Source organism: Delphinapterus leucas, chromosome 2 (genome assembly GCF_059928025.1).
Source record: "Delphinapterus leucas isolate spDelLeu-1000000601 "Yukka" chromosome 2, BTC_Dleu_Yukka2, whole genome shotgun sequence".
NCBI lineage: Eukaryota > Metazoa > Chordata > Mammalia > Artiodactyla > Monodontidae > Delphinapterus > Delphinapterus leucas.
Window position 1 is genome coordinate 69,517,358 of NC_143130.1, and position 288,358 is coordinate 69,805,715.

Sequence of the window (288,358 nt, forward strand, 5' to 3'; positions counted from 1 at the left end):
GGAACCCAAAACAATCAAGAAAATGGGAATAGGAACATACATTTCAATAATTACCTTAAATGTAAATGGATTAAATGTTCCCACCAAAAGACACAGATTGGCTGAATGGATACAAAAACAAGACCCATATATATGCTGTCTACAAGAGACCCACTTCAGACCTAGAGACACATACAGACTGAAAGTAAGGGGATGGAAAAAGATATTCCATGCAAATGGAAACCAAAAGAAAGCTGGAGTAGCAATTCTCATATCAGACAAAATAGACTTTAAAATAAAGACTATTAGAAGAGACAAAGAAGGACACTACACAATGATCAAGCAATCGATCCAAGAAGATATAACAATTGTAAATATTTATACACCCAACATAGGAGCACCTCAATACATAAGGCAAATACTATCAGCCATAAAAGGGGAAATCGACAGTAACACATTCATAGTAGGGGACTTTAACACCCCACTTTCACCAATGGACAGATCATCCAAAATGAAAATAAATAAGGAAACACCAGCTTTAAATGATACATTAAACAAGATGGACTTAATTGATATTTATAGGACATTCCATCCAAAAACAACAGAACACACATTTTTCTCAAGTGCTCATGGAACATTCTCCAGGATAGATCATATCTTGGGTCACAAATCAAGCCTTGGTAAATTTAAGAAAATTGAAATTGTATCAAGTATCTTTTCCGACCACAGCGCTATGAGACTAGATATCAATTACAGGAAAAGATCTGTAAAAAAGAAAAGAAAAAAAAAGAAACGAAGACCCAACACAGCCATAAATAAATAAATAAATAAATAAGAATTTTTACAGATGTGCAATAAAAACTTTTGCATCCTCCAATTAGTTCCTATGTGCTACCCTACTGATGACACACTTGCATCACTTTTTAAATTACTTCTAAGATATTTTTCAAAAAGGAATATATCATAACTACCCCCCTTCTTTACACAAAAGTTAGCATTAAGAGCATGATCTCTGAAGCCAGATTGCCCATGTTTAAACCCCAGTTCTTCCACAAATTAGCTGTGACTTTAAGCAAGTTTCATAACCTCTTAGTCCCTCAGTTTCCTCACCTTTATAATAAGGTTGTCTCATATGGTTATTTGAGGATTAGATGAGCAAATATATGTATGAAGCACTTAGGACAGGGCCTGGCACACAGTGAGCCACCTATATGTGACATGTGGTGCTGTCACCATAGGGAGGTGTGGTATCAGAAGTCTAAGTGCGTGGGCTCTGGAGTGAGACTGCCCAAGATCAAATCTTACTTCCTTACATGTGAAATGTAGAAAATAATAGTACTTACCCTCACAGGGTCATTGTGAGATTGAAATGGACAGTGCCTCACACTGGGTAAGCATGGCTGTATTTCCTCAGGTCCAAGATGCCACGTATGTAAGACACATCATTATTTTATGGACTAGGAAAGAAAAAAAAATCCAATTAAATTATGACATGCCTTTGACTATAACACATCCTCATTTCAAGTACGTCACAAAGTGAAAAAATGCACATCCTAGAACTGATGAAATATGGGATACAAGTGTTAGCTATTACACTCTTATTTTCACTTAAAAATACATCTTGGATATCATTCTGTATTGGTGCAAAGAGAGCCTCTCTTTTTTTTTTTTTTAAGTGGCTATATAGTAATCCATTGTGTGGTTGAGCCATAAATTATTTAACTGGTCTCCTATTAGTTTCCAGTCTATTGCTGTTACAAACAATACCGCAATGAATAACCTTGCAGACGTGTCATTTTGCAAGCCTGCTAGTCTATCTGTAGGATAAATTTCCAGAACTGGCATTGCTGGGTCAAAGAGCACACGTATTTGAAATTTTGGCAGGTATTCTAAGCTCCAGTTTAAATGGTCAGTCTAATCTCACAAATTCTCACTCTAGAAAGCGATCTTACAGAAATTCTAGCACAAGTTGCAAAGACATATGGAATAACTATAGCAAGAATGTGTGACGTGGAGACATAGTGCAAAGAGCTCTGCAATATAAACTCATCTAAGCCTCACAGTCCTATGAGGCGGGGCTAATTCTCCCCGTTTTACAGTTACGGAGACTGGACACAGAGGGGAAAGCTGCAGAAAGAGGATTGCGCCCAGGCAGCCTGTTTCTAGTCTGTGCTCTTAGCATGATACAAATATACTCTTTTGAAATAGTAAAAAAAAAAAAAAAAAATTGAGAAGCCTGAATGTTCCGAAGTGAGTTAGTTAATATTATTATCGGGGGGGGGGATAAATTAGGAGTTTGGGATTAACGAATACACACTACTACTCATAAAACAGGTAACCAACAAGGACCTACTGTATAGCACAGGGAACTATACTCAGTATTTTATAATAACCTACAAGTGAAAAGAATCTGAAAAAGAATATATATATATATACATATCTGAAGCACTTTGCTGTACACCTAAAACTAACACAACATTGTAAATGACTATACTTAAATAATATATATATATGTATTGTTATAAATCTTCACTGAGGGAAACAGTGTAACCATGATAAAGAATGAAGTAAATCTTCATACGGCAACCTTAACACATGTCCACAATGTATTGTCTTGTTAAAAAAATTTAAAAGGAGTCTGCAGGGCAGTTAGCACAGGCTGAGGACATTCCAATAGATGTCAGTAGTCATGTATCAATCTGACAGATAGATAATAAAAAGGTCTAGAAGGATAATTAAACAATTAAAGATATTTATTCCAGGGGTTCGTGTCCTGGTCCGGGAAGATCCCACATGCAGCGGAGCGGCTGGCCCCGTGAGCTATGGCCGCTGAGCCTGCGCATCTGGAGCCTGTGCTCCGCAACGGGAGAGGCCACGGCAGTGAGAGGCCCGCGTACCACAAAAAAAAAGAAAAAAAAAAAGATATTTACTCCAAATCCCCGACTGTGAACGAGTGATAGGGACTTCACTTTGTACACTTCCAAATTATTTGAATGTTTTTACTGAGCCTGTTGTTGTTAGAAGGTCATTTAATTCCAGGCAACATTTTCCTTCATCCCTGCACCAATGTCATCAGAAACACCAAGAAATTATTGGGTAAGGACACTATGGACCTTGTGAGTTTAAAAAAAAAAAAAGAAGAACCAACCCAGAGTCAGAGAAATATAGTACTGACCTGTACTACTGTATTACTTGGGAAATGGTTCAGCACTATCGTCTACTAAAGTCACTTATCAAATACTAATAGTATTTAAATGACTACAAGACAGTTCATTTTCCTTTAGCACTTTTCATATTGTTTCCTCCATTTCTAAGTTCTTTTGACCCCCTGGAATCTGCCCGAGCTGACTTGAATTTCTCTTTCACCAGATACCAATTAAAGTAAAATTTAAGATCTTTTACACCAGGATGTGTGGGGGGTGCTGTCTATGAATGATCCTAAAAGGAATCCTTTGTTTTTGAAAGGTCCAGTCTAGGCTGAGGTGGTGGAGTAGGTCTGAGCACACAGAGCAAAGTCATTGATGATTTCGGGAGAGAGAATTCCCTGGTGGTCCAGTGGGTAGGACTCTGCGCTTCCACAGCAGGGGCTACTCTTCATTGTGGTGCGTGGGCTTCTCATTGCAGTGGCTTCTCTTGTTGCAGAGCATGGGCTCTAGGCGCGTGGGCTTCAGTAGTTGTGGGTCGTGGGCTCTAGAGCACAGGCTCAGTAGTTGTGGTACACGGGCTTAGTTGCTCTGCGACATGTACGATCTTGCCAGACCAGGGATCAAACCCATGTCCCCTGCATTGGCAGGCAGATTCTTAACCACTGTGCCACCAGGGAAGTCCCTAAAGGCAATTTTTAAGGAATCAGTTCTCTACCAGGAAAGCCAAGAAGAGGACTAAAGTTTCATCTTCCTGTAAAGAACTGGGCTGCTGAGGTTCTCAGCAGGAAGCATCTCTTCCAGTCCACCAGACCCTCTGAGGTCCAAGCTGTTCCACTCACTTCAGGCTCTGGATAAAGTTCCCATCAGGGGATCCTAATTTTTCATGGCTCTCTTCTTTTTGTCACCCTTTTCATACTTCTTAAAGTGGTCAGCTCTCCTTCCAACTTCATCTTAGCTTTTCTTTCATTGTTAGCTTTTTTTCTCTTTCATACTTCTGCTGAGAGTTGTTTTGGAGTATGGGGCATTTGGAAAACTTTAGGAGAAAAATGTTCTGCCTCCTTTCTCGTTGATCTAAAAATGTGATGTTCACTGTATCCTGGGAACCCTTTTTTACTGTCCCATTATTATTCTTCCCTGGTATCTCGGAGGTGACTGGAAGGGGTTTCTGGAACTGATATGGTTCCTGAATTCGTAAACTCCCTTTGCGTCCCGAGGTCAGAGGGATCCACACTCTCTGGCCATGGTTGGAACCTTAAAGCTAGAAGTCATATTTGATGCTTTACAACAAAAAGGGACAGAATTTGCTGTCTTCTTTGAGATCTTTCCCATAACTTCTCATCTTCCTAGTGGATATTTGCTACTGGTGCTTTGAGGTTTGTACTTCCTTTCCTTTTCTTTACTTTCCTTATTTAACTAAAACATTGTCTTGGTTTTCTTCTGCTTCACGGTAGTATTCAAAACATCTATTCTTTTCAGCTGTTCTTCCTTCATGATGAAAGGGATCAACTATGGATACTGGAAGAAGCCTGCTTCCTGATCCTGTGTCATTTCAAGAATACGCTTGTGATGGGGTGCCCCCCTCAGGGCCTTCCTCCTCCCCAAGGGGTGGTCCATCCCTCCCTGCCTTTCTTCTCCTTTATGAACCCGCCATCAATTCTCCTGCAAAGCTCAGCATCCAACCCCAAGCCATTTGCTCAGGAAGCTCCCTGTGCAGCCTCAGCCACAATGCCTCCCCTGCTTTTCACTGGAACTAAAGCACCACTTCCTGGTTGTGACTTTATGTGAAATATATAACTTCCTGGATTGCATCATTTCCTGGAGGCCAGCATCTCATCAAACCAACAACTTTCCCATTCAAATTTGTCCTTGTCACCTACAGTGTACTTGGAAGTCAATGCCTGATTTCAGTCCCTCATTCAAAATTTGTTAAGAGTGTGTTAAGTGGGACTTCTCTGGTGGTGCAGTGGTTAAGAATCCGCCTGCCAATGGGTTCGAGCCCTGGTCTGGGAAGATCCCACATGCCGCGGAGCAACTAAGCCCATGCGCCACAACTACTGAGCCTGTGCTCTAGATCCCACGAGCCACAACTACTGAGCCCACATGCCACAACTATTGAAGCCCACAGACCTACAGCCCGTGCTCCGCAACAAGAGAAGCCACCACAATGAGAAGCCCACGCACCACAACGAAGAGTAGCCCCTGCTCACGGCAACTAGAGAAAGCCTGCACACAGCAACGAAGACCCAACTCAGCCAAAAATAAATTAATTAATTAAAAAAAAAAGAGGGTGTTAAGTGTTCTTATCACAAACAAACAAAAGGACATAAGGAAACTTTGAGAGGTGATGTGTATGTCTATTACCTTGGTTGTGGTAAAGATCTCACAAGTGTGGGCATGTGTCCAAACTCATAAAATTGCACACATTAAATCTGTGTCATTCTTGGTTTATCAGTTAGGCCACAATAGACCTGCTTTAAAATAACTCCAATCTTTTGTAATGCTCTGCAACATCTAGGGATTTTTTTGTATTTTTCAACCAACTCCTATTTTTTTTAACATCTTTATTGGAGTATAATTGCTTTACAATGTTGTGTTAGTTTCTGCTGTTTAATAAAGTAAATCAGCTATATGCATACATGTATCTCCATATTCCCTCCATCTTGCGTCTCCCTCCCACCCTCCTTATCCTATTCTTTCTCCCATTCTGAGTGTTGTCTTTTCGTATTATTTATGGTTTCCCTTGCTGTGCAAACGCTTTTACGTTTCATTAGGTCCCGTTTGTTTATTTTTGTTTTCATTTCCATTTCTCTAGGAGGTGGATCAAAAAGGATCTTGCTGTGATTTCTCTCAGATTTTTCATCATTAGTGTATAGGAATGCAAGAGTTTGTATCCTGCTACTTTACCAAATTCATTGATTAGCTCTAGTCGTTTTCTGGTAGCATCGTTAGGATTCTCTATGTACAGTATCATGTCATCTGCAAACAGTGACAGCTTTACTTCTTTTCTGATTTGGATTCCTTTTATTTCTTTTTCTTCTCTAATTGCTGTGGCTAAAACTTCCAAAACTATGTTGAATAATAGTGGTGAGAGTGGGCAACCTTGTCTTGTTCCTGATCTTAGTGGAAATGGTTTTGGTTTTTCACCATTGAGGACGATGTTGGCTGTGGGTTTGTCATATATGGCCTTTATTATGTTGAGGTAGGTTCCCTCTGTGCCCACTTTCTGGAGAGTTTTTATCATAAATGGGTGTTGAATTTATCAAAAGCTTTTTCTGCATCTATTGAGATGATCACATGGTTTTTATCCTTCAATTTGTTAATATGGTGTATCACATTGAATGATTTGCATATATTGAAGAATTCTTGCATTCCTGGGATAAACCCCACTTGAGCATAGTGTATGATCCTTTTAGTGTGCTATTGGATTCTGTTTGCTAGTATTTTGTTGAGGTTTTTTTTGTTTTGTTTTGTTTTTTGGTGGTACGCGGGCCTCTCACTGTTGTGGCCTCTCCCGTTGCGGAGCACAGGCTCTGGACCCACAGGCTCAGCAGCCATGGCTCACGGGCCTAGCCGCTCCACGGCATGTGGGATCTTACCGGACAGGGGCACGAACCCGTGTCCCCTGCATCGGCAGGCGGACTCTCAACCACTGCGCTACCAGGGAAGCCCTTGTTAAGGATTTTTGCATCTATGTTCATCAGTGATATTGGCCTGTAGTTTTCTTTTTTTGTGACATCTTTGTCTGCTTTTGGTATCAGGTTGATGGTGGCCTTGTAGAATGAGTTTGGGAGTGTTCCTTCCTCTTCTATATTTTGGAAGGGTTTGAGAAGGATAGGTGTTAGCTCTTCTCTGAATGTTTGCTAGAATTCACCTGTGAAGCCATCTGGTCCTGGGCTTTTGCTTGTTGGAAGATTTTTAAACACAGTTTTAATTTCATTCCTTGTGATTGGTCTGTTCATATTTTTTATTTCTTCCTAGTTCAGTCTTGGAAGGTTATACCTTTCTAAGAATTTGTCCATTTCTTCCAGGTTGTCCATTTTATTGGTATAGAGTGGCTTGTAGTAGTCTCTTAGGATGCTTTGTATTTCTGCAGTGTCCATTGTAACTTCTCCTTTTTCATTTCTAATTTTATTGATTTGAGTCCTCTCCCTCTTTTTCTTAATGAATCCGGCTGATGGTTTATAAACTTTCTTTATCTTCTCAAAGAACCAGCTTTTAGTTTTATTGATCTTTGCTATTGTGTCCTTCTTTTCTTTTTCATTTATTTCTGATCTGATTTTTATGATTTCTTTCCTTTTGCTAACTTTGGGGTTTTTTTGGTTCTTCTTTCTCTAATTGCTTTAGGTGTAAGGTTAAGTTGTTTATTTGAGATGTTTCTTGTTTCTTAAGGTATGCTTGTATAGCTATAAACTTCCCTCTTAGAACTGCTTTTGCTCCATCCCATAGGTTTTGGGTCGTTGTGCTTTCATTGTCATTTCTTTCTAGGTATTTTTTGCTTTCCTCTTTGATTTCTTCAGTGATTTCTTGGTTATTTAGTAGTGTATTGTTTAGCCTCCATGTGTTTGTATTTTTTACAGTTTTTTTTCCTGTAATTGAAATCTAGTCTCATAGCATTGTGGCTGGAAAAGGTGCTTGAAACGATTTCAATTTTCTTAAGTTTACTAAGGCTTGATTTGTGACCCAAGATATGGTCTATCCTGGAGCATGTTCCATGAGCACTTGAGAAGAAAGTGTATTCTGTTGTTTTTTGGAGGAATGTCCTATAAATATCAATTAAGTCCATCTTGTTTAATTTGTTCTTTAAAGATTGTGTTTCCTTATTTATTTTCATTTTGGATGATCTGGCCATTGGTGAAAGTGGGGTGTTAGAGTCCCCTACTATGATTGTGTTACTGTTGATTTCCCCTTTAAGGCTGTTAGAATTTGCCTTATGTACTGAGGTGCTCCTACGTTGGGTACATAAATATTTACAATTGTTATATCTTCTTCTTGGATCGATCCCTTGATCATTATGTAATGTCCTTCTTTGTCTCTTCTAATATTCTTTATTTTAAAGTCTATTTTGTCTGAGAATTGCTACTCCAGCTTTCTTTTGATTTCCATTTGCATGGAATATCTTTTTCCATCCCCTCACTTTCAGTCTGTATGTGTCCTTAGGTCTGAAGTGGGTCTCTTGTAGACAGCAAATATATGGGTCTTGTTTTTGTATCCATTCAGCCAGTCTATGTCTTTTGGTGGGAGCATTTAATCCATTTACATTTAAGGTAGTTATTGATATGTATGTTCCTATTACCATTTTCTTAATTGTTTTGGGTTTGTTATTGTAGGTCTTTTCCTTCTCCTGTGTTTCCTGCCTAGAGAAGTTCCTTTAACATTTGATGTACATCTCATTTGGTGGTGCTGAATTCTCTCAGCTTTTGCTTGTCTGTAAAGCTTTTAATTTCTCCCTCAGATCTGAATGAGATCCTTGCTTGGTAGAGTCATCTTGGGTGTAGGTTTTTCCCTTTCATCACTTTAAATATGTCCTGCCCGTCCCTTCTGGCTTGCAGAGTTTCTGCTGAAAGATCAGCTGTTAACCTTATGGCGATTCCCTTGTATGTTATTTGTTGATTTTCCCTCACTGCTTTTAATATCTTTTCTTTGTATTTAAGTTTTGATAGTTTGATTAATATGTGTCTCGGCCTGTTTCTCTTTGGGTTTATCCGGTATGGTACTCTCTATGCTTCCTGGACAGTACTCTCTGTCCTTCCTGGATTTGATTGACTATTTCCTTTCCCATGTTAGGTATGTTTCCGACTATAATTTCTTCAAATATTTTCTCAGACCCCTTTTTATTTTCTTCTTCTTTAGAACCCCTATAATTCGAATGTTGGTGCGTTTAATGTTGTCCCAGAGGTCTCTGAGACTGTCCTCAATTCTTTTCATTCTTTTTTCTTTATTCTGCTCCCTGGCCGTTATTTCCACCATTTTATCTTCCAGCTCACTTATCCGTTCTTCTGCCTCATTTATTCTGCTATTGATTCCTTCTAGAGTATTTTTAATTTCAGTAACTGTGTTGTTCATCACTGTTTGTTTGCTCTTTAGTTCTAGATCCTTGTTAAATGTTTCTTGTATTTTCTCCATTCTGTTTCCGAGATTTTGGGTCATCTTCACTATCATTACTCTGAATTCTTTTTCAGGTAGCTTGCCTATTTCATCTACATTTATTTGGTCTTGTAGGTTTTTACCTTTCTCCTTCATCTGTAACATATTTTTTTGTTGTTTCATTTTTTTCTTTTTTTTGGTAGATGGTGCTATATTCCTTTCTTACTGGTTGTTTGGCCTGAGACGTCCAGCCCTGGAGTTTGCAGGCAGTTGGATAGAGTTGGGTCTTGGTGCTGAGATGAGGACCTCCGGGAAGCCTAACTCCTATAAATATTCCCTGGGGTCTGAGGTTCTGTGTTAGTCCAGCGGTTCGGACTCGGAACTCCTACCACAGGAGCTCGGGCCTGACCTCTGGCCCGGGAACCAAGATCTCTCAAGCTTTGTGGTGCAGTAAAAAAAAAAAAAAAAAAAAAAAAAAAAGAAAGAAAGAAAAAATGAACAGTACAATATCAAAGGATAAAAAACAAAATAAAATTAGAAAGATATATTAGGAAAAATAAAACTATAAGTGAAACAACTGCAGCAAGGTAAAATAAAACCACAAGAGAAAACAGGGAAAAAAAACGGGGGGGTGGGGTGGGAACAAGCTAAAAGGAGAGAACAATAACAAAGTATAAAATAAAATTAGAAAAATAAAAGATTTATTAGGAAAAATAAACAACAATGTATCAACAAGGTAAAACAGAACCCCAATCTAAAAGAGGGAAAAAGAAAAACAAAAGACTTGGCTACGGGAGTGGAGTTTAGGTGGGGGGTGGAACTTAGGCAGGGGCGGGGTTTAGGGTGAGGTAGGACCTAGGCGGGTGGCAGGGTGACGTTTGAATGTGGGGCAGGGCCTCTGCTTAGGACCTGAGCAGAAGGGGAGAGGCAGCATGTAGAAAGGAAGGCTTCTGGAGTGTGGAGTTCTGGAGTTTGGCAGTATGGCCGAGTGAGGGTGTGTGGGTGGAGTTCAGGCCCAGCACAGTTGGAGGGAGGGGGTCTCCGAGTGTAGAGGTGGGGCCCTAGGAGGGGGTGTAGGGGCGGGGCTTGGGCTTTGTGCAGGAGGAGGGAGGCTCCTAGGGCAGAGGATTAGGCCCGGGAGCGCGTGGTGCCTAAGTGGACAGGGAAAGCACTGGCCGCATTCCCTTCCAGTCCTTTGCACCCCTCCCCCATCATCTCCCCCAGGGTCTCCACCTTCTCTGCTGGACCCCTAGCTGGGGTGGGTCCCACTGGGTGTAGGAATTCCTTCCCTCTCCCAGCTGCCCCTCAGGGGTGCGGGTCCCAGAGGTCCAGCCTTTACTTTTGTTCCCCCTTCCTTCCTTCTCACTCCCTCAGGACCCACGTGGCTGGAGGGGGCCTTGGTGGGCAGAGGATCAGGCCCTGGATCTCAGCAGGCTTCAGGGGCCCAAGTGGGCAGGGGAAACGTGGCCACACTCCCTTTTGGTCCTCTGCCCTCCATGTGGTTCCCCAATTTCCCCCTTCAGGCGTGGGATCCCTTCCCTTCCCCCAGCCGCCCCTCAGGGGCGCCAGTCCTGTCTCACCTCCACGTCTCTTCCCTCTTCACTCCCCCCATGCCCCACGTCCTACCCGGTCACTAGGGGTTTCTCCTGTCCCCTTAGGTGTCTGTGGTCCCCCACCGGTGCCTGGTAGGTGCCCTAGTTGTGAGGAGACGGGAATTCTGTGTCCTCCTAGTCCGCCATCTTGACTCTGCCCATCCCAACTCCTATTTTTTGAATTTTGCGTGCACACACATACTCAGTGGGCAAAACTGAAGCGTAATATCTTTGGTGGGCCAAAGGCTGCACCTCTTGGACTCCTGTGAAGGATTTGGGGGATAGTTAATACTAAACAGGCATCTGCCATAGGCCTGAGAGTATTTCCTTCACTTCTTAGTCTTGCTATTTGCTGCAAGTGTTCTCTCAGCCTTGATTTCTGTGTAAGTTAGTTGGGCATAATAAATAATTCCCATATTTTATCAGTGTTTTTTTTATCACTTAGAATTTTTTTCAATTTTGTAGTTATTGAAAGTACTCTTTTAGAGTTATGTTTTTATCATTCATCTCTCTTTTACACATCAAAAAAAAGAAAAATAAATTGGTTTTGGCATCCCTAAAACTTGTCCACATTTAGAGTCTAGCCCTTGTGAATCACCATGGTTCAGCATCATCACTGTCTGTGTTTTTCTGTATGAGGTTATCCTCTGTGCTCTGTGGGTTGAAGAGGTAGCCCTTCTTAAAAGGACACTTCACTAGTCAGTAGTCTTTGGAATTTTTCTTTCTAACCACTGACACTAATTTTGCAAGTACAGGCAATAAAACTACCTCAGGACTGCTGCCTGGCCAATATGATTATGAGTCACACCCCAATATTGGAGAATTAAGATGGGATAAATGAGGGTCTTTGAATTGAAGTATAGCATGGAATGTATTTTTCATCATGTGTTGTAGTAACCAGTAACCTATTGTTTCTTCATAATCCTTTGTGATGAAGGTCACCTTATCATTCTATTTTTTAGGTTTGGAAACTCAACCTCAGAAAGGTAAAGTAAGCTACACAAGTAATTGGAGGAAGAGTTTCCACCCAGCTGTGTCCAACCAAGCCATCCCCTCTCCATGCCCCTGCCCATTCCACCCTGCTCCATTTTTGACACTGTAAAGCCTCTTATTTTGCCCTTGGAGGTTAATAGATCTTGGGGCACTCTGTTTCTCTAGGCCACACCAGCTTGGAGGGCAGCAGGTATAACTGCATCATAAATAACATGAATAAAACAATGTTTCTATGACCCAATCTCTACCCACAGAATTGCAGGAATCCCAGAGGCTCTCAAATCTATCTCAACCAGCTTAGGGAATATCCAGGTGGGTCTCACATGTACTTCCCAATTAGTCCACCAGGCCCTTAACTCAGTAGGTTGCCTTTCTCCCATTTGTCCTTCTGCGGGCCAAAGGTCACTGACCAGAATTTCCACAGGGAGGATCTCTCATCCTCTTCCCATCTGCTCTAAATACCCTCCATGTGTGGTGGGGCTCTTTTTTTGTTCCCTGCTCTCAGAACTGGGTCCCTGTACCAAGTCTGTGGGTTGGGTATCTCTCCTGAGAGAGGCTCTCTGACCTGACCTTTATGGAAAATGATTCTCCCCGCTTCAATCTTCCTGTCTATGGCCTACCCACAACCTCCAACTTTCCAGACATGCTCAGATGCACAGGAGTTCACAGCTGTGGCAGCTTAAGGCTAAGCTCTAGGTTGAAGAACCCGAAGACATAAGCCCTGTCTCCCTGTATTAGTTTTCTGTTGCTATGGTAACAAATCACCACAAATGTAGTGGCTTAAAACAGCACACTTATTATCTCACATTTCTGTAGGTCAGAAGTCCAGGCAGGCTTGGTTGAGTTCTCTGCTTATGGTTTTCATAAGGCTGAAATTAAAGTGTCAGGACTGGGCTCTTGTCTGAAGGCTCTGGGGGAGAATCCACTTCCACACTCCTTCAGGTTGCTGATAGAATTCTGTTCGTTGTGGTTGTAGGACTGAGGTCCCTGTTTCCTTGCTGTCAGCCGGGGGCTGGTCTTTGCTTCTACATGCTGCCTTATTTCTTCTCATGCTTTCCATGTGCTGCCTCCACCCCTCCAGCAATAATCGGTTGCCCTCTCATGCTTTGAATCTCCAGCTTCCTCTTCTTCCTCATCTCTGATTCCAGCAAGATAAAGTGCTCTACCTTTAAGGGCTCACATGACTGGATCGGCCCCACGCAGGTAATACAGGATATCTCCCTATAATCACCATAAGATCCAAAACTTTGATTATATCTGAAAAGTTGCTTATCATGTAACAAAACATATTCATAGGTTTCAGGGATAATGGCATGGTTATCTTTGGGGAAGCATGGCTTGGTCTACCACACCCCTAATTAGTTTGGAATCTCCTTGCAGAGTGGGTATACTGCACAACACTGACATTGCAGGCACCTAATAAATTCTGTTTCTCAGAGGATTTGGGGGGGGCCCTTTTGTCTAACAAAGAAGATTAAAGAGAGGGTTAAAATTCCTGAGAATTTAGTTTAAAAAAAGTTCTTTACTCAAATTAATAGGGGAAAAGATACTGCCGCCTTGTGGGAGGTAAATCCCTTAAAGTCAGTGGCTCTGGCTTGGTGGTGCTCCTAAAGCTTGGTGTGAGGAAGCCTCTGGGTACTGTCTGCTGTTTCTGGGGTGGACAGAGCAGATGGCCCAGCTCCTGTTGTTGATCAGACTGGGCAGAGTGGGTTTGCTTAGGGCCAGGGAGCTGGGGTTAAAGATGCTGGCTTTTCCCAGGCTGGCTTTTAGCCAGTGACTTGGGAAATCTTGGATGGGGAGGCTGTGTGAAAACAAATTCACATGCGTTTGGTTAGGTACATTTTGTGCTGGGGACTTACACATTCTGGACTTCCTCGAACCTCACAGAAACCCACCAGTAGGCTGTAGGGGCCCCATTTTACAGATAAGGAAACTCAGGCTCTGAGAGGGTAAATGACAATCTCAAAGTCACTCAGTGAGGCACAGAGGCAGCACTACAGCCTGCTCTTCTCTCATAGTTCATCCTCTTTCCTCCATTCTGCAGGCACTCCGTGGGAAGGCAAGGAGCCATGGTTTGTCACTGATGTACTGGGTGACTATGGAAGCTTCTCCACTTGTCATTCAAGTCCTAGTCTACCTCTTTCCTGACCACCTCAATTTTTTTTCCCCTCCAAGTACCTACGACATGCATTCATTCATTCTGAACTCAATACACTTAAGTATTTATAACACACTAGGTGCTATGCTGGGTGCTGGAAATGAAGGCAAGCAAGACAGACCATCCGGTCCACCCATCAATGAGCTGACAGAGCTGTCTTCACTCTTGGAGAAGACAATTATACAAGTAACAACGGTGAAGTGTGATAAGCATTAGGATGGGGATATCGAGGATGCTGTGAAATAGCAGGGTGTAGGTTCTAACCTATTCTAGTGATAAGAAGAACCTCTTGGAGGGGATATCAAAGTCAAGTCCTGAAGGATAAGGTGAAATTAGCTAGACCAGGAGACTGGGCAAGAGTGATGCAAGCAGAGACTTCCCTGGTGGTCCAGTGGGTAAGGCTCCACTGTCCCAAAGCAGGGGGCCTGGGTTTGATCCCTGGTCAGGGAACTAGATCCCTCATTCATGCTGCGACTAAGAAGTCCACGTGACTAAAGATGCCGCACAGCCTAGGTAAATAAATAAGTAAATCAATATTAAAAAAAAAAAAGTGATGCAAGCAGAAGGGACATGGCATACAAAGGCCAGGAGGCAAGAGTGCCTGGAAAAATAGTTCATGAAATCAGGAGAACAAAGTGAAACCAAGCAGCACCCTGTGGGGCCCCTCCTGGGTACAAATCCTTTCTGTGCTCCCTGTTTCTGGTTTGTAGGAAATAGGTTTCATTCAGCCTCCTGGACCTTCCCTAAGTTCCAAAGAGCAGATTCAAACAATTACTAATCAGGGAAGTAAGAGAACGTAGAAACAAGGGAGGGTCAGCCAAGAAACAATAGTGTAGCAATGGGGCAGGGTCCCAGTTTCTCCAAAAGGAATATACATAACAGTATCTTTGAGTTATTTTGCAGGCCCCCCACCAGGTGGAGGGTAGTAACTTCAGGCTGGGCACAAGATTTCTGGAACATCACCCTGTTACCTCACCACCAACCAATCAGAAGCAAGTCACACATCCTGCAGCCCTCACCTCAAATTTTGCCTATAAAAACTTCTCCCTAAAAACCATCAGGGAGTTTGGGCTTTTTTTTTTTTTTTTTTTTTGATGGTACGCGTGCCTCTCACTCTTGCGGCCTCTCCCGTTGCAGAGCACAGGCTCCGGACGCGCAGGCTCAGCGGCCATGGCTCACGGGCCCAGCCGCTCCGCGGCATGTGAGATCTTCCCGGACCGGGGCACGAACCCGTGTCCCCTGCATCGGCGGGCGGACTCTCAACCACTGCGCCACCAGGCAAGCCCCAGTTTGGGCTTTTTGAGCAGAAGTCTCCTGGTCTCTTTGCTTGGCCCTACAATAAATCGTTCTCTGCTCCAAACTCTGACGTTTCAGTTTGTTTGGCTTCACTGTGTGTTGGGCACATGAACTTCAGTTCAGTAACAAAAGCAAAACAAAAAGTATCTACCTGACACATTTTTGGACAACAACCTATTCTCCAACACCAGTTGGGTGTTCAACAATTCAATTCATTCTGAAACTACCCAGAGCGCAGACCCTACAGCTCAGTCCCACAACACGACCTCCACTTCAGATACCAGTTTTAAGTCTCAGGCCACCCAAACCTCTGACCTACTGGCTATAAATAAGGGGCTCCCTGGACCCCCTCCTTGGGGTTGATAATTTGCTAGATCAGCTCACCAAACTCAGGAAGTCACTTTACTTACACTTACCAGCTGATAATAAAGAAGTACACAGGGAGAGATCAGGAAGGGTCCGGAGCAGAGGAACTTCTCTCTGTGAAATTGGGGTGCACCATCCTCCCAGCATGTGGACGTGCTCACCAACTCCAAACCGCTCTCTCTCGCTTGCTGTTCAAGGGTTTTTATAGACCTCAACCTCCAGCGTTTCCTTACCAACTCCCAGCGGGAAATTCTCACGCTTTAATCACCTGGTCCTTCTGGTAACCAGCCCCATCTGGAGGCTATCTAGGGGCCCTGCCCTAAATCACTTCTTTAGCATAAATTTAGGATAGAAAGGGATTCCTTATGAATAACAAAAGACACTCCTATCATTCAGGAAATCCCAAGGATTTCAGGAGCTCTGTGCCAGGGAAAAGCAGAGACCAAATATTTATTTAATTATATAGCAGTCTATAAGGAGCAGAGTTTCAGGCAGCAAATGACAAGAGCTGAGGCCTGAGAGATTAAGAGGACCAGATCAAGAAAGATTTGTGTATAGATGAGGTTAAACAATTTCTAATTTAGGGCAGTGGGGTACCCCTAAGGGTTTAAGTAGGGGAGTGATAGGGTGAGATTTGCATGTTATAAAGATGCCTTTTGGAGAACTGATTATAGGGACAAACCTAGAGTCAGAGAGACTAGTAAGGAAGATATTATGGTAATCCTGGTGGAGACAATGAATGGCTTTGGGAGGCCAACAAGATGGAAAGAAGTGGGTGGGGTCACGAGAAGGCTGAGCTGGCCTGACTTTGATGTTGGATGCCTTGTGATCTCTATCATTCTTCCGGAAATTAATTGTGCTCTCCCTTACAATATTTATTTTTCCATTCATTCGTACTTCTTTAATGTTTTTGTTTGACTTTTCATGCATTTATATCTATGACTCCAACATTCCTTAAAATCTGAGATTATCGCACATACCTAATACAAATGTCATTTTTTCTTTCTTCTTTTTTTTTGATTCTTTGGGCCTCAGTTTCCTTATTGTTAACATGGAGTTGATAACCCAGGCTTTTCCTGCCCCATAAAGTTATTTTGAAGACCTGGTATTCAATGAGATGATGGTGAAATGCTTTAAACAGGATGCAGCTGTAACATGATGCTCAGAAAGGGATTACCTATCTGCATTAGATTAGTACTGCCCAGAGTGTATATTGGTCAGGATGCAGTCAGAAAAAGAGAAGAAAAAAGCTGGTGTGGTCTCTCTCGTGTGGTTGATTCTTAAATTATGACTTAAGTTCAATCAGTAATGGCCACATAATACTGACTTCAGCCAGAGAGAAGCCTGGAAAAATGTTTATTGTGATAATTGAGTTGGATGGTCAATGGTTTCATATACCTACTGGGGTAATCCTAACACCTCAACTGTACATGTGATTGGTTTGAACCCCATCTCACAAGGTAGGGAAAACCCAGGCCTTCTCCAAGATTTCTGTGAATTCCCTGGACCTATGTTTTTCAGTGTCACCTGACTCTAAACTTCTTTCTTTGTTGTCTTGTGGACACGCCTTTATCTCTATCCCAGAATTGCCCCCAAAGTTGAACACAGCCCGTACTCTTTGCTGCCCACTAGCCCTGCTCCCACAAAGGCAGCTTTGTAATAGACATTTATTGGAGATTTGGAGAATAGGTTACACTGGAGAGAGGACTGGTTTGCAGAATTGCAGTCCAGAGATCTATCTGTTCTTAAAAATCTTCCCCAATTTTTCACAGAATACAGCATTAGTATCTGACCAGATTGCTTAGTTTTCCTTTTTCATCTCTCCTTTGTTCTTCCTCATCCCCAAATTCTTCTTCTTTTTATTTTGGCCGCACAGTGCGGCATGTGGGATATTAGTTCCCCGACCAGGGATTGAACCCCAGCCCCCTGCAGTGGAAGCGTGGAATCCTAACCATTGGTCCGCCTGGGAATTCCCACCAAATTCTTGTTCAATTCTTAGGCAGAGCTATTGAATATTTAGCTATCTTTGTTGTTTCCTCCCCACCCATGTCCTTAGGGCCTCACCTTCTATCCCCAAGGGGCCTGTCAAGGTATTTTCCGAAACAAAGACACTTCCTTCCCTAAAAAGGAACTCTGGTGCCAGCTGATAAAACAATAGCATCTTGTATCCGCTACAACAATGACAAGGTTGCCAGATTGTGTTTATTTTTCAGAGGATCTGACATTAGTTGGGTCTTTTGGCAAATGGGAAAAGTAACATGTCTGCATCCCTGGTAATTTAGGTTTGCACCCCTTATGTCATCTGATGTGATGCTCACAAGTTTGGGAGAAAGGCTGGGTCGTTCTGATTAGCCCATTTTATGATGGGCAAAAACAGGGTTTAGAAGTGACAAGTGACTGGATGAATGAGCTTCTAGGCTAGACCTTGAACCCAGATCTCAGCTCATTCAATTCTCTTTCCCTTGAGAGTTTTCATGAAAATTGAAAACATCCCTTGTTTGTTAGTCAAGTAAGCTGTTTTGAGAATGAACTTAGTGCCCCTGTGTAGAAGGTCAAAAGAGACATGGGTTATTTGACTGATGGGTTTTACATAAGTGCTGGAGGAAAAGATACTCTGTCAGCAGATGCTTTTCTGTGCTGAGACTGAAATGTTAGCCTCCTCAAGATAACTATCTTGAGGCTGTTAGGAAAGGCTAAGGCTAAGGAGGAATCCAGCCAGATTACCCCCTTCTCCCTGGCATGGATGCTTTTCCCACTTCTCTCCCATCCATACACTATCCTCCTTCAAGGCCCACTTCCCACTCCCAAAATTCTCTGGGAATCCATCCCTGACAGCCACACGTGGATTGAATCTTTCTCTTCTGGGAATCCCGTTAGCAATTACTCTCTGCTTTGCACCATTAGTGCGTTCTCGATCAGTGGCTTCCAAACTTGTTTGATTGCGACCCACGGTGAAAAACACGTATTTTTCCTCGCATCTCAGTACACAGCTCCCCCTCTCCCACACACACAGAGCAATACACGCATTATAGCACTGAACAAGGTTTCACGCACAGTTACTCTTATTTCATATGATACACACTAATATATCTCTTCTATTCTACTTAATTCTTTTCTACCAAAAAATGCTGGTTGGAGCGCATTAAATTGACTTCATGACCCACTAAGAATCATCATTCCTCTGATCTCTCTGCAATGCAGTGTGATACTTTATCATACACTGCAGCCTCCACACACACACACACACCCTCCCCCACTGCTCCTGAGCTTCGAGGTCAGTTCCCTGCATATCTCACCTGGGTACTCCCAGAAGATCCTCACCAGCCTCTTGCCCTAAGTGTCTCTCTTTTGCATTCTCCCCATTGATTTCTCTCAAATGCAAATTTCGTCTGATCAGTCTGATGTATAAAAACCTCCTGGGGCTTTCCATAGTGTGTTCCAGAAAATTGCCTGAGGAAAAGGCCCTTTGCAGACTTTCTGCTCACTAGCTTTCTCCTTATCTTCAGCAAGTCCAGGCCCTTTGGGCTCCCCCCCGCCCGCCCGCCCACCCCACCCCCGTCACTCACCTGAGTCAGAGTCAGCTGTTTCCTTCCTCTGTGAATTCGCACACGCTGTCCCCCGACTGGAAGGCCTCTCTCTCTTCTCTGGTGGAAAACTACTTTCACTTTAAGAACTCGGATTACTAGAAAGAAGGAAATCCTGCCATTTGTGACGACGTGGATGGACCTTGAGCGCATTGTGCTCGGTGAGATAAGCCAGACGAAGGCAAATATTGTATATCACTTGTACGTGGAATCAAAAGAAGCCAAACTCATAGAAACAGAGAGAAGAATGGTGATTACCAGAGAATGGGGGGACCACGGGTTTGGGGAGATGCTGGTCAAAGGGTACAAACTTGTAACTAGAAGATGGGAAGCTAATGCACTGCCTAGTAATTATAGTCAAAAATACTAGTAATTATAGTCAAAAATATAGTATCGTATACTTTAAAACTGCTAAAAGAGTAGATCTTAAATGTTCTCACCACAAAAAAGAAATGGTAATTATGTGAAGTAATGGAAGTGTTAGCTAACACTATGGTGGTAATCATACTGCAATACACAAATGTATCAAATCAACTCCTTGTGCACCTTAAACTTACACACACAATCTTATATGTCCATTATATCTCAATAAATAAAAACTAAAACTCAGACTACCTATCACCATGAAGTGGTGTTTTGATTGCTCCTACATACAACTTATGAAACTGTGCACCTCAGATTGGGACTCGAATTCATGCAGCTGGGACTTGAAACCGGCCAAAACCCACAGTCTTCCAACTGAGATCACACACCTGGTTTCAGGACTTAATGAAGGTCAGGTTCTTGACGTCTCATCACAGAAAGAATTCAGTGAGAGACAAAGTGGTAGGTAAGAAGTGGATTTATTTAGAGAGAAACACACTCCACAGACAGAGTGTGGGCTATCTCAGAAGGTGAAAAAGGCACCAGGGTATGGGGTTGTCAGTTTTTATAGGAGTGGGTAATTCCATAGGCTAATGAGTGGGAGGAGTATTCCAGCTATTTTAGGAAGGGGCAGGGATTTCCAGGAATTGGGCCACCGCCCACTTTTTGATCCTTATGGTCAGTCTTGGAACTGTCATGGCGCCTGTGGGTGTGTCATTTAGTTTGCTGCTGTGAGCATATACTGAGGCTCAAGGTCTAGTGGAAAAAGTTGACTTGTCCGCCATCTTGGACCCATTTGGTTCTGATCAGTTTATGTCATGTCTTTGGGCTATGTCATTCTTTCAAAGGTTGTGCCCTGCCCTCTTGCCGCCTATTTCATTCCCCCCCGCAGAGATTTTACTCCCATATTCTTATGGGAAGCAGAAGGGTGATGGTCCGTCTTGTGTACCTACTTCAAGGCTGAGTAGGGGCATCGACCCTGCCTGTCAGGGAGTAAACATCTCTGGATGCCAGATCTAGGGGGCCCCTGGGGCAGGACAGCTCCTTGTTTTAAGTCAGTATGGGCTTGGAATCCTCGCATAGCCATCATCTTGGTGTGGAACTGTTGTAACTGCTGCCATAGACTTTCTATGAATCTCCCTGATGATGAAGCACTTTTTGTAATAGCATCAGAGTACAAAAATATCTATAAATGACAAAAGACTTAAAAGGCATGGTTAAACATCTGATTACAATGTAATCGATAAAGAAACTTGGTTACAATAAGCAGAAATATGAATGATTACATTTAATTTAACATACCAAATAACCCTAGTTAAATATTTCTCTTATAAGATACCTAGGGGTCCTCTAAAGTACCCCAAAGTTAGCTGGAAATCAAAACAAGCTTAATTAAAATTTGACATTCGGGAAGTTTGTCAAAAAGTTTTAAAACACTTGGTCAAATAAGATCATAGGTCACTGTGAGACAATACTTAACTAAAGTTACAAAAGATCTCAAAAACAAATACAGATCACTTAAAGGCAAAAAACTCATACTGTTATTAAAAGCAGCATTTCAAGAAAACTTTGGAGGGAGAAACCAAATCCAGTCTTGTCCCAGCCCACTCCCAACAAAATCCATTTACCCAACTAAATTTAATCCAATCTTAGAAAATCCTGATCATGTATAACTCTTTTCAGTAGTTTTCATTCTTCACACCTTCTTTTACTAAAAATACATATCTTACTCTTCTTAGAAGTTTTTTTCGGGCTTCCCTGGTGGCCCCGTGTTTGAGAAAACGCCTGCCAATGCAGGGGAAACGGGTTCGAGCCGCGGAGCCGCTCCCACAGGCCGCGGAGCAGCTAAGCCCGTGCGCCACAACTACTGAAGCCCACGCACCTAGAGCCCGTGCTCAGCAACAAGAGAAGCCACCGTAATGAGAAGCCCGTGCACCGCAATGAAGAGTAGCCTCCGCTCACCACAACTAGAGAAAGCCCACACAGCAACGAAAACCCAATGCACCCCAAAATAAATAAATAAATTTTTTAAAAAGTTTTTTTCACATTGAGTTACCTTTCTTGTTGACAAATCTGTAACATAGAATAAGGTCTTATTTGACCTCTAATAAACTTAGATTCATTAGAAGTATTACGCTTAACATCGATGACTCTTACATGTCTATGTTAATAAAACCAACAAGCTTAAGCCACCTTCAATACCAGACAGCAGTTTAGTACTGAATATTTTCCAGATGACATGAACCTGAAATTCATTCTGGCCAGATTATTTTCTATTTCTGAGTATTTATATAAGCACTTAATTTTTTTTAAGCCAATTAAGTAGAGTTCTTCTACGAATCAATTTTTGGCAACATCACACGCCTACAACACACGTATAGATACATATGAACACACAAACACAGAGGCCTCACAGTTCCAATTTCAAAATTTCAGCCCTGAGTCAGGTACAGTATAAAAGCCATCAGTTACAAGGGGTTGGATTCAAATTGGGCTTCTAGCAGATGAAACAAATCAAGGTCACCTACCTAGATGGCTAAACCCTTTTTACTAGCGTTTACAGAAAAGACACTTAAGATTTCTATTTATCCTTGACAAGTAAAGTTCTAAATTACTTTTTCTTTCTTTTTTTTTTTCTTTGCGGTACGCGGGCCTCTCACTGTTGTGGCCTCTCCCGTTGCGGAGCACAGGCTCCGGACGCGCAGGTTCAGCAGCCATGGCTCACGGGCCCAGCTGCTCCGCGGCATGTGGGATCTTCCCAGACCGGGGCACGAACCCGTGTCCCCTGCATCGGCAGGCAGACTCTCAACCACTGCGCCACCAGAGAAACCCTCTAAATTACTTTTTAAACATTCGTTTATTTAAAAAGATAGCAGAGATAAGGGTTCCTGAGAAGACCAGATAGGACATTTGTATCTCAAAGGTACAGGCAAGTTCCTCCTAGGATGACTTTGTTTCCCTTACAAGCCTCTTAAGATAAATAGGGAAGGTTTGGGGAGTGGTAAAAGGATTGGTGGGCTTTGTATTATTTTTGGAGTCACACCTCTGATCCCCTAAAGACAACATTTGTGAAACAAAGACAGTTTTGTTTTCTTTTTCAAAGAATTGGGTGGTTACCTCAATGATATTGAAGGACTGACAGACCCATTCACCTATGTTGGAAAGTTTTACTTTTCCTCATTTAGCTTAGGGGAGAAGGCCTCTTCCAAAATTCCTATTAGGCTCTGAATATCAGCTATGGTCAGTTTAGGCAGACCAGCGGCCTGCTGTTTTGGTAATCTACTTACAAACATTTTTGAGGATATTCCCTAGGTTTAAGAAATTTGTACCTTATATTTAGATACTATATAACGCTTTTTACTTAATAATCACTGGCTGGATATATTTGGCCAAGCCCGGAACCTCGATATTCCATATTCCAGGGTTTACTAAGGCTTTTATTTTAGCTTCAGATTTTATCTGTTCCGTTTTGCTTTTTGTTAGAACCATTTGATGATGAGGGTGGTTCCCTTGCCCCTCGAGAAACAGAGTGGCCCCTAACTTAGTTAATAAATCTCTTCCCATTAAAGGGATGGGACAGTCAGGCACAAACAGAAAGGAATGTAAAAACAGCTGGCCGTCGATCTTGCACAAAAGGAGTTCCAGGAAAGTGTGCCCCTGTCTCTTCCCTGACGACCCCATTACGTATTCCTTATGACTGCTAAGGTTTCCAATCCTTTGGGTTAAGACTGAGAAGGTTGCACCAGTGTCTATACGAAATTCTATGAAATGGCCTGCGACATCAATGACCACCCAAGAATTAGTTATGTAGATGTATGTCTAGGCAGAGCCACTTTCGGCCTTGGGTTCCTTTAGTTTTCTGATTTCAAAACCATCAATGGCTGAGGGGTCCCTGTCGCTCTCTGGCAGCTGGGGCATTCCCTCTTCCAATGCCCTGGCTGTTTGTAAAGGGCACATCGATCACAATCCTCACTCCAGTGCCCCTTTTGTCCACACCACATACACTGGCCTTGTATGGGTACCCATGGGCCTTGTGGTCTGCCAGGGCCAGATTGGCCCAGAAAAGCCAGCTTCCCCTTTAGTGGTCTCTGAGTGGACAAAGCCACTGCAATCATTTGGGCCTTTTGCATATTTCTCTTGGGTGCATTCAGCCTTTTTGGCCATATCTCTATTACTGAAAACCAAATAAGCCAATTGGAACAAATCATTCATTGGAGTCTGAGGACCAGCAATTGCTTTCTGAATTTTGTGCCTGATGTCTGGGGCAGACTAGGCTATGAAATGCATAGGCAAAAGGGTCTGTACCTCGGGGGAGTAGGGATCCATGTTCGTTCGGGATCCATGGACCTGTAGGGTGAGTCAGTTAAAATGTCCTCTGTGTCCTTCCTAGAGTTATCCCTCCCGAGCTACATACACCTTAAATTCCTTTTGGGTTTCATTGCCTAGATACAAGGCCATGAAAATTTGAACATAAGGTACTTCACTCCATTTTAAATGTCCTAACTCATATTGTGGCCAAACCTGATTACCTAACCTACTACGTTTTTTCCTTTTAATTCCTGTTGTCCATATCTTTCCTAATCCTGGAGTATATGGCCCAGAGGGGTGTTGGTTGGGATTGATGCAGCCTGACCCATTTCAGACAAGCCTGAGGTGACGTCTTTAACTCCTGAGCTATCCAAAACTCCACTCTTAAGTCAAAATCCACCGTGCAATTTAGTCAAGATTTGTACTTACAATTTTAGATGCTATCCCTTCCAAGGTAGTCTCCCAACCAGGTGTTAGTGTCCAAAAAGTCGCAAAGAAATGGCACAGAAGACGTCCCCAATTCTGTTGATGATGAATGGGAGTTGTTCTACCTCTAAGTTGGGAATAAAGGGTCAGCACTTGTAAGGGTCAGAGGGAGGGGAGTGAAAGCAATAAAAAGTACACCTTGGTGGTCACACAGGTCTTCTGGGTTTAACAGAAGAAAGAAAGAAATAGAGCAGGAATGAACAAGAATACAAGAATATAGAAGAAAAACCTCAGAGTCAAGGAGAAGAGTATAGAGATGAACAATTCTGTCTTGGACTTGCTGTTGGATGTGCATAAGTATACGGGGTTGACCCACTGGTCAAAAATGAGCAGACATCGGCAGACCATCTTCCCCTGTATGCCTGGCTCGTGGCATCCTACTGGCCTCTTTAGGACCAAGACCTAACTCTCAACATTTTCTTACCTTACCACTGTCCCTTTGTGGTCGCCAGCTGAAACCGTGCACCTCAGATTGGGACTTGAACCCACACGAACGGGACTCAAACCCAGCCAAAAGCCTGATTGGGACTCAAACCCATGCAGCTGGGACTTGAAACCGGCCAAAACCCAGTCTTCCAACTGAGATCACCTGGTTTCAGGACTTAATGAAGGTCAGGTTCTTGACGTCTCATCGCAGAAAGAATTCAGTGAGAGACAGAGTGGTAGGTAAGAAGTGGATTTATTTAGAGAGAAACACACTCCACAGACAGAGTGTGGGCCATCTCAGAGGGTGAGAAAGGCACCAGGGTATGGGGTTGTCAGTTTTTATAGGAGTGGGTAATTCCATAGGCTAATGAGTGGGAGGAGTATTCCAGTTATTTCCGGAAGGGGTGGGGATTTCCAGGAATTGGGCCACCGCCCACTTTTTTTTTTTTTTTCTTTTTTGCGGTATGCGGGCCTCTCACTGTTGTGGCCTCTCCCGTTGCGGAGCACAGGCTCCGGACGCGCAGGCTCAGCGGCCATGGCTCACGGGCCCAGCCTCTCCACGGCATGTGGGATCTTCCCAGACCAGGGCACGAACCCGCGTCCCCTGCATCGGCAGGCGGACTCTCAACCACTGCACCACCAGGGAAGCCCCACCGCCCACTTTTTGATCCTTATGGTCAGTCTTGGAACTGTCAGGGCGCCTGTGGGTGTGTCATTTAGCTTGCTGCTGTGAGCATATACTGAGGCTCAAGGTCTAGTGGAAAAAGTTGACTTGTCCGCCATCTTGGACCCATTTGTTTCTAATCAGTTTATGTCATGTCCTTGGGCTATGTCATTCTTTCAAAGGTTGTGCCCTGCCCCCTTGCCTCTTGTTTCATTTACTACACTGAACTGTAATTACTCATTCACATATCTACATCTCTCAATAAACCCAAGGCCAGCAATTTGTGTATCTCCATCGGTTTTATATCACTGGCACCTAATGTAATGTCATTGTCCAGCAAATGTTAACTGAAAATTAGCAAAAAAACTATGTTCTCCAGTTCCATGTCATTAATTAAATTTCTCCAGTTCTATATTATCTTAATCTCTGGCCATTTTAATGATCCAGGTGTGTGTGTGTGTGTGTGTGTGTGTGTGCATGCACGCATACATGCATGTTGGTGGGGTGGGATGTGTGTGTGTGTGTGCGTGTGCGTGTGTGTGTGTGCGCGTGTGTGCATGCACGCATACATGCATGTTGGTGGGGTGGGAGGTCGGTGAACGGATGGATTTTGTAAACAACAGTTGTTGATCTTGTAGTGCTTGATGTGCCTTCTCCCCATCCCAGCCAGAGATATTCACTGCCCGAGGGAAAACTATGATTCTGATAGCCGGAATATATAAAAAACAATCAATACTCAGCTTCTGAGTTTCCAAACATATTTTCAAAAATTCTTGGCTGAGACAGTAAAGAGTTTTGACAGCCTAGGGTTTTGATTTGAAGAGGAGAAAGGGCTCAATGCCAGAGGAAGCAGGTCATGGATTTTATGCCACAAACAGTAGATTGGGAAGAGGATGGGTGAAGACCCAGTGCGCCCTGCTCCTCCTTAGGCAAGATTAGGGACTGGGGACACCTGGGGTAGGGTAGGAGGAGGTCAGTGGGTGGCACCAGACCTAGAGGGATCAGGGAAGGCCAAGTCACCATCAAGAGGATCCAGAGAAGGCTGAGCCAATGCCCAGTGAAAATCCGTCGTCACCTTTGCTTGTGCAGGAATCCATGTGAGCCGTGGTGGCAGGGAGCTGGTGGGGGGGCGGTGCGGGGAGAGGTCTCCTATCAGGCTCCCTCCCGTCAAGTGTCCAACAGAAATGACACGTGGCCATACGTGAGTTGCTCACCCCATCCAACTACCCACGTGGGCAATCTCTTCTGGTCCAGAGGGGCCATGGAGGCATGGGAGGAAAAGCCCCAGTTCCCATTCCTGGTGAACTGAGCAGAATAAGCCTGAGGTTTCATCCGAAGGGAAACAGTTAGTAGCCAATCCTATGCTATTACATGTGTTTAAAATCTTAAAAAAAAAAAACCCAAACCTTCCTCTCTTATTGAAAAAATTTGTTTATTGTAGAAAAATGCAGATATTCAAAAAGGATAGAGTTAACCTGTTATCCCATCACCCTGAGAAAATCACTGTTAGCCTTCTAGGTCCTCCCAGACATTCCTCTCTGCATTCCATGTGAATTTTAATTATAACTTAGAGTGGAATCTCTTTGAGAACAAGAGCTATATCTTGTTCATCTCTTTTGTCTCAGCACCTAGGATAATACTTGATGTAGAAAAGGCGCTTGATAAATATTTCATAAAATAGTTTTTTGAATGAAAACTGTCTATTTGCCTCCCAGTAGGCAAAGAGAGACAAATAGGCTACTTTCATTATCATTACAAATGACTTCACCAAAGGATGGACAAATGTGTGAATGTCAGGCATCCTGAGGCAGGTGGGGGACAGGTTAGGGTAGGGGGTAGGAGACCCTAGGGTGGGTGGGGGACTTTCACAGGACAGTGCCAAGCAGCCCCAAGAGGTGAACAGTTCTTTTAGTGACAAAAAGAACCCAACGGAGTTAAGAACGGCCATTCCTCTGTGAGCTAGTCTGAAGGTCACTTGTTAAGCAGGGTGCAGCCAGCTCTGTCCTAGGTCCCCCGCTGGGGATGGTGCCGGTTTAAGAGAGGTATAAAGCAAGGTGCCTAGGTCTGTTGGCAGGGGATGACTCATCTCCCATTCCAGCTCTGGATCCGTTCCTGGGAGGTCTCCTCGCACGACCCCTTTCCTCTCCCTCTCCTCCCCTCCCCCTCCTCCCCTCTCCCTTCCCCCTCCCGTAAGATGAATATCCTGAAGCCCTAGGCACCCCTTCCCCATCTCCTCCCCCCACCCACCACTAAACCACCACCCTCGCCTGGCTCCCTGTTTCAGAGCAGTCCCTGATCCCTTCCCTTTGTATCAGCCAGAGGGAGGGGTTCATTCCTGCTTCAGCTGAGTGGAATCCAGCCTCCCGGGGCAAGGATTCAGGGCTTATGTTGCCTGGCCGAGACCCTTCTTCCTCTGCCCCGGGCTGCATCCCTGCCTGGGACGCAGCTCCCATTTCTCTCATCGGCGACTTCCTGGAGAGTGCGAGGGGCTAGAGCTGGTGAGCACCAGGCCCGGGCTAGGCTGTGACCACCGGGCTGCAGAGGTCTGGCTCAGACCCCTTCTCCTCCTTCCCTGCCTTTTCTTCCCTCCCTTCATGTTCCCCGGCTCTTCCTTCTGCCACCTCCTCAGCTCCCAGCCTCTTCGAATTGCAGACTCACCAGGCCCCTCCCCGCCATTGTCCCTTGGGCAGGGCAGGGAGGGGGGAGCCGCTCAAGGTCACAGAGCAGGTCAGGGGCTAGGCTGGGACAGGAACCCCGATCCAGCCTCTTTCCAGCTATTCAGAACAGAACAGGCAGCCTCAGAGGAAGGTGAGGTGAGCGCCCTCCTCTGGCCGTTCCTTGGAGAGAGCTGACCTGGGGCAGCGAGGGTCCTGCTGCCCCCTTCTGAGTCTCCCTTCTTTGATACTTGGGGCGTTTCGGATGCTGGCTCTTCTGTGTGCCTGCTCTGCCACGAGGCCCTCGTGCCTATGGTTGGGTTATTCATTCTGGGGTGAAGTGGGAGGTGACAGAAGGGACCCAGCTCCAAAAAAATGGGCTTGATAAGAAGGCCATAACCTGCCACCTGCTGGCTGGATTCAAGCTCCAAGCAAACTTCCTGGTCTTTGAATCTTGCCTTAATCACTGTGACCTTGAAATCCAAGACCTTTGTCTTCAGTGTCGCCATCTCCCTCCTCCCACCTGAGCCCACCCTTTTTCATTGCCCCCTTGTTTCCTTTCCTCGGTCCTTCAACCCTGTTCACGTCAGCATCCCAATCCCAGGGGGATATGTATAGGTAGGGCTCTGGCAATAAGGGCAATGCTTAACCCAAAAGGACTGTGCTCATGGGGGGATTCCAGGCAATGGGACTGCCAGCTATAAGGGAGGGGCTCTGGGACAGGAGCTTCGTAGAACTCTGCAGACCCGACCCTGTAGATGCTCACCTTCTCTCACAGTAAGGCTGATCCACTCGTGTCTGTTACTGAATTAAAATTCTAAGGGAAGATAGTGTGCAGGTTGTTCCCATATAGAAACACACACGCACAGAGAATGAGGGGCTTCTGTCAACATCGCCCTCTTCCCCTCCCTGCTCCAAGGGCCTGCATCCCCCCTCCCTGGGCTGGTGGACTGGAGGGGCAGGGGTGGAGGACAGGGATCCGGTAACGCTTCCGGTGGTGAAGGCGAGTGTCTGCTTCTGCCCCAGACACCCTGTCAGCGCAGCCCTTCCAAGCAGGAAGGCTAAGGGACAGGGCCCTTGTGGCGGAGGTGTCTGCAATATGAAGGCATTTTCCACAGTGAAGAAGCAGCCACGTTCTGCACGGTCCACTGGCAGTCTGGGATGTCTGCCCAGCGCCAGGAGAGGGTTTAAAAATGCCCAAGCCCATCTTGGGCTCTTGGGAGGCTGGCTGAAGGGAATCTGGGAGTCAGCAAATCCCTAACAGCTGCCTGTTCCACACGGAACCTGGCAGAGGGTGGAACTCACCCCAGCCTCCAGGGGCTACGCGTCCTGCTGGGTGACACGATATCCATAGATGGACCACTGGTTGGAGCCCCTCAAGGGCAGGCCTGGTTCTTTTTTTTTTTTTTTTGCGGTACGCGGGCCTCTCACTGTTGTGGCCTCTCCCGTTGCGGAGCACAGGCTCCGGACGCGCAGGCTCGGCGGCCACGGCTCACAGGCCCAGCCGCTCCGCGGCATGTGGGATCTTCCCGGACCAGGGCACTAACCCGTGTCCCCTGCATCGGCAGGCGGACTCTCAACCACTGCACCACCAGGGAAGCCCCAGTCCTGGTTCTTTCAACCTCTGGGTTTCCAGCGCCCAGTACTGAGTAGATCCAGCCACTCAGGGTGTGTTAGGCTGAGTTGAAAACCCAGGTAGGTGTTGGTATGTGGAGGGTTGTGAGACAAGAATTCTAGGCATGCCCCAGAGGGACTTCTCCATACAAGAGAAGGGTCTGGAGTTTAGCCTGAGATGTTCTCACTTGGAGAAAAGAAGGGAGCAAGCACCTGGTGGGGAACATGGCAGTGGGAAGGGGTACAAAGAGCTAGAGGGCCTTGTTCTCCTATATGGTTATAATAATCAAAGCAACGTGGTGGGCAAGGCCGTAACTGTCAGCAGGATCAGTGTAACAGACGAGGCATGGAGTACATCCTGGTATGTGAAGAACTAAAGGACATGTGGACAACCAACAAGCAATTGATGGGTTCATCAACAAATGCAGCTGGGAAGTGGGCTGCCTGGAGAGAAACCACGTTCGACTCTGACCTTGGACAATCTGCCATAATAAGTGATGATTAAAGAGCTGCCCAGTTGGGCTCAGAATTGGGGGTCCCGTGGGACAGAGGCACACATGAGACAGGTCACCTTGTGCATTCACCTGCTCCCCTGGGCCCAGGTGGGAGGAAGCCTCAGTCAAGGACCCAGCTCCACCCACCTTCCTTGGCATCCCCAGAGAAGGAGCTCACGAAGGTCAAACTCTCAATGACCTTAGCATTTCTTTCAAGCCCAGGACTGTGAATTGATCTACAGCAGAAACTCCAGGAGTGTCTTTTTCAAATTCATGTTTAGCAAAAGTACTTTTCTGCACCCAAGCCCTGTAGGAAGCCACCCTGCTGCTTCCCTTCGCCTGATATACTTCTTGTTTGTATCACTCATGCTAGACAATGGGTGGTCTTGGGGATCTGTCCCATTCTTCCAAATGCTAGTGTAGTGGAAGCTCAAGTGTTAGACCAGGAATGGACCCTCCAATTTTCCTATCCCCTCCACTTTTTTTTTTTTTGCTGCATTGCGTGGCACGTGGGATCTTAGTTCCCCGACCAGGGATCGAACCCGTGCCCTCTGCGTTGGAAGCATGGAGTCTTAACCATTGGACTGCCAGGGTAGTCCCTATACCCTCATTTTATAGATGGAGAAAGTGAAGCCCAGAGAGGAGAAGTGAACTTCTTCCCGTCACACAGCCCGTCAGAGGCAGAGCTGGGCCTGGACCACGCCCTCCCTGTCCCGGTGTCCTGCCCACTGCTCTTCCACTGCCTTTTATCATTTCCTCTCCTGCCCTTTTTTCTAAGGCTTTCATTGCTTTCCTGTGGCTCTTCTGAGTTTCCTGGGCTGTCCACACTGCCACATGCCTGTCCACTTTGCAGCCTGACAACTCTGCTCCATGACAACTCTGGCTGGGTCAGAGAGCGAGGGTGTCCCAGCAGCCTGGCAGCCCCTGGTCTCACGATGGGCCCCAGCCCTCCGCCCAGAAGACACCCTGCCCAGCGCTGAGCCTGGCTGAGGACCGGGAACACGTGCCTCCTCTGGCTCTGGGCTCAGAAGATCCTCGTCCCTGTGTGTCTTCTCCGTTACACCCACTAAATGACCTTCAGCATGTCACACTCTGGACCTGACGGCTCTCCTGGAAAACGGGAATAGTTAGAACATAGCACCTAGAGCTGTGAAGATCAAAGGAGTCAAATACATGGAATAGTGCTTTGTAAACTGCAAAGCACCATTCCAGTGTGAAACACTGGTGTCCTTCAGACCCCAACACAGGGCTGGACCTACAGCAGATGCCTACTGAATAACTGTGGAACAGTGCTTCTCAACTGGGGGCGATTCTGACACCCCAGGGGCCACTGGGTGATACCTGGAGACATTTTTGTTTATCACAACTGGGTTCGGGGTGCTGTGGCATCTGACTGGTGGAGGCCAGGGATGCTGCTAAATGGCTTACAGGGCGCAGGGCAGCCCTCACAGCAAAGAATTATCTGGCGCCATATGTCCACAGGGCTGATGTTCAGAAGCCTTGCTGTAGATGGATGAAAGTGTGAAATTGTATCTGTAGACACAGATGTGATTTGTTGTTCCACTAAAGCAAAGGAGCTGTGGCCGGGGAGCTGACCATCAAGATACCATGGTGGCCAAGAGCAGGAACCTCCCAGGTTAAATGAGCTGGCTGTGCCCGGGTCCAATAAGTTGAAAACATTTTATTTCAATTCTATCCTCAGGAGGCAGCATAAATAATCACAGAAGACCACAAAGGTCAGTGGGGAAGAAAAAAAAGCTTCACAAGTGTGGGGAAGAGGAGATGTAAGCTTACACAGTCTAGCTGTGGGGTCTGGGGGGTGAGGAGACCCTGCTTTAGCTGGCCGAGAGGGTGGAAGGCTCTTGGGGGAAAAGCCCGAGGGGTCAGGGGGGCTTTCCCTGCCCAGGTCACTGGGGGGGCTTAGGGAGCCCCGCCTGTGTGGATGGATGCTCTGCAGGGCGGCCGTGGTACAAGCAGTGTGGAGCACAATGCATCTAGTAGGTTCTAGCTAATGAGAGAGAAGAGTGGACACCCACTTCTTGGTGCCCAGGCCAGACCTCACCCCTAAACTGTGACTTTTCTAAGAGCAGTGTTCATGGACTCCATAGGTAGTGACAAATGAAGGGAGAAAAAGAGGAAAAAAAGAAAATTGTAGAAGACCAAGTGAAATGTGGCATCTCCTGGGGTCCTGTGACCCTGGGCTGCTTTTGTTTCTTTATCTGCAAACTGGGGAGAATGCTCCCTTCCTCTGGGAGCTGAGATGAGGCTCAAATGGGATCCTAAGTGTCGAAGGGCTGTGTAAACTTTAAAGTGCTACACCCACGTGAGGGGCTGTGGTCATCCTACAACTGTTAAGGCTGACCGTGACTGAGAGAGCAGGGCTGAGACATGCACACAGAGCAGCCCCTGGAGCCATCCGGCCCCTGCTCTGCCTCCCCAGGGCCAGCTCCACCCTTCGCAGCCTCAGCCTCCAGGAGGAAGAGGCCTCATCTCAGAGGGAGTCCCCTGGGGGGTGGGAGCAGAAGGTGGGGGCCGGGAGGACGTAGGGACACTGAGTGTGAGGGGCCTCGACTGGGCAGTGAGACACATTGGCACTACTGGTGTTGGGAGGCTCCCAGTCTTCTCCTCCACGGAGACTTGGGCCCTGGTGATGCCCCCGTGGGATTGGCATCTTGATGCAGTGGGAAGGGTCCGGGCCTGAGGTCTGCACACCACTGGTCCTGGTCCTGGGTCCACCGTTCATCTGCTGGGTGACTTAGTGAAGCCACTACCCCATTGCAACCCTCAGTTCTGTCACTTGTAAAATGGAGACACGATTCCCTACCCTGCCCGCTTCACAAAGTCAATGGGAGAAGGGTGTTGCCAGAGCTTTGAAGAGCCTCAGGGGAAAGCAAGGGGGCATTATGGCCTTGGCAAGCGATCCTCTTAATTCCCTGAAGATAAGAGAGAGGGGGCAAGAGACAGGAAGGAGTTGGGCTGCTCGCAACCCTTGTCAGGTGAGTGGGCTTCCAGGGCTGCGGGGGGAGAGAGAGGTGGGGGATGGGAGGGAGAACAGCTGATGCCGGCAATCCAGCCCTTACTGTGCGTCCATCAGGGCCACTGTGAGCCCCAGCAGGGAGCACAGAGATGTCCTGGCAGCCCCCTTTGCAGGGGAAAAGTTCAACCTCTAAGTCTCCTGGGGTCCTGGCTTCCCCCTCCGCTCCCTGGTCCATTGAGGGCACCCCTCGGGGAGTCCAAGGTCTTTGCCAGCCAAGGGGAAGCCGAGGCTTCTGGGGTGGCAGGGGAAGGGGCTGCCAGCCTGGGTCTCCGGGAGAGGCTGGGGGCTTTTGTTAGCATGAGGTCGACAGGTCAAAGGTCAGCTTCCAGTTCTTGAGGTGGCAGGTGGGGTCCTCAGGCACTCCCCCAGCTCCAGTCCTGGCTCTGTCTCTGGGGTCACCGGAGAATGGGAAGTTAAGGGACGAGTAGAAACAACGGAGAGATCGGCTTAGAAAGCAGCTCAGCCGCGGAGCTAACAGTTCTTGGGGCTGTTGCGCAAGTTTTTCAGTTCCAGCTGTAGCTGCCGAATGCGGATGTCCTTCTGGGCCAGCTCCTCCTTCAACCTCCGAATCTCATCCTGCTGCCGGAAGAACATCCGGAGGAGCTGGGGTGGGCGAGAGAGGGGGCGGGTGGGCGAGAGAGGGGGCCGGTGAGCCGAAGAGAGCAGGTGAGAAGGTGACATTTCCAGGGGGCATCCAGACCCCCAACTCCACCCCCACGCCCCTTGCAGCCGCTGTCCTCCTGGCCCAGGCCTCCCACCCCTCCCCCGTGCCGGTGTCCCAGGTGACTCAGGTCACTGCCGTTCTCCCTTCTCCAGATTCAGCTCATGGCTCCCACCCACGTCCACCCCCAGCCCGCACCGTGAGGCAGAGAAGAAAAGCTCTGGCATATGCAGACCCGCCTCGGGCACTGATCCAGGGTCACTGAAGAAGGGATGAGTCCACACAGGCCAGTTTTCCAATATCCCAAGCTCACCCGTTTAGGGCTTCAAACCGAATACTTCATTTACCTCCCACTTGGAATAGAAAGCTTTCTAAAATGTTCTGCATCCTTTTCTTAACGAAGCTCAGGATACAGAATGGAATCCAGCTTTTTTTTCCTGCTGACAGGGGACTAGCACGGCGCACCAAAGTCTGCACCAGCCATCGCTGGAGTGGCCATGAGCAAAGCATGGGAATCTGACAGACCCTCGCTTAGATGGCTCCCTGGATTAACCAGCCTCTCCATTTCTTCCATAAAACAGACTGACTGATGCCCGCAAAACGCAGCCTCCACAGGCTCCTGGAGGACCCCACACACTTGAGCTGAAAGTTACCAATAAGCAGTCGTGTTGGTCCTCAAACTGCCTACTGTGAGTTGCATCTGTTTTTGTATAATGATTGCACAGTTTAATTAAATATGACATAAACTGATGAAATAGGGATACAAAAAGAGAGTTGCTGTTTCCATAAAAACTAAGTTGAATGCATTCGAGAATCTTGAAGAAGGGTGTGCTAAGAAAGTTGTTACTGAATTAGGTGTGGATGATATACACATAAAAGATTGGGGAATATTCTATATCTTGATTGTATGGTAGTGGTCACCCAGCTGTAGGCATATGTCAAAACTCATGGAACTGTACACTACAAAGGATGAGTTTTACCGTAGGTCAATTACACCTCAATAAACCTGTCTTAAAAAAAAACCCGGGGGACTTCCCTGGTGGTCCAGTGGCTAAGACTCCATGCTCCCAATGCAGGGGGCATGGGTTCAATCCCTGGTCAGGGAACTAGATCCCACACGCCACAACTAAGAGTTCGCATGCCGCAGCGAAGATCCCACATGCCATAACTAAGACCCAGAGCAGCCAAATAAATAAATAAATATTAAAAAAAAAAAACTGGGGAAAACTTTGAAAAAACAAGGGCTTTGTTCTCAGATTGATTTTAAGTTCCACTTAAAAGAAACTGAAACTGGAAACTGGAGTTAAAGTGTGATTTATTTGACAAAGACATAGCAGATCCCAACTGGGATGTTCTCAAAGAAGAGGTCTTGGTCCTACATCAAAACGTGTGGACTGAATGTATATGTTTTACATTTAAATGAAAATAAATTGTTTAAAGAATATATATATATATATATATATATATATATATATATATATATATATAAATTTTGTGATTCTTTCCTTTAACTGTCTTTTTTTTTTCATTAACCAACAAACCAGTCCTGGTTACGTCTGTTCACAGGGATGCTGTGGTGTCTGCCCTGCACTAAGTGATTCTACGCACTCCTGTGCCTTCCAAGTTCTCCAAGTTTCTTTGTATAATTTTTTTGGATCTACTTTTGTTTAAAAAACAGATTTACTGAAGTGTAATTCATGTACCATAAATTTCACTCATTTTAAGTCAATTCAGTGAGTTTTAGTAAAATTACAGAGCCGTACAATGATGTCTTCTCCCCTGTGTCAAGCTACCTGTTGTCTCTTCACACTTAGACCAATGTGTCTACTGTTCACAGCCCCATTATCTCATTGGTTGCTTCCAGTCTTCTGTGATGATTAAAACTGTGGGTAAAACCAGAGTAACAGACTCTGAGCAATTTTTTTTTCCCCAAGAAGCAAAGTATCCGGGCTGTAGTGTAGAGAGATTGTGGCGTCTGCGCTGTCTGCTCAGAGACCCTTTAAAATATTTCTCCAAGTCCTCCATTCTGATACAGACAAGTCCACAGCTAAAGGTTACTCATTGTAACTGCTATTCGCCCTGCCTTCTCCACACCCAGTACTAGAACCAACTTCAGGTTCTTGTTATGGCCCTGGGCTATCGCAGCAATTCAACTATGTCTACCTTCTCAAGGTACTTAAAAGAAAAAAAAAATTTTTTTTAATGGAAAACAAAAACAAGTACCCATCATCCATTTTCAGCAAATAACATGCAAGCACTCTTCTTCTTCTTCTTTTTTTTTTTTTTACTTTTTGGCCATTCCACATCGCATGCGGGATCTTAGTTCCCTGACCAGGGATCGAACCTGCACCCCCTGCACTGGAAGCACGGAGTCTTAACCGCTGGACCACCAGGGAAGTCCCCATGTGACCACTCTTGCTTCGGCTTTACTCTTACCTACTTCCCCTGTACCACCCTCCTCGCGATTATTTTGAAGCAAATCCCATTGATCACACGGTCTCATCCAGCCTTAGAAATCTGAACATCCCTCTATAATGGCACATAAACATATTTTATAGCAATTATCAATTTACCTGCCAGTTTCACCTTTAAGACTGTGAGGTCCCAGAGGTTAGGAATGGTCTTACTTTTATGAATAACAGCGATAATTATAAGTTGGTGTGACAAGAAATCCTGTAAGATGGCCCCGTGTTATCCTCTCCTTTCATGGGTAGACGGGGCCTAGTAACTTGGTTCAAATGAATAGAATATGGCAGACATGACAGTATGTCATTTGCAAGGGGAGTTGACAAAAAGACTGTGGCTTCCATCCTGGACACCCTCTCTTCCTCACTGCCATGCTGTGAGCAGCCCTGTGGAGAGGTCCATATCGCAAGGACCTGAGGGAGGTATCCGGCTGACAACCCTTGAGGGACTGAGACCCTTAGTCCAATGACCTGTGAGGAAATAAGTCTTGCCGGCAACCAAGTGAGTGAACCTGGAAGCAGATCCTTCCACAGGTGAGTCTTCAGATGCGACCGCAGCCCTGGCTGATGGTTCACACCCTCATGAGAGACCTCAAGCCGCGCGCACCCACAGATACTATGAGATAATAAATGTTTGGGGTTTAAGTCCCTAAGTCTTGGGGTAATTTGTTACATGGTAATCGAGAGCTAATACAGTTAGCCTCTTTATGCATTTAACGTGAGCAGGAAGAGTGCTAGATACTTAGCAATGGTCTCTTTAATGCTCACAGCATTTCATAGCCCCATTTTACCATGAGGAAATGGACTTAGGGAAGTCAGGAAACATGTTCAGGCACAGCCAGGAATTGAGAGGGCCAGGATCCAAATGCAGGTGGGTCCCTGCCGCCATCTCCACCGCAGCTGCATCAAGCCCAGGGCCTGGCACACGGTGGGCATTCCGTGAATCCTGGCTGAGCTGAACTACGCTGGTGCCAGGGACCGAGGGTGTGGCTGGAAGGAGAGGCCTCTGGGGGGCGTGGACAAGGCCCAGCTCCGGTTACCCCTGATGAGCTGCTCCCTTTCCAAATGGTACAAAGAGTACTTTCATCAACACGCAGCCTCTTCCACAAAAACAGGAAAGCATCAGACCCTGCTGCTGCTGCCATGCCGGGAGGAAAGCAGTGCTGTAATCACGAGGCGGGCTTTCCCCATGAGTCAGGAATTTATAACTCCAGATGACAGCAACATTCTGAAATGGATTCACGAGGGGACACGTAACTCTGCGTTCGCGGGTTTGAGGGGCATCAGTATCCCTACCGTAGCCCAGCCTCTAGTTATTGGGGTCAGAGGCAACGGAAGCCAACAGCAGGCTACTTATGGTATTTGTCAGAGAAAGAAAAATGCCCCAGAACGGAGCTAGCCTAAAGGCCTGAAGCCCATAATTGAAATGCAGAGGTCTCGCTCTGCCAGGATGTGTGGCAGCAATAACTTACATTCCTTACCTCATTCTCTGTCCTGGGTGGGACATTTTCTAATAAATCTATTCCGTTGACCACAACGCTCTTCTTTTCTTTGATGGGAGCCTTGAATACCATTTTGGGGGACTTCTTATAGCCTTCTTTCAAAGACATCAGCACAGGATCTAAGAAAGGCAAGGGACGTGTTCTCACTGACAATTCCATTGACTGTCAAGTGATGGTGGCTCTCACTTAACACCACGCCCGACAGTCGGCTGAGTGTGAGGGCAAGTTCAATGAGGAGGATATGCAAGGGGAAGGGGGTGGGCTAGACCGAATGCCAAGGTTGCAGTCTCCTAGCCTCTTCTGGGAAGCCCACCCCTTGCGGTACCTCGGTTGATGCCTCCCAGCCACTCATCGGGGGTCAGAGCTGGCTCTGTGCCCGGCGTCATGGGGTAAATGTCTTCCTGGTAGGAATCCGACTGCAGCGGGGGAAGCAGAAGAGTGGACAGATGGGGGGCTGCTGAGAAAGCCCGTGCTCTCCAGTCAGATTCTCCTCTTTGCTGACGTCCAACCGCATACCTGCTGCCCTGTCTCCGGCCTTTGTACTCACAGTGTATCCCATTTGGAATTCCCACCTTGCCTTCCGTAGCCAGCCAAACTGTCCTCACCTTGGAGCGGTCTCCATCCCCCACCCCAATCCACAGGAAAAGGGCTCCTTCTTCTGGGCTCCGCCAGGCTTACAGTCAGTGGCGAGAAAGCTAGGCTTCAATGCCAGGGGCCCTTTGGAACCAGCCCAGCCCCACTCACCCTCCGGGGCACGATCATGGAGATAGGCTCAATCAGGCCCTTGAGAGTCACCAGCTTGTAGAATCGGAACACCTCGCAGGCAGACACATCCAGCCCATGCTTGGGCATAACCCCTGTGGACAGGCATACATACGGCTACACGGGGTCCCGGGAATCCCCCCTCATCGCCCCTCCTTCCTGATGACCTTGGCCAGGGGAAAGGCACAGGTGGAGGGCACTAGGTTTGGAGGCAATGACCCATACAGTAGACAGGAGGGGGCTGGGGGCTTCCTGAGTCAGGCTCTGTCTCTGGGTGGTAACTTCTCAAATAAGCCCCGTGGGCCAGACCTGCCTCACCAAGGGGCACACTATAGATTTGGGGCCTTTGAGAACTGGAAGTGTCTGCAGAACTATTTGAATCTAATCCATTCTTTTTACAGATGAGACTCTTGAGGGTCAGCGGGGACGGGGCTTTGGCCCGAGGTCACACAGTGTTGCCACTGTATAAGCCACAGAGACCATCACCTTCTGAAATGAACTGGTTTCCCAAAGCCTCTGTGCCCCCAGTCTTCAGAGAGAAAGAAGGAGGGAGAAAGCTTTCCCCGTGCACCCCAGAGGTTTACACGCAGCCCAAGACTGCCGTTCCGTCATGTGTCTTATAGGACCGACAGGGGTGCGTGTGTGCATGTATGTCTGCGTGGGCACCAGATACAACATCCCTAACAGCTGCATCATGTGAACGCCGGCTGGGGCAGCAGTGCAGTGTGGGGGTAGGAACACAAGCTTTGGGGTGGGACAGAAGCCTGGGTCTGAATCCCGACTCTCCCCTCTTTCTGGCCGGGAGTCCTTGGGCAAATCACTGCTCTCTGAGCTCCAGCTTCCCTGGTGGCCTAGAGGAGTCCAGTAGCGGCCCCTCACGAGGTGGTCGGGGGACTCAGTGTGAAGCTGCTTGTTAACTGCCCGGCAGTGATAAGCACAGATAACATTAGTTTCTTTCTCCAGGATGTGAATATGAGTTAAGGTTCTACCTCTCCTCGGCTGGAGCAGAAGGCTGCTCTTCCAGAGAAGGGAATTCCAGGAGCTGGAGGGAAGTGGCATCATGGTACCAAGTGAAACCAGCAGACTTGGGTTTGAATCCTGGTTCTGCCACCTAGGAGCTATGTGACCTGCCTGGGGTGAGTGACAAAGCCACTTGGAACCTATGAAAAGTGCCTGGCTCGTGGCAAATGCTCAACAGCGGCCACAGGTGAGGAGGACAAGGAGAAATAGCTATCCTCAGTTGCCCCTCCCTCCTCCCCATGTCCTGCTGACCCAACTTTCTTTTTTTTTTGCGGTACGCGGGCCTCTCACTGTTGTGGCCTCTCCCGTTGTGGAGCACAGGCTCAGCGGCCATGGCTCATGGGCCCAGCCGCTCCGTGGCATGTGGGATCTTCCCGGACCGGGGCACGAACCCGTGTCCCCTGCATCGGCAGGTGGACTCTCAACCACTGCGCCACCAGGGAAGCCCTGACCCAACTTTCTAAACATCTCCTGGATCCATCCTCATCTCCTCATCCCCATGCCATCCCCCTAGTTACCATTCTCTCTTGCCTAGAAGTCCACAGGGGCCTCCTAACTGGTCTCTCTGCCTCCCTCCTGCCCTTTCAAGATCCAGTCTCCCTACAGAAGCCAGAGCAATCTTAAACTAACCTTTCAGATCACATCACACGGTCCCACTCCCACCTACCCATCCACCCAAGAAAAAGAAAATTCTACGAGTTCCCGGTGAAACCCCAACTCCTTCCCCTGGGTGATGGTTAATGTCGGTGGGCCCAGTAAAGTAGATGGCTCTCCCCAATGTGGGTGGGCATCTTCCAACCCATCGCAGGACTGAACAGAACAAAGGCCATAGGAAGGACGAATTTGCCCTTTTTTCCCTGCCTTGCTGCTTGAGCTGGGACATCTCATCTCATCCCCTGCCCTTAGACTGGGATTCACACCATCGGCTCCCTGGGGTCTCAGGCCTTCAGACTTGAGCTGGATTATACCACTGGCTTTCCTGGGCCTCCAACTTGCAGAGGGAAGATTGTGAGACTTTGCAGCCTCCATAATCATGTGAACCAAATCCTTGCAATTCCCCTTTTATAAATATACTTGGTTGTTTCTCTGGAGAGCTCTAATATACCCTGTCTAATGCATCCCATGGGAGCTGGCCCCTGCACATCTCTCCAGCTTAATCCCCTAACACTTACCCATCTTCCGCATGTTTATGCTTAGCCACACTCACCTCCCTTCTGCTCCTAGAACATGCCAGGCTCTTTCTGGCCTCAGGGCCTTTGCACTAACTGTTCTTTCTGCTGGCACTACTCTTCCCCTTTCCTGCCTTTCGGATCTCAGTTTAAAATGTCACCTCCACAGCAAGGCTTCCCCCGACCACCCGGTCTAAAACAGCCCCCGTCACTCTCTGTTCTATTACCCCATCTGATTCTCTTCTTAGAACTTACTACCATCCAATATTTTCCTTACTTATTTGTTTACTGTCTGTCTGTCCCTCAGTGGGATGTGAGTGAGGCTGTGTTCTGTTTTATTTATCACTTTACCCCTGGACTAGTCCAGGGTCTGGCACAGTCCAGGGTCTGGCACACAGCTGGTACCCAGTACATGTTTGTTGAATGACTACAGGAAGGAACAGGAGCCAAGTACTCTGCCAGGTGTTTTGTATACATGATCTCTAAGCTTTACAACAGCCCTTCAAGGTAGGTTTAATTATCCCCATTTTACAGACGAGGAAACTGGGACACAGAGGCGTTAGGGACACAGTCCCTAACCAGAATATAAACCTAGCTTGGATTCCAAAGTCCAGGCTGCTTTTTATACTATTTGATGATGGGGTGACAGCGAGGGAGGTGGGGATGACAGAGCCCTGGGGAAGGGTGAAGTCAGTGGAATGGTCATTCGGACCTCAGGCATATCTCTGGGCCTCCATTTTGCTGCTGGTCCCTGAGAGGGGTCCTTGGGCCCCTCCAGCCCTGATGTCTCTGAAGCTGGCCCTCAGGCCGTGTCCATAATCCCAGATCCTCAGAGGGACAAAACCAGACCCAAATTCTAAGGAGAGGAGGGAACAGATCCCTGAAGAGATACCTTCCTCTGGGTGATTTGGACCCCAAATGGGGGACTGCTGAATCGGATGTACTGCCAGTGTGAGTCACTGGGCATGAAGACTTCATTGTAAGGCTTTAGCGGTGGGAGAGTGTAAGGCGTGAAGGACGGACTCACTACACTCGCCAATCCTGGAGCCCTCTATGGGATTTGCCTGAGAACCTGGGGATGCTGTGAGGGGGACACCCTGGAATTCCTCCTGTCTTCTCAGGCAAGGACAGAGCTGCTTTGGGGGACTGAGGGTCCTGACTTCCCAGAGGATTCAGGAAGGGACATGCTCCTGGACCCCGTTCTGACCTTTAGTTACTGAACCTCCTCCCACCATGTCAGAACAACAATGGGCTTCGGCCTCCCCATCTGCAAATGGGAATGAAGGTACCGCGCACACTCCTGCAGGCTGCTGATGGCCAGAGATGACGGAGCACACCAAACCCCATGGGGTGACGGAGCTGGTCTTCAGGCTGGCTGAAGAAGGGCGGGCTGACTTTCACAGGGCAGCACCCAGAGGTTCCATTCTGACCTGCCCATGAGCCGTGGCCTTCTGAGTCTGACTTTTCATTTTGGGGGCAGGGTGGCCCGAAAGCCAAATTCCAGTGTCTCCTTCTACAGCCTAACAACCGCAAGAGCCCCCGGACCCCCTTACCGAGGCCTTTCTGCGGGGCTGGGGAGCGGAACTCCATGAGGTAACTCAGGTAGGGCTTCTCGGTGCTGATCTCGTAGTATCTGATGTTTCCATCTCCCTAGGGGCCGGGTGTGGGGAGGGAGGTGAGGAAGGAAGAGAGGAAGGGGCGGGCTCAGCAGGTCCTGGTCCAGCGGGCTGCTGAAAAGAGCCTCTGCCATGCCTCCGAGGTGGTCAAAAGACCCGGGAGGCCTGGCCTCTACGCCCCCAGTAGGGGACTTGCTGGGGGCAGTGGGGTGGAGGTCGGGTGCTGTGCGCGTGCGTGCAGGGTCACGGGCCTACAGACAGACTTTCTAACAAGATCTCCTGGCAGGTGCCTCCAATCCCATCATTAGGGATGATTGACGTCAGGCTCTGATCCTTATTCCCAAGTAAAACCCCACTCCAATCCACCCCTGAAGGAATTCTCAGTCACTGACACCTCAACAGAATGAGTGTACGACTTGAGGGTAGGTTTTGACCCATGTTGGGTCAGGGGAAGGGCAGAGAGGCTAGGCTCTTCTTGGGAGGTAGGGCAGGAGCGGGGGCCCAATGGGGGCAGGGGTCTCCCACAGCCTGTCCCTGTCCCTCCCCCATCTTCTCCTACCTTTCCAGCCAGGTAGAGCATGTGTGTGTCAGCGTCGTAGAAGGGGAACAGGAGGCCGGAGAGCCCATCGATTTCCTCCTCGATCAGGGGCATGGACAGGTCCTCCTGCGGGCCGGGGGCCAGTATCAGCCTGTATCCAGGCAGGATGGCACCTCGCCTTCCCCAATCCCAGCAAAGCCCCTGGAGTAACAACGCTTTGATGTTGCCCCACCCGCTCCGGCCTCCCTGCGGCTGACCTGGTCCCAGAGGGCGATCTGTCTCGTGTTCCACCTGGAGACCCCCGTTGTGAGAAGCCGCTTCATGTTTCCCAGGAAGACCACCCGGTTCACTCTGTGGTTTTTGCAGTTCGCCTCCTGGCAGGGACAGAGAGCTGGTGAGCCAGGCCCCAGACAATAGGGTGCTGGACTGGGCTGCCTGGTGGCCCCCAAACATACGTCCATGTCTTAATCCCCGGAACCTCTGGGTCATCCACGGGGGCCCTAAATGCCATCACAAGTGTCCTTATTTAGAAGAGAGAGGTAAAGGGAGATTCCACAGACTCAGAAAGGAGAAGGCAGTGTGACCACGGAGGCAGAGATTGGAGAGGTGAGGCCACAAGCCAAGGAAGCTACCAGAAGCTGGAAGAGACCAGAAAGGCTTCTCCCCTAGAGCCGCCGGAGGGAGCCAGACTTCCGGCCTCCAGAACTGTGAGAGGATCAATTTCTGTTGTTGTAAGGCACATCGCTTGTGGTAGTTTGTCACAGCAGCCACAGGAAATGACTACAGGTGCTGTGGGGCAATGGAGACCGGGGACCAAGAAACCAGGCCTCGCTGCCAGGTCCCAGAGCGGATGGGGGATGGGGAAGGAGGGAACTAACTGGACCAAGTCCCAGGCAGGGCCTGAGCTGGGCTGGGTGCCAGGTGCTCTCACCAAGGCATCTCTGAACTGTCACAATACCTACTGCAAGGACTCTCTGAGGATGGAGAGCTCGAGGCTCAGGAGGCCGGGGACTCATGCTGGTTCACTGCGGGGCGACTCACTTCACCGGGGGATCCTTCTAACTGGGCCATCCTCTGCCTTCTCTCCTGCCTCTGGACTCATGACACCTCCTTTCCCTCCTAACACATGGTGGCCCTTTGCCAGGATGAGTCAGCGTGAGGCAGGAACCAGAGGCTGGTGGAGCAGTGCAGAGACCCGGGCTGGCGTCACTCGCTCTGGATTTTAGTTCCAAGTTCTGCATAAAAAGTGTAACCCTGGAGGAGTCCCTCACCCTCTCTGGGCACGTGTCCACATCTGTGAGAAGGAGGTTGGGGTCTCTGCTCTTTTACATCTTTTCTGCTTGGCATGGGCTCTGGGGTCCAACTGTCCGGGTTTGAATTCTAGCTCCCCCTGTAACTGTGAGAATCAGGTCAGCCCCTCTCCAAGGGGCAGCGTTGCCATGTGGGAAAAGGGAAGAGTAACAGTACCCACCTCAGAGGATTAAATGAAGGGACGATGCGGAGCCCCTGGCACAGTGCCTGCCACACAATGAGCTCTGAGTAAATGGTGGCTAATACTAAAGACACTAATAACTATGGTGATTATTGTTTGTAGTAGTAGTAGTAGAAGACATTCTGGTCCTGCAATATTGGCTTTTTCCAAGATAAACACAACCAGGTCACGCACCAATCTTTCTTGTGTTAGGGGGTAAACCTCAGATTTCATCAAAATTTTCCATCCCATCTAGCTCCATGACTGGCACGCAGTAGGTGCTCAAGAAATGTAAATTTCTTACTCCCAAATGACATCTAATCCCTTCCTCAGAGTTAAGACCCAGAGTCAAAGACCAAAACCGGAGCTAAGTTCACCATCCACCTCCCCTCTTGGAGCTGTCCCTGGGACTGACACCCCGAGCCACTTTCTCCAGGCTCGTCCCATGCAGGTGGCTGGGCAGTGAGTCCAAAGTCCCCTCCTCCTGTGCCTACGATGGTCAACACCCAGGGATTCATGCGCTGAAGGGGGTTACCAGTTTGGCTCCCAGAGCAGGCAGAAGAATCCCATCTGGGGAGAGGGGTGGAGTCTGTGGGAAGGCTACTAAGGTCCCTCCGCTTCCAGAACAAGGCAGGGCTCCTATGAGCGGAAAAGGGCCCAGAACAGATGGGGTGGTCCCCAGAGGTGCAGGCCAGGTGCTCGGGAGAGGGGAGCTGGCACAGCCTTTCCCTCCAGGGCCGGCTGAAAGCAGAGCCCTGGGTCCCAATACCTTTCCTTCCCCTCGAGAAAGACGCGGGGCTTCACCTGCAGAACGCGGCCGGAGCGGGGCTCGATCACACGCAGTTTCTTGTCCTTGCACGTGGTGGTAAGCAGGCTGCCGTCAGTGTTGAAGGACATGCAGAGGATCACGTCCGAGTGGCAGTCTATCATCTTCACCGGTTCGCCCACGTCCAGGTTCCAGATGAGGACCTGGGAGGGCGGATACACAGGAGGCGGGCTCAGCCCTGCTGCTGCTGGCACGGGGTGGCTGTCCCCAGTCTGCACCCGATGGCCCTGGGAGAGACGCCCCATGCGGGGTTGGATGTGCTGGGATGCGGGATGGTGTCGGTGGGTTCTATATCAAAGGCTGATGTGTCCCTGTCACACAAATCCACAACTATCCTTGGGCAGATCCCAGCCCCAGCCTGGGCTCAGTTTCTGCTTCTAGCAAGAAGGGTGAGTGTTCCTGGCCAGGTTCCACTGGCTGGCACACCTCTTTTGAGGGCACGCCTGGGGGTAGGGGCTGGGGCTCCATTCTCCCCAACAGCAGCTTTGGATGCTTCTTTTTCCTACTAGGAGGGCAGCAGCCACTTCTTGGTTAAGAAGTGGCCAGGCAGAGAGCGTGGGCACGGAGTGGGCATTCTTCTCCAATGTATCAGTGCCGGAGAAGGCAGTAAAGATGCCTCCAGCCTCTGTGAACCCCAGGAATGACGGGCGCACAGAAGATGCTCAGCTGTGTTGTTGAATGAGCGAATGAATGGATGTGACAATACTGGTTAACAGGCTCGGGAAAGTAACAGTGCTCCCTACAGGCCCCCCAAAGTGCCTTTCTCTCTCCCTCCACTTCCCCGCCGAGTCGGCTCTGGCCACAGTGCCCACCGGCTGCCCACCTTGTAGTCGTAGCCAGCACTGAACAGGATGTTGTTGGTGGTAGGGTGCCACTCGACCAGCCCCACGCGCCGGCTGTGCCCATGCAGCTCCAGAAGAGCCTCCGTCATGTTCCGCTTCAGCCCGCCCTCGGGGATCTCCCAGATCCGCACCTGCAGAGGGGAAGGAGGGCCTCGGCTGGCTGGGCAGGGCCAGGAGAAGCCCCTGCTGCCCTCTTCCTCAGACACCAGGCTTTCGGAGATCTGCCTAGTAAGGTATCGCCTGGCCAGGGTGGTGGGCAGAGCCCGACTGAGGCCTGGGCGAGGAGGTTGCAGGGTGTGGCTAGAGAGAAAAGAGACCATCTCCTCTGTGCCTTTGGGAGGGTTTTCTCCAATTAGTCTCTGCAGACCTTGGCGACTGTGCTTACTGGCATATCGTGATTGTTATTGTCTAGCCAGGCCCAGAGGATCACACATGGAGCAGCTTTTAGCAAGTGCTGTATTCAAAGCCTATCTCTGCTTCCCTTCCACAGCCTTGTAATAGTGCCTTCAGCCCCAGCGCCTCTGTTTGTACCACATGGCCTGTCCCTCACTCTGTTCCCCACCCGGGATGGACACCTGAGCAGAGGGAAACCCATCTGGGAGACTGGGAGGCCCAGAGTCTCTCCTGAAAGATGATGAACCGAGGGGCAGAGACCGATGAGATGCTGGAGCCTGAGCCGGAAGGATGCAGAGCCTGGATGCAGCTATTATCAGTCTTATGGGTGCTGATAAAGAAGAGAGAGGAGGGTGCAACTCATGGAGAGAAGCAGAGAGAAGCAATCACGCAGCCCTGGATAGAGAGAAACAGCAATTTCTCTGCAATCTTTGAATAACCCCCTGATTATTTACATCAACGCTGGTAGGCTTCTGTTTCTCAACCCAAGCACACCCTCCAAGTTTCAACTGTTTCATCTATAAATGGAGCGGGGCGGGGGGGAGTCTTTGCCTTGCCTGGTCTACTGGCAGAATAAAATAAGATAGTGGTTGTAAGAGTTTGTAAACTATAAAGTGCTCTAAAGACCTATGGAATTATAGTTCTTGTTATAATTGTTATCATCATCATTAATGCTATTTATTATGATCTAACTGGGTGGAGAAGAAAAAGCACATGTGACTATAGCTTAGGACACCTTTAACACAAACGTTTAGAAAATCTGAACTCCACCCTTGCCAGTAAGGAGAAAAACAGGGAAGACAGCTTTGAGATACCATTTATAATCTTCTAAAATAGCCAACTGAAAGAAAAAAATAAAACCAGTATGGACAAGATTATACGGGAACTTATAGATTCAGTTGGTGTTGGTGGTATTACAAATCACAGAAACTCTGTTTTGGAAGCAATTCGGCAATCTTTAGTAGGAACCATAGAGACATTTGTATTATATTCCTTGATCTAGTAATTTCACTCTTAACATTCAAAATAAGCCCAAATCTCCACGCATGAAGATGTTCATTGCAATACAGAAAATTCAGAAATACTCCAAGTGACCAACATTAGGGCAACAATTTAATATGTCACAGCAATATGGACTATTAGCCACTTGACGATAATTCTGAAGGCTATGAATAAAGAGGAAAAACATGCTAAAGAAAGCCAAAGGCAGTCCCGAAGACAGGGCAGCAAGGCTGGGAACCGGGGATACCTCTAAGGGAATTCCCTTGTGGGTTTCCCTTCTTGGTGCTTTACCCTCAGACTGTAGAAATGAGTATTTCCCACATGTTATGTTCCCCCGAAGACCCAGCTCGGCACATGTAGACCATGGGAGGCTCCAGGTCCAGTCAAGGATTAGGGGTCACCCTTAGGAGTACCATTCTCAGTTTCAAAAACATACTTGAGAAAAAGTTTATAATTAGGGGACAGTTTGAGGTTTTCCTATCGTCATTGAATCATCTCCTGTGGTTGCTCCAGCTCTCCAGGAAAGCCCAACACTCACATAAGCCTGCATGGTGGCAGGAGCCTGGGGGAGGGAGGTGATGGAAAGGGGGCCCAGCATGCCCTACGGTCTTTCCCCGACAGCCCTGTGCAAGGGTCTTCTGAGATGAGGTCTCGTCTGGAAATGGCAGGGAGGGTGGAGTGCAGACCAAGGTAGATGACTCAGTAGTCACCAATAAGACACTCATTCTTCTTGTCCCCAAATGTTCCAGAGGAAGGTGACCCTTGAAGAGTGGAGACTAATGCTTGTGTTACACACACACACACACACACACACATCATACATACAATACCTCCCCCATCCTCCGCATTTCTTTCTTTTTTACCCAAAGGTATGCTATGATACATGTGCTTCTGCAACTTGCTTTTCTCATGTAACTAGTGCTAGTGGGCATTTTTCCACACCACTACACATGGCTCTACCTTATCTTTTTAAGTGGCCAGAGGGACAGCTGTTATGTGGCCATGCCGTGATGGATTTAATCAACTTCTGTTAATGGACACCTGGGCTCTGCCCATTTTTTTTCATTGTTACAATTCATTCTATGATGATCAGGCCTGTCATACAAGTTTGTGCATGGCTGTGAGTATTCCTGTAGGACACATGCCTTGAAGTGTTTCGCTTCTTTAGTTACTATAAAATTGTCCTCAAAAGCTGTCCCAGGGACTTCTCTGGTGGCGCAGTGGTTAAGAATCCCCTTGCCAATGCAGGGGACACGGGTTCGAGCCCTGGTCCGGGAAGATCCCACATGCCACGGAGCAACTAAGCCCGTGCGCACAACTACTGAGCCCATGCAGCTAGAGCGCCTAGAGCCTGTGCTCTGCAACAAGAGAAACCACCGCGCAATGAGAAGCCTGCTCACTGCAACTAGAGAAAGCCTGCACGCAGCAATGAAGACCCAACGCAGCCAAAAATAAAAAAAATAATTTAATTAAAAAAAAAAAGCTGTCCCAGTTTTTACCAGCAGAGTCTGAGAGTGTTTCTTTACCCATGTCTCTAAAACTATACCTTCGAAAACAGGTTTCTGCCCATCAGATCAAAAATGCCATCTCCCTGTTGTCTGGATTTGCATGTCTTTGATTCTTAGAAATACCAGGCAACTTTTTCCGTGTTGATAGGCTACCCTTGTTTACACTTGAGCAGGAAGCCTGAGATGCTTTCAGGGTCAAGAGGACGAAACTTGAAGGAGCAGAAAGGCAGGCCAGCGTGGAGGCATTTGGGGGCAAAGGATCTTGTCTATGGCCAGACAAGTACATACACACGTGAACCCATGTCATTCAGTGTGTAAGCGTTGATTAGGAAGGGGAGAAAATCTGGCCTTTGAGAAAATCTTTGAAACCGAAAGTTGAGTCTCATTCATTCCACTCACACCTCTTATGAGCCAGGCCGTGGGACAATGAGGCAATGGGAGGGGCGCTGAGCTTGCCCCATAGCCTGCTCCTGAGCGCACATGGCAGAGAACCTACAGGAGCACAGAGCTGGGGGCCCTGAATCCAGTCTTGGGGGTGACGGGGTGGGAGGGTCAGGAGGCACAGTGTTATTAGAAGAGGGGATGTGAACCACATTTGAAAAGACAGGCTGGGAATGTGGGGAAGGATGAGACAGAAAAATGACCCCGTGTGTGGGTTCAGGCACACTGGGCAGAGAAGCCGCAGGAGGGTCAGCCCGGCTGGTGTGGGGCGGGGGGGGGCCAGAGGCCATGTGTGTCATCCCTGGTTATCGACGTCCCAAGGAATCCTGCTCCGGCTGAGGCTCAGAAGGAAGCCTTTTTCCAGAACAGCCTAATTCCCGAGGAGCCAGCTAATGGAGGCATCCCTGGATGGCATCACGTGCAGGGTAAGGTAGAGAGACACGGGGGAAGCTGTGAAGGGCGGGTCCACTCAGGCTCTAATCCCATTGACCAGCTGGATGACCTTGGACAAGCCAGTTAACCTCTCTGAGGTTCAGGATCCTCATCCAGATGATGAATTGAGAGGCATGTACCTTTTAGAGGTGTGTGGGTTGAGCTAAACTGAGCTTCAGGGTCCTTGTGAGTCTGAGGCTTTCTAGCCATAGGAGCTGATTTGTTGGCGTGACAGCTCTGCCTAGGAACCGAGGGGCTAAGCCAAGCGGATGGAGAGGGCAGGCACTGTCTGTGACCAGGCTCAGCCCCCGGACTGGCGCCAAGTCCAGAGGAATGTAGGGCTGCAGGGGGGAAGCCAAGAGCTGTTTTCACCAATAACTGCTAGTCTTGGGTCTCAAATGGAAAATGTCCCACAGAGAAGGAGAGAGGCGTCTTGCCTCATAACTCCATTTGATTCCAGCCACTTCTCTCCCTGGGCCCCAGTTTTCTCTTCTGCACACTGAGACAGTATTAATCTTCCAAACTTCTCTGCTTTTGACATCATTGAATGTTATCACCGGGGGGGAAGAGACTAGCTCCGTTTGATCCACCACTACAGCTAACAGTTGGCAGCACGCACGACAGGAGCTCAGAGGAGGAGCTGCAGTTCACAGTGGGCCTAAGTAGCTGGAAAAGGAATTCCAGTCCCTAAATATTCAAGGGATTTGCTGGGAACAAAGAGTGGATGGGTGTGGGAGGAGCGCTATAGATCTGTTCAGAGGTTGCTCTCAAAGAGGTTACTTCAATTCAACAGGAAACCAAATAGAGTCTGCCAAACGGGATTTCTGGAAGGAAGGGGAGGGGAGAAGTGGTAAAAGCGCTTTCTCCAGCAAGCCAGCTGTGCCTGGGACTGTCCCTTTCATAGGTCCCTGGGTCAGAGCCCTGTTTAGTTAAATTCAGTTCCAATCAATCCAATGAAATATGCCTACCCCCCTCCCCCGCCCCGGTCACACCGTTGGCCACCGGGGGCCAGTCCTTGGTCTCAAGTAGCTCACAGTCTTGTGGGGTTGACAGCAGACACGTGCAGACAAGGCTAAGCCAAGGCGGCTGAAAGGGACAGTTTATAAAGCTGCAAAACCAAGTGTCCCTGTGCATGGGTGAGGGAGCAGCTGGGCCAAGGAAGTGAGAGCTTTGTGGCCTTACAAGCTCCATTCGAATCCAGGCTCTGACCTTATCGGCTGTGAGACCTCAGCCAACTTATTAGCCTCTCTGAACGTCAGTCTTGCCAACTGTAAGAACAATTACACCTACGTTACAGCTGTTATGAAGACTAGATATATACCCTACGAAGCAGATTACTAAGCACCCTTAGTAATACTTAACAATGCGTGCTTGGTATTAATTAAAGATTATATACAAGTCTTAGATAGGTCAGATTTTAGATGTGATTTCTATTTTTCATCTGTGCTTTGTGGCCCCCTGTGTAGTCAATGAATGTGGTATGAAGTCTGTCTCCATTTTATGGAATGCAAATACATTTCCTCTTTAAAATTATTATGTGATTAGGAAGGTGTCTGGCTGGGTCTCTCTGCTTTCTGATACATTGAGGATTGTGGCTGCTAGTGACTTAGGGCCAGGGCCTAGTGAGGGCCTACTCAGCCCCTCTGACAACACTGTTCTAAGGGAAAGAATGCTATGGTTAGGGGAATTGCTTGTTACACAGCTACAGCAAACAAGCTACTTATTGTCTGTATCTGATGTATAGGAGCTAAGACAAGGAGTTGGAGTTCACAGTGGTCCTAAGTAGCTGGGTAAAGCTATGGATTCCAACTCCTTAGTATTTACTTCAAAAACAACCCCGTTTGGAGTAGTGCGGGGAGGAACAGGCAAGTATAAGATATGGTTACTACCCTCTGATGGCATCCAATTTAGCTGTACTACATTACACTGCCATTGGTCCTAGGATTTCCATCCAACAAATCCACAGAAACACTGCCTGGGGCTGAGATCAGAGCAACTCTCATGTCTCTTCTGCAGCGAGAAGAAAGAAACCGTGAGGGTCTCACCCAGAGGGTCTTGGAACTCCCACCTCCTCATTTCTTGCCAACTATTCTGTTTACTACTAGAAACTGAGTTTACCGTCACTCACCCGAACAAGAGGTAGAACCTCAAAGTCTACCTTAATGTTATCTTCTGACCACTTAACTGTTTCCCAACATGGGAAACAAATCACCCCTAAGAGAGGGAGGTGAGAGAGGCCACCTGAGGGCCCAGAAGGAAGCCCAATTGAGCACCTACTGCTGAGAGTCTTGTGAGGTACCTGCCAGCAGATTAAATGAAATGGTAAATGTGAGGCTGGACACATGAAAGGATATGTGCTACCTATTATTATTACTATTATCATTAATGACTATTCTTACACAGGTAAGGAAACGAGGCACAGAGAGGTTAGGAAACTTGCCCAGGTTGCACAGCCAGGAAGTGGGGAGCTGGGATTCAAACTCAGGATTTGAATCAGGCAAACTGCCCTGTTTCTCTCTTCTGAACCCCTGCCCCTGCCCAATCCCTTCCTTCTTCCCTGGATGGACTCTGACAGCCTGGAGAGGGCATGGTCTCTCTTTCTGCTCATCTGTTCCAAAAAAGAGGTGCCACTCCCTGGCCTCAAGAATCTAAAAATTACCCCATTTGGGTCACAGACAACCTTCAAGGCCTCCCACTGATGGTCAACTCCTCCATACACGGGTGGGGTCTTTAAATTCACTGCCCTATCTCTAGGGTGAGGAACAGTGCCTGGAATATAATAGGCACCTAAGACATACTTGTTCAATGAACAAACCAATGGAAGAAGCTGAGAAGCCCAGAAACTTTCTGACCATTAGCAGATTCAGCAATGAGTCACGTGTAAGGAAGCAGGCTAGCCCTTGCTCTGGCTGGTGGCGAGCTAGATAGATGGCAAATCACCCCTTTAGTTCTGAATGGGAAGGCAGACCTGGTGGGGATTTCTTTCCTACATTTTAAGGCTTAGCATTCAGCTTAGTCTTTTTTTGGAAACCAGTGATGGAAGGCCTATTTGGGGCCTCAAGAAGCAAAGAGTGAGATACAGTGGAAAGAGCACTGTGTCTCTCTCTTCCAACCCTCTGGCCAGCCCTCACCGGGGCAGGTTATCTAAACTCTTTGGTCCCCACATCAATGGTTATGGAGTTTTTAGTAGCCAAGAAACACTATATTCATTTTGTTCTCATGATAAGCCCAATATGGTCCCCATTTTATAGCAGGACTATTTCAAGATCACAGACACGGCAAGTGGCAGGGCCAGGATTTGAACCTAGGCTATGGCCTCCTGAGCCTGGCTGCCTAACGACTGAGCCACACCTGCACACTGGTAGTGTCTCTGCAGCTGCCAAGTGCATTGGTAAGGCCTCTCGGGGCTGCTGTCCTTCCATCTCCAAAAGGAGTGTGTTGCTCCCTTTCACCTCAGAGAGGTATTGGTTCTCAAACTCGTGTGTGCGTGTGTGTGTGTGTAGGAGCAGGGTGGTGGGTGGCTTCTGGCTGCTTCCAGCAGGGTTCTCATCCTGCCCCAGCCCACCCCCAGGTTCTTTGGGGAGGAGCATCACCTGGGGGGTGAGGGCAGCTGCTGGATGGAGAAGCAGAGGAATAGAAGGGAAAGGAAGGATGCTGAGCCTGGGAGAGGGGCCTGCCTCCCTCCTCCTCCTCCCTCTGGGATCACTCTCTCCTCTCCCTGAGATGTCAGAAACCTCTCTCTGTGGCTGCTGGAGAAGGGCTGGGAGCACGAGGCTTGGAAACCCATACTGCCCTTCCCTACCGCCTGCCAGCCTCCCTCCCTAGCTGCGGCAGAAGCTATAAAAAGCACAGCCCTTCAACAATAGGTGACATCACCCAGCGGCGGAAAGAACTGGATTCTGCCAGATGCCAGGGAGAGTTACAGCCCCCATCTCTCCCTCAGGATGGAAGCCCCTTGGGAAAGGGCTTGGGTATGTTCCGTTGGCTCCCTGGAAGGATGGGGTTAGACTCCTGAGGACCTCCTCACGCTGTCGGGGAGGGGAGGCTGGGGGGAGGGGAGGCTGATCCTGAGGGACATGGGGGATGGACATCACTGGACATTTTTCAACGGATGGGGATATGGAAGAGGAGCTGGGAGGGGGTGGGGGCTGGCTAGATCCATCCCTTCAGTGTCCTCTGAATGTTGTGAGACAAGTAGAGGGCGGGGGAAGGGTGGCAGTGGGTGTGCAGGGCCTGCTGGGATACGTGGGCCTGGCGTGCTGCGAACGGCATCTCTCTGGGCCCCTTCAGTCTGATTCCCTCCCTAGTCCTGGTGTGTATCACAGTGCCTGGCGCACAGTAGGTGTGCTGACTGACCTCTTAACCTTGGTTCTGGGTGTCATGTCTGAGGCGCAGTAAGTTGACCGTGTGGTCTGCAGAGGCTCGAGGGAGGCCTGCCCGTGGAGGGGGCTTTGGCAGAGGCGGGAAGGTCAGTCAGAGTGGTCCTGGCAGCGCTGACTGGCCTCCTCGCCCCACCTTGGGGGCCGCTGGTCCCCTGCCTTTACAGCCCCCCTCCCAGGACCTGGGTGAGAATGCCCGGCTCCATGTGCTCTCGGTGCTCCACAAGGGCTTTGCACAGAGAGCATGCTGAGATCGAAACACTGAGTGTTGGATGGATCTGAACTGTCAGCCCTTCCAGACTCTGAGCCTCAGTTTCCTCACTTAAAACTAGGGCTGTGAGTAGGTGCTCAGGGTGCTGGCTGGGAGTCAGGAGACCTGGGTTCCAGCCCTGTCTGGGATGTGACTCCCTGTGTGACCTTGGGCAGGGGCTTCCCCTGGGCCCTCAGTGTGCCCTTCTCCAGGAGGGGCATGGTTCCAGCCTCGGGGTGTCAGGGGGTGCTGACTCCAATGCCAAGATCCTTGGCCCTGAGGCTGGGGAGGGGTGGAGACCTGAGGGGCAAAGCGAGGGTTTGTGAGCGGCTGCTTCTAGGCAGCTGGACTGGCAACCAGAGCAAGAGCTTAGATCCTCGCTGACCTGTGACGTCATCCCCTTCTCTCTGGATCAGTGGCTCCGGGCCATCCTCTCTCTCCCTGTGCCCCTAAGCCCGGTGTCCTTTCTCTTTACACCCTGACATGTACCCGAGCCATACCCTTCTCTTGGGTACTCCCCTTCTCTCTGCTGAGCCATATTCCAGCATTTGCCCAGCGTGCCTGGGCTCCACTTCCTCCACAGAGCCCCTGTGACCACCCCCCAGCCCCTTCCCTGACCCCCAGAGTGTGCAGTGTCTCCACACTGCATACGTGGTGTCCTGGCTCATGTTCGGATGGCTTGAGAAGCACAAGTCTCACTTCAAAGTTCAGCTGCTCACCCTGGTGTCCCAAGCCTTCTCTCTCTGCTCCCAACCTCCCTTTGCGGCCACCCCTCCTGCCCATTCCCCTCCCTGGTCACCACCCCAGGGCCCCAGCCACACCAGATGACCCAGTCTCCCAAGCACACCATATGAACTCTGCTATCGTCAGAATGTTTGTCTTGCGCCCAAATTCATATGTTGAAATCCTAACCCCCAAAGCTGATGGTATTAGGAGGTGGGGCCTTTGGGGGTGGGCAATAGGTCATGAGGGTGGGGCCCTCATGAATGGGATTAGTGACCTTATAAAAGACACCCCCACAGAGCTCCACCCCCTCCACTATATGAGGACACAATGAGAAGAGAGCCCTTACCTGACCATGGTGTACACTGATCTCAGACTTCCAGCCTCCAGAACCATGAGCAATACATTTCTGTTGTTTAAAAGCCACTCAGTCTGTGGTACTTAGTTATAGCAGCCCAAGTGGACAGAGACATACTCCCTCCAGGCCTTTGCCTATGTCCTTTCCCTGGGCCTCCTAGAACATTTTCTCTGCTGTCAAAGTCCTGCTTCTCCAGGGTCTATTCAGCCCTCTAACCCCCTCTACCCTGCCTGTACCTCGGCCAAAAGTAATTCCTCTCTCCTCCCTGTGCACATAGTGCTCTGTTAGACCTTCTGTGGATGCAACGACTTCACTCTGCATCCTGAGACCAGCAGGCATAGTGCTAGGCACAGACCTCCCATCCTCATAGCAACTGCCTCAGGGACGTACCAGTATTATTGCTATAAAAAGAGGAGCAACACTGAGGCTCAGAGAGGGTACATAACATGCCCTTGGTCACCCAGCTAGTAAATGGTGAAGCTGAGATTCAATTCCAGGTCCAGCAGAGTCCACAGTCAAGCTGTCATTGAAGCCAGCATCCTAGGCAGGCACACTGTGGTCCAATGTGTGTGAAGCTGAAGAGAGCTGCTTGGCTCGTGCAGTCAGGGCCGGGCCCTATGCTTTTCTTGAGCACACAGCATGGGCGTCTGGTTTATTAGCTTGGGTCCTGGAGGACGTGGCGCCTGACTCAGGTGAAATAAGGTACTGAGCTAGAACCCGGCAGGGCCATCAGGGCGAGTGACCCCTCCCACCCTCGCCCTGATTCAGGAAGTTCAGACCTGAGGTGGAGCCAGGACAGCCAGCAACTCTGAGAGCCCAGCCTAACCTGTCCCCCCACACCCAGATGGACACTGCCCTTCTCCTTCCCAGCTGGCTCCCCGGTGAAATACGAGACACCGGGAGGGGCCTGAGGCTTCCAACACGGACTCTCTGTATTCGTGTCATCACAAGACTTCATAGATCAGGAAGAGCGTGGGCTCTGGGGCCAGCAGTCCTCCTCTCCTCTCTAGTTCTGTGACCTGACCCCAGCCCTCAGCTTGGGGTGGCAATGCCTGTCGCACATGGTGTCAATGAGGGCTAATGGCACATAGAGTGTCCAGCCCAGAGTGGCTGGAAAAGTCAGTGTAAGGCAGCCCTGAGTTTCAGGGGTGTTTGCTCTTCAATGACTAGTGACAGTGGCTCAACACTTCAGCACAGGCAGGGACGGAGCGGGCTGTGGTCGCTGACACTCCTTGGACTCCCTGCACCTAGGAGAGAACAATGGACAGCACCTCCAAGTGCCCTCTCTCCCACTGAGCCCAGTCCTAACCTATACTGACCACTGAGCTCTCCAGCCCCCACCAACTCCAGCTGCCTCCTTCTCAGCCCAGGAAGCGACCAGTGTCCTCGTTGCCCTCTGGGTTTCCTCACTTGTCCTGGGCTCCATCACCTGTGCTCATCCTCTGGCCTGTCGGTTCTCTGACCCCTGGTCACTGTCTCCGTCTTGTTGAAGAAAGTAGCCAAACCTGATGGGTCGTGCCCATCACAAGTTCTTGCCCTCCCTGCTCACATGGGCCCTGCCCTTGATGCTGCTGCTCTCAGGAATCCTCTTGGGTTGACTCAGAGCTTTGACCTTCAGGAGTGGGTCAAGCCCATTCCCTTAGCCCCTCCCCAGCTCTCCCTTTTATTAAGTACTGTACCAGCTGACCTCCTCCATAGCCCCTAATTTATTAACCAATGGAGACTATTTACTGTGAATCTCATTCATTAGTTGGGCTATATCATTCTCTCATGCATTCATTTATCTTTCCATTCTATCCATCTACCCATTCACCTTCATCCAGTCATCTATTCATCCAACCATCCTTCCTCCTTCCATTCAACTATCTATCCATTATCCATCCATTCAGTCTTCTATCCATCAATGTAGTCATCCATCCAAAAATCCATTCATCTAGTCACTCATCTAGCCATCTCTCCATCCATCCATTCATCCATCCATCCATCCATCTATCCATTCCATTGAATACCTACTATGTATTTACCATGTACTAGGCTCTGTGCTGGATGCCTGGGATTCAGAACCAAAAAGGCCATGGCCTCTACCCTCAGGAGCTCTCAGGCTGGTCTGGAAAGACAGGAGACATGAGCTCCAAAGTTCCTTCTAGTTCCAATATCCTGGGAATCTACGACCTGCACCTGGGCTATGCCAGTGGGTACTAGAGAGATGCTTGTGGCCTGTTCTTCCTTCACCCGGGAACACCAGGGGCTGGAGCAGCCCCTCCTCACCAGCTCAGCTGAGGCTCTGAAATCCCCTCTTGCTTCCAGGCTGGGGTGTTGACATTGCTTAAGGGCAATTGAGGAAAGGCATGGGGCCCCTCTCCAGAAACACGGAGCCTGCTGCCAACACCTGACTCTACCTCCACGTATGAAAGTCAGCAGAGCCCGGGGAAAGGGTGGCCAGGCAGCGGCTTCACATTTTACTCTCCCTGGATTCTTCAACTCCCCTCTCCAAACTCTCTGCCACCTTTCTTCCCTGTATCTCATCCTTCCCACCTGTTCCCTCTTCCCTTTCCCTCCATCGCCTCTCTGTTCCCTCCTCTTCATTCCCCTTCTCCTGTTTCTTCTCTCTCCCCACTAAGTGGTGGAACACATGATGTTCAAATCCTGGGCCACCGTTTTGGGTCCTTGGATAAGTCATGACAATCCTCAGACCAGTGTCCTCCCCTAAAACCGTGGCTCACAGAGGACAAAACTAGATGGTACACTTGCCCAGCCTGCAAGAACAGGGCCTCTTTTCCTCATGGCTCATCCACTTCTTCCCTCTTCCCCTTTCCTCCTTGTCCATAGTATTCTTCCTATCCTTCTCCTTTTGAGACTACAGATGAGTGCCAAATCACACACTTAATCTTTTTTTTTTCTGATTCTCACCTACAAAGTCAACACCTCCAAATGAAAACATGCTAAAGGTACAAATAGTCCATGGATTCACTCCCTCTGTCCTCTTCCTAACTCCCCATCCTGGGGCTAGCTGGAAGGATGACCAAGAGAACAGAGGAAGGGCAAAGAAGGGAGAAGGAGGGCATTTAGGGAGGAAGACATCCAAGGAGAAGCAGGGAGGTGCCCCCATGCACCCACCCTCCCCACGGAGCACCCCTCCTGCTCACCGACGTGTCCTCCGAGCACGAGGCAATGATGTTGTCGATGAAGGGGTTCCACTTGATGTCCAGCACGTTGCCCTGGTGACCACAGACCTTGGGGTAGTTGGGTTCAATCCTGCCCGTCTGCAGAGGAGAGAGAGAGAGAGAGACAGAGAGAAAGACAGAGAGAGAGAGAGAAAAGGGAATTAGTTTGATGAACCTGGGGTGACTTGAAAGAAGAGCCTTTATCCTGGGCTTCTATACTGGACGAGAAGGTCCTTGAGGGCCCACTAATGTCTTTGGGTCCCTGCATCCGGCTGAGCCATACTGCTCTGTGGCTGCAGTCTCCCAACACCGAATGGTCATGGGGAGGGTCCCACAGCAGGGTGGTGGGTGGGGCCGTGCGTGTCCACACGACACCTGTGTGCAACTTAGAGAAAGGTGCCCCTTCCTCAAGTAAAAATGTTTAAAGTTAAGATGTAACTATCCACCTGAACGACCAAAGCCTGGTGGGCAGCAGCCCTGGCAGTTACTGGGCCATGTGCCTGTACTCCCCGCTGCCTCTCAGGGCGGGTGACACAGCCAGGTTTGGATCAAGAGGAGGCTCTTTCCTGCTGCTCCGGGAATGAGTGGAGAGGCCTGAATCTCGGGGTCCACCCATACGCTCTCATATGTTATCCTGCCTGGGATGTGAGCGGTGCCATTCCCAGATGTGGCATGCTTGTTCAGTGTGCATCTTAAAACACCTGTACCCAGTGCCCTGTGGCTGAAAGCATAGTCTTTGGAGCCACACAGGCCTGTGTTTGAATCACAGCTCTGCCACTTTTTAGCCCGGTGGCCTTTGGAAAGTCAATGAGCCTCAGTTTCCTCATTTCTTTTTCTTTCTTTCTTTCTTTTTTTTTTAAGGCTTCAGCAACTTTATTTTCAGACACATGGATACAAAATCAGCTGGAAAGCTTGAGAGTGCAGCTGTCATGAGAGAGGTTCCTCACTAGTACTGTGAAGATCAAATGAGCTAACGTGCTTAGCAAAGTACTTAGTGTGGAGGTTGTCATCATAGTGAATGCTCAATATACGATACTAGTTATTATCATACAGGTTAGACGACACTTCCTCCAGGAAGTCTCCCCTGATCCCTCAATGGATTAAGAACTCCTCTGTGAGCTCAGGGCATTCTGTGCTTCCCTCTATTATAGGCACCATCATGCAGAATTGCAGTCTGTTTCTATCTGTCTATGAGCAACTGAGGATAGACTTCCTTGTCTCTGAATCTCCAGCTCCTTACAAGCCTGGCACACAGTGGGTGCTCAGTACATGACTTGAAAGACATCCTGCAGGGGGGATGAAGTCCACAAAAGATGGAACAAAGGGTGTGGGGGTGAGGGGTAGTTCCATGCTTAGTTGTCTATAAAGGCGGCAGGGAAGGGAGGGGAAATTGCAGGCAGAGGCTGTGTCTCCATTCCCAGGTCTTTTTAATATTAGCTTTTTGGGGTGTGGAGGAAATAGGGAGGGTTTTTCCAGTCACTGCCCATCTGCTAACAGTGGTTAGGTGGTCAGAGGCACCTGAGGCAAACCTCACCGTCCTTTAGGTTCCTCAACTGAATAAGGAGGAAGACAACCAGTTTTTGCCAAGCCCCTGCTACACGTGCCTTATATCACTACTTCACCAGTGTGATGGGCAAGAGTTCTTTCAGAGTGTGCATTCTGCCATAACCTCTTCCCCAGCCACTTCTTGCCTGTATATCTATCAGCTCATCTCCGTATCATTTGATTTTTTGTGACACCGCAGTGGCAAGGTGCGTAGAGGAAAAAAAAAAAAACCTAGAGAAAATGGCAGTGGTATGGAGGGTGAGGAATGAGGTAGAGAAAGAGAGAGGCAAAAGGCCTTGGAGGTTGTACTTAGAAGAACTTCACTGACACTGTACACTGGGGGAAATCAGAGAATGGAGGAAAAGGATTGGGGGTGTATCGCTCTCAGTTAAGAATGGGATCCCCTCTGACATTCCATGAGGGATGCAATTCGAATTGGAATATCTTTTCCAATGACTTTTAGGCCGTTGGACTATGTTTCTTTAGTTGAGACTCTGAGCAGAGACCGAGCCACATGTGGCCCTGGGATTTATTAGGGTTACACAGCAGCTTCTTTAACTCTCACAAAACCCTGGGAATTAGGCACGAGGAAACTAAGGCCCAGAAAGGTTAAGCCACTTGCCCAAGGTTACCCAGCTGAAAGCAAAGCTAGGATTCCCACACAGGTATAACCCTCAAAGCTGAGCTGAATCCTGCTTATTGCTAGCCAGCTCCCCTCTCTCCAGCTCTGACGTCCACAGGCAGACAGGCCCTGCATTGTCTGCTTCCACAGCTCACTTGCTCTCTGACAGAGCCTCCTCTCCTTGTATCTGGTCCCAAAGGCTGCCCTGAGTGGTCCCTGAGTAAAGCTGTCTGCATTAAGCTTTCGGCAACCAGGCAGATCTGCATCAGTCAATAGGTGGCCATCAGCTAGCAGCAGCTTCTGGCCAGCAGCCTGCAGGTGATGTCCTGGAGGGACAGGTGAAGCCACATCACTGCAATGTATTCAGAATGGCGAGAGGTCAGGGCCCTGCACCAGGAAGGGAATTAGTAGCGGATGGTCCCGACGTAACGTATCCTTCCAGGTGGACCTCTGTGAATGCCTTCCCCAAAGGGGTGTGTGACGATGATTTTCATCACTGAATCATACTGTTTGCAGCCATGGGAAATGGCTCAAGGGGAGGGACCTCCTTTCAACCTGGCAGCTTTGATTTTCCCATTTTATAGAGCAGAGTTCATATAAAAAATTTTTTTTCTTTGCAGCTTTGTTTGATCTTAGTTTCCTGACCAGGGATTGAACCTGGGCCCATGGCAGTGAAAGTGCTGAGTCCTAACAACTAGACTGCCAAGAAATTCCCAAAATTTTGTTTGAAAGACAAGTTTCATTGCTAAGAAGAAAAGTATGAAAGCCACAGTTTTACAGAGAAATCATGCAACTTTTAAAATGCAATTATTAACTCCAGGAAAAGAGCTGTATAAGAAAGCTAATACAATCATAGTGATAATGACTTGGGTACAATGTTTACATCATGGTAATAACGTAAATCCTGAATATTTATTTAAACACGAGTTGTGCTATAATATACTGGCAAGGCAGAGGTAGGAAAATTGTGTGTGTGTACAGTTAAGAGGGGAGACAGAGCTGGTAGAGAGCCAGATCCCCATCTTCCATAATAGGAAGTCAATAGACAATGTCTAAGATCTAAAAAACCAGACATAGCCGTGAAAGCATGTAACTAAGAAATACAAGGAGAAGTACAAAAAGACACAGCTCAAAACATTGGAAGCAGCTACCTTTAGGGAGTGGGAAATGAGGGGTGTAGCAAAGTAGGATAGGGATCGAGGGTACAGGCCCTGGTGTGCTGGTAAATGTTTAACAACCGGTTTTCCAGGAAAAAAAAAGGCCATGGTTTGGAACATTTGCCAATTTCAGTGGCAAGTGCCCACTATGCCTAACTTCAAGCTACCAAGGTGATATCACCAAAAGTAGAGTTAAAAGAGACTCACAGTAGCTCACCAGATAGTAGTAAAACAGTTAGTAAGGAATAAGTTTTTAACATTAGTACCTCTGTTTTTAACATCATTCATTTAATTGAAAGTTGCATAATTTAATTTTTAATAATGGTCGTGTTTAAAAACTGGGCTGCAAAACTCCTAAAAATTTAACAGTAAGCTCTCATGAGTTGGTATAAGCCAACCCCAGCACCTCCCTTGTAGTGCTATAGGCCTTGCAGTACTATCAGACTTCATGAACTCTGCACAATTATTACTCTGATAGACATAAAAATTAAAGAACAAACCAATAAAGTGCATGTATAGGTATTCTAAAGGAAGCTTGTTCTGAAATTATTTTTTTCTGAATTTAAATAAATGTGAACAATCCTCTCCCCAGACCCTCCAAATGCCTCTGTTTTCTGTTATACTTTCTGGATAGGGGTGTGACTACAGACCAAATCCGAATCTGGTTCTTAACTGCTACCCAATACTGCCTTCTCATACTTGGGCTCAAGCCAACACTAGTAGCTATTACTAATATAATATATTAATACAATCAAATTTATATTGATTTACAGATATCATCAAATTTAATCCTCATAACAGCCCCACCTTACATCTGAGAAAACAGATGTGTAAAGAGTTTCTCAGGAGCGGAGTCAAGGTTTTGCACTGTTTTATAACTTTAGAATCACTGTTGAGATGGTCAGCTCACAGAACTGTCCCAGTGGGAGGCTTCTCAGTGGTCCTGGGGTCTAACCTGCCATCTGGTGTTTGAACCTCAAAGAGAGCTTGAGTCTCAACAGAGCTGGGGCAGAGTCCTTGCTGCATGGGGTGGGGTCGGGATGCCTGTTACACAGCATCTATAATCATTAGGGAGATCTTCATGCTGTTAGGATGGGCCTTATCCTGGAGGCCTCAGAGGACAAATCCAATCCCCCTTCGCTGGGACAGATTTTCAATGTCAAATGTTGGGTGGCAGCTGTTATGTACCCCAAGTCTTCTCAAGGAGGAGCCCAGTGCTGGGGATCAGGCTGCATGTCAAACACAGCTGAGCTGCCAAAGACAGAGTTGGGGGGTGCTGGGACATGACCTCTCAACAGGGTGCAGGGGAGTGAGAAGCATGGCAACTTTCCCACAGGTCCATTTGACAGGGTCTCAAAGACTTTTAAAAGGTTCATAGCCTTTGAACAATAACCCCACTTTGGGAATTTATCCCAGTCAACAGGGAAGCATACGAAGACACTCAGTGCCATGTTATTTATAATAGGGAACAATAATAAATGCTCAACAATGTGGCATTGCCAAAATGAATTATAGGACACCAATATAATGGAATATTATGAGGTAATTTAAATCATATTTTCAAAAAATATTTAATGGCATGGGAATTACTCAAGCTCTAATGGTAAGTGAAATAGTCAGAATCAAGTTATATATGCAAAATGATCCTTAGCTATTAAAAGAAAAATACATCAAAAGTTAATAGTGGCAGGACTTCCCTGGTGGCGCAGTGGTTGAGACTCCGTGCTCCCAACGCAGGGGGCCCAGATTTGATTCCTGGTGGGGGAACTGTGTCCCGCATGCATGCTGCAACTGGGAGTTCGCATGCCACAACTGGGGAGCCTGCCTGCCACAACTAAGACCTGGTGCAACCAAAAAAAAAAAATAATAATAATTAAAAAAAAATTAAGAGTGGCAATCTCTGGCTAGTTGGATATCAGTGGTTTCTAATTCTTCCCCAATGAACATTTACAATTTCTATTAAAGATATAGATGTTATTTAAAACACACACATACACACTCACCATAGTTTTTTATTTTGTTTTTGTTTTTGGTACCCCAGGTGGGAGGTGATCACCACAGTTTTGATTGAAAACTATTCCTCTCCTGTTTTGGTCAAACAGATCTTAAAGAAATGAGATGCAGACTGGGGTCGACCAGATTTATGTTCCAGAAGCTTCTGTGGAACACAGATGTCTCTGCTTATATAGGCTTCTTCACTCCCTTATTACGATGCAGACAGTTTAGGGGAAAATAAGATCCTTGAAACTGAATAAAATTATACAACTAATTGAAAATAGGTTTTAGAGTGCGTGTGTGTGGCGTGCGTGTGGGCAGGGCAGGCCAGGCCCTGCCTTGGCGGGTTGGTAGGTGTGGCTCACCCAGCAGGCTGCCAGGGGAACGGCGCGTGCCCTGGGCCTCAGTCCAGGCTTTATCTGAACCCATTGAACTGACTGAGGACGAGATATTTTCAAAACAACCTGCACGACAGCTTCAGCTTCCTACAATTTCCCATGGCTGCAAAGCTGAATTCTGTGCACAGAAGCAAAATGTTTTCTTACCTGGGATATCAGTGTAGTGAGGCAGAAAGAACAGACTTAGCAAGAGGTAGGGTTTCTAGGCCCAGTCCCAATTCACCTCACCAGCTGAATGATCTTGAACATGGCCCTTGGTCTCTCTGGGCTTCCCAGATTCCTAGACCCTGGGCTAATGCCCTCTCTGCTTCTTCGTGGCTGCCCTTTTTACTGTATGAAGCCAGGCACACCTGCAACTGGAGGGCCTTGCTTCTGGCATACCAGGACAGAAGTTAGGGATGCACACCAGGTCACGGGATGGAAATACTAATGATAACAAAAAAGACGAGGGTGATAAAGGACCATTTGACAAGTGCTTCAAAAGTGCCTTGTGGGGCTTCCCTGGTGGCGCAGTGGTTGACAGTCCGCCTGCCGATGCAGGGGACACGGGTTCATGCCCCCATCTGGGAAGATCCCACGTGCCGTGGAGCGGCTGGGCCCGTGAACCATGGCCGCTGAGCCTGTGTGTCCGGAGCCTGTGCTCCACAACGGAAGAGGCCACAACAGTGAGAGGCCCGCATACTGCAAAAAAAAAAAAAGTGCCTTGTGCTCAGCAATTTGTATACATCATTGTATTTAAGTCTGAAACAAAGTTTCATTAAATCCAGCAAGGACCTACTGTATAGCACAGGGAACTCTGCTCAATATTCTGTAATAACCTAAATGGGAAAAGAATTTGAAAAAGAATAGATACGTGTATATGTATAACTGAATCACTTTGCTGTTCATCTGAAACTAACACAACAGTGTTAATCAACTATGCTCCAATATAAAATAAAAATTTAAAAAAAGTTTTAGTAAATCCTTACAACCCTCCTGTAACAATCCATTTTCTGGATGAGAAAACCAAGCTCTGGGCCATGATTTGCCAAAGGTGATGCAGCTGGGCCAGGAGGAGTTGCAGTTTGCACTGGCTGTTGTCTGGCTATGCTGCCCTCCTATTTCAGAATGTAGAGACTTGATAAATTAGGGGGAAAAGTCATACATCAGAAGTAGGGCCTCAGAATTTCTCATAAGGTTCTCGGAAGGGGCTGGCAGGCAACTCAGTTGTGAAGACCTTATACTTGCTCCTGAAGACACGCACTTCCCCCACTCCGTCTCCCCCGTCCCCCTAGTGATTCCCAAACTTTGCTTTTTTTTTTTTTGTGGTACGCGGTCCTCTCACTGTTGTGGCCTCTCCCGTTGCAGAGCACAGGCTCCGGATGCGCAGGCTCAACGGCCATGGCTCACGGGCCCAGCCGCTAGGTGGCACGTGGGATCCTCCCGGCCCGGGGCACGAACCCGCGTCCCCTGCATCGGCAGGCGGACTCTCAACCAGTGTGCCACCAGGGAAGCCCTCAAACTTTGCTTTTGTTTTAGAATCACCTGGGAAGTTTAAAAAACCCCAGGGCCCCGATGGGTACCCCATATCAATTTAATCACAGTGTCTGGGAGTGGGCAGCCAGGCATCAGTATTTTTTTTTTTTTAAGATTTCCAAGTGATTCCATTGGGCAGTGAAGTTTGGGAACCACTACCCTAGAGGCTCCATATTCTGCTGGGGCCTCAGGGAAGCACCTGCGCTCATTCATTCTAGGACAGGGGCGGAGACCGTCAGTGTTACTCGATGTAGGTGCAGGGGGTGGGGTGAGAAATCAAAAAACAGTATTGCGTGTTTAATGCACGCCCAGATAAAGCGAATAGGAAGATAAACGGTCACGGCAGGTGCTGTACAATTTAAAGGAAGCCCCAGGGCAATGGATAACCCTGACACAGGAGATGGGTGAGCTAATGGTGGCACCCCAAGCTTCCACGTGACAGATGTTTGGGGATCCCCACCCCTCTGCCTCCGTCATCACACTCCCTCTTCCACATGCTGCCCCACGCATCCCAGACCATCCAGGTAGGCTGCCTGCCGTCTTCTCTCTTCTGGATGGAAGGTGACATTAAATGAGAGAGTTATTATACAATGGGTACTGTAGTCCTTCTCTCCAAAACTCTGGGCAAAGTCAGGCCCCCTGTGACCAAGCCTCTGGGGTGTGAAGCAGGCCTCACCCTCCAGCTCACAGCCCTTGACACTTCACAAAGCGCTTACACATGCATTATCTAATTATTACTGCCCAGGGAAGGGGTGACTCGAGGAGACTTGAGTTTCCAGTCACCTCACGTCGCAGTGACACTAGAACGAGTTTGTGCAGCTTCAGAACTCTGAGTACCACTGTGGCATCTCAGCAGGGATGAGGGGTGTTTCATGTTCCTAAACACTGGGTGCCCTTCGTCCAAGGTGTGGGTTGCTGTCACCCCAGGGTGTGCCCAATCTGCCAGCGACGGTCCCCCACACAGCTGCACACACAGTCACGCACGCTCACACATTTATACACCGCCCCCCTCCATACAAGCTTCTCTCCACGCCACTTCTGCCCAGGCCTCTGCACTCCTTCCCTCCCTCCATCCCAATCAGAACTTACTGGGCTCATGTCCCACACTTTAGCGGCCTGCTGTCTTCAGCCCGTTAATCTGAAATAATGTATATAATAAACGGGAGCCTTCTAAGGAGGACACTGGGGGGTGTAATGCGTCAGTCCATTTCTCCTTGTGGGTCATCTATGTGCATGTTCACAGGAGCCTTTAGAGAAAGCCATTTGGCCCAGAAGTGGACTCTCCTGGGTTTTCAGACTCCTGGGCAGTCCTCTAGGAGATCTATTTTGGGTAGAGGGCTTTATTCATGCTTGAGCTCCCAGGACTGTCTTGCAGGATTTCTGAAGTGGGTCCACTGATTTGTCCCCTTGCCTCTAGCATCTGCCCTCTGCAATTCTCTCCAATCCATCTTACATAATGTTGCCTAATTCTTCTAGAGTACAGCTCTGCTGCAATAACTATTCCACTCTGAACTTTTCAATGGCTCCCTACTATCTTGACTTTAAAAGCCAAACTCCTTATGGGACATCAGAGCTACTGTGGTCCCAGCCTGGCCCCGCTTTGACATAACTGCCCACCCCACTGCACGACACACACATGACTATACACACACCCCTAGCCTCCAATGCTCCCGCCGCCTAGATGACCTTTGGTTCCTGGTTCATCCCTGCCACCAGGCTGTGAGCACCTCGAAGACCGTGACCTTGGCCCAGGCATCTTCAGAGCATCCTTCAATGCCAGCTCATAGCAAGAACTCAAGCTGGGTGAATGACTGTCACCCTGTTTCCTACCTCTGGGTCTCTACTCACGCTGTTCCCTGAGACCAGACTCCCTTCCCTTCTTGTGCACGTCCATTTTCCTCACCCAGAAAATATCACCCAGGGAACAGACACATCCCTCTACCTTCCTCATGCCGGGAGATAATTCTGGATCCTGCTCTTCTGACCTTGAGAAATTCTAGATGTGGGGCTGAGCTTCGGGGTAGGTTCACAGTCAAACGGCAGCAGGTGCAGCACAGGCTGTGATGCTCTAAAGTCAGTCACCCAGTCAGACAGAAGTTCACGGCGAGACCTCAGGAAGCATCCCAACTTCATGACTTCCTGTTTTGATTCTCCCCCTCAGTCTTTTTATCTTTGTGTTTTTCAAGCTGGAAAGGGTTTGCTGGTTTTTCCAGTCGAAATCCCTAGTGTGTATGTGCGTGTGTGCGTGCGTGTGTGCGTGCGTATGTACTGGGGGAGAGTGTGGGAGTAGGTCCCCAGGGGCGGGGGAGGGGGAGTTTGTTTGGGGAAGAGATGTAAGGAATTCTGTTTCTCCTGGTATCTGAGCACTTGGAGATGAACTCGGTTTTCCCAGGCTCCAGGAAGAAGAGTGATGGGGCCACCTTTGTCCTTGGTCCTGGGCAGTGTCCTGTTGCAGAGCCCAGCAGAAGAGATAACAGACTCCTTGGGGCTGGGATAGGAAGAAGTAGAGGAACAGTGGATGCATGAGTGACAGAGAGAGAGAGAGAGAGAGAGAGAGAGAGAGAGAGAGTGTGTGTGTGTGTGTGTGTGTGTGTGTGTGTGTTGGGGAGAGGCCTGCCTGGGACCTCAGAGCTCATGCTGGCCCCTGTGGTTTCCTGATTACTGGCCCCTTCTTATAAAACTCTGTGCTAAAACACATGAAGAAAATAAGAAAATTCTAAACTCAGTGTGCCTGATGAATCTGCATAGGGGGTGGTTTTTGATGGGGTGTCCTGGAGGTGTGGATTTCTAGCCCTGGCTGCTCACAGGGGAGACAGACAAAGAGCTGGACAAAGTGTAGGGTGGGCTGTGCTTTGGTGGGGGAAATGCCAGAGCACAGGAGAGGGGCAAGTACTTGAGGTTCTGAAATCCAGAAAGCCTTCCCAGAGGAGGTGTGGAAGGCCCGAAGGATTGATAGCACACAGCCAGGGACGGCGTGGGGAATGCTTAGGACCCAGAAGGACCAGCCCCTGCAAAGGCTGAGGAATATTTGGGAAAGCCAAATAAGTAGAAAGGCCACAGAGAAAGGCCCAGATCAGAGGGTTCAGGAACTTGCTGGTCTCATGAAGGAGTCTGGACTCTACCCCATGGGCCTAAGTATAATGGGGCTGGGGACCACAGAGAGAAGGAGAGCCCCTCACACCCAAGTCACCCCATCATGTCCCAGTGTCCCACAGTGGGGAAGGAGGGGAGCGAGGCAAAATCCATAGCTGTTGGAAATGTGAAAGAATTGGCAAAAAATACATAGCAGCATCTATGAAAATTGTGGGGGAAGCCACAGTTTTTCTTTTACAATGGGTAGAAAAGCAGATTTCTGGCTGTGGCAGAGAAGCAAAAGCGAAAGAGGGCTCGCACCATCTCCAGGCTGTCAACACCAGCCCTGCCCTTCTCCCCTGCCACAGAGTCAAGAGGATAAAAATCCCTATTTCCATTTGCCCATCTGGCCCAGGGAAAAGGAGAGAAAGGTGGACTCTCCCGCCTGAAGCCCTTCCTGCAACCTCCTCACATACTTAACTTCTCCTGCAGAATGAAAGGAAACTCATTTGGGGCCATTATTTTCGGCCAGCCCACCTGGGATTCGGGGAGCATCACTAAAGCTCTGTTCCCAGTGGACAGGTCAGCAGCCCGGGAGTCAGGGGACCTGGGCTCATCTCAGCTCTGCCGCTCACTGGCTGGGTGGCCTGGGACAAGTCTCTGTGTCTCAGTTTCTCCCTCTGAAAAGTGGAGACATTCTGGAGGGCTAGCGAGAACAAACACAGGGTACACTTGCCACCCCTCAGGCTTCAGGCTCTACAGCAGGCATTGCTAATAGCTCACTGCCACTGCATCCCTCCTGAGCCCTGCCATCCTTGGTGATCAGAGTGGGAAATGAGATGAAGTCTGAATGTCTGCCTAGGGCCACGTGACCCCCTAGAGCTCTGACAGCTGTTTGCTAAGCCTCTGAGATCGCGGTACCTCTCTGCATTCAGAGTTGATTCCCAGAGGTCTCTGATAAATTAACCCTCAGAAATGCCTACACATTTGCCCCTTCTTCTCCAGGCCCACCATGCTCACGCCCCGCGGAGGCACTTCAGCACTCTCCCAACTGCTCTCCTTCGTGCTTGCCTCTTCCCAAACCCCAGTGTGACTTTGGCGCTCTATAATGATCACTTGCATTACGCAACTCCTCCAGAACCTTCCACGGTTGGAACCATTTGTAGGAATTTTGGCAGTTGGGTATCCAAGCCCCCTTCCTGATTTGGGGGAACTCTCCCACTGTGTGCTGTACTGATGGGATGCAGTGCCTTACCTCCCATTGTGAGAGCTGAAATGGGGCTCCTCCTACCCGGGGTCCTCTGCTGGCCAAGGAGGGACACGTAGCCTGGCTTGGCCAATCAGACCTTCCATCCGGGATGGCCAAGGACTGATTTAACTTCCTCTAGGCCCCCAGGAGCTGCCTTGGTGCTCACCTGTGTTCCAAGTCCGATTCTCCACTGCCCCCAGCTCCTTGAATCTGTGAAGGCCCCAAATCCCCTTCTGCTCAGAAAGGCCAGGGGCGACTTCTGTGGCTAGTCAGGGATCTTGACTCGGTCAGCGCCCTTATCCCTATCTCATCAGATCTAGCTCGTCTGCTTGGCCTTTGAGGGACCCACACACCCTGTTCCCCACCCTCTCTCAACCTTAGCAGCCAGTTTGCTCAACTCTATTGGGGTCATACTTCTCAATTTTAAATGCTGTGTCTCAGGTCCTTATAAAATACTGAAATCTCCCTAAATCCCAATATTTTGATGACCACGTTTTTTTCTCAGACTGCTTCTCACATATAGAAGAAATACAGAACTTCTTTGCCAGATCATGTGTGTCCTAACCCTTGGATTGGGAAAACATGGTCCCCAAACTGTCGAACGAGAGCCTCACCACCTTCCTCACGACACCCATCCTTGGAAGGACCTGGGCCTCTGGGCCTCTGCAAACCTTAATCATCTTTCCAGAGGCACCCTGACTCCTGCTCCTGCTAAAATGTCTCATCTGACTTCTCCACATCTTGTGATTTCCCTTTTCCTTTGCTTTCACAAGCCTTTCTCCCCATAACCCACCATTTATGATAATAATGGCAATCATTCACTGAGGGTCTTCTACATGTCAGGCCTGAAACCAAGTGTTACTTCAATTATTTACCATGATAACTGTATGAAGTACATATCATTGTGTCCATTTTACAGATGAAGAAACTGAAACTCAGTGAAATCAATTAACACAGTGCAAGGCCAGGATTCAAGCTTCAGTCTGTGTGACTTCTGAATTAGAATGTAAGCTACATGAGGTGTGGTGCTTGGTCTAGTTCTCTGCTATAACCCCAGCATCTGGAATCATGCCTGACTGATGGCAGGCTCTCAGTAAATTTTTCTTGAATGAATTAATGATGCCATAAACTGTGGACCTAATCAGGTCCCCTGTACAGTTGCATGGGTTGTACACTGCACAATTCAAGGGGGTCCCATTCACACAGTGTGCAGCCTTCTGTGGTGCTCTGGGCTTAGCCATGATGCTGCCCTGCTTCTTCATTTAGCACCGCCTTGTGTTGTTTGCTTTGTTTCATGGTTGTTGTTTGTCTTTCCCAAGAGGTTATCAGTACCTTCATCTTAAATGAGATAATCACGGAGGGTTCTCAGCAGAGTGTGGGATACAAGTGAAACCTAAGAAGTATAAGACATGCTTCTTACGCCCTCTGGCCACAAATACAACGTCAAGTTTATATTCAAGATCAAATGATTCCTCAGTCACATGCTGCCAGTTGCACAGATGCTACTTTTGTCAGCAGTGGGACTGGTCACAGGGTATCATCCACATTCTCCCGAGCTGGGCCACTCCTCTGCCTTACCTCTTTGGGATTATCGACTGAGCGAACCCACCATCCATCAAGAGCGTGCTGACTCTGTCGAGGCCCAACACCCACCGTCTTCCTTGCTTAGACACCACGAAGACTCAGCCCTGGGCTGCCACTGCCCCATGGAAGCTGTGAAATGCATGGGCAGAGCAGGGGCCCTCTGGCTCAGACCCTCAGCCTTGCTCCATCAGGGACATCTAAGAGGCCAAAGAAAGAGCTGTACCACCTCCAAGGCAATGGCCCTGGAACCTCAATGGCCTTGAAAATGTCCTTTAAATAGCAAGTGAGCAGCCCAGTCCTTAGATGCCCCTTCCTCTCCCAAGCCCTCTCCCTGCTGAATCTGCAGAGGCTGGTGATCCTCAGGGGCTGGGGCTGGTGGGAGAAGGAACCTATCGCAGCACTTCAGGCTCTGAAGCTCCAGGGTCCAGTTTCAGCTCTGCTCTCACTGATGAGTGACTGAGCAAGTTCCTTCCTCCTGGGCTTCAGTTTCCTCATGACACAATAAACACAAGCTCACTGGGTACAGCGCCTGGCACCAAACAAGCATTCAATCAATACTAGCTATCGTTACCATCTGCAAAATGAGGGTTTGAGTGCCCCCCCCCACCCCTGTGCTCTGCACAGCAACTGCCCCCAGGACCACACCCTCCCCTGCCCTGTGCTCAGTGTCTCACGGCTCTGTCCCCCGACCCGACGGTGAGCTCTCCAAGGGTGGGCGTGTGTGTAACCCATCTTCACACCCCAGACCTAGCACAGCCCCTGCACATATGCCCAGAAGTGGCTGGTGAACAGAACTGAAATATCAGGGCCCTTCCAGCTTTCTGATGGTCTATGGTTCTAAGTTGAACCTCCACCCATATGCTCATCAAACACAGACAAGGACCCTTCCTGGGTTTGGCACTGGCCACGTAGAGAAGAAATCCCTCCTCCGAATGCCAGCTCCATGACAATATGTGATTTTCTTAACTGCTGTATCCCCAACACCTAGCACAGTGCCAGGCACATAGGAGACTCTACTGATAAATATTTATTGAATGAATGCATGAGTGGGAAGCAGGTGACATTTCCAGGAAGGCCCACACCCTCCCTCACTCACCTGGAGGGCCAGGGCAGGGATTAGCTCCTACTGTCAAGCCGAGATGGGCTGTCGGGGGGGGGCAGGGAGGGGAGCACATCCCCTGGTACGCCTGCCACCTGGCCTCTAGCCAGACCCTTTATGTTTCCAGTGACCTGGGGCTACTCTAATTCTCAAAACATAAATGGGACATGAGGCTTGGCCTGCATTGGGCACTAGGGGACACAGCCATGAAGGCCGGGGGTGGGGTGCATAGTGCCTGTGTGTCTGGAGGCTCCCCACGGGAGACGGTGTGGCCCGCTCCTCTGAGCCTGGCCCTGGCTGCCCCACCTGCCGATCCCTGGCACACTCAGGCTGCCCGGTGGCCCCATGGCCACCTCCTGGGGGGAGGTGTGGGGAAGGGGCAGAGAGGGCTCCCATCGGCGTAGAAACTGGGGCCTCCTGGTCCTCCAGAGCCCACACTCTGCCCTGTGGAGCGCTAGGCCATGCCTGGCTTGATGGTCTCCCCAGATTGGGTGGCGAGGGCCTAACCCACCCGTGTTGCAGAATGGGTGCTGAGCGACTCTCCTGGGGATGTTCAGTGCATGTTAAGCCTTAGTCAGGAAGGGACAGTGGCACTTGGGGTGCAAAGGGGGGCTCTCGTCCGTTACAGAAGGCCACGATCAGTCTCCTTGGGCAAGGCTCTGGGCCTCGCTGGGCCCCAGGAGGCAAGGGCTTTTCATGGAGCCTGAACTCTGCTTGGGAAGGAGAGGAAGCCCTGGTGCCATCCAGCCTCACGTCTTTTTTTTTTTTTTTTTTTTTTTAAATTTATTTATCTACAGCTGCATTGAGTCTTTGTTGCAGTGCGCGGGCTTCTCATTGCAGTGGCTTCTCTTGTTGCAGAGCATGGGCTCTAGGCACACGAGCTTCAGTAGGGCTTAGTTGCTCCGCAGCATGTGGGATCTTCCTGGACCAGGGCTCGAACCCCTGTCCCCTACATTGGCAGGCAGATTCTTAACCACTGCACTACCAGGGAAGTCCCAGCCTCACGTCTTTATACAGTTGCAGAGACCCTGTGGCCAGCTGAGCCAGGATGTGTTCTTGACATGACAGTAGAGGGGACCTAGCCACCCAGCCATGGAAGCAGGAGGAAGGCTCAGGAGGAGGAGAGGGGACAGGTGGTCACCCTCTGTCACCTCAGTCCTGACAACTGAAGACAATGATCTTCAGCTAGCTGAAGGCCAAGGCGGGCCAGGAGGAGGAAGAAGAGGTTCCACTTGAATTCAGCGTCCTCTCTTGGAGTATCTACACAGCTCATAACAACTCCCTCACTACGGCCTTCATAGATGCTGAGGCTCGAAGTCGTGTTAACCATCCCCAACACACACACACACACACACACACACACACACAGCTGACTGGATCAGAATGAACGTCTAATTCAAGCTGAGCCAATCAGATTCCCTGATCTGCCCGCCGCCCCCACCTTCCCAATACACACATACATTCAGCTGATTGGACCAGGATGAACATCTAATTTGAGTGTCGGGCCAATCAAATTCCCTGACCACCCTATTTAAAGTTGTAACTACCCTCCATCCTCCCATACCTCTGTCAGCTTCCCTAATTTATCTTTCTCCCTAGCATTAGTTACCTTCTATTACACTCTATGATGTACTTAATTGTCTGTCTCCTGCACTACAGTGTAGGTTCCACAAAGGTCAGAATTTTGTCTGTCTTGTTCTCTGCTGGATCCCCACTGCTTCCAGCAGTGCCTGGCACACAGTAGGGGCTCAGTAAAAATTGGATGAGTGAGTGAATTCTTTCCAGGTGATGTAATAATGGCTAACATTTACTGAACACCTGCTATGTATTCGTGTTTTCTAAGCACTTTAAATATATACTAACTTGTTATAACCTTCATTTTACAGATGACATTTTACAGATGACAACAGGTGCTGGGTATATGTGTGTGTGTATTATTCTATCGATGACCTTGGTTTTATGGTTTACAAACATGTTTATTAACATCTTACTTGAGTCTCACCACTCCCCTAATTTTCGAGATGAGAGAACTGAGGCTCAGAAAGGTTAACTGACTTGCTCAAGGTGAGTCAGCAAAAAAAGTGTCAGAGCTGAAACTACAACCTAGGATTACACACCCTTCCCCCAAGTCCCCAGCTCTTTCCAGACACCAAGGCACCCCTGCCTGTGTCTAGAAGATGCTGTTCCAGCCCTCAGAAGCTTATGCTTTCCCTGGGAAGATAAGCTAGAGGAAGGGACAGATCTGCAGGCCCAAGCGGAGGTTGAACTCACTGAGGAAGGGGAATTAGCACAAGCTTGTTTCCCTTCAGTTACTGTGAAATCCTCACAAAGGACTGACAGCAAAGCAAAAAAGCAGACGCTGGAAAGGGAACTCCAGAGCAGACTGAAGGGGGATACAAACACTCCAATTCATGCTGGATCAGAAGTATTTTCGCCATCATGGCTGCCTTCTTCAGATTACCTTCTGCTCTATTTCCCAATTAAAGTACGGCTCATGGAGCTGAGAACAATACTGTTCTTCCAGCTTGTGGTCTGACCAGCACAAAAGGGAGGGGGAAAGATTTCCTTCTTCTTTCTTGACTGTAAGATCTTGCTGCCTTATAAAAAGAACTCTGATTCTCCAGTTGACTCATATCTGAACTTCCACCATTAGGGATTCATTCCTTTGGGTCTACACCTTGCTGCTCTTAACATATAGACACAACTGAGCAGGGCACAGTGGTGGGAGATGTTGTTGGTCATTGCCAACACATTCTGAATGAGCTTTGGGAACTTTCCTAGAGGCAGAACTCAGGGGAAAGAGCATGAGGGCACTAGTGGAAAGGGTGGAGAGGGGGAGAAAAAGAGAAAGAATAAGGTGGCTGGGTCAATTATCATATTATTACTATTATGAACTCTTAACCTCAGACCTTGCCTGATGAGGTCACTGGGCACCACTGAGTTTGGTGTTGTTCATGCTGTGTCTCACAGAGGCGCCCCTATCCATGAGCTTCTCTCTGGCAGTCAGAGCCTCTGCCTCTCCACCCACCATCAGTGTGAGGCCCAGAGAGGTGAGGCCACTTACTCAAGGTCACCCAGGGAACAGTAGGTGATGTTATGCCCAGGGCCACACCCAGGTTTCCATATACCCAGGTCAGTCCCCAGTCCCGGCCCTGTCAATTTTGGAGGCCCTGTTCCAGAAGGGGGCAGTAAGGTCACCCCGAGAAGGCACAGGGCACACATCAGTTACTTGAGCGCGGTTTACTGGCTTCCCTCCACATCACAGAGACTGGTGGGGCATTCTGCTGACCTTGCCCGCCTTTCTGGTATATATGTGCAGGGGTTATACCTCTACTGTCTTCCTGAAGTCCCCTCAGCAGAGAGCTCTCAGACCCCAAATGGTTGCTTCCTATCTGGAAAGCCTCCCTGCACCAGAGAAATGGCATAGTGGACAATAAGGGGAAGCTGTGCTACTGCCATTCCACCAGCAGAGGGCGGTGGCTGCGCTGCTCTCAGCTGCATCCTGAATTCTAGACCGAGAGGAAATGTAGCACGCCAGCTCTCTCTTCCTAAGGCTCTGGTTCCTGAGACACACTCCTGCCTTGGCTTGAATGCTTCCAGGCAACTGTAGCTTACTACTGTGATATACTCACTAGAACATTCTTTATATTGAGATGAAAATCTGCCTTCTTGTAACTCTCACTATGAGCACCTAGCTTTGCTTCCGGGCCACACAGAAAAAGTCAAGCACTTTTTTAATCTGCCAGTTCTTGGGAGGTGGAGTCCTGTTCCTAGTTGGCCACCTGCAGTGCTGTGTGATTTTTGGCAAGACACTTTCCTTCTCTGGGTTTTTACTTCTTACCTATGAGACAATGGGGCAGATTCTGTTTTTTTTTTTTTTTTTTTTGTGGTACGCAGGCCTCTCACTGTTGTGGCCTCTCCTGTTGCGGAGCACAGGCTCCGGATGCGCAGGCTCCGCGGCCATGGCTCACGGGCCCAGCCGCTCTGCGGCATGTGGGATCTTCCCGGACCGGGGCACGAACCCGTGTCCCCTGCATCGGCAGGTGGACTCTCAACCACTGTGCCACCAGAGATGCCCTTAACATCTTTATTGGAGTATAATTGCTTTATAATGGTGTTAGTTTCTGCCTTATAACAAAGTGAATCAGCTATACATATATCCCCATATCTCCTCCCTCCCACCCTCCCTATCCCACCCCTCTAGGTGGTCACAAAGCACCGAGCTGATCTCCCTGTGCTATGCAGCTGCTTCCCACTAGCTATCGATTTTACATTTGGTGGTATATATAAGTCCATGCCACTCTCTCACTTCGTCCCAGCTTACCCTTCCCTCTCCCCGTGTCCTCAAGTCCATTCTCGACGTCTGCGTCTTTATTCCTGTCCTGCCCCTAGGTTCTTCAGAACCTTTTTTTTTTTAGATTCCATATATATGTGTTAGCATACGGTATTTGTTTTTCTCTTTCTGACTTACTTCACTCTGTATGACAGACTCTAGGTCCATCCACCTCACTACAAAGAACTCAGTTTCGTTTCTTTTTATGGCTGAGTAATATTCCATTGTAGATATGTGCCACATCTTCTTTATCCATTCATCTGTCGATGGACACTTAGGTTGCTTAATGGGGTGGATTCTGATCAATCTAAGACTCCTTCCAATTCTGACATTCCAAACGACATCCCTTTCACAGTGACCGCGGAAGGGCAGAAGTGTGCACCCCACTCTTGGGGGGTTTCCAGTACTCATGGCACTGCTTTACCACCCTCCAAGCTACAACCTATTCTTAGACCTTTTCCTTAGGATTTGGGTTTTCTTGGCTGCTGCACACTCACCCACTTCCACCTGAGCTCATCTACAGCCCCGGCCACACCTGACACCTTCCACTAAGTGCACTGACCCAACTGCCATGCAGGGGTGCTGCTTGTGAGTCACTGAGCTCATACCCCTGGCTCTCACCATTCCACCTATAACGCCTGGACATTTGGTGGGGAGAGGAGAGGACAGGTTCAAGGGTGGCAGGTCCCCACCTCATCATCTGGAAGTGCCTTGATTTTTCTCGTTCCCTTTCCACCTCTCCCCAGGCCTCTCATCCTGGACCAGGATTCTTCCTGGTTCTCATGCTGCCTTTTCTTCTCATTTCCAAAGCTCAGCCACTGCGTGATTTGTGGTTTCTTTTGAGAGTCAGACGGACTCACTGTCGTTAAGACGTTTTTGTTTTAATTTCAAAAGTTATCCATACTCAAAGAAGACAACTTGAAAACACCCCCAAAGCATACACATACACACGCATACCCCAACTCCAAATCACCCAGTCATTCTACTATCCTCAGGGATAATCACTATTATTTTTGGTGTGAGTCTTCCCCAAGCTGCACTCAGTGAACAAGTGGAATCAGGGCCTTTCGTTCCTGCTCACTATCCCTGTGGGCACCCCCTCAGGCTCTCCAGGGCTCCCCCAAAAGTCGGGCATAATCAGAATTTTGTGAGTTGATGCACAGCCCCCCACAGCCTTGGAACACTACGTCTTCCTGTGAAGCACTTTAACCCTGGGATGTGGTGAGAGGCAGCCTCCAGGATGGCCCCCTGCAATCTCCACCTCCTGGTGTACACACTGGACCCTCCCACGTTGCGCCAGCGTCATTGTGTGTGATGCTAAAGAATGCAGTGAGAGCTACAAAAGCTTGTGGTTTCTGCCTTGGGCTCGCTTCCTCTCTTGGATCACCAGTCAGAGGAGGCCAGCTGCCATGAGTGAGGACGCTTAGCCTGTGGAGAGGCCTGGGTGGTGAGGCAGTGAGCCCTCCTGCCATCAGCCACATGAGTGAGCTTGGAAACAAGTTCCCCCACCTGAGCCTTCAGATGACTGTGGCCCCAGCCGACAGCTTAACGGCATACCTCATGAGAGATCCTGAGCCAGAACTTCCCAGCCAAGTTTGGGGGTAATTTGCTATGCACTAATAGAAACTAATACAGGCATAGTTTCCATTTGTCATGAGACAGGCAGAACAGGCATTATCATCTCAGATTTTGACGTGAGAAACCAAGGCACAGAAGAGCTAAGCCATGTGGGTGAGACGTTCACCTACATGTGGGTCCACAGCCAATGAGGAGTGAACCTGATGTGTGAATTTTCTTGGGTACCCAGCATGAACTCCAATCCCCTGACTTTTCAGAGGCCCCCTCCTCACTTAAAAAAAAAAAGTCGTTAAAAAAAAAAAGAAAAAGAAAAAGGAAAGTTGGGGAATACAGATGAGGGATAACTACTATTATGACCTGGTGAATATCAGCTCCATTTTATACCCAGCTGGAGAGTTTTGTTTTTTCCTGTGCCATTAAATAGTCTTTGACATCACCCTTTTTATTGGCTGTATTTTATTTCATAGTATGGCTATACCACAGTACATAAAGCAATCCCCTATTTTTGGATCAACAAGAGGTTCATAATTTCCAACACTTTAAAAACGTTATGGTCAACGCAGTGGAATCTTTGCACACATTTGTAATATTTTTATAAGGATAAATTCCTGTATGTGAAAATGCTGGGTTAACGAGACTGCACTAAAAAAAAAATGCTTTTCTTATGCATTTTTAAATGCCCTTGAAAAAAGCTGTACTAATTTATATTCCCATCAACAACTCAAGACCATTCCTCGAACCTCTGATAGCACAGGATGTTGTGCTATCTTTAATTTGCTTATTTTTAGATGAAGAAAATAAGATCTCATTGTTTTTATTTGCAAACCTTTGATGTCTAGTAGGGTTGATTATGTCTCCATTTGCTCACTGGACATCTGCATTTCTTTGCTTGTGAATTACCTCATTATATGAGGTATGCAAATTTTTTCTCATGGGACGTTTATCTTTTTCTTAATAAGAGCTGTTTGTATTAATCCTTCTTTACATTTAGTGTTCCTTTTCACTGTTGATCCATCTACAAAAATGAATGATTCTAAATATTTTTACTTTGTCTCTTGGTCCCTATCCAGTTCCATATCTAGTTGGTTATCTATAAATAATCTTTTTATTAGCAGGAAACTGTTAGGGATTTCTTTGTTGAACCCAAAGAACCACCCTTGGGATGATCTTTCCAGTAAGTTCGGATTTATTCCTGGCCCAGGGGCACAGAATCATAGTTAGCTCAGAGATAGCTTTGCTCATAGCTCTCCAAGTGGGGCCACCCAGTGATACACCAGAAGTCAGGGGCAGTCATGGGAATGGGTTCCTCTTGTTATCCCTCCTGGCCCGGGCCCACTCCTGTGTTTATGCAAAGCACTGCAATTGCTTTCAGAGAATATGTTCCACCCGCTAGGCCAGAATAATCTACCACACTCCTCACACCTATACCCACTTTGCCCTGACCAGAGAGAGGCCCTGTCAAGATTCCCATTAGGGAGTCCACCCATCTGTAGGTTGGCAAAGGTACCTGTAGAGATTTCAAACACTCAGACGCAAATAAGCTATTGTCCAAGTGTAAACAAGGTGTCTCGCTTCTCAAAGTCAGAGTCCTGTCTCAGGCTTCCTAAGGGATCTATTATTATGTGTATTTCTTTGCCAGCTCAAGTAAGAGGCAACCTTGAGCTTGAAATCCTCCAAAGGCTTCCCTCCGCACTTAGGTGAAAATCCTAACTCCTTCATAAGATCTCTAGAGTTCTGGGTAATCTAGCCCTGCCTATCTCTCCAGCTGCATCTCCCACTGCTCTCCTGCTCATGCACGATGCTCCCCCTACATTAGCCTTCTTTTCTATCTTGGGCCTTAGCACATGCTGTTCCCTCTGGCTAAGACACCTTTCCCTGTGGTCTTTTTTTTTTTTTTTTTTTTTTTGCGGTACGTGGGCCTCTCACTGTTGTGGCCTCTCCCATTGCGGGTCCAGCCGTTCCGTGGCATGTAGGATCTTCCCGGACCGGGGCAGGAACCCGTGTCCCCTGCATCGGCAGGCGGACTCTCAACCACTGCGCCACCAGGGAAGCCCTCCCCGTGGTCTTTACATGACTGGATCCTTCCCATCCAAGTTTTCAGAGAGATCTTTCTTAACCATCTTATCTTATATATTCCTCCTAAGTCTCTACTGCATTACTGAGTTGTTTTCACAGCACTTATCCCTATCTGAAACAATCTTACAGACTGGAATGTTTTCTTGTTTATAGTTTGTGTCCTTGTATTGCCTGTGACTGGCCCACACAGCTCCTGAGAACAGGGACCTTGTCTGTGCACCCTGTCTGCACTGTCTGCATGATCCAGAAGGTTCTCTCATCTCCTGTGGCTCCCCTTGTTGCTCCCTCCTCCCACCCTCAGCCATGCCTGCAGATTGCCAAGTCTGGGCATTCGGGGGTTGGGGGGGCAGACGACCCAGGCCATCTCGCTGACTGAGGCTTCCTATGTGCCAGGTACTGCTAACCTGCTAACCTCTTGGCCTACCTCATCTTGTCTTCTTCTGGTTCTATCATTTTGCAGCTGAGTGACTTTAGATATGTTACGTCACTTTCCTGTGCCTCAGTTTCCTCATCTGTAAAATGGGGCAGGCTTTGTTTCACAGGATTGCTGTGAGCATTCAGTAAGACAAGGAACAGTCCCTGGCCCACTGCACGTGCTCAACAGGTGTGAGTGATTATCGTTCTCATAACGACCCTGCCAGGTAGGATTTATTTATTTATTTTAACATCCTTATTGGAGTATAATTGCTTTACATTGTTGTGTTAGTTTCTGCTGTATAACAAAGTGAATCAGCTATACATATACGTACATCCCCATATCCCCTCCCTCTTGCGTCTCCCTCCCACCCTCCCTCAGGTAGGATTTATTACTTCCAGTTTATAAATAAGACCAAGGTTTTAGGGTCTATAGCTCAGCTGGGAAGTAGCTGAGTCAGGATTCTAGCTCCAAAGCCTATGACTTCATGGCCACATATTCTAATTCTTTTTATAGAGACAGACCTAACCGATCTGAAGTCTCTCTCTTCTTAGCAACTGCCTCCCCACAAATATAGAACTAGCTCTTTCTGCATTCTTGCAGCGTGAGTCAATGCCACATTACCCCAGGCTTCAGTGTACTCTCCCCTCTCACAGATGAGGCAAACTGAGGCTGAGAAGGAATACATGGGTGAGCAGAGAAGCCCAGTGCAAAGCTGGTTCACCGGATACTGCTTCTAGACACCCAACCTGGCTAATTCTCCACGTAGGGGTATGGCTGTGGGCAGCTGGGCTGGGATCTGCCGGAAGCCTCTGTCTTGTCCACAGAGCCTGACCCATCACATCCCTTGTCCACGGGTTTAATTTCAAAGATCTGTAGTCAGGCAGACTTGGGGCTTTGGCTAAGACTTGTCACCACTCTGAGTCTCAAGAGGTTTCCTTGTCCAAAAAGATCTCAGTCTAGTATCCTGGTGGAACCCTGGCTGTTGGGAATAGAAGGTTGAGTGGGAATTGTCCCCGGCCTCAAGGAGCCCAGCAGGTAGTAGCAGGAACAGGTGTGAAAACAGACGGAGACCCTCCGAGTGGCAGGGACGGGTGCGAGCAGAACCAGCTGGTAGATCAGAGGGAGAAGCAAGGCAGCTCTGAGAGCTTTCCCCAAGGCGGTGCCCCGGAGCTGTGCGGAAAGGATAGGCAGGGTTCCTCCACGTGAAGGGGAGGGGGAAGGGCAAGGAGGTGGGAAAGACCGGGACGCCTCAGGGCTGGTATGGAGGATGGGGTGAATCCCGAAGGAGGGGTAGGACGTTCGGTGCAACCAGGTAGGTGTGAACTTAATCCGGAAAGGGAGAGGAAGGCTTGGGAACTTTCAGAGTCAGGGTGGCCCTGAGAGAGTGAGGGGAGATCCAGGAGGGGCGAGGCTGGAGAGAGGGACTGCAGTGCCTGCTCGCTGTGCAGACGGGCACTTCATTGTGACTGTGGGGCCTCTCATGACCCCGAGGAGAAGCTGAGAGTTGTATCTCGCCCAAGGTCACACAGCTAGTTTCTGGCAGGGCCAAGATTTGGAGCCGAGTCTTCTGAACATAAAGCTGTGTACTACTATAATATATATATTTATGTGTATTTATGTGTACTACTATAATATATATATTTATCTCAAGGAGGTGACTGCAATAGTATACATTAAAAATGACAATGCAGAGGCCTCCTGTCCACCATGGAGCTAAGAGAGACACAAAGCTCCTTTGGCCCCTTCCTTACCCATCCCCCAATACTCAGCTTCCCCCCACCCCACCCCCGCCAGCCCCCGCCTTACTGACCACTCCAGCTGTCCAGGAAGAGCTCACTCAGGGAGAAGGGAGGCACCTTCTCAGGCCATTTCCCTTTCTTTGTCTGCGGCTCAGACAGGAGGGGTTAGCTGGGCAGGAGCAGGGGTTGCAGAAAGAAAGGAAGAGAGGAAATTCCCAACAGCTGTCAGGAAAGAGACTGTCTCTTGGAAATGCTATCACCCTCTCCCTAGGTCCTGTAAGTTCGAACACTGGGGGATAGGGGAGGCTGTCATCCTTTGCCTTTCACATGAGCATCACCCCACCCAACTCACGTCCTAAAATCTCAGCTCCCTTCTACTTCACTTTCAGTACGTCTGAGCACCATCTGATGACTTGGCATATGCCAGGTCTTGTGCCAGTGGCACAGAATATCCCCAAGGAATTCTCTGTCTGAAGCCCCTTCCCTACCTCAAACAAATGGGGCACCCAGTTTTGGCAAGTAGAGTAAGCTGTTAACGGCAGAATCTAGGTGGTGCTCACTGCAGAACTATTTAAACTTTGATGTATGTTTGAAAAGTTGCATAATAAAATGTTGGCAGAAAAAAGCTATCTTTCCCAACCCAAAGTATCTAATGGATAAACATGTGACATTTTGCCATCAAAGTTAGGAATAAGACACCACTATTATTTAACACTTTCCTGGAGGTACTAGCCAAAGTAATTAGAAAAGAAAAAGATACTAGAGGTATAAAGATAATAAATAAATAGGTAAAATTATCACTACTCACAAGTGATAAGATAGCACCCCTACACAACCCAAGAGAACCACTGAAAAACTACTGTAAACTATCAGCAAATTCAGGAACATGGTGGGATAAAAAATTTACTACAGCGAGGAGAAAAGCTAAATATGTATAACAAGAAGTATATAAGATCTATGTATAAGACCTTATGTATAAGATCTAGGAAAAATTTTAACACACTACAAAAGGCCACAAGAGACTAGAACAAGTAAACTATGTTCATAGATGAACTCAACATTAGAAGGCTGTCCACTCTCTTTAATTTATTCTATGAATTGAACATAGTCCTGGTAAAAATAAGAGGGTTTTTTGTATCTATATAAGCAGATTCCAAAATTAAATACTGAAATAAACAGGCAACAAGGGTCAGCTAACATTTGAGAAAAGATCATGATGAATGACGACTAGCCTTAATGATGTTAAAACACATTATAAAGCCTTAGTGACACAGCACTGTGGTACTGGTACATGAATAGAGAGACAGATCCGTAGAAAAGAATGGACAGTCCATAAATAAACCCAAATACATGCAGAAACGTAGAGTGTAGTAAAAACTGCATTTCAAATCAGCAGAGGAAAGATGGATTTTTCATTAAGCGGTATTAAGACAACTGGATAACCACCTGGAAAAAAATTAAGTTGAATCTATACCTCATACTTTACACCAAGATAAACTTCAAATGAAGCAAAGATTTAAATATAAAAATGAAATTATCAAAGTATCGGAAGGCCTGGTAGGAAGACTACTTTATAACCTCAGAGAAGGAAAGGACTTTCTAACCATGGTCCAAGATCCAGAAAAGACAAAAGACTGGTAAATTAGACTTCTTGAAATTTCAAAGAGGAAATCTCCAGTGCAAAAAGCGCCATTTGAAAGGTATATTTGCAACTCAAACCCTAAAAAAAGGGGCTAATTTCCCTAATATATAAAGGACTTTTAAAATCAATAAGAAAGGAATCAGTCATCCTACAGAAAAAATGGGTAAAGGATATGGATAGACAATTCACACAAAGAGGAAATGCAAATAGATTTTAAACGTATAAAGACATATCAACCTCGTTTTTGATAAGATATTCACTGAAGCTACTCTGAGAAAGTTTCCCACTCACCATCTTGGCAAAAATTTTTAAAGTACAGTAATATTCCATTTTCAAGGGGGTAGGGAAATGTATACTTTGCTGGTGAGAATATAAATTGTTACAACCTCAGTGAAAGACAATTTTGTCAAATGTCTATCAAAATTTCAAAAGCACATACCTTTTCCCCCCAACTTGAAAATGTGAACTATGGTATATTTATATCCAATAAAATACTGAGATCTCAGCTATATAACTTCTTAAATTTGTACATAAGTACATACTCACGTAAGTACTACTGCAATCAAGATTTCTATCACCCTAAAAGTGTCCTCATGCCAACTCAAAATGCAACCACTATTCTGACTTCCAACATCACAGATCAATTTTGCCTATTTCTGAACGTTGCATAAATGAAATCATACAGTGTGTATTGTTTTGTGTCTGGCTTCTTCTGCTCAACATGTTTTAAAGATCCATCATTGCTGCTGTGGGTATTAGGAGTTATTCTTTTTTACTGCTGTGTACTGTTCTATTTTATAAATCTTTCACAATTTGTTTATCTGGCTGAGGGAGGTTTGGGTTGTTTCTAGTTTAGGGCTATTATGAAAAAAGCTGCTATGGACATCCTTCTACAAGTCTTTTTTTTTTTTGTGGATATATGTACTCATTTTTCTTGGGTATAAGCCTATGAATGGGATTGCTTGGTCATAGGATGGACATTTGCTTAACTTTTTTAGACACTGCGGAACAGTTTTCCAAAGTGGCTGTAACATTTTACACTCCCACCAGCAAAGTACGAGAGTTCCAGTTGCTCCTCATCAACACTTAACATTGTCAGTCTTCCAAATTTTGGCCATTCTGGTGTGTGTATAGTAATATAACTCATGGTTTTGACTTGCATTTTCCTAGTGAGCAACAATGGGCACTGCATGGAGATAAACAATTTATACAAAAATGAAGAGCAAACAGGTGTTCAACAAATAAAGAGAGTTTCAGCCTCAGTCTTGATAAAAGTATGCTAATTAAAACTACTCTGAGAAAGTAGCAGCTTTTCATAGGCTTATTGGCCATTTGGAGGTCCACTTTCACGCAATGCCCATTTAAGTCTTGCGCCCACCCCTTTTTTTTTTTAACATTTTTAAATTCCTCATGTATATGCATTGCAAACGTTGCCCCTATGTCTGTGGTTTGCCTTTTCACTTTCTTCATGGTATCTTTTGATAAGCAAACGTTTTTTAATTTTGATACGGTCCAATTTATCAGTTGTTTTTATAATCATTGTTTTTTGTGTCCTATTGAACAATCTTTGCCTACTATAATGTCAGGAAGAAATTCTCCTGTGTGTGTGTGTGTGTGTGTGTGTGTGTGTGTGTGTTTCCTGGGAGAAAGTACATACCTCTAGAACCATCAGTTCAATTTCTAGAAATTTATTCTACAGTTATATGAAACAAGGCATGTCCACAGTTCTTCTCTGCAGCACTGTTTGTGATAGTGAAGTTTGGAAACAATCTAGATAGTCATTAGCGGGCAATATGTGGCTCAACAAATGATGGTGCGTCCAAACAAGGGAACACTGTGAAGCTGTAAAAATGGATGAGGAAACTTTCTGTATTTGATGTGGAAAGCTCTCCAATATATATAATTCCACACAAAAAAGCAAGATACGTAGAGAACAACATAAGTACTGTGCTGTCATTGTGTGAAAAGGAATATGTGTGTATGAATATACATACATATTTCAGGAAAGACATTTGAGAAACTGAGCACTGGTTGCCTCCTGGTAGACAAACTGAGTAAGTGGAAGCTAAGTATGAGAGGCACACTTTTCACTGTATGTCCTTTGCTTTTGAAGTTTAAACTATATGAAGATTTTTACCTATCTGAAAAGAAATACTTGTAAATAGATGTTATTCTAAGTAGGTAAGATTTTCTATATGTGGATATTGGTGAGAAAGGGCCACCCAGAGTGGGGAAGAGCTAGAGCAAAGGTGTGAAGGAGAGAAAGTCAAGACCCCATGCCTGGGGAGGTGACAGCACTTATAGACCTTTATGTCCAGCCTCACCACAGCCTCAGTGTTGCATTCCAATCAGCAGGGGCTTTCACTGTCTCAGGTGCAAGCCCTCTGGGATGGCTGGTAGCACTGAGCCCACAGGGAAGTGCCTACCACTGTCAGGACTGTGTTGGGGTACTTGATCTACCCTGTGTTATTTAAACCTTGTTCCCATCCCAATGAGGAGTCTTAGGAGTTATGTCTATTGGACAGAGGAGGAAAGTAAAGCTCAGAAAGGTTAAGTAACTTGTCCAAGGTCACACAGCCATGAAGTAGCCTAACTGGGACCACGGCTGTGTATCTTCCCCTCTCCAGAACTCTGGAAGAGACGGTGGGAAAAGGGAGGATGGAAAGAGTTAAGCACCCAAGAGCAAGCAACCGGGCTCTTCCCTGGCTCTTTCTCAGGCAGCCCCTCCCCCTCCCACCCAGGTTGCTATTTGGCCTGGGGCCCCATCCACAATTCCCAACTGCCGCCCCCCCATCCCCCCCCACCTCTCCCACCCCCACCCCTCCACCGACTGCAGGAAGGAGGCACAGATGGCAGGCGAGGATGAAGCCCCCAGCCAGGCTCACCCAGCTGTCACTTTGGAGAGAACCATGCATATCCTCCTCCTCCTCTCTTGAACAATTGGGAGCTGGCCAGCCTGGCCCCAGCTGTTCCCTCTCCCTGGTCCAGGGCTCCTGCAGACACATGCTTCTGAGGCCTTTGTCTCCAGGGGAGGAGAAACAGACTACCAGAACGTGAGAGCTGGACAAGAAAGACCTCAAACGACAATGGGTTCGACATCTCATTTCACAGATGGGGAAACTGAGGCCCAGAAAGGCAATGGGACTTGCCCAAGGTTACAAAGAACCAGGCAGAGAAGTCAGGCTTCCCCACTGCCAGCAAAGTGTAGGATTTGGGGTACCTCACAGGGGTGCTCAGGCAGGTTGCATTGCCCCCTCCCCACCAAGCTTCCACCAGAGCACTTCTGCTTGTCTTGATTTCAGACAATTATAATCTGCCTGCAATTTTATTTCAGCGGTCTTCAACCTGGGTCCATAGACCCTTTAAGAGGTCTATGAGCTTGGCTAGGAGGAAAATCACATCTATATTTTCACTAGCTTCTAAATGAAATTTAGTATGTCCTTTGTTTATAAATGAGGCAACAGACCACAGAAGCATTAGCTGAACCTGTAACTTTTTCATCAATAGACGTCATAGATATTTTCGGATCTCCTTACCCTGTTACTGCTATCTCAAATATTGTTTACACTCATCACTGCTTTGAAGTTACAGTACTGATTATGCTGTCTACTTGATCATGTTATTTAATGCATTACTATAAAAGCACACTGACTACTATATCACAATTCTGGTATATATTTTGATAACTAAATTTCAATGTAATTGGTTTCCTTTGTAATCCTGTATATTTTATTTTATGTACTTAAAAACCTTGCTATGTGAATGGGTCCATAGGCTTTTCTAAACTACGCCTACTGTCCTCAGAAGTTGAGATAAAGGAGTAAGCCTGGGGATGGGGGCAGGGCTGGCTGGTGTCCCAAGTGAGGAAGCCCACACACAGAGAGAGGCTTGCTCTGTGCCAGGCATCCTTCCAGGCTTTATGTAACACCTCACTGAATCCTCAGAACGCCCTTGGGAAGGAGGGTTAAAAGAGACTGGTATTTCTCCCATTTTGCAGATGAGAAAACAGAGGCACAGAAGAGTTAGGTCACTTGCCCAAAGTACATGGCTAGTAAATGGTAGAGCTGGGACTTGAATCCAGATAGACCAAGGCCAGAGCCTTCGTGCCTCCTCATTGGGCATATGGCTTCCCTGTCTGGGTAGATGGGAGCCTCTCACAAAAAGTCCCTAAGGTGTTGCTGCTGCTGCCTGGGTGCTTCTCTTGGTGGCGGCGGTGGTGGAGGAATGGGATCCTGAGGGTCTGCTGCCCGAACTGATCATCTGACACATGGGGCTGTAACTAGCTACGCGACCCTGACCAAGTCCATTGACCTCTTTCGGCCTCAGTGTCTCCATCTATAAAATGCAGAGTTCTAAGCACTGCTACCCATACCTTCCCCCTCTGGTGTTCACTTGAGGGATGACCCACTTGGAAACTTAGGCATAGGTTGCTTAGTAACTAAAATCAAGGTCTTGGCTGAATAGAATGGAAAGTGGGGAGGACAGGCTAGCATCATGCTAGCTGATGCCACACAGCTGTCTCTTGTCTTAAGAGGCTGAGTGCTGTGACCTATCTCACCCCATCCTACCTCCCAATCAAGGTGGCCTGGCCCTTTAAGAGCCTTGGGATGGGGATGGAGGTTGGGGAGGGACTTGAGGAAGGCCATCCGGAAAAGGAAACTGCCTAAGGCCTAAACCAGAACTGGAGTTTCTGAGGCTAACACATACTCATTGTTCTGGAAGCTGCCAAAAGATGACCAAATAGTAGGGGTCTTGGCCAAGGCCTCAGGGCCCCACTGGTCCCCAGGGAGATGCTCTGCTTCAAGCTAGTCCACCTTAGTTCCACTTCCTGTGCCCCTCCTGAGCCCTATACCACTTCTGCTACCTGAAGTGTGGGAGTCCATGGACCAAGGAGGAGGGAGCTTCTGAAACTACAGCCTCAGGCCTGACAGGACAGGGCACGGGGATGGCTGTCCTGTGTGGACAGCTCCCCCTGCTGTCTGTGAAATTCCACTGTTAGCAACACATTCCTTTGGGTCTCAAGCGTTTGGTCTCCTTAAAACTAATCTAACCTTAACCAAGTGAAAAATCCCCTGGTAAAGGAAGCCACTGTCATCACCAGCACTTTAGTAGGTCTGATTCTGTACTCAGGAGCAGCTGAGTGCAAGGATTCCTGGGTAAGGGCACTGAGGGCATTCACACATGCTATAGAGAGTTGGATAAGACCCTTCTCCTTGGGGCCAGGATTTCTCCTGGGTCCAACAAGGTGCTTGGAATAGTGACCATGTAAGACTGGAATTGGAGCACTGGAGAGGTGGGCGTGGGCTGTGAGGATCGTGTGGCCTCAGGCTCAGGGCACAGAATCTCACACCCATGCCCACCCAACAGGCCTGTGCCTCGCATCCGAGCCAGCTGGATTCCAGAGAGCCCCTGTTCCCAGTTCCCTTCCCCACCACCAACCTGGAGCTTATTATAGTAGTCGTAATAATAGAAGCAGTACAGCGCAGGTTTATTGAGTACTGGCTGTATACCAGACACGATATGCATCCCTTATCTCTTTTAACCCTGGCGGAGAAGAGGACTCCCGACAAGCAGGCAGGCTGACTTAGAGGTACATGATTGGGCCCCAAAGCGGGCGAGTCCCCTCCCCTAATTCCCTTCCTCCGGGCACTCAGCCTGGTACATTACATCCGTGTGCCCCTCTGGAGGGCTCTAGGCACCTTCCTAGAGCAGGGTGGCGGTTCACTGCTAGGAATGCTCGGGGGGTGTGTGTGTCTGGTAGGAAGGCCAAAGACAAGCCTCCCCGCTTGCTGACTGTGGGCGCAGGTGCCCAAGGGCTATTTCTGGGCCTGAGTGGACTGAGGAAGGGGAGGGGATGGGCGAAGCCCTCGGCATCACGATAGTTTCTAGTTACCAAGCACACACTCCATGCCAGGTTATGTGCTAAGTGCTTGATACAGCACCTTATTTAATCATCACAGCTACCTGGGAAACAAGTACCATTATTATTTCACAAACAGAGAAAGTGAGGCACAGAGAGGTTACATGCCCAGGGGTTTCCAGCTAAGGGATGGAGCTTTGATTTCTAAAGGTACCGGGGTCTCCGTCAGAGGGAAAACGGGGAGCAGAGCAAGCTAACTGTCAAGCTGGTTTGGAATCCAGGATGGTACCTGCGGTCAGAGTGAGGGCGCGTGGCGGGAGTTCACAGTCCTAGGGGACCAGGCCCTATTACTTCCAGCTTCACTGGCTCTGCTAGGAAAGAGAAGAATGAAGCTAGCAGAGGCCCAGGCCCTGAGGCAGAGGGATGGACTCTTTGACTCCCCAGGATACCCACCAGCCAGGCTGTATCCCTGGCCCATGTACCTCCAATCCAGAGACAGCACCTCATCCCATAACCGAGGAATAAAACCAGGGAGAGACACTTCCCCTTCTGCGGAAACGCTTGCCTTCATTTTCTCAAAAATAAGAAATTGTTCTTCCAAAAAAGGGAAGAACGTCAAGCCAGGGTGTCAATCTCACGCCTCAGACGAACGCAATGCAGTTGAGACTTCTCTCTCTTTCCAGTGCCTTCTCCCCCTTTCCCAAAGTCACTTACTGTATATATATATACAGGCACGCTGTCACAGGCTTTGAGATGCAAATTGCACCAAGCAGAAGGCAGCTTGAAGAACAAAGAACGATTGAGGGAAGATCTGAAAGATGGAATTGGAAAAGGCTCTCTGAATTCTTCGGGAGAGGGGAGACCTCTCTGCAGAGGGGAGCAGGGATGACGATCTGGGACTTTTTTATGGGAGAGAGGATCGAGAGGCCCAGTGCTGACTGTGGGGAGTGATGGGGAGGGAGTGTTACAGAAATCTGGAGTGGAAGCCAAGGCTCTGGGTGAGCAAAGAAGTCTGGTTTGATTACAGTCTTCAGCACTGAGCTGGGCACTTTTCCCCTTCTCCTTTTAACATTAGGCCTCAAACGTACTGTGAGTCATGGAGCGAACAGGTCTGCCAACATCTGGGTTTGTTCCAGAGGAGCTAGGTAGGGCAATACTGTTCTAAGGGCTTTAAGGGGAGGATGTAGTCCCCCTTCAGTCCGGGAAGCCCCTGTAGGACACCACATTGTCCCTGGAGCCTGGAGGGGAGGGGCTCCCAGGACCAGCAAAGAGAAAACTCCAGCTGGGTAGATGTGGCACAGTGCCTCTGGGACCTGGCCTCACGTCAGCCCAGTGCCCAGTTGCTGAGCACCTACTGTGTGCAGGCCCTGTACAAATCAGACATGTCCCCACTCTCAGGGGCTCTCAGTCTAATCAAGGCAGCTAACTGGACTGCCAGCTAACTGGACTGGTCTTACTTACTGTGGCATCCCCAATTCTAGAACTGCGATTGAAAGAGCAGGTACTCAATAAACATTTATAAGATGGACGGGTGAGCGAGTGGGTCGGTGGATGGATGGATGGGTGGGTGGGTAGATGGATGGATAGGTGAGTGGATGGATGGATAGGTGAGTGGATGGATGGATAGGTGAGTGGATGGATAGCTGGATGGATGAGTGGGTGGGTAGATGGACAGATAGATGGACTAACCATCTAGAAAAGAAGTAAGCATGTAGACAGCACTCTAAGCGATAGACACAAAATGCCTCCGATGGGTATTGGGATGGGGAAAGCTTCATGGAGCTGGCCTCATCTGAGTTGGGCCTTGAGGGATGAGATGGAGACATTCTTATACTCTTCACAGTGCCTACCAGCACACGAATGAGGACCTATTTGCATAAGATGATGTCAGAAGGGAACAGAATTGTGAGAGCTAAATTGAACTCTAGAGATCATGTGGTCCAACCCCATCATTTTGCACATAGGAAAACTAGGGCACGGGAAGGTTAAGTGACTCACCTAAGGTCACACAGTAACTAAGTGGCAAGGCAGAGATTCCAGCAAGGTCTGTTTGCTTTTAGAGCCTGATCTCTTAGCACCGTCCCGTGCTGCTCTCCTGCTCCAGGGCTCTGCTCTCCTCACTGAGATGCCTTGTGGAATTTTGCTACCATTTCTGCTGCAGCCCAGCTCCACCACCCACCCCTGCAGGGCTGGGGAGACCAGGAGCAACTGCTCAGCCCTGGTTAGGCCTCTACCGTTGAATACCACAGACAGGGGAAGAAGCAAGAGGAGGCCACATTGATTGGGTTGGGAGAGGACGATACAGCATCCCATCCCCAAGACCCAGGGGTAAATGTTCCACCACCAGGTTGTTGAGACTAAGCACACATGAAGGGGGAAAGTGGAAGCCATATGGCTTACACAGGGAGTAGGAGTGACCCCTCTCTGGAGACCAAGTCCAGCATCCCAATCCCAGAATTGGGTTATTTGCATTATATGAAGTTAAATCTGAACGTAAATTAACCAGGGACTCTAGTTTCTGGAGAATGCAATAACGCCCATCATTTTGAACTGCTGGCAGGAAGCAGTTAAGATGGACCTGTTCCATAGCTCCCTCCACGCACCATGGAGTTGGTTCCTTGAACAAGACATGGGCAGGACCCTATAGGGAACTCCCAGCTGCCTGGCCCACCAATGGGATGCCCCCTGCACATTTCAGAGACAAGGTCTGATGCTACTTGGGTCCCCAGTGCCTGGCACGGGACTGGGTGCCCAGTGCACGCCCCATGACTGAAGGAGTAATGCTCTCTTGTATGGTCCCCTGTTCCAGGACGCCTTCCCTCACCTCTCCTTGCTGACTAAAATTGTTGCTTCTGTCCTTCAGAGAGGAAGCTTCCCCACCGTCTAGGAAATATCTGCTCTCATGGCTTCCAGAAAAGATGGACACGTGAGGCATCCGCACATCACAGGAGCTCATAAAGTACTGGCTGAATTAATGTTCAAGGAAATCCTTGGACATGTGGAGACATTCAAATGACAGTAATAATAATACAAGGCACATCCGGAGACACGCCTCTCCCTAACCCTCTGTAAAGTGGGCTGGCATGTGGCTGGGGGAGCCCTGGCCTTAAATTCTGCCACTTGTGTGCTGTACAGTCTCCAAGGAGTCACTTGACTTCTCCAAAGCTCTATTTTTTCATCTATAAAATGGGAAAAATAACGGTACTTTCATCATGGGACTTGAGGTAAGATTCAAAAAGAGCTGGTATGTTAGACCCTCAAAAGCTCCCAAGGTGATTCTAGTGGACAACCAGGGCTGAGGACTGCTGGGTTACGGGGAAAACCCAGACCCCTGATGTCCACGCCAGGTTTCTTTCCTTTCTCCTAGGTGCCAGGGAGGTAGTAGGTAGCTGGCTAAAGCTCAGGCATGCCAAGCTCGCCTTCCAGCTTCGGCCTTCTTGTGGTCTGGATGTAGACGCGGCAGGCAGGCGGCCCTGACGGAGTGCAGCAGGAAAGGGGCCGTGTACCTGGGGAGGCCCCAGTCATTAATCAGGCCTCTGGGCACTGTGCCTGGTCTCTGGAATATTCATAAGGCCCCTCCAGCTGTGCCAGGCAATCAGGGTGCTGATTGCTCCCCCATCTGCAGCTTAACTTTCCACTCCAGAGAGGAGAGAGCTGGCGGCTGAATGTTAACCAGGGAAAAAACTGGCCTGAACAAGAGCCCCAGGAAAGACAAATCCACTCCTTCGAGATCTGCCGGCCTGGCCAGAACTTATCCATACCCCAGCGTCACAGGCAGTGGAAAGAGTCGCGGGTTCAGAAATAAGTGAACTGGTTTCTGGCGGCTCTGCAGCCTGTTTCCCCAGCTGTAAAATGGGGATGGCTCTACCACACGCCCCAAGAGGATTGATGAAGACGGAGTTTCTTGGACTGGAGTGCTGTACAAAGGCAAGGCATCATCATTGCTTGTAGCTGTTGTGGGCATGCTTCCTACCCTGGGGAAAAGTTTTTAATCACAAATATTGAGAAGTCTCAGGCAAGCTGGCTTTAAGGGAAACTGAACAAAGGAAGAAAAGTTCTTGGAAAAGTCAGCCTCGGGCTCGGCCTCAGGGCAGGGACTTGGGGGTGCCAGGCTTGCTATTCTCATCTGCCCCAAACCTCTCAGAGAAGCAAGAAAGGAATGGGAAGGACATTTGACAGTAGACGGCCAAAAATTCAGAAAAGAACTACAAAAGCAGACAGTGTTCTGTGGCCTTCTGGTTGCCCAGGAAAAGAGTCTGGATCCAAGCAGTGCAGGGACAAAAGTGTGCCCCCATGAGTTCACAGCTCATGAGTGACGCTCTAAGCAATGATTAGGACTCACCAAGATATGGCCAAAATCTTTCCTGTGTTTGTGTTGAATAATACAGGAAACTGTTTTTAGAGAGATTTCTATCTAAACGGACGGAAAAAAAAAACTGGAGCTAAAATAGTATGACCTTCTTCCTAGAAAACCGACCAGTGTGGAACAGCTCATCTCTCCTGCTGACAGACAATGAGGGTCCTGAACTTGGCATTATTGTTATTGCTGTTTGTTGCTGCCCCCCCCGCTCTATCCCCAAGACCAGCCAGCCCACAACGGTGTGCTCAGCCCTGACCACAGAGGGCAGGACACTGACAGCCTTGGCCGAGGCAGCAGGGGAAGGTAAAAGTCGGCCTGGTTCCTAAGCAGCCCCTCTCTGGGGGCAGGACCCTGTTCTGCAGAGTCTCAGACGTCAGGGTCCTGCCTCAGACTAAAGGAACTGTTCAGATCCAGGAGCTGCCTTGCGCCTATCCTCCAGCCCTTCACCCTCACTCTGGGTACTTGTATCTTGCTAGCATTTTCTCCAGCCAGCTCAGAAGCACGTGTTCCTCTGGAAGAAAACATTTGTCATATACATCAAATGAGTGCTGAACTGAGCCCCTACTCTGGGTTATTTGTTCTCTGAAACCTCACAGGTTCCCTCTTCATGTCAACAAATTGCTTTTATTTCTTTGTTTTTTCCTAAAGTATAAAACATTAAGTGTTTATCTAAAAAAAATTTAGATAATATAGTTAAGGAAAAAGAAGAAAATGAAAGAGTGCTCATGATCCCAATACTCAGAGATAACCACTTTTAACATTAAATGTGGGACTTCCCTGGTGGCGCAGTGGTTAAGAATCCGCCTGCCTGGGCTTACCTGGTGGCACAGTGGTTGAGAGTCCACCTGCCGATGCAGGGGACACGGGTTCGTGTCCCGGTCCGGGAAGATCCCACAAGCCGCGGAGCGGCTGGGCCAGTGAGCCATGGCCACTGAGCCTGCGCATCTGGAACCTGTGCTCCGCAACGGGAGAGGCCACAGCAGTGACAGGCCCGCGTATCGCCAAAAAAAAAAGAATCCTCCTGCCGAATTGTATCAAACATTTAGAGAAAAACTAACACCTATCCTTCTCAAACTCTTCCAAAATATAGCAGAGGGAGGAACACTGCCAAACTCATTCTATGAGGCCACCATCACCCTGATACCAAAACTAGACAAAGATGTCACAAAGAAAGACAACTACAGGCCAATATCACTGATGAACATAGATGCAAAAATCCTCAACAAAATACTAGCAAACAGAATCCAGCAGAACATTAAAAGGATCATACACCATGATCAAGTGGGGTTTATTCCAGGAATGCAAGGATTCTTCAATGTATGCAAATCAATCAATGTGATATATCATATTAACAAACTGAAGGAGAAAAACCATATGATCATCTCAATAGATGCAGAGAAAGCTTTCGACAAAATTCAACACCCATTTATGATAAAAACCCTGCAGAAAGTAGGCATAGAGGGAACTTTCCTCAACATAATAAAGGCCATATATGACAAACCCACAGCCAACATCGTCCTCAATGGTGAAAAACTGAAAGCATTTCCACTAAGATCAGGAACAAGACAAGGTTGCCCACTCTCACCACTCTTATTCAACATAGTTTTGGAAGTTTTAGCCACAGCAATTAGAGAAGAAAAAGAAATAAAAGGAATCTAAATCGGAAAAGAAGAAGTAAAGCTGTCACTGTTTGCAGATGACATGATACTATACATAGAGAATCCTAAAGATGCTACCAGAAAACTACTAGAGCTAATCAATGAATTTGGTAAAGTAGCAGGATACAAAATTAATGCACAGAAATCTCTTGCATTCCTATACACTAATGATGAAAAATCTGAAAGTAAAATTAAGGAAACACTCCCATTTACCACTGCAACAAAAAGAATAAAATATCTAGGAGTAAACCTACCTAAGGAGACAAAAGACCTGTATGCAGAAAATTATAAGACACTAATGAAAGAAATTAAAGATGATACAAATAGATGGAGAGATATACCATGTTCTTGGATTGGAAGAATCAACATTGTGAAAATGACTCTACTACCTAAAGCAATCTACAGATTCAATGTAATCCCTATGAAACTACCACTGGCATTTTTCACAGAACTAGAACAAAAAATTTCACAATTTGTATGGAAACACAAAAGACCCCGAATAGCCAAAGTAATCTTGAGAAAGAAAAATGGAGCTGGAGGAATCAGGTTCCCTGACTTCAGACTATACTACAAAGCTACAGTAATCAAGACAGTATGGTACTGGCACAAAAACAGAAATATAGATCAATGGAACAGGATAGAAAGCCCAGAGGTAAATCCACACACATATGGTCACCTTATCTTTGATAAATGAGACAAGAATATACAGTGGAGAAAAGACAGCCTCTTCAATAAGTGGTGTTAGGGAAACTGGACAGCTACATGTAAAAGAATGAAATTAGAACACTCCCTAACACCATACACAAAAATAAACTCAAAACGGATTAAAGATCTAAATGTAAGGCCAGACACTATCAAACTGTTAGAGGAAAACATAGGCAGAACACTCTATGACATAAATCACAGAAAGATCCTTTTTGACCCACCTCCTAGGGAAATGGAAATAAAAACAAAAATAAACAAATGGGACCTAATGAAACTTAAAAGCTTTTGCACAGCAAGGGAAACCATAAACAATACCAAAAGACAACACTCTGAATGGGAGAACATATTTGCAAATGAAGCAACTGACAAAGGATTAATCTCCAAAATTTACAAGCAGCTCATGCAGCTCAATATCAAAAAAACAAACAACCCAATCCAAAAATGGGCAGAAGACCTAAATAGACATTTCTCCAAAGAAGATATACAGACTACCAACAAACACATGAAAGAATGCTCAACATCATTAATCATTAGAGAAATGCAAATCAAAACTACAATGAGATATCATCTCACACCAGTCAGAATGGCCATCATCAAAAAATCTAGAAACAATAAATGCTGGAGAGGGTGTGGAGAAAAGGCAACCTTCCTGCACTGTTGGTGGGAAAGTAAACTGATACAGCCACTATGGAGAATAGTATGGAGGTTCCTTAAAAAACTAAAAATAGAACTACCATATGACCCAGCAATCCCACTACTGGGCATATACCCTGAGAAAAACATAATTCAAAGAGAGTCATGTACCAAAATGTTCATTGCAGGTCTATTTACAATAGCCAGGACATGGAAGCAATCTAAGTGTTCATCGACAGATGAATGGATAAAGAAGATGTGGCACATATATACAATGGAATGTTACTCAGTCATAAAAGGAAACGAAATTGAGTTATTTGTAGTGAGGTGGATGGATCTAGAGTCTGTCCTACAGAGTGAAGTAAGTCAAAAAGAAAACAACAAATACCATAGGCTAACACATATATATGGAATCTAAAAAAAAAAAAAAGGTCATGAAGAACCTAGGGGCAAGACGAGAATAAAGACACAGACCTACTAGAGAATGGAGTTAAGGATACGGGGAGGGGGAAAGGTAAGCTGGGACAAAGTGAGAGAGTGGCATGGACATATATACACTATCAAACGTAAAATAGATAGCTAGTGGGAAGCAGCCGCATAGCACAGGGAGATCAGCTCTGTGCTTTGTGACCACCTAGAGCGGTGGGATAGGAAGGGAGATGCAAGAGGGAAGAGATATGCGGACATATGTATATGTATAACTGATTCACTTTGTTATAAAGCAGAAATTAACACACCATTGTAAAGCAATTATACTCCAATAAAGATGTTTTTTAAAATAAATAAATAAATAAAATAAGCATTAAAAAAAAAAAAAAAGAATCCGCCTGCCAATGCAGGGGTCACAGGTTCGATACCTGGTCTGGAAAGATCCCATATGGTGTGGAGCAACTGGTCCCGTGTGCCACAACTACTGAGCCCGTGTGCTGCAGCTACTGAAGCCCACGCACCTAGAGCCCATGCTCTGCAACAAGCAACTGCAATGAGAAGCTCGCACACCGCAACAAAGAGTAGCCCCTGCTCGCCACAACTAGAGAAAGCCTGTGCGCAGCAACCAAGACCCAACGCAGTCAAAAAAAAAACCAACATTAGGTGTCTCTTCCAAATAGGTGGATGGCTAGATAGATATTTTTCAACGGGATTAATCAGATTTTACCTTTTTTTTCCCTCAGTTAACAGTGGGTGATAAATTTTCTCTCATTAAATATTCCCTTGCATCAGTGGTTCTAAAAGTATTGTCTGGGAACCCTTGGAGATCCCCAAGGCTTTTTCAGGGAGTCCGTTGGGTGAAAACTATTTTCATAATAATACAAGACATTACTTGCCTTTTCACTCATTCTCTCAGGACTGTACAGTGGAGTTTTCCAGAGGCTGTATGATGTGTGATATTGCAACAGGCTGAATGTAGAAGCAGATATGCAAATCCAGCCATCTTTTATTAAGCCAGACTAATTTAAAGAGATTTGCAAATATCATTCTTCTCATTAATTTTTTTTGGAAAATATAATTATTTTTCATAAAAATATTTTTTTTGGGAGTATGTAAAATGGGTTTATTATTAGGTGAATTAACAAATGCATATTTTTGAAATTCCTTTTTTTTTTTTTTTTTTTTGCGGCTTGTGGGATCTTATTTCCCCAACCAGGGATTGAATACGGGCCCTCTGAAGTGAAAGTGCAGAATCCTAACCACTGGACTGCCAGGGAATTCCCTGAAATTCCTTCATTTTTATTTTGAATATGCTAAATGTTAATAGATATAGCCATATAAGCAAAAGCTCTTTGGGGTTCTCAAAAATGTTTAAGAGCATAAAGTGATTCTGAGGCTGAACACTTGAGAACAACTACTCTGCACCATCACCTTTGCTGACTGCATAGCACCCCTTTCTGTGGATGGCCCCTAATTTGTTCACCCATTTCCTTATTGAAATGGGTTGCTTCCAATTTTCACTACTATAAAAGCGCCGCACAAATCATCAAGTACCTACGTAAAGTGAAAACTTCCTGGAATGAGAGAAAACAACAGATACCAACTGGAAGGGTGAGCCAGCACTATTAGTCCATTACTAATCAAATTAAACAAAATGTATCACAGGATGTGAACAAATAAAGTTGAAAGGCTATGTGCACGTTGAATATATATATATATATATGTGTACAGATACATATGTTTGCATAGAGAGCAAGACTTACGCTCTGTAAAGAGTCCTTTTTTTTCTGCTGTCTATGAAGTGGTTACAAAAGCTGATCAGGGCTTCCCTGGTGGCGCAGTGGTCGAGAGTCCGCCTGCCGATGCAGGCGACACAGGTTCGTGCCCCGGTCCGGGAAGATCCCACATGCCGCGGAGCGGCTGGGCCCGTGAGCCATGACCACTGAGCCTGCACGTCCAGAGCCTGTGCTCCGCAACGGGAGAGGCCACAACAGTGAGAGGCCCGCATACCGCAAAAAAAAAAAAAAAAAAAAGCTGATCATATTCTAGAGCAGTGTTATGGATGGTATGAAGCTCTTTGGTACCATTACAGAAACTGAGAGGAGTTTAGAAACTTTAAGCAATTGGAGAGAGAAATTTTATTTCTGTAGGTAGGAAACAATAAAAAATGATGTTTGTAAAAAAGTTGAGTACAAAAATGCTGCAGACTTTCAAAAATATATACTTGAGAGTATTTCTGTAGGACAGATTCCTAGAAGTGGAATTGCTGGGTCAATGGACACGCATCTTTAAATGTTAATAGATATTGACAAGTTACCTTCATTTACACCTCACCAAGAGTAAGATGTAAATATACCAAATGTCCTGAGAGTGTATGTGAGTGCCTGCCCTCTGACATCTTTGGCAAAACCAAAGATTATGATTCTTTTAAATCTTTTTCTACTTAGTAGGCTAAAAGTTACATTTTGTCTTCTATGAATTGCTTATTCATATCCCTTGCCCATTTTCTATTGGGTCCTTTTTCTTATTGATTTTTCTTTAACTCTTTATATATTCTGGACAAGCATCTTTTGTCTGTCATATATTGCAAATATTGGCTTGCCTCAATTACGTGGCTTGCCTTTCAATTTTGCTTACATGTCTCACTAGAGTACAAAAACTGCCTTTAAAACTTTTATTCTAAATTTATTCTAATCTATTAATCATTTCCTTTATGGTTTTATGGATTCTCATCTGGCTTAGGAAGCCTTTTCTTGTTGCATGATTTTAAAAATACTCTCCATTTCCCTCTAATACACTTGCAGCTTTTCTTTTTATTTCTTAATATTTAGATCTTCAATCCATCTGGAATTAATTTTTGTTATGGTATGAGGCATTGACTGTTGACCTTTGTAATCCATGTAGTGGAGTATGGCAGGGTGCCGGCAATGGGCTTGAGCCCCAGTAAGAACCAGCCTATGCATTGCTGGAGAGCTGTAGGCCTGCCTGCTGCAGCTGGAGCTAAGCTGGTTCCCAAGTGGACAGATATCTGAGCCCACCTGGTTCAGGAGGGGAGGCAAGCTACATTTCAGAATCCTTCCCAATGAGATAGAGCTGTTGCGGGCATCTGCAAAGTTGACAAGCAGAGCTGATGACACTCCAAGAAAGCACCAAAACATCTTTACCATGTAGTCTGGTTCTCAGAGAGCTTTCTGTCCATTACCCTCCTTGATGCCAACATCGCTATGTAGGTGGAAGGGGATTTAAGATGCCCACTTTACCATTACAGAAAATAAGGTGCAGAGGGGTTAAGTGGCACGCCCAAGGTCACGCTCCCGGTGAGTGGCAGAGCCCAAATAGAACCTAGACTTCCTGCTTCCAAGTCCACAGCTCCTCCGACCTCTCTGTGCATCAGGCTCTGAGTCCCTGTCACCGCAGCTGCCCCCTTTAGTGGAAGGGAGGGTCTGGCCTAAGGCTTTCCCAAAACTGTGCTCCCCCACTGTGGGCAGGTGAGACTGGAAAAATCCATCCTCCACCACCAGCTGACGGAGGGTTTCGAGGCTTCCTTGGGCATGTACCTCCTCCTCTCCCCAAGTTTGGTGGAGGGTGGGAGTGATGAGTCAGGTCGGGGAGGGAGAGCTCAGCCATAAACAAGCGGGACTGACAGCGAGCACTTTCCTTGAGGCACGTGACCTCCCACGGGCCTCCGGGGACTCTGCCTGAATGGCAAAGCTTCAAAATTTCATGATCTAGGCTCCGCACATTTAATTTGCTATATTCTCGAAGGCAGCCACAGAAGGGAAGAAGCTTTTAGAGAGGAGGTGGGGGATGAGGGAGAAGGTAAATTATTTCTAGTCCCTCAATGAAGAGTTTGAAATGTTATTTTTAATGAGTGTGTCATTTTTGCAGACACCCAATGTGACTATGCTGGGTCTTCATCCCCTCCAGCTCCAAACCAAAGGGACACCCAGGACGCAGAATTGTAGAGCTGGGTCTGGCCTTGGAGATCAGACGATCCAATCCCTTGGGGTTAATGGGAACCCCATGTACCCCAAAGCAAGTGACTTGTCCAAGTTGGGGAAGTTCTGGGAACAGATCTCAGGTCTCCTCGATGTACTTGTTCTCTCCTTGGATATTCCTCAGGTCCCCCACCTACACTTGCTCTGGTGACCCTTGGGGAAAGCCTTGGGGAAGGCACAGCTACTGGACACACGATGAGAAAGTAAAAGGTGGGGTCAGAGAGAAACAGGGGCAACAGGCCCAACAGTGACCAAGCAGGGCTTCTCTCCACCCTGGGGCTGCAATCAGGCCTACGGAGGTACGGGTGCCTACCTGTTCCAGGGGGATGACGAGGAAGGAGCCACCTCCCGCGCTCTCAGTGACAATGGCCAGGAAGCGGGCGTTGACGGCGCAAAAATGGTTATCGTGCACATTCTTGGTGATAGGGATCCCGTCGAAGCAGTGCTCCCGGTTGGCCACCTTCCCGTAGACGTTCCGGAACTTGGAGCTGCGGTATTGCGGACGCCAGGACATCTGTGAGGAGCCAGAAGAGACAAGGGTCAGGCTGGGGACTGCTTCCCGAAGGGCTGAGCTGGGCACGTGCGGGAGGTCTCAGGGATGCAGGAGGTGAGGAAGGCCCAGCACCTGCCCTCAGGATGCGGGGAGAGGGGAAGGAACCTCCAAGAATCGGGTGCCTGGCCCTGTGCTGGAGGACTTACTCTTTCAATAAAGTCCCACAAGAGCAAAGGCTGGCATGAGGGCATCCACACACTTCCTGCTTTCAGTATACACGTCCACACCACCTTCCAGAAAGGATGGAGGATCCTTTCACTCTCAAGGGACGTGCCACGTGATAGAGCAGACCATCCATCCAATAACATGTCTGGGCTGCTTCTTGCGTGTCAGAAACTGTGCTTAATTTAGTATGGGACGTGCAGACAGAGGAGGCTGGGTGTTCACAAAGAGAGAGAACAATTCTAATGATGAGGGGCAGAGGAGGAAGACAGCCCCTTCACGTGCAGCAAGGCAAATGACCACCCATTATCATACGCTCCTCTGATTCTCTCTAGGTCTTCTAACCCACAAGCGCACCCTCAGAAATCTCTTAGCCCTATACATCATCACCATCATCATCCTCACCAGGCCCAGAGAGGTAAAGCGATTTGTCCAAGGCCACACAGCTAATGAGTAGGGTCATGAACACAGGTCTCCTGATTGGAAATCTGAGACTCTTTCTTATGCCAGATTACCCTTTGGAGCAAGGTTTCTCAGTGTGTGGCCCACAGATCACCTGTATCAAAATCATCCGAGATGGGGGAGGTTTCTCAGCCTCCTACATCATTTGTTAGAAATGTTGATTCCTGGCTCCCAATCCAGACCTACTAAATCCAATATTTTGGGAATGGGGCCCAGAAAGAGGCATTTTAATCCAGCTTCCCTGCCCCAGAGTGAGACAGAAATACGCCGAGGTTTGAGAGCCCCTGTTCTAGAGGGTACCCCTCTCTACCCCTCACCACCCACCAACCATGACACAGGGTCCAACCTACTGCATGAGTGTCCCATGCTGTGCACAGTGGAGAACACAGATACACAGATGTACATGTGGGGGTGTGTGGAGGACAGAATGGGCAGCCCACCGTGGAGTTCAGTTTTGTTGTAGGATGGCACCTCCTATGGGGAAGCCCTACGAATGGGCGCCATGGCAGATGGAGCTCAAGTAGGTGCTCTCCTGGCAGACACGCATCCAAGCTCAATGAGCAATGGCAAGTTCCCAGCCGGGGCCTGGCATTCAGTAGGCGCTCAATAAGCACTTTATTAAATGAACATCCTTCTGGCCCGACTTTGCCATTATCCATCCTCTCCCCTTCCTGCCAAATCTCCTGATATGCCTTGAGTCTCCCACCCCATCTCAGGACAGAAATTTCTTCAGATGAAATTTCCAAGGGGCGGAAAACAAAAGGAAATACCACCACAGAATCAGGAAACCAACCCTGGGAATTTGACTGAAAACAAAACTTTGCATCTGATTTAAATAAAGCCAGGAGCTCAGCCACAAAGGCCTCTGTATTGAAGGAAGATGTTCAGATCCAATGAGGAGAATCCCAGGGGTTCTTCAGGCAAGCCCTCTTCCGGCCAGCTCTCTGGGCCTCCACCCACCTTCTCCAATCCCCCAGGCCACTCTCCACGCCGCAGGGCCAGCCGCCCTACTCTCCACTCCTCCCCACCTCCCAGCCTCTGCCCACTCTGTACCCCTTTTCCTCCTGCCTTCTCCCCTCTCTGCCGAGTTCTGCCCAAGACTGTTCAGAACAAAGTCCCGCTGGAGAGGCAAGTGCACTGGATGGGAGCCTGGTTGGTCATTTCTGGCTGTGTGACCTGAGACTATCCTCTTCTGACAGATTCCTCATCAGGATTATATCAGTGATGCCCCGAGTGTGGTCCCAGGTGGTCACTCATGGTTCCTTTACATGGTACAGAGATGAAGTTTTAAATTTTAGTAGTTACATATTTATTTTTAATTTGCATTAGAAAAAATATAACTTGCATGCCAAGTCCATGATTTCACAGGTATTAGTGCTAAGAAAGCTAAGTTTAAAAATAATGAATTAATTCAAAGAAAAATACAGCATGAAAAATATAGTCTCGGTGGTACATGGTCCCGGCAGAAGTTCTGTCTGATATGGGAGTATTGGAGATCACTCTGTCTCTTTCAGGTAGAATATTCTAGATTCCACAGTTCCCCCTGAAGACAAAGGAGGTGGTGAGCCTGCTCATTCCAACCTCTTTTTCCTTGTTGGTGCAGTTCTGGCCTGGAATGCCTTCGCTCTCTTCTCTGTCCAGCCCAACCTTAGCCTTCAGGGCCTGACTTGAATCTGACTGCCCTCTCAAAGGTCCAGCAGAGAGAACTCTGTGGGGATCAGCCCCAGCCTGCATCCTAGGAGAAACAGAGAGCGTCTCTCAGCAAGCCCGGCGCTGGCCTCTCCCCATTGGCTGGTAGGCTGAGGCTGACCTCTCCGCTGGACCTTTGGAAGGGCTGGGGGAAGGAGGCGAGGGGGCCCTTATCACTGGGCCTGCAGCTTCACCCCTCTTGAAGCCACAGTGAGCATGCCTGGCAGAGCGCTGGACCGGGAGTCTGCAGTCCTGGGTTTTCACTCCCCATTCTAACTCCTACTAGCCTTGGAAAGACACTTTGCCTCCCTGAGATATTCTAAAATGAGACCCATAATTCCTGACTTTATCTGGTTACTTTAAGAGTCAAAATGAGATATGTAGGTACAAGGTCTCATTCAAGATAAGATATCACTGCTGGGCTTCCCTGGTGGCGCAGTGGTTGAGAGTCCGCCTGCCGATGCGGAGGACACGGGTTCGTGCCCCGATCCGGGAGGATCCCACATGCCGCGGAGCGGCTAGGCCCGTGAGCCATGGCCGCTGAGCCTGCGCATCCGGAGCCTGTGCTCCGCAACGGGAGAGGCCACAACAGTGAGAGGCCCGTGTACCGCAAAAACAAACAAACAAACAAAAATGTATCACTGCTGCTCCCGTGGGCCCAGTCTACTGAGAGGTGTCTGGAAAGCATCAGACACGGACTCCACTTTCAAATATCTTACAAGCCAACGGAGGAGACGAAATGGATGCTTGACAAGTTTATGGTAGTGAGAGGTCAGGGAAGGGGGGGACAGGGTGGGCTTCATGGAGGAGGGGCCATCTGCCAGCACGGGACACTGACAGAGCACTGGGCACTGTGCACAACCCCTGCGAGGTGGGAACTATGACTGTCCTGTTGCACAGGGTGGGAAACAGACCCAGCCCAAGTTCAGACAGTGAGCACGCACAGGATTCACTGGAACCTGTTCTGACTCTGCAGACCATATTATGTTCTCTCCAACTTCTTATTATAAAATACTTCAAAATGCAAAAATAGTTGAGAGCATGGTACAATAATCACCCACCACCTGGGTTCATCATCATTAACATGTTGACACGTTCCTTTATGTACCTACTTCTTTCGGTTTTTTTAGTTTTGTGGAATTGTTTGAAAGGAAGTTGCCAACATGATGACTCCTGCCCCTTTATTATGTCAGCACACATTTCCTACAAAGGAGGACGATTTCCTACATGAGCACATCACTATTACCACCTCTAAGAAAATTAACAACAATTCTTCAATACTGTCTAATACCCAGCCAATATTCAAAATTCTTCAAAATGCCTTTTACAGCTATTCCATATTTTGAACCAGGATTGGGAGCAGTGTTGCTCCCATGTATTTCATTTGGTTGTGATCTCTCTTTTGACTCCTTTAAATCTAGAACACTCCCATCACTTTTTTTTTTTAGTGACACTGACTTCTTAAAGACATCAAATCAGTTGTCTTAGAAAATGTTCTAGGGGCTTCCCTGGTGGTGCAGTGGTTAAGAATCCGCCTGCCAATGCAGGGGACACGGGTTCGAGCCCTGGTCTGGGAAGATCCCACATGCCGCGGAGCAGCTAAGCCCATGTGCCACAACTCCTGAGCCTGTTCTCTAGAGCCCGCGAGCCACAACTACTGAGCCCGCGTGCCTAGAGCCCGCGCTCCGCAACAAGAGAAGCCACCGCAACGAGAAGCTCGTGCACCGCAACGAAGAGTAGCCCCCGCTCACTGCAACTAGAGAAAGCCCGCGTGCAGCAACGAAGACCCAACGCAGCCAAAAATAAAGTAAAAAAAGAAAATGTTCTAGCGATTTGTCTCATGTTGCTTTGTGGTCTCTTCAAAGTTATTCCTGGATTCCCTATAAACTTTAGGAGTCAGATGTAAAGCCTTGATTCAATTCACATTAAAGATGCCCCTGTTGTTAATCCCTGGCTTGGGCAGGGCGAGGATAGGGAAGAAGGGACAGAGGGAACTTGTGAACATGTACCTGGCCTGGCTGGCGGCAGTGAGAGGGCCAGCTGGCCAGTGCCGAGTGTTTGCTCTGGAGGGTGGTGGACAGACAGCTAGAGGACCTGGGAGGTCAGATCAGGCACCGGCACACACTGTGGGCCAAAGTGGAGCATCTGGAGGCCCCAGAGTTCTGACCTTTCCTCCTGTGCTTACCAAGGGGCTGACTTCATTCTGAGGTCAGATGCACGGGTGTGCAGGCAGGGAACAGAAAAGCCTCCTCCCTATTCTGCAGAGAGAGGAGGCCACGCTGAGGCTGGGACTGAAAGAGCCACCCAGACCTCACAGGGAAATCAGTGTGGCAGCCAAGAGGTCACCTGAAAATCTGGCCCTTTGCCCCTTGCCCTCAAGCTCAGCCCAGATCCTGGTGGATTCCTCCCTGCTAGTTCTAGTGAGGGTAGGACACTCTCTATGAACCTTACAGGAGCAATCAGCACAAGACTGAGACACATTTGAGCTCCCTAAAAGAAAGGACTTTCTTAATGGTTAGAGCTGCCTGAGATGGAAAAGGAAGTTATCATGATAGGTAATGAGCTTCCCATCCCTGGAAGGGTTCAAGATTGAGGTGGATGATCTCTGGGTTAAGGGCAGTGTGGAACAACAGATGAGACTAGATGGCCTTCCAGCCCCCAAATAATACAGTTCCTCTACTTTATTAAAAACATTGTGTTGCAAAGAGAGGCGTGCTGGGGTCAGAGAGCAAAAAACAGGACACCCTGGCCAGCGACATTTCTTCTCTGTAAAACAGGGATCGTAACGCCTCCCCGGCTGCGTTGCTGTGACAAGGAAGGACAACGGCTCTCATGGCAATTGCCATATCCCCCTAGGCCCTCCCACATTGCTGATTACTGCACGGTCACTTATTTCAAGGTACGTATGTTTTCTCTGTCCCGTTACTAGATTGTAAGTTAGGCGATCATCCAACTCCTACTGGCCCCTGCACAGCCGCCCTCCACCCCAGGCCTGGCGCTGGATTCCTGTCTATAGGAGCCTCCCAGTGACCCTGGTTGAATACTCTCTTGGTATGCTGGGAGGGCAAGGGTCAAGTTCAGGCACAACTTCCCAGTTCCTTGGAGGCGACAGGGTGAACCTCACCCCAGGGCTGTGACTTCAGTTTACTGAAGTTTTGAGTTTTGAGCTGATACCCCACTCCTGGCCGCAGGATGAGGGCCTGGTCATTACTCTCACCCCATTAGGGCTTCTGGGCCCAAGCCCTTCCTTGTAGTGTTTGTCCTTGCGGTCACTCAGCCTCATCTCCTCTGGCCTCCTTGTCACCGGGATGCCAAGGCCCCTTGAACTCAGTACACCCTTCAGGCTGGGGCTTAATGAGTCCCTTACCACTGACAGCACAGTATCAGCAAGGTGACCAATTCCATGACGCTCCCCAGCTGCCACCTCAACATCACCTCATTTGCCCCCAGCCGCAGCTGTCCAGTGCGCAGAGCTGGACAGATACTACAGTCCCATTGAAAATATTTGGTACATATGTGACTAATTTGAGGCTCGGAGAGGTTGAGAGACTGGCCCAAAGTCACAAGCGGTGAAAGTGGCAGAGACAAGACCTCAGTCAAGACATCCTGACTCTTCAAAAGACTTGGGTGAAAGCAATCTACAGATTCAATGCAATCCCTATCAAACTACCAATGGCATTTTTTACAGAACTAGAACAAAAAAATCTTAAAATTTGTATGGAGACACAAAAGACCCTGAATAGCCAAAGCAATCTTGAGGGAAAAAAACAGAGCTGGAGGAATCAGACTCCCTGACTTCAGACTATACTACAAAGCTACAGTAATCAAGACAATATGGTACCGGCACAAAAACAAATATAGATCAGTGGAACAGGATATAAAGTCCAGAGATAAACCCATGCACCTATGGTCAACTAATCTATGACAAAGGAGGCAAGGATACAGAATGGAGAAAAGAGTCTCTTCAATAAGTGGTGCTGGGAAAACTGGACAGCTACATGTAAAAGAATGAGATTACAACACTCCCTAACACCATACACAAAAACAAACTCAAAATGAAAGACCTAAATGTAAGACCAGACACTATAAAACTCATTGAAGAAAACACAGGAAGAACACTCTTTGACATAAATCACAGTAAGATCTTTTTGTACCCACCTCCTAGAGAAATGGAAATAAAAACAAAAATAAACAAATGGGACCTAATGAAACTTAAAAGTTTTTGCACAGCAAAGGAAACTATAAACAAGACGAAAGACAACCCTCAGAATGGGAGAAAATATTTGCAAATGAAGCAACTAACAAAGGATTAATCTCCAAAATGTACCAACAGCTCATGCAGCTCAATATCAAAAAAACAAACAACCCAATCCAAAAATGGGCAGAAGACCTAAATAGACATTTCTCCAAAGAAGATATACAGATGGCCAAGAAGCACATGAACACCTGCTCAACATTACTAATTATTAGAGAAATGCAAATCAAAACTACAATGAGGTATCACCTCACACCAGTTAGAATGGGCATCATCAGAAAATCTACAAACAATAAATGCTGGAGAGGGTGTGGAGAAGAGGGAACCCTCTTGCACTGTTGGTGGGAATGTAAATTGATACAGCCACTATGGAGAACAGTATGGAGGTTCCTTAAAAAACTAAAAATCGAATTACCATATGACCCAGCAATCCCACTACTGGGCATATACCCAGAGAAAACCATAATTCAAAAAGACACATGCAGCCCAATGTTCATTGTAGCACTATTTACAATAGCCAGGTCATGGAAGCAACTTAAGTGTCCATCGACAGATGAATGGATAAAGAAGATATGGTACATATGTACAATGGAATATTACTCAGCCATAAAAAGGAACAAAACTGGGTCATTTGTAGAGATGTGGAAGGACCTAGAGACTGTCACACAGAGTGAAGTAAGTCAGAAAGAGAAAAATAAGTATCGTATATTAACTCATATATGTGGAATCTAGAAGAATGGTACAGATGAACCGGTTTGCAAGGCAGAAATAGAGACACAGATGTAGAGAACAAACGTATGGACACCAAGTGGTGGGGTGGGCGGGGATGATTTGGGAGGTTAGGATTGACATACATATACTAATATTTATAAAATAGGTAACTAATAAGAACCTGCTGTATTAAATAAATAAATGAAAATTAAAAAATAAAAAAGTAAAAAGTAAATGATAAAATAAATAAAATAATGTTGAAAAACCAAACCAAACAAAAAAGACTTGGGTGGCCTCAGGTCCTTGTTCTACCACTTAATGGCAAAGTCCCTCTGGTCAAATTTCTAAACTGATCTAAATCTCTGCTTCTGTAGCTATAAGATGGAAACAATTATGTTAACTGCCCAATAAGTTGTAATTAAGAATTAAATGAGATATTTGGATAAAAAGCTAAAAAAAAAAAAAAGGAAATTCTGACTCTTAGTTTACTGTTCTTTCCAACATAGTACACATCTCTCCTCTTCCAGCCTCTCCACCCAAGCTCTTACTCCTCCCTACTTGTTCCATACAGTGCAGGGCACTACACGAAAGTGTAAAGAAACTGTATAGGAAGCAGGGTTTGGAGGAGTCAGAAAGAATCCAAAGGTTTCTATCTTGGCTGTTATTTGCTAGCTGTGTGACTTCAGACTAGTTACTCAACTTCTCTGAGCATCAGTTTCTTTACCTGTAAAATTCGAATAACGTTATCCAGCTCACTGGATGCAATGAAGTGACCAAATGCTAAATGCCTGGCAAGGTGTCTGGCACGGAGGTGGGGTGGGGAGGGCGTGCTCATCACACACTAGTTCTACCCTCCCCTCTTCTCCTATAAGGGAAAGACTCTGACCTCAATTAAGTGTTTACTTGGGGAGGGCCAAGCTCTGGCAGGAGAAGGAGGGGGCTGAGCTGGGCTGAGGGTCAGGAAGAGCGAGGGAAAGGCTCTGGCCTCCAGATGTGCGTGGCTGCTGGGCCTGCTCCCTGGCGGCCTCTCCCTGGGCCCAGGGCCATCTTGGTCTCCCTCTGAGAGGGGGAGGGCCTGCAAGGAGGAAGTGTTCATTTTGCAGCTGAACGGCCCTTATAGCCTCTCAAGAAATGGAAGCAGGCTTTTTTCTCCTCTGAGATAATCTCTGTGTACACTCCAGGTGGAGAAAAATTGTATCCTGTCCTCCAATCCTAAAAATGATTTATTGTGGCCAGCGGGTGCACTTTCTAGATGAGGATGGCTAAAACTCAGTCCTGTAACCGGAACACAAAAAAATGTACGAGGGCAGTTTTTGTTCCCGTCTCTGACTCAGGGGACGGGCGGAGCTCATGGCTACATCCTTGGGGAGAGCTGTCAGCTGGAGAGCCCAGGAGGCCTCAGGATCTGCCCTGGTGGACACTGGACACTTGTTCTCATGGGGCAGCCCGCCAGGATCTGTGGGAGAGCCACTCCCTGTCCACGTGCTATCAGAGAAAGGCTGACATTTCTAGTCTTGTTTGGTTCACTACCTGTGTGACCTGGGATAAGGCATCTTCTTTCTCTAGGCTTGGTGTCCTTTTTGGTGAAATGTGGGTATCAGCCACACCTATGCCTTGGAATCCCTATCAGGATAGGACGAGAACACTGGGGACAGGGGCTTTGCAAAAAGTGTGCCGAACGACAGATACTATCATCAATATCTCCAGTGAATTCTCCCACAACATTCTGGGTTCACGAGCGACCGCTGGTCAACTGGTCCTCCTCCAACTCTGAGTCAGCCCTGCTTTCCAGAGCCCAGGGCTGGACACATGGGAGCGATACAGCGCATGTTCCCAAACTGAAGGGAGCAGAAGTGGATCAGCCTGGGGTCTTGAGAAGCGCATCAGGTCAGGCAGTAATTACTGACGGACTCTTCACTTCAGTTTCCTCCTCTGTGAAATGAAAGGCTAGGATCTTTTTAGCAGAACACTTTCTCTAAATAAAATATTACTCAGAACTCCAAAATGTAAAATGGGCAAAGTTGGAGATGTTTGCATTCAAATTTAGCAGGAAACTGGGAGTACCTTCAAGCAGTGGTCCTGGGACTGCACCGTGGAACCCAATTTGAGAACCTCTGGTGTGAGGAAAGGTGCCAGAAACCCACGTTCCAGCTGGCTCAGCCACTAACTCACTAAGACCCTCAGGCAGATCCCTCCTTCTTCTCTCACAGGAGGTATTTGGGCCAGATGGCCCACCCTCTAGCTCTGCCATGTAATGGTCTTACTGGGTTCTCACTGGCTACCAGGACTTCTGAGAAGATCTTGTAGCCATTCAAGAAATACCCAGCATGGGCTTCCCTGGTGGCACAGAGGTTGGGAGTCCGCCTGCCGATGCGGGGGATGCGGGTTCGTGTCCCGGTCCGGGAGGATCCCACATGCCGCGGAGTGGCTGGGCCCGTGAGCCGTGGCCGCTGAGCCTGTGCGTCCGGAGCCTGTGCTCCGCAACGGGAGAGGCCACAACAGTGAGAAGCCCGCGTACCACAAAAAACAAAAAAACGAAAAAAGAAATACCCAGCATGAAGAAGCTGGACCACAAGTGTTCTCGCTTAAATGCTCTCTGACTGCAGAATCCGCTGGGTTTGGGCCTCCAGGGATCCAGGAGTCCCTCGAGGGTCTGCCTCTGAAGCCCCTGTACCCCGTGGCACAGCTGATCTCAGCAGGGATGCAGGATGGAGGAAGCTGACCCACTGACCCACTACCATATTGAACAGCACAGATTACAAATCATTTCCATCATTGCAGACAGTTCTATTGCATGGCGCTGGTAGAATATCAGTTAGCCCCCCAAAGTCACATCCTAGAGGAAAAGAATCCAACTCAATGTCCACACCTGGGAGCTCCTGGCTGGGATGCACAGGGACCACAGAAGGTCAGGATCTGGAGTCACCCCACTGACTTTCTCTCTATCCTTAGCAGATGTGCAATTCTTAGGTTCCACGCCAACTCACAGAGCCTCTTGGGCAAGCCCCTCAGTCTTCTCAGCCATGAAATGGGGATTCCTCCCCTCTGTCATGTTCCATCTTGCCTCCCTTACACCATCAGGGAGTAGATCAAAGTCAGGCACGAATGAACACGGTTGGGATGGCACCTTCTCAACAGACTGCAGATGGAGGATTCAGATCTGGCACCCATGGATGCTGCACTCTGCCCATCACCCGACGCAAGTCCAGCCAGATATGGAGTCTATTCCTGCAGCAGGCTTCTGCCCTGAATCCCTGCAGCCTTTCCTGTTCTGCTGAGCAGGACTGGACACGTGAGAAGGCTTCCAGCCTCCTCTGCTCCAAGCTCTTCAGGAAAGCTTCCCATCTCCCCTGAGATGGCTCCTGAGCTGGGCAGATGCCAGATTCTGAAGTCCCCAGATTCTGTCCTGTGTTCCCTTTTTCTGGCTCATCACGCTAATAACAATAGCCTACATTTATTAAGCGCTTACTGTGACCCAAATATTTTACATTCATTACATCCTGTAATCCTTATAATAACCCCGAGGTAAAGATACAACTATTATCCCCATTTACAGATGAAACTGGGCTTGTTCAAAGTCACTTAAGTGGAGTAACTGGGATCTGAACTCCGACCTGACACCAGGGTCTCTTACTTTACATGTTTGCTGCCCAGTCGCACCGGATGTTAGTGAGGGCAGCAACTATGTCTCATTCTTCTCCATTTTTCCAGGCCTTACCGTTAGGCTTAATAAAGTATTGATGAATGTTTACTAAATATGTGAATGAGTAAAGGAATAAGAGGACAGGAAGAAGGAAGAGTGACCCTGTCACTTCCCCTTAAAGCCTCTAAAAACTCCCTTGGCCCTCCCACATCATAAACCTTGCCCATCCCCTTGTAGGGATCTGCAGGACCAGAACCCAACGTGTAAGATCCCACCTGGGCAGAAAGCAAGGAGAAGGAAATATGTTCCTCCCTGCGGGCCCAACTTCTCTTACATGTGGTCCTAACACAAAAAGGCTTTCATAGAACCATAGCCTGCCAGCGCAGCAGAGGACCCTTGGGCCCACTAAAATCTAGCCTTTTATTTCACAGACTTAGGCCCAGAAAGAGGAAGTGACTTGTCCAAGGTCACACAGCAAGGTCACCTGATGACCAAGCCACCCTGCAAGCCTCCTTGTGGAAGGGCGGGGGATAAAGGGATGGGGGGTGAGGGGACAGGACATGGTGCTGCCACCTCTCCTCTGCAGGTAGACCTGGGGGAACTGTCTGGGGTGGGCAGGCCCCACCCAGGGAAGCACCCGCCTTCTACTGGGATTCTGAGTTCTGTATTCCTCTGCCCAGGGAGGGAGGGGGCGGTGGAGCCCAAAGCACAGGCCCAACAGATGGTTTCTATTTGCAGCCACTGCGCCTGGTCTGTGCCAGACTCCTGACCTATTTTGAGGAACCGAGGGCCCCACTGGCTCAGGGATGGCCTCCCACTCGCACCCCTTAACCCACAGTTTGGCAGGAGATCAGATGGGTGGTTCAGGGCCAGTGGAGGTGGGGAGTGGAGGAGGAAAACCTTTGAAAATGAGGCTGGGGTGGATGCCTGCAAGCTTGAACTCCAGAGCAGGGATCCTCAGAGTGTGAGCCCCAGGCATCATCTGGGGTGTTTGTGGAAATTCAGGTTCCTGGGCCCCACTTCAGGCCTGCGGGATCACACTCTCTGGGAGTGGGCTGGGGACTCTGCATTTGGACCAAGCTCCCCAGGTGATCCCTGTTATTCAGTGTACTGTCTGTGGACCAGTAGCACTGGCATCATCAGGGAGCTGGTTAGAAATGCAGAATCCCAGGCCCCACCCAGGACTGAAGGAGAACCTGCAGAATCTGCGTGCATCAGAATCACCCCACGGGCTTGTTAAAACACAGATCACTAGGCCTCACCTCCAGAGTTTCTGATTCAGGAAGTCTGCGGGCCTGGGAACATGCATTTCTAACAAGTCGCCAGGTGATGTGAAGCTAAGTAAGTCCCTGAGCTGTACTGCAAGGGGCGCTGTACCCTTTGAAGCCCTGGTGCTCTCACCTTTCAGAAGTCCCTTTACCTCTCCGAGTTTCAGTTTGTCCATCTGTAAAATGGATATAATTCACACCTTTTTCCTAGGGCAGTTGTGAGGCACCAATGAAATAATAACGTGTGTGAAAGTGCTTTGTGAACTACTATTGTTATTATAAAAATTATTATATAAATCAATTTGTACCTTACAAAGTGGTATAGGCCCTGTCATTGGCCCTTGACAGCCGCCCTGCCGTACAGCAAGTCAGTCAAAGAGCTATGCATTCCTAGAGGGCTTTATTCTGCGTTCCTGGACTGTCCAGCACAAGACCAAGCCTGGAGTAACTGCTCAATAAGGGCTGGCGGATTTCAGCCCAAGATGGCTGATTCCCAGGCCCACTCTCTTTCCACTGCAGTCTCTACTTCTCACATCCTCCTTCAAGGCCCTCTGGTCCCTTGGTAGGTGAAGCTAAGCAAGTTTTTTTTAAAAAACAGTTGTTTGATAGTTGAGGTTAAAGGGTGAGCTGGGGACACACCAGCCCCAGCTGCCACCCCTAAGGCTCCTCCCCCGTGAAACGCCCTGCCTGATTCTCAGGATGAGCTGGGATCCCATACTGAGAGCACCTGGCCCAGCCCCTGGCACATGGTGGGTGCACCCTCCATGCAGGGGTCCTTCCCACGATGGGATCTGATCACCTGAGCGTCCCCGAGCTGGGGCACTGCAGGGCTCGTACGTTTATGGTCTAAAACGATGTGCCAAGTGTGCTCCCCAGGAAAGGGGGTGATTGGAGCTGCCCACAGATGGAATCCCATGGGCCTCCCCAGGGCACTGCAGAGGAGCCCTTCTACTTGTTGGTCCCTGTACGCAGGGGACCCTCAGACCATCCACCTCATGGACCAGGACCTTGGCTCCCTGTTGCCTGGAAATGCAGGGAAGATGGGCTGCTAAACAATCCCTGGGGGAATGGGTAATGTGGCTTGGGCCTTCTCCTTCCCAAGAGATAACTTATCTAAATTGGCAACAGGGGAGGACCGCACTATCTCTGTAGAGAACAGAGGACGCCAGCCCATCTCTCAGTGCTCAAATGAGAAAGGAAAGGTTGAAAACCTTTATGCTACTGTCAATCATCTTGAGTACAAGAGGGGGCAGTGAGCAGACACCAGGCCACATGCACAGAGCTTACTCAGGGACAAACTCTGCATTGATTACTCTGCACTGTCCCCAAGGGATGTGTGTGTGTGTGTGTGTGTGTGGCTTTTGTTTGAAAAACCCTCTGACCGATGACTGTCTCGCGATGTTCTACCTTTCACTGACTGCATTGTGAAAAGAATCTACTAGCTAATTTAGGACCCGGCAAGGAAAGCGGACTCTTCCTGGATCTTTGGCCAATTCCCCTAGCACAGCCTCTGCTCCCCAAACTCACAAGGGACACAGCCTCCTTCTAGGTGGCTGTGTTGTGTCCCCAGGGGACCTCCAGCTCAGCTCCAGAGCTCTGCCCAGTAGAAGGGACCCACACTCAGTGGTGACTGGCTTGGGGTTTAAATGTGAGCTATGTGAGGCTGTGGCTGGCAACAGAGAGAAGGGCAGAGAGAAGTGTGAAGAGCATCATTTTTACTTTCTGGATATGTCGCTGTGCTTTTTTTACTCTTTAGCACTTTCTAACCGTGGACCTTCCCTCTCTTCCTCTTAACGGCACCTGTTCACCCAGAAAGGGTTAGGACTGTTCAAGCAGGAATCTGAACAATTCAGGTTCTGACATCCAGTATGGGATCTGCAGCCACACAACAGTCTTCGGAGTCAGACTTGAGAGGCTTTTCTTGACTCCCATCTCCCCCTGATAGCAAATGAAGGATGTCACCTGGCTGACCAGACAGCAGAGAAGTCCTGGTCAGACACCAGAGGGAGGGGAAAGCCCACTCCTTGTAGACGGAAAGACTGAGGATGGGAAGGAAACAGAGAGGGAAGTGCAGGTTCAGACGTGTGCCCTAATTTTCCATACTCTGGGCCAGAATCTCAGCAGGGTGGTGCTCCCATAGGTTGAGGGTGGTGTCGAGGGCAGAGGGTGGAGGCGTTTCTCTCCAGCTTCTTGACTGGGATTCTAGAAGGAGAGAGACCACTACTCAGGATGGTCCTGGGCCAAATAAGAGGTGGCCTCTCAGAATTAAGATGGCCAAGGGGAATGGTCAGACAGAGAGAACCGGGCACGCACTCTTGAGCCTCCTTCAGCTCTTGGCTGGTGGAGAGAACCCAGCAGTCAGGCCCGTCACATCCCAGAGGAGGAGGTGGAAAATCTAAGAGCCACAGGCCACCTGGAGTTTGCCATGGTGAGAGGCAAGCGCACTGCAGCAGAGGCTGTGGGGAAGACAGGCCTGGGGCAAGATGAATAGTGAGACAAAGGCCCAGGGGGGGATGGACCCTGCCATCAGGGCCAAGGGAAAACGGACCATGAGTTTGTCCACAGCAGACTCCAGTGGCAGATACCCAAAGAACGCCCTGGGATGGGACAGACCAGCCACACCTCAGTGGACGTCAGCTAGGACATGTCTGAGGACCGGCGCAGAGCCAGAGGTCTCCCTCCCCCTGACACCCCGGCTGTCTACATGCCCAGATGCCATTTTACAAAAGAGTTGGAAGAGGAGGAGCTCTGAAAGATGAGCCTTTGGAGTCACTCAAGCAGAAGCCAAATTAGCTCAAAGAGGCTGAGTCTTTACATCACAGGACTGTGTAAATCACTGAATCAGATCAACTCCACTGGACAGGAATGAATGTGTTTTATCACTGTGACCCTTCGAGGTAGGGCTCCTAAATGGGATCAGATCAGCTTTAGAGAAAATAAAGAAGCTGTACCTTCTTACACACTACTATATATAAAATAAACAATGAGGACCTACTATATAGCACAGGGAACTATATTCAGTATCTTATAATAACCTATAATGCAAAAGAATCTGAAAAAGAATATATGTGTGTGTGTGTGTGTGTGTGTGTGTAACTGAATCACTTTGCTGTACATCTGAAACTAACACATTGTAAATCAACCATGCCTCAATGGAAGAAAAAAAAAAAGACTCTGTATATTCTTTGCGCACCCAAGTTGTCAGGGCCACCACGTAAAGCCATGAAGGCTGTGCACTGCACAGCTTGACCAAGTGAATGGCGCCCCCTGGAGTTATGCAATGTGGGGGCGGGGTTGCCTGCGAGTCCCTTCACAATGAAGAAGTGGCCTCAGAAGCAGGAGGCAGAATGAGAGAGCTCCCATCACAACCACAGAGGCCAGGCTTGAGCAGACAACAAGATAACCAGGGGGATCCCGTGCACTTGTAGCTCTGAAACGTCATCCCAGGCTTCTGATGCCATGTCTTGTGGCTGCCCTGGGAGCTGGGGAGCCTGCCTGCTGGTCACTCTCTTGTCTTCCATTAGTAACGGTCAACAGAGAGAATCTGTTTCTAGCAACCAACAGAGATCTCACTCCAGCAATGCAGAGGGACAACATGTGGCCCTCCTAGGGCAGCTGCCCTCAGCCATTCCGGCCACCAGTCTACACTGACAAGTGTCTACACTGGCAAGTGGAAGCGTCTTGTCCCTGGCAGCTCAGGAGAAGCGACTCCCCTTGCAAGGGTGTGTCAGGGCTTTCTCTGGTGTGGTTGGCGGTGTCAAGGGGCTAATGAATTGGCTGCAGTGGGTCTCTGACCACCCCGTCCCTGGGGACTCGCCCTTCCTAAGCACTGCAGCATTTCCTAGCTGCAGCTCCCAGTGGGCACTCGGTGTACACTTTATGGTCTGATCTGTTCTCTTTACATGCAGAAAGAAGGCTCAGGAAGGCTGTCAGCGGGGCCCCCATGCCAGCTTTGAAGGCTGGAAAGAGCAGGAACTCTGAAATCAGACAGACCTGGGTTTAAATCCTAGTACCACCGCTTACTAGGGACGTACCATACTTTGGACAAGTTCATTAGCTTTTCAGAACTTGCATTCTCAACTGTAAAAATGGAGAAACACAATACCTACTCCTCTGGGCAGTTTCCAGCCTCTTGGTCTCTTTCAGGGTGTCCTGCACATACAGTCAATAGTCAGCTGTTGGGTAAGTGACCGGCTTCTGAGGGGCTGGAGGGAGGGAGCCAAGCACAACTTTAACCGTTCCGTGACTCTGCCATCTGGGTGTTCCCTGGGAGCAACGGGACAAGTGCTTGGAAAAGGGAGGTGCGGCAGCTGTCCTGACTGGCTACATACCAGCCATCCCCACCCCTTTCCACCCACCTCCACTACAGGAGGGATACTCACTGTCCCAGCATCCCTCACACTTAGGAGAGACCCTATGACCCAGTTTTGTGGGGGGGCTTTTGGGAAAGTTTTTTTCTCATTAATAAAAGAAGAGAGACATAAGAAAAACTCTTTCTTGACAAACTGGCTGATACACTGCTTCCAGCCTTTGTTTGCGTTTGAGAATGTAAAGCCTGGAGCTGTGGCAGCCATCTTGGGCCCATGAGGTGACAAGCCCAGGATCAAAAGCTAACGTGACGAAGAGGCAGACCAGAAGAACAGAAAAAGCCTGTGTTCTTAATGACACTGCTGAGCCACAAAACCAACCCTAGACCTCCTCCCTCCAGGCCTCTTGTTCAATAAATCATAAATATGCCTACAGCTTGAGTCATTCTTGATTGACTTTTGTTACTTACAGCCAAAAGCATCCCAACTGATAGAGATGAAGCAGAAAGGGCAGGGGTAGCAGATGTCTCGGTCTTTGGCCATTGCCCGTGACCTGCCTCCATGAGGTCTTCATGTCTCAGAGGCTCTGCTCCCACAGCCAAGAACCTAGAGATTATGAGGAGACCTGGATACCACACAGCCCCACTCATGCCTGGCATGCCCACCCCTGCCAGAAGGCAAAGGAAACCAAGGTCCCTCCATTCCCTTTCCAGGTTTTCTCTCCTCTCCCAGTGGAGCTCCTCCGGGTGGTCTGATGCAGCCCCCTCTGTCTTCTGTGCACTTGCGGGAAAAGTTGCACAGCTCAGGGGTTAATAATGACGACCGCTGGGGGAAAAAAGCGATAATCAGATTCATACTGCCCGTTGCTACACAACCACAACACAGGGCACCTCCCCAGCAACACTGGTAAGGCTTGAAAAGAGGTTTCCCCCATCCCCCCCTCTTCTTCTTTATTCCACTGAATGCTGTCATTACTACAGAAACCATGAGGAAGAGAGGTGAAGATGAAAACGAGGTTATGTATGTTAAACATCTGGCACAGTGCCTGGGGGGTAATGAGCAAACACCAGCACCCTGCCATTCCCTTCCAACACGATGGCAATGCGGTGACAAAACAAAGACGCCGAGCAGGTCCTAAAGGGTGCGGGTGCCTTCGGCAGGGGACCCTCCCATTGTCCTTATGGGGTTCTTGGTTTCTGAAGTACCTTCTCCTTTCTCTCATGTTACACACACAGACACACAGACACACACACACACACACACACACACACACACACACACACACACAGCTGGTTCAAGAGCCCAAGCTCCTTGATTCCACTGTGAGTTGGGGTCACGGTCACAGGGTCAAGAGTTCTCAATTAGCATCTTCTTCAGCCCCATCCCAATGCGCCTGACCCGATCCCCACCGAGGCTGCTCCCATCACTGACCCTTCTGCTGGTCCCCCGTCCACTTCATGAGCACATCACAAAGCCCTTGAAGTTGCTGGGTGCTCAACCTTTTCCCACACATCATTGCATCCCAGTCCTGGCCCAGGATGGGTTCTTTGCTTCAGTCCTCCCAGGTCACTCCGGTTCCCTGTGTGCCAACCCACTGGCAGCATCTGGCCTCTGCAGTCTCACCTCTGCAGATACAGTTTCTCTATTGACAAAATCCATGGAGTCAGGACCACCCCAGTCTGTATGGTGCTTTGGTGAGAATAGACAAAGATGCCTCTTCTTCTGGGCAGACACAGCTCCAGGCTAGAGCCCACAGCTTGATAAGTGGAACACGGGCTGGACTGCAGCCCCAGGTGCTCCTTTGCCGGGTGCCCTTGTGCAGGGCACAACACACACAACTGTCTGTGGCGGCCATGCATGGAGCCTCTCCAATCAGCCTCCTGTGTTTCTGACCTAAATGCTATTCTCGGACACTGACCACCCTAGAACTTTTCGTTACGGAGCGTCCCAGTTCCGGGGGCAACAACTTTCCAGAACACCAAGACCAAGATTGTACAGTACTCTCCAGCACAATCCCATGGCTCACTCAGCACTCCTTGCAGGGCTCCCCTCTGCTAACACAAGTTAAAGTCATGGCACCTCTGCCACCCAGTTCCAATTCATTCCTCCCTGTCCTGCCTGGAGGTGAATCACACAGCGGTCGCTGGAGACACAGGGGTCCTTGTGTTAGCATCCCACCCTGGTTAGAGGCCCTTTTCTACCACTAACAAGCTACTGTCACGGATAAGTTGCTTTACTTCTCAGGGCCTTGTCTGCAGGTCAAGTGGAGATAATAGTGGTGCTTCCTCATGGGTTTGATGTGAGGACTAACTGAGAAAATGCATGTAAAATGCTTACATCATCACCTGACACATACTGTGTGATCAATACATGCAGCTACTGTAAAATCCTTCGACTCAGCAGTTCCTGTTTCTTTGTCTATAACATGCGTAAGGCGATATGTTGCAGGTTTTAATGTTTTTGACAATGTGTAGGACTTGCTGTGTGCCAGGTACTGTAGTTCTAAGCATATCACAGTATTAGTTCATCCTCATAGCACCCCAGTGAGGTGGGTACTATTATCTTCCCCTAATTGAGGAGAGGAAACTGAGGTACAGGGGTTCAGTAACTTGCCCAAGGTCACCTTGGGAAGAGGTACAGCAGGGATTCAAACCCAGGCCTTCCAGCTCCACTGGGTGTGTGCTTAACAAGTAGGCTGTGGGGCATCGATGCCTATTGTGGGAACTAAATGAGAAAACACATGCAGAGTGCTTGGCACACAGAAGGCACTCAATATACGGTCATTATGCTAATGTAGCATTATTGTTGAATGTTCATCATCATTATTACTAATATATGCAAAGTGCCCACCGAAATCAAGCAGCCCTTTCTTCTTCTCCCTCCCTCCAGTACTGATGTTGCTGTGTTTTGGTGGTGGGTGGGATTCTTGGCACTCTTTGGAGAAGGTTTCCTGCTGGGTTTCCAGTTTCGGGGCAGGGAGAGAAGATTTGGGGTACAAAGGAGAGGATGAATAAACTCCCTGGGCACCGAGCCTCACTGAACTGGTGGTATCTCAGACACACAGCAAATCAAGTTGCCTCCAACAGGGGGAGGCTGGGTGGTGTGGGTAAGCAGGGGGCGCCCAGGGGCCTGTGGGATAGGGAAGCAGATGGAGGGAGACCAAGCTGCCCCTGCAAGATCCAATTCAGCAAATGATAACTAAGACGCCTAAGACCATCTCTGAGGCCCAGTGCAAATGCCCCTTCCTCCAGGAAGCCTTTCTAGATCTCCCAGTCGGATCAACCCCTTTCCCTTCTAACACTTTATATTTCTAGCCCAGCCCCACCCGTATTTTGCCTACTGTTTTAGATTCATAGCACAAAGAGGCCAAATGTCTTTTTGACTATAGGCTTCTGGAGAGCAGGGACCAGGTCTGTAATATCTGTATCCCCCGCAGGGCCTTTTGTACAGTAGAGGCTTAATGAATGCTTGTTAATTGAATAGTGAATGAATAAGACACAGCTCCTGCCCGCTTGGGGCCTTTCTGTCCTCTGGCCTCATCACTGCAGAGCAACTGTGTGGTTGTTGAGACCCCGAGTTAGCCTGAGAGGTGAAAAACATGAGGGCCTGGGGGAATGTCGGGGGGACATGGGGGATGACAGCCTCTGTTCCCAACAACAAGGGCTCGGCCGCACCAGGAGGAGGGCAGTGTCACCCTGGGCCGCCTTTCCTTCCCCGCCCTGGCTTCGGCCAGCACCCAGTCATCCCCTGGGGCTGGGGGTCTGTCCAGGCCCCTCTACCTCCTGCACACTTCCTCCTCACGTCATCCCATCCCGCCCTGAAGACAATGACCAGACCTGCCCCGGTGCCTCTCACCAAACCATCACTCTGGGTCTCTCCTCCCACTAACTGCTACGGCCAGACTCATCTGGTCCCAGGCACGTGATTACCTCCCCCTCCCAACCCCAAAACGGCCCAAGGGGACTCCTGGCCTCTCCTCTCTGTGTCCTGGAGTCCCACCCATCTCTCTCACACAGTTCCTGTGCCCTCTCCACCAACATGCTCTTTCTTCTTAGGGTCCGTCCACACTGCGGGTCCCTTCACAGTGCTTGTGGGCACTTAGAGTAAGGTGCTCCACCCTGGTGCACTGCTTTTCCTGTGTTCAGATCTTGCCTCTAAACTCCCTGAGGGTTAGGATGGTGCCTTAGTCATCTCCAGATCCCCCATATGAAACCCACACAGGGAAAAAATAATAATGAATATACAAAATGAAAGTAAAACAAATAAGCAAGCAAAAATAAAAATTAATAAGTAACTTAACAAATAACATTTATTCAGTGCTTATTATGTGCCAGGCGCTGTGAGAAGAAATTTACGTGAATTAACTTAGTATTATCCTTCTTAGGCTGACATTATTGTACCCATTTTGCAGATGCAGGAATGGAGGCAGAGAGAAGCCAAGTCGCTTGCTAAAGGTCCCACAGTCAGCAGTGGTGGGACTGGAGGTTAGACCCAGGAGTCTGGCTCCAGGGCCGGTGCTCAGAGCCCTCACCACTCTCATGAGTAATTGCTGAGGGGCTCGATGATACGCACCGCTTACCTGCTCTTCAAATCTGAACTCCCACAGCGAGACTGGCAGCTGGGAAGCTAGGGATACGGCCCCAGCCTCTGGTCAGACCTCCAGGCCACTCTCTGAAGCAGTGGTTCTCAGCCCTTGCAGCACCTTAAATTCACCTGAGGAGGTCTTTTTTTCACAAGTATTGATGCCTGGGCCACCCCAGCCAAGGAGATGGAATGTTGATGATGGGATCTGGGCATCTGTACTTTTAAGAGGCCCCCTCAGTGAGAACTAAGAGCTGCTGCTGTAAAGGCAGTGATTCTCATGGGGGCCCTGGCTAGATCTCGCTACCTCGTCCTCTCACTCAACGGCCAGCAGTCCTGCATCTGTATCATCCAGGCCGCTGTCTTCTTTTTGTCCACATCACTCCTCCCCAAAGGGCCCAGGGGAGGCAAAAGAGCAAAACTCAACCAGTCATGACACCAGGCCCCCTACCTACAGCCAGAGAAGGCGCTGGGATATGAATGAGTCTGGAGTAGTCTCGAGAGGTTTTTCGACTTTCTCTGGGGCACTGAACCTTCCCCCCGTCAGTGTTTCCATCCTTAAGGCGTAATGACATAATTCCAACCCCCTGGGGATTGGTGCCATTTTTCCCCATTATTTACACGTTTGTACAATTTGGTCTTCACCCTTCCTAGGAACGGGCTTTGATGGTATAACTTGCAGGGCCCTTGTGTATCTTTGATCCGTCGAGCATATCTGGTGGGGAAGGGCGGAGGGCCCTAGAGCCCTGGGCCTCCCAGGGAAAGCGGTAAGCTGCCGGAAATGAGGCCACAGCTTGTCCTCCAAAGGGTGCAGCCAGACTTCCAGGACAATGGCCAGTTAGGCCTTTGGTAGAGTATGTTCCAAGAACAAAACAATCCAGGGGCAGTGCCAACTTCCTGGTTTGAAAATACAGCATCTCAGGGTCAAGTCCTTGAAAGGAATGGATCATGAACCCTGTGCCCAGGCAACCCCTGTGCCCAAAGTGCCTGCCCAGACCCGCTGACCAGCCACTCTCTGCAGGGTCCAGCCTCTTCCATGCCACAGCCCCTGCCCATGCTCAGCCTTCCGAATGGTCTGTCCCTCCTGGTGGGCAGACTCTTACTCATTCAAGGTCACCTCATCTGGGGAGCCTTTCCTCATAGTCCTAGGGACTAGGTACCGTACTGTCTTCTCAAAACATCTTTTCACACGGCTCACGGAGCCCTTACCCCAGTGTGTAGCTTCTACACTTGTAGGTCAGTCCACAAGTCTGGTTTCTCCCACTAGTATATGACCTTGGGGCAAGAATCCTTCCTCTCTGCAACCCCAGCACTTAGCCAGCACAAGCCACAAGAGCCACAGACTCAAGCTGGCCCGCATATGTGAGGCTCAAGGGCCAGCGCAGTGATTCAAAATGTTCTGACTTGGTTGCCAACATTAAAAAAATCAGGATATGTCCCATAAAAAAACCTGGATTTCTTGCTTTTCTTGAAACACCAGAAATCAGAAGATCTGGCCCCTCTGGGCCCACATTTCCATTGTTGCTCCTTCAGGGGCTAAGTGGGCTGTCCCAGTCCTGCCCAAGCCACCTCCTTCATCATGGTTCTTGTCTGCGTCTTGTAGACACTTGAACGCTGAGCACCTGGTAGAGGCATGCTGTAGGTAACTAAAAAAATACTGCTGGGAATTCCCTGGCAGTCCAGAGGTTAGGACTCCATGCTTCCAATGCAGGGGACATGGGTTCGATCCCTGGTCGGGGAATTGGGATCCCGCATGCTACCCGGTGTAGCCAAAAAATAAATAAATAAAAGAAAATTGCTGAAGAATGAGTCTCCTTTGACTTTCAAAGCAGCCAGTTCAGAAAGATCTACATGTGAGTCAAACAAACTGCATTTCCTGTTAGACGGCATTTTTGGACGACAGCTGGGGACAACTAAATTACCCCAAGAGGATACACTATGGCACCTCCATACAGCAATAAAAAGGAGCAAACTACTGACACCCCCAACGCCATGGATGAATCTCAAATACATTACGTTGTGTGAAACAAGCCAGACACAAGGCTGCCTGAGTGACTCCACTTGCAGGCAGACCTCGTTTTACCGTGCTTCGCAGATGTTGCATGTTTTACAGATTGAAGGTCTGTGGCAACCCTGCATCAAAGCAGGTCTATCGGCGCCGGTTTTCCAACAGCATTTGCTCACTTTGTGTCTCTGTGTCCCATTTTGGTAATTCTCACAGTATTTCAAACTTTTTCATTATTATTGTATTTGGTGGTCTGTGATCAGGGACCATGTTTTAAGATTTTTTATTTTCTGGCTGCGCTGTGCAGCATGTGGGATCCTAGTTCCCCGACCAGGGATCGAACCCTTGCTCCCTGCATTGGAAGTGCAGAGTTCTAACCACTGGACCACCAGGGAAGTCCCTGCGATCAGTGATCTTTGATGTTACTATTGTAATTTTTTTGTTTTGTATTTTTCAATTAAGATAGGTACATTGTTTTTTAGACATAATGCTATATTACACACTATTAAGTGTGTATAGACTATATTATAGTGTAGACATAACTTTTGTATGTCTACACTATACTGAGAAACCCAAAACTTTGTGTGGCTCGCTTTACTGTGATATTTGTTTCACTGCAGTGGTCTAGAACAGCAATATCTCCAAGGTAGGCACATATATGATATTCTGGAAAAGACAAAACTATAAAGACAGAAAACAGATTGGAGGCATGGCCAGGCGCTGGGTCCTAGGAGGAGTTGACTACAAAAGGGCGGAAGGGAATTTTGTAGGGGGGGTGACGGCACCATGCTATATCATGATTTTGATGGTGGTTACACGCTGTATGCAGCTGTTGAAACGCACAGAACTGTACACTAAAAAGGATGACTATTACTGCTGTAAATTATACCTCAACAAACCTGGCCTTTAAAAAAATTACCGAAAGGAATTTTTGTCCTAGTTCTCAATACAGAAACTTGCATAAAAGAAAGCTTCCAGTGAGAGATTCCTAAGCCCTGTTTGGCGGACCGAGCAGACCTGGGTCCCTTTGCCCCTGCGGTGACGTTCTCTGCATACTCACTGCAAGGAGCCTTGTACTGTAGCACGGAGAAAGGGTCCCTGGGAATGCTGCGGTTTGTCCCCGCTTGTCCTGTAATGTCCCCACTTTGGACAGGTGTAGCTTTCGGCCGCTAACACTGGAGCTATAAACAAGAGACTCTTGGCCCAAACTAAGAGCCACTGAATTAGAAGCTCTGAAGTCAGACCCCAGGAACCTGCCACTCTGCTGTTTAGAAAGTCCCTCAGGTGCGTTCAGCATATAATATTTGAGACACATGATATATTGGTTTTAGGCCCTACAGACAGTAGTTCCCAATATGAGTTCCAGGCTGGGGAAAACAATGAATGGTACCTTTCAAAGACACTGATGCTCTGCGCATCATTATTATTATTTGTGTTAGTAACTGTGTTCACTGTTGATTCTAATATCCAACCTCGGCAGGATGTTTCAAGCTTACAGAACGCCCTGACATGGATGACCTCATCTAATCCAGGCAGCTGGCTGGCTTGATTTATCCCCATTTATTAGATGAGGAAACAGAGAGGTTAGGTTGCCTGCCAAGATGGGGCAGGGGCAGGACCTGTGACCCTGGTGCTTTGAGTCCAGCTCTCCACTCTTTCCATCCCTCTGTCCTTCTGGCTCAAAATCCTCCTTCCCACTGGAGGATGAACTGAGGAGGGCTGAGCAGAGAGGGAGGAATCAGAAAGGGTTTCCTCTCAATCCAGCTGTCAATAAACCTGTCTGTGTTCCCTGTGCCCAGGCTCAGAGTGGCTGCTGAAATCATGCTGAGGGGGTGAACTGCTCAAGGTGCCGGTCTCCAATCTCACTCCTAGCAAGTGGCACAAACCGGAGTTACCCAGGAGCTGTGATCCAGCAAGCAGTGATCGCACCCGGCCCTAGCTGCCTGTATCTGCTGCCCCCGGGAGCACCAGGAGCCTGGGTGCTGGCACGGAGAAGTCCTGCAGGATCTCCAGAGCAAAGGAAGCTGAAGGCTGCCCTTGGCCCCTCCCACCAGGATGCCCAAGATGACTCCTGGACATTGTCCAAGATGGCCTCACCCACTTCTGTTTCTTTAGGAGGGGACGGGGTGGTACTGAGGAGGCGGGATAAACAGGGCAATGAGTGGGAAAGGCTGGAGGTCATTCCTGGCAGCTTGCACATGTTGGATACTGCCAGCATTCCCACGTGACCTTCCAACAGTGCTGCAAAGGGCCCACAGTCTCTGTCTAGCTGCTTCAGTTCTCACCCCAGCTCTGCCACTCTGGAAAGTCTTGGGGCCTCAATTCCAGAGGCACAGGGTGAAGGTGAAAAGAATAGAGCCATATCCTTGCTGCATGACCCTAAGCAAGTAACATCACTTCTCTGAGCCTCAGTTTCCTCATCTATAAAATGGGGATGTCATTAATAGTGTTTACCTCATAGAGCTGATGTGAAGATTAGATTCCATAAAATATAAAAAGCACCTGACACGTTCTAGGCCTCTATAAATTTTAACTGTCACCACTACCACCACCACCCTCAGTTTCTCAGTCTGTGAAATGGGAATAATCCTAAACCCTGCCCTGCCAACCTCACAGGGGTATTGTGAGGTAAGGTAAAACTGAAAATTCCATGAGGACAGAGACTGAGTCTGCTTTGTTCCCCTGAGGCATCCCCAGGATTTAGAATAGTGCCTGGAAATATTAGGTGCTTAGCAAATATGAATGAATGAATGAATGAATGAAGTGTGGGGATGTATCCTGTGACTCTGAAGGTACTCCACAGGGACGAGCTGCTTTTGTTTCTAACGAGTAGTCAGTGATGCCCAATGACAGAATGGGTCATGTTGGGAAGTGCTGAGTTCCCCATCACTGGAGGCAATTAAACTGGAAGGTCACTTGGCACAGGTGTCAGAGATGGGACTCACACATCAGGTTCAGGTTGAACTGGATGACACCTCGAGAGTCCTTGCAACTTATGCTCATGCATTCCATCCCAAATCCTTCAGCCACCAACTGCCTTCTCTAGCCAATTCACATTCAAGTGAATGTAAAACCAGCCCTGGCATCCTCATGCTGTGGTCACAGACTCCACCCAGATGCATGGCCTCAAACCACACTCACGTCCACACACACTTACTCCACTCGGCACACACAGCCACTCACCGAGCAGTCGTCACCATCACCACTAACAACGGCAGCAGCTGAAGTACTGAGCGCTCACTGAAAACCAGTGGGCTCAGCTCTGTCTTGCTCCAAAGCCTGTCCTCTTGAGCCACACTGCCTTCCTAACACAAACCAACAACCAAACCAAAGCAAACTCAACTGGTTCTCACAAGGCTGATTCCAGCGCAGCTGACATCCCAACCTCGATGGCAGGGCCAACTAAGCAAACCTGCCCATCGGGAAGGTAGGTCATGAGCCCAAAGGCACGTTTTCACCTCAAGTGCACGTGCACTGGTCTCCAGGTTCATGCAAGTGTGGAACCCCAGCCAGCAGTGGACTCCTGCTGGGGCATAAGCAGCACATGGACCCCAGCTTGCGAATGGTTCCAACCCACCTTTGTAATTCATCTCTATTACTGCCTTCCTCAACCGTACATCACAAACTGGACCCTTCCTGGTCACCTCTGGGCCTCTGCCTTATCAGGAGTGCTTTCTCTTCTCCTGGCAAACCCTATTCTCCTGCTCGGCAAAGCCTCTTTGATCCCTCTCTGATCATCCCTCCTCCGTGCTCCCTCTATAACACCTGTTCCAGGCCTCCATTCCAGTACTTACCGCAGGGTTCTCTGGCTCGTCGTTTACGTGTCTGCCTCCCTTGCCAGACCGTGAGTCCCTTGGGGCCGGGGCAGCGTCTGATTCAATGTGCAAGCCCATCTGTGAGCGCAGGGCCTGGCACTGCAAAGATGCCCAGTCAACACTGTGGTTTCATTACTAATGGCCAGGAAGGTCCCCACACAGGGCACTGGCAGGGTTAGCAGTGGTCATATAGTGGAGACTTTTCACTGCTGATATAATCCATCCACATGGAGCTGAGTAAGCAGGCGAGGAGAACATCTGCGGCTCGTTTCGAAAGCAGTAACTTCCCAGAAGTGGATGGCGTGGCATCGGGATGTACCGTTCACACTGCTCCTAAGTGGAGCCCGGCCAGTAGACTGCCTTGCTTTCACCCAGCCGACTTTCTACCATTTGTTGGGGGATTTCATCACAGAAACTGGCTCCCCACCCAACCTTGCCCGACACACACGGCAGGATGACCTGGAAATCCTCTAACCCTGGTCCTGCCACAGCTGGCTGGGTGATGGCAGGCCCACCCCATCTCTGGGCCTCCGTTTGCTCATCCGAAAAACAGGAGAAACAACCCCTGGTACATCTGCCCTATAGGGCTGGGGTAAAAGGGGATGAGTGAGTAAAAGACAGAAGGCGCTTTGGAAATATGAAAATGATTCAAAACCAAGACGCGGGGCCAGATGAGGTTGGAAGAGGAAGGCTCTCTTCACTCTTGTAGCTTCAAATCTCCTACAAGACCCATAGGCAAGGTCCTATCTGGGCCTCGGCTTCATCACTTGTCAGATGGGGGAGGGGGTTCAGCTGAATCAGTGTTTTCCAAACTTCATAATTTGTGAACCCCTGTCAACACGTTTTCACCACCTCTACAAATCACCTGAACCATATTTATTTTAAAATTTTGTTTAAATTGACTTTTTCTAAAATTTGAGCATCTGCTTGAGCCTCATTCTAAGCAATTTTACACACATGACAAAACAGGTTTCCTGTGTTAACTACATTTGTTTCTAATACGCATTACATAAATATGTGACAATTAAACCAAACCACGTTCATCCAGGTCCCACTGAAACCATCTTGTGCACCACTAGTGGTCCATGTCCATTCTTTAAGAAACACAGAGAGAGGATCCTTCAGGCTCTTTCCAGCTCCAAGAGCCCAAGGTTTACATCTGTGTGATGCACCCACCTGGCACCCAGCCCTGGAACACAAGCCCTAGGAGATGGTAAGATAATCCCCACTTTCCAGAAGAGTCCAATCTTGTTTGTGAAAAACTGTTTTCCAGTTGCTTCAGTGTGCTTTACTTGTATTTTATTTAAAGTTTGCTCTAAGGCATTATACCTAAATGTATATATTATAGTGGGATGAAAAATTAAGTAGGTGACAAAATTCAGATTATAGGAAAGTCAGGGTAGGAGAACTGAGGCAAGGCAAAATGACTACATAAAAGGCTTCCTGGAATTCTTGAATGCTCCCTGGAAGAGTACCACAGATTGGAGCTCTGAGCTTCCTAGAAGCCAAAGTAAAAATGGAAACATGACTCATTCTCCTTTCATTATTATCAGCATGGTATATATAAGCAACGCCCTCATCTGCATCCCTGAGATAAGTATGATGTGCTGGTCTCTGAGGCTGCTGACCTAGGCAGAAAGATGCTGCTCGCTTCTCCTGACAGGTGTCCTTGCCTCTCTTTGAGCCCAGCTCCTGTGCTGATGCCACTGTGCTCTTCCCCCAAATACAAGTTGGATCAGATCACTTCCCTTTCTCAAAAGTATATAATGTTTTCCTCTTACCTCCAGAATGAAATTTAAAACTTTCAGGCTTGTATTCAGGCACCACCATGAACTAGCCCCAAAGTATCTTTAGGGTCAAATCTCTGGGAACCTCACATTTGGATCTCAGTGAAACTGCCTGAGTCAGATCTTGGCTCTACCACTTAGAAGCCGTGTAACCCCAGGCAAGATACATAACTTCCCTCAGACTCAATTTCCTCACCCTTAACATGAAGACATAAAGAGCTCTGTCTCATGGGGTAATTCTGAGAACCGAACGTGATGACCCTGGAAAGGCACAGCTCACATGCCGTTAGCTCTTCTGCGGGGCCCTCTCGTTATCTCCTGGCCTGTGCTCTTGCTGTGGCTTCGCTCTGGCTGCCTTTCCCCTTTCTCTGTTGACTGAAATCCTATCATTCATCCAGATGCAGCTCAAGTGCCACTTGAACCAGGGGCTTCCCCTGATTTTCCCAATCAAAAGAGCCCATTCCTTGCTCTCTTTTCCCACAGCACATAATTTATATGCAATACAATACATGCATTACGTGCAACACTCAGCTGCGTTTCTCACCCTGGAGGGTTACCTCCTACTAGTAGGCTATAGAATCCAAGTGGAAGATTGCTACTGTCACAAAAAAAGAAAAGAGAAGGGAAGAAAAGGCTAGAAAATATCAGCATGCATGGCATGACTCTGTATTTAGTTCTGTATATATAACATATATATGTGTGCATGTGCCTGGTCACAACACAAAATGATTTTCTTACTAGAGGTCACAGCCAAAAAATGTCTGGAAGCCGCAGCACTATCTGTGGGTTCGTGGAGGGCAGGAACCAAGCACCTCTGTGTCCCCAGCAGTTAGCACAGAGCCTGGCACATAGTAGGTGCTCAGTAAACACCAACTGAAGTGAACTGAAAATCTAGTCATCCGGAACAGTGTGTTTACTAGGGTATTCCAGGTGCCCGAGATTCAACTGTAAACCCCCATGTTCAGCCACAATTTCTGGGGGCCCCATCCAGGCACAGGGTCCATCCAGCAGGACTGCAGTTACCCAGTGGGGATTTCAAAATCGAGGATGCTGGGAAAAGAACAGTGTGGCTTAGTCCCTGCTTACCCAGGACCCCCTCACAAGACTCCATTTTCATCTTCTATAAGATGGGAGTGATGATGCCAGCAGCACCCATCCCACAGGGAGAGAACGCAGTGAGGAAAGGCCTAGAGTTGATCTGGTCCTGCTCTTCACATCAAGTTTGCTGAGAAGGAACATACACAAGCACATGCTTATCCACATACACATGCATGCACATACTCACACTCACACATACACACACACACACACATAGTTACAGACATGCACATACACATACATTTCACAGGTGGGAGCGTGGAGGCCCAGTGAGGGCAACTGACTTTCCCAAAGTCACACAGCAGACTAGGGGCAGAGCTGGGACTAAACAAGTCCCTTGGGTCCCAGACCAAGAACGAAGAGAGGACAAATGATGTATTCAACAGAAAGATGTTTGGAAAAACACAGAAGGTCCCTTTCAAGAGTGAGAGGCGATGTCAGGCCCATCTGCACGACCTGCAGAGGCAAGAGGCTGCAGTGGCCGACATGGCCCTCTCCTCCCGCGCTGCCCCTGCGTTCCGGCCCATCCCCAGCTGCCAGTCCCCTAGGGCCACCTGTGCCAGGACAGCACCCTGTCCTGCTCTGTAGAGCCAGAGGGAGCCGATGTCTTTGGAAAGCATGGACTTGGAGGCAAACAGACCCCGCTGTTACTCAATGCCAACAATTCCTGGGCCATTTTCTTAACCCCTCAGGGCTGTGGATTCTCATCTGGTAACCACAATTACTGCTCCATTTCCATGATTCTTGGGAGAATGAAAGGAGACGAGGTAAGTTAAGGACCTGGTAAGTGTGTATAAACTTTAGTTCCTGCCCTTCTTCCCTCTTCCTTGAAACCCTTTATTCCATCCTCAGAGATTTCTTCCAAACAAAAACAAAACACCCCTGACCATATCTTCTCCTGCTCTAACACCTTCAATGTCCTACACCAAGAGAAGAAAGTCCAAGCCTCGCAAAACACTCAAAATCCTTCATGGATTGGATTCTGTTCCTTTACCTCGTTAACCCTTTTGTCCATCAACGGAGCCATCCGTTCTGTCCATCCACTGTCACCTGGGACCACAGGGTTTGCGGAGAATGAACACACACACGCACGCGTGCGCACACACACACACACACACACACACACACACAGCACTCTCCCCTCAGACTTGCCTTCCCCACATCCTCCCTTCAAAACCCCAATTCCAAAGCCTTCTCAGATCCACGCGGTTGGAATCAGTCTGCCTGTGTGAGTTTAGTTCCAGAACTGAGTGCACTTCAGCACGCCGTGTCATCACTCCTTGCATGCCGGCCTGTCTTTCCCCAGAGACCACGAGCGCCCAGGAGGTAAGACCCCGATCTTGGGCTGCTGGGTGACACTCGGTCCAGGCACCCAGGGCTCTCACTGAAGACTGCGGTGCAGGACTCCCTGTGCGTGTTGGGGCCCACGTGCCAACAGCTGCGCTCACGGCCTGTCAGGATCACTCGGGCTATGGCCTGGAACATTTGCACAACTGCTCACAGCCTCCAGCAGGCATCTGAATCTGGATCCAGGGCAGCCACCGGCTTTCAAGGGAGTGTGGCATGGCAGAAAGGCCAGCAGGCCAGGCAGCAAGAGACCCTAGTGGGGGCTGGGTGACCTTGAGCAAAGACTTCCCTTCTGTAGGAGTCACAGTCAAATTCTGAAACCTATAAATAACACTGAAAATAAGGCTACATGCCTGTCTGAGAAGGAACTAGGACAACCGAGAGCTTTTTCAAGCTACATGCATCCTGCCCAAGATTCTTAACTCTCCTCCTCCTAATAAATGTATATCAGGATCTGGGATGGTAGAGAAGAGGCATGAATATTATTCTGAAAGGCCCCTGAGATAACTCTGATTGGTCATGTCCCCAACAGCAACCCAGTTAGGCCCACGATTATACTGTTCGGTACCGAAGCACAAGCTGTAGAGTCAGTCCTTGCGCAAATCTACACCAGGGCACGATGCTCAACCAACCCAAGGCAGGACACAATGCGCTCCAGGCAGAGTGCAGGGCAGTGGGAAAAGGGTTCTTCCAGCACAGAAGGGGAGAAAAGGGTTTGCTGGCCAGGGCTGCTGGGTGGAGGGAGTGAGCCTGCGTGTCAACCACCGGCAGGTCTGGCCTGCAGAAGGGGCTCTATAAATGGCAGCCTCCTCCACCCTCCTCCTCTGGGGGAAGTCTGTCTTCCATCAGGCAGGAAGCAACTAGGAGGGAAGGCTATCCATCTTCCTTCTGCTCCTCTGAGCCTGACCACAGCCTCTGGCTCAGGAATGGGCCCGTTACAAAGGCTCGAAAACCCTTTCTCATTCCACAAACATCTACTTTATGGCCCTTTCTCATTCCACAAACATCTACTGTATGGTTGCCCCGTACCAGGTCCCCAAGTTAGGGGCTCCAGAGGAGCAAGGCCTGCCTGCACCCGTCAAGAGGCTCCCCGTCCAGGGGGATGACTGACTTTCTGTCCACCCTGATTAGGAAGGTCCCCATTAGTCCCGTCTCTTGGGTGCCTGAGGTGCTCAGGCCACACCACAGGTGCCCCAGGGAATTACTGGCTGACTGGAGCCAGGGTTAGCCAGAGAGCCTCTGTTAATGACCAAACAGTGCGTTCTGAGCAGATCTGGGAGCCCTGGGAGGTGGAGGGAGGGGGGACCGTTTCCCTGACTGCCCTGAACTTGCAGTGAGCCATCGATCCTGCTTCAGCCAGGAAGGCCGGCCGTGGTGTCCACGACGCCTCACCTCTCTCTCCACTCAGAGGCCCCGCTGCAGAGCCCATCTCCTGCACGCAGCATGCCCAGCATCCCATCCTCTGGGCATGCAGTGCCTGGTAAACAGGACTCTGCAGGGGGCAAGCCCCCATCCCACCCGGCTCCCACACACAGAAGCTTTGTCTGAGCTGCTGATGGGCACAGGCCTGGACCAGCCGCGGGCCCATCTTGGACAACAGGCCCGTCACTAAGAGGCTGTGAGGGGCGCAGCCAGGACACAATGTGCTCCAGTTAGAGCTGAGGGCAGTGGATAAAGGGCTCACTGGGGCCCTGGAACCAGCCCCTCCCCCAGCGCACAGTGCAGGGGTGGAGAAGAAGGCTGTCCTCAGAGGGCCCCGGGGTTGTCCTGAAATCCTCCCAGCCACTTTCCAGTGCAGCCTCCAGCCACATCCTTGACTCTTGGGCTTGGCTGTTTCTCCCTGTGGCCCGTGGAGAGTCATCCAGGACCCTTCCTTGTCTTGGTCCCCATGTTCCTTCCTTAAATGAGTTTCTCTAGCAGGCATTGCCACCGTCAAGGTCTATTTTGCTCCTTGGGGTCTTGGGCTCCCTGATCTTGGCGACCCCAGAGGCCCCTCACCTACCCACACCCACACATCAGTGGGAAAACAACATGGAGATAACAGAGAATAAGAGAGAGACATAATGAATCATCACCTACTACGCACTTCCTAAAAGAGGCCATGCACAGTTTTATGTGATAAAACAGCACCCTTTGTCTTGCAGGGTATTTAAGTAGGATAAATCCACGTGCAGTCATCTCTATATAAGCAGAATTGGGGAATTACAGGTACAGCTGCTTTAGCAATAAGGATCTGGAAGATTCCCTTTTGAACCACCATGCAAACACACTGAAGATGTGTTCAGAGGGTCTCGCTAGCACAGAGATGCTTCCTCTGAGGCCCGCTCCCAGAAATTCTGATTCAGAAGGTCTGGAAGAGAGTCCAGGAATCTGCATCTGAATAAGCACCTAAGAGATTCCAATGCAGGTGGGCACAGGTGATGCTTTAAGATGTATTGGTTAATGAAAAATTATAGGTTTCAAATACGCAAGTAAGTACTACACACTGGTGGTTCACTAAACAATCCACAACAAACTAAATCAATAATGATAGAGTTAAACTCACATCAATTTTCAGTTAAAAAGCAGAAACAGCAGCAACTGGACATTGGAGCCAACTCAAGATGACACGGAGGGCAAAGAATGCTTACTGAGAATTTCTGGATTTCTGGTACACAGTAGGAGCTTTGCCAAAGACTGCAAGGCACCAGCCATGTTTGTAAATTTTAAGGCCCCAATGAACTCTAGGGATGTACTAATTTGGGTTTCCAGATACCAAATATGGTTTGATAATCCTTGGGTTTTTTTTTTTTAACTTTTAATTTTATATTGGAGTATAGTTGATTTCCAATGTTGTGTTACTTTCAGGTGTACAGCAAAGTGATTCAGTTATACATATACATGTATCTATTCTTTTTCAAATTCTTTTCCCATTTAGGTTGTTACATAATATTGAGCAGAGTTCCCTGTGCTATCCAGTAGGTCCTTGTTGGTTATCCATTTTAAATATAGCAGTGTGTACAAGTCAATCCCAAACTCCCTAACTATCCCTCCCCCCACCCTTACTCCCCACCCCCAGTAACCATAAGTTCATTCTCTAAGTCTGTGTAAAATAAAAATTTATGGAATTATGCTTCATTGGCTGTTAAGACTCTAAGGAAGGGCTTGCAATTCCAAATCTGTTCTCAACCCTTCAGGGACAGACTGGTCCCTCTATATTCACTTTCGGTTCTTGTCAACACACACATGCATCTGCGACAAGAGATTTTAAGACCTTCATTAATTTTATCTGTTTCTGGAGTCCACCCCAATAAAAAATGAGCAATGCGGACACATTTTACATACCAGGATGTTTCTGAAAAGTAGAAAGTTGGACCCACCTAACTGTTCAATAATAACAGGCTGATAAAATCAAGTATATTTACGTTCACATGACAGACTATGGTAATACAAGCATGAAAAGTGTGTTTTTGTGTTTTTTTTTTTGCGGTACGCGGGCCTCTCACTGTTGTGGCCTCTCCCGTTGAGGAGCACAGGCTCCGGACGCGCAGGCTCAGCGGCCATGGCTCACGGGCTCAGCCGCTCCGCGGCATGTGGGATCTTCCCGGACCGGGGCACGAACCCGTGTCCCCTGCGTCGGCAGGCAGACTCTCAACCACTGCGCCACCAGGGAAGCCCGAAAAGTGTGTTTTTGAAGCATATACCATATTTCATCAAATCGAACTCAACTGATTGTAGGACTGACCATTATTTCATTATTTTACGTTCTTCCGAGAAAGAAAAACATGTAGCGATAAACTAGGACATGCTGTCTGTTGAAAATATATCCCAATTTCAGAAATCACAAAATGTGCAATATTGTAATCAATGAAATATAGTAATAAATAATACCGTGAGAAAATGCTCCTGGTACAATATTATAATAATAAATGCAAAAGGGAGGATATACTTAAATACACTCATAGGAAAAAAAAAAAGTGAAAGGAAAAGCAGAAAAATGGTCCAGAATGAACACATATTGTCTTTATAATCTGAAAAAGATATCATTTTTTAAAATAATCATAAAAATAAGTCCACTGGAATGGGTAAAATCACGGCAAGCACGTGCACGTCCACAGAGAGCCAGTTCCCACAGTCGCACTCCCTCATGCTGAAGAACCGCAGCTGGCTTAGGTCAGTTGTTGCTCAGTACATGGGATGGTTCCCAATGTTTTGCTAACAGAAGCCTTAAAGTGCTTCTTTCATTTTCACTCTTGGGTTATTTCCGTGGCCACCTGCAGGGTGTGGCATGGAAGGTGTCAGCTGGCAGCTCTGTGAGTTGGAGTTAAGGGACAGGTTGGTGTGTGAGGTCCATTTTCTCTCAGATCCTATTTCTCTATACGTGAACATTCTGGACTGGCCTGAGGCCGTGCTGGCCTCCCTAACCCACCTCACAGAGGTTGAAATTCCTCAACTGGGGAACAGAGTATCTTACTCTGCAAGGCGATAAGTCATTTCAGTAAAAGTGAGATGAAAACATCAGATCCTCGAGAGATGGGACCCTGGGAGAGACGTACCCTCAGGTACTGAAGATGGATGTAGGATCTAGTCTGAGGCCAGGTTTCCACAAACAGAACTTAAAGGCACAAGGGGCTTGGGGAGGACGAGGGAGGGATGGGAGAGTAGGTGGGGGCGATGAATGAGAGGAGGGGATGTGAGGGAAAATGCAGAAGGGACATGACACCAAAGGAAAGGGCGTGAAAAAGGAAACCTGGTGCCTGGGAGACAACCTTCTCCAAGGAAAGCAGCAAGTCAGAGTCCATGCCCGCCTCCCTGCAGGGCCAGGGAAAGGCCGGATCTCTACCATCTTTGGATGCCATGCCTAACTCCCAAAAGGTATCTGGATCAGTAGGAAAAAAGGGAGGGGGTGGAGGTAAACAGAAGGGTGTGAAGATGCAGGACTCACACAGGATCCATATCCCCATCAGGATGTCCCCCGGCTGTGCCCATGCCCGGCAGCCCCAAGGGACCAGCCAACACGTCAGGACTGGTCAGAACATTGAACTGGGCACCTGGAGACTAAGGTTTGAATTGTGACTCTTTCAAGTGACCTTCAGTACATCATGTGCCCTCCAGTACTCAGTGTCAGGAAAAGTAAAATTGGAGGGCATAAATCAAGTGATCTTTAAGGTCCTTTCTGATTTGGACATCTATGTTTCCAAAACAGGTGCAACTCAGGGAACTCACTCACTTAAAAAAAATTTTTATTTTATTTTTTAATAATTATATACTTAAGGTGTACAACACGATGATTTGGTATATATCTATACACAGTGAAGCGATTACTAAGGTCAAGCTAATTAATACATTCATCTCCTCGAATAGTTGCCATTTTGTACGTGTGTGGTGAGAGCACCTGAAATCTACTCTCTTGGTAAACATCCAGTATTCAATACAGTATTATTAACTATAGTCACCATACTGTGCATTAGATCTCTAGACTTGTTCATCCTATTAACTGCAACTCTGTACCCTTTTACCATGACCTCCTCATTTCCCCATCTTCCTGCCCCTGGTAGCCACCATTCTGCTCTCTGCTTATACGTATTTATTTGGCTTTTTAAGATTCCACATATAAGTGAGATCATGCAGGTTCTTTTTCTTTCTGTGTCTGACTTATTTCACTGAGCATAATGTCCTCCAGTTTCATCCATGTTGTTGCAAATGGCAGGAAATCCTTTTTTAAGGTTGAATAATATTCCACTGTATATCTACATCACATCTTCTTTATCCGTTCATCTGTCGATGGACACTTAGGTTACTTCCATATCTTGGCTATTGTGAATAATGCTACAATGAACATGGGGGGTGCAGATAGCTCTGTGAGATACTGAATTCATTTCCTTTGGATATAAACCCAGAAGAGGAATTGCTGGATCATATGGTAGTTCTATTTTTAACTTTTTGAGGAACCTCCATACTGTTTTCCATAACGGCTGTACCAATTTACATTCCCACCAATGGTGTACCAGGGTTTCCTTTTCTCCACATCCTCAACAACCCTTATTATATTTTATTTATTTATTTTTTAATAATAGCCATCCCAACAGGAATGAGGAGATATCTCACTGTGGTTTTGATTTGCATTTCCCCAATGATTTGTGATGTTGAGCACCTTTTCATATACCTGTTGGCCATCTGTATGTCTTCTTTGGAAAAATGTCTGGTCAGATCCTTTGCCCACTGTTTTAACTGGGTTGTCATTTGTTGTTGTTGATTTGGTTTTTGGTTTTTGCTATTGAGTTGTATGAGTTCCTTTTATATCTTGGATATTAGTTCCTTAGTGGATATATGGTTTGAAAATATGTTCTCTCAATCCATAGGTTGCCTTTTCTTTTTGTTGATGGTTTCCTTTGCTGTGCAGAACATTTTAGTTTGATATAGTCCCACTTGTCTATTTTTGTTTTTGTTGCCTGAGCTTTGGGTGTCATATCCAAAAAATCATTGCCAAGGTTAATGTCAAGGAGATTTTCCCCTATGTTTTCTTCTAGGAGATTTATGGTTTCATGCCTTACATTTAAGTCTTTAATCCATTTTAAGTTGATTTTTGTGTATGCTGTTAAGATAAGGATCCAATTTCTTTGCTTTGCATGTGGATAGCCAGTTTTCCCAACACCATTTATTGAAGAGGCTAATCCTTTCCCCATTGTGTTTTCTTGGCACCCTTGTAGAAAATTAGTTGAGTGTATATGCTCGGGTTTATTTCTGAGCTCAAGTCACTCATTTTGTTCATCAAACAATTACTAAACATATATCATCTGTGCAAGGCACAGCGTTAGGACCACAGGAGAAAATGCAAAGCAGAATGGGAGGCCACACTCACGGAACATTTAATACTTGTCAGGCACCAAGCTACCCTATATTAGTGACAATCCTAAGGGGCAGGTATTATTTTTTCCATTCTACAGACAGTAAAACTGAGGCTCAGACCTGTTCGGTTATCTGCCCAAGGTCACAGAATGGTAAGTGGTTGAGTTGAGAGCCTAACCCAAGTTAACCCACTATGCCTCGTCTTCCTGCTAAGAAAAAAAGCTCCACCTTTGCCTTCAAAGAACTCACAGTCCAGTGAGTGTCTCAGTTAGCCAACCAACAGAACAGCAATACTGAGCGGGAAGCAGAACAATGCCTGACTGACCCAACAGAGAGATGAAGGAGTAGAGGAAACGCTGGCATGGAGTCTGCCTGAAGCTTGACTCAGATTCCAGATTCGCAGTGCGGAACACCAGGGGTAAGGGAGGGGAGGAGTGGCACTGGCATTTCAGGTAGAGGATACGGCACAAGGCGTGAATGCAGAGAGGGTGAAGTTCATAGGCCATCGGCAAAGGGCAAGGAGTCTGCTGCTGTTAGAACAGAGGAGTCTGGAGACAAGCCTCGGAAGACAGGTGGGGCCAGGCAGCAGGGGTCTTGGATGTCAAGTTAAGGGTCCGTAGTGAAGGGGTGCACCCCTGGACCTAAGGCAGCCCCCAGCCCTTCCTCCACAAGGTCAGGAGGAAAACGCAGAACTTCAGGGCAAGGAGTGGCTCACCACTTGCTTCCTTAACCAGTGGAAGCACCAGAGACCCCATTCACCCTGCAGAGCCGGGGCTCTTCCTCTAGGCCGCATCCATCCACATTTACTGAGGGCCGCTGGTGTCGGGCCGCGGGACTGCAAACTCCCTGAGGACAGGGCCCATTTCTGAGAGATCTTCAATGCCTACCCTGTGAGAGGTGCTCCAGAAATACTCACCTAGTTAATTCTGAATAACAAGTAGAATTATCACCACATCCTTTTTCTCTCTGTGTCTGAGCCTCTGGCCAGGTTTCCACCAAGAGAACTAAGAGGGTGGAGGGGAGAGGTTGGTTACACAATTACAGGGCCCCCTAGGGATGCGCTAGCTGGCCAATCTGGATTCCAGGTCCAGCCAGTGTACTGAACGGGACCTCTTTGCACTCCCCCGCCCCATTCCAGCCTGTCTGCCATCACTGCCAGTGACGAGTCCCAAAAGGCCCATCCACAGGCGTGTGGTGAAAATCGGCTCTCAGATCCCACGTCCTCACCAGCTGACCCCAGCTCACCCCTGGGCAGCCAGTGCAGCAGCCTGCCATCAGTAGCTTGTGTGCCTTTGGTTAAGTCACACAGGAGGCTCTGGGAAAAGAACAACAGTGAGGGGGCCAAGGACCAGGAGAACAGGCCTGGCAATGGAAGGAGCTGGGAGGCCAGTGGCAAAGAGAAGACAGAGACACCAGTGATCTCCCGAATACACATCTACTCCCCAGCTCAGGGAAACCTTCCATCAAAGACAACACAGCACTTCCTGTGTCACCAGCCACTAGCGGGATGTAAGGCTCAGCCCCAGGGTTCAGAGATCCCCCTTCCTTTTCCTCTCCATTGACCCTCCTCTGGTTCAGTCTCTCGTTACCTCGTGCCTAGATGCTTGGTGTGGACCACAAATTGACCCAAATAGCCAGGGCCCTCTTCTTAAATATGGACCCTGCTGGGAGAAAGAAGGAAGACCGTCCCTAATGGGCGGGTGTGACCCAGTCCACCAGATCCTCTTTCCCCTCTGCCAGAAAGGGTTGAAGACGGCGCACCAGAGGACGAGCACAGATTCTCCTGACATAGCAAATATGCCCCTGCAGGGCAGCTCCACCCCTGGTCCTGACAAGGCCCCACACTCATGCTGCTCTTGTTACCAATAGTTCCCTTGTCCCATCCGCCAGGCCAAATCCCAGCCATCCCCAAGGCCCAGTTCAAATGCTGCTTCTCCTCGAGCCCTGCCCTGCTTCCCCGGCCCGTTGTGCTCTCACCCAGGGCCCTCGGGACTTGCCACTGCACTGGCTGCAATCACAAGTCAGCTTCCTCTCTACTGCCCCTGGAGGACGGGGTCTGAGTCTGAGTTCTCTCCCTGTGCCTGGCATCGAGTAGGGGTTGCAGTAAATACATGGTGAGTTTTAGTAAATACTTGTTGCAATATCTGTTGAATGGATGGATGGAGGGCTGGAATAGTGGACGCAGCAGGAGACAGATGACGATGATAAAGAATCCCAAGTCCCCTCCTGGAGCCCCATCACTCCCTTGGTGGGAAGCCTGAGAAAAGGCATTTAGGAGTCTGGCTGGGGAGGGGCAGAGAACAAAGCCTTGAGGCTCCAACCACTCAGGATTCAAGAATCCTGGCTCCTGGGGGCAGTCCCTCCTTAGGAGAGGAGGAGCTGGGAAGAAGAGGAGAGTGCGTTCCCTGACCCTTGGTTCTCACATCAGCCTCCAACAAATCCCTGCGGTGCACAAAGAGCTAAATTCTTGAAAAACAGAAATGTACGCCCCCCAACACACACACACACAAAGGTAGAGGGAGATGGGCTCCCGGCTGCACAGACTGGCCTGGCAGGGGAGTTGTCCCCAAGGCCACAGGCTTCCAGGGAACCAGAGCGTGGGGGAGGGAGTACCCGCCTTGCTGGCCCTTTTCCCAGAAGGCCTGGACACTGTAACCACCACCTGCGGGTCTGCCCATGGATAGCCAGCCACAGGAGGCCAAATCCTGATCACTGAACCCTGGGCACTGGCGCAGCCTCTGACTTCCAGCCCTCAGACTGCAATGGCCCTGCCGAGGCCCCTCGGTCTGGTTTCAGTTGCCTAGGTCCACGGAAAAGGAAACACTTGCCCAGAGGCACGTTGCAGGAAAAGTGTGGTAAAGCCCCCTCCCAAGGGCGGCATCTCACAGTCTATAAATCTCTTTTTGAAGTTAGTCTAGTAGCTGCAGCTGAGCCGGAGGGTGGCAGCCAGGCACACGGGAGTCCTCATTCCAAAGACCCTACTTCACGGGGCTCTATGCCTGAGGGCATCTGACTTTGACTGAAAGATGATACACACCCTGGGGTCTCGGGAAAGTAGGGGACGTGAACATGGGATGGCATGTGTTCCTGAAGACCTAGTCTGACCCACCTTAGACAGGGGCTGGAAGTGACTAGCCAAGAAAGCACTTTTTGAAAAGGACTCTGAGGTGGGTTCCACGTCCCCTCCCCTTGAATCTGGTATGGAAGTGACATTATGTGACTTCTGAGGCTAGGTCCTAAGAGGTCATGATCTTCTGCCTTGTTTGCTTGAACACTTGTTCTTGGGACCCTGAGTGATTATGTAAGAAATCTGACTCTCTGAGGCTGCCATGCCACGAGGAAGCCCAAGCCACATGGAGATGTCCTGTGTAGATGCTCCCGTCCACAGTTACAGCTGGGCCCAGCCTTTAAGTCACCCCAGTCCAGGCACCAGACTTGAGAGTGAAGAAACTTTCAGATGATTCCAGCCCCCCCCCCCACCGGTGTTCAAGTCACACCTAGTCATTTGTGTTTTCCTAGCTGAGACCCCCAGACATTGTGGAACATGGACGCCCTGCTGTCCCCTCTGTGCCCTGTCTGGATGTCTGACCAGCAGAACCCATGCAGCCCCTTGCTAACCCCTCCACCCACTCCAAAAACCCAATGTCTGTCTCCACCCTGGTAAGCCAGGGAGACTCGGGACACTTGGGGAAGGCTCCTTTTTGTAGCACCGTCCATCGCAGGATGCCCTTTCCACAGCTCCGAATCAATCAAGTGAATGCAGGATGTACCGAGTACCTGCAAAGCGCCTGCCCCATGCCCGCAGCTCCAGGAGATGCTGAAAGCATCTTCCATGCCCACCCGCTGGGCTCAAGTAACTCGTCCTCTATCTGGAGCCATCAGAGGCTGATCAAAGATATCGGGGGAAGTGTAAGTCAATGTTCAGTTATGCTCTGGATTTTTCTCTGTCCCAGTTTCAAATATTCTGACCCACTGTATCCATGAGCTATCAAAACATCTGTGTCATTTCAATGTTTCTATATCCAAAGCTGCCTTTTCTACATGACCTCTTCCACCCAGAAGCAGCTCAAAAATCTTGCAGACCGTGGGCCAGAATTTGGCGTATGGAAAACGTTTACTTTAAGGAAAGCAACTGACCAACAAATGCTTTGTTCAGTTCAACAGAACAGATGCTGACAGCCTGCGAGGTCCTGTGCTGGGCACTGCAGGGCCCATCTATGCAGTTCTAGACTCAGGAATCCCAGAGCTGAATGGGCCTCATCCACACTGACCAACACAGAGCCCAAAGCCCCCTCACGCTTGCCCTCCGGACAGCAGCTGGTGCAGGTGACCTCTCCCTCCTCCTTGACTTTCCCTCGGCCACACCTTCTCAGTCACTTCTGAAGCCTTTTCCCCTCCTCGGTCTCAGTCACAGAGAGCTTGGGGCTCAAACCTGCCACTTCTCTTTCACTTTAACCCAGCCCCTAGCCTCCATGGGAATTACCTGGGCAGCTCTGAATAAATGCTGATGGGCCACCACTCCAGAGATTCTGATTCACTGACCTGGAGGGACCTGCAAGGGACTCTGAAGGCATCGGTGGATGAGACCCACTGCCTCTACTCTTCCCTGCCTGAGGTCATCCACACTCAGAGATTTAAACACCTTCTACAAGCTGATGGCTCTGAAATTTCCACCTGACACCTGGACCTCTTTCCTGAGCTTCAGACCTATCCCTTTAGATTCTCGCAGACACCTCTAACCTAACACATCGGGAACCAACTACTGATCTCCCCACCCCAGGCTGCTCCTCCTCGGCCACCATGACTCCCAGTGAATGGGACTTTTATTCCACAAACCTGAGAGCCATCTATGAATTCCCCCTTTTTCTCTCCCTCAGCCCACGTGGAGGTCCTGTCAATTCTCCCTTCACTTTTCAATCTCAGAGCATCTGCATTTTCCAAAGAACTTTTACACAGTTATAATCCTGGTCTGCATAAACCTTTGTATCCAGCCCTTTTCACTTAGCAGGAAGTTTCCCACATGCACAGCATTTGGTATTACACTTTTTAATGGCTGCAGAACGCTCCATCGAATAAATGCTGCTTAATTTGCTTAGCCAGTCTTATATTGTAAAGCCTTTATTTTGCTTCCAAATTTTAGTTATAAATAATGCCATGATGAGCATCTTGATGCACAGGGCCTTTCCCCGCCCTTGGATTATTTCCTTTGGACAGAGTCCCAGAAGTGGGATTACTAGGTCACAGGACTGTGGACATTTTTATGGCTTGTGAAGCACGTTGCCAAATTGCTCTCCAAAAAGGGTGAAACTACTTTACTTTCATGTGTCTTTTTGATGGCTTATACAGGTTGGAATATGCCACCACAGACCTAGGACAGTCCTGGCAGCTGAGAGTCTGGAGTTCTTCTTCTTTTATTTTAAAAACTTCTTAAAAGTTTGCTTAATTCTCTCCTAATTATCAACGTGATAAATACACAATACAGAAAGGCAAACCCAGGGGCTTCCCTGGTGGCGCAGTGGTCGAGAGTCCGCCTGACGATGCAGGGGACGCGGGTCCGTGCCCTGGTCCGGGAAGATCCCACATGCCGCGGAGCGGCTGGGCCCGTGAGCCATGGCTGCTGAGCCTACGCATCCAGAGCCTGTGCTCCGCAACGGGAGAGGCCACAACAGTGAGAGGCCCACGTACCGCAAAAAAAAAAAAAAAAAATGCAAACCCAGAAATGTACAACCAAATAAACAAAAGCACCTATAATCCCACCTTCCCATAGGTTCTCAGAAGACAAGACTCATTATCGTAATGCTAGAATGAGGAACTCAGACTGAATTTACACAGAAGGGAGTTGGTTGTTTTATTTTTTTAAAAATTTATTTATTTGGCTGCACTGGGTCTTACTTGCGGCACACGGGATCTTCGCTGCCGCGCACGGGATCTTTTGGTTGCAGCATGCGGGATCTTTAGTTGCGGCATGTGGGATCTTTAGTGGCGGCATGCAGGATCTAGTTCCCTGACCAGGGATTGAACCCGGGCCCTCTGCATTGGGAGCACGGGACCACTGGACCGCCAGGGAAGTCCCGAGGTGGTTGTTTTAATCACGGCTTTACATAGAGAGACCCTGGCCTTTCTGGAGTAGTCCCCTGGGAAGGACATGTACATATTCTTGCCACTCCGTTAAGGTCAAATCACCTCTTTTTTAAATAAACAAACAAACAAACAAAAATCACTTTTTAAACTCCTGGTGTGAAATCCCACTTAGGACTGGCTAGGGATATCCTCAGTGCCTATCGTTGCCCTACAGTGATAGGGTTCATCTCCTCAGTCACATCCAGAGTCATTCAGACACAAGCTTGGTCCTTTCCAGGTGGGGAAGATGGTTTGGGGGTGGGGGAGGAGGCCGGCTATGAAGTGTGAAACTGATTTCCGACCTTAGGAGCTGGTACTGAAAGCTGCTCCCAAGGTGGTCCCAGAACATTCTTAACAATAGCTGGAGCCCCTGGAACACATGTTAAGAGAAGGGAGCACCCGGAGTGACAACACTGATAAGCAAACAGTAAAGAGGAAGAGGGGCAGCTCTGTTGAGGATTTACTATGTGCTGGGCTGAGGGTTAAGCGCTTTACATATGTAAAATAAATGTAATGCTCACAATGCTACTTGTACAACAAGGAGTTACAACAGTAACTACTATTATTATCCCCATTTACAGACAAGACACTGAGGGATTAGAACTTGTTCAGGACCCCAGCAGTCTGGCTCCGCAGCCCAGGCTCTTACTCTGAATCTTCCGGTGCACGTGTTGCAGGACGAGCCTCCAAAGGAGACCAGCTGCCCCTCTGAATTCTGTGAGGCAGCACTCCTCCCCCTGTTCCGTTCACCTTGACCACCCAACTTAGACACAGCATCCCCATGTGTATTAGTGTGCTAGGGCTGCCATAACAGAAGGCCACCGACCGGATGGCTTAAACAACCTCCCAGTTCTGGAAGCTGGAAGTCCAAGATCAAGGTGCCAGCAGGGTTGGTTTCTGGCGAGAGCTATCTTCCTGGCTTGCAGACGGCCACCTTCCCTCTGTGTGACACACACTCCTGGTGTCTCCTCCTCTTCTTATAAGGACATCAGTCCTGTAGGATTAGGATGCCATCCTTATTACCTGGTTTAACCTTAATTACCTCCTTCAAGGCACAATCTCCAAATTCAGACACACTAGGGGTTATGGCTTTAACATATGAATGGCGGGGCACCATCAGTTCATAACACCTTCCTGACCTGAGAAACACAGACTCCTGACATCTGCCAGATGACCCTGCACTGTCCCCATAGCTCATCCTCCATGAAGGCTCTGCTGTCATCATGCCTAGTATTAGCTTTTTCTTACTAGATTATGATTATTTGAAGGTTACAGGCCAATCTTCACTCATCTGTGCATACCACCCCATTCATTCATCCAACTCATTCATTCACTCTGCTGTCCACAAACTAGTTTAGGAATCACCTACTAGGAGCCAGGCCCTGTGTTAGCCCTGGGACTTCAATGGTGCACAGGATACAGCGATAACTCTGCATCCTAACGCAGCCGACCTGCCCACTTCTCTCTTCTGTACTCCCTAACCCCAGGCCACCTGACAGCTCTCACCTCCTGTCCCAAACCCAGATTGGGCAGGGGGCTCTTTAACACCTTCCTGCTCAGAGGAAACAGATGGTATTAATCCAATGGGGCAGCCATTTCTAAGCAAGGGACTGCAAAGCTGTGTGTCCCCTCCCTGTAAATAAAATTATACATGTCCCAACCAGGGAAATAAATGTGTGCTTGCAAGACTCATACAAGCAGTCCCTCTTGCCCAGGAAACAGGTTTGTTTCCATGAAATATTTCTATTAGAAAACAGAAAGGAATTGCCTCTTGGTGCTCTCAGATAGGGAGAAGGTGGGCGTTGCGTATCTCACTGAACCTCCCTTCACTGAAGTAGAGAACCATGAAACTCACAGCGACCATCCTTACCCCAGGAGGGGCAACAAAATAAGGGGAAACCTCAGTAGGCAAAACCATGGCGATGACAGGTGGATCCTATTTAACTTGGTACATGAGAGGGATGGGCAGGGGTTAAAGACACATATTACAAAGGGCAGTGGGAGCCCTTTTTGCTCCTCTTTCTCCTAGTGGCCTGAAATTCCCATATCAAACTGAATTAAAACATCTAGGTACAATGTATAAAATAGATAAACAACAAGGACGTACTGCAGAGCATAGGGAACTGTATTCAGTATGTGTTAATAACCTATAATGGAAAAGAATCTGAAAAAGAATAGATATACATATACATACACGTGTAAGTGAATCACTTTGCTGTACACCTGAAACACTGTAAATCAACTGTACTCCAAGTAAAAAGGAAACCATCTACGTACAACGTATGTGTGTGTGCCTGGGGTCAGACCCTCATTTGGGCCAAATATCCCAATCACTCCAACACTCCCCCTCCCTTGTTCCCTTCCACAGCACCGAGTGGCCTTAAATGAAATACTAAGAATACTTTAATTTTTTAACCACAAAGAAATGCTTGCCAGAGTGGCCTTTTAAAAATCTAAGTCTGGTGCCATTCCCCTGCACAGTGCACAGCTCCCTCCTCTGCCCTCCGAATCAAGTCCACGGTCCTTACGTCTTGGATTTTGACGGCTCTCTTGGCCTTGGCCTCACCATGGCACACTTATGCCCTCACTGTGTTCAATTTCTTTCTGTTCCTCAAAGCCTCTGTCTCTCTCTTCCGGGCCCTGGCACACGCCACTGCTTCCTCTACCTTGGTCACTCTTCCCAACTGTCCACTGGCCAAATCCTCCCCCTCCTTCTGGTCTCTGCTTTAGTGCCTTCCTAGCCCCCTAGGCTGCATTAGCCGCTCCTCCTCTGGGCGCCTGACCCCCCCAACCCGCGTAACCCTGTAATAGTTGCCTGGTCAGACCCTGCGCTCCCCACCGCCACATTCATCACTTCATCCTCAGGACCATCTAAAAGGCAGCAGCACACAGGCAGAGCTCAGGGGATGCCGGCTGAATGAAGGGGTCCAGTGAGAGGCGGGCCCCTCAACACCTCAGTGCCCACCCTGCCCAGTCATGGAGGCCATGGGCTGTTATCTCATCCATTCCTACATCTCCAGGGCCTGGCACAGGGACTGGCACACAGCAGATGCTCAAGAAATGTTTGCTGCACTAAGGGGAGTGGATATGCAGGAGAGAGGAGAAAACTCAGCTTTCTGGATAGATCTTCAGACCGCTACTCTGTCAGCTGTTCACACACCCACACACCTGCATGCCACGCCATCCTCCACAATGGAGACCCACCCACGTCACGAGTGCCACTGGGAGGTGTCCTGTCCCTTTTAATTAAAACTCAAGACAGGTGGCCTCCTCCCTACTCATTCCTCTCTCTCCAGGTCATTTCTGAAGACTGAGAATCAGCAGGACAGCTGAGAAGGAGTTGTGGATGCGGAGAAATCGCTGGGTTTGCATCTCTGCCTTCCAACCCTCCTCCCACATTACACAGTCTTCCTGTAGGTGACCAGGCCCAGGGGCAGTAGGGCCAGGGGCCTGGAGGTCTCGCAACCAGGAGGCTGGGGGCTGGGGCCAGGGCTATCCCTGGCTTACTGTTTTTATTTCCTTTTCTTTTCCACTCCTTCACCAAAGGCCCAGTTTTAGGGGATCCCCTTCCTCCTCAGGTGGGGAAGGCAAAGCGCCTGGCGCAGGTCCATCACCCGCAGTCATGGAGGCAGGAAGGTCTCTGAAGGTCCTGGGAACCACATCAAAAGAGAAGCTCCTGGGCCTGGTCCCTGGGGTGGGACTGAGGGTAGAGAGAGGCTGCTAGCAAATTCCCCTTTCTCCTTCAGGCTGAGCTTCCTCCGAAGACAAAGGTGAGGGTTGACTGTGTTGGAGGAGCTTGTCACCTGGCGGGAAGCAAACCTGATATGTACTTGCCTAAGTCCACTTCTGGGCAGACTGTGATGAAAAACATCCCGGATGCACAAACCAAGCAGAGAGGCAAAACAGGGATGGGAGAGAGGCAAACATTCCAGGAAGGCCTCCTGGAGGGGACTGCAACTTCCATATTTTAGAAAGATTTGGAAAACAAACAGCACTCAAACCACTGGAATTGTGTGTGTGTGTCTGTGTGTGTATTTTAGATGAAGGGGTGTGTGTGTTCTTTCTTTGTGGAGGAAGGGAAACCCCCTGACCAGCAATGAGGCTGTGGGATCATCTCTGAGTATCTTTTATCCCCGCAGCACTGGCAGGAATAGTGGACTACACCACAGGGGCCTGGGTGGGCTGCTGCAGAGGCTGTTTCCATCACCTCTCCCCAGCCCAGGGCCTCTACTGTCCCTGCCAAGCAACAGGAATAGTAGCAATCCATACAGAGGAGTGGGTGGGGGACCTGTGAGCCAGTCTCCAAGGACGCAGTTCATTAGGACGCATCCTCTGTTGCCATGGAGATTCCCGGCCCACAGAGCCTGGCTAATAGTTCCTAAATTCACTCAGGCCTCGAGTACAATTAGACAAGATGCATTTTCGAGTTGGAGCATAATGAGACCCGGACATCCGGAAAGCATATGGCAGCCTCCCAGGGGACGGCAGAGCCCCGGGAGAGCACACTGCTGCCACAAGGTCACCAGGCCACCGCCTCTCTTGGGCGGGAGGTCTGGGAGGCACTGGGGAGCACTTCCCCTCCTTTAGAATTCTTCAGCAGCACAGCCTCTGTCTGAGCAGTGCTGCGGGATGGGAGAAAGGAAAAATAAGCTCTCCATATCTGTCCCAGGCCCTTCTAGGGAGAGGGCTGGGGGGCTTTATCCTGCATCCTCTGATAAATTTGCCAACAAATGCATCTCACATGGCTGAAGCTATGCTTCACGCACAGAATAGATCCTCCTATCCATGCAAAAACACAAATATGTCATTCAAAAATCTCTACTTGAACATACACAGGGCCAGACACAAGAAACACGCCATGCGGTTTGCAGCATCGCACGCTCCTTCCCACTCAGGGCATGCGGCTTGCCCTCTGGCAGGGGAGACAGGGCATGTTCAACTAGAACCATCTCAACATGGCAGTGACATGAGAAGGATGGAGTTAGGAGGAGAGATCAGAGAAGGCTCCCTGGAGGTGGTGGCATTTTGGCTGGGCCTTGAAAGCAGGGATCAAGAGACCTTTTGAGCAGAGAGGGAGCAGCAAAGCACAAGTTGAGTTTGGGGGCGGCCAGCGGACCAGTGTGGCTGGAAGGCAGGGTCTGGGCAGGGGCCAAGGAGGTAAATGGTGGCTCTAGAGGGAAGGCATTGAATGCTCAGCTAAGTGGCCCAGGCAGGGGGAAGCCAAAGAATACTGCCACCCAGGTGGGCAATGGAGTCCAGGCTGATAAGACCCCAACCCCACGCTCCCCTAATCCAGGGCAGTCCCAAGCCCAGTTTGGGCCTGAACCCAGGACAGGCTCCCAGTGCGGCAGCCCCAGCTCCCATCCCCACCAGCTTCCCTCAATCAGTGTCACCCTTCCAGGCCTCCAGGAGCTCCGGTCAGAATCGAAACTCTCCTCTGACAGGCTCCTGCACAAAGCCCCCAGTGTTCTAAACACAGACCAGCCTCTTGGTGCCCAGTACAGAGAGGGTCAGGGAGAGGGGAGAGTTAAGGTTTGCTGTAGGATTAAAAGTAGGGAGGAAGGAGCTGGGGAGAGAAGACAGCAGCAAAGAGGGGCAACTTGGGCCTGGCGGGCTCTGGGGAGGAACGCTTACCAGGGACTTGCCTCTCTAGGGCACCAAGCTCCTCCTGGCCTCTTGAAGGTCCATGCTGTTTTAGAAGGCAGGCCTACTCTCTTGAGAAAACGGGATTACCATCTTTGGATCAATTTTTTCTCCCAGGAGTTTGCTATTAGGAAAAATCACTGACCCCGCATGATAGAGAAGCAGAAATGGCAAAACTTCCTGTTTGTTCTCTCTCACTTTCTCCTCCTCCCATCCCCACCCCCAATCTCTCTCTGTCCAGGAACCCAGCTCAGTTCCCCGGAAACCAGGATACCCCAATTCCAGCCGGCTGCTGCCCCTCTTCTCCTGGGGTTGCCTACAGAGCCTGAGGCACTGAGCTTCAGCCTCTGTGGGATCTGATTTTCTAAATCCAAAAACGCTCTCAGAGCCAAGTCTGTGGAACAAGGGAGATGGTCTGGTTTGAGGGGGGCTGGATCTGGGACACAGAACTGCTGACCAGAGAAGACTCCTCCTGGGTTTCCCGGGAGCCCCTGGACCCCCGCTGACTTCTACCTCTCAGGCACCTCCACAGGTTCATCAACCTCCAAAACATGACCCCGAGTCCTGTTTCCTCTCCAGCCCTCACTGTTCCTTTTGGCCAGCTCAGGCCTCGTGCTTGGACCATCACAATGGCCCCCAACGGGTCTGCTGCCCTTGAGCCTACCAAGCGCAGTGGGTCTAACTGTGCGGTCCCCCAGCAGAGGAACAGGGACAGAGCGAGAGCCCAGACGGAATGTTTGGCCCGTGCCCACTCTCTGTCCTGGTTCACCTCAGTAACTCTGGCGAAGCCTCTGTGTTCCATAGCAACGGAAGGGCTTTTTGTTCGGTTGTTTTTTTTTTTTTTAATGGGAGGGAAACAATTTAGGGAGAAGCCATTGGTTAAATGAAACGCTTTTGAGGCACTAATGAGCCAGGCAGTTAAGGGCATGGGCCCTGGGGTGCATCAAGGATGGGACAGAACCTTGGCTCCATCTCAGTTTACCAGTTGTGTGACCGTGGACATGTTACTTAACTCCTTGGAGCCTCAGTATCCCCATCCACAAAATGGACATAACAGTAGCACCTTCCCTCCCCCGTCCCTGCGGCTCACAGGCTATTGAAAGGATGATAGTAAGATGCATGCAAAACAGCACAGTCCCTGGAACATGGTCAGCACTAAGTAAACATTTATCATTAGTATTTTGTTATTGGTGAGTTCCAGTCCTACAGCGCCGCCCTCCTTGCCACTCAAACCCAGGCCAGCCCAGAACAGATGTGCTCGGCAGCCAGCAAAACGGCAGCACCACTTCCCTCCGTCGTTTCTTCTTGACCCAGGAAGGCTGGGCCTCTTAATTGCTCTTTGGTTTTACTCAATTTGAAACGAGCAGGACACCAGTTCCCCACAGGGAAAAAATAAATATGCTTCTGTTCACAATACTAATGAGGCTGGAGACAACGGAGGCTGGCAGGGGAGGGCAGCCCCTGAGGACTTCTGCCGGCCCTGCAGAAGGGTGCGGCCCAGTGTTGAGCATCCTCAAGAGGGGAGGAGGGATGGGAGGCTCTGGCTGCGCTGCACAGGCCCCAGATCAGGGCCAGGCTGGCTCAGGTAACCCACAGAACGGGGTGTGGGAAGCCCACTGCGGGGATGCCCACGGATTCACCATCCAGCTCTTCTCCGGGGAGCTCCGGGACCACCCTGGCTGTCATCTTCCTCTCCTCCTATTCAGTCACCAAGGCCTGGAGAGTCCTCTTCCCGGGCCCACTGTCTCGGCCCTGGTTCAGACACTCACTGGCTCCCAGCCTCCAGCCTGGCCCTCTCCTGCCCGTCCTCCCCTGAGGGGTCACTCTCGCTTAGTCAGTTGACAAACATGAGCGAGCAGGAAGCCCGTGCCAGCCTGGGGGAGGCAGGAGGACTCCGAGGGACCCAGGCCCAGGTTCCCCCTCCTTTCTGACCTCTCCCCTCGTGCTCCCCCAGACAAAAGCCTCACAGCTGTGCCCTGAGCGGGAGGCAGCCCCCTCCTCGGAGCCTGGGAGCTCTCTGCTCTCTCAGCCAGAAAGATCTTCCCAGATTCCACGTGCCTCCTCCCTCCCCTCGTTCCACCCTGGGCCCCCGACATCCCCTTTTCAGAGCCGCTCTGTCTAAAGCAGCCCCTCCCATCACTCTGCCCTCTGACCCCACTGCATTTTTCTTCAGGGCATTTACCACCACCTGACACCTAGTGTTTATGTATTTGTGTTCTGTCCTGTCTCCCCACCCTCCAGGGCCAGTCCCCTGAGGGCAGGGACTTTTTCTGGTTTGTTCACGGGTGTGGATGTGTCCCATCGTCTAGAACGGTGGCTGGCACAGTACGTGCTTAATGATGTTTATTGTCGTGGAATCTAATGACTGGATCACATCCATTTCCCACATACAACTCATGCATAACTCACCCTGGCCTCCACGTTTACCTCCCCTCTGGCTACTCCCCGAGTGCACTCCCCACCTTCCCAGCTCCTGACCCTCTATGCTCAGACCTCCCCGGACAACCTGGAAGCTCCAGAACATTTCAGGAGTGACCCTGCCCTTGTCTCTACTCATCTGTGCCTTCCCTCCTCCACCCTTTCCCAAACCCTACTCACCCTTCAAAGTCAGACACAAATACCACCTCCCCTCGGAAGCCTTGTCCAGTCTCCCAGGGCACAGAACTGTGGCCTTCAGGACCTGTGTTCAGTGCTACTTCAAACACACTCCATCAGTATCCGTGCCTGCCTCCCAGGCAGAACTCAACTTCCTTAAAGGTCAGGGAGATTGGTCTCTTCTGTGTGTCCCCCCGAGGCCGCACAGTCCCTGGCATGGAACAGGTGCTTAGTGGATGGTAGTTTGTATTAAGATTCAGGCTGTTGTAACGCTAAGACCTGTTATGAACGGTTGCCTCTTACAAGGTCCACCACAGGAGGCAGGACAGCAAGCCAGCCCTGGAGCTGAGGACAGAAGCCCAGCCCCAGGGGCCCAACTGAGGGCAGGGATCCAGGTTCCCTGGGTGTGGACAGCAGATGATCTGAGGTTGGCCATGAGGCTTGGGCACGGAGCCACAGACTTCCACATCTGAATACAAGGCTGATCCCACTGTCAGGGAGAAGTGCTGCCTGCCAACTCCCAAGGGATGGAAACCGACACCCCCGTCCCCTTCCTGGGAGGAAATCCGGCCAGCATTCTCAGGGACATGGGACAGCAGGGTTCAGCTGAAGGAGGAAGGAGGGAAGGGGCCACAGAGTGGGCCTGGGTCCCAGAGCACCCCCTCTGGCTTGACCCCACACGCCACAGCTGAGGCTGCCAGTGGCACTGGCCACTCAATCCTTCTCCTGGTCAGTTCTCTGGCCTTGAACACTGCATGGCTAGGACTTTTGCATGGTACAATGCTCCCTACATCCCTTCCTACTCCTTCACTGCTTCAGAGCAAACCCACTCCACAGCTCATCTGACTCTCCAAACACTATCAAGGGGCAAACAGAACTGGATTGATACCCCAGAGAGGTTAAGCAACTTGCCCAAGGTCACAGAGCATGTTAGAAACAAAGCCCAGAATAGAAACTAGGCTGAGATTTCAATTGTCATTTGGAGTCACCAGGAAAGCATGTGCTGAAAGGCTTTCCTGGGGCTGGAGGCAGGAGGTTGAGAGGGCTTTGTCGCCTCCAGAAATCCTACTCCCCTTTATTCTGCAAGTACACAGGCTCTGTCTGGCTTCAAACCCAAAGAAATCTCTGCTCACTGGCTCTCAGACTCAGGAAGCAGCCCATTCCCTGTGGCTTCTTTCCTGGAAGATGCATTCAATAAACAGAGCTCCTTTCTCATCTTCCCGCATAAATATTTCAGGAGACTAAGAAACAAACAGATCTGTGTTTGATCTGCTGGCCACTCAGAAAGGAGGGCTCCTCTATCCCAGGCAGGACCCCCGCCCCCTCCCCAGGCACTGCAGTGTCCACCAGGCCGTGGGAAATACAAGACGGCAGAGAGAGCCACTTTCCTACAGCGGCTCCTCACCTGGGTTGGGGAACCTGGTGGGAGCAGGAGAGCAGAGCCCAGTTTTACCAGAAGTGCCCCTCCCCTCACCACTTGCCATTCCTAGAAATGGAGAACATGGTCTGCCAAGAGTCTGTTGTTCTTGGGGACACTTCAGTCGCTGCGGCCCAAGAGCACACGGCAGGGGACAGGGGGTTCCGCACAGACAGGCACCGCCTACGGGGAAGGGGGCACAGAGCCTCCCAGAACAGGTGGACCACAGTCTGGCTGGAGACCTTGGCAACTTATCGGGCCAGTTCCCCCAAGCCTCCTCAAACAATCCTCTTATTTATCCATTCAAACGCTCATGGAGCACATTATTCTTGGACCCGGAACATTCAGCGGCTCCCCACTGCAGACAGGACTCTGACTTCTCAGACTGTCACCTCCTGGGCTTCCCAACCTTGCCCCACCCCAGCCTCCCAACCACATCTCTCCCTGCCCAAGTCATACTCCGCACTCCAGTTAGCCTGGTTCCTCCCTTTCCCCCATGAGTCTTTCCCTCTCCTAAATGCTGTTCTATCTTTGCCTTTTCTCCTCTCTTTCTTTTCTCTTGCCCTTCTCAGGATGGTGCATGCGCCACCTCCTCCATGAAGCCTTCCTTGACCATCCCACCCCACAGTGATCCTGCCTCTCCCCTGAGCTCCTTTGTGGTTCGCTGCCACCACTGCCTCCCCGGGGACTGCTCCTGTGACACTCTCATGTGTGAGGGCTTATCGTTCCAACTCAGTTACAAGCATCTAGAGAGCCAGGCTCTAGCTCTTGTTTCAGCCGAGTGTCTGAGGATGAGGGCTGCGTCTGGACTGGGCTGCTCCAGAAGGAAACTCAGCTCTGAGGAAATTTTGATGCCCAGGCCCTACCTCCCAGAGATTCTGATTCTGTTGTTCTGGGGGGTGGGGGTGGGTGCAGGGAGGACCAACTACATAATCTGCAGGGCCGCTTGATCAAAAATTATGAAGAATTTCAAGACAGTGTCAGCAGAGTACTAAACCAAGCATCGCACAGGTCACACATCTGTGACACTGACCCTGAGCACAAGCATATAAACCTCCCCAGGTGGTCTGCAGCCAGCATTAGAATCACCGCTAATGGCAACGAGGAGCCACTGAAGATTCTGCACCTCTGAGCTCCCAAAACAGTGCACGCATCTGCGTCTCCTTCACCTCTGCAAGCCTGGGCTGCCTGGGGCACAAGCAAATATTTGTAGAATGAATGAATACATGAATGGATGGAGAGATATGGAGCTGGAACCAGAAAGCTGAGAAGAATCTTTTTTCCATTAAACATGTATTCAATTATTAATATTTATTATTAATAGATAAATAGAATAATTATTCCTTTATATAAAACCAAACATCAATGTTTTAATATTCCTATATTAAAATAGATCCAACATGCCTATAGAGCACAAGCCTTAAGTGTTCAGCTTGCAAAGTTTTTACACATGTACACATTCACCTAACCACCATCATTCCAGAAGGTTCTCTCGTGCACTATCCCAGTGAATACTACACCCCCACCCCCCAACCAGGTCGCCACTGAAAACTGGAAAGAATTTTCATCAAAGGAGGACTCTGGCTGAAGGGGGCAGAATCAGCACAGGGGAGGGTGTATTAAAGAGATGTGGAAGAGGCTGACTCATAAAATTCCCTTCCTGTGTGTGGAGGGTTGATGTTTACGCCAAATGCGAGGGGGTAGGCACAAAGGTTCAGACAGGCTGAGCGACTTCAGGCTCAAAGGCACAGGGCAAGCCAGGGGCAGAGCTGGGGCTCGAAGTCTGGTCCTCGACCTCCAAGTTTCATAAACCCCCAGCAGTCTGGAGTGAACGTGTGCGTGCGTGCGTGCGTGCGTGTGTGCACGCTGGAGGACACAGCTCAGAAGGAGACTCTGGCTGTAGGGTCTGGGAGAGCTGGGGGAGGGTAGCTGGGCAGCAACAGGGCATAAGCACATCTGTTAAGCTCACTCCTGCACCCAGCCTCGAACCAGCTGATACTATCCTAAGCTAGTTGGGAAAACTGAGTCCCAACCAGAGGGGATCAACCCAAGATCACACAGCCACACGGTGTCAGAGCTGGAGTTTAAGCAGGGGGCTCCAAAATCCCATTCCAGGAGTCTTCTCACCAGGCCATAAGCAAGTCTTCCTAGAAGGAGACTTAGGGCCTCTCTGCCCCCTCCCCGCACCCTGTCTTCTCAAGCCCAGATTCAACCTTTCTGGCAGCCCGAGGCAGATGAGAAAGGCCAGCACCATGCAGTGGTCCCAGCCAGGGGTATCTCCTTGGGGGAGAGAGGGGCACGTGCTGTGCTCACCCAGGCATGGGAAGATGCCAGCAGGAAATCTGGGCTGGGGGCCTGGAACCCGCACTCCTACCTCATGATATGAGGGCTTTGTCAATGTCCACTCGCCGCTCTGCCTCCAGGGCAACATGGGTTAGGGTGGACCATCTAAAGTGCAAGTCAGGGCTTCCCTGGTGGCGCAGTGGTTAAGAATCTGCCTGCCAACGCAGGGGACACGGGTTCGAGCCCTGGTCCGGGAAGATCCCACATGCCGCGGAGCAACTAAGCCCGTGCACCACAACCACTGAGCCTGTGCTCTAGAGCCCGTGAGCCACAACTACTGAGCCCGTGTGCCACAACTACTGAGCCCGTGTGCCACAACTACTGAAGCTCATGCACGTAGAGCCCGTGCTCCTCAACAAGAGAAGCCACCGCACTGCAACCAAGAGTACCCCTGCTCGCCACAACTAGAGAAAGCCCGCGTGCAGCAACGAAGACCCAGTGTAGACAAAAATAAATAAATAAATTTATTAAAACATAAAGTGCAAGTCAGACCACATCACTCTTCTGCTTAAAACCCCTTGGGGGCTCCTGGCACCACCACGGGTGAAGTTCACGCTCAATGGTTGGGCAGCCCTGGCTCCCCAGCTCCTGCCTGCCTCCCAGCCTGTTTGTCACTTGCCGCCCTACCCTTTCCACCCAGCAACATCCAACTCGCCTCTCTCCCGGAATAAGCCAGACCTGCGCCCCCCTCCATGCCTTTGTTTATGCCAGCCCTCTACCTGGAATGCCTTCCCCTCCCTTCACCCACCTCTGCCTACTCATCCTTGAGAGCTGAGATGAGATCTCTTCCTCCAGAAAGCATCCTTGGCCCCCCACCCTGTCCCCACGGCTTCAGAGTTCTGTGCTCACATCTCCACTCCCCCGCTCACCGGCCTCCCTTCCCCATATCCCTGCGGCCGTGTGTCCTTCTGAGCCACCATCTCCTCCACGAGACTGCGCTCCCCCAAGGAGGGGGCAGCCTGGGTTCATCCCTGCATGCTCAGTGCCACGTGCTTTGGGCCTGGCACACAAGTGCTCAGCAAAAGTTTTCTGAATGAATCTAAGGCCTCATTTGATTTTCGTGAGGGTGAGGGGTGGGGAGGGTGGTCGGTGGTCAGGGAGCAGGGCGGCCAGGGTGCAGAGGTGCGCAGAACAAGGCTGGTCATCCTCTCCACGTCCGTTCCCTGGGCAAAACAGCTCTCCCCTCCTGTCTCACCTTCCCCCTCAGGAGCCTCTCCTGAGTCTCATTGCTTAGGGTCTTGCTATCAGCAAGCTAAGGCATCATCCCTCCCGGGGGAATTTATATTTTAATAACATCTAGAAGGCCCCAAGGAACTGAATTCTATAGTGGCTTCTGGGCATGGTGACTGGGAGGGTATTCTTTAAAAAGCAACCACACAGCAAGATCAGCCGTCCACTGCCAGGCCAGCGCGCTGCTAAGTTTCTGCATGTCCGTGGGGCTATGTAATCAGACGTACCAAGCTCAGGTCCCAGCTCACCCTTCCCCACTGTGTGCGCCAGGGTGAGTGCTGCCCTCTCGGAGGCTCAGTCTCCCCACCTGTAAGGTGGGAATGACAGCAGAGTGCGGGGGACCGAGCGATAATGGATGTGCACTGGCCGGTGGTGGGGGCAGGCTCAGCAGAGCAGTGTGGTCCCTGCTGCTTTTCTAAAGCAAAGGCCCACAGAGCTTGCAGCTCCCACGGCCACCCCCCAGCACTCCGGTCCTCCCGGGGCCTGCAGAGGCGCGGCTTTGTTTGTGGCTCCTGAGCCCCCCTCTCCTACCCTCCGACCACTCTCCCTTCCTCCCTCCCTCCATCCCTCCAAGCCAGAGTTCCAGGGAAAACTTTGTCTGGAGACTTCTCAAGCCAGTGATAAGGCCTGGCCAGAGGAAAGCTCTTAGCAACCCAGACTCCCAACCCAGAGGCCCTTCTAATGGTTTCAGAGAAACAAAGGAGGGAAAGATTGCCTGCAGCTCTGCGTGCCAGGTGGGCCGGCTTCCAGGAGGGAGAGTGAGGTTCACGGGCCGCCTGTGGAGGCCAAGGTGGCGGCCTGGCATGTAGGACACATGGGCCACCAGATCTGGGTAATCACAGCCCCACGGCCGAGCAGAAAGAGCCTCAGAAGTCGTTCCTTCTGCCTTTGCCACGGCCTGACCAGGCCCTGGGGCAGGCTGCTCCTGGCTGGTCACTTGGGGAGCCAGTCCTCTTCATTTGGGTGCCCACTGCCAGCTAGACTGAGTTCTGAAAGTCTGCTTTCTGGAACTTTCTCCCACCCCCACTTCTGAATCAGTCCTTGGCCTGATTTCTAGTAGAAGCCTAGAAAAACCCACTAAACTGAAGTTCATCCAACCCAAACCTGCCACTAGGCAGGAGGGAGCCCCAGTTCCTGCTCAGCCACTGGTGCCCCTTTGGGTAAACCTTCTGGGGCCTCAGTTTTCTCCTCTGCAAAACGAGGGAGCCCATTACATCTCTTTAGAGTCCCTTCCAGTTCTAGCAGTCTGTAGATCTCTAGGAGTAAGGACTTAGCCCAAGCAGCAACATCCAGGGAATAGTCTAGGCTTGTTTCAAATCCTGCCCAATCTCGCCCCTTTACACCAGGTACCCCATGGTCTATATCACACCTTTTCTACCGTGCATAGCCCTTTAATGAACACTGTGAAAGGTACTAAAAAGAATCAGATGTAATCTCTGGCCTCAGCAAGCTCGTAACTAAGGAGTCAAGGTTCATGTTCATAAAGCAATCAGCAAACAACATAACACCTTGGGCTTTTATTTGTATCTGGTGTAGTGGAGACTGGGTGCTACAGGAGTTCTCGGGACAGAGAAATTAACACGGATGCAGACCCTGAAAAGGCCAGTTTAACAGGACAACTCAGGCCCTGAAATAGCCTCAGTGCATAACAGCTTGAGTTTGTCCTCAGATATCATAATGATTAAGGCAGGAAGGTAGACCCCTGGGCTTTAGAGGACAGATGTGTGATAATAAAAAGTTATCAGATGGCTGCTCAGGTACACAGAAATCCCCTTTCCCAGAATTCCAAATTTCCCGGACTCCCAAATTTCCCCATGCATTCCTGCAAACTGATCTTTCATCCGGAGGTCGGCAGGGCAGGCAGAAACAGCATTATCTTTAGGAAGTTAAACAAAAAACCTCAAGAATTAAATCGTTTTGTCCCCATCCACCAACACCTTTCTTTTCATCAGCTGTTCCATGTCTTAGAAATTCCGCCAGATCCCAGATCATAAAGCTGTTAGTTCTGAAATCACACTTAAGGTGTTTAAACGGTTCGCTGTAAATGCTTCAAGCTACTAGAGCATATTCCTTTCCATAAACCTAAAGGAAAAGCAAGTCTGAGCCCCAAAGGCATAAGGACGCGTCTGGAGCAAAGGTCAAGGTCCCTTGCCATGGGGGACAGGATGGGATCTCTCTGCCCAGAGACCCAGGCAGGACTGTGCTCTGGGACCCATCCTCCCCAGCCTTCCACAGGGAGCCGGGGCTTGCAGGGAGCCAGGATGATACACATCAAGGTTCGGATGCTTTATTTGGCTCACTTTTCAAATGAAAGCAGGACGCCCAATTTTTACTGCCAGATTATTTATCCCAAGCATATTAAAACAGCCAAAATAGAATAGGAAGAGAGAAAAACAACTTTTTATCTGCGCCCAACTAGCCTGACGGAGTAGAAAACAGATAGAGGCTGTTTGGAAGAGATGAACTCCTCTTTTTCATACCAACAGAGTATGAATCAATTCTGAAGTCAGGACTACAGCGCAGGAAAAGTGGGTTAGCTATTGGATGGAACTGCCAAACTCTGAAGGCCATGAAACGCTGGTGATGGGAGGGGGCGGGAGGGAGCGTGAATTAGACATGACAATAACCATCCCCTTCCATGACATCTACGACTGCCTTACACATTACAGCACCCTAGTAAGGTTGAGTCCTAACTCCATTTTCAAAGATGAGAAAACAGAGGCTCAGAGATGTTGAGGGACTAGCCCAAGGTCACAAGGTAAGAAAAAGTGGCAAGAGCAAGGCTTGGATCTTCTGCCTCCGGGCCCCCTGCTCTGGTCCCATGTTTTGGGGTCATTCCAGCCTGATGGAATGGCAAGCCAGAAGGCCCGGGAGGTAGGCTCAGGCCCTCCCCAGCTTTGAGACCCTAGTAAGTTACCTCACTGCCCTCTCTGGGCCTGTTTCTGCTCCTATGGAAATGGGAACAATAATAGCACAGACCTCAGAGGTAATCAGGAAGATTAAATGAGTAAATACATATGAAACACTTTATGTGCCTGGCATAAACTAAGCACCCTCGAAGGGTTAGCTACGTTTGTTGTTGTGTTTATTTCACCGTCAGCTCCTTGAAAGCAGGGACTTAACACCTGGTGAAAGGCTCCAAACAGCCTACTAAGAAATTAGTATTTATTACGATTAGGAGTCATTCTCATATTCCTAGAAAGCGTGGAGTTCACGAAGGCAGAGGGCTGGACCAGACAACCTCAGACGGCTCTAGAGTTAAGCCCTGAGCGTGGGGGCTTCTTCCCAGGGATTAGCGTGAGCACCACCCAGAATGAGCCTCCCCACATTCCCATCTGCGGGCAGCCAGAGCCTCCCCCAGTGTCACCATCTGTCTCACTCAGGGGCCAGTAAGTTTAAGCCTGTGAAAAATGTCACCTTCTCTGAGCTCGGGCAGGGCAGAAACCAAAATGCAGACACCCAACAGACTTGCAACATTAAAAATTCCGCATCTGTCCCTATGGTTTTACTGTAAAGACCAAGGCCCAATCCAGATAAGCAGAAAGGTTTAAAAAAACAAAATCAGTCATAATTGGGCCCAGTAAAAATGGAAGGTAGAAATTTTTCCTGCCAGAGCAAAGTTTCCTTTTGGGGAAAAAAAAAAAAATGACCCCTCCCCAGAGCTGCCTGCGAGCCAGGAGGGCCCCTGCCCTCCCTTACGCAGCCCGGGGAGACCCTGGGAGGGCAGCAGAAGGCTGGGCAACGGCATGTGGCACTTCCACACCCCTCAGGTCAGTTTAAGAAGTGGCCCAGTGACAAGCCATCTTCCAGCTGCAGGGAGGAGGAAGGAAAGAGTGCCAGAGTCAGGCGGCCCAGGTCTGGACCCATCTCTGTTCTGCCTCACTGGGCGAGCTCTTGCAGCTTCCTTGGCCTCTCTGTGCCTGATTCCTCATCTGTAAAGCGGAAATAGCGGTAATCTACGCCATGAAGTCTCTCTGATGATGAAATGAGCCAATACCTGGGCTTAGCCCTCACCAATGCCTGGCATGCAGGAAGTGATCCTGGAGAGCTGTTTTTGACTCCAGACGTCTGCTCATTCTGCCCTGTTCCCTCTGCCTGTTATCCTCTCCTCAGCTCCCCCCATTTCACCTGCCACCTCCTACTCAACCTTCGTGATTCAGCTAACAGTCACTTCTGAGCCCCCTGATTAGGTCAGGCCCCCTGCTATTATTCCCAGAGGTCCCTGTACTGCTCATTTCATAACCCCCAGGACACTGTCAGCACTTGTTTAATTTTCTGTCTTCCCGGTGTTAACAGCTAACCCTACTGCCAGGCGTGTGGCAAGTGCTTCACACAGATCAGCTCACTTAATCTTTACAATCATCCTTTTAAGTACTACTATTATCGATCCCAATTAAAGGATGGGGAAACAGATGTTCAGAGAGGTTAGGCAACCTGCCCAAGAACACACTGCAAGTAAATGATACAGTGCCATCTGTCTGACTCGAAAGCTGGCATTCTTAGGCACCCCCTGGGAATCAAGGGCCATCTCAAGAGAAGGCTGCTTCTGGTAAGGGCTGCAGGCCTGGTCCACAGACCTGCGTTCCCTAGACAAAGCTAGCTTCGCGGCAATGAAGAAGGCCCTGCCTCTGCCCCACCTTGTTCTGCTGCTGTGCTGGCCGCCCTACCTATAAGCAGCCTTATCTAATGCCGGATACCACGTGCAGGATGTCTTCCTTACCCAGCACCATTCCCCCAGTCATTCACATTGTTCCCAGCTCCAGCAAAGGCCACAGGAAAGTCTAAGCACGATACACCCACGAGTGTCACTCTCAAGGCGAGCACACCTCCATGGCAGGGCCACAGACACACAGACGGGAGCCCTATGCTTTGGGGGTAGGGGCTGCAGAATATGACAGAGCCCCAGCAGGAGAGGCCTGGAGGTCAGAGGAATGTGTGCTCTGGAGTCAGACAGCCCAGGTATAGATCCCTGCTCCCCCACCCGCTAAACCTGCAACCTTGAGCAATTCACCTACTCTCACTGAGCCTCAGTTTCCTCCTCTGGAAAATGGGATCATCCAATAATAGAATCACTCTCATGGTGAACAGAGTAAATGCAATCATGCCCACCCAATGCCTGCTTAATAACTGTTATTCTCATCTTCACAGGATGTGGACCATTACGTGATCAGATTGAGAAGGTTCTGGCTCAAAGTCAGAAGATCTGGGTGTGCATCCTGGCTCTGACCCACATTAGCTCTGTGACTAGGGTGTGGTCATCCCTCTACTCAGAGACTCTGTTTATTCATCTGTAAATAGGGGGAACCCTCCCCACCATGGGACGGGCGTAGGGATTCACTGCAGTAACCCATGTTTGTGCTCTGTAAACAGGACAGTCGTGAGCAAACCTGGGCGCCTCCCATCGCTGTGTTAATTAATTGGAAGGAGGGTGCCAGCCAGAAACCAATTACCAAGTCCCTCCAGGGGCCTCTGCGGGGGTGGGGGTGGCAGGGGGGAGGGAGAGAGGAAGGGTGAGTGGCAGTTCCACCCCCAATCCCCCCCCTCACCTCCCACCCTACTTGTGCCTCCTTCGCAGCTGGTCCCACACTCCAGGCCCACAAAGGAGGGGCTCATTCTAAACAGCTTCTTTTCATGTGGAAGCCACCAGATTTGCATCTGTCCTTCCCTGGCAGGGCCTGCTCTCAGCCAGCTGCTCCGAGCTTCCCAGGCTGCAGGCGGCTCAGGGCTGGGGCCTGAACCTGTGGGGTACAGGGGCAGGGAAAGGAAGGGAACAGAACGAGCTGATCAGAAGAGGGAAGGAGAGGGGGCTGGGCACAGAGGGAATTTGCACATTCCCTCATCTCCTGGACACCAGACAAATTCTGTGGCCAGCTATCCAAATCAGAATCTGGGCTGCCCCGGTGCCAGGAGCCGGCGGCAGCTGAGGCCATGTCTGCTCCAGGCTGGCCAACCCGGGAGAGAAGTGGAAAAACTCACTCCATCGCTGAGCTGCCAGGGTCTGATGCTGCCAGGCCATTGGTCCAGCCAGTGTCCGTACACTCAAACTGGCCGAGCCCATGTCTGTGCTGGCTCCACAGGCTTGGCTGGCTGTGGGGTGAGTCTGGGGCCCTGGGGAGCCTCACAACCCTTCCCAGATGCCTCTAGGCGCTGCCATAGATGCCAAGGTGGCAACACCCACCCCAGCCAAGAGAACACAGGGCCTCCGGACACACTGAGGAAGGGAGTAACTCACCAGGGCTTTTCTGGAGAGTGAGGGAGAGGCAGCAAAGAAGGTAAGGGCCTGTATTTACTAAGCACTTATAGCATGCAGCCAAGACCAGCCTCTCCCAGCTTGTGTCCACTGGACCTTGACACTCCTAACCCAGGACGCTGAGATACCTCCTTCCACATCCATCTCCTCAAAGGGCCTGGACAGCAGGGGCTGTGGCTATGCATTCTGTGACCCTAATGCCTAACACAGGGCCTGGCCCAGAGCGGGAGCTCAGAGGGTGCTGGCTGAACGAATGAGTGAATGTTAGCTAGATACCTTCTGCATGAGGATGCTAGCGATCTGGAAAAAGCCCCGCGAGGAAGGAGGAGGCATGGTGAGTGCATGGAGTGTACAGGAGGCAGAATCCCCACACTACCCCTACGTGTCTGGGAGCTGGGTCTGTGCTGGTACCTCTCAGCCTTTTAACTGAGGTTCTCTCATCTCTTCTCACAGTAAGAGCCAGACAGGAAAAAGGTGCTGAGAAGTGGGATATCTGGGGGTCCAGGCATCCTAGGTAGACTGCATCTGGGTCCATGAGTTGAAGCAGAAGGGCTTGTAACCCCCTTCCCTATCCTGACCCTGGGCTCCCTCACACCCGGACCCAAAAAAGGGAGAGGGAAACCCAGACACTAGCAGTCCAGGCTGGGGCGATGCAGGGGGGCAAAAACACCTGCCCCTGCTCCGGCTTCCTGAAGTCCCCCCTCAGCGGGCAGCCAGGCGGAAAGAGCACTGATAAGGAGTCAGGAGGACCCAGGTTCCAGCCCCTCCAGCCTCAAACTTGCTTGAGCGGCTTTAGGCAAATCACAGTTCTGTTCCCTGAGCCTAAGTTCCCTCATTTGTCAGGGGAGAGAATTGGATGATTAAACTGCTTGAACATTCTGTTCTCCTATAAGCCGCTCCACAGGGGCCCTAGAGACATGTGATCTTTGCCAAACAATTAACTGTTATTAGCTACCTGGGCAGGACAACACCGTCCTATCACATTCAGCAGGAGCCAGGGGCTCCCACCAGCGAGCTGAGCTCTGCTGGAACAGGGGCAGGAGAGGAAGGCTGACCTGCAGAAAGAAGGGCCAGGGCGCAGCTGACAATACTGCTCGTGGACCTGGAATTACTGCTTAGAGGGGGATGCTGGCATCCAGTGTCCTCTCTTTGCCCACATTCCTTCTCCTAAGTCCTTCCTAGGTGCAGCAGGCATTCCTGCTGCCCAGGGTGCTTTGTTCTTGGTCCCCTGGCCCCCTGAGCTAGCCTGGGGGACTTGGAAAGCACAGAGCTCAGCAGCACCTAACTTAACAAGGCACACCTGGGAACAAGGCTACCCAGTCACTAGAAGCCACCACCTTGTTTAGCCAGAAGCCACATCTCCGGTCACATCACAGACAAAAGCCAAGAAATCACTCCAAAGGACCCCTGAGCAGCGAAAAGGAGGTGCTCACAGGCTTTTCTTATAGCCTATTGACTAGTACTCTACACACATTTCTAATATAGTTTGTTCTGTTTTTCCAGGTGAGTGCAATTTAGAAACATATTTAGACACAGAGAAGCACTGCTAAGTGCTAAGTCAGGTGTATGACTGAAATGGAATAGAGACAGAAAAATTATAAAAATCAGGCACAAGGATTTGGAGAATAAAATCATCTGGAATAAAATCATCTTGTTACTGGGAGGGCCGCCTTCACTCCCTCACCCTTGACTTGCCCTATGGAAGGACACTGGACCAAAACTGGGAGGAGGCTGGGCCTTGACCTCCTGTGGATATCTGCAGGCTGGGAAGCTGCATCTGGTCCTTCCCTCTCCTCTCTAGTTTTTCTTCCTTTCTTCTCCTCCTCATTATATAAAGAAACTAAGGCAGCTTACTAAAATATACACCATAAAATAGAGTTTAAAACATCATAACCAGGAAAAATGTCATCAGGCTAGAAGGTCACAATTCAAAATCTGCATGGCTCCGAGTCTCTAGTGTGTTAGGGCAGGAGCCCCTCCAGAAAACCCCCAGGTTTTATATGCAGCCTCACCAGCTGTACCCCACAATGAAGGGGGCTAGGTGTATGTATGAGAGGGAGGGTGGCAAACGGAAAACAGAGCCCCTCTGCCCCAAGGAAGTGCTACTGAGGATCCAGCAACTGACCATCTGGTTTCCTGTTCTCCACTTCCCAGGCTCTCTGAGCTAACAAGATTGTCTCCTACAATACAATCCACACCTAACCCTGGCCCTGAGGATCTGCCCTGCGGGAGGTCTGACACAAAGGCTCAAAGCAAGGGTCCAAGGGGCAGGAAGCTGGGGCTTGCCCAAAACGGGTGACTCTGCCTAGAGGCAGCAAGAGCCAGGGTCTTACCCTCTAATCCATTCCCTCCCCAGCCTACCACCCCACTAAGCAGTGATCCCACCTCCCAGACTCCTGTTAGGGTTCTTCTTGTAACCAGACCAACTCCAGAGAAAAAAGAGCTTCCTGGTCTCCATCAGAGCTGACTTCCTTGCCAGAGTTGAAGCTGTCCCAAAGCCCCGAAGAAGGTGGAACCAATTCCCGTATTTCACAGATGGGAAAACAGAGGCCTAGAGATGGAAGTGACTGGTCCAAGGTCACACAGCCTGTTAGTGGCTGATTTAGGACTACAGGCAAGGCCTTCAGACTCCCAGAGCACTATGGTTTCTTCTCAAACTCAGAGAGGAGCCTTTACCAGCAGGCTTTTAGGCTTTTAGCCCTGGCCCCAGGCCCCTCCCCTGTAGCCCTCTTGCTCCTCCAGCCCTCCCCACTAGTCTGTGAAGGGCTGGCAAAGGAAGAGAAGACAGGGTTAAGGTGGGGGTTTTATTTAATCCTCTGAGCTGGCTTAAAATGATGCCACATTGGTTAGAACAGGAAGAGAGAGACAGAGGGATTTGGTGGGGGATGGGGTGGAAGGGGGTGCATTAGTGAATAATCACTGGATACCAAGAGGCCAGGCCTGCCAATGGGTTTAACAGACAGGTACTCACCTTCATGGACTCCCCACCCCAGGGCCCAGGCCTCCAAGCAGTGCCCCTCTACCACTGGAATCACCCAGTCTCCAAGGTGCAGGGCAATGGAAAGATCACAGGCCATAGATCGCGATAGGCCTGAGGGCAAACCCCAGCTCTGCCACTTACTCACTGTGTGACCTCAGGCAAGTTACTTTACCTCTCTGAGCCTCAGCTTCTTCCTCTGTTAAAGGGGCCTGAACACACCTTCCTTGCAGGCCTCCTGGGAAGGAAGGCTGCCTGAGCTCACATACTTAAAGAGACACAGGGGAGGCATCTAGTCAAATCTCGGTGCTGTTATTACAAATCTCACATCCTTTATCTCTCATCCAGGCCCATCCATTACTCTTCTACTCCAACCTGCTTACGTCTTTGACATTAATAACCTTAATGACAATAATCCTTCCCAGACAAACAGCATTTGTATCATTTCAAATCACTAAGCATCCTGCACCCTGTGGGTCACAGCAGCCCTGCCAGTAGTAGCCAGAGCTAAGGTAGCCCCTCAGCCCCCAAGTTCATCTTCCCACAATGCTTCCAAGTCCTGATTTCGGAATTGAGCCCAAAGACCCTGAATGAACACGCTGTCTTATGGCAGATCTCAGGGGGGCATGGGTAGCCCCTGGCTTATCAGATGGAGCCAGAATCACGGCTCCCATCACTTCCATGGTTGACCCACCATCTGGCCCACTGCTCTGACCACAAACAAGCTGCCCTTCCCACTTTGGCCTCCACCTCTCCAATTCCGAGAGCCAGCGGGGCAGCTGGTGGAGTCTGGCCTTGGGTACATGGCTCCACAAACCCAAGGCCAAGCCCAGGCTGTGATCTCCTTACCCTGACAGAGCTGTCTGAAAAGTGTCACAATCACACCCTTGATTTTATTGGTTCTTCAACGGCCCATCACCACCCCCAGGGTCCATATTATCATCCTCATCCTCACATTCCACAGGAGGAAACTGAGGGCCAAAGCAGAAGGGCCCAGCCAAGGTCACCCAGAGGATTTGGGATAGTGATGGAGAGTGAACTCAGGTCTCCTAAACCCTGGACACTTTCTACTATCCAGGCCTGCTTCCCACTTAACTCTTTCTTCCCCACAGCAGGGAAGCGCCCAGTCTCTCCAGTAAACCTGGGCACCTATGACAAGGTCCAAGAACTCTCCTCCAACATGGGAGCTGCCACTGTGCGCTGCTACCTTCCTCGCCACAGTCTCTCCGCATATCTTCCAGCCGGCCACGGCAGAACCTTTCCCATGCCGGGTAGCAACTCCCAGGACTGGGGAGAACCTTCTCCACGGGCTGCCTTTGGAGTGGGGCCAGAGTTCCTGGGATGGGCGGCAGAAGCCGGCAGGTGGGGTGGGCTTTCACCTCGGCTGGCCTCCTCAGGGCGGCAAGCCCATTCCCACACCCACTGCCCAGCTCCAGTCCCTGCCAGCGACGCTCCCCGCGGCCCGCACCAACGGGGACCCCACGGAGCTGCCCCACACTGCTCTCCAGGGGTTAAAAATGCAGCATCCTAAACAAGGGTTAAAAATGCAGTCCTGGGGTTGAGCCGGTGCGAGGGATCCTGTCCAAACCAAGGCGGCTGCCAAAGCGGCATCCTCCCCCTTCCCTCCGCGGTCCTCGGGGGGCCGGAGCGACTCGGGCGACTGGGGGAGCAAGAGAAGCGCACGCAGCACCTTCCCGACACCAGTGCCCCCTCCCCACGCCCACACCCCCGCGCTCCCCGCAACCCAGGCCTGGGGCTGCAAGCGCCTGCTGGTGCCGGCCGCGGCGGGCGAGGGGCGCTTACCTTTGTGACAGTCATGCAGAAACTCCGCGGCGGTGCGGGGGTGCGGGCGCGGCGTGCGGGGGCGGCGGCCGGGGTCGGCGGCGGGCCCCGGGAGGCGGCGGGAAGGGGGTCCGGCGCGGCTCGAGCGCTTCCCGCGCCCCGCGGGAGGCTCAGCCGAGCCTGGGGGCAGCACTTCGAGCGGGCAGCGCGCAGGGACCGCTCGTCGGCGCTCGCCCGCCGCTCGTCGCTGATGTCAGCCCCGAATGTGCATTTATAATAGATGAGCCTCCTTCGCCGCAGGAAGGCGAGGCAGGAAGAAAGGGAGCGAGGGAGAGGGCCCGGGCTGGGGGGCGGGGGGAGGAAGAGGGGCCGGGAACTCGCTACAAAGGAGGAGGCGGAAGGAGAAGGAGGAGGAAGCGCACGCCCGCCCGCCGCCGTGCCCCGCGCCTCGGGGCTCGGTCGCCGGCCGCCGGGCACCGCTGCTGGCGAAGCCGGGGGCCGGCGCCCAGGCCCGCGGCCTTAACCCCTTCAGGCCCACGGCCGCCACGCGGCTGGGCAAGGCTGGGTCCTGGCACCTGCTGGGTGGGGGGTGGGCAGCGACCCGGGCTCTCGGTGCCCTGTTGGCCCCGGGACGCTGGTGAAGTCACACCCTAGACGGCCGAGGCGCCTCTTGGGCTGAGAAGAGCGCCGGGCTCGCCCCCTGGAGGTTCGCAAAGTCAGCCAGGAGTGCCGCGCTGCTGGCGGCGAGGGGCGTGGCACCGCCCGCGCGGAGCTCGGCCCGCACCCCTGCCTCGCGCAGACCTCGACCCGAGGGGCGTGGGATGGGAGGCGCCAGCACTGGTCTGAGTCTCATTCCCGCAGCGAGGCGGTGGCCCAGAGGGGCTCGTAGCCAGTTTTACAGAGGAGGAAACTGAGGGGCAGGGTGGAAAGTGACTTAGACAACGGCACGCAGCCAGGCGGGCGTTTCTCCAGGAGCCCGCTCTTTCCCTGTCGCCGCAAGCTCTGTACCGAACCCCCTGTGATAAAAGCTACGTTCTAGAGAGAGGACGGGCCCTGCCCCAAGTGTGTCTGTACGACCCCTGGGTGCGGCGCGGCTTTGGGGGAACACAGGTGCGTCCTCTGTGGCGAACTAATCCTGACCTGGGTCACACCATATCCTGGAAATGCTTCAGGGACTTGAGGGACAATCACCTGAAAGTGTCCCCGCAAGTCTTCTGAAACGAGTCCTCCAGCTGAGTACCTGAGCAGAACCGGTTTCGGCAGATCCTGAACCGCGGAGACTGCGGAGGGGCGGGGTTAGCGGAGATGGAGGCGGAGGGATCGGCTACGCATCACAATCTCCCTCCATGCCCGGAAGTGCGGGATTCCTGCTGCTGCTGATCATGCAATTCAATTAACTAGACGACGTGGCCGCTGTGGTGCGCACACCTGATCTGTGGAAGGTGCCGGAAGAACAGAGAGCAGATCGGATGGCTGCCTTCAAGGAGCCCACTGTTTAGAGCAACAATAATAAAGTAATCAGCAGCTGTAGAGCACTTTGTGTATCATCGTGCTACTTTTATTTACATTTTCTCCTGTAATCCTAAATTAGTGCAACAGTGTGAGGAAGGAATGACCATTGTCAGTTTGCTGATGAGTGAACAGACAAAGAGAGGGGCGAGGACCTCCCCCAGATGATACAGTGACAGACCCGAGACTTGAACAGGGTCTTTTTCAGTCAAGCACAGCGCTGTGCTTTGGATCTGTGAATTCCAGGGCCACTCATACTTGCTGCCTTATTTGAGCTTCACACTTGTCTTGGGAGGTGGATGGACAGCTAGTAGTCCTGTTTTCACCCATGAGGAGCTTGAATGACTTACTCGATCCCTTGGGTAGCAGATGTTGTCGCAAGCCTCAGGCATCTCCTTTGTGCGGACCCTTCCTAGTTGTGTTCCCATGTTGGACCTCATGCTTTTGACCACATTGCTCACCTGCCAGGAATGCCCTCCTTATTATTCTGCACTGATCCAAACCCTCCCGGCCTCTCATGGCCCCACCTCCTTGCCAAACCCCTGACAACTCCAACCCCCTGGTTGCCCGTGTTGCATTTGGGTCCAAGTGTCTGGTCTTGTTTTCATGAGCTTCTGGTCAATATAGACTGTGAGCCCACAGGCGTTCTGAGCACCAAGGCATGCCTTCTCTTACCGTGTACCCCTCAGTGAATATTTAATGCCAGTAGGTGCTCAGTGAATATTTAATGCCACCAAGAACAAACTAAGCAAAATAGACCTTCAACCGGCAGCAGAAGAAATTTAAATAGGCTATGTGAACGCATTTGCCCTTAGCGAGCTCTCCAGCATCAGAAGTGGTCACATTCCCTGTCTGGGCTGTCTTGGGCAGGTCAGCCTCAAGCAAGACAGGAGGATGGACCTCAAAACCTTTCCAAGGCCCCTCCAGCGCCTGGAAACCGTTAAAGGACAACTCGGGAACACTAGTCACCCTGCCCCCATGACTGTGACTCATCCATTTTTATCTCTCATGGATATTTAAAATCCCAGATTGTCATCCTCGGCTACCCAGCATGCCTCTTGGCACCTTCCCCACCATCCACCAGCATTGTGGGCTCTGGGAACGAGACAAATACTTAATATCAGCTTAAGCCAAATGTAATTAGGAACATCAATCTGCTGCCCACAACCCACATGACACTCCCAAAGCAGAAAGAAAATGTTTCTGATTCCTCGCATGCTGCTGGCTCGCCCCTTCTGTCACTCTCCCCAATCAGAACAGAGGTCTGGAAGAGCTAGGGCCCTCTCAAAGAACTTGGCATTCCCTCTGCAAGTCAAGGGCTTGGCCCCTAGGAGATACTCAGAAATGTGTGCATTTTCTGTGGTGTGAGTGTCTATACCACAATACCTCCCGCCTCCTGGTCCCCTGCGACCTGGCCCATCTTAGTTTGAATTCTCCCCAAAGCAGAGCCTGAGAAAGGAATTGGATGCAGGTGGCTTAATTGGAAGGCGATCCCAGGAAGCAAGAGTGGAAGAGTGAATGGGGTAATTAGTGAGATTGGGAAGGAGGAAAAGCCAACATAAAAATTGGCTTTATATTGTGTGTTCTCAAGGTCACTGCTGGAGCCAAGGGGGCCCACTTCCCTGGAGGCATCTGGGATGTGTCCAGATTGCCTGCCAAGAGTCATTCAGTGGGCATTCATCCATGGGCCCCTCTTCCCCACTGTTTGAGGGCTGCCCCTTATGGCATTACTTCAGCTTGGAGAATGCCCTGGGGCAGAAAGTAGAAAGACACCCCCTCCCCACCAGCTCTTACTTGAGGTGAGATGCTGTTAGTTCAAGTCTGAGCTCTCTTGGACCATCTACTGAACTATAGGTGAAACTGGAGGGAGGCGGAGGGGACGTGTTAAAAATTGTGGAATAGGGCTTCCCTGGTGGCGCAGTGGTTGAGAGTCCGCCTGCCGATGCAGGGGACACGGGTTAGTGCCCCGGTCCGGGAAGATCCCACACGCAGTGGAGCGGCTCGGCCCATGAGCCATGACCACTGAGCCTGCGCGTCCGGAGCCTGTGCTCCGCAACAGGAGAGGCCACAACAGTGAGAGGCCCGCGTACCGCAAAAAAAAAAAAGTGAAATAAATGAGAGTTTGCAGTGGAAGCTCTGGTCTCCTTTAGACTCTTTCATGACTGAGTGCTGTAAGCCATGCTCTGTCCTCAGCCTTGAATACCTTTATACCTCTTTCTCTGCATGACAAACTCCTATTCATCTTTCAAATCTCAGCTCAGAAGGCACTACCTCTATGTAGCTGTCCTGATACTACCTCCACGGTTGCCTGATTCACACTGTAGTATAATTATCAAAATTAAGTATATTTGTCCTGTCTCTTTTGATGGGGCTGTGACCATGTGTTCTCTTTCTTTTTTTAATCACAAAAAGCAGTTGACACATAGGAGATGCTGGATAACTGCTCAACCAATCCAATAGGGCTGCCACGGGCACCTGTAGCTTCAGCCTTAATAATCCCTTGGCTCAAATCCCAGCATGCCATAGGGAGGCATCTCGACATCAGGCTCTGACCCATTCAGTATGTTTGTTTGCCCAGCTTTTTCCCAGGCCCCGTATTGGATGCCACTGTGCAGAGTGAGGAGGGCTTGGTCCTTGCCTGCAAGAAGCTTGTAGTCTCCTAGGAAAGACCCGCAGCTGTGACCACACATCCCAGACCATGGGTGGGAGCTGCACTGTAGCACGGGGCCAGGGGGAGGGAGATTCCCAAAGTTGTGGAGCCCATAGGAGGGAGGTTCTCCTCCAGTCCTCACTGGCTGCCTCGTTCATGCCACCCCCGACACACATCCATATACCACCTGCCCTCAGGAACTCAGTGTCACGCCCTGCAGATCCTACTGTCCCTCAATTCCTTTCCTTCGTCTCCGTCTCTACTGTTACTGCCCTAGCACAGCAGTGTGTTTTGACTGGTGCTTCTGCCTCCTGCCTTATGCCGAACAATCCATTCTCCACCCAGCAGCTCATGCACCCCTGACCAAACGCACACACATCTGCCTCGTTGAAACCCATCAGGGGTTCCCAGCTGCCTCTGGGATGAGGTCCAAACCGGGTCCTCCAAGACCCTTCCCAACCCCTGCATCTCTGTGTTGTCTCTCTCATCACACTTTTGTCTTTCTCTCCACCTGAGCACCTTCCAGACTCTTCCTCATTCTTTCCTCAGATGTTGCCTCCTCCAGGAAGCCCTCCTGCACTGTGACTGGGATGGTTTAGATGCCCAGCCTCTGTGCTACTTTCCATAACTCCCCGAGCCTCCTTCTTTTCTGTACTTCTGCATTGGTTTTTTGTTGTTGTTGTTTTTTGTTTTTATCATTTCCTGGTTGTGTGTTTGACTTCCTGCTGGAGAACGAGCTGCTTGAGGACAGGGATTGGCTCTTTCTCTTAATAATTCCATCACACAGCAAGTGCCTTATTCAATATCCTTACCTGCATATAATTCTTCTGGTCTTCATTTCCTTCTTCTTTTTTTTTTTTTTGGCGGTACGTGGGCTTCTCACTGTTGTGGCCTCTCCTGTTGCGGGTCACAGGCTCCGGACGCGCAGGCTCAGCGGCCATGGCTCACGGGCCCAGCCGCTCCGTGGCATGTGGGATCTTCCCGGACCAGGGCACGAACCCGTGTCCCCTGCATTGGCAGGCGGACTCTCAACCACTGCGCCACCAGGGAAGCCCCTTTCTTTCTTTTTTATTGTCTCCCCCATGCTCTCTCCCCCTTACCTGTCTCCACTGGTGCATCTACTTTTCCATCTGCTTCAAGTCTGTATGTCTGTGACCTCCCCACACCTCTTCACTAAATCCCTAGTGACTACCTTTCCCACTCTGCCCCCTCCCCTCCTGGCACCCCCTCTGCTGCTCTTCATGTCTGGGTGTGGGGTTCTCCCCTCTCCACCTCCCCTTGACTTTCATGGTTTCTCTCTTCCTCCTGTCTCTCCTTCAGTTCTATCCTCCCACCACGTCTGCTTGTTTTTGTCCTACAGCCTTTCTCATCTCTGTGTGTTTCCCTCTCCCTGTCCCTGTGGCTCTGTCTCTCTTCTCTGTCCCCCTTGCTCTCTTTCTTTGTCCCTCACCCCCTTTCTCCATGGCCTCTGTACAACACACACATGCTGACTCTGGTGTGGGAGAAATGCTGGGCTGCTCTCGGGGTGTCCTCTCTCACCCCATATCTGACAGGTGATGACCGGTGAGCCACCTGGAAGCAGGCAGGTCTGGGGCCTCTGAGAGCTGCATCCTTCACTGGGGATGCCTTCACCTGGGCAGCAGGCTCTTTGCTCTCAATCCACTCTAGGAGCTTGTGCGCATGTGTGTGGGACTGGATGGATCCATATGTGTACTGCGCATAGGTGGGGGGTATGGAAATGGATGATGGAGGGAGGAGCCTCGTAACTGGGCTCAGTGAGGGAACCTCGGGGTCAGCGTCCCCAGAGCTCTGCTCTCCCAGCTCTCCCTGGGGCCATGATGGCAAACAGACACATTCACTCACAGGGAGGACAGATGGCTCACCCTGGTAGGGCTCCCTGGCAGAGGCTGCACGTGCGTGCAGCCCAGAGACAGATGTGCTCCAGAAACACTGTGCGCTCTCACAGAGTGCAGTGGCTAAGTACCCGGCTCCGGAGCCGTAATGTGTGGGTTCAAACCCCAGCTCCCGCACAACGTCATCAGGACAGTTGTTTGACCTCCTTGTCCTCCATCTCCTTTTATTCATCATGAAGATAATAATAACTCTGGCCTCACAGAGCTCTTATGAGGTGTAAATGAGAGAAAGCACTTGGGGCAGTGTATCCAGTCCATAAATCCTGCTATTACTATGAGAAATCAACAGTGTTCCTTGAACGGTGTTCAATCCTTCAGTCCTCATAATTTTTAAGTCAGGGTGGACTAAACAACGATTTTTTTAAAATTAGTAATTAATTTTTAATGTGAGAATACGCATTATAGGGAAGAACATCTTGCCAGTCGTTACCAGCATCACCGTCATCATCACCATCGCCATCAGCGTCATCATTCTGTTAATCTATACAGTACTCATTACGTGCCAAGAACTATTAATACTAATATAAATATAATATATGTGTATGTGTTGGACTAAACGACTGTCATCTTCCCCATTTCTCAGGAAAGGAAACTGAGGCTGGGAGAGATGACGCAGGCTGCCCAGGCTCACAGCTAACGTGTAGCAGAGTGGGCCCAGGGCCCAGGCCTGACTCCGTCTTTGCTGCGCTTTCCACAACCCCAAGTACCTGCCTGAGCATCTTGTGTATTAGGGCCCCTCCAGGGTGGGAGTCAGGAATCTGAGTTCTTGCTCAAGCGTTGCTGCATATAAGCACGTGGTTGACCAAAGCCCCATCTCCCAGCCAAGCCATGGTTCACTCATGTATAGAATGGGATTACGAAAACCCATCTACTTAAGGACTATAAATTGGCGAACATTATAGTTAACGTGAAAAATGTTTGGGAAAAAAAATAAAAGGAAAGAAAAAAGGAAAAAAAAGCCTGCCATGCCACCAATAACCAACAGAAGGCGAAAGCAGTCCCTTGTATAGAGCCACTTGGGCCCTGGGAATTTCCAGCCTTTAGATCCTTTGGATCTAAACTTTGATAACACCCACATCGGTGGTTCTCAAAGTGTGGGTCTCAAACCAGCATCAGCTTCACATGCGGGCTTGTTATAAATGCGGATTTGTGAGCCCTGCACCAAGTTTACTGACTCAGGGTCCAGCAGTAGGTTTAAATAGGTAGGCCCTCCAGGGGATTCTGAGAATCACTGATTTACATCATAAGGTATCGTGAGCACCCCGTCAGATAAATTCTATGTCCCAGGTAATACGGTTGAATTTTAACTTGGCCTTCAATATCTTAACCAGCGACTTTCAAAATCTTTCCTCTGAGGACAAGATTACAAGTATGGCAGGGGGCAGAAAGGTGACCACAGGTGCCTGAAACAGCTCCAGCAAGGGACTGTAGCTTTGACGCTTCCTGCTTTGGTTGAAATTGTGTGCAAACTTAGTGGCTCCGGGTACTGTCCTGGTTTAGCCCCACTTGCTTGTCTGAGGTTGAATCTGAAGTTACACCCAGGAGTGGAAATGGCAAGTATCCTGACAGGCTCATGGGAGAACAAGGGTGGGGTCTCAGAGCCTGAAAGCAAGGTCTTGGAGATCCACGTAGAGTCTAGCAGCCTCTCCCAGATGCCCCTCAGCCAGACCAGCCCCTAGCAGGGCCCCCCCTGGTCCTGCTCACCCCTGGCCCTCTGTGCCTGCCCCAGGATGGCGCTCCTCCATTCTCCTCCGGGCTGGCCAGATCTGGCTACACTTCAGGGCTCAGCAGAAAGCCGCAGGGATACTCTGTCCCCTCCCTCCACTGCGCTCCCAGAACTTAGCAGCTCTTCCATGTTAAATACCCCGAGGCCTCTGCCATTGCTGCGTCTCAGTCCCTAATTCTTTGTAAAGAGCAGGCTTTGGACCAGATGGTCGCCAAGGCCTTCTCTGCCTGCTCCAAGATGTTCTGAGCTCTAGTTCACAAGAACAACTCTTAATCTCTCTCAGTTAAATCTGCCCTTAGCATGTGCAGGGCCTTGTGTCTGCAGGACCCTTGTTAAAAAACAAAATTCAACTGAGTAAACTTGAAGATCTAATTGGCTTTATTAGGTGATTCACGAATCGGCAGCATCCCATCTTGCAACTAGAAGGGTGCTCCGAGGGGTGGTACAAAATGGAAGGTTTTTATAGAAAGACAGGAGAGGCGATTCACAAAAGAAAAGAGGGGATTATTTTTAGGTCAGGACGTCCTCTTTTTGTAGGGAAGGGACTGGCAAGGGTTTTATCATGCAGATTGCCTCTTTTTCCTCTGGGGCCTGGAGAGGGCCTATGTGACAGATTACCTCATTGTTGGTGACCAGAAAATTCCAGACTGGTTTGTTATGATTACATTTCTGGTGAAGACTGAAGCTGCAATTAGGTTAGGTATTAAATCTAGGTTTGGTATCATGGGCTTTAGCACAAGCGACGCCGTTTGGGGCATGTGGTTTTTCTCTTTAACACCCCTGTCTAGAGCAACAATTTGATTTTTAAATATAATACAAAATTCTTGGCCCTTATGAGGTATTGTGATTTATCAACAAATGGGTAGAGAAAAGGTCTTAACATATTTGTTTATTGTCCAATCAGTGCACGTGAAGATTCTTTGTAGGACCCAAGAACCAGCTTTTCCTGTTCAGGTCCAGGAACCATCTCTTCATGTTCTTTATTGTCAAATATGTCATTCCTGGTTAATTTCCTTTCTTCCATCATGAAAAAAAAAGTGAGAATGCTGTTATTATGCACAATGCCGTGGCTCAGAGGAACCTGTTTGTATCGAAACAACATGGATGTTTTTGCCTCTGCAGTTTCCTGCTACCCTTTACTTAATGCTGGTTGCGGCCTTACTCCTGACCCTGCATCATCCATTGTATTGCCATGAATCCTGGCTTCCAGTGACTCTCTCACAGGGTCAGCTTCACTGGTGATGACCATAAATGCAAGTCTTACCCAATGTGCCGGAGAATGAGAAGGATCATTTGTTTTCTGGTCATAAACTGACCATTCAGAATGTTCGGGTGTAAATGACAAACGCTTTAGGCCACAGAAGTCCGCAATGGGGTGGGGGATGCCCTGGGTACTCTTGGAAATTAGCACCAGGGTAAAGGATGCTTGCTGCCACCCCTGCCACTCTTGGTGCTGTATAGGCCGGAGGTGACACCACGATCAAAGCATAGATGGGCAGGAGCCACCGCACAGACCCACACACGGGGCTCAAGCCCAAGGGTCAGCAGTGGACTAATGGTAGCCCAGAAGCCGGAACTTGTCCTGAGTCTGATGTGAGGATCGCTCAGAATCAGCACATCAGCACCATTCCAGTGGCCCAGTCTCTCAGGATCTCAATCCTGCAAAAGCCATAGGGCACCAGCCAGGCTGTGGGAGCAACCAGCTCACCAGACCGCCTTCTTAGACCTGGAGCTTGGCCCCAAGGGCTCTAGGACAGCTCCCCGGTGTGTGTGAGTCCTGGGGGTGCTGGTGGAGTGTTATTGCACAAACTCCATGTCTGGGAGAAAGGCCAGAGAATACCCAAGGGAGACAGATGGGGGCCCCAGGCAGGGTCCAGTCCAGGCTCTCAGGCACCTACCTAAATGGCACTGTTGCTCCCGACAGGTCCAGGTACTTGTGTTGTCCTCGGCAAAGCTGGGACAGGCTCAGCTTCCAAGACTTCGCTGAACCCCAGGTAAGAACAAAAGGAGAGCTTGAAAGCACCCCTACTTTCCTACTTGGGGTTCCCCAGGCCCTCTGACCAGCCCACTTTGCTTATTCCCAATATTTTAGCCCCTGGTCTTGTCTCAAAGTGAGGATAACAGTTTATGAATCACCACCCAGAAGTTTCCCCTAAAGTCTTACAGTTTCATGATCAAGACATACAATAGCCCCTAACACATTCTATGGGTCCAGAATTACCCTGATACCAAATCCAGACAAAGACATCACAAGAAAAGGAAGCTACAGACCAATATCCCTTATGAATATAGATGGTCTAAGTTCTAAATAATTGCTTTGTTACATGCAGGCATTATGATCCTTCCAACAACCCCATGAAGTTGCACCCATTTTTCAGGTGGGAAAACTAAGGTGCGGAGGCTAAGTGACTTACATGCAGTCATACAGCTTCGAGTGGCTGAGCCAAGATTCAGACTTGTTTCCAACTCCAGCTCCTTCTATCACACCACCCAACCAGCCACAGAGGGAAATAGAAACAGCTGACCCTGCAGGTTTGTCCCTTCGTTTCAGTGTCACCTCTGCAAGACTCCTTGCTCAGGTGACTCACCAGAGTAGCCTCTCCCTGCAGGTGAGATGCTTCCCCAAGCCTGCTGTGAAGGGCACAGGCCCCACTGGAAAATGACTCCTTAGCCAAAGAACACACATCAGCCTGCACACTGTGAGAGTTACGTGCGTAGGAATGCAGTGGAGTGGGAGGCAATCTGTCACTGCCTGGGCAAGGCCTTTAACTTAACTCTATGTACCTCAGTCTCCTCATCTGCTAAATGGGGGCTAAACTCCAAAACACTGACAACACTGAATGCTGGTGAGGATGTGAGGCCATGGGGACTCTCATTCATTGCTGGGGGGATGCAAAATGGTACAGTCACTTCGGAAGACAGTTTGGCAGGTTCTTATCAAACTAAACCTATCCTCACCATACAACCCAACAACCGCACTCTTTGGTATTTACCCAGAGGAGTTGAAAACACGTCCACACGAAACCCTACATATGGATGTCTATAGGAGTAGGCAACTTTATTCATAACTGCCAAAACTTGGAAGCCACCAAGATATCTTTTAGCAGGTGATGGATAAATAAACTGTGGTGCATCCAGACAATGGAATATTATTCAGCGTTAAGGAAATAAGCTATCAAGTCATAAAAAGACATGGAGGAACCTTCAATGCATGTTACAAAGTGAAAGGCGCCAATCTGAAAAGGTTATATACTGTATGATTTCAACTATATGACATTCTAGAAAAGGCAAAACCATAGAGACAGTCAAAAAAATCAGCAGTTGGGGTTAAGGGCAGGGAGGAATGAATAGGGGGAGCGCAGAGGATTTTTAGGGCAGTGAAAGTACCCTGTATGATGCTGTAATGGTGGATACATGTCATTATACATGTGTCAAAGCCCATAGAACATACAACGCCAAGGGTGAACCATAATATGAACTACGGACTTTGTGCCATCATTATGTGTCAAGGTGGGCTCGCAGACTGTAACAAATGTACCCTCTGGGGGGGATGTTGATAGAGGGGGGCTGGGTCTGTGTGAGGGCAAGGGGTATATGGGAAAGCTCTGTAATTTCCGCTCAATTTCTCTGTGAACCTAAAACTGCTCTAAAAAATAAAAATCTATTTTTAAAAGTGGGGCAAAACCACCCAGGTCTCAGGCTGGGATAAAGAAGCTAATGCCGGTGGAAACAAGTTTGCGGACGGCAAATTGGTTTGCTGATATAAGAGATTGATACTGTTATGTGTTTAAATCCCAGCTGTGCCAGAGCTCTGCAGTGGGAGTTCAGGTCAGTCATTTTGACTTTTGCGTCCCAATGGCCTTCGCTGCAAACCAAGACGATAATGCTTGTTCATCGTTCCCATCCCCATGACAACCTCTCAGATTCTAAGTGGCAAGTTACGATGATAATGATGATGGTGGTGGTAGTGGCGGTGGTGGCCACCATTTATGCCCAGGCACTGTGTTAAGTCCTCTATACACATTATCTCATTTAATCCTTACAATGGTCCTGATTTTACTGATGAGAAACTGAAGCATGGGGTTGGGGGAAGAGGGGAGGGTTGCGGGGTGGAGGACAGGCAACTTGCCCCGGGTCACACAGCTGGTCAGCAGCAAAGCAGGTTCTGGAAGAGTCAGTGCTTGTACTCAACCGTCAGCTTTGCCCCCACGCCACCCAGGCTTACCCTGGAGGGCACCCCAGGTGGTGACCCCATTGCCTGATGACTGGGGACAGGCTTCATAACAAATGATGGCCATGTCTAACATTTCTGTAGGACTTACTATAAGCCGCAACTATTCTTAAACATGTGACATGCCCTGTTCCTCTTAGTTCTTAGAGTAACTCCACGAGGTAGGTACTATCATTATGACCATTTTACAGATGAGCAAACTGAAGCTGACAACTCAAAGAACAGAAAATGTCAGACCCAAGAGGGAATATGGGGATCAATTGGTCCGAGTCCTTTACTGGACATTCTGCTTCTCCCAGGTGAGCTTGGGTCCTCCAGCTGCTGCAAGGTCAGTCGAGTCAGGTGTGAGCGAGTGAATGAGTGTGTGTGTGTGTGTGTGTGTCTATAATGCCCACTTTGCTGTGTTGTTGCTGCAACACTTCCATTTGGGACCCACCAAATCAATAGCCAAGAGAGGCCACACCTGGGCCTCCAGAGCCCTGCCCTCTGCTGCGTTCACCCCGGGAGCTCATGGCAGTACAGGCCCCTTCCCCCACCCAGAACAATTTTTTGTCCCCATATTCCAGGCCGGGGAAGGAAAGTGAGGAGCTTGGAGCCTAACTTGCCTCTTAAACACAGAGGAGCCCTGTGGAACAGGAATGGGCCACAGTGGGAGGACAGGGCAGCCAGTAGCCCAGGGAAGCAAAGCATCCAGGGCCAGCAAGTCCATTCAGCGTCCTGACTCCCAGCAGATGTGTCCCGAGGCTGGAGGGGAGGGGCCAGCATCCCTATGGGCACCTCCTCTTGGTATCCACTGGATCCAAGACTGGATTTTAAGTGGACCCCTTAAACTGAACCCCTCAGAGAAGACATTCTGTGTGGTGATCAGGAGCAAAAGGCTTTAGCATCACCCAGATCTGAGTCCAAATACTGTCTCTGCTACTCCCTGGCTGTGTGACCTTGGTTGAATTACTTAGCCTCTCTGGGCCCCAGTATCCTCCTCTATCTAATGGGGATAAGGACAGAAGCCACCTCACAGGACAAAGTCTGGTCTGTACCTGGCCTGGGTCAGGGGCTCAGAACATATTAGCCTCTTTCAGGTATAAAATGGGATTCCTGGTGGCGCAGTGGTTGAGAGTCCGCCTGCCGATGCAGGGGACGCGGGTTTGTAACCTGGTCCGGGAAGATCCCACATGCCGCGGAGCGGCTGGGCCCGTGAGCCATGGCCGCTGAGCCTGCGCGTCCTGAGCCTGTGCTCCGCAACGTGAGAGGCCACAACGGTGAGAGGTCCGCGTACCACAAAAAAAAAAAAAAAAAAAAAAGGGGATTCCTAATAGTACCCGCCTTGTCATCAAGGTTAAATGAGTAACACACATAACAAGTGCTTAGGAAGGATCCTGGCACAGAGAAAGGGCTGGCTTTTTATTATTAACATCCTCCTTCTCCCTGCCCCTTCTCCCCATCCAAACAGGGCACCTAGGGCATGGGGATGGGGGCTGCTTGACTTTAGGCTACAAAGTGCAAAGCTGGCATTGTTCTCAGCTGTCTCCCTTTGGCTGTGGAGGAAAGAGGGCTGCGGGAATTCTTTAACACCAATTAGCACCGTGAGGCTCCCTTCTCCTCTCACCCTGGTCTACCTCCCTGCTGGCTGGGGGCCTGGAACCACGTGGCAGAGGAAGCAGCCAGGCCGGAGGAAGGGGGATATTGTGGAACCATCGGTTAAGGCTGGGGGGGCACCAGCGGAGCCCCGGCAGGTATTATTCCTAGAACGCAGGAATGATCCAGAAGGAAGTGAGGTGGGCATGGAGCCTGGGGCGGGCCTGTTCTTCAGGGCTTTAGATAAATGCCTCTCCCAGTCACTCACCCTCCTAGTGCATCTGATACCCAGAGTGAGGGGGTCATCCCTTCCTCCATACAACAAATACTCTGAGTTATAATCTTGCACAGAAAGAAATCATAAACATGGCTGGAAAAAAATGCAGACGGTGAAAATGTTTTTTTGAACTTCATATATATCCATACCAATAAAAAAAAATTTTTAATAAAAACACAAAAAAGGAAAATAGTACTGATTAATACTTTCCAACTACATTAATGTGTTATTGAAAATGGGGCAAAACTTATATTTCTATACTAGTTGCAGTGGCAAATAAAAACATTACAGTTTCTGTAAATCTGTGAATGACAATGTCCAAATATCTTCTCAAACTCATGTTCAGTGGAAAGTAAAGCCATATTTGCCCATCTATCTTTGCTCATAATTCATTAAGGTACCTCATTAATTTAATTTTTTTGAATTTGAAACTATTTTATCTCATCAAGAATATAGAAACATTGTAACTAGCCATTCCAAATGACTCAAAATATTTTTCTCTTTTGATAGAGTTCTATGTATACATATATACATAATAAACTAAAACACGCATATATATCTGTGTAGAAACTATTTGTTTATTTATAATTATTTATTATCTATATATATGTACATGGAATTTAAGACTTAATCCTGAGGTTATAAAGTTTCATTTTATTTATTTATTTTTAAACAAATTTTTGGAGTACAATTACTTTACAATGGTGTGTTAGTTTCTGCTTTATAACAAAGTGAATCAACTATAGTATACATATATCCCCATAGCCCCTCCCTCTTGCATCTCCCTCCCACCCTCCCTATCCCACCCCTCCAGGCGGTCACTAAGCACTGAGCTGATCTCCCTGTGCTATGCGGCTGCTTCCCACTAACTATATATTTTACATTTGGTAGTGTATATATGTCAATGCCACTCTCTCACTTCCTCCCAGCTTACCCTTCCACCTCCCTGTGCCCTCAAGTCCATTCTCTACGTCTGCGTCTTTATTCGTGTCCTGTCCCTAGGTTCTTCAGACCTTTTTTTTGTTTTGATTCCATATATGTGTGTTAGCATACCGTATTGGTATTTGTTTTTCTCTGACTTACTTCACTCTGTATGACTGACTCTAGGTCCATCCACCTCACTACAAATAACTCAGTTTCGTTTCTTTTTATGGCTGAGTAATACTCCATTGTATGTATGTGCCACATCTTCTTTATCTATTCATCTGTCAATGGACACTTATATTGCTTCCATGTCCTGGCAATTGTAAATAGTGCTGCAATGAACATTGTACAACATTACTCTTTTGAATTATGGTTTTCACAGGGTATATGCCCAGTAGTGGGATTGCTGGGTCGTATGGCAGTTCTATTTTTAGTTTTTTAAGGAACCTTCATACTGTTCTCCATAGTGGCTGTAGCAATTTACATTCCTACCAACAGTACAAGAGGGCTCCCTTTTCTCCACACCCTCTCCAGCATTTATTGTTTGTAGGTATTTTGGTGATGGCCATTCTGACTGGTGTGAGGAGTTTTGATTTGCATTTCTCTAACGATTAGTGATGTTGAGTATCCTTTCATGTGTTTGTTGGCAATCTGTATATCTTCTTTGGAGAAACGTCTATTTAGGTCTTCTGCCCATTTTTGGATTGGGTTGTTTGTTTTTCGATATTGAGCTGCATGAGCTGCTTCTATATTTTGAAGATTAATCCTTTGTCAGTTTCTTCATTCGCAAATATTTTCTCCCATTCTGAGGGTTGTGTTTTCGTCTTGTTTATGGTTTCCCTTGCTGTGCACAAGCTTTTAAGTTTCATTAGGTCCCATTTGTTTATTTTTGGTCTTATTTCCATTTCTCTAGGAGGTGGGTCAAAAGAGATCTTGCTGTATTTTATGTCATAGAGTGTTCTGCCTATGTTTTCTTCTAGGAGTTTTACAGTGTCTGGCCTTACATTTAGGTCTTTAATTCATTTTGAGTTTATTTTTGTGTATGGTGTTAGGGAGTGTTCTAATTTCATTCTTTTACATGTAGCTGTCCAGTTTTCCCAGCACCACTTATAGAGGAGGCTGTCTTTTCTCATTGCATATTCTTGCCTACTTTATCAAAAATAAGATGACCATATGTGCATGGGTTTATCTCTGGGCTTTCTATCCTGTTCCATTGATCTATATTTCTGTTCTGTGCCAGCACCATACTGTCTTGATTACTGTAGCTTTGTAGTATAGTCTGAAGTCATGGAGCCTGATTCCTCCAGCTCCATTTTTCTTTCTCAAGATTGCTTTGGCTTTTCGGGGTCTTTTGTGTTTCCATACAAATTGTGAAATTTTTTGTTCTAGTTCTGTGAAAAATGCCAGTGGTAGTTTGATAGAGATTGCATTGAATCTGTAGATTGCTTTGGATGGTATAGTAATTTTCACAATGTTGATTCTTCCAATCCAAGAACATGGTATATCTCTCCATCTGTTTGTATCGTCTTTAATTTCTTTCATCAGTGTCTTATAATTTTCTGCATACAGGTCTTTTGTCTCCTTAGGTAGGTTTATTCCTAGGTATTTTATTCTTTTTGTTGCAATGGTAAATGGCAGTGTTTCCTTAATTTTACTTTCAGATTTTTCATCATTAGTGTATAGGAATGCAAGAGATTTCTGTGCATTAATTTTGTATCCTGCTACTTTACCAAATTCATTGATTAGCTCTAGTAGTTTTTTGGTAGCATCTTTAGGATTCTCTATGTATAGTACCATGTCATCTGCCAACAGTGACAGCTTTACTTCTTCTTTTCCAATTTGAATTCCTTTTTCTTTTCTGATTGCTGTGGCTAAAACTTCCAAAACAATGTTGAATAACAGTTGTGAGACTGGGCAACCTGTCTTGTTCCTGATCTTAGTGGAAATGGTTTCAGTTTTTCACCACTGAGAACGATGTTGGCTGTGGGTTTGTCATATATGGCCTTTATTATGTTGAGGTAGGTTCCCTTTATGCCTGCTTTCTGGAGAGTTTTTATCATAAATGGGTGTTGAATTTTGTCAAAAGCTTTTTCTGCATCTGTTGAGATTATCATATGGTTTTTATCCTTCAAGTTGTTAATATGGTGTATCACATTGATTGATTTGCGTATATTGAAAAATCCTTGCATTCCTGGTATAAACCCCACTTGATCATGATGCATGATCCTTTTAATGTGCTGCTGGATTCTGTTTGCTAGTATTTTGTTGAGGATTTTTGAATCTATGTTCATCAGTGATATTGGTCTGTAGTTTTCTTTTTGGGGGGCATTTTGTCTGGTTTTGGTATCAGGTTGATGGTGGCCTCGTAGAATGAGTTTGGGAGTGTTCCTCCCTCTGCTATATTTTGGAAGAGTTTGAGAAGGATAGGTGTTAGCTCTTCTCTAAATGTTTGATAGAATTCGCCTCTGAAGCCATCTGGTCCTAGGCTTTTGTTTGTTGGAAGATTTTTAATCACAGTTTCAATTTTAGTTCTTGTGATTGGTCTGTTTATATTTTCTACTTCTTCCTGGTTCAGAGTCAGAAGGTTGTGCTTTTCTAAGAATTTGTCCATTTCTTCCAGGTTGTCCATTTTTTTGGCATAGAGATGCTTGTAGTAATCTCTCATGATCCTTTGTATTTCTGCAGTGTCAGTTGTTACTTCTCCTATTTCATTTCTAATTTTGTTGATCTGAGTCTTTTCCCTTTTTTTCTTGATGAGTCTGGCTAATGGTTTATCAATTTTGTTTATCTTCTCAAAGAACCAGCTTTAAGTTTTATTGATCTTTGCTATCGTTTCCTTCATTTCTTTTTCATTTATTTCTGACCTGATCTTTATGATTTCTTTCCTTCTGCTAACTTTGGGGTTTTTTTGTTCTTCTTTCTCTAATTGCTTTAGGTGTAAGGTTGGATTGTTTACTTGAGATGTTTGTTGTTTCTTGAGGTAGGATTGTATTGCTATAAACCTCCCTCTTAGAACTGCATTGCTGCATCCCAAAGGTTTTGAGTCGTTGTGTTTACATTGTCATTTGTTTCTAGGTATTTTTTGCTTTCCTCTTTGATTTCTTCAGTGATCTCTTGGTTATTTAGTAGTGTATTGTTTAGCCTCCATGTGTTCGTATTTTTTACAGTTTTTTTCCCTGTAATTGATATCTAGTCTCATAGCGTTGTGGTTGGAAAAGATAGTTGATACGATTTCAATTTTCTTAAATTTACCAAGGCCAGGGCTTCCCTGGTGGCACAGTGGTGGAGCGTCTGCCTGCCGATGTGGGGGACACGGGTTTGTGCCCCAGTCTGGGAGGATCCCACATGCCGCAGAGCGGCTGGGCCCGTGAGCCATGGCCGCTGAGTCTGTGCGTCCGGAGCCTGTGCTCTGCAGCGGGGAAAAAAATATAATAATAATAATAATTTACCAAGGCTTGATTTGTGATCCAAGATATTATCTATCCTGGAGAATGTTCCATGAGCACATGAGAAGAAAGTTTATTTTGTTGTTCTTGGATGGAATGTCCTATAAATATCAATTAAGTCCACCTTGTTTAATGTATCATTTAAAGCTTGTGTTTCCTTATTTATTTCCATTTTGGATGATTTGTCAATTGGTGAAAGTGGGGTGTTAAAGTACCCTACTATGATTGCGTTACCGTCAATTTCCTCTTTTATCGCTGTTAGTATTTGCCTTATGTATGGAGGCATTCCTCTGTTGAGTACATAAATATTTACAATTGTTATATCTTCTTCTTGGATTGATCCCTTGATCATCATGTAGTGTCCTTCTTTGTCTCTTGTAATAGTCTTTATTTTAAAGTCTATTTTGTCTGATATGAAAATTGCTTCTCCAGCTTTCTTTTGATTTCCATTTGCATGCAATATCTTTTTCCATCCCCTCACTTTCAGTCTGTATGTGTCCCTAGGCCTGAAGTCAGTCTCCTGCAGACAGCGTATATACAGGTCTTGTTTTTGTATCCATTCAGCCAGTCTATGTCTTTTAGTTGGAGCATTTAGTCCATTTACATTTAAGGTAATTATCAATATGTATTTTCCTATTACCATTTTCTTAATTGTTTTGGGTTTGTTATTGTAGGGCTTTTCCTTCTCTTGTGTTTCCTGCCTAGAGAAATTCCTTCAGCATTTGTTGTAAAGCTGGTTTGGTGGTGCTGAATTCTCTTAGCTTTTGCTTGTCTGTAAAGGTTTTAATTTCTCTGTCGAATCTGAATGAGATCCTTGCTGGTTAGAATAATCTCGGTTGTAGGTTTTTGCCTTTCATCACTTTAAATATGTCCTGCCACTCCCTTCTGGCTTGGAGAGTTTCTGCTGAAAGATCAGCTGTTAACCTTATGGGGATTCTCTTGTATATTTGTTGCATTTCCCTTGCTGCTTTTAATATTTTTTCTTTGTATTTAATATTTGAAAGTTTGATTAATATGTGTCTTGGCATGTTTCTCCTTGGATTTATCCTGTATGGGACTCTCTGCACTTCCTGAACTTGATTGATTATTTCCTTTCCCATATTAGGAATGTTTTCAACTATAATATTTTCAAATATTTTCTCAGTCCCTTTCTTTTTCTCTTCTTCTTCTGGGACCCCTATAATTCGAATGTTGATGCATTTAATATTGTCCCAGCGGTCTCTGAGCCTGTCCTCAATTATTTTCATTCTTTTTTCTGCTCTGCGGTAGTTATTTCCACTATTTTATTTTCCAGGTCACTTATCCATTCTTCTGCCTCAGTTATTCTGCTATTGATTCCTTCTAGAGAATTTTAAATCTCATTCACTGTGTTGTTCATCATTGTTTGTTTGCTCTTTAGTTCTTCTTGGTCCTTGTTAAACGTTTCTTGTATTTTCTCCATTCTATTTCTAAGATTTGGGATCATCTTTACTATCATTACTCTGAATTCTTTTTCTGGTAGGCTGCCTATTTCCTCTTCATTTGTTTGGTCTGGTGGGTTTTTACTTTGCTCCTTCATGTGCTGCGTATTTCTCTGTCTTCTCATTTTGCTTATCTTACTGTGTTTGGGGTCTCCTTTTTGCAGGCTGCAGGTTCATAGTTCCTGTTGTTTTTGGTGTCTCCCCCTATTGGGTAAGGTTGCTTCAGTGGGTTGTGTAGGCTTCCCGGTGGAGGGGACTGGTGCTTGTGTTCTGGTGGATGAGGCTGGATCTTGTCTCTCTGGTGGCAGGAACGCGTCTGGTGGTGTGTTTTGGGGTGTCTGTGAACTTATTATGATTTTAGGCAGCCTCTCTGCTAGTGGGTGGGGTTTTGTTCCTGTGTTGCTGGCTGTTTGGCATGGGGTGTCCAGCACTAGAGCTTGCTGGTCGTTGAGTGGAGCTGGGTCTTAGCATTGAGATAGAGATCTCTGGGAGAGCTCTTGCTGATTGATATTACATGGGGGCCAGGAGGTCTCTGGTGGACCAATGTCCTCAACTCGGCTCTCCCACCTCAGAGGCTCAGGCCTGACACCCGGCCGGATCACCAAGACCCTGTCACCCACACGGCACTTTCTTCTACAAAGAAATAGAAGATGTCCTTGGTCGCCTTGCTGCCTTCATTCAAGATGTAGTAGATCCTTATTGCATCAACATCAGCTTCATTTAGAAGCTCTTAAATGGTCCATATAAAGAGAAGCAATTTGGAACCGTATTACTGACTTGCACCATGATCCCAACACCTAGGAAATTCTTTGATGAATTTAACAGGTCAAAAATCTCTAGATCTATCATGGAACTCCTTGGTTAGTCTAGAGGGCATCGAGGACCTGACTCTCCAGACAGCCTCTACCTCTACTACTAGTGCATTCCATTATTTTTAACTTAAAAAATTACCTTTACATGAAGCAATAGATAAATAAACAGTTAGGAAAAGCAGAAGGATAGATTTGGTAGAAATTCTAAAAATTCCGTGTCACAACAAATCCCAGAAATTGCAATACTGTTTATATCTTTGTTTCTTTGGTACTGATTATAGTGGGGTTTTTTTTTTTAAATAGTGTTTTTTAAATGTTTTTTGTAGTCAAAAATTTCCCGTAAAATATCTTCACCAGAAATTTTTTTCACTCTATTTGGGAAAAACTTCTGAAGTTTTCCTTCTCCAAAAATCAGGGAAAGTGGCTGCAAGACAGAGAACATTTGACCCATGGCTTTAAAAAGATGACAGAATTGAGTAACTCGGGTTCTATTTCTTCATCTTTATAATGACTGTAATCATTGATAATTTTGAATCTACTGAGATACAAACTATGTCAGAAGATGGTTTGAAGGATTTCACTATAATTAAATTGATCTCCAAACCATCCCACATAGAAGCTTGGTTTAGGTGTGTCAAGGCCCACTGTATAATTGGGAGTTTACATGTTGAAAACAATGTTTTTTAAAGGGTAAATAATAAAAAGTGCCAACATACAATGCACTCCTTCCCCACACACATTCAACAATACATACAGCAATTATTTAGAACTTAGACCATCTAATGTTCACAGGGCTATTGGCTTGCAGTTTTCTTTTCATGTGACGTCTTTGTCTGGATTTGGTATGAGGGTAATGCTGGCCTCATAGGATGAATTAAGAAGTATTCCTTCCTCTTTTATTATTTTGGAAGAGTTGGAGAAAGATTAGTGTTGATTCTTCTTTAAATGACTGGTGGACTTCACCAGTGAAGTCATCTGGTTCTGGGCTTCCCTTAGATGGGAAATTGTTTATTATTGATTCAGCCTCTTTACCACATATAGATCTGTTCAGATTTTCTATTTCTTCTTGAGTCAAGTTCGGTACTTTGTGTCTTTCTAGGAATTTGTTTATTGCATCTATAGGTTATTCAGTTGTTTGGCACACAGTTGTTCATATTCTCTTATCATCTTTTTTCATTTCTGTGGAGTTGGTAGTAATGTCCCCAATTTCATTTCTGATTTTAGTAATTTGAGTCCTCTTTCTTCTTTCTTAGCTAATGGTGTGTCAATTTTGTGATCTTTTCAAAGAACCAACTTTTTTGTTTCATTGATTTTCTCTATTTTTCTCGTCTCTATTTTCTTTATCTCTGCTCTAATCTTTACTATTTTCTTCCTTCTGCTTGCTTTGGGTTCAGTTTGCTCTTTTTTTCTAGTTTCTTAAGATATAAAGTTATCGATTTGAGATCTTTCTTCTATTATAACATAGGCATTTACAGCTAAAATTTCCATCTAAGCACTGCTATTGCTGAATCCCAGAAGTTCTGGTATGTTGTGTTTTTGTTCTCATTGTGTCAAAGTGTTTTCTAACTTTCTCATCTCCCTTGTGATTTCTTCTTTGACCCACTGGTTGTCTAAGAGTGTGTTAATTTCCAAATATTTGTGAATTTTCCAGCTTTCCTTCTGTTGTTGGTTTCTAGTTTCATTCCATTGTGGTCAGAGAAGAGCCTTTGGATGATTTAAATTTTAAAAATTTATTGAGACTTGTTTTGTGACCTAACATGTGGTGTACCCTGGAGAATGTTCCATGTGCATTGAGAAGAATGTATACTCTGCTACTCTTGGGTGGGGGGTTCTGTATGTGCCTGTCAGGTCTATTTGGGTTATAGCTCTGTTCAGGTCCTTTATTCCCTTATTGATCTTCTTTCTAGTTGTTCTATGCATTATTGAAAATGGGGTATTGAAATCTCCAACTATTATTGTAGAACTGTGTATCTCTCCCTTCAGTTCTGTCTGTGTTTTCATCATATATTTTGGGACTCTGTTGTTAGGAGCATTTTTGTTTATATCATTATATCTTCTTGATGGATTGATCCTTTTATGAATATATAATATCCCAATCTCTTGTAACAATTTTTTATCTAAAATCTATTTTGTTTGCTGTTAGTATGTATAGCCACCCAGCTCTATTTTGGTTACTATTTGCATGGAATATCTTTTTCTATCCATTCATTTTCAGCCTATTTGTGTCTTTTGGGGGGGTTTCCAGTATAGGGTTGCCAGATTTAGCAAATAAAAATATAGGATTCCCAGTTAAGTTTCAATTTTAAGATACAGTGAGTAATTTTTTAGTGTAAGTATATTCTGTGCAATATTTGGAGTGCATTTATACTAAAAAAATTATTCATTTTTTAATCTGAAATTCAAATTTAACTGGGCATCCTGTATTTTATTTGGGAATCCTATTCCAGTAAGAATTTAAAGATATAGGCCCTACCCTCTGAGAACTTCTGATTTAAGGGGAAAAATTAGGACCTACCTTGGCAAGGCTCCTAGTTCAAGGAGGAGAATGGAGATGGGAAGAGGCTACACAATCTTACCATGAGGTAAGGGGAGCTGGCCAGGCCTTTGCCTCAGGGTGCCTGCTCCTTCCTGGGTCTCCCAAGTTTCCCCCCAACTCAATTCATTGTAGAACTGGGAAGTCCCAGCTAGCCCACATTAGGGACAAGGTCTGTGGGAAAACAGGGCACTCACAACCCCCAAATCACCCACTTTCACGTGTGCATGTACACACCACGGCACACTCATGTTCACAGGCACACCCTTTACTATATACACATTTTCACACACTACCATACACACAGGCCTGCCAAACACACTAGCAGGATAAACATGGTCTCGTACATGCAGACCCACTGAAACATGTTCCACTCACACCAACACGTGGTCCTGCACATGAGTGCATCCCTGTTGACGCTCACTCAACACTGTACACAATAACAGGTCACAGTCACAACAAACCTCGCACTCTCTGCCTGTCCTTTCTCAAGCTCTAGATGTGTGTGTGTGTGTGTGTGTGTGTGTGTGTGTGTGTGTGTGTGTAGGGGGGAGGGGGACATTTTTTTCCTGCTATCTCTATCTGGATAACTGTCCATCTTCCACTCTCCCACCCCAGCCGTCTGCCTCCCTCCCTGCAGGAAGGCTGAGGGACGATGGGTGGGTGGGCCTGGTCTCCATGACAACCAAGGACCCTCTTCTCTGGAAGAAGGTGCTGGGAGGCAGTGTTGGCTTTTGCCCAGGTCCTTGCTCTGAGTGGGGCTGGGGGTGAGCCCAGTCGGGGGAGTAGGGGGAGGAAGGGATGGGATGACCATCTGAATCTGGGAGAGTGGAGCTGCAGGCCCTGCCCAAGTCCTCCAAAGTGGCAGATGGGCATCATGGTGCCTGAGAGGAACTGGGAAGAAGGGGCAGCCCAGTGTGGCATATGCAGGAGAACCCCCCCAATCCCCCAGCGCAACCCACCGCTGATCTCCTTGAGCCACCCTCAGATCTGGTTCTGGAAAAGTCCCTTTCAAAGCTCCCTTTCCTGGGCCCCCACGAGTGCTGAGAGGTGAAGTTGTGCTGGGGGTGTGGGAGAGGCACACACCCCTTAAAACCACCAGGGCTCTTGTGCTCTTTGTGTGCCATTCCCTTGGGGGGAGTGTGGCCCCTCCTACATTTCTGTTTTGGATCCTATCCTTGGTGGCTGGTAGGGAAGATTACCCTGATTGTGCTACAAGAATTCCATAAAGAGTGGGTGCTAATTTGTGCAAACCCCAAACAGGGTGAGGAGGGCTGGGCTCTAGTTCCTCCGGGCGCCTCAGGTTGTCCTGGCTCTTCCCTCGTATCGGACACATTAATACGAAGATCAGCTTATGCCAGGCTCCCTGCCCTAGAGGTCTGGAAAACTGACCTGAGAGCGAGGGGTTTAGGGAGGGCAGCTAGAGAGGAGCCCCACTAGCAAGGAGCAGAGAGGAAGAACATGGGTTGGTCTTGGAGGACTGTGCTTGGAGAGACAGGAGGATGTGTGTTCCGCTTGATCCCTCTTGAAGAAAGAATGGGCAGATTGGCTGCAGGGAGTGCAGTTAGCTGACAGCCTCCAGCACCTTCTGTCCACAGAATATTAAGCCTTATCTTCCCAAGCAGCCCTCAGCCAATGACTAAGCACCGCAAGTTTCAAGGGCCTGCCCGTTTCAGCCCACAGTAGGACTCCTCAGACGGCAGTCTGGGCTCCAGAGCTCCCTGTGGGTAGGGGCTGGTGGAGATGTTGTCAGACCTGCATCTCTGTCTGAGGCTCTTCCTGCCAATCCTGCTTCCTCCCTCCCCATCTTTCACAAGTTTAAGCCTCAGCCAAGCTCTTGCACTCCTAACTCCATCTCAATGTCCACTTACCAGAGGGCCCAAACTGACACAGATGTCAAGAGCCACACTCGTGGGCCCTCGCGCGCACGCCACGCTTGTGGGGGAAACAGTTCCTCTTGAGCCCTAGAGTTAAGAAGGATGTGGGCCTCCCTGCCCCCTGCTGGACACACTGCGGAACTACACCTCCATACTGCAGCCGGTGGGGAGCATGGCGTGGTCTCGCTGAGGCATCGGGCTCAGAGACTGTTCGCTGTGAGAACTTCAGGGTTCACTGTACCAACAGGGAAACTGAGGCCCGGAGGAGTAAAGGATCAAACACATAGAAGGCCGTGGGGGACATCCTGCCACCACCAAGGTCGTTTCCTCTGCCCCCCATCTTGTCCCTTCAGCTCTTCTGTGTGTGCTGGCGTGGGTACCATCCACTGTGCCCTCTTTTCCTTCCTTGGTGGGCATCCTTGCTCACACTGGCCTTCATCCCCACTCCTAGGACCCCTGTGACTGCCTCCCCATAGGTGCTTTTGGTCCACCCACCTCTCTGCAGCCAGGGTGACCTTCCTGGATCTCAAGTCAAACCCCATTCCTTTCCAGCCTAAAGCCCACCGTGGCACCCCGCCTGCAAGGTCCACTGCAGTGGGTCCCACCTCCCTCACTCCGTACCCTCACCCAGTTGTCACCGAGCACACGAAAACTGCAAAAGCCCCAAGTCCCCAGCCAGTGATGCTGTTTCTTCCACATATACTGAGCCCCCTGCGCCCGATGGCCCGTCTCAGAGCCCGGCTCACATCCTCCTCCCCTCCTCTCCCTGAGCCTGCGCACTGACCTTTATCTGACACGGCAGGTGCAGTCACTTCTTAGTGCTGCTGTAACAAAACGCCACAAACCCGGAGGCTTAACGACAGCCCAAGTTTATTCTCACACAGCTCTGGAGGCCAGAAGCCCAAAGTCAGTCTCGCTGGGCTAACATCGCGGTGGCCGCAGGGCCGCTTCCATCTGGAGGCTCATATTTAGCCCACCTATTCAGGCCACTATTCAGTAGGGGGGGTTCAATCCAGGCTCTCAGAGCATAAGAAGGGGGACGAGGTCTTTATTTTCCTGAGCCTAATTGACCTTTATCGAGGTACCCCAGCGTGTATTGTTTTTCCACACCACCAAATAATTCTCCATTTCTCAGCGGACACTGACGGGATGCCCAGAAAATTTAACTCAGTTCTGACACTATCTACCTGGAGATGGTATCAAATCCCACAGGTTAAGGTCTCAGTCTTACAAGACTGCCTCCCCGCCTACTTCAGACGCCAATTACAAGTCCCAGGTTACCACCTGTGCTTCTGACCGGCTGGCTATAGATCAGAGGTAGCTACAACCCCTCTGCAGGTTTGATCAATTTGCTAGAGCAGCTCACAGAATGCAGAGAAACACTTACATCCACCAGTTTATTATAAAAGGATGTCATTTAGGAACAGCCAGATGGAAGAGATGCACAGGGCAAGGCATGTGGGAAGGGCACGGAGCTTCCATACCCTCTCAGCACGCCACTCTCCCCAAATCTCCATGTGTTCACCAACCCAGAAGCCCATCCACTCTGGTTTTTCAAGAGTTTTTATGGAGCTTAATCGGTAGCCCTTCCCCCACTTCGCAGAGGTCAGTAGGTGGGTCTGGAGGGTCCAACCCTCTAATCACTTGGTTTTTCTGGTGACCAGCCCCATCCTGAGGCTGTCTACAGCCCTACCCTAAGTCATCTCATTAGCCTACACTCAGGTGTGCTCAAAAGAGGCTCCTAATACTCAGGAAATTCCAAGGGTTTTAGGAGCTCTGTGCCAGAAATGGGCAACAAAGACCATGTATACATATTTTTACAACACTGGCACACCAGCCAAGGTTGTCAGCAAGAAGTTGACCGTGGACTGCCCAAAAGACACAAGAGAACTGTTAAGTAGAGCTGTTTCCTAGGCCTCTGGCAGTAAAGGAGAATCCACCCTCACAGGCTGTGCCCAAAATGGGGCAGTCACAGAAGAGCACAGATAGGACGTTCAGGCCTGCTCCTGCTTAAAGCCGGCAGGGAAGTGGTTGGGATTGGGGGAAATTTACAGTTTTCGACTGCAGAGCGCAGGGATGGGAGGATCTTGAAGTGAGCCCTGATGATCTGCTTGTGAGTAGACAGTTCACAAGCAAGCAGTCTTAGCAGACAGTCTTAGCATTCCTGGAGCAAGTAACTAAGTCATTTTTGCTTGGTCTCTCGGTTGACACAGGGACCGGAAATCCTCTTAGTTTGCTCACCTCACAAACGACTTCAGCTGCATAAGGTCACCGCCTCCCTACTGGGCCCTGCTGCTCCCTGACAGGGGCTGCAGAGAGCAGAGACACCCCTCAGGCGTGGTTCCACTGCAGGGATCCCCCCGCCCAGGCTGCGAGGGCCCCCAGCTTGTGGTTTGTCTGACAGGGCTCACTGAGGCTGTTCCTCGGAGGCTCTGGTTCTTCCCACTCCAGCCCTCAGGGCCCACAATGCCAGTCTGTCCTGCCAGCTCGTCAGGGAAGCCACAGGCAATGCCAGGGGCCCTTCCTGAGACAACATCTTCAGTGACTACTAGGACAGGGGGAGGGCTGGTGCCTGTGATGGGACGGCTGGGCCTGCCCAAGGCTGGACGGTGTGAGAGGGGGCCTCCCACCTCAGCCCTTGCTGTGGGGCAGGGGGAGGGGGTGAGGTGCTGGGGGAGCCAGGCCCTGGAGGGGGTCGTGGAGGAGCAGAATGGAAACAACAGCCCTGCAGGACTGGGACTAGCAGAGGCCTGGCTGGGAAGAGCTGGAAGACACCCAAACAGGAAACAGCACAGGGGCTCTGGCTCCTCAAACCTGAGCCTTAGGGTGGGCAGGGAGCAGACAGAGCCCTGCTGGGAAGGCCTGATGTCTGGGCCCACTTTCTTATTCCACCTCTAATTAGCTGTGTGGCCTTGGACAAGACAGCACCCAGGAATGCTCAGGTGGGAAGGGACTGTTAAGAGAATTGAGCTCTCCTGGGTGCACACTGAAACCACATGGAGACTTTAAAATGCAGATGTCAGGGCCCCACCCCAGAAAGTCTGGCTTAATTCGCTTGGGGGGACAAGGCCTCAGCATCTGTAGTTTTGAAAAGCTTCCCAGGTGGCTTTCCTGTGCACCTGGACTGAGAAGCAGCACGTCCTTCAATCTACAACTTTCGGTGTTGATACCCCTGGGTGTGGTATCACACCTTTCAGAATCAGACAGGCCTGGGTTCAAATCCCAGCTCTGCCATTTACTAGCTGTGGAGGGTGACCTTGTCTGACCTTGGCTCCAAACACTGGGGCCCCTTCCTGGCTCTTAGTACTTTGAGTAACTTAACTGTCAGCTTACTCAACCTCTCTGAGCCTCAACTTCCTCATCCACAAAGTGAAAGCAACACCTTTTTCACTTGATATCTGGCAGACAAGGAGAATGAGACTCGGAGATGTCAACTCACTCCCTTGGGGCACTGGTGACTGTATCAGAGCCGGGAGCACCCAGGTGATCGATTTGTCTGTGAGCCACCTTCTCCTGGAAGCTCACTGTCACTCACTTGCCCACTTTGGGGAGTGGGAAGGGGAGGGCTAGACCCTCATCTATTTGAGGAAAGCCCTGAGCTTATGAAACACACCAGCTCCTGATTTCCAAATAGACTTTTTGGTTTTAAACTTTCTTTTTGTTATGAATATCGGTAGAAAATGTGGGGAAAAAATTCAGAAAATTATAGAAAAGCAAAAGAAAGAAAGAAAGAAAGAAAGAAAGAAGAAAGAAAGAAAGAAAGGAAAGAAAGAAAGGAAAGAAAAGAAAAAGAAAAAACAAAATAACAAAAACAAAACACCCAAAGTACCAAATATATGGTCAGTCAAGTTTTTGCTTTGGCATATTGCTTTTAAGTTTCTTTCTTTGCAATTTTCTTGGCAGACTTGAGTTTATAACATTAAGATAATTTTGTATAATATACATTTATTTGTATTTTGAGTATTTATATTTATGAGTATTTTCTCACATCATTAAATTTTTTTTTGCAAACATCTTTTTTTTAAGGCCTCATAATAGTCCTTCCTCTGAGGGGCCCTAGACTCATAACTATTGCCCTGCTGTGGAACAGTTTCCATTTTCCCAATTATAAGAACTGTCGTGAGGTACATTTTCTAACGTAAATCTTTCCTTACACATCTGCGCCTATTTCCTTAGGACACATTCCTAGAAGAGAAATTGCTGGGTGAAAGGAAACAAGCATTTCTAAGCTACAGATTCTCAAGTTGCTCTCCAGACGGATTTACCAATTCACGCCCCAGTGTCCCACCTGACACGGGGCATCGCCAAATATGAGGATGCTTTGCAGCTTAATAGTTATTTCTTTGATTTCTCATGAAGGTTAGCATCTTTCTCCATGTGCTTCCTGTCACTGGCTAACGGAGAATTCAAAGCCTCTAACCCAAGGCCAGGGTCACACAGGGTGAGAAGGGGACATTCTAGCCCCCAGCTTTCCTCCATTGTGGGGATCTGCCAGTGTGAGAGTCAACAGTTCTACAGCCCCTGCCTCCCCCAAAGCCCAGGCCTGACTCTGCGTGTGCTGTGACAGGGAGTTTGGAATAAGAGGGCAGGGTTGTTTCTCCAGGAACCTGGACAAATGTCCCAGCCTGAGCAATGGCAGTCATGGGTCTTAGAACTGGAACGCTTTTCCTGCTAGGACGGTGCAGAGGCAGGGGCCGGGGAGGAGGGTAAAGCTCTGTTCAGTCCTGGCAACCACATTCTCTGGGGGGAACTCCCTGGTTTCCAGGTGGGCATCTCCTGAGGGTTTTGTTTGGGGCCCTCGGCAGAACTCAGCCGAGATTCCTGCTCAGGATTGCCCCCACCTGCTCCCGGTCCTGAGGCATGAATCCCTGGATGGTCCTTCCAACAGTTGCCTCTGAGTCCAGTCCCCTTGGCCTCCCAGCTGCTCACCCCAGTTCCCCAAATGGGACCAACGGCACCACCTACTGGCAAAGTTAAAATCTCTGTGTTACTTGCCTCTCCTCCCTCCTTCTCCCCATATCCCAATAGTACCAGGACCTGACCAGTCCACCTGCTGAGCTTCTTCTGACCATCACTGCCTCTCCAGCCTGTCACTGACATGCTCACCTTCCCACTGGACTACTGCACAGCCACCAACTTGCTCTCCCCACATCCTTCTTGTCCCCTGTAATCCTTTCTCCCTTAGGAAATCAGAGGGACCTTTCTAGGATTCCAGTGTGATCTAGCCATCCCCTGCTTATAACCCTCAATGGCTCCCCGTTCCTCTTAGGAAATATCCAAACCTCCTTCCATGGCTTGTAAGATCCTGAGTGGCCTGGCCCCTGCCCTGGTCTCTCTCCTCATCTCTCACAGCTCCCCTCACCTGCAATCCTCACTGTACCACGTATAGGGCATGAAAGTGCCAGGAGCTCTCTCACTTTTTCGCCTTTGCCCGGGCTGCTTCCTCTGCCCCTTTGCTGGACTCACTCCTACTAACACTTCAAAACTCTGCTAAACATCACCTCCTCCAAGAAGCCTTCACCCTCCTATTAGTTTCTTGTGGCTGCTGTAACAAATGATCACAAACTGAGTGTCTTAAAAGGATTCAAATTTACTCTTACAGTTCTGGGGACCGTAAGTCCAAAATGAGTCTCACGGGGTCAAATCAAGGTATTGGCAGGGGTGCACTCCTCCTGGAAGGTTCAGGGGAGAATCTGATCTTTGCCTTTTTCAGCTTCTGAGGCCGCCTGCATTCCTTGCTTCGTGGCCACTTCCTCCCATCATTCCAGCCTCTCTTGTTTCCATCATCTGTCTCTTCTCTCTCTCTGACCCTCCTGCCTCCCTCTTATAAGGACCCTTGTGATTACATTGGTTCCACCCAGATAATCCAGGATAACCTTCCCGTCTCAAGATCTTTGATTTAATCACATCTGTAAAGTCTCTTTTGCAACATAAGGTAATGTTCACAGGTTCTGGGGATTAGGACACAGACGTCTTTGGGGGGGGGAACCATTATTCAGCCTACCACACCATCCCCTCTCCCTCAGTTATGGTTGAGATGCATTTCTTCTGTGCTTACACAGCTCTCTGAGATCTCCTCTTTACTGGAGTACATCTCCCTCTATGCAATTCTCCCTTCTCTTGTCTGACTGCCCTGCTAGGCTGAGCTGCAGTGACTGGGCTGTCCTATGTGCCCCTATGTTCCAGGGCCTGGCACCGTGCCTGGCGTGTAAGCAGTGCTCCCTGAATGTTTGTCAAGTGAATGAATGGCAACCTCTCTGCTTCTTCAGTCACCCGAAGACTGGCGGCAGGAAGCCCAGCTCGTGGGCAGTCTCTGTAACTACCCAGCACCACGGTTGGGCTGCAAGCGTCCCTCTTCCCTGCTCTCTGCCGCTCAGGGGCAGAGACCCCAGCCAGCCCACCAAGTTGTGAGATCTGCTTAAGCAAAAGTCTGGAGGTAAGACCAACGATATTGTAATCAGAGAGGCTGACAATTTGGGGTGGCTGAAGCCTGAGATTCTGTGAAAAGGAATGGAGGAGGAGGCTAGAAATGAGGCCGAAAAGGGTCCTTATCATGTTTGGGGTGCCTCAAATGTGTGCAGGAGGCTGTCTTCCATGGGGAGGAGGTGGTTCCAGCCAGCTGGTGCTAAAAAGACTGGAGACTCATGAGCACACACACTCTGCACACAGCCTCCCTCTGATGGGGCTGTCACCGAGGCAACAGATGAAGCTGGTTGCCCAGCAACAAGACCCTGCCTCCCCCATCCCTCCTATGGCCATTTCTGCCCCTTGGGAGCTTTGAGCCCTTTCTAGATTGCTCCAGTGTTTAGATGGGGCCAGATTCCCTCTGTGTCCAAATGCCAAGAGTAACAGATGAAAGGGCTGTTTTGCGGTGGTTGGGGTCAGGGCCGTGGATTCAGCGTCAGGAGAGAGGAGGACCGAGGTGGCCTAGCTGAGGAGGGGAACAAGGAAGTGTTTCAGCCTCTCTCTTTCCTGGGTGTTTTTCCTTTTCCATTTTACTAAAGTGAAGCAGGAAGAGCACCAGCCTGGGAGTCAAGAGAACTGGTGCCGTGGCCTGGATCTGCCTCTCGCCTGCTGAGTGTTTCGAGCAAAGGACGTTTTTTCCCTCCTTCTCAGTTTCTGCATCTGTGACAGGAGGGTTTGGGCAAGCTGATCGCCAAGGCCCCTTCTGGGCCTGACATTCTGTGATTCCAGAACCTCAGGGGCAGAGATGGACAAGACACCAGACCCCAGGTTCCAGCCAGGGGTCTGTCCCACCCTACCCCACTAACCCTGCAGCCTCTGGTCTTGGTCTATGGGGAGAGTGGGAAGGAGGGCCATTTGGCTCTGAGCATCACATTGATGAAGGGCCCTAAATCCAGACTTCAGATGTCACACCAAAGAAGGTTCTAGTCACTCTCATGTTTCATAAGTGAAAAGTATTCATCAGTACTCATAAGCATTTAAAATAAGCTGCAGTCTTTGTAAATCTAGTTGCCATTTTTCATTTTTCAAATATACCTCACTCTAAAGAAATGAAAACAGCCCAGGTGTCCGTCTACCTGCGAGGGTCCTAGCTCGCCAGTTCCAGGGGGCTAGCTGCTCAGTGGCCCTTCCAGGGGATCAGGGGATCTGGGGGTCTGGGCGGCCTGGAGATGATGTGGGACCTTCAGAGGGAGAGATGTGGCTGGTCAAGGGCTAGGTCTGTGGGGGGCAGTAGGGGAGCTGAGTGTTGAGGAGAAATTGAGGCTGAGAAGGCGGAGCTGGGGGAGGGGCTGCCCAGACACCCACTTATCCCTCTGCTCCCAAAGCCGGGAGCGATACTACCTTACGCACAGTCCACGTGGGGATCTGGAGACTAAGGAGCTCCAAGATACAAGCCACCCCTAGTGCCAGGCTGCACCTTGAGCCTGCACTGAGGATGCCTAGGGGTCATTCTCTGGGTCTACTGATGCCCAGCACACTGAGAGCGAGGACTGGGGTGGACTGGGCTGGGGGTTGGGCACTCACACTGAATGCGGCCCTAGAGCATCCTGACTCTGCGCCCTTTGAGCTGCCTCTCTTTGGGGTCATGCCTTAGCTGCTCCCAGCTGCATCCTCCCCACCCACCTTGGCTGATGGTGAGTGGGGAACCCCGTTCAGGGTCACTGAATGGGTGGATACCCTGGGCCCCCTTCCCCTGGAGAGTCAGGAGCCTCCTCTCCACCTAGACACACACCCAGCACGGCTGTGGGAAGCCGATCATCGCAACCTCTTCGAGCAGGCTCTGCCCACCAAACAGCCCACACTTGTGGTGGAGGCGGCAGCCTGCAGGTGGGAGAGAGATGGGAAGTATAAGGAGAGTAAAGTGTCTCCCTCTGGGATGCATGTGGCCTGGGTTCAATCCCTGGCTCTGTCATGACTGCAGGAAAGCAGCATGCCCTCTTTAGTCTCAGGGTCCCCCTCCGGAAAAGCTGGACTCTCCAGAACCCCTTCCATCTCAAATGTCCTCTGGCTCCAGAGGGTCCTCCCCTGTCTGCTGGAGAAAGCCTTCCCCCGGAGCGACTGGGAGATTTGTTCTGAGACAGCACCACCTGCTGGCCATTCTGGGAATGATGCCCATCCTTTCTCAGGTGACCCTAGAATCCCAGAACTCAGTGGTGTCAAAATGTACCCGTTGAGCCTTACTTTGCACCTGGAACATTTCATTAAAAGTTTACAGCAAATTGTACGAGATAGGTGCTATTGTGTTCCAATTTTATAGATTATGCAACTGAACTTTAGAGAGGTTAAATAATTTGCCTAAGGTGGTCTGAGGTGGGGCTGAAATTCAATGCTGCCATTCTGACTCCATAGCCCCTCACATCACCAAGTAGCCCCCATGACAGGCAGGTTTCAGAGGAGTCCTGAAGCCCAGGCAGAGTGACTTGCCAAGGCCACATAGCAAGTCAATGGCAAAGCTGGGAGAAAATCTAAATCAACTAGAGGGAGCCTTACACCAAGCTTGCTTCTGGGGCTCGTCTGAGCAACGCTGCATTTTCATGTGGCAAAATGAAGTAGCTTCAAATCTGCCTCAGGCAAGGAGGTTTCTCTATAGAGAACTCTCAGCTTCAAGCACACCTGGGGCCTGGCATCTCTCCTCTCCACCTCTTGGCCGGCTCTACTTTCTTCCAGGCCTGGAAAACCTACCAAGTGTAGTTTGCACCCTCCAGGAAGCAGGAAGCATAGCAGGACTGAGAGAAGCTAAGTGACTTGCCCGTGGTCACCAGCAGTTTTGTGGAGGAGATGGCGCTGCAGTGGAGTGACCCAATTGCCAAGTGACCCAAAAGCTCAGGGCCTTTCCCATTCCATCCTCCCTGTGGCCCCTCCCCCCTGCCCCACAGAAGGCTCGAGCTGGTTCTGCCAGAGGCTAGCCAAGGGCCAGAGTGGAAGCAGGAGGGAAGGAGCTGGAAGTCTTTGCTCAAGACAGCAGGAGGTTTTGGTGCCACAAGAGCAGACACATGAAACAACCCACCAATAAAAAGGAAAAAAAAAAACAAGCATGTGAAGTCCAGCTCTAAAATGCCAGGAAGGGAGATTGACAGATTAAAAATTGCTAAACCAAACTCTCAGAGAGCTGTACACTACACAGCAAGATGCCCTCAGTGGTGCGATGTCACTGATGTCACTGGCCACCTCGAGGGACAGTGCAGACAGATACATACACAACAGAAGGTAATATACCAACATACTGACAGTGTTATTTCTGGGTAGTAGGGCTAGAAGTGATTATTCATCTCCTTGCTTATATATGTATTTTCTACTTTTTCTGCAAATAATCTGTATTGCTCTTGTAATAGAAAAAATTATCTGCAAAAAAAGAAAGAAAGAAGGAGGGTATCTATGATTTGGGGAAGAGGAGGAAGAATTCCTTAAACTATAAAAATCATAAATGAATAAAGAAAAGATTAGTAAGTTAGACTAAAGATATTTGCCATTCATATAACAGACAAGGGATTAGGATATGATGTAGGAAGAGCCCCTATCAAGCATAAGAAAAAGATAAATAAATCAAGATAAAAATGGGCTAAGAATCTGAAAAGCAATTTGCAGAAGAGGACATCCAAGTCATTGATAACTACATGAAAAGGTGTTCACCCTCACTTGTTGTACCACTGCTCATTCATCATACTGGCAAAAATGGCAAAGTCTGAAAAGCATTGAGTGTTGGTAAAGAGGGAGACACATGAACACTCTTGTGTGCTGCTAGAAGGAGTGTAAATTAGACCAACTTGGAAAGCAATTTGGCAACTGTGATAAATTTGAGAGTACTCACAGCAGCTTCATTTTGACATGTATCCCTAGAGAAATGCTCACATATATGTGCAGGGAGATGTACATGCAGTGGTGGTGCCGGAGCTGACTTGTACCAGCTCACGAGATGGGTTGTGTCAACTCTTCCCAACTCTGCATTCAGTGACGTCACGTCAGTAGCTTGAAATCAGTCATGGTGAGATTATTTATACCCTGGAAATTAACGAACACTACAGACCAGGGCTCTTTTTTACAGAAAGCTGATGGTTAAACATTTACCAGTACACCACTGCAAAGATGCTCTTTGCAGCTCTGATTTTAATAGAAAGACATTGGCTAATCCACATGTCCATTAACAGAAGAGACGAATAAAATGTGGTACACTTATTCTATAAAATAGTGTACAGACATTAAAAGAATTAGATTTATATATCAACAAGGACGGACCTAAAAATCACACTGTTAAAAAAAGGTGGCTGAAATGTTTAGTAGGATGCTATGTAAATTAAAAATGATAATTAATACTATTTACGTAACGTATGTCTGTATTTTAAATTGACTGGAAGAATAAACACCAGATTCATTGTGGTAGCTGCCTTTGGGGAGAGGAAGGTGAGAAGAAGGAGATAGGGGGCTTTATGTGAGGTGTTTTATTTCTTTTATTTACTAAAATAGTTCTGACAAAATATTAATGACTATCATTATAGATGGTAGAGTTGCACATATTTGTGATGGTCTCTATTTTCTGTATTTTTAAAATAAAGGGAGCAGTGCTATGAACTTTCTTGCTCTATCTGTGGTTACTGGGTGCAGTTGATTCACATGAACTCGCTTTATGAGGAGGCATAATTCCAGGAGTACTTGGGCTCCTCTAGCTGATTGTCTTTATCAATCCTGTAGCTAATAAAGTTGTCCTCTTTGCACTGGCTGCCAGGAAGCTCAGCAGCAGATATCTGGCCTATCTCTAGCAACTGTACTGGATCTCCCAGTTTGCATTTACCTCATTCCTTATTTTATCTTCTCTTTCTTACCATTACTTCCCCTTTGTTGTGATTGCTCTTATTTTTCAAATCCATCAGATATATAAGATGTGATCCAACCTGAGAGAAACTATCCTGATTGCTTACCTAAAACATTAGCTAGTATTTGTAGCTTTTTTTTTTGTCGTGGCCTAAAGGACCGGGCGTGGACAGAGGGCAAATACTAGCTAAGGTCAAGGCTAAAGTCAGTGGAAGAAAAGGTCAGCATAAGACCAGCAAGGGGCAGGACCAAGGCAGGATCAAGAGCATAACAAGGCAACATTTGTTCATTCATTCATTCATTCATTCGTTTTCATTCACTAAGTAACTGTTGAGCACCAGGCACTGGGTCAGAGGCAGGCAGGCTGCGAGAGAAGAAAAAAAATGCACTGTGTTGGGCAGTGAAGACAGGCCAGGTAGGAGACGAGCAGCAGCTGCTGGTGGCCCACTTAGACCCCCAGGCTCTAGAATTACCAAAACCCAACACAGAGGGGCAGAGGATCTGGGCTGGAGGCGGCAGACTGTTCCCACTTTGACAGGACTCCATGCAGGTCCCTGAACACCTTGGAAGTCCTTGGGGTAGCTGAGCCAGGATTCAATTTACAGAAAGTCACTCTACACACACACACACACACACACACACACACACACACACACACACACACACTGCAATTAGATGACAGAATCTTACACCGAGTTCAGGGAAGTCTAGCAGCAAGTCACTCGTCTCTAGATGTGTTTCTTTTCTTTTAAGATTTAATTTTGTTTATGTTTAGCTGTGTTGGGTTTTCGTTGCTGTGCACAGGCTTTCTCTAGTTGTGGCCAGTGGGGGCTACCCTTCCTTGTGGTGTGTGGGCTTCTTGCGGTGGCTTCTCTTGTTGCAGAGCACGGGCTCTAGGCACGCGGGCTTGAGTAGCTGTGGCACGCAGGCTCAGTAGTTGTGGCACGCAGGCTCAGTAGTTGTGGTGCACGGGCTTAGTTGCTCTGCAGCATGTGGGATCTTCCCGGACCAGGGCTCAAACCCATGTCCCCTGCATTGGCAGGCGGATTCTTAACCACTGCGCCACAGGGAAGCCCTCTAGATAGGTTTCTTCAATGGCAAGGAACACTACAATTCCTTGTCTGGTCAACCTCCAGACAGAAAATGTGAAGGGGGAGGAGTGGAATATAATGGACAATCGACAAGACAGTGGTTCTATATTCAGAAAACAGCCTCGAGCCCATTTTTCACCTGGAGAACCAAGGGTGGCCAACACAGTTCCTGTTGGAATTTTGCCCTGGAAAATGAGTGACACAAGCTGGCAAGAGAGGAACAGCAGAGTGGGGTGAGGTCTGGGTGTTTAGGAGGCCCCGTGCTGAGGAAATGGGACCTTTCTGGAGGAAATGCCAAGCCTCTGAGTGGCCGCTGGCCCTCCCAGGCTTTCTGGGCGCGGGCACAGCTGTCGTCACTTTCTGCAGCACGACCTTGGGCTGGGGGCTGGGGATGTCTGGGCCTGAGCCCAGGAGGCGACCTCAGCTCCCGCCGTCCACCCCTCTGGGGGGCCCACAGCCTCCCAGACAGGCCTCATTGACCCTGGATCTTTACCCTACTGACCTGGACGATGGATTTCTCTCTCCTGAAAAAGGAATGTTTCTGCCAGGACCAAAGGAATGGGAAACCTCTTTGGCTCCTTCAAGGGCTTCCCTGGCTGCTACTCTGTCCCCTTTCCCAGGATTACCACCCTTCCTACCCTGGTCCAGGCAGGGCTCCAAGGGGAGGAAGGAGAGAGTCTGGTTGGGGAGCAGTGGGTCTCAACCTCGGAGAGCTTCTGGACTGGTGGGAGAGGCCAGTGGCGAAACCCCATTCTTTATCTCACGAACTTTAAAATGTGGGGAGCGGGCTTCCCTGGTGGCGCAGTGGTTGAGAGTCCGCCTGCCGATGCAGGGGACACAGGTTCGTGCCCCGGTCCGGGAGGATCCCACATGCCGCGGAGTGGCTGGGCCCATGAGCCATGGCCGCTGAGCCTGTGCGTCCGGAGCCTGTGCTCTGCAGTGGGAGAGGCCACGGCAGTGAGAGGCCCGCATACCACCAAAAAAAAAAAAAATGTGGGGAGTGACCATGCCCAGACAGGCAATGCAATTCAATTCATGATTCAATTCACAGGATTGAATTTACTACCTCATGGCTGCCAGGGACTGGGCTGGGTGCAATAGGGAGGCCACAGACTTTGGAGTCATATAAACCCCAGACCTAACATTTATAGCAGCAAATGCCTTTATATATCAATGCAGTGAAAAAGTGAAAATAAATGAACTAAGCCCCTAGATTGAAAAGCTAGGGGAAAATCCATGAAGGCTCAGGGTCTTCATTTATTCGCACCTTCCTCATTGACTGGATACTCTGCATGTGCTGGGCATCATGATTTTATTTATCATAATAACTCCTTCAAACCTCAGAGTCCCACGAAGGAGGAGCTATTATTTCCACCATTTCATAGATGCAGAAAATGAGGCACAGAAAGGTCACTACTAGTCAGTGACTTGACTCCATTGCTCGACTCCTGCAGTGAGCAGGGCCTGGGGCCAGGCACCAGAGGGAGCACGGAGATGTCACTGTGCCATCCCCATCCTCTTAAGAATTTAGGGTCAATTTGGGGTGTGGTGCCCTTCCCCAGGCCACCTTGGGAGCCCCGCTCAGGTGCTGTCCCCCAGACAGAAGGTCATTCCTTGTTCTCTGCTCCTACTGCAGGGCCTGGACTGAGTCCTAGGCTTCTCTGCATCCCCAGCAACTAGCTCAGAGCCTGGCAAAAATGAGGGGCTCAGCACACAGGTGCCGGGTAGGTGGGTCCATGGATGAAATAAATGATGCTTAGTGCCATTGGTCACTGGTGACACACACACACACACACACACACACACACACACACACACACACCATTGCATATTGTTACATGCTGTCCTGCAATTGCTCCACCCAGTAACCCTCTAAGGGAGGTACTGAGGCAGGAGATAGATGGGCTCCAGGTTAGACATTTACAGCCAGCCTCCTGTTTACACTTCCAGATAAACATAACAACAGGAACAGAGTAAACAGCTGGACTCTGCCTCCAGTGGACTCTTTAAGATAATAGCAGTGGCAGGGGCAGAGAAGAGCTGAGCCCTGCCCAGATGGGAGATGAAGAGAACCACATATTTCTCTTTCTCGAGGTCAAGGAGACCTTCCCGACTACACATGCACAGAAAGACTCCTTGGGGGTCAAAAAGGGAGGAGGCGCCACCCCATAGTATGTGATGTCAACTTACCCATAGGCCTCTTCGCTAGAATCCATCTTGGCTAAGAGATGCCTGCGCACGCATGGGAGGACCCAGAGATATACCAAATATGGACTAGAGCCAGGCAATGCGATATGACTGGCCAGAGGAAACACGGAAAAAATGCCCCATTTAAGTGATCCAAACTACCATGGGGGTGTGGCTCTCTCTCTGATCTCGCCCGTGTGAGTCTATCCCTGTGTACCCTCTTTCCTCCTAATAAACACTTCACTTGTTTCCCTACTTTCCGTCTTTGTGGGAATTTATTTCAATGAATGCCAACAGGCCAACAGGCCAGGGCCTTGTCACTGGCCACTGGCCCTGTTGGTCTAGTGGCAAGGTTCAATGCTCTCACTGCCACAGCCTGACTTCAATCTCTGGCTGAGAAACCAAAATCTTGCTTCAAGCCGCTGCAGGCCAAGGCCACCCAAGATCAGTACCATCATGATCTCCTTTTTTACAGATGGGTAAACTGAGCCACACAGAGATACAGCCACTCTCTCAGGAGGAGGAGAGCCAGGGTGTGGATTCGCAGTCGGGGCGCCGGCGCCCCTGCTCTCAACCACCACCCTACACAGCTAGCTGTCTACAGCAGGGGCCATAAGAGCTTGGGTTGGGCTGGTGTGGACACCAGGGTGGGGTCTGAGATACCCCTTAGACAACCAGAGAAAGGGATGGGGGTATATTCCAGGAGGTAGACACGCCACGTGTTCAGCAGACTGTTCCGAATCGAGGGCTGGGGAGAGGAGCAGGGGGGATCTGGAGTTTCAGGGGGGCTTCATCCCCTTACCTGGGCAGCCAGTGAAGGCTGCTGGGCAGGGGGCCACAAAGGGGAAGCTGGGGAGACAGGACTGGCAATCACAAGCAGTGGTGGACGAGGGGAAGACGGGAGGGAACAGGGCAGGAGGACAGAGGGGAGATTTCTAGAATTGTCTTGCGGGGAGGAATGGAAGCCCTGAGCTCAGAGACAGGCACAGGGCCTGGAAAGGAGGCATAAATTCAAGAGCCATTACAAGAGATGGATCCTTGGAAGCAAACGGGAGGGTCTCTATGGGAACCACTTGACTCTGTCCCTGGGAAACTGGCCTTGCTGGCCTTCTAGTAGCATTTTTAGTATTCCCTCAAGCCCCTGGGGTGAGAGACAAGGGAGGGGAGAGGGTGGTAAGGTGGGGGTGGGGACCCACCAGCCTCCCGAATGCTTTTAGCGTCTGTGTCTCTGCAACGTCAGGAATGGGCTCAGACACCAAGATAAACAACTTGTTGACCTGGCCCAGCCTGAGAATGATGCTGGTAGTGACTGTGAATCAGCCCCAGGCTCGGGTCCAGGAGCAAGAGACGTTTCCCTGCGGGGGGGAGGGAGCAAGCCAGCCACTCTTCTGGAAATTTCCACACATTATTCCCCTTTTAGAGGAGAGAAAGCTGAGGGCTACAGAAAGGACATGACTTGTTCAAGGTCACATGGCAGCAGCAGAGCCAGTGCTGGAAAATGCCTCCGTCGAAACTAAGCCCAGGGTTACTGTGATTGTGGGTGCTCCCGATTCACAACGCCTCCCCTACTGCAAGCCTTCCTGAGCTATCTCCACCTGGCCAGCCTGATGCTTTTCAGATCTGCACTGCCCTGGTAGTTCAGAGTTTCCTCTGTTCTGCAATAAACTCTGACAACCCAGCAGAAGTCTGGAACAAGGCATTTCTTGTTAAATATTCCGGGTAGCGGAGCATCACTCAACAAATCACATATCGATACTGACTGCTGATTATCAAAGAAGGAGCTACACAATATGTGAGTGGGCACTGGGGTTGCTGGAAAATATTCCCATTTCCCTCCTTCTTGGCACATGGTAGGACTGAACGTCTCTGCTCTCTTTGGGAATTAAGTGAAGCCATATGACTTGCCCTGACCTATAAAATGTGAGCTGAAGTAATGTATGACCCTCTTGGGAAGCTTGAAGAGCCAGTGTACAATTTTGGCAGTGTCCCCCTTCCTGCTCGGCAACTGTGAAAGCAAGTGTTGAGCTGGAGCCTGGGGTGGCCTGGTTGCTGGGTGACTACCATGAGCGAGGTCCCCTTCCTACTGGACATGAAGTGTGAGCCGGAAATCAAGTCTTGTTCATCTGGGGGTTGCTGTTAGCATGGTTTAGCCTATCTTATCCTGACAGGAATTTGTATTTGAAAGTGGGGTGCTGTTGAAATAAACAAAAAACAAAAATACGTGGCATACTCTTAAGAGTTCCACGGCAGACAGTGAGAAAACTGATGTTGGAGGCTGGAAAGATGGTGACCCATGCAGTGGAGAAGCATTAGGTAAAACAACTGGCTGCGGTTACTTGGAACGTAGCCTAGGGAAAGAAGTTTGAAGACAGAAAGCTAATAGCGTAATTTGCTTAATGTTGGCTGCATTTGGCAAGGCACTGCAAAGAAGTGATAAGCTCAGATATTATGTGGTTAAGGATGGGTCAGCCTAATACATGGGCGCACATGGTAGGATGGGATCTGGAACATTTGGGGTCTTCCACCTCCAGCCAAGAGGAAGTAAAGGACTGGATTTACTGGCTTACCTGAAACAACTAAACATATGAAACAATGGTTTTCAAGACACTGGACCTCAGTCAACAAAGGACAGGGATCCCCAAACACAACAAACAAATAAGATGGCTGCCTCATCATGCTGCCTTGAGTTTCCCAGCCACAGTGCAGGGTGAAGGAACACAGGCAGATCCTGGCAGACTCCCTGAGGTGAGGAGACAGAACTGAATCTAGGGAGACCAAGGCAGCTAGAACTTACAGGGCACAGTGCTGGAGAGGAGAGAGCCACACAGAGAAAGGACTGCAAAGATCCACAGAGAGTCCCCCTCAAGTCTTTAGCAGAGTACTGAGAAGCACACTGTATGCAAGGAGACTACCTGAGCCAGAGGAAGAAGCACCTGAAAGGATTAGAGGTGCAGAAGCTCACATATGGCCAGGAATAGTACTTGTTATCCAGTCAGACTGAACAACGTCACAAATCACAGAGCACTGGGCAAAGTACTCAGAGGGTCTTGCTTCAGTGGTGGGGGATAGTTAGCTCTAAAGGATGTTATTTGGGGACTTCCCTAGTGGTCCAGTGGTTAAGACTCCACGCTTGCACTACAGGGGGTGCGGGTTCGATCCCTGGTTGGGGAACTAAGATCCCACATGCCACGTGGCATGGCCATAAAACCATTTTTTTTTACATGATGTTGTTTTGATGAAACTAAACCACCATGGCAATATGATTATGGTATTGACTGCGCTGATGTAGATTCTTTTAGGTTCAGCATATTATTATCTTGTGCTGTGTGATGATCCAACTCCCCCATCACTTTTTCCTCTATCCAAACTACTATAAAACCTTTGTTCATTTAGCGGGTTTGACATCACTTGGTGTGAGCTCATCATCTATGTGCTATGCCTCCTTCTGTTCTAGTTTTACTACCCCTTAAAATAAAACAGTATTACTTGGTGCCAATAGGACTCTTAATTCAAATGAAAATTAGGGCCCTGAAATTACATAATGATACTTATTTATAAAATGTTAAATAGATCCCTGATCTTCAAAGTGTGGGCTGCAGAACCCTGGAGGTTGCTGAGACCTTTCAGAGGCTCTACAAAGTCAAAACTATTTTCATAATAATACTTAGACATTATTTTCCCTTTTCACTCTGTTGAAATTTACACTAATGGTGCAAAAGCAAAGGTGAGTAAAACTGCTGGTGCTTTAGCATGAATTGTGGTAGTGGCCCAGAGTGTACTAGTAGATTCTGATTGTGTTTTTCACCACCATGCACTTGCGGAAAAAAAAAAAAAAAAAAGACAGTTTGACTTATGGCCTTGATGAAGCAGTAAAAATTATTCATTTTATTAAATATTGAATCTTGGCTACGTGCCTTTTTAATATTCTGACTCTGTGATAAAATGGGAAAGATGCATTAAGCAGTTCTGCTGTATGCAAACGTATGGGGGCTGCCTAGAGGACAAGGACTTGTGTGACTGGTTGAGTTGTGAGTTAAACTAGGTACATTTTTCATGGGACACCATTTTTATTTGAAAGACAAGGTACAGCTATTCAGACTTGGGTATTTGGCTGACACAATCTTGAAAATGAATGAAGTGAGCCTACCATTTCAAGAAAAATAACTGACATTGTTGCTGCCCATTATAAAATTCAAACTTCCAAGTGCAACTTAGTATTTTAGAAAATGTGTATTTGCCACTGTGAGGTTGACAGCTTCCCAATTGGTTGCAATATTAAGGAATGTTATTTTTTAATACTGTATAACGAAATGTATCAACATTTGGAAGATCTACGTAACTCAGTGAACTAATGTTTTCCAAATGATCAATGCGTGACGTTTCAAAATCATTCACAGGCAAAATATCCATTTAAAGCGCAAGGCTGACAAGTGGATTTCAGTGTAACAGAGTATAGGGAGTTCACTGACATGGTTTCAGAGTCCTCACTGCAACTAACCTTTAAGAAGCCACCACTTGTTGATCCTTGGTGCACTGTCAAAGAAGAATATTTACAATCACCTTTAAAAACTGTTAAAATACTCCTCTCCCCTTTTCAACTACCTATCTGTGTGAAGCAAAGTTTTCTTTTTTTTAACTTTTAAAAACAGCTTTATTGAAATATCATTGACATATAAAGATATTATTTAAGGTGTACAACCTGATGTTTTGATATACATTGTGAAAGTATCAGCACTATCAGCCCAATTAACATATCCATCACCTCAGTTACCACTGCGTGTGTGTGTGTGTGCGCGCGCACATGCATGTGTGGTGAGATGCAGACTTTCTTCATATACTTCAACCAAAACAACATATTACCATAGATTGACTGCAGAAGTAGATAGGAGAAGCCAGTTGTCTTCTACTATATCAAACATCAAAGATATTTCCAAAAATGTAAAACAATGCTACTTTTCCCACTTATTTTATTTGTCTTGGAAAATAGTTATTTTCATTAAAATGCATTATGTTAATATATAACAGGTTTATTGTTGTTATTTTAAAGAATTAATTAGTAAATATTTCAAAAATTTCTCCTTTTTTTAGTATGGTAATTGTGGATAGACATAGCCCATATGTGTCAGTTATCAACTTGACTCTCAGTTCCAAATTCGCCCTTCACACCTAGCTCTGCAAAAATGGAGCTGGGCCCTTCAAACAATTTTTTCTTTGCCAGCTGGCACAATGTTAAGCTTTGTCAGTAGAGGGTGCTAGAGAGACACTGCAGGAGGAATGGGTTTTCCTTTCTGGTTCCAGTGTGCTTTCTTGGTAGGCTTCTGAAGCCTGGGCTTCTGTGGTACCCAGCTCTGTTATATTGTGACTAAACTTTCTCTTTGGTCACTGAACTGTTTCCTATGTTGTAGAAACTTATGGATGTTAAGTAGTATAATACAATTCAAATACATTGCAAACGTTTCAACTTAGGCACAAAAACTGAAACATAAGAGTGTGATTACCATTCTGTGATATAATTTTTTAAAAGGATTAATAGTTTTTCAAACCATTAATGCCTCAGGACTTTAGTTGGCTCACCTCATAGAAATGAGGACCCTCGGCCAACGCTCCTTCCCTGATGAGACAAAGCGAGAACCAGATCTGTGACAACACCTAGTCCCCTCCAGGAATCCTCCTCTTTTTTGCCACTGGATCTAGGGGAGCTGGAAGACAACACAGCTTTTTTTTTTTTTTATGTATGCATAAACATGTAAGTTTCTTTTCTCTAGGTAAAGATGTATTCACATAGAATGAATTTGAAGACTAGGATTTAATCAAAATAGCAGACAGCAAGAACCAAGGAGGGGCCAAATCATCTGGGGCAATACAGGCTCTGACCATGCCAAGGACAAGGGAGTGCAGTCCATGAGATACGACAGCCACAAACCCCAGCAATGATGCCGGTGCCACACCCAGGACCTCCTCACAGTCACCAGTCAAGGCAGCACTCAGGACCAGCTTTTCTGAAGCTGAAATCAGCAATTCCAGAGGATACAGCATGAATCTGAAGACCTATCTCTCCCCGAAATGCCACACCTGTTCATTTTTACCTAATGAAACCAAGCATTGTTTTTAAAAAGACTAAATTATTTTATGAACTAAAAATTATTGGGGTAGATGAAATTGTAGTATTTTTTGCCTCTGCTCCTCAATGAATAGTGACTTGAAGGAGATCAGATCAATTATTGGAGAAGAAAAATAAAATTATCAATTTATCTGATTATCTGAAGGTGACATAAGTATGCATGAGACCTTGCTACCTGGGCATACTTTATTGTTCCCCTTAAATTATACCCACTCTATGAACAAGACTCTCCCCTAACCCCACATCAGACATCTGATATTCAACATATACTTATTAAATTGAAGTTACTGAACTACAACTATGTGCTCATTAGTAGGAGTTGGCAAAGATTTTCTGTACAGGGCCAGATAGTAAATATTTTAGATTTTTTAAAATTAAAAAATTTTTTTTTAATATTTTAGATTTTGCAGGCTGCATATGTTCCCTATAGCAACTACTCAATTCTGCTGTTGTATTGTAAAAGCAGCCATATGTAAATATGGTTGTGTTCCAATAAAACTTTATTTACAAAAACAAGCAGTAGGCCAGTGTGACCCATGGGTTCTAGTTTGCTAACCTCTGCTCTAAGGCATAGCAGCCAGAGTCTGCCCATGCTGTTGCCTATTACTGTCTCTGGAGACTAATGACCTCTCCTCTTCTGCCTTTCAAATATCACATGAGTGCGCCTCACAGGCAAACTAATCCAGAACCACATTGAAGGGAATTCTGGGAAATGTAGTTCTTGGCTTTCCCTCTTCAAGAGCATGGCAGTGATTATTAGTTGGCAACAGATAATCCAGTGATGATTAGTTGCCAACAGATAATCTATAAATCAAGAAGATTTATAGACCATGATGCCAGAATGACAGAAACCAAGTCTTCAGAATCATTCGTTAGATTCAAACAATGGATTTGGCTTGCTTAAATGAGGTAGTTAAATGAATTCTCTCTCATATCATGTAGATAGGGTTGGGATGGCACACCCCAGGGCCAGGAGCCCAGGCTCCTTCAATCTCAATGCTCCATCATTCATGGCCTCCCTGCAAAAATCACTTTATCATTCAAGTGGGCTGGCTGCTGGAGCCAGGTCCACATTCCAGCCGCAGAAAGGAGGTTGGAGAGACGAAGGGCATAGCACCTCCATATATGGACATTTTCTAGAATATGTGTGTGTGTGTCACTTCTGTTTACATTTCATTGGCCAGAGCTTAGTCACAAAGACAAACCTGGATGCAAGAGAGGATGAGAATTTAGTTTTAATTTCAGGTGGCCACGTGCCCAGCTAAAAATCAGGGGGTCTATAACCAAGAAAGAAAGGAAGAACAGACATTAAAAGACAACCAGTGATCTTTGACATATCAAGGTTTCATGATGGCACTTTATAAAGACTAAGGTTCTGAAACCATACCATGTTGCTACATGCCAGGTACATACTCATGCCACATTCTTACTGGCCAAAGTTCTGAATGTTGTGCCATTATATGCCAGGATTCTGAATCACATAAGAGTCTCCTTGGCCAAAGTTCTAGAATTAGACAAGATTCTTTCAGGCCAAAATTCCAGATTCACATCAAATTCTCATAAGCCAAGATTCAGAATCACAAAGTCCAATAAACCAACCTTCCCAGATCGCAGGAGATTCTTTTGATCGAGCACCCAGAATGACATGAGACTCCTACAGAAAAAGCTTTCAGACTCATGCAAGATTCCTATAGGCCAAGGTACGGAAATCAAGATTCCAGAATTACCGTAAGTTTCTTATGGACTAGGCTTCTAGAATCAGATAATATTTTTGTAAGCAAGTTTCTGAAATAACACAGTGTTATTAACACAGTAATATTATGATAGGCAGGATCCTGGAATCAAGCATTTCTTTCAAGCCAAGTTTTCAGAATCATGCAAGTTTATTACAGCTCAAGTTTCCAGAAGCACATAAGTTATGAAATGACATACATCATTATTAGCCAAAATTGCAAATCACATAACATTTTCACAGGCTAATGTTCCAGAATCACACAAAGTTCTTTTAAACCATTGGATCTAGAAACACACAGCACTCCTAGAGTCTAATGTTCCATAAGCCTATACAATTCTCATAGACCAAGTTTCCAGAATCATGCAGTGTCCTTAAACTACCTGAGTTCTAGAATCCCACATAATTCTTACAGATGACATTCCTGGTTGCTGGTTCCTAAATCTCCCCCTGAGCCACCATCTGAAGTTGACTGTCTGCTCCCAAGTTAGGATTCACAAAACATTACCCCCTCCGATGCAGATGGCAGGCATTCTTCCTCTTTCTAGGCACGTCCAACTGTGGCATAACCTCTAACAGATTCCAGAAGTGTTTATGTATGTGTGAGAGGCAGGAGGACCAGAGTGGTAGCATCATTAGTGTACTGAGGGTTAATAGTAATAATAACTAGAACAACATTTATTGAATGCCTACTATGTGCATCATACTAAGTTTATGATGTACTTTATCTCATTTAATCATCCCAGCAACCCTGTGATTGAATTATCATTATGACTAACATCATTGATAATTATCATCAACACCCTCACTTTATAGATGATCAAACTCAGTCTCAGAAAAGTTAGGTCACCTGTCTAAGGTCATGCAACTATGAAGTAGTAGTTTCAAAATTATAAGCCTTGTTCTTGGTTCCAGGGCCACGGGGAGATGCCTCCAGCTTTGGGGGCAGAGCATAGGAAAAGACAGTCCTACCCTTGAGATCAAAACTACCATCTTTCATTAGCAAAATGATTAAAAGGAGCCATCTACTGAAATGATCCTTCTTAGGAGTGAATAGAAAGAGAAGAGCCAAGGAGACATGGGGAGGCAAGAGTCTAAATAAGGTGACCAAGATGAAGCCTTGACTGTTCTCTCACATAACTAAGAACCATGAACCAGGACTCATTGTTCTGGCACATGTGGAAAGAACGGATGTATTGGCAAAGGGGCTGTAACCATCAGTATGTTTTCAAAGGTTAATTTAGCAGTCTTTAATCAGCAGTGACTGGGGAAAAGGGGATGCCTTCATTGGCTGGCATGAGTATTCTGGTCCAGATAAATTCCTAAGGTAGAAGAGAGTATACCGTTCAGCAGTCATGTGTTGAGTTTCTATCATGTTCCTGGGTCTGGAGATAAAATACTATAAAAATGGATAAGGCAAAATCTTTGTCTTTAAGAAATTCCACTTGAACAGGAGGAAGAGGTGAACCAAGATCAAACCTAAGTACAGTTCCGGGGGTGCCCACACGTGCGCGCGTGCACGCGCACGCGTGTGTGTGTGCACGTATACATGCATAGAGAGGTGAGTGGAGAAGACTTCATGGAGATGGAGATGGTGGGCTGGCTCTGTAAACACAAGAAAGAAGAAGTCTGCTGGGGGTGGAACTGGCAGAGGTGTTGGCAAGCCTTGCCAGCCAGAGGACCCCACCAGACACACAGGTTCTTCAGGGAAAAGGCCACATGTGTACATGAAGAACCACGAGGAACTCTGCCTGCGCTGGACAAAGCGCTCCTGTTGGGGAGCCTAGGGAGCAGGGAGATTAGGGCCAAACTGAGCCTTGTTTGGATCTATCAATGGTTATATAAAGATACTGAATGTGCGGATCTAAGATGGGGGCTATGCCCAAGCATGTGTGGAGACTGGTAGGAAAAGATATATATTGTAAGCTGTAGAACAACCAGCAAGAAATAAAACAAGGATATATACCTAATTAGTCAATAAAGGTCCAGACAGTTGGCAAGTAAAAGGATGGAATCAGATATTCCGTGAAAACAACAAGCATAAGAAAACATGTGTGATTGTATTAGTATTGGAAGAAGTAGAGTTTAGAAAAAAGAATATTACTAGAGATAAAAATGAATATGTAGGATGGAGACCTTCAAGATGGAGGAGGAGTAAGACATGGAGATTACCTTCCTCCCCACAAATACATCAGAAATACATCTATACGTGGAACAACTCCTACAGAACGACTACTGAATGCTGGCAGAAGACCTCAGACTTCTCAAAAGGCAAGAAACTCCCCACGTACCTGGGTAGGGCAAAAGAAAAAAGAATAAAGAGAGACAAAAGAATAGGGATGGGACCTACACTTCTGGGAGGGATCTGTGAAGGAGGAAAAGTTTCCACACACTAGGAAGCCCCTTTACTAGCAGAGACGGGGGGTGGCAGGGGGGAAGCTTCGGAGCCACCAAGGAGAGCATAGCAATAGGGGTGCAGAGGGCAAAGCAGAGATATTCCCGCACAGAGGATCGGGGCCGACCAGCACTCACCAGCCTGAGAGGTTCGTCTGCTCACCCACTGGGACAGGTGCGGGCTGGGAGCTGAGGCTCCAGCTTCTTCGGAGGTCAGATCCCAGGGAGAAGACTGGCTGCGTGAACACAGCCTGAAGGGGGCTAGTGCGCCACAGCTAGCCGGGAGGGAGCCCGGGAAAAAGGCTGGAACCGCCTAAGAGGCAAGAGACAATTGTTTCTGGGTGCGCGAGGAGAGGAGATTCAGAGCACCGCCTAAACGACCTCCAGAGATGGGCGTGAGCCGCGACTACCAGCATGGACACCAGAGATGGGCATGAGATGCTAAGGCTGCTGCTGCAGCCACCAAGGAGCCTGTGTGCAAGCACAGGTCACTGTCCACACCTCCCCTCCTGGGAGTCTGCGCAGCCCGCCACTGCCAGGGTCCCGTGATCCAGGGACAACTTCCCCGAGAGAACACACGGCACGCCTCAGGCTGTTGCAACGTCACACTGGCCTCTGCTGCCGCAGGCTTGCCCCGCATCCATACCCCTCCCTCCCCACGGCCTGAGTGAACCAGAGTCCCCGAATCAGCTGCTACTTTAACCCCATGCTGTCTGGGCAGGAACAGATGCCCTCAGGAGACGTACACACAGAGGCAGGGCCAAATTCAAAGCTGAACCCCAGAAGCTCTGTGAACAAAGAAGAGAAAGGGAAATTTCTCCTAGCAGCCTCAGGAGCAGCAGATTAATTCTCTACAATGAACTTGATGTACCTGCATCTCTGGAATACCTGAATAGACAATGAATCATCCCAAAATTCAGGTGGTGGACTTTGGGAGCAACTGTAGACTTGGGGTTTGCTTTCTGCATCTAATTTGTTTCTGGTTTTATGTTTATCTTAGTTTAGTATTTAGAGTTTATTATCATTGGTGGATTTGTTTATTGATTTGGTTGCTCTCTTCCCTTTTTTTTTTTTTTTTTTTTTTTGCGGTACGCGGGCCTCTCACTGTTGTGGCCTCTCCCGTTGCAGAACACAGGCTCCGGACGCGCAGGCTCAGCGGCCATGGCTCACGGGCCCAGCCGCTCCACGGCATGTGGGATCCTCTCGGACCGGGGCACGAACCCGTGTCCCCTGCATCGGCAGGTGGACTCTCAACCACTGCGCCACCAAGGAAGCCCCCTTTTTTTTAATATATAGATATATATACATTTTTTTCCTTTTTCTCTTTTTGTGAGTGTGTATGTTTCTTTGTGTGAGTTTGTCTGTATAGCTTTGATTTTACCAGTGTCCTAGGGTTTTGTCTGTCCTCTTTTTTCTTTTTTACTATAGTTTTTAGTGTTTGTGATCATTGGTGGATTTGGGTTTCGGTTTGGTTGCTCTCTTCTTGCTTTCTTTACCTTTTTTATTACTTTTTAATTTTAATTTTTAATAACTTTTTAATTTTTTATTTTAATAACTTTATTTTATCTTTTTTTTTATTTCTTTCTTTAGTTCTCCCTTTTCTTCAGAGCCGTGTGGCTAACAGGGTCTTGGTGCTCCGACCGGTGTCAGGCCTCTGCCTCTGAGGTGGGAGAGCCGAGTTCAGGACACTGGTCCACCAGAGACCTCCCAGCTCTAAGTAATATCAAACGGCGAAAGATCTCCCAGAGATCTCCATCTGAATGCTAAGACCCAGCTCCACTCAACGACCAGCAAGCTGCAGTGCTGGACACCCCATGCCAAACAACAAGCAAGGCAGGAAAACAACTGCACCCATTAGCAGGGTGGCTGCCTAAAATCATAATAAGTTCACAGACACCCTAAAACATCACTGGACGCAGTCCTGCCTACCAGAAACACAAGATCCAGCCTCATCCACCAGAACACAGGCACCAGTCCCCTCTACCAGGAAGCCTACACCACCCACTGAACCAAGCTTAGCCACTGGGGGCAGACACCAAAAACAATAGGAACAATGAACCTGCAGCCTGCAGAAAGGAAACCCCAAACACAGTAAGTTAAGCAAAATGAGAAGAGAAATACACAGCAGATGAAGAAGCAAAGTAAAAACCCATCAGACCAAACAAATGAAGAGGAAATAAGCAGTCTACCTGAAAAAGAATTCAGAGTAATGACAGTAAAGATGATCCAAAACTTGGAAATAGAATGGAGAAAATACAAGAAACATTTAACAAGGACCTAGAAGAACTAAAGAGCAAACAAACAATGATGAACAACACAATAAACAAAATTAAAAATTCTCTAGAAGGAATCAATAGCGGAATAACTGAGGCAGAAAAATGGATAAGTGACCTGGAATATAAAATAGTGGAATTAACTACCTCAGAGCAGAATAAAGAAAAAGGAATCACAAGAATTGAGGACAGTCTGAGACCTCTGGGACATTAAACACACCGAAGTTCGATTTATACGGGTCCCAGAAGAAGAAGAGAAAAAGAAATGGACTCAGAAAATATTTGAAGAGATTATAGCTGAAAACTTCTCTAATATGGGAAAGGAAATAGTCATCAAATCCAGGAAGCATAGAGTCCCATACAGGATAAATCCAAGGAGAAACACGCCAAGACACATATTAAACAAACTATCAAAAATTACCAAGAAAAAATATTAAAAGCAGTAAGGGAAAAGCAACAAATAACATATAAAGGAATCCCCATAAGGTTAACAGCTGATCTTTCAGCAGAAACTCTGCAGGCCAGAAGGGAGTGGCAGGACATATTTAAAGTGATGAAAGGCAAAAACCTACAACCGAGATCACTCTACCAGGCAAGGATCTCATTCAGATTCGATGGAGAAATTACAACCTTTACAGACAAGCAAAAGCTAAGAGAATCCAGCACCACCAAAGCAGCCTTACAACAAATGCTAAAGGAACTTCTCTAGGCAGGAAACACAAGACAAGGAAAAGCCCTACAATAAAAAACCCAAAACAATTAAGAAAATGGTAATAGGAACATACATATCGATAACTACCTTAAATGTAAATGGACTAAATGCTCCAATCAAAAGACAAAGACAGGCTGAATGGATACAAAAGCAAGACCTCTACAGGAGACCCACTTCAGACCTAAGGACACATACAGACTGAAAGTGAGGGGATGGAAAAAGATATTCCATGCAAATGGAAATCAAAAGAAAGCTGGAGTAGCAATTCTCATATCAGACAATCTCGACTTTAAAATAAAGACTATTACAAGAGACAAAGAAGGACACTACATGATGATCAAGGGATCAATCCAAGAAGAAGATATAACAATTGTAAATATTTATGCACCCAACAGAGGAACGCCTCAATACATAAGGCAAATTCTAACAGCCATAAAAGGGGAAATTGACAATAACACAATCATAGTAGGGGACTTTAACACCTGACTTTCACCAATGGACAGATCATCCAAAATGAAAATAAATAAGGAAACACAAGCTTTAAGTGACACATTAAACAAAATGGACTTCAGTGATATTTACAGGACATTCCATCCAAGAAACAACAGAATACACTTTCTTCTCAAGTGTTCATGGAACATTCTCCAGGGTAGATCATATCTTGGGTCACGTATCAAGCCTTGGTAAATTTAAGAAAATTCACATCATATCAAGTATCTTTTCCGACCACAGTGCTATGAGACCAAATTACAGGAAAAAAACTGTAAAAAAAACAAACACATGGAGGCTAAACAATACACTACTAAATAACCAAGAGATCACTGAAGAAATCAAAGAGGAAATCAAAAAATACCTAGAAACAGATGACAATGAAAACACAATGACCCAAAACCTATGGAATGCAGCAAAAGCAGTACTAAGAGGGCAGTTTATAGCAATACAGTCCTCTCTCAAGAAACAAGAAACATCTCAAATAAACAGCCTAACCTTACACCTAAAGCAATTAGAGAAAGAAGAACAAAAAAAAAAAACCCCAAAGTTAGCAGAAGGAAAGAAGTCATAAAGATTAGATCTGAAATAAATGAAAAAGAAATGAAGGAAACAATAGCAAAGATCAATAAAACTAAAACCTGGTTCTTTGAGAAGATAAACAAAATTGATAAACCATTAGCCAGGCTCCTCAAGAAAAAAAGGGAAAAGACTCAAAACAATAGAATTAGAAATGAAAAAGGAGAAGTAACAACTGACCCTGCAGAAATATAAAGGATCATGAGAGATTACTACAAGCAACTCTATGCCAATAAAATGGACAACCTGGAAGAAATGGACAAATTCTTAGAAAGGCACAACCTTCTGAGACTGAACCAGGAAAATACAGAAAATAAAAACAGACCAATCACAAGCACTGAAATTGTGACTGTGATTAAAAATCTTCCAACAAGCAAAACCCCAGGACCAGATGGCTTCACAGATGAATTCTACCAAACATTTAGAGAGGAGCTAACACCTATCCCTCTCAAGCTCTTCCAAAATATAGTAGAGGGAGGAACACTCCCAAACTCATTCTATGAGGCCACCATCACACTTATACCAAAAGCAAACACAGATGTCACTAAGAAAACTACAGGCCAATATCACTGATGAACATAGATGCAAAAATCCTCAACAAAATACTAGCAAACAGAAACCAACAGCACATTAAAAGGATCATACACCATGATCAAGTGGGGTTTATCCCAGGAATGCAAGGATTCTTCAATATATGCAAATCAATCACTGTGATAAACCATATTAACAAACTGAAGGAGATAACCCATATGATCATCTCAATAGATGCAGAAAAAGCATTTGACAAAATTCAACCCCCATTTATGATAAAAACCCTCCAGAAAGTAGGCATAGAGGGAACTTACCTCAACATAATAAAGGCCATATATGACAAACGCACAGCCAACATCATTCTCAATGGTGAAAAACTGAAACTATTTCCTCTATGATCAGGAACAAGACAAGGTTGTCCACACTCACCACTATTATTCAACATAGTTTTGGAAGTTTTAGCCACAGCAATCAGAAAAGAAAAAGAAATAAAAGGAATCCAAATTGGAAAAGAAGAACTAAAACTGTCACTGTTTGCAGATGACATGATACTATACATAGAGAATCCTAAAGATGCTACCAGAAAACTACTAGAGCTAATCAATGAATTTGGTAAAGTAAAAGGATACAAAATTAATGCACAGAAATCTCTTGCATTCCTATACACTAATGATGAAAAATCTGAAAGTGAAATTAAGGAAACACTCCCAATTACCACTGCACCAAAAAGAATGAAATACCTAGGAATAAACCTATCTAAGGAGATAAAAGACCTGTATGCAGAAAATTATAAGACACTGATGAAAGAAATTAAAGATGATACAAACAGATGGAGAGGTATACCACGTTCCTGGATTGGAAGAATCAACAATGTGAAAATGACTATACTACCCAAAGCCATATACAGATTCAATGCAATCCCTATCAAACTACCACTGGCATTTTTCAAAGAACTAGAACAAAATATTTCACAATTTGTATGGAAACACAAAAGACCCCGAATAGCCAAAACAATCTTGAGAAAGAAAAACAGAGCTGGAGGAATCAAGCTCTCTGACTTCAGACTATACTACAAAGCTGCAGTAATCAAGACAGTATGATAGTGGCACAAAAACAGAAATATAGATCAATGGAACAGGATAGGAAGCCCAGAGATAAACCCATGCACCTATGGTCACCTTATTTTTGATAAAGAAGGCAAGAATATACAATGGAGAAAAGACAGAGTGTTCAGTAAGTGACGCTGGGAAAACTGGACAGCTACATGTAAAAGAATGAAATTAGAACACACCCTAACACCATACACAAAAAAACTCAAAATGGGTAAAGACCTAAATGTAAGGCCAGACACTATTAAACTCTTAGAGGAAAACATAGGAAGAACACTCTTTGACATAAATCACAGCAAGATCCTTTTTGAGCCACGTCCTAGAGAAATGGAAATAACAAAAACATACAAATGGGACCTAATGAAACTTAAAAGCTTTTGCACAGCAAAGGAAACCATAATCAAGACGAAAAGACAACACTCAGAATGGGAGAAAATATTTGCAAATGAAGCCACTGACAAAGGATTAATCTCCAAAATGTACAAGCAGCTCAAGCAGCTCAATATCAAAAAAACAAACAACCCAATCCAAAAATGGGCAGAAGACCTAAATAGACATTTCTCCAAAGAAGATATACAGATTGCCAACAACACATGAAAGGATGCTCAACATCCCTAATCAGTAGAGAAATGCAAATCAAAACTACCATGAGGTATCACCTCACACCAGTCAGAACGGCCATTATCAAAATATCTACAAACAATAAATGCTGGAGAGGGTGTGGAGTAAAGGGAAACCTCTTGCACTGTTGGTGGGAATGTAAATGGATACAGCCACTATGGAGAACAGTATGAAGGCTCCTTAAAAAACTAAAAATAGAACTACCATATGATCCAGCAATCCCAGTGCTGGGTATATATCCTGAGAAGGCCATAATTCAAAAAGAGTCATGTACCACAATGTTCATTGCAGTACTATTTACAATAGCCAGGATATGGAAGCAACCTAAGTGTCACGGGCAGATGAATGGATAAAGAAGATGTGGCACATAAATACAATGGAATATTACTCAGCCATAAAAAGAAATGAAATTGAGTTATTTGTAGTGAGGTGGATGGACCTAGAGTCTGTCATACAGAGTGAAATAAGTCAGAAAGAGAAAAACGAATACCATATGCTAACACATATATATGGAATCTAAAAAAACCAAAAAGGTTAAGAAGAGCCTAGGGGCAGGACAGGAATAAAGATGCAGATGTAAAGAATGGACTTGAGGACATGGGGAGGGGGAAGGGTAAGCTGGAACGAAGGGACAGAGTGGCATGGACATATATACACTACCAAATGTAAAATAGATAGCTAGTGGGAAGCCGCCACATAGCACAGGGAGATCAGCTCGGCGCTTTGTGACCACCTAGAGGGGTGGGATAGGGAGGGTGGGAGGGAGACACAAGAGGGAAGAGATATGGGGATATATGTATATGTATAGCTGATTCACTTTGTTATAAAGCAGAAACTAACACACCATTGTAAAGCAATTATAATCCAATAAAGATGTTAAAAAACTGAATATGTAATTATAATAAAACACAGTTCATCAAGAGGATACAAAATCCCAAATATGCATACTTCTACTAATACAGCTTTAAAATGTGTGAAGTAAAACTTACAGAATTGCAAAGATTAATAGACAGATCCACAATTATTGTTGGAGATTTCAATACTCCTCTCTCAATAGAAGTAATCAGAAAATCAGTAAGGATAGAAAAGACTTGAACAGCACTTCTAGCCAATTAGAACTAATTGACATTTATTGAACATCTACTTGACAACAGAATGCACTCTTTTTTTCAAGTGCACATAGAATATCTATTCAGATAGACCATTTTCTGTACCATAAAAAAGTCTCAATGTATTTTGAAGGACTGAAAACAAAGTATGCTTTCTGATCAAAATGGAATTAAACCACCAATCAATAACAGACAGGTACCTAAAATCCCAAATACGTGGCATTTGAAATAACTCTTGATTCAGAGAGTAAATCACAAGGGATATTTTTAAAAATATTTTAACTCACTGAAAATGAAAACTCAACATAAAATTTCTGAGACACTGCTTAACGAAAAAAATTCTGGCTTTAAATGTTTATTTTAGAAATGTGTTTTATCAATATTGTAAGCTTCGTTCTTAAAAACACTAGGAAAAAACAAGCAAATTACACCCAAAGTAAGTGAAAAGATAATAATTAGGAACAGAAATAGGAAACAGAAAAATAATTGAGAAATCCAACAAAGCCAACAGCTGACTTTTGAAAAGATCAATAAATTGAGAAACTTGTGACAAGATTCATGAGAAAGAGAGAGAGAGAGAGAGAGAGAGAGAGAGAGACAGAGAGGAAGGATACAAATTACTAACATAATGAATGAAAGAGAAGGCATAACTACAGATTCTAGAGAGGATAACAGCATAGTAAGGGAATGTAATATAAAACTTTATGCTAATAAAATCAACAACTTGGATTAAATGGCCAATTGCTTAAAGACACAGCTTACTCAAGAAGAAATAAAACCCAAATAATCTTATATATGTGAAGAATATGTTCCTTGAACTTGTGAATGATACCTCATCCTTAGCATTGTTTGTATTACCTACTGTGACCTACGTTGACTGATATGACTTGTACATGTGAAAGAACATGAGAAAATAAAATGCTTTGGCTATTTATTCCTAAATTGATAAACACACGGAGCAAAAAGTAGTGAATAGAGTTATGCTTACCAAGACATTAAATATGGAAGCATATGGAAAAATATTGTATCTCCTGATCAGTCACCATAAGGACACACACAGAGAGTCAGGGAATAAAACCCCAGTCTACCACACCATCATCATCTACCACTTCCCAATGAGCAACCCATGTGCTGGGCTCCCTGCGTCTCTCCAGAAAACACTGGAATGCCAGATCAGGGGATCTGACAGTGACTGAGGCAGACAGAAAGGCTGACTAATTCAGGAATTCAGGTTTCCTACCCCAGTACCACCTTTTAAGTTTGCTCTGGCCATTTAGCTTTTAAAGGAAATAATTGCTTGAATTTATGAATGTTTAATTAAGTCATTTGTGTGGTTTCTTAGTTCTGCTTCTGCATATAGGTTTTGCTAACAGCTGAGTAGTAAAATTGAAATTGAAACTGAAATCAGAAAGTCAAGCACAACACATATTTCATCAAAGAAACTGAATAAATAATTTAAAAGCTTTTCCCTAAATTAAAACATTCCAGATCCAGATGACTTCACTGGTGAATTCCAACCAACATTTAAGAAAGCAATCATACCAATTCTAAACAAACTCTTTCATAACAAAGGAGAAGGAGAGAACTCTTTACGTCCCAACTCTTTATGAGACCATGATACACTGACACTAAAACTATACGAAGACATCACAGAAAAAGAAAAACTACAGACCAGTATCACTCATGAACATATATTCAAAAATCCTTTAAAAATATAAGCAAATAGAACTAGTGATATTTTAAGGGATATACACAATGTAAAAGTAAGGTTTATCCCAGGAGTGCAAGGCTGCTTTAATATTCAAAAATTAACTAATGAAATTCACAATGTTAGTAAAATGAAGGATGAAAACCATATAACCATCTTAATAGACACAGAGAAACTACCTGAGAAAATTCGGTTTATGATAAAAATTCTCAATAAACTAGGAGTAGAAAGGAACTCCCTTGACTTGATAAGAGAGGATCGGTTAATTTTGGAAGACTACGCTTTGCTTTTAATGTGACAAACAAGACGAATGTCTGCTTTTATCACTTCTACTCAAAATTGTCCTAGACATCCAACTCAGGGCAAAAAGGTGAGAAAATGAAATAAAAGCCATCTGAACTGGAAAGGAAGAAGTAAAACTGTCTTCACTCATAGATGACATGATTCTGTGCATAGAAAATCCTAAGCAATCTTTTTTTTAAAAACTGCCAGAATAAATAAGTGACTTTTGCAAGGTGACGAGGCCAATACACAAAACTCAACTGCTTTTCTCTACTAGCAACAACAACTAGAAATCAAAATTTAACAAAACACCATTTACAGCAGTATCAAATAATACTTTTTTGGAAAGTAGTATTACTCTAGTAATACTTAGGGATACATTTAGGAAATACTTAGGGATAAATTTGACAAAAATATATGCAAGACCTATACTTTAAAACCTATGAAACATCTCTGGAAGAAATTTAGTAAGGCCAAAATAAATGGAGAGCTGTATTAGGTTCATGGTTTAGAATACTGTTAAGATGTTAATCCACTCCACTTTGGCCGATAGATTCAAGGCAATCCCAATGAAATCCCAGAAGGCCTTTTTTGAGATTGAGAAGCTTATTCTAAAATTTACATGAAAATGCAAAAGACTTAGGATGGCTGAAACGATTCTGGAAAAAAAGTTGGAGGACCTATATTACCTTATTTTAATACTTACTATAAAGCTACAGTTAGCAAGAGAGTGTGGTACTGGCATCAAGGTAGTCATATAGATCAATGGAACAGAATAAAGAGTCAAAAATAACTCAGATAGATGGTCAATTATTTTTGACATAGTTCAAAAAAGGAAAGGACAGTCTGTTAAAACATGGTGCTGGAATATCTAGATGACTATATGGGAAGACAATTCCTCAATCCCTACTGAACATTACACATAAAAATTAACTCAAAATAGGTAAAATACCTAATGGTAAAAGATAAAATTATAAAACCTACATAAAATACATGGGAGAAAATCTTGTGACTTTGGGGTAGGCAAGGATTTCTTAGCTAGGCAAGATAAAGCAAAAACCAGAAAAGAAAAAATTGATAGGGACTTCCCCGGTGGTACAGTGGTTAGAAACTGCCTGCCAATGCAGGGGACACAGGTTCGATCCCTGGTCCGGGAATATCCCACATGTCATGGAGCAGCTAAGCCCGTGTGCCACAACTACTGAAGCCTGCGCACCCTAGAGCCCACACGCCACAACTACTGAGCCCATGCGCTGCAACTACTGAAGCCTATGTGCTCTAGGGCCTGCGTGCCTCAACTACTGAGCCCACATACTGCAACTACTGAAGACTGCACGCCTAGAGCCCATGCTCCACAACAAGAGAAGCCACCGTAGTGAGAAGTCTGCACACCACAACGAAGAGTAGCTCCCACTCGCCACAACTAGAGAAAGCCTGTGCACAGCAATGAAGACCCAACACAGCCAAAAAAAAAAAAAAAAATTGATAACTTGGTCTTTGTATTAGTCTGCTAGGCCTTCCACAACAGAATACCACAGACTGGGTGGCTGAAACATCAGGAATTGGTATTCTCACAGTCCTGAAGACCAGGAGTCTAAGATCAAGGTGCCAGCAGGCTGGTTTTTACTGAGGCCTCTCTCCTTGGCTTGCAGATGGCTGCCTTTCCACTGCATCCTCACATGACCTTCTCTCTATATCTGAGCATCTCTATGTCTCTTCCTCTTCCTATAAGGACACCAGCTCTATTGGATTAGGGCCCCACCCTTATTACATAATTTAACCTTAATTACTACTTTAAAGGTCCTATCTCCAAATACAGCCACTTGGGGCTTAGGGCTTCAGCATATGAATTTCAGGGGGAACACAATTCAGTTCATAATGATCTTTATTAAAAGTTAAAACTTCTGCTCTTTGAAAATTTCTTAAATAAATGAAAAAACAGGCCACAGGCTGGGGTAAAATATTCACTTCACATACATCTGACAAAAGACTTATATCCTGAATCTGTGAAGAACCCTTAGAATTCTACAATAACAGAAAAACCAACTAAAACTGTTCAGTAGGTTAGAAAAGACACTTCACCAAAGATGATGTATTAATGACCAATAAGCACATGAAAAGATTAGCCACCAGGAAAATGAAAATTAAAAACCACAATGAGATATAACTATATACCCACACCTACCCATTAAAAAACTGACAATTCTAACAATTGGCAGGATGTGGAGCATTGCTGGTGATAGTGTAAAATGATATAATCCTTTCAGAAAATTTTAACAGTTTTATTAAGCAGACATTTATCATATGACCCAGCAATTCTATTCCTAGGCATTTACGCAAGAGATATGAAAACATATGTCCATGAAAGACTCATACAGAAATGTTTGTTAGCAGCTTAATAAAAGCCAAAGACTAAATATAACCAAAATGTCCATAAACTAGTGAGTGGATAAATTGTGGGACATACATATAATGGAATATTACTCACAGTAAAAGGGAATGGCTATTGATACATGCAACCACATGGATGAATCTCAAAATAATTATGCTGTGTGAAAGAAGCCAGGCACAAAAGAAAACGTATTTAGGATTCCACACGTTTGAAACTCTAGAAATTCTAGAAACAACAAATCTATGCTATAGTGACAAAAAGCTGATCAGTGGTTGCCTGGGGCTGGTTGTCAATCACTCTGATTGGAAGGTGGCACAAGCATACTTTTGGGGGTGAAGAAAGTTTTTTTTTTTTTTGGCTAGGAAAACTTTATTATGCTCCATGTGTCCAGGGAGCTCATACATGCACATACACACTCACACAGGCACACACAGCTAATACTGCTCACGGCATTGGCCATGGGCACAGAGTGGCCCTCGAGTTGGGAAGAGGCCCAGAATTCTGCTCTGGTGCCTCCTCACCACAGTCTCCTGCACTGCAGCCTGGGGTCCAGATAGGTATCGTGGAGGCAGCACCTCCACACTTCCAGGCCAGGATCCTTGCTCAGTCCTAGTGCCTGTACCAGGTCCTCGGTGAGCCCACTCTTCAACGTCCGTCTCAAAGACTTGCGGTTGCCACGGGAACGCTTGCCTTCCAGAGCAGCTAAGGCACGAGGACTGCTCTTGGTCACTGACTGCACCAGCAGGTCCATGATCGCATCTGAAGTGTCCCTGGGTAAACTGGAGCCTGGAGGTTCTTCTCGGGGTACGGTGCAGGGCCCCACTGCTGTGGGCATGACTGGGGAGCTGCCCAGGACCATGCCTGAGGGAGCCAGATAGGGAGGTCAGGCCAAAGTGTTGTTTTGATGTTGTTTACATGGATGTATACATTTGGTAAAACTCTTTGCACTGTATACTTTAAATGGGTTCATTTTACTATATACACACATATACACATGTATATATAAATGTATATATACATGCATATATAAATAATACCTCAATAAAGTTGATTAAAATAATTTTTAAAATCCAGCAAATCTGACTCTCTAGCCAGCAGCCCAACATAACCAATGTTGACAATTTCAATCTTCATTGCAGTTTGCAGTTTCTGTGCCGGGGATTGCAGTTTCTGTGCCGGGGACAGATGTAAATTAGGCTAAATTTGATACAGGAGTTTAGAGATGTTCATTGAGTGAACAAGTAACAGAAATCACACTTCTAATTTTAAACAAATGAAAAATATTTTCCCCAAACTCTGTCAAGAGTTGAGTTACTGGGACTTCCCCAGTGGTGCAGTGGTTAAGAGTCCACCTGCCAATGTAGGGGACACGGGTTCGAGCCCTGGTCTGGGAAGATCCCACATGCCGCGGAGGCACTGAGCCCGTGCACCACAACTACTGAGCCTGCGCTCTGGAGCCCACGAGTCACAACTACCGAGCCCTCATGCCACAACTACTGAAGCCTACACACCTAGAGCCCGTGCTCTGCAACAAGAGAAGCCACCACAATGAGAAGCCCGTGCATCATGATGAAGAGTAGCCCCCACTCGCCACAACTAGAGAAAGCCTGTGTGCAGCAACGAAGACTGAACGCAGCCAAAAAATAAATAAATTAATTAAAAAAAAAAAAAAGAGTTGAGTCACTCCCAGCTTGGTAACTCACAAAGCCTTGTTGAATCCTTCTGTGACTCAGAATGAGGGGACGCTATCCTTTTCCAAATTTTGACAAGCTCACCAGTAATCTGTTTCAAAACATCTGTAGTCCTTCCTGACTTTTTCAGCAATGTTTCACTGCTCTTTTCTTTTCAAATGCTTCAGAATTGACTTTGAAAATAAAGGCTGTATTTTCCCCACTCCTCAAATTTTGAATGACTTATTTCAGAAATGGCTTCAATTTATATGCCTGTCACTTTAGACCATAACAGTCCCCATTAACTGTTAAATGATGTCAGTTTGCTTTACTTTTCGGTTTTAGTGGGGATTTTTTGCTGGGTTTGCTGCCTGTCTGAGAGGGGCAGATTTGTCTGATTTAGTTATACCCAGATGTGCCTAAATAAAAGACAGAGGAGAACAAGATACTGAGTCAGAGTTTCAGTGAATTTATGTTGTATTTCTCATAAATTCCTGTGGGTTTCTCTTGGCACCAAAATTTATTATTCTCTGTTCCTTTTAAAATACAATCTGATGCAATAGTTAAGGGCCAGTGTCAGGCTGGGAGCCTCCACCTCTGATCAGCAGCTGCCACACAACATAAATCAATTCAGCAAAAGCATTCCCAGAGCATCTGCTGTGCACTCAGATCTTCGGTGAGCCCGATGGAATATTCAGAAGAAGTTCTGGCTTCAGGGAGCCTACAACAAAAAAGAAGCACGAATGGCTGCTAGGCTTCGGGCTAGGATAACTAAATTTTACTTAAGATTCCTCTGTTTAATTAGCAACATTCATTCAAGAATTCATTTAACTTCTTTGCTAAATGAATTTTAATGAGATTCCACATCATGATTTTCAAAATAGGAAAAAAATTCTTTATATTTATAGGATTGGGGTGAGGTTCAAAGAAGATAATGCTTAGGTTGTCAGTTTATAAAATATAAATGCAATAAAATTGTAAAGTTCATTTATTAGCATGTGATTGGGGAGATAAGCCTAAGACAACTCAGCAAAAAGTGTATGAAAGTATGATTTATTTGTTTATGCCCCCATAGAACAGCAAAAAGGGATCAGGGTAGGGCTTCCTATGTGGCGCAGTGGTTGAGAGTCCGCCTGCCGATGCAGGGGACATGGGTTCGTGCCCTGGTCCGGGAAGATCCCACATGCCGCGGAGCGGCTGGGCCCGTGAGCCATGGCCACTGAGCCTGCGCGTCTGGAGCCTGTGCTCCTCAACAGGAGAGGCCACAACAGTGAGAGGTCCGCGTACCGCAAAAAAAAAAAAAAAAAAAAGGGATCAGGGTAAACAATAGTTTCAATTAACTTGAAAATTATTAAAACAAGATTTTAAAAGATGAAAAGGTAGGGATCCACTTTGGGCTATGATGGAATAGCTTGTGTCAATTACAGTTTTCATTGAGATCAACTGGAAAAGCTGGATAAAATTTAAAAAAAAATCTCTTTGAACCACTGTAGGACTCCCAAGGCAGTCACTATTCAAGGGGCCAAGATTTTGGAGAAAAAAAGAAAGTCCTTTGAAAGATATGACCATTTGTTCATCACTTTTCCCCTTGGGATGTCTGGTGTAGGGTGAGAAGCTGAGGGGCCTGGCAGAGGTTACCCACAAAGAAGCAGAGAAGCCAGCAGAGTTTAGGCTATCTCATAGAGCAGAAAAATAAAAGCCACAGTTCTGGGCTTCCAAGGCAGCCAGGATTTGAGGAGTCAGATCTAAGAGACAATGGAGGCACAGAGAAGTGAGCCTGGCAGTTGGCATTTTTCTCCTTGAGATATTTGCCAAGTCTTAGCTATGTAGGGTAAGGAGCTAAGAAGCCAAGCAAAAGTTGGCTGAAAAGTTCCATGGTCCCTGGGAGACAAAAATCTGAATTTAGGGTTTTCCAAGGATGAAGGACCCAAGAATTACCCCAGGTTCTCAGCTGGGACCCATGGAGGGCTACTGTCTGAAAGATTAACCAGAAGAAGACTGACTCTTAGAAAGACTGAAACCAGGCCTCAGGTCATTCAGCCTTCGATTGAACTGAAGTAGACCAGTGGCCCCTACTCTAGCTGCTTGCCAGAGGACAGGGTGAATCCTCTACAGAGGAATGTGGCATCATCCAAAACCTCCACAAATTTAAATATAAGCTTACCAGTATTGAATCAAAAATACTAGGTGTACCAAGTCACACGGCCAAGAGAAGAAACAGACAAGAAAAAAGGTCAGGAAAAACAAACCCACAGAGAGCCTAGATATTAGAGTTATGAGACCCTAACTTTCAAATAACTCTGATTAATGTTCAGAAAAAGAAAGAACAGGATGGAGAATTTTAGTTGAGAACTATAATCTATATTTAAAAGTCAAACAAATTCTAAAACTGAAAAATTATGTAATTCATGGTATTAAGAATTCAAAAGATGATGCAATAGCAGATTGAAACAGCTGAAGAGGATTAGTTAAATTGTACTTAAGTCATTAGAAAATATCCAGTCTGAAGTCCAAAACAAATAAACAAAAATACTGAAAACAAGACACATATGGGATATGGCAGAATGTTTAAATATACATCCAAATATGCATATAATTGAAGCCCTGGAAGGGGGAAGAGAGAAGAATAGAGAAGTAGTGGTATTTAAAGAAATAATGATCAAGAACGTTCCAACAATGACAAGACATCAAGCTAGAGATTCAGGAAGTGCTAAAAGTCCAAGCAGGATAAATACGAAGAAAATCACACCTAGGAACATCATAGTGAATCTCTAAACACCAAAGAAAAAGAGAATATTCTTAAAAGTGCTTGGAGAAAAAGATGCATTCCTTCAAAAGCAGAATAAAAAGATGAAAACCAGAAAAAAATGCAATGATTTCTTCAAACTGCTAAAATAATAATAATAAAACCTAGAATTCTATACCCAGTGGAAAAAATCTTCCAAAAGTGTAGGCAAAATAAAGTTATTTCTACACAGACAAGAACCAAGAGAATTCAGCACCAGTAGACCAGCACTAAAAATACCACTAAAGTGTGTTCTTCAGGCAGAAGTAAAATGATCCCAGATGGGGAAAAAAGGACATGCAGGAAGGAATGAAGAACAACAGAAAGGGTAAATGCGTGGGTAAGTCTAAATGAATATCGACATAAGATAATGTAATATGAAGTTTCACATACATATAGACTTGCAGTGCATGACAATAACACAAAAAGGAGTAAATGGAGTTTGTGTTCTAAGCGTCTAGCACTGCCTAAGAATTTACAAAAGGACTACTTTCTATTAGACTCTAATAAGTTAAATAATCTAAGGCAATCTCTATAGTAAAAGAATGTCAAACTGACAAGATAATGGGTAAATGGAATAATGAAATGTATTTTATTATTGCAAAAGAAAAAGGAACATAAAACAGGTAGGAAAAATAGAAAACAAATAGTAAGGATGGAAAATATACAACCAAATGTGTCAGCCAAATAACGAAATACTCCAATTAAATGTAAAAAAAGAAAATACTGAAAAGAAGTAAGAGACATGGGACATGGAATAAATACTCCATTTAAAAGACATAGATTTTCGGACTAGATTTTTAAAAAATATATGTGTCTTACAAGAGACTCACCTTAAATATTAAGTTGAAACCTATGAAAAGGCCAATATTCAACCATTTTTGACTTACAAAAATGGCAGTTTCATATGGTTCAACCTAAAATGAGGGCACAGTGAAGCTGAAGGGACAGAAAAAAATATACTATGCAAACAGTGGCCAAGAGAAAGTAGAGATTAAGGTAAGAAGCATTTCTAGCATCAGAGGGATATTCTATAATGATTAAAGTGCCAATCCATCAGGATGACTCAACTATCCTAAATTCTTATGAACCTAATGGCATAGCTTCAAAATATGTAAAGCAAAAATTAACAGAACTCACAGGAAAAATAGACAAAATCACAATCATAAGGAGAGGCTCTAATATACCTCTTTGTAACTGATGAAACAAGCAACAACAACAACAAATCTATAAGGATATAGACCTGAACAACGCAATTGACTAAATTCACCTAATTGGCATACACAGAACCTGCACATAACATCAACAGAAAACAAATTAATTTCAAGTGTACCTGAAACATGTACCAACACTGACCACATGCTAGACCATAAAGCAAATCTCAACGAATTTCAAGTGGTAGAAATGATTCAAAGTATATTCTTTGACTGTAGTGGACTACATTAAAAAAATCAATTAAAAAAAAGATAACTGGAAAACTCCCAGATGTTTGAAAATTAATCATTATGCTTCATATAATACATGGACCAAAAAAATCACAATAGAAATTAGAAAGCAGTGTGAACTGAATAATATGATAAATATGACCTATCAAAACTTATAAAGCTAAAGGTGTACTTAGAGGAAAGTTTATAACCTTAAATGCCTATATTAAAAGAAAAACTGAAAATCATTTATGTAAGTATCCATCTCAAGAAATTAGAAAATGAGTAACAAATTATAGCCAAAGGAAATAGTAGAAGGAAATAATAGATATAAAAGCAGATATTAGTGAAATAGAATATAAACAATAAAAGAAAATCAACAAAGTTTGTTGTTGGAAAGACGAATGAAATTGATAAACCTCTAGAAAAACTAATCAAGGAACAAAAGAGAGAGGGCACAAATTACCAACATCAGTAATGAAAGGACAAATATTCATAATGAATTAATATAGGCCACACTGCAGAGTGATTAAGAGTACAGCCTGTAAAACCAGACTGCCTAGGTCTTTGGGGTTTAAATAGAATTAATATTATTCACAATAGTCAAGATATGGAAACAACCTAAGTGTCCATCAAATGGATTAATGAATAAAGATATGGTACATATATACACACAATGGAATGTTATTCAGCCATGAGGAAGAAGGACCTACCTAACGTTGGAAACCTATTTACCGTTTGCAACAACGTGGATGGACCTTGAAGGTATTATGCTAAGTGAAATAAGTGACACAGAGAATGATATATACTGTATGATATCACTTACATGTGGAATCTGAAAAAGCCAAACGCATAGAAACAGACTAGAATGGTTACTAGGGGTAGGAGATGGTGATCAAATGTACAAACTTCTAGCTATAAGAGGAATAAGTTCTGGGGCTCTAATGTACAGCATGCTGATTAAAGTTAACAATAGTGTGTTGTATATTTGCAAGTTGCTAAGAGAGTGGATCTCAAATGTTCTCACCACAAAAAAGAAATGGTAATTACGTGGTATGATGCAGGTGTTAGCTATGTTGGTAATCATTTTGCAATATAGAAATGTATCAAATCAACAAGCTGTACACCTTAAACTTATACATTATATGTCAAATATATCTCAATGAAGCTAAAAACTTAAATTAACAACGTAGAATTAACCCATCCGATGGTTTTGGAAGATCCATGGCCGTTGTCTTTTCAAATATGGCTTTTGCTCCATTTCCTCACTTTTCTCCTTCTAGGACTCCAACCACACACGTTTATGGATGTGTGCTTCTGTGCATTTGCACACTTTCTGAAGTCAGATCTCCTGGGCCCTTGTCTGTCCTGGACACATTCTCTGCAGGCTACTGGGACTGGCTTCTCCTGGGGCGCCCTCTGCAGGATACTTAATCCTGGAGTGAGGTGGGGGAGGGGACAGGCACAGCAGAAGTGGCCCTGCAGCAGTGGTCCTGTGCACATGCATGATGAACGGCCCTGTCAGTGGCTCCCCAAATGAGAGGGGCTCGCTGGCACCCTGTGTGTTCTCTCTGCCTTTGCTCCCGTACATGCAGGATTGAGCTGGAGCTGGAGAGCATGGGCGTGCTGTCTGAAATCAGTGACCAGAGAGCACAGGCCCTGCCCAGGCTCCTCCTAGGCTGGAGGTCATCCCAGGGTGCTGAATGAGGGACCTCACGCATCTGGCTTGCTCTGTGTCTACACAGGCCCCTTGACCTCTCAGTGTTTACAGCTATGAAGAGAAGCCCTTTCTTTCTTTCAGCCAGGGCACCGCCACCCGCCCGCCCCACTTCATCAGAAAGACGCAGAAAAGGTCATCACAGGGTTACCAGAGAGCCCCTGGGAAGCCCTCGGGTGGAGAGCAGCCCAAAGTGTGTTTCTCCAGCTGCAGCTGAAGCACATGCCCAGATGGTCCCAATTCTAGCAGCAAGAATGTGGTGCTGATTGAACTCACCACAGAAATAAAGGCCTGGCCACTGTTTCCTGGGAGCAAGGGGAGAAGAGGCCAAAGGCAGGAGGAGAGACCAGAGATGAGGGAGAAGAGAAAAACAACAACAAGGAAATTGGGAGGGAGCAGCAAATGGAGGGTGGGTGGGAATCGGCAAGACAGAGGGGAGGGAACAAGGCCAGGGGAGGAGAGAAGCAGCAGAGGGGAAATGGAGGAGGGCAGAGAGGAGTGTGTCCCTAGGTCACTGCCATCCACACCTTTCACGTGATGGCTAAGACGATTTGCATTTTACCAAGGATAGAGCCTAAAATCCTAAAGCATGAAGCACTAGTGGTGGGATTCAGGCACAAGAATCTCAAGTGCTGGAGATGGCCCTTGATCTCGGAGGCCCCTTACTTCCCTTCCTAGGTTTAGGATTCATCCCAGGAAACTGCAGCCTAATGCTGGCAATTCAAAGCTGGAAATGGGAGAAACTTTTCCTGTTTTCAAAAAGCATCTGCTCTTTGGAAACAAACTTCAGTGAGAAACGTGAAAACCAGAATCACTCTCAAAGAATAGAACTGACTCCCTCCAAGCCCGTGTTCTAGATCACAGAAGCTTCTCTGTCACCCTGGGATTGTGTGCTCAGGCTCCCCATGGCTTTGGGAAGACCCAGGCAGTATGAGGAATGTCATTTCAAAGCTGGGACAGCCAGATTATGGTTTGGCTGCATGGCCCTTCTGGGAATGGGGATTCAGGGCAAAGGAATCTGCCTTAATGTTTTTTCCAAAGGCCCAGTTCTGTGCTTTCGTGATTCTGGCTCTTGGAGGCTCCCTTTACCTCTGCCCGGCCCTTAGCCAGGACCGTCTCCTCCCTGGGCCCTCAGACTCTGAAACCGAAGGCGGCTTGTGGCCTGAGAGACTGGCCCTCAGCTGTCTGAGAGATGGATGGAGAAGGCGGTCCGTCCTTTGCGGAGAGGAGGAGAAGCGCTACCAGCTGCAAAACAGAACATGCGAGCCAGGCCACCGCTGGCAGGGGAGGGTGCTTTCCAAGTGGAAAGCGGTGAGAAATATGTTGGAATCTGCCTCCAGAGTCATGGAGGCAGATTTTCTTTTTTTAATGTCCTTTTCAAACACATACTTTGAAAAGCTATTTAAAGGCGGGGGAAATTAATTAGGGCCCTTTGTGCTGGATCCCCTTCCCCAGAGTTCCTCTAGCAAGAGAAGTAAAAATAGAACCTGTGAGGGGTTGAAAATGAACTGCAAACAAAGATCATATTTAAGAGCCCAACGAAGCATGACTGTCCAAATAGGAAGAAAGGAGTGAATTATTTGCATCGCTGCAGAGGGAAATGGTGGCAGTCTTCTCGGGGTCGTTGGGAACAGCCTGAAAACTGGAAAAGCCCTAGGACGCTGGGAGGAAAGGCCTTGCCAAGAGACAGACCCTGTTTGTGTCCCTCAGATAATCACCACTTTTGTCCCAGCTCTATTACTGAGGAGGACTGAGGAAATCAGGAAGAAGTAGAGAAAAGCAGAGTTTGGAGGATATTAAAAATCTCTTCCACTTACGGAACAATTCGACCTTTTAAATATACTCTTCCATTCATTTGATCCTCAACTGCCCCCCAAAAAGGTAGACGTGGTGGGAGTTTTCATTTTCTCCCAATGAGAATGCTTGGCGAGTCCAAAGTAACACAAAAGTGTTTCTGGCAGGCCACGTAAGGTGGGGAGTCAGATGTATGATTCCCAGGCTGGCCAAGTCTCAGTGCAGCACAGCAGTGAGGAGCACAGGCTTGCAGCCAGGGAGGCCTGGGAGTGAGGCTCAGTCCAACCACTCACCGGCAAGTCACTCCCACACTCGGAGCCTCAGCTTCCTCTTCTCTCCTGGGAACATTCTCTCCTGGAAGCATTCAGCCTGAACAGACCCCACACACACACTTTTAAAGGCTGTCATGATGATGAAAGGAAAGGAGGTATCTGAAAACTTAGCACGTGCCTGGTGAATAGCAAGCACTAGGTCAACTGTTGCTATCAGCTTTGTCATCATGCTGGGATGCAGACAAAGGAGAATGATGCTGGAGAAGGGAGGGGGGATGCACACCTTCTACACTGAGGCACAAGTCCTAACTCAAGGAGTCAAAGATCCTTGAGTCATGCGACCTGGGATACATTACATCATCTTCAAGTCTCAGTCTCCTCAGCTGTATAATGGGGATAATAGTACCTTCTGTGGCTCAGACAATGCTCTATGTTCACCCTACCATGTCTTCTTCCTGAGTTCACAGTAGACCTATATTTCCCAGCTCCCTTGCTGTTAGATCGAGGGCCTAGAACTGAGTTCTTCCCAAAGGAATATAGGTGGAAGTGACACAAGGTATCCCAGCCCTGAGTCTTAAAAGCATCCACGTGTTCCTGCAGCCCGATTTTCTCCCTCAGAGGAGATGGAGATGGTGTAGCTCCAGGATGGAGGAGTCATGACACAGAACGAAGCCACCCAACCTACACTGGATTCTGCTGTGAGGGAGAAGAAAGCCTTTGCTGTGAAGAGTCACTGAGATTAGGGGTTATTTGTGTCTCAGCACATCCCAGCTCCTGGTTAACACACCTCCCGGGGTCGGGGGAGGGGCAGGGGGCATGAGGATCAAATGAAATCATGTGGGGCAGGACTCAGCCAAACATGGATGGCTACTCTGCCGGTTTCAGGACAGAGGGCTTGGGCACAGAAACGGTACTAGAAACCCTTGGGTCCCTGGGATCTTTAGGCTTACATACTACTAATACACAAAAAGCTGCCATCTAGTGAGCTTATACTATGTGCCAGACACTGGCTGAGGAGCTTTCTCTGCGTTAGCACTCACACCTGGGATGGCCCTGGGAGGGAGGGTATAGGGTGCACCTAGAGGGTCAGCGGGGCGTGGTAGTTCTGAGTGAGGACACAGGGGCCCTCTGGCCAGGGTGTGACTCTGGACTTACAGTGTGACTTTGCACAGTTTACTTGACCTTTCTGGGCCTCAGCAACCACATCTGCACAATGTAGTGAGGGTTTAAATGAGTTATCCCACGTAAAGCACTTAGCACATAATAAATACTCTAACAATGTTGGCTACTCCAAGCGCTTCCCTTTACAGATGATGAGGCTCAGAGAGGTACCATGACTTGCCCGTGGACACACGTCTAGTGAGAGGTTGAGCCTGGAACTGAAGACAGTGTGACTCCAGAGCTGGTGCTCATCTCTCTGTATTTGCAGGAGTAAACACTCTGTACCCCATCAGGAGACCCCAGGAGAATCACAGCTATCACTCCTCATCATTGTCACCATCATCACCACCACCAGCACCCCCTACTTTGTAATAGCACTTCACAGTTTTCACAATGAGTTTTAACATTCTACCTCATTTCATCCTCACAGAAATTCTGATTCCCACTGTACAAACAAGAAAGAGAGCGATGGCTTACCCAGGATTGCTCACTCCATGGTGGGAGAGCAGGGCTTGAACCCAGGTCCTTTCCCGCACATAGCAGTGCCACTGGGTGGCACGATGGGGCACCTTCAGCCTTGCCTTAAGCAGCCACATTTTCCTCCACAGCCCACTCCTCTCTACCTAGGTTAGCCTCCAGCTTCTCTGTGGTCAGTGGACTGGGGAGACCTGGCCTGGGGGAGCAGGGCAGTGCCATCTCCTGCAGAGGTGCCACCTGACTATGTTGGGAGCAGAGTGACACACCATCCCCAGGGCTGAGTGGAGACCCTGTGAAGGGGCAGGGCCAAGATCTGCTGTGGCCCAGGTTGCTAAGGAGGATCTGGCTGGAGCACATGCTGTACAGATGCCCAGAACAGAGGATGTTTGGCCAAAGGGATCCAGCCTGGGCCTCTCTGCAGTGTACAGGGTAGTGAGAGCTGCTCATGGGGTCAAGGCCAGCCTCACGCCCCACATGAGCTGTGCTCTGGTCCATGGTCCAGCCACACACTGATGTCTAACCCTAGCCAGGACTGACCTCAACCCTGGCCACACACAGACCCTTAAACCAGGCACAGACTGGCTCCAAACCTCAGTTACAGGCTGACCTTGAACCCAGCCATGGTGTTACCCCACCTAGGGACCGACTAGAGACTGCCTCTGAGAATGACCCATACTTGACCCCAGCCCACAAGGGCTGCCCTTAACTGCCATGAACTAACCACTCACTGATCACAGACTGACCCCTGATCACTAACCCCTAACCCTGGGCCAGCCTGACCCTACAATAGCCTAATCTAGAGCATGTGTCACTGGACATACAAATAATAGGGCAAGTGAATCTTCACTGTACAACACTTAGACCCCCCATTAGGTTGGGGAGCGGGGGGCATGGTCATCTCTACAAACATGTATGTAACCCGTATTCTCTGAGGAAGAAACCTGATGTGAGGAAAACACATGGTGAGATGGTCTCAGCTACCTCCTCCAGGCTGGGCAGCACTTGAGTCCACCCTAGTAGAAATCCTAACAGAAAGAGAGAAATCTGCCTAACTCTTTTATGAGGGCACTGTAACCCTGCTTTCAAAACTTTATAAGGACATTACAAGAAAATTACAGACTATTTCACTCATTGCCATAGCTGTAGTTCTTCAAAAAACATTAGTAATATTATTTTTAAAATAGCACATCTTGACTAAGAAAGGTTTATCCCAGGAACGTAAGGATGGTCCAGTATCAGGAAAGCTAACCATGTATCTCACACATTAATAAGAGATAAAAATCACATGTGTCTCAACAGGTGCATAGAAATTGTTTGAAAAGGTCATGTCTCTTTACGATAAAAAGTCTTAGAGCCTAAAAATAGGGTATTTTTTTTAACCCTAAAAAGGTTCTCTACTAAAATCCTACAGCAAATATACTTTATGATAAATATTTTAGAAGTTTAGATACATTCTTCCTTCGTTAAGGTACAAGACAGTTATGACTACCGTTATTCAATACAGTACTGGAGGGCCTGGTCAATGCAATATAATAAGAAAAAGAAATGAGGATTATAATACAACTATTGTAATGGAAGAGATGAAACTATCAGTGATAGAGAATATGATTATCTACAAACAAAAACTAACATCGAGCAGATAAACTAATAGAACTAAAATACATAGTTTCACAAGATGGCTGGATATAAGATCAACCTACAAAACTCATTAGCATTCCTCTAAAATACCAACCAACAATTAGAAAATATAGTAGAAAATAAACTTCTGTTCACAATAGCAACAAATCTATAAATCATGTGAGGATTAACCAAGTGAATAAATAAGACGTTTGTGAATCAAATTGTAAAACTTTATAACAAAGGTAAACACCAGCTGGATGTAAAAGGTAAATTTAAACAACTTATAGAAGACATACTAGAAGAAAAGCCTCGTCTGGGGCTTCTTATGTGGCCCCAATGGTACAAACCTTAAAAGGGAAAAATGATGATTTGTCTACATTAACAATTTTTGTTCAATAGCAATGTACAGGGGCTTCCCTGGTGGCGCAGCGGTTGGGGGTCCGCCTGCCGATGCAGGGGATGCAGGTTCATGCCCCGGTCTGGGAGGATCCCGCGTGCCGTGGAGCGGCTGGGCCCGTGGGCCATGGCCGCTGAGCCTGCGCGTCCGGAGCCTGTTGCTCCGCAGCGGGAGAGGCCACAGCAGTGAGAGGCCCACATACCACAAAAAGAAAAAAAAAAACACAATGTACAAAGTTAAGCAAATGATAACCTGGGAGAAAATATTTTCAATGACTAAAATGGAGTACGGATGTAAAAGATACATAAGGAATTCTTGCAAATCAACAAGTTAAGACACACAACCCAATGCCAATCGATAAATTGTCAAAGGCGATAAAAAATCAACTTGCAGGGCTTCCCTGGTGGCGCAGTGGTTGAGAGTCCGCCTGCCGATGCAGGGGACACGGGTTTGTGCCCCGGTCTGGGACGATCCCACATGCCGCGGAGCGGCAGGGCCCGTGAGCCATGGCTGTTGAGCCTGCGCGTCCGGAGCCTGTGCTCCGCAACGGGAGAGGCCATAACAGTGAGAGGCCCGTGTACCACAAAAAAAAAAAAAAAAAAAGCAACTTGCAGAAGGAAAATGCCAAATGGCTAAGAAGTATATGAAGGGAAACACCAGCTCATGGCCCTTAGAGAAATGCAAATTCAGACAACTACGACATGCCCCCGATACCCATAATCCTAACAAAAATTAGAAAGCTGTATAACATCACCCATAATCCTGACAAAAATTAGAAGGCTGGAGAAGTGGGGGAGCAGAACTTACTCAGGTGGGAGCATCTATTCTGAAGAGTGACCTGGTCATACTTAGTGAATGAATTTTCTGCAGTACAAGCCCACCACAGGTATTCAATCCAGAGAGACTCTCCCACAGGCCTACGGAGAAGACAGGGAAGGATAATCACCCCAGAAATGCTGGCGGCAGCAGAGTATCAGCAGAAATCCTAGCATTCTAAGTCCACTGCTGTTGATACGCACTGTGGAACCTGTGCCACAGGTGGAGCAACACTGCATGTACATACAGCAATTAGGGGTAGGTCTTAAAAAACGTAGCACTGACAGAAAAAATGCAAGGAAGTAGACAGCTAAATCATATTAACATTTATGTAAATTAAAAGCAAATACACATAAAGAGCACTACATATTTCCCCAAGATACACACATATCTGAAGACATATATTACATACTTTGGAGTGGGGTCCAATGTGAGGAAGGGAACTAGACCAGTTGGGGGAAGAAAGCAAGAAGTAAAATAAAACAAGACAGAGGTTTTATTAGTTTCTATTACTGGTACACATTTCTACAAACCCAGTGGCTTACCACAACACAAATGTATTATCTTACAGTGCTGGAGGTCAGAAGTCCAAGATCAGTCTCACTGGGCTAAAGTCAAGGTGTCAGGAGGGCTGGTTCCTTCTGGAGGCTCCAGGCTGGCACCATGTCCTTTCCTTTGCCTTTCCGTCTAGAGGTTGCCTGCACTCCTTGGCTCACGGCCCCTTCCTCTATCTTTGGAGCCAGCAGTGTAGCATCTTTCCATCTCCTTCACTCACTCTGCTTCCATCATCACATTGTTTTTTCTGACGCTAACCCTCCCGCTTCCCTTTTATGTGGACCCTTGTGATAACATGGAGCCCACCCAGATAATCCAGGACAGTCCCTCCATCTCAAGATCCTTTTCTTAATCACATGTGCAAAGTCTGTTTTGCCATGTAAGATAACATATTCAAAGGTTCCCGAGACTAGTACTCGGGCATCTTTGAGGGACCACTAATTTGCCTACCACAGTGACTTTGCATGGACAGATGATGTTGGAATTCCATGAATCAGAGTAATACTCTCAAGTCTCTATAATTTAGGCTTTATAGAAAAGCACTCTGAAGGAGAAGTGTGGAGTGCTGAGAGAGTGTATGTCACTGGTACTATGTCCCTCTTAGAAGGCTTGGGATGGTTTGATGCCTGTTTTCTTATGGCTGTGGTAACAAAGCACCACAAGCTGGGTGGCTTTAAAGAACAGAAATTTATTCTTTCACAGCTCTGCAGGCTTGAAGTTCAAGATCAAGGTGTCACCAGGGCCATGCTCTCTCTGAAAGCTCTAGAGGAGAATCTGTTCCATGTCTTTCTCTTAACTTCTGATGATGCTGTCAATTCTTGGTTTGTAGAAGCATCACTCCACTCTCTGCCTCCTCATAGCATGGCCTTCTCCCTGAGTGTCCCTGTGTCTGTGTCTCTTCTCTTCTCTTCTTATAAGGACACCAGTCAAAATGGATGAAGGCCCATCCCAAGGACTTCATCTTTACTTGATTATACCTACAAAGACTCTATTCCTAACTAAGGTCACATTCACAGGTACTGGGGGTTAGGACTTCAGCATATCTTTTGGTGGGGGACACAATTCAACCCATAGCAGTGCCATGTCACAGGCTCCCATTGCACAAGCAGCACTTGTCCACTGTATTATGATTGCTGGTCCACCTCCCTACTCCCCTACCAGACCGCAAGTGCTGTGAGAACAAGACCACGGCAGTCATACTCACCACTCCATCCCCAGGGCCTGGCACACAGTACACAAAATACTTTTTGAATGAGCGAATGCCCCCGGAATGAGTAAGGAGATCCCTGCTCCGACTGTACCTGTTGCTCCCTCTTGCCTTAGCGGCCCGCCTGCACGTGACTGTATCTGGCAATTACTCCCATTCAGCACCACAGGGGAGCCTTAGTCTGAAAGAAATGGACAGCAGTGCTCAGAGTCACTCCTGTGGCTTCACACCAGTTCTGCCTGGCAATAATCCAGGGGCAGATGTGAAGGTGAGTGCTGTATGCTTATCCCCAAATTGGCCCACCTGCAAACTCACTTGGAGGCTGCAGTCAATGCTGCAGGCCCAGTTCCAATTATCCCAGCTGCACAGACTCACTGTTCAGAGGGGAGGGGAAAGGCCACACGCCCAGCACCCTGAAAGTCATCTGACTCCCCATCGGAGAGCTTCCTCACCAGTGTCAGAGGTGGGGTGGGCGGGACGAGGTGGGAGGGAAACGTGGTGAAAAGCAAACCCTTTGCCCCGGCTGTTATTTAGAAACCATGAGTTGCCCTTGTTGACGTCACCTGCGGGAGTTCAAAACAAGGGAGAAGCTGACCTGGCCCCATGTTCACTTGCTACATGGGTTTGTGTAAAGGGATTTGGAACTCTTCCAGGGCACGCAAATGTCAATACAGGAACAGTAACCACAGACGGGAACCGATTATTCCTCTAGATCTAAAAGCACCACCCCGTTTTAATTACTTGGTGTGAGGTGCTGAGGGGGTGGCCTGAAATGAATTCTGTACACAGGAAAAAAACAAATTATGGGAACCTTGAACCAAAGAAGCACAAACTCCTACAAACAGTCGGGACAGCGTCTGACCATTACACTTATAAAGTCTCATGGACTCATTTGCTCAACCGTCTTATGAGGTAGGAGGGCAGGAATTGTACCCAGGGAGCCCCAAGCACAGAAGGTAGAGGAGAATGCTGACCATTCCGGAGACTCAGGCCTGAGCCTGGGACCCCTCGGTACCTCCTGGCTAAAGGCATAGTTTATAATAACTGGATTTTGTCCCATCCAGTAAGACCCCAGGCCGTGGTGGTTTCTCAGAGGACGGAGAAGGTATCAGGGAGTCTGGCTGCGGGACTCTGGGACCCCAAAGCAACGGGTGTCAGGAGGCCGAGAACTGCCGTGCACAGGAGCTGAAACACTGGCCGTGGGGCCTGCAATTATCATTACCCCAGTGAGACGTGTCTGGCTGTCCAGAACTTTCTAGTCGTTGATGAAAACCAACCTGTTAACGCTTTAGGAATTTGCTGGCTGGCTCCCTCTGCTTCCTCGGGGATGGCGTTTGCAGCAGAAGCAGGCCAGGTGTGGGGCCAATGAAGATGAACAGGAGCAGGTGGTGAGACGGGGTTCAAGGAGAGTGAGCTAAGTGCGGGTTCGGCGGAACCGTTGACGTCTGGACCGGCTCCAGGGGCTCGGAGCAGACATTAACATCTACCCGGAAAGGGAAATAAAATCCCCTGCTGGCAGTCCACAGAAACCTAAAATTCGGTGGGGGGTGAAATGGGGAAGATTGCACTAAAGGGGTAAGACGAGAAGGCGGACTGTTCTGCCGCGAGGACGGCGGAAGGCTTCCGGAAACCGCCCCGCTGTTTCCGGTTCTGCAATCCTTTCTTTCCGCGGTTCCTTCCTTCCGCGGTTCCTTCCGCGCTGACGTCCTGTCTCTGACAGAATCCTTCCCTTCCCTCAAGGCAGAGCTCAAAAGCTTCCCCTCGGCGAGGAGACTTGTCTTGTCCTCAGACACTGCCTGGAGCCACTGAGTCGCCGCGTGAGCAAGTAGCCTCCAGCTTCGTGTGCTGCTGCCCAGTGATGGCCGACCCCGCCCCACCGAGGAGTCTCAGGTACGAGCTCCCTTTGTTCTCAAAGCTGCAGATGTTGTTTGTGCGAGTCCCCAAACACCGCCACCCTCCAGCGGCTCCAAGCAGAATCACGCTCTTCATCCTGTTCCTGCCAAAATGTTAGCCCAGTGCTAGGGGCTCTGTGACCCAGTCAGGTTATTAAAATCAAAGTCTGTTGGGTGATTGTCTAGATCATTTAAGTAATATTGTCACCATGCACCGTTCTAACTTCTCTTTAACTCTGAATCGCACTCCTCCCCTGCCCCCCTTTTCTGAGTTCAAATCCTCTTGGAGGGGGTGCTGTGGTGGCTCCCCTCCAACATGGCCCCGAGGACCCACCTCCTGCTGTTCACACCTTGTGTGGCCTCCTCCCACTTGGTGCCAAGGTTGTGTGAACAATGGTGTGTGAACAGTGTAATATGGCAGAAGTGAGTGGGCCACGTACAAGATTCGGTTCTAAAAGACACTGCAGCTTGGGGTGTCTCTCTCTCTCATCACTTACTCGGGGGATAGCCAACTGCCATGTTCTGAGCAGCTCTGCGGAGCTGAGGCCTCTTGCCAACAGCAACATGAGTGAGATAAGAAGCTGGTCCTCCAGCCCCAGACAAGACTTCCAATGTCTGCAGCCCAGGCTGACAGCTTGACTACAACTTCATAAGAGGCCCGGAGCAGAGCCACCCAGCTAAGCTGCTCCCAGATTCCTGCCTGTCGGAAACTGTGGGAGACAATCAGTGTTTGTTGTTTTAAGTTGCTAAGCTTTGGGGTAATTTGTTATGCAGCAATAGCTAGCTAATAACCAGGGCTCTTGGGTAGGTGGGGGACCTCAGGCTCAGCCCCTGCCAGCAGCCAGCCAGGGCAGCAGGGAGGGGAGATTTACTCACAGGACTGGAGGCACAGCGAGGAGAAAAGGGCCCCAGGTCTGGGCTTGTTTCTGTGTGACGGCAGCAGCCTCTGCAGATGGAGGGTGCTGGCTGAGTGGGTGAATCATGTCCCTGGCCAGAGCACAGCTTTGCATCGCCTTTCTGTGGTCAAGGAAGTCCCACGTTCAATAAATAGTGGCTATTGCTGTAACTGACTGTGCCATGGTCTTAGTTTGAACCCTACTGGGGATTTCCTTTGGTAGGAAGGTGTTAGGTTTTTGCAAGTTCCAGAAGGTCCAGCTGTTTGGAGCAAGCCTAGTGTACGTGGACAGAGTTCATTGCTGGGGGCAGGGCTGCCACGGGTTGAGCAGGGCAGGTGTTGGTTGCACAGGGCACTGCAGGGCCAGCCAGGGCAGTGAGTCAGTGGCCCATCTTCCCAGTGAGACCAATGGGTCAGTGAAGAAAGAAGCTGTGACCCGGTCAGTAGACACATCTGCATCCAGGCTCATCAGGGCCCTGAACACCCAGGGCAGCTGGTGCCAGCCCTTGCCCAGTGGGGGTGAGGATTCTAGAGGACATGCTGTTTGATCAGAACTGGCTCACATTATGGGTGAAGGGGCCGAGGGGCTGTGGCTGAGAAGAGGTGGATTGAGAGCTGTAGTATGTGGCCCCGTGGACAGTTCTGTCGTGGCAGGGCCACTTGTCAGCTTTCCTCCATGCCAGCCTTAGAAAACATCCCCAACCCTGGCTTGATGAAGCAGTGAGGACTCTTTCAGCTGCAAGTGGCAGAAACCTAGCTTGATATTGATAACAACCAATACTTACTTAGTGCTTGCATTTCCTTTCTGTGTATTAACTCAGGGAATCCTCACAACAACCTAAAGGTGGATATTCTTATCCCCATTTTGTAGATAAGGAATAAGAGTTAGACTGACCCAGGTCCCGCTGCCGGAAGTGATAGAGTCAGGATTTGGCCTAGGCAGGCTGGCTCCAGAGCCCATGTCGTTAACACCATGGTGAGGAAAACTCTCTCTTCAGGTTCACCAGAGGCTCAAATGATTTCACCAGTACCCGCCTCCTCACCAGTTCTCAGGCAGTTCCTGGTGTTGATCTAGTCTCTTTCCTCTCCATGTGGCCATCAGCAGCCTAAGGCTCACACCACACCCAACTGTGTAAACAACAGCACCAGAAATTAGTCTCAGTGAGCTCCCTGGGGTCATATGCTCACCTCTGAGCCACTTTCTGTGGCCCCGAGGCATTTGATGCTCTAAAATGCCAGGGTTGGGTCACAGGCCCTGAGAGCCAGGCCTGGAATCAGAACCCCAGAACCCCATGGCCTAAGAATGGGGAGAGGGGTCTTATTTGCCCAGAAAACAGGGGAGCAGGTGCTGCACAAACACAGCAAATGTGTCTGAAACAACATTACTGTCTTCCAATATTTTTTAATGGGAGATGAGGGGATATAACAACACCATTAAAGAATGTTCTGGAAACACACACACACACCCCTCTATGCCACACCGAACACAACTCTTTTTACTCTTGCTCATTACCTCCAGGCCTTGTCCTCACACATACATCTTTTAGGCAGTGATAGCCCACAGTACAATTCTCCTGTCTGCAGGTAAGATCTTTAGAGACTATGGCTAGCCTGGGGATGGTGTGGCTAATTTCCTTTCATACGAGACATAAAGGAATCTTGTCACTGTGGGCCTCTGACCATAAGCTTATAGTTTCCAGGGTGTTTTTTTGGTTTGTTTGTTTTCTCATGTTGGAATGTTGCCCTTGTGGCTCCATGAGATCAACAGTGGCTTGTTTCTGGGGTGCTGGAATGGGTAAGATGGGGAGGCACCAGGTGACAGTGCTGGCCTGACCTGCCCCTCCACAAGCCACACAGACAGCCCTTGCCAGGGTCCTGGGCAGGGGTGGCCCTTACACTTGGGCTCATCCACAAGAGTCCTTTGCCAGGCACTTCCGTGGGGCTGGCTTTCAATGCCTGGGCCTATAAGCTGATGGCCAGGATCATTCTGTAATGCAAGTGGTCACAGAAGGAATAATAAGTACAGTGCACTTTTTGGAGCACATTCTCTATATGCCAAGTGCTATGGAAAGCTTTTTTGCACACATTCTTTCACTGAACCCTCATAACAACACTGGGATATAAGTACAATTGTTGCCCCTGATTCACATGTGAGGTTTCATAAGCGACCTCATCAAGATCACACAGGTGGGGAAGGTGGAGCCCTGATTCAGACCCACCAGTCAGAAGCCATGTTCACAACCACTTTGAGAGGGGGAGCAGGAGGTTAAAGGGCACAGACTCTGGACCCTCATTGTCCAGAGATAAATCCAGGCTTTGCCACTTACTGGCTGAGTGGCTCTGAGCAGGCTACTCCATGTCTCTGTGCCTTAGCTTCTCATCTGTAAACTGGGGCAGTGGGGGGGGGGTGGACTTTTAATACCTACTTCAGAGGGTACAAGCATTAATGCCCATACTTATGAGGGTACAAGCATTAATGCCCATAAAATACGTCAGCTTTGGCCAGGAACAAAGGAAGTGCTGAGTAAATGCTAGCTGTTAGTACTATGCTGATGCAAAATCTTGAAAGAGAGTGAGGTCTTCGGGAAGGGGGCTGAGGACCAGTTCAAATGGGACATGGTGCTTGGCACGGGGTGGGAGTGCAGGAAGGAGGGATAGACCCAGAGATACATGGATGGAATAACAGATGTGTGAAGTGAGCTCTAAAGTACAGCAGACTGTGATTTGTTCTAACATACCTTTCAAAGACAGAGAGGAAATTGTTTAATTCTGGGTGGAAATCTGGAAGAGTTTCAAGGAAGGGGCAGCTTTTGACTTGGACCTTGATAGAAGCCCAAGAGCATATAGATAGATGAGGAGGAGACATTTTTAAAAGAGGCAAGGAGGTAAGGAGGGTGTGGAGTCCTGGCATGGGAATGGAGGGTCAGTTCTGGAAGACAAGGAGAGAGGGAGGTATAGAGGGAGGGCTGGAAATGGGGGAGGAACCCAGAGTGCCCAGCAGGGTCCCGCAGTAACTTGGAGGTGTGGCTCGGGGAGGAGGCCTACCTGGTAGCAGAACAGGGGTGTTTATGATAACGTCCTGCAGCCTGGGCCACGCTCCCCGCCACCTCGTCTCTGTGTTTAGGACCCATGGGGGTCACAGCCCCATCTGCCGCCACCTGGGTGGGCCGTGCTGCTTTGCCCAGGATCAGTGGCAACCCCCGCCCACACAGACCCCAGGAGGGAAAGCAGTCACTCTGCTCAGACTTGATTCCTCTTCCAGGCCCTGTCCCTGAACAAAGCCAGCATTTATAGCTCGGGCACTGTAGAGTAGGGTTACCCGGGCTGTTTATGACTTGGGATAGAGGATTTTCCTGGAGAGGAGAAGCCCCTTTCTGTCCCATTTGAAAGCCATTTGGGCTTTTGGGAAGGGGCTGGGTAATGGCATTTTGCCCTTAAAAATACAGTGAAGACCAGAAACGAAAGAATTCTGATGAAGTCATTCTTCCTTCCAGAGAGCTACTTAGGGCTTGGTGGGACTCCCAGATTTCAGAAATGTGGGAAGCCCACAGAGAATGGCGGTTTTGGTCAGGAAGAGCCGTCCTCCAGGACAGGGGAGACCCGTGGTGCCCTGGCACCAGGCCAGCCTGCTGGAGGCGGGGGGAAGACCCCCAGGCCCTTGCCCAAGTGTGCTGGGGCCCGTCCCTCTCCGGTCTCCTGTCCAGGTGCTCCACCTGCAGAAGGAGATGGGGCTGAGGGACTAGCCGGGCTCCCCTTGTGTTGATGCTGTGCCCTCTTCTGAAGCCCCTTCAGGCCATCAAGCTGGGAGTAGGGGTGGGGCATTGAGAAGATTTTCAAGCCACTGCCACTCTCCTTACTGGGAACCATGGCTGTCCCTTTGACCCTGAGGCCCAGACTGAAGGCCTTAGCTCATCCCACATTCCATGGGCCACCCAAGGATCCCAGGCCATGCAGAGAGATGGGTGATCTCTAGCACCCCTCTCCTCGCCAGGGCATGCCCCAAGCTGTCCCCACTTCCTACTGCACTGTGTGATTGAGGGGCTCCAGGAAACCTCTTTCCTTTCCCAAACTGTTCCTTCAACCCCTGTCATGGTCAGGCATTTCCCTGGTCAGAATCATCACTTGGGCTTCAGGGTCTGTGTCTCCAGAAGGCTCCCCTGCCAAGTAGGCATCACAAGCCAGGCAGGGGAGGAGTGAATTAGAGGCAGGGAACCAGGCAAAGGAGACAGGACTTGGGAGGATTTGGCAAACTCAGGAAAGAAAAGGGGTTTGGAGAAAGTTTTTGACCAGAATTTAAAATCTGGCAGGATGATGAAAAGTAAAGAAGAGAGGAATGGAAGTAAAAAGGGAGCAGGAAGGAAGGGATGGAGAAGTAGGAGAGAGAAGGAAAGGAAAAACAGAGGAATGAAAACAAGGAGACAGGGGTCAGAAAGGAGAAAGGGGGGAGAGGGAGGGGAGGGAAAGAGGGGTGAGAGTGATAGAAGGGAACCTGGAAGGGGGGAGGGAGAGGAGGAGGCAGAAGGAACATGGGGCGGGCAGGTCTTCAGGACCTGGCCTGCCCTCTGTCCTGGGTGTCCTGGTGGTAGGCCCTCGGGGGCAGCCAGTGCCTCTCAGTGGGGACTCCTCTTCCAAGGCTCTGGGCTGGGGGCATTTTATCTCTCCCTCTACCCACCAGTTTATTACCTGCCAAAAAAAAAGCGCTTCTCTTTCCATTTTGGGGGAAAGAAAATGTAAGTATTCCCAGAAAAGTAGAGCTCATTAACTGTGGGAAGCAGTTGGTTACCTATCCAGTAGATAGACAGACATGCACACATGAACATGCATGCACACATGTACACTTACATAGCCCTCTAGACCTGCCAAGCCGAATATGGTAGGCATGCTGCTCTGTGTTGTACAGAACAGATATAGAATACTTCCATCATTGCAGAAAGTTCTACTAGACTGCACTGCTCTAGGTTCTTGCCAAAGCCCTGACTGTGCTTAGGTGCTCACTTTCCCACTTATTCTGGAAGGTGATGCAGAGCCCCAGGCACACTCGGGAGCGGGGTGGGAGGGGGGTGTTCATTAGCTTAAGCCAATCTTGGTAATTCCCTGCTCAGTGATGGGTTTAGTCTGGGCCTGCGACGCAGCCCTGGCCAATGAGACATAAGGGGAATTCTGCTAGGGGAGAGGGGGTAGCTTCTAGAATATCTTCCTCACTAGAGATACTGGCAGGAAATGCCTGCTCCTTCCCTGAGCTCCATGCTGCCTGTGTTAATCCCCCAGAACTGCCACATCTACCCAACCACTCACTGGCAGTGGCAATGAGCCCCGAATCCACCAGTTCTGGGGTCCCTGGACTGCTGGTTGTGTGATGTCGTACATTTTCCTCATGTTTTAGTTATGAACTTTTACTTACAGCCAAAAGCATCCTAAAACATACAACAGTTTTTAATGAAAGAATTCACTAGCTACTCTCAGAAAGCTGAGAGATGTGACTGTCTCAGCCACAAGATGGATATTTACATGGGGAGGTAACTATTGGGCTTCTGGCAAGTGGAAGAACATTGAACTTGGAATGAGCAGAGCTAAGATCTCGACCTGAACCTGCTACCAACTCACTGTGTGACTTGGACAAATCAAATACTGACTCTGAGTGTTAGTATTCCCATCTGTGAAATGGGGAGAATGAAATACCCTTCAGAAAAAAGGGTCTCAGGCAGTTATTATTGCTGATATTGATAATTCCTTTCCTTTGTAGAGTTGATAAATCATTTTTATTGTCTGATCTATAAAACCCTTTTGAGATAGGAATTACTGCCTTCATTTCAGAGAAGAAAATACCAAGGTCCAGAGTGTCTTAAGTTTTGTCCAAGGCCCCCATTGGCAAGTCATAGAGCTGGGATGTGTACTTAACATCAAATCCTGGGCTCTGTCCACTCTCCCCTGGGTGGGGCTGAGTAGCATTCATTCACCCTTTAGAGTGAGTTAGCTCCAGACTGTCCAACTGATGGTCATAGTTGAAACCTAGGCTCTAGGAAACAGGCCAGGGTTAGGGAGTAGGAGGACAGGAGCTTGAGAGGCCTGGAGACCTGGCTCCATATGAGGAAGGCAGGTGGTAAGCTAGCTTAGGTGCTATGTCAGGGTGAGGGTGCACAGGCTACTGCATGGAGGCTGAGGGCTGGCACCTTCAGAAGTGACTGATGCTGGGCAGAGTTCTGACTGAGGCCTCAGGAGACTTGGGTTCAATTCCCAACTCTGCTCTTTCTAGCTGTGTGATCATAGGCGAGTCCCTTAACCTTTCTGAGCCTGTTAACCCACCTGTAAAATGGAAATGGTAATCCTTGCCCATTCATGTTGATATTACATAGATCAACTGAGGTGCTTTATGAACTGTAAAACATTAGAGACATCAAAACGATTGCTTGGGCTTCCCTGGTGGCGCAGTGGTTGAGAGTCCACCTGCTGATGCAGGGGACACGGGTTCGTGCCCCAGTCCGGGAGGATCCCACATGCCGCAGAGCGGCTGGGCCCGTGAGCCATGGCTGCTGAGCCTGTGCGTCCGGAGCCTGTGCTCCGCAACGGGAGAGTCCACAACAGTGAGAGGCCGGCGTACCGCAAACAAAAAAACGATTGCTTTAAGTGGGGGGGAGGAAGAACACTGAGAAAGAAGTCCTATATACAGTCGGCCCTCCATAGCCCCATCAGCCAATGCCAAATTTTATATAAGGGACTTGCAGATTTTGGTACCCACAGGGGTCCTGGAATCAATCCCCCAATGCCCTTGGATACTGAGGGGCCACTGTATGTCAGCAAAGCACAAGACCCCTTGTATGCTGGGGTCTGGGCCCTGGGGACTGGTCCCAGCACCAGGAGAAAACAGCAGTTTGCCTGGGAAACATTGACAAGAAACCAAAGCACGTTGAAGGGCAGCTTGTTAAAAACTACATATATACAATGGAATATTACTCAGCCATAAAAAGAAATGAAATTGAGTTATTTGTAGTGAGCTGGATGGACCTAGAGTCTGTCATACAGAGTGAAGTAAGTCAGAAAGAGAAAAACAAATACCGTATGCTAACACATATATATGGAATCTAAAAAAAAAAAAAAAAAGGTCATAAAGAACCTAAGGGCAAGACGGGAATAAAGACACAGACCTACTAGAGAATGAACTTGAGGATATGAGGAGGGGGGAAGGGTAAGCTGGGACAAAGTGAGAGAGTGGCATAGACATATATACACTACCAAATGTAAAATAGATAGCTAGTGGGAAGCAGCCGCATAGCACAGGGAGATCAGCTCTGTGCTTTGTGACCACCTAGAGGGGTGGGATAGGGAGGGTGGGAGGGAGGGAGACCCAAGAGGGAAGAGATATGGGGACATATGTATATGTATAACTGATTCACTTTGTTATAAAGCAGAAACTAACACACCATTGTAAGGCAATTATACTTCAATAAAGATGTTAAAAACAAAACAAAACAAAAAAACACAACCTGGTGAGGCTTGGGGATGGGGTTGTTAATGAGGTGTGATCCCAAAAGTGCGAGACCTGAGTGGATTCTGCAAAAAGCCTGCTGGCTTTGATCCCTCTTCTCTTATAAAATGTTATTTGTGCTCTCAGCCCCTCAAATTCCTAGACGGACGAATCAGTCTGGGCTGCCCATGGAATTTGAAAAGAATAAGTTTTCAAAAAACCACATTTGGAAACAATAGTTACCAGAAGTGTCTGGGTCTCAGAGGAAAAACAAATACCCTAATCCTGGGTTGCCCCTGTTCTCCAAGCATCCTTCCAACTAATGCCTTCCACCGTGCGCCCTCTTAACAGGAGACATACCATTTAATGAGGAGCTATTTCACCCTGTGCTCCTGAGCCATGAAAATGAAATACGACCAGATGCAGCAGCTGTGCCCTAGCAGATTCCTCGACACCCTTCCCTAGGGAGCGAACGGTCCCAGAGGGCCGAGGGCTGCTCTGTCCAGTCCCACTCCACCACTGTCTCCTCAGGAGGAGCTTGCTGTGTGGCAATAACAGGAGTCAGCTGGTTTCTTACCTATCTTGAACATTTAAAAATTCTAACCAAAGCTATATACGTTCTTAGTTTTAAAAAATCAAATAGTACCATAAAATTTATAGCAAAAACAGCAGTGTCCTGATTTTGAAAATGAGGCAACCACTTTCAGTACTTTTTGGAGTGCATGTACCTGCATACTTCTATATAATAAGCTTATAATTCTGATTCTTGATTTTTCAACTTTAGATTTAGCCATTAACTGTCAAATGACAACTTAGCTCTCTAACACTCTGTCCCATCAATACACCCTGTAAGCTCAGTCCTCCTTTGCTGGGGCCAGCCCTGTCTGGGCCCCTGTCCTCTTGCTTCAATCTGGTTATGGCTGAGCCTGTGTGGATCTGCCATCTGGGCAATAACAAGAACAAGCCAGGTAAACAGGTTTGAGAACAACTCCTTGGTGAGCACACGCTGCATAGTAGGGGCAGAGTGCGAGGGCCAACAGAGTAGCCCAAGCAGCGTGCTCTGCAGAAGAAATGGAAGGGGTTGGCTGAGAGTGGGGAGGTTATAATGAGTATGTGTGTCAGGCCCTTGGGAACAGAGAGCAGCAAGCATTCATTCTGACCATGGTAATCAGAGAAGGCTTCCCAGTGGAGGTGGCCAGTGAGCTAGACCTTGGGCAGTTAATAACATTTCAATATGCTGAGGAATGGGAAATCCCAAAATCGTTTGCAGCAGAGGAAAGAGTATAAGGAAGTGAGAGCAGAGACCTGAAAGTGAATTGTAAGGAGTGGTTGTGTGTTGCCAGAGCATGAAACAGATGCACTGGGAATGAGGCTGGAGGGGTGAGAGCTGGCCTAGATGCAGAGGGTGAGGGCACCTGTGCACACATGGGTGCCAAGGAGGGTATGCCAGCAGTAGTCACACATGGTCTTGTTTATTTCATTCTAATGGCCTGTAGCTTGACAAGGAACATGCACTTTATCCTTTGCTAAAATGGAGGCACTGAATATCAAGGTTTTGAGTAAGAGAGTGTCCCTCTGCTGTGGGACAGGACGAGTAAGCAGAGGCCAGAGGGGAGAATTCAGGGACAAGACAATAACCACAGCCAGGAGCTGGAGGAGAGATGCGTGCAAGAAATGTGTTGTTATTTTCTTAAAGTCTGTCTTATTTACCACGGTATCCTTAGAACCTAGATGTGTGTGTGCACAGTGGGTGCTGGTGAATATTTGATAAATAAATGCATGAATCTCCCTAGGCCCATAGTTCAGCCATTGGCCCAGGGAGTGGACCTCAGGTCCCCACTACCCACAGACCCATCGACTTCCAACTCCTTTCCCGAGAGCTGGGAATCTCCACCATCTGTTGCCCCCTTACCCATCCCGCAGGGACTGCTTGTCTTCTTTTCTGGCACTATCTCCTCTGAAAGCTTAGGCTTTCTCAGACCCTGAAAAGGAGATTGTTTCAAATCCACTCCTCTTTCGTCCCTGCAAATATCTCTGAAGAAGGGGATCCCCAAAGCCCAGCTTCAGTCTCAGATTGGGAAAGAACTCTATGTGAAAAATAGAAACCCAAGGAGATAGCATCTTCCTGATTCTTCCATGGAGCACAAATAAACACAAATGCGTATCTTCGCACTTTGCCCTGTGCCTGACATGTGACGGGCCCTCGGACCATGCTGTTGTTATGAGTAATCAGCGCTAAGTGCTACCTGGAGTCACCCAAGGGGCTGTCCTTGGGCGGGATGCTGTGGGACCCTCCCTCCCCTCCCAGCCTGTGGGCAGCAGAGCCCCGGAAACGATGCCGGGTCAAGGTCAGTGCTCCCGGCCACATGGGCGAGGTCTCCACTCTGAGTACTCTGCACGCTCCAGCCACCCCTCCAGGCCCTGGGGAGAAGGGCTGTGAGGTCACTTCTGGCAAAGGCATTCCCCTTCACATCTTCCTTTTCTTGAGTCAAAGCAACCCGTGATTCAACCTCCAGGGAAAAGGAGTAAAGAAGAGCATTGAAAACAGCCGGAAGGGCCTGAGGAAAAGAGGTCTGCCTGAGTAACTGATGGGGTTGTATGATGGAAGCAGGGACATTGTTGCTTTTAGAGACAGATTAAATCTCTGCTCTCTGCAATTTACTAGTTTTGTGTGACCTTGGGTAGGTTACAGACCTCTCTGAGTCTCAGTTTTCTCATCTGTACATTGGGAATCATAGACCCTAACTCTTGGGTAGTTGTGAGGTTGAAAGTGGCCAGTGCTGGTCCATCAACTGTGCTTTTACTGGCCTGCAGCAAGGTAAAAACAGCAACGGGGGAGTAAGTGTTCAGAAATGTTTGTAGAGTTTGAAATTGCCTGACATCCAAGCATGTGATCAGGGGACTTGCCTCACTGAACAGGGTGTGGGCCAAAATATTGACCTTCATTGGACTGGAAATACATTCTAAAAACTAAAAACAAAAATCTGGTCCTTCACCACCGATAGTTTGGTAAGCACTGTTGTAAAGAGTATGGCCTCCCAGTACATGAACTGGGGAATGCTCCAGCAGCACTGGGTTGGTGTACTTCCCCTGGCCCCAGCTGTCCAGGTTGGTCTGTGGCAGCCTCCCCCTTCCTTTCCTGAGGTGTCCTCCATGCCTGGCACTGGTCTTCAGACTGGATCATCACCTTGACTCTTGCCTCCAGCTCAGCCCTCACATCCAACCAGTTGTCAAGTCCTGTCTCGCCTCCTACCTATGTGTCCCTCATTTATGTCCCCTTCCCTTCAGCCACACTGCCACTAGCAGAGCACAGGTCTTCACTGCCACAAGGATGCTGTGGTCCTCCCCACCCAACTCCATCCTCCATGATGCCTGCAGAGGGAATTTTTAATTTATTTAAATAAATATTTGAAATTTGAGAATAGTTTTAGATTTACAGGAAAGTTGCAAGGGTAGTAGAGGAGTTTCATATACCTTTCACCCCTATACAGAGGCTGGAACCTAAAAGGCAAACAAGAATTGAATTTTATTTAAAAGCTCCGTCATTCTGCCAAGGGGTTTAGCATTTATAAAGAGGACCCACACGTACACACACAAAAAACATATAAAAAACGATGCTGAACTCAATGGACTAAATCACAAATGATGGAAATTCAGGCACCAGCAGGAGAGGTATTTGGGAAAAGATATTTCCTGTCTGTGCTTCTAGGGTCACACCCGTATGACTATGATCCCTGGCCACAGAGTCCTTGAATCCAGCTCCCCTGGCCCTGGAGAATTCGTCAACCACTCCACAACACGCTGCTGGATTTGATTCCCATACTGCCATTGTCTCTGGGGCAAAATCACCCAGCCAATCCAGAAGTCAGCTTTAGGGACTGACACACAGGCCCCATTTGGGCAGATCCAGCAAGCAGGGTTTCCAACCACACAGGCATGCTGCCATCATGTTAGTCATCAGATGTGGGCTGTGACAAGGCCCTTAGACAACATCTCAGTGGAAAGATGGGGAAACTGAGGCCCAGAGAATGGAAGGGGCTTGCCCACTGTCAGTCATCCTTCATTTGTTCACTTGTTAATTCACTCATTCAATAAACATTTGGGGAACATCTTCTACAAACCAGATCCCATGCTGTTGGAGAGAAAATGAATGTGATTCCACAGTTTAAAAAAAAACAACAAACAGTCCAGGCTCAGTGGTGCAGGGACATCCCCAGAATTCCTTCCAGGACACTGCATCCCCCATGCTGGAGGCAGAGTACTTGGTTCACTGTGAAGACTTGTGAATAGCTCTGGCCAATCTGGATGGAGACTGAATCCCCACAGGCACCATTCCTTCCAGTTAAAGCTTTTTTTCCTCATCAGTCACTGGTCTAGTTCTCTCTTTGCTACTTCCAATCCATTCTCTCCCCTTGCCTGTACCCTGTGTCGATTTTATTTGCCCCTGGAACCCTGGCACCTAGAACAGTGCCCAGCACATGGGAGGGGCTCAATGAATATTTACCAAACAAATGGAAATGCTACAGAAACTTGAAAGCACCAGGACTAGCAGCATTGTGGTTGGGAGGGTTGCACGTGGTAGGGTTCAGTCACTGAAGCTACTGGGGAGGTCTTGGGTTCAAATCTCAGGCCCGCTTCTGGCTAGACAACTAGCTGGGTGGCTTAGAACAAGTCACTTCCCCTCTGTGAACCTGTTTCTTCCTCTACCTCACAAGATCCAATAAGACAGCACTTCATAAAACACCTGGTTCTTCTTGTGCCTGACACATAAAGGATCATCTAGTAAAACAACTTGATTATGTTTGCCTTTTGTTTTTTAGTTTGTTCTTACAAAGATGGGCAGCTGGATGTTAGGGAAGGAGAACAGGGACAGGGAATAGACTCCAACCAGGGGCTCTCTTAAAATTCACTGTTGTCATCAACCACTGAGATCTGGGGATCCTTTGTTACCACAACATTACCTAGTCTATCCTGACTAATACAGGACCTCTTTGGGAATCTGATGAAAGCTTGGACCGCAAGAAAACTGCATATTCATGCAAAATTTAGAACCTTTCAACTTCAATATCATAAGATTTCATCTGTTTCTAAGATCCTTGATGCCACATGGCTTCCTCCTCTCAGCCTTGGAATCTGGGGCACCTGGGTGTGAGTGATGCTGGGTCAGGGGTCATGAAGGCTTGAGAGGTTAAGATATGGCAGAGGGGGACTGACCCTGTTGCCACGGAGCAAGGCTTGAGTTGTACAAGTGAGTCAGGAGCTGGGGAGAGAGCTTGAGTCCAAACTTGGTCTTTTTGGATGCTTTCTTGAGTCTGAGCTTGTTTTACAGATGCTTTCATTAGCTTAAGCTTGTTTTTTGAATGCCTTCTGCTGCCAGCTACATTATAGCCCCTCCTAGTGTGACGACATGTTGCTATCAAAGGGCTGCAGAAGAAGGGGTGCTTGTTGCTATTGTGAGCAAACACTGCATAAACAATCAGCTCACATGCATGTGCTTCCCAGAGCATGTGACCAATGGCCTGGAGGTGGCTCAGGCTATGAGGTGGAGGGAGGGGCATTTTGAGGTCAACAGAAACCTCACTTGAGGGGCATCTCCATAGGTGGGAACAGAAGAGAGAGTCATTGCCAAGGCCACATGCGCAGGATCGAGGGTCACAAGTACCGGATGGAGCTGAGAACAGGAGGGGCTTCACATTCCAAATGTGACTCTCAGCTTGAGTCACACGTGGAGCCTCTCCTAGGTGATACATTCCCCTCTGGCTGAAAGGGCAAGCTGCTCCAAGGCCAATTGGTGAGTTCAGACAGCTGCCCAGGGATGTCTCTGGCCACTCAAGGGTGTACACTTCAAAGTGGACAGTCAGGGGTGAAGGAAGGACCTCAGCCTGGGGTCAGGACTCTTGGTTCAAATCCTGGCCTCACTGTCAGCCCCCTAGGTGACCCAAGGCTAGGTCACCACTCTCTGGGCACCTTGTTTACTGGGCACTGAAGGTACTCTCCCAGCTTTGAAGGGCCTCACACAGAGGTCTCCACCAGCTCAGGGTCAGGGCTGGCTTCTGGGGCACTGGCAAGTGACTGACTGGTGGAGCTCGACCACCCCCTTCTGTCAGATGTTCACAGCTCAGTCCGTGGTCAGGGGCCACAGGAAGCCTCCCTGCTCCCCAGTACCCCCACAGGTCATTAGTATTCAGTGTAGGAAGAGAAGACCACTCACCTGCAGTTGCAGCAGCAACAAAAGACCTACAGTTCCACCATTAGAGCTTCACACCTTTGGATGAAGTAGTGTTTCCTATTAAAATTCAAATGCCCCCAGGCATTCACAAGGTAACTTGTGAAGCTGTTAGCAGTTATGAACACTCTCTATGAATTGATAAATAGGCCCTTCCCAAGAACCAGCTGGCAGGGAACAGATTTGGATAAAAGGGAGGAAGGAAACTTAAGTACCTAGAGGATGGGAACAAATTTGTGTGGGAGCATGATAATAAGATGGGTAATAGCAAATACTTATACATCATGCATTATGTGCCAGGCACTGTTCTAAGCAATAGATATAGATATGGATGTGGATTTACTCATTTAATTGTGACAGTAGCCCTCAGGGGTAGGTGTTATCATCACAATGTTACAAATTAGGGAACAGAGGCACAGAAAGGTCATGTGTGCGGGCCTTTGTCCCTCAAGATCCACCCTTCTTCACCTTTCTCCGGAGGGTCTGTGCCCCGAGGGGCTGATTTACAGTCAACTTTACCTGCTCCCTTGTCCTCTGGCGGGAAGACAGGGAGATCAGAGTATTTGCCCAGCTCCCTCCCCACCAGCCCTTTCAGTCCTAGAGGCAGAACAACCTCCTCTGTAGGAGTTGCCCCATCCTTTATGAGTTCCCTTTCCCCTGTGCACACCGCTGTAAATAACCCCTTCTGCAAACTCTGTGAGGGGCTGTCTGTTTCCTGTGGGACCCTGCTCAAGATCACTCATCTCGTAAGAGGCAGCACCAGGTTCAAACCCTGGCAACCCAGCTGCAGGCTACCAGGAGCCTCTCATCAAAAAGGCCAATGGCCCATGGCCCTGCTGCACACCAGGGTCTATAGAATGGAATCTTGCAGGGCTTGGGCCCTATGGTCAGTGTCTCACTAGGTGAGGTTTGCAGCCTTGAGACTGAGCAAGGGTCCAGAACATTCCTGCCATTCATCTTGAGTGAAATGAGAGCCACAGTCTCCCTGCACTACTTAAATTCTCTCCCACCACCAGTCGTCCAAGCATGCATACTCTAATCCTTGGAAGTTACGAAGCCCTTGCTCTATGGAGAAAGGGAGTGTGCAGATGTAGCAAGGTGGTGCAGACCCAGAAGCGAGGGAAAGTTACTACTAAGCTTGGATAGGTCAGGGAGTTCTGTAGAACTCCATCCCCATCTGGCCCATCCCCGTGCATCTAGGTACCCTTTCCTGAACCAGCCTGAGCAGCTGGGCATCCACCTGATTCTCCAAGCTTGAAACCACCTCAAGAAGCCTCCCTTGTGTGCCCAGCCAAGCCCACAGACAGCCTTCTCTCCCTCCTCCAGACTCATAGATGGACAGATTTTTGCCAAAAGTTCCACCCAGTCTTCTGAATGGGAGCCACTGCCAGGGTTCAGCATTCTCTCTACAGTCTGTTGACAGAGGAATACGCCCCTGAAACATAACTAAATAATCTAAGCGCCAGGGTCATGGCCATAGCCACCTCTGTTGCTCCCCCACACCAAAGCACAGCAGACCATGTAGAAAACAGCCAGTGGGGCCTTGAAGTCTTTCAGTCCAGCTCCTCATTTTGCGAAGGGAGAAGCTGAGACCCAGAGAGGGACGTGACACACCAGTTCTCCTGGCTCCCAGTGCACTGGTCTTCCCCTGGCACCCAGCTGCCAGCAGGGCCATTGGCTGCAGGCAGGTGACGACTTCTACTGGACAGAGGCTACTGTGAGGTTGGCGGGAGGAGTCAGAGCCCTGCAGCCTCCCCACCATGACATTCCAAGGCTCCTCCAGCAGACGCTTGCTTTGGAGCCTAAAAGCTGGTAATTGGGAGGAATTGGTGTGACTCATGTACCAAACACTGTTTTTGTTTTTCCTCTTTCTTAACAGTCTCAACTATTCGCTATTTTTATTTCGGGGCCAGATGCAATTTCATCATTTTCTTTCTCCTTGCCTGGGATTCTGTGTCGCATTGCCATGGGAACCCTGGGCCCCCTCCCTAGCTGTCATGAAGGTGCCTGCGTGTTGGTCAGGGAGCTGATGGAGGGGCTCACGGCCACCGCAGCAGCTGCAGCCAAGGCAGGACTGAGCTCGCACACCCCAGCCTCACTCTGAGGCCAGCCCAGGATGCTTGCCTTGCCTGCCCCATGGCATTCCTGCCCTCAGCTGACCCCTCGGTCCCCCAACACTTGATTCTTCCAGGGTCCCAGACCTGCAGCTCCTCACTCAGGCCTTGCCTTTCCCAGAAAGCTTCCTCCACAGGCCCTGTCCTGTGACCCTCCCCCAGCCTCCCTGCCTCCAATCTTCCACCTGTGTCCATCCTCCACAGAGCTACCAGAGTCATCTTTTATGTTTTAATTTTTGTTTAACCAAAGTACCACATACACGTTTTTTAAAATTGTGCTAAAAATCGATGAAAGACTGTAGTCCTCTGCCCCCTACCCTCTCTCTAGCGGCACCAGCTTTCAATTCTTTCAGCTCTTTCTCTGGTTGGGACTTTAGATTTTTGAAAAGAAATATGTGTGTGTGTGTGTGTGTGTGTGTGTGTGTGTGTACATCGCTATTTCTTGAATAGTTTGTTTTTAGCAAAATCTCTTGGCTTCCTGTCATGGTAGTTTGGGATTTAACACTTTTACCCATGACTCTCCCACTTGCTTTACTCCCATATTTTCAAAAGCACAAATTCTAGTGGAAGTAGTAAGCAGTGTTCCCATTATTAGACCTGTGTAGAAATTGTTCATGACGGGTCAAGTAGTGACAGTGTTTACTGGCTTTGGCCTATAACTGTTTCTGCCTGGAGTTCATCCCTCAGACCTGGGCCTCTGGGGTTCCTGTCCTGGGCCCCATGCTGGCCCTCCTGTGGCTACATCTCTGTGGAAGGACCGAGGCATTCACAGGGCCAAAGTGATGTCCCTTCCTGGGGCCCACACCCCTCCCCTCTAGACCATGCTTTGGGTTCCTGGGACCCCAAATTCCCTAGTCAAATGGCCCCAAGCCCACTTCCGGGGAATCTTCTCCAGAACCGTCTCTCCCAAGAACGGTCCACACTGGTGGGTGCACCCCCCTCAGCCCTGGCGGTGGCCAAGAGGCAGATGCTTTCTGGTGGGGTGTGGATGGAACGCAGATATGAAGGCTGTGTGTCCACACACACGTGCACAGGGCCCCACGTGTGGCAGGCTGTGGGGGAGAGCCTGAGCCAGGGGGCAGGACTAGACTTAGTAATGGCTTTCTTCCTGTCTCCCACCCACCTCCATTTCCTTGGTTTTCTATATTCCCATTATTCCCCTTAGTGTTCCAAAAATACCTGTCACATGTTCATCAGGAATTTTACCAAATGCTCCAATTCCCTCAAACCACCTAATCCATCTATTCTGTTTTCCCCCTTCTTATGTAAAGAAACTAAAGAAGAAACACTCAACACCCACTGAGTGCAAGGCAACGTGCTAGGTGCTGGGGGACTATGCAATGAGCAAGGCATAGCTCCTGTCCTCCAGGGCTTGCAATCTGGTGAGAAGGAAACTGGGCTTCGAGGCAGCTTTCTGAACTCTACATGGATCCAGGCACCCATGATGGCTGGGTGCGGGGTGGGGGGGGACCCAGATACACAGAGAAAGACAGGCAGGTGGGATGCAGGGTGTGATGTTTCCATCTTATGGATCCATAAACTTTTTTTAAAAAAATAATTAATTAATTAATTAATTTTTGGCTATGTTGGGTCTTCATTGCTGCATGGGGGCTTTCTCTACTCGTGGCAAAGGGGGGGCTACTCTTTGTTGCGATGCGCGGGCTTCTCATTGCAGTGGTTTCTCTTGTTGCAGAGCACGGGCTCTAGGCATGCGGGCTTCAGTAGTTGTGGCACGAAGGCTCAGTAGTTGTGGTGCACGGGCTTAGTTGCTCTGCGGCATTTGGGATATTCCTGGATCAGGGCTCAAACCCATGTCCCCTGCATTGGCAGGCAGATTCTTAACCACTGCGCCACCAGGGAAGTCCTGGATCCGTAAACTTCTTAATTTGAAATTTGTTCAAACAAATTGAATGGGAGAAACATAAAATCAATAAGAGAAATAGAAGCAAGTTGTTTATAGAACCCTGCGGGTGGCTCAGAGCATAATTTGAAAACCACTTCTCCAAGATACTACAGCAAAGGTGTTTATAGCCATGTTGCCTGTTTGCAACTATAAGTGCCAAATAGGGACATCACTTGTTGCTACTTGCTCCACAGGAGTTGAAATTAAGCCAAGGGCTTCCTTTAGCCAGGGAGATGGGAGTTTCCTACCTCTACCTTAACTCAAAGGAGTAAGTGGCTAATAGTAGATGTGAGGGGCGGCACCACGCTGGGGTGGGTTGTTCAGTTCAGGGTGAGTGGATCCTGTGCTCCTTGAACCATGTCATGGAGACACCCACATACTCCAGAAAGCACCAGGCGCCGCTGTCTGTCTGGTACCCATCTCTCCAACCATTCCTCCATTGGCTCACTCATCACATGCTTGGGGAGCACCAAAGTGTGCAGGTTCTTTGTCAGGTGTTTGGAGCTACAGTGGTGAACCAAATACCTGAATCTTGGGGGCCAGTAAAGGAGACAAGGCACGTGCCACAGAATGGGTACTGGTCAAGTGTTATGGGAACTCAGAGGTGGGAGAAATCTCCTCCAGCTGAAAGGTTCAGGAAGGGCTCCCTGTAGGAGATGACACTAAAGCTAATCATTGAAGGCTGGTGGAACCTGGGGAATCAGAAGGAGCCCATTTGGGGCCAAGGCTCTGGTTGGAAAGGCATGAGGAACAGTTCGTTTCAGCTAGAGCATGGTGGTGTGGAGGTGGGTAGAGCAGTGGTGAAATACACACACACCCAAAGCTGCCCTGGACCCAGACCCATCTGGACCACACCAGCTCATACATGCATCTGTGTCACCTAGGACCCTTTTCCAGCATTTTCCATGTGGGCATCTTGTCCTATTAACTCTAGCTTGAGCACCCCAAGGGACAGCACTATTTCATCTTTCGTAGGACAGGTAGCTGCATAAAGGGGATGTGCAATAAAGACTTGCTTGGGACTTCCCTTGTGGTGCAGTGGTTAAGAATCCACCTGCCAATTCAGGGGACATGGGTTCGAACCCTGGTCTGGGAAGATCCCACATGCCACAGAGCAGCTAAGCCCATGCGCCACAACTACTGGGCCTGTGCTCTAGAGCCCGTGAACCACAACTACTGAGCCCATGTGCCACAGATACTGAAGCCCGTGACCCTAGAGTCCATGCTCCACAACAAGAGAAGCCACCGCAATGAGAAGTCCGCACACCGCAATGAAGAGTAGCCCCCGCTCGCTGCAACTAGAGAAAGCCCGCGGGCTCTGGGATACAGAAATAAACAAAGAGATGGTGTCCTTCCATCATGGCACTGACACTTGAGAGAAAAGCAGCAGGCACAGGCTCTCGCATGGCTGGCTATAAATTCATTCCCCTGCTTACCCTGAAGATTGGGCAGAACAAACAAGGGCTGGACCTGGGTTTTAATCTCAGCTCCCTGCTTAGCTGTGAGACTTAGGGAAAGCTATTCACCTCTCTGAGCTTGCACCCTAATTTATAAAAGTGGTGCTTGTAACCCTTCCTCACAGTGCTATTGTGGGGCTAAGATGAAACAGTCTGGAAAAGCGTCCCCCACAGTGCCTGGTACACGTAGTGGCTGTTTCACAAGTATTGGTCCCTTTCCCTTCCTCAGTTTGAGGTCTCAGTTTTCTCATCTTTATAAATGGCCCATTCAGGCCAGGTGATCTGCTTGTAAAAGTCCTTCTCACAGCTGTAACAGTTTCTGATTTTAAAAAATTCCAAAAAGATAGGGGCAGTTGGAGGGCTTGTGTATTGTTCTCTGTGGTAAATCAGTCCCTGGATGAAGTCACTTCACCTCCCCGGCGTTTGTCAGATTTTCCCTTTGTGTGTGGAGAGTGTTGGGACCTGCCAACCCGCGCCACCCCGAGCCGCACTGGCTACTTCTCCGTGTGTAAATGGCTTTACCATCGTGTGCAGCTTAACCATCCCTCTGCAGTCCCGCAGAGAGGAAAACAGCCTTTCTTATGCAACCCTGTCTGGAGAGACAGACAGCAAATGAGCACGGCTAAAAATATTTCATTTTCGTGTGTGTGGTGTGGGGCAGAGAAGGAGGGGCTGTTGGAAGGTGGGTCATATTGCCAAATGCTCTGGATTTTTATCTGCGCTCAGCCGGGAATACAAGAAATAACAGGAGAGTGGTAGCTCTGGCCACGTGGAATCTATCCCATGGTGCTTTCAGTCCAGGATTCTGATTCCTCCTCCTCCTTGCTAGCTCATGCACCCAGCCTCCAGGTGCTACCCCAGGCCTCAGTCATGGACACCGTCAGTGCCCTGCCCAGATTCTCAAAGCTCCCATCCTCTAGCTTCTTGGAGCTTTGCTGCTAATGGCTAGCACCGGTGACCTTCGGCACGTTGCTCTTGGACACTGGAACACAAGTGTCCAGGGAAAGCTGCACGTGGTAGGAGTTGATCCCTATCCATCCACCCCATAGCCAATGACTGACCGGAGAGGGAGTACTGAGGTGTCAGTCACACCTCAGAGCTCCCCTGGGATCGGGCTGAGTGTGGAACTCCACCTGCAGCTCCACCCTGCCTGGCTTCTTCCCCTGATGCAACCTGCTCCACCCCTCCCTTACCAGTTTTCCCTGGGAGCACACCTTTAACCAGTCCTTCACTCCTGACACCTCAGCTCTGAGTCTGCTTCAGGGACAACCCCACTTATGAAGCCTTCCTCCGGGAGCCCATCCTGACTCCAGACCAGCTGCCTTTTCTGCACCTTCCTAATGAACTCTCCTGTGATTGTTGGCAGCAAGCATTTAAGTGCTGTGTTCCTTTGACTCCAGGATGACCTGGGTGTTTGTAAGAAGGAGGAGATCTGCATTTTGATCAGCCTGCCCTGTTCCTCATGTTATTCTTATGCACGCTATATTTTAAGAACCTCTGTATAGAGGATTCTTGGAGTATTCCTTATCTCATTTGCCAGACCACAAACTCCTTGTAAGATAATAACTATTTTCTTAATGTTTTGTGCAAAATGCTCTGATATGCATCAAGCCATTTGATCCTCCCAACCGCACCATGTGGTAAAAAAATTTTAAAAGTGATTATTATCCTCACTGTGAACAAGCAAGTCTCAAGAATATTAAATGGGAGGGGTAGAAAAGATTCAAGTGTAGAATGGGTGGTCTAGATGACCTTTAAGACCGCTCCAACTATGACCTTTTAGTCTATTCTGTTTTAATTTCTCTCTGTCTCTATTCAAGTTATCAGCTGGTTAGGAGTGGAGGAAAGGAACAAAGATGTGTGTGTATGATCTATTAAGTATGACAATCCAATGAGATTGTTATTATTGTTACATCTATTTGTATAATAGATAAATAAATATACTTATATATAAGTATATAATAAAACAGGCTCAGAGCAGTTAAATGAAATACTAATCGTTGTACTTTTTTAAGGGCCAGTGACAGAAATCTCGCTCAAATTAACATAAATAGAAAAGAATATTTATTGCAGTACCTGGCTTCAGGCCTGGCTGGATCTAGGAACTCGAACAATATCAAGTTATTGCTTCTTCCATGTGTCTGGGAAAGAAGATTCCAAGCAGTTCCCTTGTCATCCTTAGAGTCCTAGTCCCAGAGGAAAAGAGAGTGCCCTTTCTGACAGCTCTTGGGGAAGAAAAGAAGAAGGCTTAAGGAAGACTCTAATTGGCCCTGCCTTGATCATGGCCTGATACCAGAACAAATCATTTTGGCTAGGTTGATGAGTCCTTGAATGCCCAGACCTCAGCCTTGTGCCCATACCTGGCCAGGAAGGATATAGGTCAGCCCCATCTGAATCACAGGGGAATGGGAGAGAGAATCAGGGCAAACCAAGGGACTGAACCACAAATGACTTGCCAAAGGTCAAGGGCTTAGTAAGTGGTAAAGTTAAGATTTGAACCCAGGTCTTTTGTCTTGATGTAGAGAGTTGGTTCCTTTATTCCACAGCTGTGATCCACAGTACCTAGCCAGTACCAGAGGCACCATCACGGTCAACATAGCAGCCATGGCAGCTGTTAAGTTTTTAACATAAAGGGCACCTTTACTTTTCAAATTACTTTGACCAACACTCTCTTTTTCCTCATCCTCAGAAAACTGAGACATGTGGACTAATTGTAAATTCACATGCAGTTGTGGGAACCAATATAGAGAGATCCATGTATCTTTCACCCAGTTTCCCCCATGGTAACATCTGGTGAAATTATAGCACAGTATCACAGTAAGGATGTTGACATTGATACAGTTGAGAAGACACAGATCATTTCCAACCACAGGATCCTACATGATGCCCTTTTATAGCCTTATACACTTCTTTCCTGTCCCCATCTCCTCCTTAATCCCTGGCAAGCACTGGAGAGCCACATGTTCTCTATTTATATAATTTTGTCATTTAAAGAATGTTGTGTAAATGGAATCATACAGTGTGTAACCTTTTGGGGTTGGCTTTTTTCACACAGCATAGTTTTCTGTAGATTCAGCACAGCTGTTGCATATATCAATAGCTTATCCCTTTTTATTGCTGAACAGCATTCCGTGATGTGGATATACCACCAGCTTGTTTTTAACCATTCACCTGTTAAGGGACATCTGAGTTGGTTCCAGTTTTGGACTGTTACAAATAAAACCGTTATTAACATTCATGTACATGTTGTTGGTTTTCTTTTAAGATTTATTTTTTTATATATATTTATTTGGTTTTTTTAAACTTTTGGCTGTGTTGGGTCTTTGTTGCTGTGCGCAGGCTTCCTCTAGTTCCAGCGAGTGGGGGCTACTTTTCGTTTCGGTGCGCGGGCCTCTCATTGTAATAGCTTCTCTTGTTGCGGAGCACGGGCTCTAGGCACGCGGGCTTCAGTAGTTGTGGCTCGTGGGCTCTAGAGAGCAGGCTCAGTAGTTGTGGTGCGTGGGCTTAGTTGCTCCGCGGCATGTGGGATCTTCCCAGACCAGAGATCGAACCCGTGTCCCCTGCATTGGCAGGAGGATTCTTAACCACTGCGCCAGCAGGGAAGCCCCACGTACATGTTTTTATGTGAACACAAGTCTTCGTTTCTTTGGGATAAGTGCTTAGGGGTGCAATTGCTGGGTCATATGGTAGTTGCATGTTTAGCTTTTTAAGAAACTGCCAAATTGTTTTGCAGAGTGGCTGTGCCATCTTACATTCTCACCAGCAATGTGCGAGTGATCCAGTCTCTCCACACTGTCACTGTTTTTATTTTAGCCATCCTGAGAGTAGTGCTGTCTCACTGTAGTATTAATCAGCATGACCTTTGTGACTAATGATGATGAACATCTCTTTGTGAGCTTATTTGCCATCTGAATATCCTCTCTGGTGAAATGTCTGTGCCTATCTTTGCCCTTTTCCTAACTGGATTGTTTGAGTTTTTTACTGTTGAGTTTTGAGAATGCTTTAGATATTCTTTAGATATTCTAAATACTAGTTCTTGTCAGTTACATGGTTTGCAAGTATTTTTCCTCAGGCTGTAGCTTGTTTTTCACCCACAGGGTGAAATAAAATATTTTTTAGAATAAAAGTTTTAATTTTGATGAGGTCCAACTTATGATTTTTTCCTTTTATGGATCATGATTTTGGTGTCAAGTCTAAGGACTCTTTGTTTAGCCCTAGATCACAGAGATTGTCCCCCTATTTTATTTTTCCCAAATGTTTTATAGTTTTATGCTTTATATTAAAGTCTGCAATTCATTTTGGATTAATTTTTGAAGAAGGTGTGAGGTTTGGATCAAGGTTTATTTTTCTGCTTATGGATGTTCAATCACTCCAGCACCATTTGTGGAAAAAGCTATCCTTTCTCTGTTGAATTGCTTTTGCAGCTTTGTCAAAAATCAGTTGGGTATATTTGTGTGGGTCGATTTCAGAGCTCTCTATTCTGTTCTGTTGATCTGTGTGTCTGTCCTGCCACCAATACCACACAATCTTGATTGCTATAGCTATTCAGCAAATCTCGAAATTGAGTAGACTGATTTCTCCCAATTTATTTTTCTTTCTCAAAATTATTCTCGCTATTCTGGTTCTTTTGTCTTTCCATATAAATTTTAGAATAAGCTTATCTATATTGACACAGTATCTTGTAGAAACTGCATTAAACCTATATATTAATTTGGGGAGTATGGACATCTTTACTATTTTGAGTCTTCAGTCCACGAACACAAACATAAATACACAAACAGCACAATACCACTTTTTTTTTGTCTCTTTCCATTTTTATTTATTAGCATCTCAGCAACTATAACACATATGGATCAAGTAAGTAATAAGGTGTTCACTCAACAACAATAACAGCAATGTACATATGTCTACGTATATTTCACATGCATTTAGAATTGGGTATACCTAGTCTCTGCTTCTAAGATAAACAGAGAAGACATTCATGTTAACTAAAACATCCAGTACTATGTGATATATGATTTAGTACATAAACACAGAAGAAACACAGTGGAGAAGATGCCTACATGTTCTCTCGGATCTGATTTGAGTTAGTGATTCTGACTCACAATACCACTTTTATAAAGATTTAAAACAATAACACACTAAAACTAAACACACATATTTGGTGAACACATTTTTAAAGTAAGAAAATGATGAATACAAGATTCGGGACAGTGGTTGACTCGGGAGGGGGAGGCAGGAAGATGGGATGGGAGAAATACATATGTTACCAGTGTTTCATTTCTTGGTATTAGATGGTAGGTTCAAGGATGTTTATTAAAACACCTACATAAAAAAATTAGCAATGACTACAGCAGTGATGAACCACACTGACATATCCATGTTGTGCAGATCCTGAAGCTTATCTAATTTGGGGAAGGAGAGACAGTGCAAGAAAAAAATATACAAAATATAAAATCAGGTATAAAAGTATTTATAACTAGAAATCACAAATTGTAAGTTTTAAAAATGTGACAATGCAAACATCACAAAATCCAAAACAATACTATAATATTTTCATTACTAATAATTGCACTCTAACACATCTCAAGGATACTGATACTTTCTTTCCCCTATATATATATTTTTAACATCTTTATTGGGGTATAATCGCTTTACAATGGTGTGCTAGTTTCTGCTTTATAACAAAGTGAATCAGTTATACATATACATATGTTCCCATATCTCTTCCCTCTTGCGTCTCCCTCCCTCCCACCCTCCCTATCCCACCCTCCCTATCCCACCCCTCCAGGCGGTCACAAAGCACCGAGCTGATATCCCTGTGCTATGCGGCTGCTTCCCACTAGCTATCTACCTTACGTTTGGTAGTGTATATATGTCCATGCCTCTCTCTCGCTTTGTCACAGCTCACCCTTCCCCCTCCCCATATCCTCAAGTCCGTTCTCCAGTAGGTCTGTGTCTTTATTCCTGTCTTACCCCTAGGTTCTTCATGACATTTTTTTTTCTTAAATTCCATATATATGTGTTAGCATACGGTATTTGTCTTTCTCTTTCTGACTTACTTCACTCTGTATGACAGACTCTAGATCTATCCACCTCATTACAAATAGCTCAATTTCGTTTCTTTTTATGGCTGAGTAATATTCCGTTGTATATATGTGCCACATCTTCTTTATCCATTCATCCGATGATGGGCACTTAGGTTGTCTCCATCTCCGGGCTATCGTAAATAGAGCTGCAATGAACATTTTGGTACATGACTCTTTTTGAATTATGGTTTTCTCAGGGTATATACCCAGTAGTGGGATTGCTGGGTCATATGGTAGTCCTATTTGTAGTTTTTGAAGGAACCTCCATACTGTTCTCCATAGTGGCTGTACCAATTCACATTCCCACCAGCAGTGCAGGAGCGTTCCCTTTTCTCCACACCCTTTCCAGCATTTATTGTTTCTAGATTTTTTGATGATGGCCATTCTGTCTGGTGTGAGATGATATCTCATTGTAGTTTTGATTTGCATTTCTCTAATGATTAATGATGTTGAGCATTCTTTCATGTGTTTGTTGGCAGTCCGTATATCTTCTTTGGAGAAATGTCTATTTAGGTCTTCTGCCCATTTTTGGATTGGGTTGTTTGTTTTTTTGTTATTGAGCTGCATGAGCTGCTTGTAAATTTTGGAAATTAATCCTTTGTCAGTGGCTTCATTTGCAAATATTTTCTCCCATTCTGAGGGTTGTCTTTTGGTCTTGTTTATAGTTTCCTTTGCTGTGCAAAAGCTTTGAAGTTTCATTAGGTCCCATTTGTTTATTTTTGTTTTTATTTCCATTTCTCGAGGAGGTAGGTCAAAAAGGATCTTGCTGTGATTTATGTCATAGAGTGTTCTGCCTATGTTTTCCTCTAAGAATTTGATAGTTTCTGGCCTTACATTTAGGTCTTTAATCCATTTTGAGCTCATTTTTGTGTATGGTGTTAGGGAGTGATCTAATCTCATACTTTTACATGTACCTGTCCAGTTTTCCCAGCACCACTTATTGAAGAGGCTGTCCTTTCTCCACTGTGCATTCCTGCCTCCTTTATCAAAGATAAGGTGACCATATGTGTGTGGGTTTATCTCTGGGCTTTCTATCCTGTTCCATTGATCTATCTTTCTGTTTTTGTGCCAGTACCATACTGTCTTGATTACTGCAGCTTTGTAGTACAGTCTGAAGTCAGGGAGCCTGATTCCTCCAGCTCCATTTTTCGTTCTCAAGATTGCTTTGGCTATTTGGGATCTTTTGTGTTTCCATACAAATTGTGAAATATTTTGTTCTAGTTCTGTGAAAAATGCCAGTTGTAGTTTGTTAGGGATTGCATTGAATCTGTAGATTGCTTTGGGTAGTAGGGTCATTTTCACAATGTTGATTCTTCCAATCCAAGAACATGGTATATCTCTCCATCTATTTGTATCATCTTTAATTTCTTTCATCAGTGTCTTATAATTTTCTGCATACAGGGCTTTTGCCTCCTTAGGTAGGTTTATTCCTAGATATTTTATTCTTTCTGTTGCAATGGTAAATGGGAGAGTTTTCTTGATTTCACTTTCAGATTTTTCATCATTAGTGTATAGGAATGCAAGAGATTTCTGTGCATTAATTTTGTATCCTGCAACTTTACCAAATTCATTGATTAACTCTAGTAGTTTTCTGGTAACATCTTTAGGATTCTCTATGTATAGTATCCTGTCATCTGCAAACACTGACAGCTTTACTTCTTCTTTTCCAATTTGGATTCCTTTTATTTCCTTTTCTTCTCTGATTGCTGTGGCTAAAACTTCCAAAACTATATTGAATAAAAGTGGTGAGAGTGGGCAAACTTGTCTTGTTCCTGATCTTAGTGGAAATGCTTTCAGTTTTTCACCATTGAGGATGATGTTGGCTGTGGGTTTGTCATATATGGCCTTTATTATGTTGAGGAATGTTCCCTCTATGCCTACTTTCTGGAGGGTTTTTATCATAAATGGGTGTTGAATTTTGTGAAAAGCTTTCTCTGCATCTATTGAGATGATCATATGGTTTTTCTCCTTCAATTTGTTAATATGATGTATCACATTGATTGATTTGCATACATTGAAGAATCCTTGCATTCCTGGAATAAACCCCACTTGATCGTGATGTATGATCCTTTTAATGTGCTGTTGGATTCTGTTTGCTAGTATTTTGTTGAGGATTTTTGCATCTATGTTCATCAGTGATATTGGCCTGTAGTTTTCTTTCTTTGTGACATCTTTGTCTGGTTTTGGTATCAAGGTGATGGTGGCCTCGTAGAATGAATTTGGGAGTGTTCCTCCCTCTGCTGTATTTTGGAAGAGTTTGAGAAGGATAGGTGTTAGCTCTTCTTTAAATGTTTGGTAGAATTCGCCTGTGAAGCCGTCTGGTCCTGGGCTTTTGTTTGCTGGAAGATTTTTAATCACAGTTTCAATTTCAGTGCTTGTGATTGGTCTGTTCATATTTTCTATTTCTTCCTGATTCAGTCTTGGCAGGTTGTGCATTTCTAAGAATTTGTCCATTTCTTCCAGGTTGTCCTTTTTATTGGCATAGAGTTGCTTGTAGTAATCTCTCATGATCTTTTGTATTTCTGCAGTGTCAGTTGTTACTTCTCCTTTTTCATTTCTAAATCTATTGATTTGAGTCTTCTCCCTTTTTTTCTTGATGAGTCTGGCTAATGGTTTATCTATTTTGTTTATCTTCTCAAAGAACCAGCTTTTAGTTTTATTGATCTTTGCTATCATTTTCTTCATTTCTTTTTCATTTATTTCTGATCTGATCTTTATGATTTCTTTCCTTCTGCTAACTTTGGGGTTTTTTTGTTCTTCTTTCTCTAATTGCTTTAGGTGCAAGGTTAGGTTTTTTATTCGAGGTGTTTCCTGTTTCTTAAGGTGGGATTGTATTGCTATAAACTTCCCTCTTAGAACTGCTTTTGCTGCATCCCATAGGTTTTGGGTCGTTGTGTCTCCATTGTCATTTGTTTCTAGGTATTTTTTAATTTCCTCTTTGATTTCTTCAGTGATCACTTCATTATTAAGTAGTGTATTGTTTAGCCTCCATGTGTTTGTATTTTTTACAGGTCTTTTCCTGTAATTGATATCTAGTCTCATGGCACTGCGGTCGGAAAAGATACTTGATACAATTTCAATTTTCTTAAATTTACCAAGGCTCAGTTTGTGACCCAAGATACGATCTATCCTGGAGAATGTTCCATAAACACTTGAGAAAAATGTGTATTCTGTTGTTTGTGGATGGAGTGTCCTATATATATCAATTGAGTCCATCTTGTTTAATGTATCATTTAAAGCTTGTGTTTCCTTATTTATTTTCAGTTTGGATGATCTGTCCATTGGTGAAAGTGGGGTGTTAAAGTCCCCTACTATGAATGTGTTACTGTCGATTTCCCCTTTTATGGCTATTAGTATTTGCCTTATGTATTGAGGTGCTCCTATGTTGGGTGCATAAATATTTACAATTGTTATATCTTCTTCTTGGTTCGATCCCTTGATCATTATGTAGTGTCCTTCTTTGTCTCTTCTAATAGTCTTTATTTTTTATTTTATTTTTTTTTGCGGTATGCGGGCCTCTCACTGTTGTGGCCTCTCCCGTTGCGGAGCACAGGCTCCGGACATGCAGGCTCAGCGGCCATGGCTTACAGGCCCAGCCGCTCCGCGGCATGCGGGATCTTCCCAGACCGGGGCACGAACCCGTGTCCCCTGCATTGACAGGCGGACCCTCAAACACTGCGCCACCAGGGAAGCCCTAATAGTCTTTATTTTGAAGTCTATTTTGTCTGATGTGAGAATTGCTACTCCAGCTTTCGTTTGGATTCCATTTGCATGGAATACCTTTTTCCATCCCCTTACTTTCAGTCTGTATGTGTCTCTAGGTCTAAGTGGGTCTCTTGTAGACGACAGCATATATATGGGTCTTGTTTTTGTATCCATTCAGCCAATCTGTGTCTTTTGGTGGGAGCATTTAGTCCATTTACATTTAAGGTAATTATCGATATGTATGTTCCTATTCCCATTTTCTAAACTGTTTTGGGTTTGTTATTGTAGGTCTTTTCTTTCTCTTGTGTTTCTTGCCTAGAGAAGTTCCTTTAGCATTTGTTGTAAAGCTGGTTTAGTGGTGCTGAACTCTCTCAGCTTTTGCTTGTCTGTAAAGGTTTTAATTTCTCCATCAAATCTGAATGAGATCCTTGCTGGGTAGAGTAATCTTGGTTGCAGGTTTTTCTCCTTCATCACTTTCAGTATGTCCTGCCACTCCCTTCTGGCTTGCAGAGTTTCTGTTGAGAGATCAGCTGTTAACCTTATGGGGATTCCCTTGTGTGTTATTTGTTGTTTTTCCCTTGCTGCTTTTAATATGCTTTCTTTGTGTTTAATTTTTGACAGTTTGGTTAATATGTGTCTTGGCATATTTCTCCTTGGATTTATCCTGTATGGGACTCTCTGTGCTTCCTAGACTTGATTAACTATTTCCTTTCCCGTATTAGGGAAGTTTTCAACTATAATCTCTTCAAATATTTTCTCAGTCCCTTTCTTTTTCTCTTCTTCTTCTGGAACCCCTATAATTCAAATGTTGGTGCTTTTAATGTTTTCCCAGAGGTCTCTGAGACTGTCCTCAGTTCTTTTCATTCTTTTTTCTTTATTCTGCTCTGCAGTAGTTATTTCCACTATTTTATCTTCCAGGTCACTTATCCGTTCTTCTGCCTCAGTTATTCTGCTATTGATCCCATCTAGAGTATTTTTCATTTTATTTATTGTGTTGTTCATCATTGTTTGTTTCATCTTTAGTTCTTCTAGGTCCTTGTTAAATGTTTCTTGCATTTTGTCTATTCTATTTCCAAGATTTTGGATCATCTTTACTATCATTATTCTGAATTCTTTTTCAGGTAGACTTCCTATTTCCTCTTCATTTGTTAGGTCTGGTGGGTTTTTATCTTGCTCCTTCATTTGCTCTGTGTTTTTCTGTCTTTTCATTTTTCTTATCTTACTGTGTTTGGGGTCTCCTTTTTGCGGGCTGCAGGTTTGTATTTCCCGTTGTTTTTGATGTCTGTCCCCAGTGGGTAAGGTTGGTTCAGTGGGTTGTGTAGGCTTCCTGGTGGAGGGGACTAGTGCCTGTGTTCTGGTGGATGAGGCTGGATCTTGTCTCTCTGGTGGGCAGGTCCACGTCTGGTGGTATCCCCTATATTTTAACATTTCTGACTGCACCCTGTTTGACCTTCTATTTATATAATATGGATTTTCTAAAGAGAGAAAAGATAATTCCATTTTCACTCTGGCACGTGTTATCAAAATATGTTTTGTATTGTTGGTAATTTGAAAAAATTGGCTTCACAGCTTGTTACTAGTAATATCGCACATAAATCTTCCTGTGAATTTTCCTGCTCAGCTGATGCTTTATGCCCAGAGGTTATTTCCTGGGCATCTGGCCCAGCTCAGTCCAGTCATCACCATCACTCCCACCTGCCAGACAGGTACCGAAGGAGCAGGGTGACAGTAAAGGCTGGATCTTAGTGGTGTCTCCTTCAGAGTCTTCTCCATGGGCTTTAAAATCAGGGTTCACATGTTTGGTGATGTCCCCCAGGGATAGGTGTTGGGGAGCTCTATGTACAATACATGGAGTCATGCTGACACCACCAGGGCACAGGTAATCAGGCATCCTGCACCCCCAGCAGAGAATGCCCAGCCTTGGAAGGGCCCAGTCAAGAGAGGAGTCCTGAAGCCTCAGTTTCATTAGCTCCACTGCCCATCATATGTGGAACCAAGACTCCTCAGAGGTCACTAATAGTGAGATCCTCCAAGCCGAGCCAGTCAGCAGTGGTTGCTGCACCTCTTTGGAACTCCCTCTGGAGGGGAAACTTTCTTGGTCACACAACCCAGGGCATGAGAGAGCTGCAAGCCCAATGGCTTACCCACATTTACTGCCTGGCTGTATTTAGTCATTTTCTCAACAAAGATACAACAAGCATCTACTATGTGTCAGGCTCTTGTGCTAGGCACTGGGGTACCACAATGGACCTGCCCTGCGGGAGCATCCTTAAAGAGAAGATGTCATCAGTTTAAGTCTGGGCACATCTCCCTCTCAGAGTTAAGTGTTCCTGATGTTAGGCCTCCTCAGGCCCCCGCTCTTACTCCGTCAAACCATCACGTGTCCATCCCAGGCACACTGGGCACATGCTTCATGTTTCTGTGTACCCAGTGCCCAGCACACTTGCTCGGCATGCAGCGGGAGTCAACGTTAAATGGCGCGGGGCAGCCAGAAAAGCCCCAGGGCAGGTGGACTGGAGGCCATGTTTTGAAGGAGCCCCAGGGAAGGCAGTAGAGCTGGGCTTTAGCACTGACCTTAGACACATTCCCAGACTGGTGTGACTTTGGCTTCTGACGCTCCACAGGAACCTGGCCACAACCAAAGTGGATTCCACTCCACTCCATCCCCAGGATGATGGGGAATCAAAGCGGGGAAACAGAACTTTCCTGAGGAGGGGAGAGGGGTGAAGCAAGCGGCAGCGTCTGGTCTTTGGGAGCAGATAGCGCTGGACTGAGGCTTCTCCCCTCACTACTCAGCAGCCCCAGGGCCTGCTTGTACCCTGCACACTTATGACCTTCTTCTCTGTGAACAGTGATGGGTGCCAGCCCAGCCATGTCTCCTGGGAGGGTGGAGGGAAGGCTACACATCCAGAAAGGCCAGAGTGACCTTGGTATGAACTCCCAGCCCTCTGGTCCCCACCAAGCCTCTCTGCTCCACAGGCCTGATCTTAACACAAGAGCAAAAGCTCCAGAAAGGTTGGGGCTAGTCCTTCTCCCCACTGGGCATCTAGGACAGTACCTGGAACATAATGGGGCAAGATAAATATTTATCAAAGGATGGAGGGACAGGCTATTACAGTACTGCAAAATATAATGAACATAAAACTGTATTGTCAAAATAACACATCATCAGGCTAGTTGCTTTGGTTAAAATGACTTCCCAACTATAAAAAATCTGACCTCAAAAATGTGTTTTCCACTTTTCAGGAGTACAAATGCCAATTTGGTGCTATTTGAAGAGCTCTCTCCTTTGTTGATGCTTTTTTTTGTTGTTGTTTTTTTTGTTGTTGTTGATGCTTTTATTACTAACTCACTGTGAAAAGTTCGATTGCAGACTAGGAGAAGCAGAAAGCTGCCCAGAATGAGATTGTTACAGATCTTCAGTGCAGATGTCATAAAGCAGCAGATACTCTTTCCTCCTGTAACCTCCATACTTCAGGTGTCCCAGTCAACCCCACCAGCAGCTCTGTAGTCCTAATCCCTACTCCATACCTAACAATCTCAGTGTAACAAAGGAAGGAGGGTGACTGTGTGTGCTTGTGTGTGAGACGTCTCTTTTCCCATCACATGTTCAGAATGCATGTTTCACTTGTGCCTCTGCTGAGCCCTGGAGCCCGGCCCTCCGCTCTGTCATGTGCCGTTTGTCAGGAGAGGGACCAATGCACCATGTTCAATAGACATGAAACCACATAAGGATGAGCCAAACCTACAAATTATCTGCTCGCTGGTTCCCCAGCCTGGATCCACATTGAAACCTCATCTTCCTGTATACCCAGGTTTATAGCTCATGTTCCTAAATATCATGCTTATACCTCCTCACCCTGACATTCACTTCTTTCTCTGTCTTCCTATACCCCCCAGCTACAGTTACTACCTGTCTATAGGCTGCCAGCCTACTGCATAGGTCTTAGCCCCCTGTAGTGTGATATAAGACCCAGATTCTCCTTGGCACAGTCCTAATCACCTTCAGACTCCCCCACTTCTGCCATCCCTCCTGTACCCTTGGAAATCTCCTTTATGACCTCCTCATAGGTCACCTCTGTTATGTATCAACCCCACCTCCCATTGCATTTTCTCCCCCCAAAGGAAAGCTAACATCAATTACCTGCTACTGTTGTCTCCTTTCTTCTTTGTCCTTTGGTATTATTCATTTTCCACTAGAAATTAAGCTCTTTGAGGGCAGGATGTGTCTGCTTTGTTCACCAAAGTATCCCCAGTGCCAGGCACAAGGTAGGCAGTCAATAAATATTACTGAACACAAAAATGCATAGCATCGTTGAGCAACTGGCCAGTGGGTTTGGAACTAGCTCAATTCATCAGCTTCTGGGGCATTTTTAGAAACCCTAGTAGCTCCAGAAATGATGTTACTAAAGCCCCAGGAAAGGAACATTCTATTACATGATAAACAGCCTCCGCTCATAAAAGAAAAAAAAGAAAAGAAAAATACCCACTTCTCTCCTCCCCACCACCAACCCCATCAAGAATTCCATCCTTTTTTAGACAAATCTACTTGGGGAGTAAGCACAACAGAATGTGCAAGGGGTCCCAATTTTACTAGGTGCATCTCTGGTTGCCTTAGAACTGTGGTTTGCTATTTTAACTGTGCATCATAAGTCCTGGGGAATTTGTTTAAAACACTATTCCTGGGCCCTATCCCCAGAGGCTTGGTTTTAGTAGGTCTGGAATAAAGCCCAGAATCTGTGTTTTTAATAATCTCTCTAGACGACTTAGAGGCAAGTGGCTCTCACATCTCACGTTGAGAGACTATCTTAGAGTTATGAAAATTCAACCAGTGTTGTCAGATGTGACCTGACACAGAGGAGGTTAAGGGGGGCTAGTTGATGCCAATATGGTGGCATCAGACACTCTATGAACCACAACTGGAAAGGGACATATATGAAAACTGAAAGGACAGACAGACACACAGCCAAGGACAAGTGCAAAAGCGTGATGTAGAATTCTTGACAAGGCTGAAGGCCAGAGTAGACTAAGAGGTGTTTCCTAAAGGAAATTGATGTATTTGAAGACTTGCCCTGTGAAGGAGAGTATGAACTTCAGGGGAGCTGCTCCAGGGGGTAGGTAGTTACAAGGAGACAGATTTCAGCTCAACATACGAAAGAACTTTATCACAGACTCACCCTGCAGTGGAGTGGGCTTCATGATTTGCTTAAAAATTAGAGATATTTTATTTACCACAATTTCCTCTTAGAGAAAGCATTCCACAAGGCTAGAAAGAGGAGTAATGACCAGCAGCTGGACTTAAGAGTTGGATAAACATCAAGGGGACAACCTCCATAACCGAATGTGATCACTGGTGTTAAATCACTGCTGGGGAATGGAGGTCTGGGAAACTCTGAGCTTTTACCTCCCTGCATGGTGAATGCAAGTTTGGGCTGGAGCTGAACTGCTGGGCAGAGTAATTAGGAGCTGTACGGAGAAAGGGTAGAGGAAAAATAACACTGTAGCATGGTGGGTGGAGGCAAATCTGATGAGAAGGATGTCTGGAAGCTTTTATTGTTCTCATGTAGAGTATAACATATAATAGAGCCCTCCTCAAAATCGTCACTGAGCTTCATGGTTTTCACTTATGCTTTGGACAGTGAATTTGCTTTTGAGGGACATGGTAAACTCTTGGTTCCTGATTAAGACTGACCTGGGACAAAATCAAAGTTTACTCAGAGAAGAAGAGTCAAATATGGGTTTTAGTGTAAGCTCCTCCTGTATGCCCAGCATGTGTTAACTACGTCAAATGCAATATTACATTTAATTTTCACCATAATCCTATTAGGTAGAAATTATCATCTCTGTTTTTCAAGGAAGGAAACCGAGGGTCCAAAATGTCAAATGGCTTATTCAGTGATGGAACCTGGGATTCCAACCCAGGCCTGTCTGACCTGAAGGTCTGTATTTTTAAATACTGCTCCCACCTGTCACTGGAATGTTCAATCTGAGGCTGGTGACCCTCTGTCAGGTATGTGGTAAAGGGACTTCTGCACGGATAGGAGTTTGGGCCATGAGATTATGACTACACATAACTACACTGGATGTGAACACACACAGGTACACACTCTAAGGATGCACATATATGTCTTTCCACGCTTACAAAGGGACTGAATCATCCACAGCCCTCAACTTTGCCATGTCTTTTTCTCTGAGCCCTGTGTGGCCTCCATCAGAAGCTCCTGAGCCATGGGAGTTTGGCACCAGGAAGATACAGCATTTGCTTCCCCCACTCTACAAATAACGACTGGACACTTGCCCTGTGCCCAGCAGGGTACTAGGCACTGGGGACATAGGACTGAAAAAAAGCAGATAAGCTCCCTGCTCTCGTGGAAGAGACAGACATTAACCAAATAACCACAAAGACAAACATACAATTGCATCATGATTCTGCTGTCATGGGGAGGTCCGTGGTGCTGTGGAGGGGGTCCCCTGAAGGAGCTGGGCTTGAGGACACATGGACTGAGGTCTGAGGATAAACAGGTGTTGTCAGGTAACGGATAGAGAAGAGCACTCTAGGCAGAAGGAACAGCATGTGCAAGGGTCCTGTGGTGAGAGGGAGTGTGGCCTTGGGGAACTGCAGGCAGGCTGATATAAGCTGGGCAGTGATGGAGGTGGAACAAGGCCTGAGAGAGGGCTGACCAGGCAGGGCTTTGGAGATGTGACAGTGACAATTCCCTAAAAACAGTAAGGAGCCATTGATGGGCTTTAAAGAAGGGGCACAGAGGAGTGTAACATATTTACATTTCAGAAAGGGGCCCTGGCTTCCTTGTGGGAAAGAGATGGAGAGGACCTAGCAGGGATGCAATTAGCCCTGCTGGGAGGTGACTGTACAGTCCAGAGCCATCACCACCAGAGATGAAGGTGACAGATGCCAAGGTTTTTAAGGAGTAAATACCAGGACTTCACTGGCCCAAGTCCTCAGCCACTTCTGCAGGGCACTGGGGTCCAGGACGGGATGCTCAGCCTTTTGGCCCACCTGAGAACAAAATAGACACTTGGAGGTAGCAAGAAGTCCCTGCTTTGTCCTCCTAAGAACCATTTCCTCTTTGGCCGAGCTCAGGCATTTTGCTAAGTGGTAGGGGAGTGGTGGAGGGTGAAAAAGGGAGGCAAGTTAGCTAATTTCTGGGCCATTTTCCCTTTTTTTTTGTGGGAAAGTGCCCTACAGTTATCTGCACAGATTGTCAGATTGTCTGGCAGGAACACCAGCTGGGGCCCTCTGGGGAGAAGAAATGCATGATTCAGCCGGTGAGATGGAGCCAGGAAGGTTTGCAATTGATGGAGGAGGCTGGAGGGATGCTGGGGGTGAGGGGCAAGGAGTGAGGGGCATGGATTCCTCCAGGCAAGAGAGCTCTGGAGAACAGGGCAGAGACAGTGAGGAGGCCAGAATGAAGCTGGCCAGTGCCCCAGGCATGCCAAGCAGAAGGCAGGCTCCTGTGTGCCTCTTTCTGGAGGCGAAGCTGCTTGGCCAGGGAACCAAGAAATAATAAGATAGGACTGATCGAGTGACTGATTCAGCAATGGGGTTGTTCTTGGTCCAGGCCCAGTCTGGAAATTACAGGCCTGGGTTGCAGCTTCTGGGACAGCTACTGGAATCAGGGGCCTGCTGGTAGTTGTGGTTGACAGCCACATGGCCCTGCCTCGCCTTACTGGGCCATGGTTATCGATTGGAGGAGGGGGGTCTCACTCCCAGTCCAGGCTGGAGAGCTGCTCCCATGAAGGCCCTGACAGGGTTGCCCCAGCAGCACAGATGTCAGAGAACACTGCATCTGCAACCCACTGCAAGATTATTCTGGCCTCACCTGGGTCCACCAGACAAGGGTGGTGAATCCTAAGTCTCCTTCACGG

The 288,358-nt window shown here is 47.7% G+C and overlaps 1 protein-coding gene across 1 annotated transcript; it reads right to left on the minus strand.

Annotated features, from left to right (window-relative positions):
* Nucleotides 1–31,942: 31,942 nt before the first annotated feature.
* Nucleotides 31,943–171,935, minus strand: CORO2B (coronin 2B). Its single transcript, XM_089907068.1, has 12 exons — nt 171,321–171,935; nt 102,745–102,945; nt 58,749–58,865; nt 46,098–46,247; nt 45,253–45,417; nt 43,235–43,351; nt 42,999–43,103; nt 42,377–42,473; nt 38,617–38,729; nt 38,198–38,288; nt 37,852–37,991; nt 31,943–33,847 (listed from the first exon to the last, which is right to left on the minus strand). The coding sequence occupies exons 1-12, from the start codon at nt 171,333–171,335 to the stop codon at nt 33,716–33,718; spliced, it is 1,443 nt and encodes a 480-aa protein (XP_089763194.1). The 5' UTR covers nt 171,336–171,935; the 3' UTR covers nt 31,943–33,715.
* Nucleotides 171,936–288,358: the final 116,423 nt, after the last annotated feature.

Coding starts and splice junctions, on each gene's coding strand:
- CORO2B (XM_089907068.1), bottom strand. Junction 45,418..46,097: donor GTGCTGGCTACGACTACAAG/GTGGGCAGCCGG, acceptor CCGCCCTCCCAG/GTCCTCATCTGGAACCTGGA. Junction 33,848..37,851: donor CACCCAGGACAGAGAATGAG/GTAAGGAATGTA, acceptor CGCCCACCCCAG/CTCCTCCGGATGTTCTTCCG.